The 232,599-nt window shown below is 30.3% G+C and overlaps 19 protein-coding genes, 4 long non-coding RNA genes and 8 other non-coding genes across 42 annotated transcripts; 15 read left to right on the top strand and 16 right to left on the bottom strand.

The window, feature by feature from the left end:
* Window positions 1-10,482: 10,482 nt before the first annotated feature.
* On the top strand, window positions 10,483-10,564 carry Trnas-uga (transfer RNA serine (anticodon UGA)). Its single transcript has one exon. It is a non-coding gene; the product is annotated as a tRNA-Ser (tRNA).
* An 8,361-nt stretch (window positions 10,565-18,925) lies between these two features.
* On the top strand, window positions 18,926-66,474 carry LOC109599923 (uncharacterized). Its single transcript, XM_020015977.2, has 3 exons — window positions 18,926-19,554; window positions 62,118-62,323; window positions 65,371-66,474. Exons 1-3 carry the CDS (start codon window positions 19,422-19,424, stop codon window positions 65,989-65,991), a joined length of 960 nt encoding a protein of 319 aa, XP_019871536.1. The 5' UTR covers window positions 18,926-19,421; the 3' UTR covers window positions 65,992-66,474.
* Window positions 66,475-68,579: 2,105 nt separating this feature from the next.
* On the bottom strand, window positions 68,580-95,699 carry LOC109600486 (NAD kinase-like). Of its 8 annotated transcripts, none has more exons than XM_049970408.1 (7): window positions 95,681-95,699; window positions 80,108-80,191; window positions 72,027-72,156; window positions 70,292-70,589; window positions 69,868-70,232; window positions 69,611-69,693; window positions 68,580-69,178 (listed from the first exon to the last, which is right to left on the bottom strand). In XM_049970408.1, exons 1-7 carry the CDS (start codon window positions 95,686-95,688, stop codon window positions 68,968-68,970), a joined length of 1,179 nt encoding a protein of 392 aa, XP_049826365.1. In that variant the 5' UTR covers window positions 95,689-95,699; the 3' UTR covers window positions 68,580-68,967. The 8 variants fall into 8 exon arrangements, with proteins under 8 accessions (XP_049826365.1, XP_019872207.1, XP_049826360.1 ...); XM_020016648.2 differs by lacking the exon at window positions 95,681-95,699 and adding an exon at window positions 95,019-95,384; XM_049970403.1 differs by lacking the exons at window positions 69,611-69,693; window positions 95,681-95,699 and adding exons at window positions 69,393-69,475; window positions 88,610-89,075.
* On the bottom strand, window positions 86,933-87,639 carry LOC126266443 (uncharacterized). The gene is made up of 2 exons (XR_007548807.1): window positions 87,498-87,639; window positions 86,933-87,436 (listed from the first exon to the last, which is right to left on the bottom strand). It is a non-coding gene; the product is annotated as an uncharacterized LOC126266443 (long non-coding RNA).
* On the bottom strand, window positions 88,328-88,399 carry Trnae-uuc (transfer RNA glutamic acid (anticodon UUC)). The gene has a single exon. It is a non-coding gene; the product is annotated as a tRNA-Glu (tRNA).
* On the bottom strand, window positions 89,296-89,367 carry Trnag-ucc (transfer RNA glycine (anticodon UCC)). Its single transcript has one exon. It is a non-coding gene; the product is annotated as a tRNA-Gly (tRNA).
* Trnae-cuc (transfer RNA glutamic acid (anticodon CUC)) lies at window positions 90,476-90,547 on the top strand. Its single transcript has one exon. It is a non-coding gene; the product is annotated as a tRNA-Glu (tRNA).
* Window positions 90,947-91,017, top strand: Trnag-ccc (transfer RNA glycine (anticodon CCC)). Its single transcript has one exon. It is a non-coding gene; the product is annotated as a tRNA-Gly (tRNA).
* Trnak-uuu (transfer RNA lysine (anticodon UUU)) lies at window positions 94,872-94,944 on the bottom strand. Its single transcript has one exon. It is a non-coding gene; the product is annotated as a tRNA-Lys (tRNA).
* Window positions 95,700-96,603: 904 nt separating the features above from the next.
* LOC109600548 (ralBP1-associated Eps domain-containing protein 1) lies at window positions 96,604-103,590 on the top strand. Of its 2 annotated transcripts, none has more exons than XM_049970401.1 (7): window positions 96,604-96,794; window positions 98,245-98,674; window positions 98,730-99,007; window positions 99,069-99,331; window positions 100,836-101,213; window positions 101,296-101,601; window positions 101,660-103,590. In XM_049970401.1, the coding sequence occupies exons 1-7, from the start codon at window positions 96,645-96,647 to the stop codon at window positions 101,853-101,855; spliced, it is 2,001 nt and encodes a 666-aa protein (XP_049826358.1). In that variant the 5' UTR covers window positions 96,604-96,644; the 3' UTR covers window positions 101,856-103,590. The 2 variants fall into 2 exon arrangements, with proteins under 2 accessions (XP_049826358.1, XP_049826357.1); XM_049970400.1 differs by having other exon boundaries at window positions 101,269-101,601.
* Window positions 103,591-103,765: 175 nt separating this feature from the next.
* LOC109600175 (uncharacterized) lies at window positions 103,766-105,663 on the top strand. Its single transcript, XM_049970409.1, has 2 exons — window positions 103,766-103,937; window positions 104,354-105,663. The coding sequence occupies exon 2, from the start codon at window positions 104,404-104,406 to the stop codon at window positions 105,592-105,594; it is 1,191 nt and encodes a 396-aa protein (XP_049826366.1). The 5' UTR covers window positions 103,766-103,937; window positions 104,354-104,403; the 3' UTR covers window positions 105,595-105,663.
* A 3,224-nt stretch (window positions 105,664-108,887) lies between these two features.
* LOC109600356 (tubulin monoglutamylase TTLL4) lies at window positions 108,888-123,995 on the top strand. Of its 2 annotated transcripts, none has more exons than XM_020016505.2 (14): window positions 108,888-109,045; window positions 109,249-110,398; window positions 116,869-117,011; window positions 119,660-119,863; window positions 119,980-120,148; window positions 120,204-120,312; window positions 120,362-120,569; window positions 120,626-120,752; window positions 120,805-121,021; window positions 121,916-122,136; window positions 122,191-122,402; window positions 122,462-122,535; window positions 123,484-123,626; window positions 123,768-123,995. In XM_020016505.2, exons 2-13 carry the CDS (start codon window positions 109,305-109,307, stop codon window positions 123,610-123,612), a joined length of 2,907 nt encoding a protein of 968 aa, XP_019872064.1. In that variant the 5' UTR covers window positions 108,888-109,045; window positions 109,249-109,304; the 3' UTR covers window positions 123,613-123,626; window positions 123,768-123,995. The 2 variants fall into 2 exon arrangements, with proteins under 2 accessions (XP_019872064.1, XP_049826356.1); XM_049970399.1 differs by having other exon boundaries at window positions 119,660-119,878.
* Window positions 111,329-112,174, top strand: LOC109600383 (uncharacterized). 2 transcript variants are annotated; one of them, XR_002191614.2, is made up of 3 exons: window positions 111,329-111,554; window positions 111,678-111,951; window positions 112,101-112,174. It is a non-coding gene; the product is annotated as an uncharacterized LOC109600383 (long non-coding RNA). The 2 variants fall into 2 exon arrangements; XR_007548808.1 differs by having other exon boundaries at window positions 111,532-111,570.
* A 518-nt stretch (window positions 123,996-124,513) lies between the features above and the next one.
* Window positions 124,514-127,070, bottom strand: LOC109600373 (serine/threonine-protein kinase 11-interacting protein). The gene is made up of 2 exons (XM_020016521.2): window positions 126,222-127,070; window positions 124,514-126,098 (listed from the first exon to the last, which is right to left on the bottom strand). The coding sequence occupies exons 1-2, from the start codon at window positions 126,903-126,905 to the stop codon at window positions 124,899-124,901; spliced, it is 1,884 nt and encodes a 627-aa protein (XP_019872080.1). The 5' UTR covers window positions 126,906-127,070; the 3' UTR covers window positions 124,514-124,898.
* An 86-nt stretch (window positions 127,071-127,156) lies between these two features.
* LOC109599576 (coiled-coil domain-containing protein 32) lies at window positions 127,157-131,044 on the top strand. Its single transcript, XM_020015588.2, has 3 exons — window positions 127,157-127,352; window positions 128,897-129,212; window positions 130,903-131,044. The coding sequence occupies exons 1-2, from the start codon at window positions 127,220-127,222 to the stop codon at window positions 129,199-129,201; spliced, it is 438 nt and encodes a 145-aa protein (XP_019871147.1). The 5' UTR covers window positions 127,157-127,219; the 3' UTR covers window positions 129,202-129,212; window positions 130,903-131,044.
* On the top strand, window positions 129,296-130,540 carry LOC109599947 (sepiapterin reductase). The gene has a single exon (XM_049970410.1). The coding sequence runs from the start codon at window positions 129,296-129,298 to the stop codon at window positions 130,190-130,192; it is 897 nt and encodes a 298-aa protein (XP_049826367.1). The 3' UTR covers window positions 130,193-130,540.
* Window positions 131,045-131,783: 739 nt separating the features above from the next.
* On the top strand, window positions 131,784-133,156 carry LOC109600400 (GTPase Era, mitochondrial). The gene is made up of 6 exons (XM_020016550.2): window positions 131,784-131,997; window positions 132,053-132,177; window positions 132,233-132,407; window positions 132,459-132,621; window positions 132,671-132,874; window positions 132,927-133,156. The coding sequence occupies exons 1-6, from the start codon at window positions 131,806-131,808 to the stop codon at window positions 133,106-133,108; spliced, it is 1,041 nt and encodes a 346-aa protein (XP_019872109.2). The 5' UTR covers window positions 131,784-131,805; the 3' UTR covers window positions 133,109-133,156.
* LOC109600389 (serine/threonine-protein kinase ATR) lies at window positions 133,114-142,028 on the bottom strand. 2 transcript variants are annotated; one of them, XM_020016538.2, is made up of 21 exons: window positions 141,965-142,028; window positions 140,131-141,914; window positions 139,537-140,079; window positions 138,808-139,485; window positions 137,919-138,757; window positions 137,749-137,857; window positions 137,465-137,697; window positions 137,177-137,408; window positions 136,941-137,126; window positions 136,737-136,880; window positions 136,519-136,689; window positions 136,228-136,462; window positions 135,925-136,172; window positions 135,691-135,861; window positions 135,451-135,641; window positions 135,250-135,379; window positions 134,572-135,194; window positions 134,306-134,515; window positions 134,027-134,256; window positions 133,421-133,977; window positions 133,114-133,370 (listed from the first exon to the last, which is right to left on the bottom strand). In XM_020016538.2, exons 2-21 carry the CDS (start codon window positions 141,907-141,909, stop codon window positions 133,197-133,199), a joined length of 7,683 nt encoding a protein of 2,560 aa, XP_019872097.2. In that variant the 5' UTR covers window positions 141,910-141,914; window positions 141,965-142,028; the 3' UTR covers window positions 133,114-133,196. The 2 variants fall into 2 exon arrangements, with proteins under 2 accessions (XP_019872097.2, XP_049825317.1); XM_049969360.1 differs by lacking the exons at window positions 133,114-133,370; window positions 133,421-133,977; window positions 134,027-134,256 and having other exon boundaries at window positions 134,354-134,515; window positions 134,601-135,194.
* A 255-nt stretch (window positions 142,029-142,283) lies between these two features.
* Window positions 142,284-142,877, top strand: LOC109600235 (RNA polymerase II transcriptional coactivator). The gene is made up of 2 exons (XM_020016365.2): window positions 142,284-142,435; window positions 142,497-142,877. Exons 1-2 carry the CDS (start codon window positions 142,379-142,381, stop codon window positions 142,758-142,760), a joined length of 321 nt encoding a protein of 106 aa, XP_019871924.1. The 5' UTR covers window positions 142,284-142,378; the 3' UTR covers window positions 142,761-142,877.
* Window positions 142,878-143,306: 429 nt separating this feature from the next.
* Window positions 143,307-144,238, bottom strand: LOC109599912 (elongation factor 1-beta'). Its single transcript, XM_020015967.2, has 3 exons — window positions 144,078-144,238; window positions 143,613-144,005; window positions 143,307-143,552 (listed from the first exon to the last, which is right to left on the bottom strand). The coding sequence occupies exons 1-3, from the start codon at window positions 144,155-144,157 to the stop codon at window positions 143,363-143,365; spliced, it is 663 nt and encodes a 220-aa protein (XP_019871526.1). The 5' UTR covers window positions 144,158-144,238; the 3' UTR covers window positions 143,307-143,362.
* A 1,649-nt stretch (window positions 144,239-145,887) lies between these two features.
* On the bottom strand, window positions 145,888-150,013 carry LOC109599802 (acetyl-coenzyme A transporter 1). The gene is made up of 6 exons (XM_020015841.2): window positions 149,735-150,013; window positions 149,388-149,625; window positions 148,694-149,335; window positions 148,503-148,644; window positions 147,218-147,384; window positions 145,888-147,161 (listed from the first exon to the last, which is right to left on the bottom strand). Exons 2-6 carry the CDS (start codon window positions 149,601-149,603, stop codon window positions 146,763-146,765), a joined length of 1,566 nt encoding a protein of 521 aa, XP_019871400.1. The 5' UTR covers window positions 149,604-149,625; window positions 149,735-150,013; the 3' UTR covers window positions 145,888-146,762.
* A 586-nt stretch (window positions 150,014-150,599) lies between these two features.
* On the bottom strand, window positions 150,600-154,225 carry LOC109599747 (eukaryotic translation initiation factor 3 subunit B). Its single transcript, XM_020015778.2, has 6 exons — window positions 154,065-154,225; window positions 153,352-153,854; window positions 153,026-153,258; window positions 152,129-152,494; window positions 151,082-151,854; window positions 150,600-151,023 (listed from the first exon to the last, which is right to left on the bottom strand). Exons 1-6 carry the CDS (start codon window positions 154,189-154,191, stop codon window positions 150,929-150,931), a joined length of 2,097 nt encoding a protein of 698 aa, XP_019871337.2. The 5' UTR covers window positions 154,192-154,225; the 3' UTR covers window positions 150,600-150,928.
* A 3,715-nt stretch (window positions 154,226-157,940) lies between these two features.
* LOC109599779 (multiple inositol polyphosphate phosphatase 1) lies at window positions 157,941-173,550 on the top strand. Its single transcript, XM_020015810.2, has 8 exons — window positions 157,941-158,148; window positions 170,344-170,998; window positions 171,446-171,629; window positions 171,682-171,826; window positions 171,884-172,003; window positions 172,061-172,436; window positions 172,489-172,681; window positions 172,749-173,550. Exons 2-8 carry the CDS (start codon window positions 170,350-170,352, stop codon window positions 172,981-172,983), a joined length of 1,902 nt encoding a protein of 633 aa, XP_019871369.1. The 5' UTR covers window positions 157,941-158,148; window positions 170,344-170,349; the 3' UTR covers window positions 172,984-173,550.
* A 129-nt stretch (window positions 173,551-173,679) lies between these two features.
* Window positions 173,680-174,723, bottom strand: LOC126266488 (uncharacterized). Its single transcript, XR_007548834.1, has 2 exons — window positions 174,458-174,723; window positions 173,680-173,816 (listed from the first exon to the last, which is right to left on the bottom strand). It is a non-coding gene; the product is annotated as an uncharacterized LOC126266488 (long non-coding RNA).
* Window positions 174,724-175,493: 770 nt separating this feature from the next.
* On the bottom strand, window positions 175,494-176,416 carry LOC126266487 (uncharacterized). Its single transcript, XR_007548833.1, has 2 exons — window positions 176,170-176,416; window positions 175,494-175,666 (listed from the first exon to the last, which is right to left on the bottom strand). It is a non-coding gene; the product is annotated as an uncharacterized LOC126266487 (long non-coding RNA).
* A 373-nt stretch (window positions 176,417-176,789) lies between these two features.
* LOC109600036 (EF-hand domain-containing family member C2-like) lies at window positions 176,790-179,840 on the top strand. Its single transcript, XM_020016100.2, has 13 exons — window positions 176,790-176,917; window positions 176,967-177,143; window positions 177,198-177,348; window positions 177,404-177,705; window positions 177,757-178,078; window positions 178,132-178,402; window positions 178,457-178,599; window positions 178,652-178,848; window positions 178,899-179,023; window positions 179,077-179,190; window positions 179,242-179,421; window positions 179,469-179,571; window positions 179,627-179,840. The coding sequence occupies exons 1-13, from the start codon at window positions 176,861-176,863 to the stop codon at window positions 179,777-179,779; spliced, it is 2,295 nt and encodes a 764-aa protein (XP_019871659.1). The 5' UTR covers window positions 176,790-176,860; the 3' UTR covers window positions 179,780-179,840.
* A 159-nt stretch (window positions 179,841-179,999) lies between these two features.
* Window positions 180,000-198,349, bottom strand: LOC109599565 (uncharacterized). Its single transcript, XM_049970560.1, has 15 exons — window positions 198,218-198,349; window positions 186,404-186,675; window positions 182,739-182,839; window positions 182,407-182,562; window positions 182,227-182,355; window positions 181,933-182,172; window positions 181,592-181,720; window positions 181,307-181,436; window positions 181,137-181,259; window positions 180,999-181,088; window positions 180,823-180,946; window positions 180,557-180,775; window positions 180,413-180,504; window positions 180,264-180,353; window positions 180,000-180,204 (listed from the first exon to the last, which is right to left on the bottom strand). The coding sequence occupies exons 1-15, from the start codon at window positions 198,243-198,245 to the stop codon at window positions 180,142-180,144; spliced, it is 1,986 nt and encodes a 661-aa protein (XP_049826517.1). The 5' UTR covers window positions 198,246-198,349; the 3' UTR covers window positions 180,000-180,141.
* A 6,193-nt stretch (window positions 198,350-204,542) lies between these two features.
* Window positions 204,543-222,175, bottom strand: LOC109599708 (membrane-bound alkaline phosphatase-like). The gene is made up of 7 exons (XM_020015730.2): window positions 221,706-222,175; window positions 218,194-218,334; window positions 214,014-214,147; window positions 207,140-207,374; window positions 206,019-206,345; window positions 205,518-205,964; window positions 204,543-204,898 (listed from the first exon to the last, which is right to left on the bottom strand). The coding sequence occupies exons 1-7, from the start codon at window positions 221,776-221,778 to the stop codon at window positions 204,696-204,698; spliced, it is 1,560 nt and encodes a 519-aa protein (XP_019871289.1). The 5' UTR covers window positions 221,779-222,175; the 3' UTR covers window positions 204,543-204,695.
* Window positions 210,129-210,200, bottom strand: Trnad-guc (transfer RNA aspartic acid (anticodon GUC)). The gene has a single exon. It is a non-coding gene; the product is annotated as a tRNA-Asp (tRNA).
* On the top strand, window positions 212,133-212,204 carry Trnad-guc (transfer RNA aspartic acid (anticodon GUC)). The gene has a single exon. It is a non-coding gene; the product is annotated as a tRNA-Asp (tRNA).
* Window positions 222,176-227,253: 5,078 nt separating the features above from the next.
* On the bottom strand, window positions 227,254-231,071 carry LOC109599554 (alkaline phosphatase). The gene is made up of 7 exons (XM_020015565.1): window positions 230,996-231,071; window positions 229,325-229,459; window positions 228,886-229,019; window positions 228,485-228,719; window positions 227,790-228,434; window positions 227,601-227,735; window positions 227,254-227,546 (listed from the first exon to the last, which is right to left on the bottom strand). The coding sequence occupies exons 1-7, from the start codon at window positions 231,069-231,071 to the stop codon at window positions 227,344-227,346; spliced, it is 1,563 nt and encodes a 520-aa protein (XP_019871124.1). The 3' UTR covers window positions 227,254-227,343.
* Window positions 231,072-232,599: the final 1,528 nt, after the last annotated feature.

Here is a 232,599-nt window from a genome sequence, read left to right as displayed (position 1 = left end):
AGCGTCATATTAGAGACCGGAAAAGTTATTTAACTTTTTAAAATAATCTAACTTGCTTCAATATAACTTTTATTCAATAAAATGATCGCCATTATAATCAACAATTTTTTTCAACGTTTTCAAAGCAAATTCTGTGTTTTTGGAACTGAAAATAGTTTAAACCCTCTCTTAAGAATTAATTTTATTATATAAAAAATTCAACAACGGCAAAAATAAATAATGGTCATGGATAGAGTAGAAGTTCCCAATAGACATTTTAAAGTTTCCTTTGAGCTTCTAATGTGACATGTGACAATGCTTTGTTATAAAAAAGCAGAACGCATTTTCTATTGACTAAAGTAGTTTTTCATTTGTAAGCAAACCCATTTCATTGATAATGTGGTTTATAGGTAGATGATTAATATGTGGATTCTCCACTCACTATACAGTTCATTATAGAGCCATCAAAATCTTTCTTGGGTTAAGATTTTTTTAAGTACTATGCCAGTTATGGCCAAGCTCTTTGATAGGCCGAACCATTTTTCAAAATTTGAAATGTTCGCGAGCCTCAATTAAATTCGTACTTAAAAAGTATGCAAAAAAAGTACTAAACATTTTTTTTTACAGAAATTGTATTTATTGAAAACATATAAATAAAAGTACAAAATATGTGTATTGAATTTAAATATTAAAAATTAAACAGATTTATTTTACTTCTCTTGATAATTCTTGAATGAAAAGGGAACTCGGGTACATTTATCGAGAGCCACAAATAATCCTTCAAAGAACCGCATGTTGCCCCCCCCCCTGTACTATGCCATCAGATTTACTAGCTTACTAGCTTTGAAGAGAATTATTGTAACCAATCCATTTTTCGTCATATGTATCAATACATGTAAAGTGAGAATTAATAATTGACCACTAATTTTATTATCTTCACTTAATTTATATGGTATCCATTTGTCAGACTTTTTGATGAAATTAATTACATGAATCTTCTTTCCAATGGATTCATCGTAGTTTAGTGACAAGCCTATTTTCAATTGCAAGATGATTTTTTACGAGATATTGCTTAATTCCTTCGTTGGTATATGTTTTAGAACGTTTTTCACGTTGTTCATACACAAAACCAAAATCGTTGTTGATCTCTTTATTCTTTGCAAAACGACTTGATAGTTTTATTGGACAATATGTCTTTAAACATTCGTCAAAACATGTGGTTCACAAATAATGGTGCTCCATCCCATTTTCGTTTAATGTCATTATTTACAATAAATTTAATATTCTCAAATCAGTTGATGGACAGATCTGGTCCAATAACTTGGTCCCTATTTTCCCCGGATTATACCCCATTGTTTTTTTTTGTAAATATCTGGAGAGGGCTGTTTACGATGCAGAACCAGTGCCTTCGGCCGAGGTCCTCAATCAAAGCATCACTGACGTATTTCAAGCGATAAGAAACTATCCAGGAATTTTAGTACGTATCCGACGTTCTGTGCTAAGAAGTATGGAGCGGTGCATCCCTACATTCCTTATGATTTTAATTAATTGTTTTGTTAATTTAAAAATTTGACTTGTTCCACAAGATTGGTTGTAATCAAAAAATTTAAAGTTAAATTTTTTCATAGTCAAATAAAATGTGGAATTACTCTTTTTAAACAAATTGTTTCGGTCAATAAAAGTGCCTCTAACTCCCCTAAGAATAAATTTACATTATTTTTTAAACAAAACATAAATGAAGTATCTAAAAACAGGTTCACCGAAAATTTCTGACATTGGAATCCATAATTATAGCCACAGTTTCAAATAATTCTAGCGCAACTTGGATTAGCTGTATTTGATGATATATATTTAGAAAAATGTTTTATTTTGGCCTAAAGAACGTTTTTAAAATTTCTAATTACTGTGTGTAATAATAAATATTATTTATTGGTATAATTTACATTTTATTTAAATATTAGAAACATATACCTGTAATATTTTAAAACATTTTCATATATATTTTATCAATTTGACGCTTGTAATTCAATATTAATTATTTAACGCTCAATTTTAATGTTTTATTATTATTATTATTAACAATGTATTTACCTGTGTGTTATGCTAATTTCATTTAGAACACCCACATTATTTCCATATTCTATTATTCCAGATTTTGCTTTTTAATATTAATTTTCTATTAACGTTATTATTTAGAATTCGCATAAAAAACAATAACAAAAGCCGTGTGGTGTAATAATTTATTTTGTCCGCTTTACTTTTTTAATAAAAATGATGAATTGTGTTATAAATTTAGTTTATGAGTTAATTGAAAATGTAATTTGAGTATGATATTAAAGTTTAATAATTAAACTATCCGGTTCGTTGAAATAAAATTTAATAGCTGCAACGCTAACGAACCAAACTTGCAGGTTTCACGATTTGATTAAGTCCTATGAAATTTTATCGAATTCCTATAACACTTTACAACGGGTCAGTTGTTGTACGCAATTACATTTTAATTTATTAAAATTCTTTTCAAAAGTCACTCGTTTTTGATAACATAAAAAAGGTTTTTGTTAAAGTTGACCTTCCCAAAAATAGATGACCTTTTCCATCCAATATAAAACGAGTACATCGGCTTCACGAAACGTTTTTTTTTTACCATTTATGATCCAATCGGGCGGAATGAAAAGCCCTTAAATATGATTTAATATAAGGAACGAGCGGTGCGCTCACATCAGATGCGATAAAATCATGTTATATTGAGCAATTTCCCCGATATAAATGACTTTAATCACGGCGGAGTAAAATTTTACGGCCAAGGAAATCAGACTGTAACAACGTTTCATTTGGTCATTTACTCAGGCTGCCAAGCACATATCTAAAGTCACTACTGTAATGGGAAACTTTTACACCGTACAATCATTCGGATTTTCCAATTTGTCAAATGCAGGGACTATATTGTGTGAGGACTCAAGACGATCCTATATTTTATATCGGTTTTCAAATAATTTCAGTTTAAGTGATTGCAATATATCTTCACTTATCTCTCTAAAATGTAAACAAATAAATATTAAAATAAAAATATTATTAGAAAAATTTAATAAAACTTGGTAAATACTCAAAAAGCTTTTTAATGATTCTTACATTAATTAAATTTACTTATTTATTTAAAGTTAATTAATTGCGAGGTGCTTTAATTAACTCAAATCAAAATATAAATAACTCAAGGAGATTAGTGATATAAACATAAACAATAAACACAATCCACAAAAGTCAAGGATTTTATCAAAAGAAGAATAACTACTTTAAACTGATTTTTATGTAGTCTATATTTAATTAAAAGAGAAGACAATTTATGTATATTATCATCCAAAAATTTACTCCATGGCATACAAAATAACAAATTGATTAGTGTACGATTTGAGATAACAGAGAGTAGAAAATGATTAAAAACTCAAAAATATTGAATGGTGGTCAAAAGTAAAGAATAAATTTTATTTTTCATTTCATTCATTTTATATGAGTGCAAAAAATTAATTTTCTATTAAAATACGTATTATATTAACGAAATACATTAATTATTAACTTCTCGACATCACCTATTCATGAAGTCAAGAAGATGGCAACATATGCTGCTCATTCTTCTTGTATAACTTGGCACAAATGATCTTCGTTGATAATGTTTTTTTGTAGGATCTATAATTCCTGATGCTGTCATAAATATTACTGATTAGAATTGAATTTAAGTGACGATTCTGTGAGTACTATGAAAGAACATTCACTATCTGATTCGAAAACCAATTTTTTACATGTCCGAATCCCGTTTTTGGATCGTTATCTTGTTGAAACTTCCAAACTAGACTATTCTGTAAAGTGCAGTGCATATCCATTTTGTCTTTAATTCGTACTACGAGACTAGTACCAGACTCCAAAAAAATTCCAACACTGTTGGTTTTTGGTACTTAAAATCGTGTCCCGTTTCAACTATTCTTCTAACGTAACCTACCATTTAATCAAACAACTTATACTTCGTTTCATCGCCCCGTAGTACTAAATTCCACATGCGTAGGATCCAGTCTATATGATTCCTGGAAAATTCTATTCGGATTTTACGGTTCCGTTTCAATATATAAGGTTTTTTCACAGCTATGTTTCCAAATACTCTGACTAATTCTTTAATTTTTCATCTACAATCTACAAGTCTTCCAATAACTATTTGTTTTTACCCACCTTTATACACTGAATGTTTAAATGTTTAACGAAATAGTATAGTATAAATATGTAGTGTAAACTTAAATATTATTCTATTTTTTCTTTAGCCGACGTTAAAAAGGTAAACACAAATAATATTGAAATATATTACCTGATAAAAAGGTTAAACTAATCTTCAATAAGCCGAGAGTAACAAAAATAATTAAATTATCAAAATTATTCTAGACTTTTGACCACTTCTGTATGTCCTGCACCGATTCAGTCGGTGACAAGTTCGGAGATCTTGCTGGCCATGGCAACATTAGAATGACAGAATCGCTTCAAAGTAAGAGTAGCGATATGAGGTCGGATTTTATCCTGTTGGAAAATTGGATTTTGAAGGGTCCTAAGGCAAGACAGTAAATGGGGTTTCACAATTCCCTGGATGTATAGCAGGGCGGTCAAATTACCTCTAATGGAAATTAAAGGTGACCGACTAACGTACGCAACAGCACTCCAAACCATAACTTCAGCTGTTCGATGTGCAAACCTTTCTACAAAAAATTGTAGATTTTACCTTTCTCTGTAGTGTATTTTGACCTTACTATGATCATACCATAAGCCGCCATTCTCTAGAACATTCTAATCTTCGATGACGATCTTGTAATGTGAGTGGAAGCCCAAACTTGGGACCATAAGAAAAATATACAACAGATTATATTCTTCGGTAAGGTAAGGTATGAGGTCTTCCTTCTTTTGAAATCCAGTTTGCCAATCACTTCTACGAGTCAGAAGGGGATCTCGTAGGTTTAAAGTTAGTGTTCCTTTGTCGTTTGACGACAATGAATCTCCCTAAACCTCTCACATGTCCTTCACGTCCTTCTTTAGACCACGGTTTCCAAGAGTTGCAGACTCTCGATACCGGTGCTACTACCAAACTTCGACAAACAACCTTTAAAATCTAATTTATATTTTGTCTTCATATAAAAAACATATCAAATTTTATATAAGTTCAAATTTATTAAGTCTTCAAAAGCTTCTTTAATATTATTATATTCTCTATATTGTATTGATTTTTTTAATTATATTAGTCTATTTGTCATTTATTTACGGTAATTAACAGCTAAATGCTTTGTACTTTATAATTCTCAATTCAATAATTCAATTATTCTATATTTTCACTAACTCTTTTTTAAAATAAAATTAATGTTTGTTTCTTATCTACACTAAGTAAGTAAAATAATATGAAGTAACCAGAAATTGATGCAAGTTGTTTATAGAAAAATAGAAGATAGAGAGAATGTAAATTCTAATTGCTACATTTTTATATTTAGGTATATTGTGTCCAGGTCAATTATTTTTGGTTTAGTTAATTACAGTCTCAACTTTTATGAAATATTAAATTACGAGAGAGAAAATTAATTAGCGGGAACGGTTAAAACTGTGGGTCGGGACCAGTGCAGAAACCGATAACTTCCCAAGATAATTTACCATAACCTTGGACAAGTTTATAAGTAAAATCGACCGATAAATTACACCTAACTTTTGGACGGTTCCAAAACATAAATTCGGGTTTCGAGTTTCTCCGGTATTAGTATGCTTTATAAGGTTCCCCCCACTCAGAAAATAAACTGACAAGGGGGCGATTTATGGACAGATAATGCTGCCAATTTTCCCTGCGAGATCGAATGATTTCGCTTAACTGGCTCCGTCGTGCATATTCCAAATTTACCGGTGTACATGTAATAAAGTTGTGTAATGCCTTTAATGGAAATGTGCTTCCAGGATGTTGGCTCTAAATTGAGCAATGGATTTTTTTGCAAGAGGAATAGGCTATGAATATGTAACATGTTAATACCCGTTGCAACATGAAACGTACTTAATGGGATGCTGCTAAAAATAGAATTTGCAAAAAACAATGACCTTTTGTGGGAAATTGCTAAAACATCCGGGTGGAAGAGACGACTCGTCACTAATTTAAGAGAAATTAAATCGCTTTGTTCCCATTACAATGGGTACATTGGCTGGGGTTGGAGCTACGACGAATTTGAAAAGGAAATGGAGGCGCGAGAATAAAGGCTGGTCGGAAAACTATGAACAAAACATCTGATGGCGGAATAGCATAAAGGATTTTACTAGGCGATGATGTTGCCGCGACACAGACGTATGTCCTCAATTTTACTAGTTTTTGTCATGTCGTCGTTCGCTCGTCTCTCAAGATTAAATCGACCGAGTTATTCATGTCGTACATTTATTCACGACACTTACAAAAGGTTTTCATTTTTATTTGATTGTTTTACTGCGCGTCCTTATTTGAGAACAACATTATTTCGTTTTAGAACTGATCAATTTATCAATCGGTAAATCTGTCTTGGTAATTATCTTTGAGAAATTGCATTTACAACTCATATTACCATAATGATTGACCACCAGGACAGTCTCTTATATACTGCGTATCGAAATTAACGCATAATTTTATAAATGGACTATCATTATGAAAATAATTTATACTTTATTTTTTCTTGTAAAAACAAATTATTAAACATTTTAAATGAAAATGTTGATTTTATTTAAACAATTTATTCAAAAATCTTTAAAATAATTTAAACCTAAAATAATACAAAATTCTTCCTCCTTCCAGCTTTAATTACATTAATTAATCTCTCATGTTAAAAATCATAAAAAAGTAATTTAAATTGTTTAGAGGGTTTGAAAGTTGTCGATTTTTGGAAGACCAAAACATTGTAGCGATTTCGACCCTTTGAAAGTACTGTTGCCTCACCATGCGGTCTTGCATTACCTTGCATTAACATAAAATTATATCCAACAAATGGTTCAAATAGCAGATAGCCATTCTCTGTCCACATTTACATTTATGCCACCTCAAACCATTAGAGAGTCGCCTTCATAACTCATTGAATCAACAATATTATATTGTGTGTATCTTTCTGCTAGCCTTCAGTATATCCTACTTGGTTTTTTTTTGAGAAAAGGACTTACCCATTCAATCTTCGTTATTCCACGCAATATGTTAGTGTTCAAAATTCTTTGTCTCCGCTGCTTCTTGGTGAACAAGAGACATGTAGCTGCCCTCCTTCTTCTACAAGGCTGCTTTTAATTGTGACTTGATTTATTTTAAAGTTATAGCGCCCCACAAATTCGATTTGCAAAGAAGTATGTACTGGTTTCAAACCTTTCAAAAGTTAAAGCTTTCGTGACCACTGTTTGAATAATTAAAATTAACGTCGACCTACAAACCTGAACAAATATAGATATTCTTGTTGTGTTGTTGTCCACTTCGGTAAACCGTCTCAGAACTCTCAGATTGTTGTTTAGATGAGCCAGCTGAGCTTGAGCGTTGTCTTATTCGTAAAGAGTAATGACTCTTACAAGTCAATATAGTCAGTTTCAAATAAATTACGATCTTGTATTAATTAATTTCATACGAAATACCTGTGACATTGAGAGAACATGAAAACAAATCACACTGAATTAAAATTGAAACAAAACAATTTTTTTTAAGTTTAATTTTTATTTAGTAAAAAAACCACCACGTCAAGGGCATTTCATATATTAATAAATTCTTTCGTGTTATTACTAGTTGACGGCATATCGTAAAAAAAGGATGCAGTCTTAAAAACCTTTCCTCAACTGAATCCATCAGACAGACACACGTTCAAATAGTTAATGAAACTGAAGAATCGGTAATGTTCGGAAACTTTGTTTGTGTCGTTATTTGAAGATATCTGATTGGCTAGAGGCACGCTTCATCACCCCTACAATTGAAATAAAGCACGACTTTAAAGCGCGAATGTTGGAACCAAATAGAAATATTCAAGATTTACTTAAGGTGAAGCACTGCCTCATCTGAGTAGCCGCCACTGCCAAGAATAACAATACATTTATCTGTGACTTTGAAACATTTTCCAAAACATTTTTCCATTTTACTTTTTCAGATGTCAGTTTATGTTTTGTTTTTTTTTCTTTTTTTTTGTTATTAAATGCCAAATCAAAACTATAGAGAACATGTTCTATCGCACCTATATTTATTTATACTAAAAGTCTTTTGTATGAGTTGTGTGAGATCTCGCATTGTACTGATGGACAATCATCCCAATTCGGTACTTGATTTCCTTAATTTTTTTAGAGACCTAGTGCATACAAACGGTTACATATAATTTAAAATGCACCGTCCAACGTTATCCCATTAGAAGATATGGTAGAATTAGCATATGTCCTGTTTTCTTGATACAACACGCAACCATTTACTTTGAAATGTTTCGTGAGTGAACAAGTTTTGTTACATTCGGCTCATCCTGAAAGGGCCACACAGTTCAATGTTGTTTATTTAATGCTTACCATATATGCACTTACTAAGAGTTATGTTTTAAAATAACTCAGTCACTACGAACCTGTTGCTGAGCATTTAACAAATTATGTGTGATACTACGCGAACAAATTTTTTTGTCAGTCTTACAATTTTAGTCCAGATAAAGCTTCAAAGTTCTCAGTAACAAAAACTACCAGGACTACAGTTGAATTCAATTGTAGTTTTTGGTGTTATTATAAATACATTTTTTGGCTAACAATAAGATGAAATTTTAACGTGACTGTCAACAGTACAAATAGATAGTGTGTGAAACATGAACCAAAACAAAATTATAGTTCTTGTGTATATTACGTGTAACTTCAATGTCCAAGTTTACACACATGTGTGCCAGAATTACAATTAAATTACACAGAAACAATGGTCGGTTTGCGTTGGCCAATAAAACCGCTAATGACCATATAATTTGATAAGCATCAAGGTTGGACACACCTAATGTTCCCGAAATAGTGAGTTCGACCTCTCCGTACATTGAGGGGTTTAGTGTGTCGCACGCTACAAAATCGACTCCCGGACCTTTGGTGGCGTCGCGACGGCTAAGTCCATGGCCAATGAACCCACGAATCCATGCAACTCGCTGACTACCTGCAACTTCACAACTCACGTTTCACCACGCTGCGGTTCTTATTGATTATTGGCAACTATTGCTAAGACGGCATTTCAAACGGACTGGATATTACGTCGAATAATCTATGCAGTTTGGGCGCTCCGGCTATATTGCACCTTACTTAGGGCGGCGTTGCGCCCGAAGTGAATTTCAAATTCTTGGCAACTCTACGAATCGCCTCCAAATAACAGAAAAACCAAAATTAGAAAATAATCTTCTAATCAAATAACTGTTATTAAATAGTCGCTCTCCAGTCAGCTATTAATCATCCACGATACAATCGTTCGCCCCTCAAGTCGCACAGTACGAATTAGTATTAGTGGGTCGGTTGTGCAAACCGACTTCTCGACGTTCGATCGATGCTCCCCCAACGACGTCACATAAAGGGGGGCGGTGACGTCACGTCAATGGAGGTGAACGTCACCGCGGCGGGTGGGGTTCAGAATCCGTACTTGGGATATCGCACCGTTCTCCACAGGGATGGAACGATCAAACGGGGGATTATCCGCGCACACCGTTCCAATGGGGCGTTACGGAGGAGTTTTATCACTTTGCGTTGTTAAATAAGTGATTGAAACTTTCAACGGACACCGGCAGATCAATAATTAAATAAAAAATTATCTAAAATTCAGCGGAATAAATTACAATTTCGTTTAATTACTTCAATCTTCGTAAGGGGAAAATTCTTTAGTCAAGAAAATATATTTATTTATTTATTTATTTATACATACAAGTGAATTTCTGCATTATTTAAATGGGTAAACTAGTATCTTATTCTTGTTGATATTAGAAACAAAACTTGAAAATGGCTGGTGAGTACTAAGAAATTAATATTACGGGATAAATATATGTTATATTATTCATGTAAGGTAAATTACAAAAATAATACAAACAAAAAACTTTAAAGTTGTTTAATCAAAAAAGTAATTTATGAATTATATTTTAAATGATAATTAATTATAAAAAAACTTTCATTAAAAACAAACCTCATATTATATATATATTCTCTTTTTTCTGCGTCCTTTCTTTTTAATTTGTTGTTGAAATTAAATATTTATTTTTTTGTAAATAATTATTTATGGTGTCATAGGTAGGCAACAAATTTACTAGGTAATGTGACGTGGGTTGACTACCTAATGCATTGTACTCACAAATTAACAATCATTCATTTTATTTTAAATAAATTATTAAAAAAACTTTTATTAGATGAAACTAAAATGTGGTCTGTTATTTACAGTTACGTATAAAACTGTAGTATTAACGATTGTTAATTTTGAGCAAAATTTTCAAAAGTGAGACTTAGCATGCGTGACACCGACAAGTATTCAACACAGCTGCGGTGTCCGAGTGGTTAAGGAGATGGACTTGAAATCCATTGGGTTCTACCCGCACAGGTTCGAATCCTGTCCGCAGCGAAACTTTTTAAGTTTAATTACAAATTTTTAATAGTTTTTTTACTACTAATTTATTTTTTAGTAAACATGTTTTCCACTTTTTTACTTTATTAGCGAAATATATAAATAACCTTTGAAGACTGCATCCACAGTAAATTTACATATGTAATGCACATATTAACACAACCCCTTTTCAAAAAAAAACTGTATATTAAATAACAATTACTGTTGAATAACCTCAACAGGTTTATTTTGTAAAAATTTTACCACCTTTCCGAATCTAACCAGTACTGGTAATAAATATAATGGTGAACAAAGAAAAACACAGACGACCTACATAAAAATACGATGAGGACTTAATCCCATAATCCCCTTAAAGGTAACGGCCGAGACATTCGATTTCAATGCGTCTGCACTTCCCATGGTATAAATCAAAGAGTTTTTCGTCCGTCTTGAAAACCGATATTGTTGTACTATCCATTTGTGAATCACATTTATTTACATACAGAGGGTGAAACATATGCACCCCTTTATCTCAATTTTCATTTGGATTCCGACACAGATTTTCTATTTTTATCGATGATATTGTTACAAGTATAATGTAGCGGTGGGTAATATGACCTAGCTAAGGGAGATTTTTCAACAAAATTTAAAAATATCCAATTAAACCAATTAGTTTTAATGATAACCAATTATTTAAGCTCAATTATTCTAAAATATGGATGGAAAATGGCTGGTTCTATAATAAATCAATACAAAATTAAACACGTTTGAAAACAACGCCAGTTTTAACATAATCAAATAATAAATTAACAAGTTTTGGGGCTTGAGATCAATAATCATACAAATATAAATAATTAATTTAAAATCGTGAATTTCGTCCTACAACAGCTTCATGACACTCAGAGTCATTAAGACGTTCCTCAGACAAAATGACGCACGTTTCATGATACCATTTACGATTTAATGTCTGTTTTTATTTTTTGAAGTACGTCTGTTATTCATAGAGAAGTACCGACCTCTTTTCCTTGTGGTTAATGTTTTCTTATTATTTTTTTCTTTTCATTACTACTTTTGTAAGATGTCTTGACTGAGTTCCTTTGTATAATTGCGATTCTTCTAATTGTTAATGTTTTTTCTCTGTTGTTTTAACCGAGGACATAAGTTGATGAAATGTATTTATTTTTAGCACAGGGAGGTTGTCTGAACTACAGCCACTATGATAAAAAATATCCAAAAGCCGGTATGAAGTTCCACAGAGTTCCTTAAACTAATGTTAATGTTAATAAACTACAAAACACTATACTATAATCTTTAAGTTGAGAAGTAGATAAGACTTCTTTAATGCACAAATAGGCTACAAATTTAAATAACTACATATACTAATATAAAAAATACTAAAGATTGATTAAAATATATTTTTTTGATTTGTACAACTGAATATCGTCTGATACTACATAAAAAAACTACATTTTCTCCTCTGACATTAATTACAGCTTGACCGAAAAAGGGTGATTTAAATTGTTTACAGGGTTTAGAAGTTATTTCACTCATCTGCCCTTCATATTACACATATGCTCAATGAGATTGAGGTCTAGAGATCAAACCATTGTTGCAATTGCATCACAATAAAATTATTCTTCAACAATGGAGTAACATGATTGACCTAATATCGTCATCTGCAAACCTTAATTGTTACTTGACTTATTTTAAAGTTATAGTGCTCCACAAATTCAATTTGCTATCTGCGTCAATGTTCAGGTACGTAGAAAATCTTGATCATGGTTTATAACCCTTGTTTTACTTTGACCTGGTATTTTTGCATTGTTATCAGTTTCGATAAACTTTGAATCGTTGAGCCAGCTGAGCTTGAGCGTAGCCTTCTTACAGAGATTCTAGTTCATCCAGCTTCAGATAAATTACGATTTTGCATACATAATAAAATGTACATTGTATGGGGAAAACTATGGGAAAACTGTTTAGATAAAATATAAAAGGTATTCATTTAACCTTTTAACACAACGATTTTTAATTTTCGTCCCAATTGTTCCAGTATTAAACAATCCATTGTATTCGGCCTAACTGACCACTACAAATAATTTAATATAAAGCCTTAACAGTACAATTTAATAAATGGACACTGTTTTACAGTTCGTATTACTGTAACCGTCATATGGGCATGGGACTTTATTGTGGCGGAATGACAATAACGAATACATTCATATTCACATAATATGTTATCATTACTTACTTGGATATTACGTCGACATCAATGAATACGAAATAAGGTTGTTCGGCACGTCTAACGGGCTGCGATCGATAAGTTTTCCAACAAATAAAATGAATTTCGTATGGAAATACAAAATCTGGGTTACCACTCCGAATAACTGATCATCTTTCTGTCTATGATATTTCTATCGATGTAACAGTACAGCGTCAATGCAATTCCAGTTAGGCACCAAAATTACAACAAAAGTGAGAAAATGAAACACAAGGTCAAAAATTCGGGTATACAAAATGTTTGTGTGATGAAAACACTACAAAATGTTTTTAAACGAGTTACCATTACTGAACTAAAGGTCCAGTTTTTGTTATACTTCGCATATTTTGTGGATGTAGTCATTTGATATATATTCTGTTGTTTTATAAGAAATTTATTATTGATGTTACTAATAATAAACAAGTGATTTTATTTTGTGAAGTGCAATTTGCAATCGATCAAAACATTAATCAACCAAATTAATCAATAAAAATATCTTTTAAATATGATATAACAAAACATAATTAATAAAGTAAACAAGATAACTTATCAATTAACAAATATTACCGATTCCCGTTATACTTAAAATTATTTAAGTACTACGTAAAATGTTCTTAATAATATAATTATTTTAAACGGTTCAATAATAAATTAAATTTAATTACTTATTCACGTAGACAAGTAAACAGAATTAAACTTTTAATAAGGATATATTAAGTTACGAGGTTTAAAATTATAAAATTGTTTTTGTTAACCTAATTTAACTGATTTAATTTAGTTTTTTGATACAATACAATTAAATTGTGATTTTATTATTTAAAGGCAAAATTTATCTAAAAGTTAAACGATTAATTATTTAAATAAAGGTCCAGTTTTTGTTGTACTTCCAATGTTTTATGGTTGTAGTCATTTAATGTTTTCTGTTGTTTTTGTTATTTATTAATAATAAATAAGCAATTTGCAATTGATCAAACTTTTAATCAAATAGATTAATTGATAAAATTATTATATAACAATACACAATTAATAAAATAAGCAAAATAATGTATCAATTAACAAATGTTACTGATCTCAGTAACATTTAAATATATTTAATTACGTAAAAATGCTATTAATAATATAATCACTTTAAATGATTCAATAATGAATTAGATTTAACTAAAACAGATTTAAACTTTTAATAAAGATATATTTATTATATTAGGAAGTTAAAAACTATAGAATTGTTCCTGTTTAACTCATTTAATTCAATTTTCTGATACGGGATAATTAAAATGTGATTTTAATATTTATACGCAAAATTTATCTAAGGGATAAACAATTATTTAAACAACATTTAATAACCATTTACAAAAGTATTAGAACTAATTATAACTGCAAACATGAAAAAAAAAATAAACAAAATTGTTTTCAAAACTAAACGGGATTTTTAATAGTAGGTAGGTAGTAAAATATTTACGAGTCATAAACTACACACAAAAACAAGGTATTCCTTGTTTTCAAAAGTTTGAATGATATTTTCAGCCTATTTTAACCTCTTTGTCTTATTTATGTTACGTTATATTTTATTTAAATTTATTAATATAAAAATATTATCAGTATTAAGTGCTATATGTTTATTTGTTTTTAGAATACAGTTATTAATAGGTAAATACTTTTTAGGAATACAATATTATCAACCACAATAACATGTATGTAACTGTGTCTAAATTAGAGGTATTCGTTTTAATTATGTCATTCTAAAATGTTAATGAACTTGAACTGCGGCATAATTAACCTCTGGAACACAAATTAGAATAACTTTACATATTATTTTAAAAGAATTCTGAGAACATCTCATTGCTCGAAATGCTATTTTTCATCACGTTCCTCCATCGTCCGTTTCTTCATTTGATGAAGCATTAAAAACAATTTATAAATAGAAAATACCGTTTTATCTGGCCAGCAGAGACACTTGGGCATTTGATAGCAATTTAAGAGTGCATAAGTAATTCCCGACAGGCATAATTGCATAAGAACGTTCAAAGTAATCGTTCAATTAATTTTCTAAATCAGCTGAATCCAATTGTAAATACTGTTCTGCCTGATTAGAAACTATGTCGCTTTAAATTCAACTGGCATTTAATCAAATTTAATAATCTCAGTCAATTACAACAACTGGCAACAAGTGTACATGGATTGTTTGAATAATTCTTTATTACATGAGTGGAAACGATTCGGAGCAGAAAAACTCTAGGAAAATTAATTGTGTGAATGTGAAATCGCAGTATGAAATTAATTTTTAAAAGAAATGTGTACTCATTTCCTGTTTCAAAACATTCGAATGAACATTTACTTGAGTGGAACTGGCAGTTCGATAAAACTATAGAAACGGTGCACTATTTAACAACAAACATGAAATAGATAATCTTTATTTTAGTAAGTGCGTTTCGATAAAAATCATATTCTGTACTTAGGTCTTCACCACAGTCACAACAAAATTTTTGTTGACCAACATCACCGTTGTTTTGATTTGTACCGGGAATTTTCTAGAATTAAAAATTCTAATCAAGTCAATGTTTGAAATGCTTGTAATAATTAATGAAATGATGAAAATTTGTGTGTCACAAAATTGAATAGATAAGATTTGTTAACAATTTGTTCGAATGCTTTCAACCATGAGTGATAACATATTTGATGTTATTGAAATTTATGCTTTTTAAAATAAAACAGATTTCGTTAAACTTCCTTTATTGCACGTATAACTCGATAAAAATCATATGGTTGTATTGTGTAAGCATAATGTTATTTTATTATTTTTTGCAAGTGAAAGATCTTTTTATTTCTTTGTGAATATTTCAAAAATGGCTTTTGTCAATGGAAATATGTATCAGAAATTATATAAAACAAATTTAATTTTAATATATTTTATTATCAACAAATTTACATATAAATATTTGAACGAAATTGTATAATTTTATTAAATTTAATATTAATTGTATTTTCTATCACTAAATACAAAAATAAATAGTAAAATATTAGACACTCTTGATTGTAGTTATTCTGTGAGGATTCCTTTGTTCTTTTAAATATTTTTAGAATGATTAAAGATATTTTTGTACGTTTTAGGAATTATTGTTGCATCCTAACAAATTTAGAAGACTATTTCTTTTTCTCTTTTAGAAACAAGTATGTATGGTAATAAATTTTGAGATATTTTGGTAATTTTATATAATTATAATATTATTTTAACTCTGTGTTAGTCTTGCGAGATAAAACTATATATTTATGGAAATAAAAATGTATAATTTTATTAAGCATTAATTATTTTAATTAGAAATAAGTCATGAAATTCTTATTTCTGACGTTATTTATTTTCCATTAAAGGCTACTAAATTAAATTAGATTTTTATACTGGGCAATCATGACTGTAGATTTTCCGTGACTAATGGAGCTTATTGTTTCTTTTTTTGATAAGTGCCGAAGACATTTTTATCAATAGAGATCTGTACCAAAAATTAGAAAAACTTTGTTTTGGATTGACTTAAAAATGTAAGAAATACTGTTGTACAAAACTTAGAGATCACAAACAATTTTCTTTCCTTTTTTACATATAAATATATGGTTACATTGCAGACATAAACCAGGTAATTTTATATAATTATAATATATAAGTTACATTTCCATTTGTGTCACAATCTTGATATATAAAACTACATATTTATGGGAATGAAAGTATATAATTTTATTAAATTTAAGTGTTTTGGAAAAACGTTATTTAATTAATTACAAATAAGTCAACAAATTCTGGTTGGACAACATTACTATTCTTTAGTTTTTCATTACTTTCTTTGAAATATTTTTAGAATTTTTGAAGACACATTTATCACTAAAGATATGTACCAGTTATTAAAAAAACTTAGTGTTCATGTGAATTAGCTTAAAAGTTTAAGGTGGTACTGTTGCCTTGCAATAAATTTAGAAAATACAAACAATTTCCTTTTCCTTTTTAATTATAAATATATAGTTACATTGTTCTAAAAAATAATAAAGTTTTTGGTAATATGTCTTGATGATTGTGCAATTAAAAAAATTAAAATGTATAATTTAATTAAATTTGAATGTTTTGGCAAAAATAATTAATTAACTTTAATAAGAAATATACTGAAATGTTCTTGTTGAATTACGTGGGCACTTATAAGTTTTCCATTAAAGACTAGAAAAATAAATTAAATTTTTGTATTGGGCAAGTCTGATTGTAATTTTTTTTAATCCAATCTTTTTTCTCTGAAGTATTTTTATAATTGCTGAAAACATTAATTATCAACAGAGATATGTATCAGGTATTAGAAAAACTTAGTTTTCTAATACTTTTCAAGTAGTTCTGCTACCTTGTAATAAATTTATAAAATGCAAACAATTTCCTTTTCTTGTTTAATTATAAATATATAGTTATACTGCTCTAATAAATCAGGATATTTTTTCGTAATTTTGTATAATCACTATACTTTAGTTACACTGAAAATTTGGGTCAGAGACTTAATGGATAAAACTATGTATTTAAAAGAATGAAAATGTATAATTTTATTAAATTTTAATATTTTGGCAAAAATTATTAATGTTTTTTAATAAGAAGTAAGTTGAATAATTCTTGTTGATTAACGTGACTACTTATACGTTTTCCATACAGATTACAAAAATAAATTGGATGTAAACATGATGTGCGTTTTCCTGTGATCAAAATATCCTTTTGTTTCTCTGAAATATTTTTATAATTACTGAAGACATTAATTATAAACAGAAACATGTATCAGGTATTATAAAAACTTTCATGTGGATTAGCTTAAAAGTTTAAAGTAGTACCGCTGCCTTTTAATAAATGTATAAAATGCAAACTTTTTGCTTTTCTTTTTTAATTACAAATATATAGTTATATTGCTCTAATAAATCAGGAGATTTTTTCGTAATTTTGTATAATTACATTATATTAGTTGTATAGAAAATTTGAGTCTTGATGGTTAAAACTTTACATTTAAAATAATGAAAATGCATATTTTAAATAAATTGTAATGTTTTGGCAAAAGGTATTAATTTACTTTAATTAGAAATAATCTGTAATGTGGTTACTTATAAGTTTAGATTGTTATAACGGTGAAGCATGGTAGTTTTTCCGTAACCAAAAGATCATTTTGTTTCTCTGAAATAATTTTATAATTGCTGAAGACATTAATTATCAATAAATACGTGTAGTATTAGGAAAACTCAGTTTTCATGTAGATTAGCTTAAATTTAAAGTAGTACTGCTGCCCTTTAATAAATTTAGAAAATGCAAAGAACTTCTTTTTCTTTTTTTATTATAAATATATATTGGAGTTTTTTTGGTAAATTTGTTTAATTATAATACATCAGTTACATTAAAAACTTGTGTCAGAGTCTTGATGCATAAAACTGTGTTTAAAAGAATGATAAAAGATATTTTTATTAAATTAAAATGTTTTGGTAAAAGCATATTTTAAATAAAAATAAGTTGAAATATGTTTGTTGAACAACGTTGCTACTTACGAGCTTCCATTAGGCTACAAAAATAAATGAAATTTATATAATTTTATACACCATGTTAAAAATCTGTGGTACGTACAACTGTATATTTATAATAATAAAAATTAGCATTAATTTACTCTCATTAGAAGAAAGGCGAAGAATTTTGGTTAAATAAATCTGTTATTTGTTTGCTAACTTTTTTAATGCAGAATGCAAATTAAAATCATCTTTGACATGAATAAAACGAATTAAATTATTTCGTAGAGTTTTTTCTTGTTCCATAATAGGTCTCAGTTTCTGTGTTTCGAATAAAACCAGGTTTCGTATGAACATACTAAAACGCACCCTTAAGAAACTTGTTCGTACTAGTAGAAAAATTAACCCCATTACCACAATGAAATGCAACGCCGGACCGGCCCACATATCGCCGACAATAACAAAAAGAGAGACCCGGGTGCATCAAAATGATCCGGTGTTTACGTGCACAACTATCGGCGATCAGCTGATCGGGGTGCCTTATCTACGGAATTGCCTGGAGGGGACCGGAGTCGGTTGGGCCCCCCGATCTCGGTGTGTGTGTCCCACCCAAAACAGTAGAATCACGGACGTACGCGGAGCAGGGTCTATGCGTCTAGTCCGCCAGCGCTCGCTTTCAAACGCCGCGAAAACGTCTCGTTCGTAGCGACACGCGACCGTGCCGCACATTATTTCTCTTCAATCCTGAAAATTCCGTCGAGATTGGTGAATCACCCACGCAACGATCGATGTCCGCACGTGTCTGTCGTTCGTAGAGTTTTTCAGCTTTTTTCCATTTGGACTTGGATTCGGGCAAAAGTGACGGGAAAAGTGCACACAACTGATTGATTACTTTGTCGCACGTGCTAATCGTGCCTAGCAAACTGAACGTTGGCCAATTGTGTGTTTTACGTGAAAGTACAAAAATAAAAAAGAACTGGAAAAACAAACATGGATAGGTGTAAGAAAACCTAACCATTTTTGGGTGACGAGTGAAATTGTCCGGTGATTAGCACATGTATACGGGAAATATGGCTTTCTCAATTTCTACTAGTTCGATGTGAAGTTATTGCAATCTAAGACATGTTAAATATGATCATCACCACTCCGTACAGGAATTTCGATGTCAGGGACAAGTCACCACCCAGAATTATTTCGGAGATTAGGAAGAGTTACGCCAGCTGTAACTATCCGAACATCAAGACCAAAATCACAGGTAATGTCCATTTAAATCCAATTATGTGCAATTAAATTGTGATTCATAAATTAATTGAGACAATTTGGTAAAATATTGTGAAACGTTTCCTTTTCAGGTGGAAAATATTATTTCTTTTTAATAACCGACTTTGTTTCTATTTAGGTAATATTGTTTGTAGAAGTCATCAACGCGTATATGTCATTTATATTGATTTATTGAGTTTAAATTTCCAGCAATGAAAGTTGAATTAGAACATATTAAATATTTTGTAGAATGAATTGAATGTATTTTTTGTGTATTCTCTTTATTGTTTATTGTGGGTTGTGTATGTATTTTTTTACATTTTAAACAAACTATTTCTAATCTAATATATATATACAGTAGTGATTATTAAAGGAACTTTTTAAATATTTCAACCATAACTGAAAGTTGTTGTTATTTTATTCAGTATTATAAAAACTACTTCTTATTCTATAAAATATAACACATATTTTTCTAAATTGAACTGGACATAAATATAGCAATTTAATTTTGAACGGGATTTTTAATAATTAAATCTGTTATTTAATTTAATATTAAAATCTTGTATAATATCCTTTCTTATTCTGTAAAATGCTACAAATATGTTTCTGAATTAAGCTGAACATAAATATAGCAACATTAATTTTGAACGTGATTTTTAATAATTAAATATGTTATTTCATTTAACATTAATAATTTGTATAATATCCTTTTTGTTTCATAATACAATTCATCTCCGAGGCATAGATTCGACCTCTTTCCGAATATATGACAAGTCTATATTCATTCCTCCTAAATTAATGAGTTCGTTTAAATATGTAAAATTTTTATGTCGAATTTGGTTATAAACGTGATTCCCCATGTTTTCTATAGGGTTGATGTCTGTAGGTTGGAACAAGCACGACAAAACATTGATACCTTTGTCTTTTAAAAAATCCGTCACAATTTAGGATTTGTGTTTAGGGTCGTATTCATGTTGAAATGAAATGGAAGCAAATTCTTATTTAATATATCCCTGCACATAAGTCAGTCTAAAAGATCCTACTGAGGATACAACAAGAATTTTCTGTTAAATTTAGACTCTTCAGTTAAAACTGGTCCCCACTGTGGTACAGTGATTGTGATTCTAAACAAGTCAAAATTGGACTTTCACATTTCTAGAAAAAACCAGGGTCTTGGGTCGAAGAAACCCCCATCCACTAATCATCTTCTCACAGTCCTTGAAGTAATTTCACCAAGTCCCATTTCCTCCACGTTGATTTTTATTTCAGTTGTATTTTTAATAACTAATCTAAGTAAATTTCATATTTATTATTTTTATTGATTTATTTAGTTGAAGTGTCCAATAACTAAAGTTAAATTAAATTATATTAAATTAAAATTAAATAATATGGATTAAATGCATTTTTTTATATTCTCCTTCTTGTTTGTTGTGTGTTGTGTATGTTTTTTTAAACAAACTAATCTTAATTTAATTTAGAATAGTAAAGAAGTGGTCGTAATTATACCAACTTTTAAAATAATATTAAATTACTATTAATGATTTATACAGTATTGAACTGGAACTTTGAATTTTGAATTGGACTATTAATAATTAAGTCTGTGTTATTTCATTTAATATTAACATTTTGTATAATATCTTAAAACTCGTTGTCACTGTTCTGTGGTCCAATGAATGTGATCCTAAATAAGTAAACATTTTCATTTTAGAAGAAACCAGAGTTTTTCTTGTGTTAATATATTTTGTTGCTATAATTATGACCTTGTGTATACAGATACAATGAGTTTAAATCTTTCATTTGTTAAACAAATAGAACAGGATTTTAAATTATTTTATTAAGTTATTAAGTTTATAATAATTTGAGACTAAATATTTTGAGTTGTCTAACAATTGTAGTCTCTTTACTCATGGACGAAATTATAAATGTTTCTGTTTATGTATACTATAATTATGTAAACAAGCTAAAAAACAATATAAATAAGCATGTTTTTAAAAATACACTGTAATTTTACATTTGCAATTGAAAGGATGTTGTACTCACGAATCACGTTTTCACAATTAATAAAAATTAGAAGTTCATTTAAGTTATCTTAAATATTTGCAAAACACTATAAATTATCGTCCATAAATAGAACTGTAAATTATTTTTGTATTTTGTTTGCTTTTATTGACTGTTTTGTAATATTAATACTTGAAGTTAGTACAAAACATCATTAGTTGAAATGAAAAACAATTTTTGACACGCCGGTTTAATTTCAGTTCAGTATATTCGATTACACTGCCAGTTTTTTGTCAACCACTTCCTCACTACTGCATAAAATATACAGACTGTCACCTAATTACTGTGTCATAATTAAATACCATATTCATGATTCAAAAATGTTTCGTCTTATTTAAACCTGCCTTAGTCAGAAGTTAATTAAGAATTACCCAAATACGTGTACGGTAAAATTTAAAATTTATTTACTTATGAAAAAATCTTAATTTCCCACAATTTTTTGAAATTAAAATAAGAAATTTTATTTACGGGTCGAAGTTGTTTTAAAATAAAGAAGTTATACTCTTTTTTTAACTTTTTTTCTGCAGTTTTAGCGACGATTGCCAAAACAAGAGCCATAAAACAATTACACAAATATCGCCAAGAACAATGGCTTTTTAGGTTTCTGAATTAAAATTAAAGCAACAGAAGTACCCACCCAGATACCCACATTAAATTCATTTAAAAAATTTACATATATTACAATGGGTTGCACATAAATCACAATTGATATTCTGCCGTTTTTTATAACATGGGAATTTAAGAAATCTAAATAATATAATTTGTGTTTGTTCCTCGTGAGGGAAATTCGTTGGAAATCTTGAATAATATATAAATGTCAAGAGAAAGATCAATATGGGATAAAAATCAATTGCACGGACGATAATGGCAGATTTTGTTGACGCTACCAGATGATTAAAACACAATTTAAGCCGACACGATAGAAAACAACGGCTTGAGTAATGTATTCATAGAATTTAAACCGGCATGAATGTTATTAACACCATTTAACTTATATCAACCATAAAACGCTGAATAAACAAACATCGAAATCGTGAAGTAATAATTCCGATTCCATATCCTGTCGAATTAGAACGGGCGTCGTGTGGTACTGACATCCAAATGAAATCGCTCTTTATTATCAAGAAAGCCGTTTAATTATAGAAACAAACAATTGCCACGACAAAAGGTCGACGAACTTGTGCAATAATTACGACAAATTAAAAAGCTGGCAGCGTCCTCGAAATCATTATTAATTATCGATCGATTATATAATTTTTAACAACAATTGCCCATAAACACTGTGAATTTATTAACCACACAGTTTTTATATGGCACGCAGTGTCAAGATTTATAGAAGTAATTAATTTTGTTACCAATGGAGTCCGTTACCAGCATCCAATTACCAAATAAATTTACATGAGGAAGCCTCCTCGGTCCGAAGACCGAAGACAGTTTCAAAATCGAATAAACGTTATGAATAAAATTCTATTAAATTAAAGTTTTAAGACGCACCTACAACAGGATAAACCGATTATCAGATCCAATTGTGTTTCGCAGATGTTGAAAAATTAAGAAGCGCAGAGAGAAACTTGATCTCTGGCCTGGACAATTGTATATAAAACAGAAAGTGCAATAAAATCCGCTAATAGTGGGAAAGGCTGGTCGATAATTCATTTTAGAAAATTGCCACAGATCTTAGTGATGATCAACTCGGCAACGGAACAACATCGATTGTGTTTTCGGTGGCGAGATCCTTTCCACAAACGACCGCAACCAGTCACCTTAGTCGAACCAAATAAACAACAAAACAATAGTTCGACTTATGCCTCATCTGAAATTGATTTACATTAGTGGTTCAGTTCCCGCAACCAAATTAGGAAATCCGCGACAGGACAATTTTCTAAGGAGGCGTACCACACGGCCAGAACATTTACAAAAAAAAAAAAAAAAAATGTGGTTTATGTAATAAAGCTATGTCCGATTTGAACTAATAACAGCTCAGGGACTCTCGAACCAGTTTGCTGTTAATGTGGCACTTAAACGCTCTGCTAGCCGGGAAAATTAATTTGCGAGGCGTAATTCAATCAGCGACGTATTATTTTAGCGTATCTGTTATTCAAATTAGACGTATTGCAAACGACCAAGATTCGATTAATATACGTGCAACGCAAATTGTCGTTTTACGCACGATCTAGACTTTCTCAGATATGATCTAATATGTCAGGCACTGTTCGAAGTAGATCAAGTCCACCTTTGTACGTTTTTGTTTGAATATTGATAGGGTGATTAGAGAATCTGTGGGAAAAGTTGTTTGGTTGGAATTGTTGTGTTTGTGGACCATCTGATAGATGTAACAAGTCTGGATATTTCAAAATTTAATTCATTGGGTTCTTTCGAAAATCATGTGTTCAGTTATGTGTTATAATGTTGATGAGTTAATTGAAAGTAATTATTATACTTAATTACCAACTAAAAGGGCAACAAGAATAAAATTGGCTAAAATATAAGTTGCCACGTTGTCTGCTCTTGTTTCTCTTCCATCATCAATATGTAGAACTTTGTTTACAAAAACTGTTCTTGGACATAACCGTTCAAACCTACAAATTGATTTAAAGTGGTGAGCTACTAGAGAGGCGACATCTTCTAGCAGGCAAATTCTTAAGAATTCATGAAAATCTTATGTTTACCCTAGTATTTATCAGATTTAAAAGTTACCAGGTGCTTTAAAAAATCTTTTGTTTTTGTTTCTCTTCAATTAACAATGTATATATGTAGAACATTGGTTAAAAATGTGTAGTCTTAGATACAACATTTAAATCTGTAAATTGGTTTAAAGTGGTGAGCTACTGAGAAATCGACATCTTCTGGCAAGCTAGTTTTCATGATTTTATTAATATTATACTGTTAATTATAAGATTTAAAAGTTATAAGTTAATTTATAAAGTCTTCTGTTTGTGTTTATCTTCCAACATCAATATTTGGAACCTTGACTATAAAAGATGTTCTAGCACACAAACTGTATTTGTAAATTAGTCTAGTGGTGAGCTACTAACATGTTGACATCTTCTAGCAAGCCAATTTTTAAGAATTTAAGAAAATCTAATGTTTATTCATATTATCCTAATAACTGTAACATTTTAAAGTTACCAACTGTTTTGTTTCTCTTTCAACATCAGTATTTAGAATTTTGTTTATAAAATGTGTTCTTAGACAATGTTTAAAAGACTAAATTACTTTAGAGTGGTGAGCTACTAATAAGTTGACATTTTCTAGCAAGCAAATTTTCCAGAATTTAAGACTATCTATTGTTTATTCATCTTACTCATCCAATTAATTATAAGATAAGTAGCAAACTTATAATTCTTTAAAGTATAAGTTAACATATGCATTTGTTCCTCTTCTAACATTAATTAATGGTTCTTGACACTACCATTTAAATACGCACATCAGTTTGAAAGGGCAAGTTAATAAAAGATTATGAAGTTAAAATCTTTTAGAATGAAAGCTTTCAAAAATTTTACAGAATCTTGTGTTTACTTTACAAGTATGATTTAAAACTTAGAGATGTAAATCTCTTCGTTGTCAACCTGTTTTATCCATTAAAACCCAAAAAGTTATTATACAAAAAATTTATGATCCGCCGTATAATAACAATTTGATGAAAACTTGAATGATGGAAACTATGAATGGTAGTAACATTTAAAAAATGATTCAAAGATTTGGCTGCAACGTTTTACATAGATTATTTATAGTAGTATCTGTCATAAGTTCTCCCTTTAATCCTCAATGAAATTACGGTTCCATTTGTGTGTGTTGGAATTTTTAAGCGGGGCGAGACCAAGACGGTACCGGTCGGGTGCTGATGGATTTGAGAAATGTACCCCGGGTGTCGCATGACAATGCCACCACCTTTGTGTGCCGCTCGGCGAGTGGCTTTTTTGTCAAGATTAGGACAAAGACTTATAAATCTTATCGATACCCACATTCACCGATGACGGGTAGCCAGATGAGGCTCGCATCTCTTTAATGTTTAGTAATTTCACGATTTACAAATTCAGTGAGTCATTCGAGTGCAATCCGGAACCGTTCAATGCTATCGATTTCCACAACGCCGATAAATATCTAATAATCAATACGGACGATTTTTCCGCTCGTTCATTGTTCGGACATGGATAATCGTGAGCGGTGAAAGTTTCGCAACCTATTAATAAGCGTGTGTAACCAGTTATCGGAACGCTTAATCAAGACAATTTGCAAATTGTCTTAAGTCACAATTGCCGATCCGTTCGGTCCGTGGCGACTCGACCTTTCCCACGTGGGGCACGAGCTAGCCGAGAACGGTGTCCTTTTCATCGCATCGAAGACGTTGCGTCAACACAAAGACAAATACGATCACACGATCCGATAAAGGGAACGGTCCGTGTCAAGGATGTCATCCGATTTTGTTTCAAATTTTCCATCGGCTATGTAAAACGTTTTACAAGCGTTATTTGTTATTGTTATGACGGAAGGCTGATTTTACTGCCGGATGTTGCCGTTTTCTCACCTCGTCTATTAAAATCAATTAGCATTTCTTTGCCACCGGCATTGTAGTGCGTCTGGATTGTGGCCCCATTGTACCGGTACCTCTGCACACACAAAAACCTTCACGCACAATTACACATTAGGCCGTTTGCTTACTGCCCTCCAAAGGGCTCGACCAGCAACATCATAGGGCCACTTATACCTATTCCTACCGCGTTGCCAAGTCAATGTAATTCCTAGTGGTAATAGTAATGAACAAAAAATGGAAAATTCCTAAATTTCTTTTCAAGGTTTTATAATTGAAGGAGCATAAACAAGAAAACCCAATTGGCACTTTTGAAATCTTTTATTATTTCAGCTATAAATGTCAAATAATAAAAGAAACAAAAGGATTTAATTGATTGGAATATTATTTGTAGTATTTCCTTTTTAATTACAAGTATATATATATATATATATATATATATATATATATATATACAGTAAAATATACCAACATCAATACTAGCAGGAATAAAATCATCCAGCTATTATAATTAAAATTTATCAGCAAACTATGATCACAGTAAAATGAAAAATTAGTAATAAAATAAAAATTTATATCTTTATCATGTCACCGAAAATCGAAGGAGTATGTATCATCATTATATTAGTGAGCAAGGCAGAATGGTCAAAAACCTAGAATCTTATTTAGAAGTGAGAAGAGTAAGAAAGAAAAGAACTTGAGATCTAATTAGTTGTAGTAGAACAAAAAAATTGTTTTTTAATGATATTATCTTAAAGTATCTTTAAAAGTGACAAAATTTTAGAAAATCATTAAACAATATCACTCAGCCTTTTGCCAAATATTATCAAGAAATAAAATAAGAAATAATAAAATAAAAATGAATATGATCGAATCAGGGAAAAGGTATATAAATCGAAAATCTAGAGCCTTATTTATAAGTTGGAATCAAAGAGCAAAAAATAATCCAATCGTATATAACTAAATTATTAATTTTTGACATACTCAACAAAGGTTACACATCAAGAAGATTAGAACAGAAATAACGTCAATGTTAGCAGTTAAAAAGTAAAATAAAAAACGTCTTATAATGATACTTACTACCTTAGAATATCTCTAAAAGGGAGTAGGGAGAAAATCTAAACTCACAATTGAATAGTAAGAAAGAAAAGAATTTAGAAAATCGTTAAACCGTATCACTCAGCCATTTATTCACAAAATATCATCAAGTAGTAAAATAAAAAGTTAGTATATAATGAATATCACCAACACAGTAAAAAAAAACAGATAAAATTGAAAATAGAGAATCTTATTTATAAGTTAACGGTAACAAAAGAGTCTAGTTGTATATTTTTCATTTTTTATCAATTATATTTAATTAAGAGCACACATCAACAAAATTAATTGTATTGGTTGCATGTTGATAGTGAAAAAATAAAATAAAATATGTTTTTGTAACGATATATTTATTACCTTTAAAAGGAAGCAAAGTGAAAATCTAGACTCTCATTTATTAGTCAGAATTGAATGGTATGAAGCAAAAGAGTTTAAGTGATTAGAATATTAATTTTAGCCATTTATCTTCCTATTTCTTCAATTCTGAGTACTATAGCTATAATACAAGCTATAAGAACAAACTTAACGTCAACGTTAGCAGTGAAAAAGTAAAATAAAACCATGTTTACTATCTGAAAGTAACCTTGAAAGAGATAAGGTTTAAGAAAATCATTAAAAAAATATCATCGAGCCATTATAACTAAAATTGACCAGCGATTTAAGAAATTAGGTGCGATAGCAATAAAGGTAAAATTATCACTACCAGGAAACACAATGTGCCTCTGACAGCCAAACAATAACAACAGATAACAAAAACTGTCTCGAAGACGCGCCTAATGAATATTGAAATTGGACACGCATCCAATCTACCGGAGAAAAACCGGGTTACGTAGTCCGACATCTAGACGAGCTCCAGACACTGTTATTATTACGGTCGTCCAAAAATTTCAATTAACATATTCATAAAAAGCGCGCACACAATGGTCATAATTGTCGGGGGTTAGTTATACCGTAATCATCGTCGGGAACAACCAAACGACTCGCATAGTTTAGTAGGACCATTTGAGTTTTGGGGTGGTCTTTTGCCGGAACGAAATTTACGTTGATCGTTAATGAGAATGAATATTGTCAAGTCGGAATATAATTTATTCAGCATGTTGGTACAATAAAACATGTGAATGATCGCTGTTGTGTTATCGCAATTGTTTGTTTGCAAATGACACATATGCCCGAGCGTATCATTAACTCGGTCTTTATTTACGAGACTACCAATTAAGCCATCAAGAAAAATTCAGCAGACTAATAACGATTATGGGCCATTGAGATTTTTTATTCGGACGACACAACTGGTCTTTTGTGATCTGTATCTGAGGACAAAAAAAATTGTATAAAACACGAAAACAGATTACGAACGATTACTATTAATTAAGGACAAAGCAATTACCACACCAATTTCTGACTCCGGTTAAAAATATGTAATTACACGTCCGACAAAATGCGGCCGATTATAAAGTTAGCATTATTATATGCAGATATACCGAAGTAAAACTACTTTTAGTTTCACTTTGACGTTTCACAATTACCACATTACGCTGGAATAATAAGATTTTATTAGATAATGGGTGTTTGTCTTTAACAATTACCGCAATCGAATGCTTCTGCAGATTTATTTTGAAATTCGATTAAATTTCAACCTTTCAAAACTTGCAAAACCATGAGAATGATTTCCACCGGAACAAATAGCCACCATGTGATAAATCAAATAGGTTCTAGGGAGAACATATCTGACTTAGTAACAAATCCTAATATTGACCCTCTATTGACTGTGCCCCGATAGTAGACAACAGAGTTGTCCATTTGTCAAAGCCAGTAAATGTCTTTTTAAGTGCCTTTGTGCCAAATAGACGGTTAATTTTCCCGCGTAACTCGTCATGCAACCCCCCTAAGGGTCTAATCATCCCGGGTGCTGTGAGCCTTAAAAAATTTGCAAGACCCTAATTACAAATGATTTTTTTATATCTTAGTATGATGAAAAAACATTTTAGCAAGGGTTTCAATTGAATTTTTCAATGTTTTCCTATAAAGATTTATTTGAATAATTGTTGAATGATTTATCCAAGTACAAATGTGTTCAAAAATCAGCTTAAAGCAACAAAAGCGACACGTCGCGTTTAGAGCACGTCTGAAGAAGATGCTGTAAGTAATGAAGGTGCATGATTTTGGTTACGTTGGTTTAAAATTGGCAATGATTACATTGAAGATGAACATCAAGACCATGCCAAACTGTGTACCAACGAAAAAATATGCAATATCACGGGCAAAATCCTCGTGGAGCATGTTTAAAAATTGGCCAGTCTTTAAATTGGGTTGAATCAACTGTTATGAAGAGACTTTATAGCCTAATATTGAAGAACACAAATGGATTCCTCATAAACTAAGTAGAGATAACAAAATTAGTTGATTGACAATTGCCAATTGCTCTCCCTTTACGAAACACATATGAGTCCTTCCACCGGTCTGGAAAATGGATTGAAGATGGAACAAAAAGTCTCAACTCAAGAAAGATTTTGATGATCACATGCTGGAATTTTAAATATTGACTTCTAAGAAGCCAAATAATGTTTACAATTGTCTACTGTTGGCAAATTGAAAAACTTAAAGACGAACAATAGAAAAGACGTTCAATTTCTTCATGACAACACAAGACTACATATTATTTTAAAGTCTCAAAGGAAAACTTTGAAATGTTCAATGGAAAAATGTACTTCATGGTTCAAATATTTGTCATGAAAGTTAATGAAAAATGTACTCAAAGACTCTTTAGTCAATAGAAGAGACGTTCTTATTCTTCATGAGTCATAGTTCAGATATTCATCCATGTAAATATTATTTATTTTTGTCATTGTCCAATTTTTTACTGAATTCTGAAAAAAAAAACGTTAAAACTGAGATTTATTCTTCTTTAGTTCAAGAACCAAACACTTACTTTTAGTGAGATGACTTTGTAGAACGTTAGCAAACAATTGTTGATTAATTATAATCACCATTTGGTGATTATTTTGTTGAATAAAAGTTAACAATATAAATTATTAATACAACTTTTTTCTAAACCTAACATTTAGAACACAATGGATGTGCAAATTTATTGTAACGATTCAAAGTTGTACCAATTAATTTGTCCAAAAACAATTTACTTTACTGCAACATTTTTATTAATGTCTGGGCAGTAAAAATTCAACGTACAAACAAGAATATGAAGTTCAACTGTAAAAAGTTGACATGATTGGGATAAAACCAGATAAAACAGTAACAGTAAATTAAAAAAGGTTACAGGAACCTTAACTGTCTTTTAAAATTGAACATTAAGGATAAAGAATAGAGCCCATTATGTATGAATGCAATTTTTTCAATGTTTTATGTAAAATTAGTGTATAATATATGCGACTATTTACTTATTTTTATCATACATTAAATATTAATTTTGACTAAATTTGTGTTTAATTGTTTCAGGTTAGTAATCGTTGATTCAACAACAAAGGTAACCCAAAAATGTGACTGCAATTTGCAATAATGGAATTGTTATGCAACTGTCGTTCTTGAATTATGTTTATTTATTGTATATTATTTATAAACTCCATTCATAAAGTACGTAATCTTAATAAATTCGACCTTTATGTCAGTAATTTGTGTTAAAAATTGCCGTACTTTTTGCACATCCTTGACCAGTTTCGTCTCGCCCAAAAGATATCCCGTTGATTTTTTATCATATCTTCCAATGATAATTGTGTATGCTTATTATTATCACTAACCCAAATAAATATTTGTGGGCGAATTGGATGATAACGAGATAATTAAGAGCTAAAGTCTTGAATCAGCATTATTTGTTTAGAGATGATTTATAGAAAATTAAACACATTCTATTTTATCATTGTAGTCAATATTTCAAAAATTCGTAATTTAATAAGTTATTTAAAATCGTATTTTCTCCGTTTTATATGTAAACCAATTAAATGCAATTGATATTATATTTTATAATAATTAAATAGCTTTCTAGTACAATAAAATGGTCTGACATTGGAAACAGTATGGCAGCTAACACTTATCAAATTTGATCCGCTCTGTTTAGGATTTTTTAAAGCTCAATTAACTCGTAATTTATTTGTTGCTTAGCGTAATCACTAATTTAATTAAGCATTTATATTCGCCTTATTACCTCTAATAATTCTCTCGTTTGGTGTTGGTTTATATCAGTTTTACAAAAAATCGATATGTGACAAATGACCAGTGAAGTGTAATGTTAGAAATCAAGGACTGGACGATTACTGAGAAAAAGTAAAGGAGCCATTGTTGTTGTGCACGTCGGTGGGAAATAAATATGCGAGGTTATTAGGCAAATGTTAGAAAAACGGATAATCATAAATAAGTACTGCTTTGCAAGATTTTTCTGTAATTTTGTGTAATTCCCTCTCGCACCTACATGCAATTGCGCATTAATATTATTTCAAGGAACCTCATAAAAACCATTTAGCACTGACGACGGTAAATATTACTATGAATGTTAAAATTGTAGTACCACCATTCTGAATTTTATATATAGTAAGATTATTTACATCTCAAATCATTCGCGAAGTGACCTCCAAGCAAAGTATATTTAGACAGTAACCGACATGGGAGACATGTGGTGAATAATAGATCTGACTGGACCGGTGATATGTAAATTGCTCTTTTTTTATGTTGGCTGGTCGAATCCTTTCGTACGGTCTTCAAAACCACTTTCGCTAGAAGTCACCTAGACTTTGTGCCAATAACACACATTCAAGTTTTTCGCCGGTCATAAAAAACGATGATGAAAGTGATCACACCAGTCCAAAATGAAAAATGCATCTAAAAGGAACGTAATTAAAACTTCCTACACAACGTTTTACTAATGGCAAGGTTAGCGCTCTCTTAAAAACACCATTGTTTGTTGAATATCGAAGAAAAAATGGTGGAGCGTTGTTCTAAACTTATTAGATAGATTCGTTCCGTTGATGGCAATCTCAAAAAACATGAAAGGAATCAGGAACTAATTTGCCGTGTGTAACTACTTTCAATTATATCCCATGGCTTATTAATTACCCCTCTTCGTTCGTTAATCACAATTAACTATTAGGTGGAATACACAAGGCAACGTGAAATGATACTTTAATTATTACTCTTTGTAAAGAAACACCAAACTTTTCTGTGTTTTCAGCCCATTCATCTGGCCTTGCACAAGTCTAACTGATAATGCACCACCTTGAACACGTCTCAATTCAATTTATCTGAATCCAGGCTCTCATCGTGCAATTAAAATCGCTCCATCGACACAGACGTGTGTTGTTATGAAGCGAAAAAAAAGCGTTAAACAATATATTCATTGATTCTCATAAGGCCACCGTTTCATTTTTGCATCTCGCATCTGCTGCCCGTGTTTGCGCCATCGGTCTTTCTTATCGGACAGGCCATCGCGGCATTTCGCTTTTGTTTATCGGAAATATACGGCATGGGAACGGACGTAAAATGGCGATTTTGCAACTCGTGCATTTCCATCTTAACATTTAGCACATCTGCCTCGACACCGGCGATTCATTAGCCGACGCGGCAATTTGTCCATCGTTTATCGAACGCAACATTGTAGCAGCGCTTCGCCTTGATGTTGCTGAATGCGGTCGAAATCAATCGAACCTGGATGCCGTCTAATCGATTTCGAATTGAACGTTGACGTTATGAAAGAGCAGAGACGCGAGTGGCAAGCACGTAATTTAGTGCAAATGCTATCACGTTATGAATTTTTCCAGCTTCTGTTCATCACTGCCGTGTCTTCCTTTTGCCTTTTAAATGAGGAGGAAGGATACGTGTTAGATTAGAATTGAGATGTAGTCTTCCTTTTGATCACTCTCCGACTCGTTTACTGTATATTTTGTGGAAGTTTTTTCCAATGGCACAGTGACTCGGGAGTAACAGTTGATAATCGCTTTTAGTTCAAACACACCTATTTTATGACTTTATTGTTTGAAAAACTACAACCATTGTCATTTTGAAAGGTAAATCTCTTGTTTCTGTCCACCAGTGTAAATAACACGTTGATCATGACTTTTTGGATCACCTAAGGATTGAAAAAATTGGTTATGTGTTTATTCTATTGTAATTTGTTATGGTTTACGAAGTACCAAAACCAACATTAATTTAATAATCGAATATAATCGATTACAAAAACCATATAATACAAAGAAGGTAACCTTGATTTCTTGTAATATTATGTTTTGCATATCAACCTATCCCATTCAGCAATCACTCAACAGAAACAATAGTTGAACTTGTCCACAATACACATTATTTACAATTCACAAACAAATTATATGTCATTGAATTTAATAATTTGTGTGGTTCAACATTATAGTTCCTCCATTATATTGTGTCAGTAGCCTCTTGAAAAATCCGAGATGCTACATGAAAACGACTCGTGAGAAATGTTCATTAAGAGCAAAATCCTTGCCGCAGTTCTAACCTGACCTTTCGACTAATGTGCATGTGTATCTTCAAAGAAGATCATAACCGTTGTAATGGCACAATACTGCATAACGTCAAACAATGTGTGATCAAAGCTGATTTGATTGCTGCCGCAATTAACCGCGATCATTTAGAGAGCACAACAAGTACATGACCCACTGAAGAGTTTACCACCAATATCTGGTACTCTCGTCGACCCGCAACAGCGTAACTAACTTCCGTTGAACAACTTCCCATTGAGCAGTTCCGACACGGATAATTTATTGTCGCGATTTTGCGACACCGATTTCCACCAGGCACGTTTCCTTCTCGAAATGGTAAGAATGGCCGGGATGCACCAGTTCAGGTTCCTTTTGTTCACGTCTGAATTATGGTTAGCAGAACAGTGAAAGTTACACGGTTACTAATTGCATAATGGACGCGTACATTACGCTTTGTAAACATCAGAACTGGCGGTCGTTAGCTCCGTGGGTCGCTGCTGAAAATATATAGAAGTACAATAACGTTGTTGTTCACTCCGTCAATGACGGCGAAGTTGACGGATTAATGGAAGGAACAAATGCTATTTTTACCATCGAACCGCTTTTATGACTGCCACGTTTGCCGCACAATTACAATTATCTTAATTAAATGCCACCACATCCTTTCCAAGAATGTTATGAGGTGACTTCTGTTTTTAAACGATAAAAACGTTTGGAGGATTTCCCATTCCAAATGCAGATGCGTCCGATTCGATTAAATTCTTGTTGAATTTCGCAGGATGCGATGAGAAATCCGTCCGTAACTTGCACCTTTTAAAACTGTGACTATAGCTGAATAAATGACTTTGGAAAGCAAAAAAAAAAAAAAATAATGCACTTCCTGCATTATACGAAGATTATTAGGAAACTGAATGGAATAAGAAACGTTTGTTCGAAACTTGTTTATGAAACTCCGGTAAGTGTATTTGCACATTGCCATTATTTTAACAAAGCACCATGAAGAAAGTAAATGTGTTTGAAAACAATGCACCAATTTATGTTTATTAACAGTGGCGTAGATCCAGACGTCCTTTATTTGTATTATTATTGAGTTTTCTACGATTTTCTATATTGTATTATTATTATTCAGTGTGCATTGCCAGCGTATTCCGGTTTAATTGTAACTCATTATTCACAATGACAACTCATTAAAATGGGAGAAAATTGAAAGTTTTAAATGATTACATATTCGATATCTATATTATAATTAAGATAATTGACCGTGTAATTCTTGCAAGGTTTTTGCCAAGCGCGGCTCAGCATGAAAGCGACATTTTGCCTCACGAAAGAGGAAATTCAACTATGTAGATGAGGAAACTATGAATAGGCAATTGTCCAGATGAAAAACGGAATTTGTTCGGAATGTAAGGAAATCAAAAGAGAATAGGAAATAATTTCTCCTCGATTTCGATGTTTTATAAAAAAAAAAAGATAAACAACGCATTGTTCCTTGCGCACATAATTGAGTATTTCATTGTGGTATCCAACATTTGCTCATTCTTATCCAAATTGGTAAAGTGTCTGATTAGTTTCTAGGTATAGTTACACAAGTACCACCATTATCAATAGGCCAGAGTCAACAGGGAATGTCTTATCGGTTTCGAACAATGCACCGTTTTACATTTCCAATTCGTCCTGCATCAATTCCTTCCGTTCGCTCCGATATTGTGACCCGACACGTTGACACATTGCTCGTAAAGCCTTACCTGGCGCAAATTGAAGTCAATTGTCCGCCTCCGACTAACGATTAATTAACCGAGCAAGTGGATTAAGTGATTTATGGATGGGTGTTTATTAAAGGGCCGAGTGATACACTTAAGCATGACACTGTTTTTCGGTCCCGCACGTGAAAATATCTCATGTCTAATCGCTTCTAATGAAGTTGTCTGGTATGTTTAGGTCAATACACTTGTCCAATCAAACGTTTTACGTATTTAACAGTAAAACACCGATTGATCACGTAGTCCTTTGGAAATGTCGAGACGATAAAAGTAATGCACGTAATGCCGAAATTGAGTCATACGTTTTCGAAGTACCGAGCCGTTTTTTCAAAACCGTGAATGGCTAATTTGCGACGTGGGAATTACACGGCCGGAAAACTAGTTTTGGTCAAAGTGATAACAGCATAATTGGATGGAGTGCCTTTATTATTATTTTTTATTACTTTCAGTTTCACATGATCCGTTTAATGTAAACGGCTCGTTACCTTGGTACTAAAACCATGGGACTTGGAATTGTTTTGCGGCACAGAAAACGAATGGAAAAACTGTTGCGTATAATTTACATGCGGTGTGAAATATTTTACACGCATTCGTTCCGTTGCCTAATTTGGCACATGAAATGGATAATGAACCGTAAAACGGATCGACTAAATCACCTTGTTATTCACACTTATTCAATAATTCACGCAACTGTGATTTTCAAATGGTGCACCTTTTGAAGAAGGTATATTTTATCAAAACTTTACACCTTGTTGTCATTCAGTTCAATATTTGAATTGAGTTTTTTAATTTCACAATTGAAGCCTAAGTTGTTGTTTACAACCTTGTGACGTCACAACAGAAGAGTTTATGGAAATTGTTGTGTTTTTGATGGATTAGGCACCTCGTAAATCAAATTTCATGTAGACAATTAACGTTATTATGAAATAACTGATAATGTGTCAAATTGTTCATAATTTAATAGTTTATTACAAGAGGAACATAAAATGTTTGAACATGAAATGTAATGGCTAAATTAAGTTCTATCGTTGCATGAAAATAGATTTTGTACATATTTAGACATGTTAAAGTTGACCAAAAATTCCTTTTACGCACACTCAACACAATCATGATTCTTCTTTTTTTAATAAAAACAATTATGAATATTATGAAAAGCTTGGAACTTTTTAAAATTCTTAATTACTTTCGCCAAATCTGTTGGTACTGCTGGTAGCTCATAATTGTAAAATATTGTTTTATGACAATCATAAAATTCTAAATTGACTAGACTGCTGACAATCATATTATTGTGATAATTAGTTGTTTCTATTTTATTAATAATTGTGCCACATTTATTAATTGTGAAGATGAAAATTTTGAAATAAAAAATAGAAGAATATAAAATGCATAAATAGTTATCAAAGAAAGAATAATAAGAGTAATTGTTAGTCAGGTAAACCTATAAAATGTAGTTATAAAATTATGAAGTTTACTATAGAAGGAAAACGTGGATAAAAGATCAATAGTATTTTAGGTGAATACTACATAAAAAAGAGACTTAATAAATGGTACTCAATTAAAAATAAGAATATTTATTATCAAAATCATATAATTATCACCAATTTTAACTAATAAAATTGTATGGTTGTCAAAAACAATATCTTAAAGCTAAGAGTTATCAGTGGTACTAAACGCTTCGAGCAAATTAATGAATAACATCAAAAAAAGGTATAAGTTTTTAGAATATTGCAAATTATATTGAATTAGTGGGTGCAAACGAGGTAAAAAATTCATTCAACATTCAGCAACGAATCTTAATTTTGCCATTAAACTTTATGTATAAACTTTTTATGGAGCTTTTACAATAAACCAAACACATTTTCTGTGTTCCAGTTGATATGAAATTTAATATAACTGGTATATAAAACATCAAAAACACAACAAATCACTTTCAGGAAACTTCATTCTTATGTGCTCAATAACAAGATATATTAAAGTGGTCCTTTTATAGCATACACCTTGTATGTTGTTGTTTACACATTTGTGACGTCATAACAAAAAAGTTTGATGCTACATGTTCATAAAAGGACAACATTAACAAATAACATTAAATACAAATAAAAAATAAAATTAAAAAAATATATTTTTTTCTACATAATATAATGTTATTTTAATATTTGAATAAAGTTACGATAAATACGATATAGTAGTATTTGTGGTTTACACTTCTGCGACGTCATAAAAAAATAAATTATAAATAAGAATCTAAATTAAACTTAAAATACATGTCTTTGATGTAAAGTTTAAGGGCACGTATAATTGGACCCTCTTGAGGAAAGCACTCAAAAGCTCCGGAGAGTCATAGTGAAAGTTTATTGCCTCATAAAACCAGGAAAGATTTTACGACGAAATTAATCGGCTTCACGAAAAGACGAAAATATTTACTCAATAATAATAAAGTGAAATTTAAGTACTATATGGTCGAATAAGTGGTTTCGGGTTATATAATAGAATCTTTTGTGTGTGTTTATGATGCTTTTAATAAGAAAGAAATCAACTATTTATACTTTTTGCTATATTTAGAAATAACTATAATTTATAATTAGATTTAGTTGCCTACATAATCAGATGTTTAATGTCGTTAGTCCAACAAGAGGTAATGATCACTTCCTTAATATGGATAAGAAATTATATTGGGGTTGGATTATGCCCATAAATATTACTGTAAATTTTTGTAATGCTCCCACAAAGTCACGTCGTCCACATTAATCAAAGGATGTGAAAAATACTTTTAATCTTATCTCATAAGCATACATGATTTACAAATACTTAGCTGCTACCTTGAAAATTACCAGATATTTTCATGTAGGTGTCCCGAACTAATCAGATTTAAAAACCACACAAAATAGAACTATTTAATTTTTCGCCAAAAGCATAGATTCGTTATGGACAATTTTTTAAACAATGGTCTTAGTTAAATGATTGTTGATCAGCGTCTGGCTTCATCAACATATAATAGGGATAGTTAATATGCACAAATTATCTGTTACATTGGCTGGAAATATTACTATAATTGTCCTTTGTCTTTTTCCGTTGAGTCCGACGCAAGAAGAAGCGATACGTCTGGGTGCGGCTAATGTTTTTTAATGGCATTGAACAAGCTAATGACACGAACAAGAGTTCGCATAAATTATTTATGGTTTAATATCGATAATGGTTATGTGGTATTCTTTCTGATTTTTAATTGAACTTCCCTTTAACAACTAAACTACATCCATTATTTGATTCAATCACAGTTTATCGGGGGATTCGCCGAATTCATCTCTTAAGAACCTTTGTACAGTTACACAAATATTAATATCATTCCACAAATATCATTTAAACCAAGTAATCACTAGGTTTCCCTTTCAGCAACCTATAATTATCCGATTTGCGCCCGTGAAATTAGGAATTTACAATTGATGACGTTCCAAACATATGAATAAAAATGTTTTTCAATTCAATTCCGGTTAAAAAGCTGAATGAAAACCTTCACTTCTACTAGCTAATTAAATTGCAGTTTTAGAAATTAAACACGTTCGTGTCATAAAGAAATAAAATAAACGAACATGTAACTACTTATGCTAAGTCTACGTAACACATTGTTATGTGTGATTAAAAAGCGTCCGATTTTATTGAATAATAAACAATCCGTAACAATGTTTAAAATTCAACAATCAAGAAAAGAATCTTTGTAGGTTGCGCTTTCAGTATTGACAGTCGGCAATGCGATTGCTGTTATTATATCAGCTTCCTCTTTTCCATGTTTTAATTCGCTAATCACACGTTTTCGCGGTCTAGTTTATAAAACACGAATGTAGAAAGTTTTGTTTGAATTACGTTTATTATCACCGTTATGCAAGACGCCACCAGAGTTATATTCACTAAATTTAATGAATTGCAATCAAAGGTGTGAATTTGCGGTGCTTTCGCAATTCGATTTCCTCGTTTCGATAATGATGAGCGACAATTCTCTCACATCTTCGAAACCGCAGATGAATTGACTTGTCACAAAAACCATTAACACCCCAAAAAAAGAATATTTACGGTATCTGATAATATCGAAAACTGTCTAATAAATCATAATGAAAGCGACGTGTTCGCCTATTAAAAACGAGCATAAAGCATTGTTTAACATCCATAAACGTCCGTCGGTTCTGTCTAATGACGCTAATAAATTCAGTCAACTGGCTGTGACCGAATCAACAAATCAACGCATGTCGATAATAAATTTTTGATAACGGTTGTGGTTTCAACACCGATCATCATCTCCCTACGGTGTTCTATTCGCTCGAAAAATTTGCATTGTTATAATTTGTTAATATCAGAAGTGTTTGAACAAGCGCTAATTTAATTTAACCTTACTCGATTTTAGTTATCGTGGGTTGTTAATTTGTTTGCCAGCTAAATAGGTTAAACGTTCATTAAGTAATCTGTTGTTTATCGAGATAACAGAAGACTTATTGCGAAATTATTTTAAACAATGGACACTGATAGGTTCAAGTAGGAAGTATCCATTAAGTATTACTTACTCAACAAAGGGAAGACAAAGAATGACACAATTTTATTAAATAGACAACTACTAATCTCTACAACTGGTTGAAATTGTTTCACAATTTGTAAAAATCTTAAACACTTCAGTAATAAATCCATGCCTACAATGTATTATTAATATGATTTCCATATAGTTTGTGGGGCACATTTAGCTCGTTTAAACGACCGTTTTCATTCAGCATCTGTTCACTCGGGGCGTTTATGTGTAATTCATTGTATTTTAATTGCGCTTAAGTGAAGATTTACTCGTTTAAAAACAATAAACATCCACATTCCGATGACGTAAAAAATCGTACGAACATACTGGTTTTATAATTATTGACGGACACGCACTAAATTGCGTATTACTATTTTTAAAACAGATCACTCTTCTTTTCTCTTCTCTTCTCTTTTCTTCTCTTTTCTTTTTCCTTCTCTTCTCTTCTCTTCTCTTCTCTTCTCTTCTCTTCTCTTCTCTTCTCTTCTCTTCTATTCTCTTCTCTTCTCTTCTCTTCTCTTCTCTTCTCTTCTCTTCTCTTCTCTTCTCTTCTCTTCTCTTCTCTTCTCTTCTCTTCTCTTCTCTTCTCTTCTCTTCTCTTCTCTTCTCTTCTCTTCTCTTCTCTTCTTTTCTCTTCTCTTCTCTTCTCTTCTCTTCTCTTCTCTTCTCTTCTCTTCTCTTCTCTTCTCTTCTCTTCTATTCTCTTCTCTTCTTTTCTCTTCTCTTCTATTTTCTTCTCTTTTCTCTTTTTTGTTCTCTTTTCTTCTCTTCTCTCCTCTTCGCTTCTTTTCTCTTCCTTTCTCTACTCTTCTCATCACGACTCGCTTTTCTTTCCTTTCTCTCGTCTTCTCTTCTGTCCTCTGCTCTCCTTTTCTCTTCTTGTCTCTTATTTTCTCTTCCGCATCTCCTTCGGGCCTTTATTCCTGCCCTTTCTTCTCTCCTCAAATCTCATATTGTCTCTTCTCTTCACATCTCTCTCCACTTGCTTCTTTTCAGTTCTATATTATTTGCTTCTCTTTCAATTTATTTTAAATTGTCATGGATCCTTTAACGATAAATTTATTTTCTTTGCTTTTCCTCTTTACTGTCGTCTCACTCGACAATTGTGAAATAACCGTTTTTTCTAAAATTCCCATGAACCTTTCAACGAATCAACCATTGCATTTTCCATTTTATTGTGATCACAGTATAATCGCGTTGCGGATTAGTGCCGCCCGTTTTCCCACAAATCTCATTCCCGCTACAATCGATTTTTTCCACACTTTACGCCAGTGAAAGTTAGTAACAAAATATCGCCGGCAGTCTTTTTATTCGGAAAATCACGCGTTAAGTGATCAATTCAAAACGTAAATTAAACAAGTTTCACTTTTTGAACATTTTGTAATGTAAATACGGTTACAACTGTGATGTTTAATGACGACTTTAATCAACTGAGCAAATATTTATACAAATCACCGTAAAATTGAGTTTCCATCCTTTACGTAATTCTAAATTAAATAACCGATTTGGTTTCCTTTTTTTCAGGTATGTCCTCTTGTAAATTGCACTTCTATGGTAAGCGATATGGAAACGGTCTCTTAAGACAAACAAACAATGATGAGTGCAACTCGATCCAAACACAAATAGCTGTATGAGCACATGAGCCGAAGATGTGGGCGGTCTAATTGAGTGCATCCCCGTAACAAAGCCCATCTAAAAATAAATTCGTAACGTTTCCGTTTGTCCTCCAGATTCGCCTTTTATTACTTGGCTTGCTTTGGTCTGTTGTTTATTATTGGCCGGTGACTGATGACATTCTTGTGGATTCTGTCGCGACTGCAATTTGCCGAGGCGCCTAAAATGGTTCTTGTTTATGATCGCATTATCGGTTCGCCACCGGAATACTTGACGGCCTAGTCAGTAAGTGTATTTCCGAGGAAGATTAACCCAAATGTATTATTACCTAGTTTTTTTTTTGCATTTTCGACCACAATAGATGGATTATGTTACAAAGCAGCGGTTGATTTTTTCATTTTTTTATCTGATCACTCGATTCCATATAAAAGGACGTGGATCAGGAATCGTGAAACTTTGATGTCATTGAGATAAACTAAAGCAAGTTCTTGTTGTTTTGCATCTGACTACGATGATTACCATAATTGTCTAAATTTACGTAATGACCGTTGATTAAAAATTAAATAATAAATTCTAATCTTGTTGATCAACGTTACAACGTCAGTATTTGTTAAAAGTAACCTATGGAAGGTCAATTTCGTGTATAAATAAGTAATCGAATGCGTCAATAGATCAAATCGATGAAAAATATTCAGGCGGCGCCAAATTTAGTAAATATGCCAGTACAAGTAATGCAAGGTGCAGAAACTGTAAATAAATACCATAAAGATAAATGTGTGATGTCTGGAAATTGATTTATTCTATCGGCTTGGATGGTTCGCGAAAATAAACAGTTCCTGTCTGGGGCCTTAGCGCCACTCTTATCATAAAATGTTAAGTATTGAATAACAAATACTGTGATTATCAGTTCTTCTGAAATGCATGCGAATATTTGAAATATGTTGTTTATTGTTTTATAAATAAATAAATTATAATTGTTATCGGAATGGATGAATAAAATACACTTTAAACTGCAGTGTTTACTATGAAATTATGTGAAATACGCAATTGTGTGGTTAAATTTTATAAAAATCTTATTATTAATACATAAATTCATTTTAATGTCGTTAACCGGATGGTGATAATTAAAATTATGTATCTGGGACAATTCAGTAACAATGTATTAAAAATAACCATGAATTCTAGTTAATATATATATACATTCATTCATCAAACAAATTTAATAGTAGTCTTTCAATTTTTGTTTATTAAATTTAAATTGTCTCTTCCTAAATAACCAAGTATTACAATTATAATAATTATTTATACTATGTACTTTTATTTACATTACTGATTTATTTTAATTTTCAAAATACTACTTTCATTATCTTTATATTGGTTTATTAATTTTATATGTTAATTTATAATTTTATCTGTTTATTTTGTGTTGTTTTGTAAAAAGTAAGTAATGCAACCGAAAGTAAATGAAATACTAAAACTGTCTTCTGTTGACTAAATCTTTAGTTTTTAGTAACAAACAATTAACATTTTTATTGAACTAACTCATTATGATTCGCTCATAATTCTGTGACTACTCACCGAATTTTAGCCTGTAAAATAGTATTGAATGGAGAATAAAAATACTTTTCAAATGAGGTATCACATAAAATCACTCTTTCCTTTAAAAAGGTACTTGACTATTTGGCAGATCAACTTCAAAGAAAAATTTAATTTTATTGACTACATTTTACAAGATTTTTATTCAAGATTGATATCCTGTTCCATTAAATGTTACCAGGGAGAATTAACGACCTCAAACTATTCGTTTGTAAAAGAAATTTAAACTATTTATTATATAGATTTATAATATTTTTTTATTGTTTTATTTTACCAATAACATCTTTTAAAATTCTTTAAATATCGATACATAATTAATTTAATTTTCATTTTTCATTTCTTATATACTTTTTTACAGTTTATGTGGATTGATTTTATTTTTAATTGCTATTAAAAATTAATATTTATTTATTAACACACTATAAGCGGGTCGGGTAAAAATACCCGTCTCGAGAACTGTTGATTATTAGCTGGCCGGATAATTTTTACCTTTTTGAATGTACTTACTTTAAAAGCGGGGTGAGATAATTTTACTCTATTGGTTTACATACGGAACTGAAAGAATTATCTCTTAATTTTTGTTATAATTCAACAACTTAGTTTGGACTATTTTGCTGCCCGCCTATAGTGTGTTAATATTTATATCTTGTTAGATTCAAAAGTTATCAGAGAGAACTTTTTAGGACCTAATTGTATTTGTAAGTAAATTTTCTAAATATCAATACATAATTAAATAAAGAATTCTATTTGTTTTAATTTATATTTTTCATTAATAGGTTGCAAGTAAAGTTAAAGTTATTTATTTACTCGATTTTTAATTGCAATTAATATCAATATTTTATTCCATTCAAAAATTATTATAGGTGTATATTTATAATAATTTTCGATTGTTTTATTTTAGCAATGGAAATTTTTCAAAATGTAATTTATGACTCTGAAGTTTTTAAATAACAATTTTGATTAATTATATTATTAGTTTTTCATTTTTGTAATTTTATTAAATTTTTTAAAATTAAAATAAACAAATAATTTTATTTCCTATATTTTATTTAATTTCCATTTTTTATTTCATTCTTATATATTTCAAATTATTAACGCACCCATATGTGTCTCTCTCATTATTCAGATGGATCAAACACTTAATTTGGAAGTTTCCTTTCCTAAACAACAGCTCGATTATTTTTATTAGTTTTTTTATATTTTTCATTTTAATAAATGTTATAAAATTCTTTAAATATCGATAAATTATTAAATAAATAATTTTATTGCCTATACTTTAATTAATTTCCATTTATCAATTTTTATATTTTGTATACATTTTATGTAGCTTGAAAGTTTATTTTATTTTTTATTGCAGTTAATAATTAATTTAATTAATCAATTTTTTAAAAATCTTTTAAATTTCTTTGAATATCGATAAATAATTTTATTTGCTATATTTTATTTTATTTTTGATTTGCATAGTTCTCTTATTTATTTAATTTTTATGAATATAGTAATAATAATGAAATATATATTTTTATGTATTTTTTTTTAAGTAAAGTTTATATTTGTAAAACCAATTGATATTATAAGTGACACGTTTAATTCGAACATTTTCACAGAAATGCCTTTATCACTGTCATACTCTTTCAACATAATTACATGTATTATTCCATTATTATTACCATATCTGGAAAATTTCTTACGAAAAAAAATAACATAAACGATAAACCCATCACACTCCTATCCCATTGTTATAGTGGGAGTGTCGGCGAGGTCCAGGTGCTCGACGGATTACGTAAATGAGGAAGATTCTGCCTCGGTGCACCGCTCGTTAACACGACCTCCGTGAGTAAACACTTTCGCGTCCTTGGAACATCCAACATGAATAATTTATGGCCCACGGCCAAACGAACAACCGCATCTTCTTCGCGGCGTCTCCCTCGACGCAATATTTCCATCGATCCGTTGTGCTTGCTCAGAGTGGAGCTACTCCTTCTGTCAATTTGTCAATTTCAATTCGACTTTTCGCTGAACACCTCCTGAAGGTTGAAGATACTTAATGAACGTCCATCATGGCGATCGCGTCGTGGACGCGCATAAAACAGATTTACCATGAAAACAATTTCGCGGCCGTCCGTACCAATTTCGATGCTGGCTATTTTTTCCTTGTGCCCGCCTTAATTGCCCGGTAATGAGAGTGTCGGTCGCGTTATTAATTGTCTCGGTATTTACATATTATAATGACCGCGTTGATTTATCGGTTGTTTTCACAGTCCGATGCCGATTAACATTGATTCCTCCATTCGGGGGCAATGACATCATTTTTTCTAATCGACGACGTTGTTTTGGTTTCCTCGCTGGCAGACGGCTTGGGTCTTGGATGACACCATTTAGGTTACAAGTGGGACGATTCCGTTCGGACTGAAGATGAGCCAGACAAGAGGAAACCTAAACGGAAAAATTTCCCATCGACATCCCATTATTATTATTAATGAAGGGGTGACGTGGTGCAAGTTAAATTACTTGATTGACAGAACGTTTCCGAGGAGAAAGGATCTGAGACAAAATATTCCACGACATAACTATTATTTTAGAAATCAAAATTTCACCAAATTAGCGAAGTGATCGCTTTTATGTAACACCCAAAATGCATAAAAAAGTCATTTCTATATTTAACTCGATGCATAAAAGATGAACTGCAACTTTCCTTTGCTTCCTTCCGATCTTTCTCTGACAATAAAAATTGTTTATATTATCAAAATTTATATAATTTTATGTTCGACAGTTAGACGGAAGGATTTGAAGGTGTAATCTTGGTCTTTTCCAATCGGCACACCTTCACAATTAGAGAACGTGCAAAAATCACTTTCTTTTCCATCTAATGGATTTATTAATCATTTCGCGCCATTCAAATCGACTTGAATCTCTCGCGAAGATCTGTTTATAACATATCGCCATGTGTTGTTGAACCCGGTCTATTTTTAAAACCGCAACTTTAACGAACTTTTTTCAACGGACTTTATTCCGACAGTCTAATCGATTTTTATGTAATACGTTTGTTACGTTTTATTGCTATTAATCGATTTGTTTGTATGGCGGAATGTGAACGAGAGAGAAAGGTAAATGAGTTGTAGGTTAAATGATTGTTTTATATCCCATAAACATTAAACTAAGTACAAAATGTTTAGATATCTGCACACCACTTTGGAGGGACGATCCTGTTGCAAAGTAAAAATAAAAGTGTTAATAAAAACTATTGCTTAAATAGAAGAATGTCTAGAAAAAATCGTTGACCAATAGGAATACATCTTTGGACAGTAATAAATGCCCAATGATAAAGCTAACTAAATGTACAACTGTCAAACTACTCGTCATCATTGAGTGTTAATTCATTTTGAGGTCACTTCGTCAGTGCAAAGTTCCAGTTGTACATTCACCACAAATATTTCATATTTAAAAACACTTAAAAGTCTTCTTTACCTTTGGCCACTGGACATTGTCCAAAGGCTCATCCCCATTGGTCTACGCTATTGAAGATACAATTTTTCTTATTAACACCTTTATATTTTTGCAGGTAATTGTTTAGAATGGCGCCTCCATCTATTTTTGGCTATAGAAAATCAAAAAAACATTTTCTCACATATTTTTTTCAAAAATATTCAACGCATTAAAGAATATATTTTAATTGAGTAAAAAAATTAAGAGTTCTTTAAATTTGCAAACATTTTTTCGGTTTTTGTTTGAAATTTTTATGAAAAATATTTTTATACTATATGCCTATTTTTTTACAAAAAGTATATTTTCAAAAATAAAAACTTTACTTTCCAAAAAATATATACAATATCAATTAATTAACAGTTATTATTTTTAATAACAAAACTTAAATAATAAATTGTATTTTTTTAATAAAACCACAATTTAATAAAAAATTGAAAAATACTCCAAGTTTTTTTTTTTGAAAATGCGAATAAATATTCGCATTTTCAAAAATATATGAAAAAAATGTTTTTTCGATTTATGGTTGAAAATAGGTAGAGCCGTGATTCTACACAATTATCCTTTTGCACGTCCCTTTAAGTTGGTGAACACCAAGTGTGTTGACGTTAACGTGGTAATTAATGGATTGTTTTCCAGTTTGTGTCACTAGAAACGTATCAATTAACGGATTAAATGTTGTATAGACAAAATTACATTTTCTAAGAAATTAATAAATAAGTCATATTAAATGACGTATTTATCGTATTTCATATAGGACTTAATTTAGGGTGTGTCAAAACTGTCCCATAAATCACAGCAGACTAAAAAGTATCAAGTGACTTTATTTTTCTTGTCCTTAAATTGTATGAGATTATATTAAAATTTACAACAACTCAAAAATCCATTTTTAGTACACCTAATATAAATGTTTATCTTAAGTGACATGCACCATTTAACACCTCACATGTGTCAGTCAACATTCTTCTTGAAACCTTTTTTTTGTTTGATAGGTTTTTAAGCGATAATTTAATCAAACTTTCCACAATCAACAAGTACAATATGAATATAAATTACCCGTGTTCAAGTAGAACACACTTAAATTAATTAATTTGAATTTAATAACTACCAGGCCAGGCCAATTTTCCATCGTTTGCATAAAATTTTTGTGACTGCTTACCTCATTTACAAATGGCACGAAACACAAATGTTAATTTTAAAAAGGTATACGCCAGCTAGATGAAAGTGTAGAATTTAATCGCGGCATCAGAATTTTTTATTAAAATGATTATTGCACACAATAATTTCAGCTTCCTGATTTGGCAACAGGAATAGGAAGCGCCGTTCACTGAAAGATTCGTGCGTTTTCTACCGACAGCCTTCGCCGTTCTGCAATCATAATTCTTTAAATAATACACATAAATAAATTAATTCAGCGGATATTAAGAAAATGACAAACGAACTGGTGGCAATTAAAATGTTGTGCAAATCGCGTTTCTATTTCTGAAGGATAATTTTTAAAATAATGACGATCGTAGTACATTAATCACGGGTACATTCATTTGGTTCGTCAAAATTCACGTGATTCAGTTTCCGTTATCTGTGACATTCGTCGTATCTGGGGACCGCAAAAACGATTCCAATTCGTTAGTGTTGCTTTACAGACATGTGGCCGTAAATGGCCACAAGTGGCTTTTATTTTTTTATAGTTTTTTCATTAAGGAGTTAATTGAACTGTTATGATTAATCAGATGTGGTTAAAAGGGACTGTTAATTTTACTACAAGCGTTTGAGCCAATTTACTTTGAAGAAAGACACAGCGTTCTATTTTTAACATCAACCTCTGAATTATGTTTATTATTTATATAGATTTTTATATATTTTTTATTTTTGTTAACAGTAAATGTTTCCTATCTTTTTTAACATATAATTTTATTATTATAAATTAACCAACAAATAAATATTGTGAATAAGTAATAAATAATATTTATAAACTATATTTTTTAAAACTGTTGATTGATATACGAAAAATAATTATTTAAATACAATTTTCTTTATTAGAAACATTTTATTTTGTTCAATAAGTTGTTATAATTTGCTATCTAATCCTTAATGGTATCATACTAGATGTGTAATTTCAGAAAAATGTTTGAACATATACATTATTTTGGACTATTATATACAGTAAGGATGTAAAAAGTCCTCCCCTCTGATAACTATTAGTTAAACCAACAGTTCAGAAGTAAATGTGACACTAAATTTGTCTTCCATTGTGTAATTAATACTTATTTTATTTTTTTAAAGTTTATTTAATACATTAAATAAATAAATAAAACTGTAACCACTAATTTCATTTTAACCATTTCACTGTATATAGAATCAGCACTATGCCCAAAAAATGGATAAATACTGGACATTAACAGTAAGAATGTAGAAAATGATTCAGTTTCATTTTTTCTCATTCTCAGGAATAGTAAAAAATGCTAAAACATATTTTCCAAAATGTTTATTGTCATTAAATTATCCTGTAGTAATTTGTTTTCCATACTATTTATAGACGTTACCTTCAATTACACGAGCGGGGTTAAAATTTGGACACGCTCTTTTTTTTAATGTGTTTGTCCCAACACAATTAGTAAACATAAAAGCCATTTAATCGAATATTGGTAAACATCCCCATTTTCCACGGACAGCCCATAAACATGGCGAAATATCGAATTACGCCAGCCAGGAAAAAGCAATGACCATCAATTGTTTGCCTTTCTACCTAAAGCCATCTATTTTAATCTTATTTGTCTGGCGCTAAAAATAACTGATTCCATCGCAACTGACTCTTAGGAAAATTGTACCCGTTAGTTTTTGTGTGGCCGATGAATAATTACAGAAAATAGAGACACATGGCCCGGAAAGCTGCAGATTTTTACAGAATGCACAGATGTGCCACTATCACAATGGACGTCCGAATTGTGACGTTCGTTGTCCCAGTTGTGCACATTTGGTCGACAATTAAGACGATATGTTGACAAAAACTATAAAAAGCCACATTGTTTATCGACATGCGGTTTTAAATTGTATCGCAAGTCAATATGCAACTGTTGGATAACAAGGAAATTAATAATGATTGTAACTGTATAATTGTGAATGTGCTCAAGAGACGATTTTTAATGAGACGTGCAATAAAATAATGGTATTAGAAAGGTAAATTGGACTTTTGTGTTTGAAATCATTAATTCATGATTATATTTTATATTTCAAACGTACAAAAATACTTTATTATAAAACCATACAATTTTTAAGTACAATAAACAAATACAAATACAAAATAAATTGTTTTACTATTATTTTTAAATTACTTAAATAATAATTTAATTCAGAATTCAATAAGTTTGTCTCTTTCGAGATGAGTTTTAATGAGACTTACAATAAAACAATAATGTTAGAAAAGTATTTATAGTATTAGTAATGAGAAGAAAGTATAAGTATGAATTCGTTTATACAGAATCTGTAAAAAATAAAAATTGTATCTAACATAAAAGCAAATAAAATTTCTAAATACAACAATTAAAAAAAATTATTTTAATTATTTCTAAACTTCCAACTCTAAATTCAATAGCTTCTCTCACACGAGAAAATTTTTAATTAAACTTACAATAATATAAAAATGTTAGAAAAGTGAATTAAACTTTTGCATTTGAATTTATTTATTCATAATTTTATTTTGAGAGATCTGCAAAGTAAAAAATATACTTCATTATAATGAATAAAAAACAATTTATTTTACTTCTATTTTTAAACTACTTAAATAATAGATTAATTAAAAATTCAATATGATTTTTAATAGTAAAATAATTATATTAATTAATCGAACTTTAAACACAAATTTGAATTCATTTAATCAGAATTTTATTTTTGAAACTCTGCGATACAAAAAAAGTACTTCATTACAGTAAGCATAAAATTTCTAAATACAATAAACAAATACAAATAAAAAATAAATTCTTTTTCTACAATTAATTTATTCATAATTTTATTTTGTAAAGTTTGCCGAGTAAAAAAATATACTTCATTAGAGTAACCATAAAATTTCTAAATATAATAAATTATTGAATTAAACTACTTAAATAATAGTTTAATTCAAAATTCAATATGTGAGGTTTATCTCTCAAGACATGAATTTAAATGTGTTAAATGTGAATAAAATAATATTGAAAAAGTAAATTGGACTTTTGTATTTAAATTTTATTTTATTTAAAAATATACTTCATTACAATAACCATAAAATTTTTAATTATTATACAATAAACAACTATTATTTAAACATATTAAATAATAATTTAATTCAAAATTCAATATGGGAAGTTTCTCTCTCAAGTGATGATTTTTAATGAGACAATAAAATATTAATGATATAAAAGTGAATTGGACTTTTATGTTTGTAATAATTAATTCAGGATATTATTCTAGAAGCTTTGGAAAGTAAAACTTACACTTTATTACTGTAACTAAAAATTTTCACGTAATAAATAAATACAAACAAAAATAAGTTGTTATACTATTATTATTAAACTACTTATTTAAAAATTAAAATGGAAAATTTCTCTCACAGGAGACGACTTTTAATGAGACTTACAATAAACTAATAACGCCAGAAAGCTGAATTGGATTTTTCAGTTGAAAATCATTAATTCAGAATCTTATTTTAGAAATTTTGGAAAGTAATACAATTATAAAATTTTCTTGTACTATGTACATTAATATGTATAGAAAATAATTAATTTTTTTATTAATATTAATTATGTTTTATTAGTTTTCGTAAAATAGTTAAATTAACATCTAAATAATTCAAATTTCCTGTTTTGTTTTGTTGATAATCGAAAGAAATTGAAACATTTTACCATTGCTCATAAATCTTGGACTTTTTACATGACTTTTGTCGACTAACTTGACACACTGATCCAATGCGGCAATGTAGGTAACTTAACCGATCCGAAATAACTGTTAAACGCACAATACAATAATGTTATTCACGATCATTGCGTTGCAATAAATAAGAAAATAATTAACTGTCTGCAGTTTTTGTACAAATAAAACACAATAGAATTTATAAATTACAATCGAACCGATATTCAAGGCTGTAGGCCTATTTACGAGTGGCGTTTGCATGTGTGTGCCTCACGACAGAATCGAACACCTTCAATTACATTGCTTTTACTTTGTAAACTGCTGTTGGGACACAATAACTTAAATATTATACCCGTTTTGTTTGTATAGACTTTTTTAATTTTTGTTATCGGAAAAAATCACAACAGGTCGTTTTTTCTTTAAAAATGATTATGCCTAATGATGGAGATTAAAAAGCTGATACGAAACAAATTATACCTGTTTCGTTAAGCCTCGATTAGTTCTTCAGCCCCCATTTCGAAAACAGACCTCCTTTGAGTCGAATTCTTCGCAGAATTCGTCCCTTTGTTTTGAAATCCGATACGGTTCATTTTATACATGTGTTTTTTTTCCTCAATCTTGTATCGGTCCAGTTTTGGAGGGTTGCGAAACAAATTTCGTGTTAAGTGACAAATTAGTACAAATGATATAAGGAACAAGTGTGTTTGGGTTGGGTGTTCCAAATTGACCACTGTGTTATACAACACCGAAACGAGATCGGTTCGTACGCAACGATTTTTATTAATGAGTGTAAGTTTTGATTTACAAATTCTTAGAAATTTATAACATTCGAAAGTGATTAACATAATATGTGAAAAAACCTTAGCTATAACAATTTTAAAACGTGTTTGGTACGACCGCGATATTTGCTTCCATTAACCGTCTATAACAATTCTTGTTTACTATCGCTTATCTCTGGTTTCCGTTATGAGACCGATTACACTTCAAACCCTATAACTCGTATCTCAACCGTTCAGAAATATGTATATACAGACAATTATATTAATCATAACGCTAGTTTACAGCAGAATTCGAAAATGTTAATAGTTTTTTAAAGTAACTTTCCGTTTTTTAAATATTTGCAAATAATATTTTTTAATTGTAGATGAAATATAGGTAAATAGTTTTAACCATCTCATAACTATGAAATATTGAACGTAATGATACATTTATGTTTTAATCCTTTCTCCTATATTTTCTGTATGTTTTCAGTATTAAAAATCACTGAAAACGGTCAAAAAAAATCTTCAATATCTTATGGTATAGAGGTATTATATAGTAATATGACATTCTATAAATACGTTTCATTTAACCGAAAAATGTATTATACTAGTTATTGTAGCTTTTGTGCTATAATGAAATAAAACACTTTCTCCTTCTTTTTTACATTTAGCGGTCTGTATTCCCAATTTAAAATATACAAAGTACAAAATAATGTCAGTCAAATGTTTTTTGTACGTTTTATAATGAGTTTCATGCAGCATGCCCTCTATTTGAAATAATAATTTGAAAGAAAATATGAAAAAGAAGGCGAAAAAAATACAGTCTTCTCATAGTCGATTACTCATAATTACTAACCTACCATAATTATGTGGTCATGCAGTAATTAAAATGTACGTCTATCTTTTCCCTACAATTTAAATTTTGACTGAGTAAAATACATAAAAAGATATATGATAATAACATATGTTAAAAATGTTAAAAATACAGTCTCCAAGTACTTAAATTTTCAGACATTTTTTGATATATTTCAAAAACAGAGATTAACTTAAAAATCCCCATTAACATTTACTATAGAAAAGTACACTTTCATGTGATGCCTTTTTTTTCGTGTAAACTAATGTAATTATTATTTTGGTTGCATTTTTGGAATTTCCAATTGAACGCAACGTTTAATAATCTAGTTTAAAGTACAAATAAATTCATTTGCGATTATAACAATTAAGCCATGTGTGCCAGAACGATTTGAATAAATTTGAATATTTGTAACAGCCGATTCCACAACACGCCAGCCTGAGGATGATTCATTTGAATATTTGCATTATTTATGAATAATAATTATTATTTTTAATTACCGCGTTTATTCAAACATGTTTTGCAATGCACTTTTTCCACAACCATTTATTCCATTCAATGTGTTTACATTCCTATTTTCGAACAAGCGCACAATTCTATTGCATAAGGTGATTAATTGTAGAAAAAAAACATTACCTTTTATGAAGAAGAATTTTAACACTATAAATGCTTTTACTTTTGCAAATTTTTACGATAAAGTTGAAAGTTTTAATTTTGATTATTTTTCGAAATTTTGAATTGTATGGTTATTAAGATTAAAATAATTTGATAATCTTTAATCTTTTTAATAAGTGACAATGTTACCTTAACTAAAAATTAAAAAATATTCCTCTTTATTATGAAATAAAGATTCATAGTATTTTTATTGTAATGAATATTCTGAAAAAATCTGCTAAATTAATTTAATTAAAACCTAAAAATCTATTAAATTTATTCAATTAGAAAAAAGTTGTATAAAAATACAAATATTAAGTTTTAATTTATTACTATTTTTACTACAATTTCTAAACTACTTAAATATTAGTTTAAATTAGTTTAATTCAAAATTTAATATGAGAAATTTCCCTCTTTCAATATTGTTATAAATATTATTAAAAAATAAGTTCATTAAAATATCTATTATCTATTATATAACAATTAATGAATCTCAATTTTTCAATTGTCTTAAAACTATGTGTTTCAATATTATTGTTTATATTATTAAAACATTTTCAAATGTGACTTGAAAATGATATTAAACAAAAGAATATTCAATAAAAATATTCCTACCTGTAACAGGAAAGGTGATCATTTGCTTTGACTTTGAAGGTGGAGAAACATTTTTTCTCTTATATTATCCACCCACATAAAATGTTAATATTCAGAAATAAAACTGCAAATCCACTAACTACCTATAAAAATATATTATCCAGTATTTAGAATTTATTGTTGTTTATTATCTACTGAATACATAACTGAAGGTAAAGAAATCTAATAGATTAATTGATTTTGATAAAAAAACTGCTTTGAGATTTAAGGAAGTAAAATTGATGTCCATTTATAGATTTAATCTATAATCTATCTCTATTCATGCAGGTATTTATCCTTTGTTATTTCTAATTATCTTTCAATAACCACAAATCATACAATAAAGGTACATGTCATATGTAATTATCGCCTGTATTATGTTTTAAGAAGTTTTTACACAAACAAAGAATCAATTTCCTAGTTGATTAGTATCAAATAAATTGATAGATTTCATAATTTGTTGATTTGTCTTAAGATACTGTTAAAATTGCCTACGATAGTTTTGCGGCACCGCCTTGTCATTAAAATTAAGAAAGAAATATCCAAGAGCTTTTGATGTTACGTAATTGGAAACCGCAGTTCTGACCTTCGTTCTTTATGATTGGCAACACAGGTGTTTAGTAATTAAATACGAATCAAGTAAAATATTTATTTACAAACTAGATCTGTTCGATATTCGATAAATCGAGCGGTGATGACATACTGTTACAATTTTTATTGAGAAATATTACCATAATTGGGTTATAATTATTTCCTTATCGGGCACCAATCTAAAGATGTTTTGTATGTGTTATTATGCTTTTTATAACAGCAAAGAAATTTAAAAAAGAAGTGTCAGTCCTTATACGTTACATGGTACATACCCATAAAATTTGAACACCTAGAAAAAAACGTTTAATAATGAAATTTGGTACTCTTCCATATATCTTAATTAATGAATAATCCTTTTGACTGTATAGAACCATCTAAAATAGCAATATTAAATCAATTATTTTTTGGTGTTTCGGTTTTATTGATAGATAGAATATTTTTGTGATGCGTCTATGGTATATTTATTGAGATTGTTGATATGTTAACTCAATGTTCGTTCCTTCTGAGTTATCCTCAGTCCTTGATAATTCGACTCAATTTCAGCTACCGTGAGTTTACTTTTTTATTTATTTCTTTTAGCTAGGAAATTAACATTTTATAGGTTGACTGAAAGTAACTATTTCTTGATATAACCTAAAATCATATTTATATTCAGTGGTTTGAGTCTGATGAAGAACATTATATACAAAACAAGAAAAACAATATTTTATTTTTATTTACGAAAAATTAGCAGTTCGAATGATCAGTACTTTCGCGATCTTGGTCCCCAATATTTTTCAAATCACAAAAACCGTTTTTATACCATGTATCTTTACTATCCTTTGAAAATAATAGACATGGCCAGCAAAATAATTTATTCATTACTGTACTTCCAATCGAATTTATCGTACCTCAATATAATAAAAGTGCGGTTTTTTGTCCGGTATTAAGGTATTCAAATTAGGAATTGGACTGTTTAATAATTAATTAATAAACATTTTGTCGTAGTAATTTAAACTGAAAATACATATTTATTTAATAAAAAATCTCCACGTCAACGATATTTCTTATGTTAACCACCATTAAAGAAATAATCCGACCTTAAAGCACATGCGCGAATATTGGAATCAAATAGAAATATTCAAGATTACTTATGAAATGAATTAGCGCGAAGAGACACATTTGAAAGTGTCTCTGGCACAAAATTTTCATTGAAATGTAATATAAAACTGTTGTTGCTTGTTTAATTGTCGATATTACAACATATTACCATTCTAAATTTGTTTAATTAATAAATTATTCCATTTTAAAGAATAAAAACATAAAAAATGATTTTAATTAATATGTCAATAAAATGATTTTTATACGTGAGGGAGGCACTGCCTCACTTACCCCATCTGAGTAGTCGCCACTGTTTTCATTTCAATCATTTTTATTACATACCTTTAAATATGTTTCTAGAATTAATTTTATACTAGTATCAATACTGTTCCAAATATCTATTCGACTCAAAATTAATATCAAATGATTAACGAACTATTCAAACTGGTCCATCAACCTAATTAACGAGCTTTGACAAATATCTGAGTTGGACCATCACTAATCGATGATAATTAACGATGATTACATAAAAACTTAATTCTAGCTCTCACCAATTAATCCAATAATCCTATGTCATCGAAAAAACCCTCCGGAATGAATCCAAACAGGTTCCGCAGTCTCGAAAGGGAGAGCGTTCGACCCAGTGCTCCTGTTCGTGCGTTCCGCGCTCTGAGCAATCGGAAAAGTAAAAGTGCTCAAGACAACAAACAACCACCGATTAATATTCAAATCGTGTGTTCGATCCGTGGCCGGATCGTGGAAATTAAATTAGATCGTTACCATTCGAACCTGGACGTCGTCCTTGGCATTGGAATTTCGCGAATTTTTCTCCATCCCGTCGCCGTTACGACCGTTTGACCGTTTCTTTTTTACGACGATTTATTTTTGTTATTTTTCAAGACGCGTCCTCGCGACAGGATCGCCCGGTAAATAAATAAGGTTTAGCGGCCGCGACCGCTCGGATGATTTGCATCGGAATCGCGTAATTTTCTGCGTGTTTCGATTCCTCAATTACGTTTCGTCCTGATCCGTTTTTCCAGCGATTGAGCCGCCAATTTATGGAACGAGTCGTAGGACAACTAAAAATAGGGTGTCCAATGGGTTTGTGATGCGGTGCCGGTAGAAAAGACATCGTTAGCGACTGGCAAATTGGTTTGTTTACGGATTCGACGTGGAACGCGTGGTTTTATTTTCGAAACGAGAAAATTACTGTTTACGTTCATTAATTTAATTTGCCGCCGATTCACTTGGAACGACAGCAAAAACTGACTCGATCACACGAAAAAAATGAAATATTATTCGCCTGTCAATCAGCGCTAACCAATCATTCATAATTGAACGGCTCGAAACCACATTGTTCCAAGAAATTAACGCACCACACCAATAATAATTGATTATTGTTAATATTTTTACTAAATGGGAAAAATAAACGTATACACCCTTTGTATATATATATTTAAAAATAGGTTTTTATTTATAATTGTTACAGAAAATCTTAAAGAATATTGCTTTTCTAAAAAATTAAAAATTAATAAAATTTAATGATTACAAAAAATAAATATTTTAAATCTTGTCCAAGTAGTTGTCGAATTGTTTCCCTACTTATTCGAACCCCTACGTTTTGTAACTGACATTGTAAACTTCTTGTAGTCACACACAAACCCTTGTCTCAATGTTAAAAGTCTCGAAAATGATCTTGAGCAGGAGTTATAGCACGATTTCTACTTTGACTTGATCTTCTAGTATAATCACCAGTCTCCATGTACCATTGCAACATACAGGAAATGGATGTACACCAAACAAACAATGTACTATTTATTTAAATAGAAAAATTTATTTATAAATTTATAGGTGGTGTGTTAAATTCTTGGAAGAATTCTATTAAAAAGGAGTAACGTTTTAGTGCGTGCCGGACAACAGTTACTAGTTCCGACATGAAGAAAAGACGGTGGTTGCTTCACGCGACATAAACAAAGTCTTGCGGCGTTTGCCCCAATTACTACGATATTTTTAATCGACGCAAAGTTGTAAATGGGACTGAAAAATGGCAATTTTCCATCTGCAATCGGTTTAATTGACGCGATCGTCGGAATCGATCTCGGAGAAAGTGCGCATCAGTCCCATTAACCCACTTTGCGGGATCCTGGCAGAAAAAATTCGCGTCTCGTGTGCAATGATCGGACATTAACACAATGATAAGAGTGTTTATTTATTAATTAATTAATACATCGATAATTACGGTTTCTACGAGGATGTATTCGAGTGGGTTGACACTTTGCATTGAGTAACCGAATGTTACAAAACTTAATCAAACATTTTTGTACTCTTACACGGGTAATTTTTCAATAGGCATTGTCTCGATCTTTACACAAGTCACACCTGATTGTTAACACGGTTCACGCATTTTGTTATCAAGTACACCTTAAACTTAAAGATTAAAAAATGGTTAACAAACTGAAACAAGTGCAAATACAAGTATGACCTGATTGCGATCGAATGCGCAGCTATTTGAAACGATTTTGTATGGCAGTTGTTACATTGTGCGATGTTAATTAATGGAAAAAATAAAAACAAGTAATTGGTATGGAATTATCTTTTTGTTCCCATGAAGAAGGAAATGCGGAGAGGAAAAACAACGTGTTTCTTCTGAAAGTGAGCACTTTCACCCAATACGAATGGTAAGTAGAGTGAACCTAATGCCGGACTGAAGAACAAGAAAATTACACCTCTTCCCCGTTAGTTGCAACGTAATTACGTGTGGCACAACGATTTAATTAAAATATCGCGAAACAGATCATTTCGAATGGACACTGTCACTTTTTGCGACAGACAATTAGATTGCGTTTTAATTGTAATTACTTATTTATTGCCGTGATGGTTTCGGACGAAGTAACAAGCTTTAAAACAAAATTTTTATGCTTTTCCTATTAACAGTGTAATAATTTTAATGATCAACTTATTCGAATAAATTTGTGACTAATTTCTTCCACGAAACATAGTTGTACGTACGTGTGTAATTCAGACGCCAGATAAAATTGATTAGTTCTGGTTAAGAATATACTAAAAGGTGATAAATTAAACAAACAACAAGGAGGGAATTAAGGTATATCAAACGTATGTCATTACAATCAATATTGTAAAAACTTCTTTACACCATCACCTTCGTTAAGTTAATAGATTTCAAATGATCGCAATAAGAAGGATTTTTTATGTAAAATAAAATATGCTATTCTCAAGTACTAAACATCTTTATGCACTAATTTTCTACTATTATTATTGAATTAGTGCGACAAGATGATTATTATTACTTTATTTGCTACCATGAGTACAACAAAGTATTAATTCAAAAGAAGTTCTAAGTAAGAGTATACTAAAAGTGATTAATTGAACAAAAACACAGAGAAAATTAAAGGTGTACAAAACGGTAAATTTGTAATTACAATCAGTTTTGTGACAGACTTCCTTAAAACCATTTCGCTTTCGTTAAGTTAATAGTTTTTGGTTCTAGCGTTCTTAAATAGTCGTAATAAAAAGGAACTCTTATTTCATTGAAATTATTTTAGATCATTCAAAAATTCCTTATTTTAACGTACCATATTTAAAAGTCTATATTAAGTTCATATTCTCAGAAATAACCGACTTATTTATGCGAATTAATGCATAAAAAATATAGTCCTCTATTTAAAAATAAGAATATAAAAACTATTTTGTACTATATTAAAATATTATTCTAAGCACCAAACACGTTTATGCACTTGTTTTGTAATACTTTTTACTAAATTGGTGTATCATGATGTTTACCTAATGCTGATCATTTAATTACTACGAATTTTGTGACAAATTTCATTAGAACCATTTCACCTTCGTTAGGTTAATAGTCATTCAAATGATTTGCAATGACCGTAATAAAAAGGAAGAGTTTTGTGTTTTGTTGAAAATTGGCTTGTTTCCATGTTTCGTATTTAAAAGTTTATGTTAAATTTATCTCAAAGATAAACGGCTTTTTTATGTAAATTAAAATATAAAATATACTCTTCTAAACTACCCAACATCTTCCCAATATTATTATTATTATTATTATTATTATTAAACTAGTATATTAAGATGATTATTTAGTGCCTATTATAATAATAATAGCACCAGTGTGTGTTTCCTGATCGAGTTAAATATCAAACTTTATTTTCAACAACGTATTGATTTAAAATGAGTTCTGAGTAAGAATATACTAAAATTAATTAATTGAACAAAAAACACGGAGGAAATTAAAGTAATTTGTAATTACAATCAGTTTTGTGAAAAACTTCCTTAAGACCACGTTGCGTTCGTTAAGTTAATAGTTTTTAGTTCTAACGTCCCTAAAAAGACGTAATAACAAGGTACGTTTGTATAATTTCATTAAAATTAAAGTTTGTGTAACTTTTTTTATATAAATTAATGCATAAAAATTATAGTTCTCTATTTAAAATTAAGATTATATAAACTCTTATACTATAAAAATACTGTTCTATGTACTAAAGACGTTTATGCACTAGTTTTGTAATATTATTATTACACTAGTGTATCACGATGTTTACTGATCATTTAACTGCAACGGAATTTGTAGTAAACTTCCTTAAAACCATTTCACCTTCGTTAAGTTAATAGTTTTCGCTCCAAACGTTCTGAAATAAAAATGGTAAAAAGGAAATTTTGTGATATTTTGCAACGGTTTTAAATCATTCAAAGTTGCATTGATTTAATGTTTCATATTTAAAAGTTTATCTTATCTGAGATACAGCTTTTTTATGTAAACTAATTAAAGTTAAATACTATAGTTTAATTACAACTATTCGTTTATGACAAAATAAGAATTTACCTGAATTTGTTGTGCAACATTTGAAGTGTCCAATGTTTGAATGTATATAGTATTCTGTCCGCCATCTCTGTGACATACTGTTATACAGACATTAAAGCAGGTTTCTACATCAGTTTACTAATAATTTGCCAATTTATTTTAAAAACTCAATACTAATAATAACTAATCTATACTAATAAAATACATTAAGTAATGTTGTGCATCGATTGAGTCATAAGCCTCATTATACAATTTATAAAAGTTCTAATCCAACACTATTTTAACTACAATACGTATTTTTATAAGATGCTTTAATTACCTATATAATAACATAGAAGGCAATTATATAATTAGAGATATAAAATCGAAATACCTATAAAATTTTGTTCAGCAACAAGTTTTTCAAGTTATTATAGGAGATTTTAAATAAACCAGTTGAAGTCTTACTCTTCACAATATTACAAACTGTCGCAACACATCGTAAACCACAAAATGTACACCTCTCAATTATAATGGCACGGATGCGACGATCATCAGCATCTGTTACAGTTATTTGATGCTCGTCACATTAATTGCATTTAATAACATTTTGATAATGAACCGAACAAACAAACGTAACGGCGCCCGAAAATGGGTCGCAGACTAACCAAAAATTGAACGATTTGTATTCATGTAAATATGCATTGTTTTCGACCTAACTGCTCTCCATATTTTTTTACCATTGTATTTTAATGAAGTAAATTATTTACGACAATAGATATTGAATTAGAAAATTAAAGTCTGAGGTCAGTTTGTTGGGTAAATTCGAAATGTTGAAAGAAATATCATTAACACACGTTTAATTAATGAAATTACAAAATTGTTACAGTTAGTTAGGTTCAATGGCTAAAATATTCAAATCAATAGTCGAACTATCGACCAATTATTTTCTTATATATTTAAAATTTTTGTGAGTCATTTATTTATTACAATCTAGCCACCAACAGCCAAATAGCCAAAACACGGTAATATATGGTATTACTAAATACTTTTTTAAATAACCTGATAATAAAAAATAATTGAATTGACTTAACATATTTTAAACATAATTATGTGAATATTTAATTTAATAGTTTTAAATAATTGTTGTTTTCCAGCTGACGTACTGATGAAATGTGGCGGCGACGGTAGCTGGTGGCCACGCAGAATTCACATCAGAGGTGGACAGTTGCACGTGTCGGGAGCACAAGACGGCGGTCCAACGGCCCTCAGGATACCCCTGCGTCACCTCAGCCTGCAAACGGGACCGATCGGCAGGAGTCTTTCCCTTTGCAGGGGCGACAACGTTATTCTCACTCTCCAGGTAAATATGACATTGATACAAAGTTGAATACGAATCTGAACAGTGTGTCACTAGTACAATTTTATTGTTAATATTCAGCAAAGGTTTCAATGCAAATTTAACATTTTACGATTATCTAAAATCATGACACATGCCGTTATTATTCCTTTAGTCATGGATTTCCGGGACATTAAATGGTATTTAATATTTGCTAATCTAAGCCCAAAATGATAAGAAAAACATATAGAAAAATTCTTGGTTCAATAGAGAAACCAACGCAATGGAAGTCAAGGAAAGTGTAGGTGGCGGAAAAAATGATTACAATGGAATGGCAATTTATTACGGAGTAATTATTGAGGAATTCGATGCGCTGCACGTCAGAGGAATCGGCCGTTTTGGTGGTAAATAATCGTGTTCGGTGGGCGCGGATTGCACAATCGCGATTTGTACATTATCATTAGCGAGGCGAATTAAAAATCATAACGGGGAACATGTAGGTTTCGTCGGATTTGTGCCACGTACGAAAATGGGAAGCTTCTGTTTGTGTGGCGATAATATAACAAAATATTGCACAGTTTTTATTGAGGTCAAAGTGGGATTAATGAGTATTATTTAAAATGTAGAAGAAAGATTAATTATTTTTATGTCTCTAAAATATTTTCTTTTATTATAATATATATATAATATATTTATGTAAATATTAAATAATGTATGTAAATTCTAGTGTAAGTGTCTAAATTTATTGATTTCTCAAAATTTTTGAGTACTTTATTTAAATCTTAAACATGTTTAACATTTTAATTAGAAATTTAAATACAGAACATCATAATTTAGTGGGATTAATGAGTTCTATTAAAATTTAAAAGGAAGATTAATCATTTAAGTATATTTTGTCCAATTTTAGTAATTTTTAAAAAATTTTGGCTACTCCATGTAAATATCTTAAAATATTTTAATTTGAAGTTTAGAGTTAGAACATTAGAATTTAATTGAGATTAATGAGTGGTATGTAAAAATTAGATTAAATATTATTTATTTCATAATGTTTCAATTTCAAATTTAAGTATATTTTGTCCAATTTTAGTAATTTTTAAAAAACTTTGGCTACTCTGTAAATATTTTAAACATTTTAATTAAAAGTTTAAAATCAGAACATTAACATTTAATGGGATTAATGAGTTGTATTAAAATTTAGAAGAAAAATTAATTATTTAATAATGTTCTAAAATTTAATAAGTACATTTATTTTATCTAATTTTAGTCATTTTTCAAAATCTTTAGCTACTCCATGTAAACATCTTTAAAACATTAAATAATTTTCTAAATCTTAAATTTCGATGTTCAAAATTAAAATTAAATTAAAATTTAATGGGAATAATGAGTGATATTTAACATTTAGAAAATTATTTAATAATGTTTTAAAATTTAAGTATATTTTGTCCAATATTAGTTATTAGTTATTTTTTAAAAAACTCTTCTCTATGTAAATACTTTCAACATTTTAAACATAAATAAATATAAGTTTAAAGTTAGAATTTAATGGGGTTAATGAGTGACTTTTGCAAATTAGATTAAAGATTAATTATTTATTAATGTTTTAAAATTTAAATCTGTTTTTGTCAAATTTTGATCATTTGGCTACTTTATATAAATATTTTTATTTAGAAGTTTTAAATTAAGACATTAGAACTTTGTGGAATTAATGAGTGGTATTTAAAATATGGAAAAAAGATTAATTATTTTATTGTCTCTTAATTAACAATATCTTTTCCTTCCCTGGAATAATGATATAATTCGTTTATGTAATTATAAAATAATCTTTTAAAATGTATGAATATTTTGTTCAATTTTAGTCATATACTTAAAATTTTTAATATTGCCTTAAAGGTAATATCAAGTAGGTATTATTAACTTGTCTTTTTCGTTGTTCATTTACAGAAAATGAACTCGTCCAAATAGCTATCTAATAATTTTTTTATGTATATCAAAGTATTACAGTATATTATACATTTAACAGTACATAAACAATAAACGTTATTATAAGATCCTTATAAGTAATAATTCCACTCCTCTATTGTTGTGCAATGTCCAATTTTCTGTAATTGAATGACGCATTCACAGATTAATTACAAGACGAATTCAAGCGATTACTGTTTATGGAAAACCAGCAGAAATCCAAGTTTGTTGGCAAATCGGTTATTGTAGAATAAAACTTGATAACTATTGTGAAATGAACAGTTCAAATCAACACATTCGTTAACAGAAATGTATTAGCAAATGATTGACACCTTATTAACTGTTGGGCATTGTTATCATCGCGATGGCACAAATTTGTTTGCTGACCTTGTTTTCCAAATATAAAATCATAAACCTTCAACAAACAAGTAATTAATAATAATAAAAGTTGATGCAAGAGGCTTATTTTAATGAGATGTCAAGTGTACCCTTTTATATCATTTTATTTTTCATTAGATTTCACCCTTTCATTTTCTCACGTAGCACTGAACTATGATACCGTTCTGGCTATCTTGTTACCCGTTAATTTGCGCTTTCTATGTTTGCTCACACACATCTGATAGCACGTTGAAATTCTAACGTCATTTCGGTAGATTTAAACTTAACGAACGTACATGAACAACTGATAAGAATTGGAATTCAGGTTGTCGCTAAATGCTGGAAAAGCGCTATCATAATAGAAAATCTTAATTAGACGAGGTCAAAGGTTATTATGAAGAAAACGATTCTGAAATTGCCCGGCGACGAATAAAGCGAAACCACGCTTTAATATAGAATGAACATTTCTGTTTAAAGCATTTGGATGAGACTTAAAATTTACAGATTACACAACTTCATAAAAGCCATAAGTTTTTAATGCTGAATTATTATAACCCATGACTGAAAAATATCCAGCACACTAATCCATTGTTGGTCGAAATCCACACCTGTTCGAAATAGCTTTGAGCACTATATTTATTATAGGCGACCAAAAAAGGATTAGTAGAATTTGACCCATAAAGAATCATTTTTATAATAAGATTTAAACTAATAAAACAATTTATTGATTCCAGGCTCGAAGCGAGAAGGAGTTTGACCAATGCGTAAAAACCATCGCCATAGAACTGATCCGACAAACGCCGTTGGACGCGGTGAAATACTTGGACATCCTCACCATCGCCGACTGTTGGAAGCGACAGGCGCAGAATTGCGAAAAAGACTGGAATTACAATTACCTGAAGGACGCGAACGAATGTGCGGACAACGACGAAGTGGACGCGGTGCAGAACACCTCTTCCCACAGTGAACCGATCCCTGTGAAGGATCCCGACGTACCCGTTGTCGAGGAGAAGGCCGTCGAGGATCTGTTGAAGAAATGCCAAAACGTAGAAAACTACGTACCAGTAAAGGATAAGTTGTTCTTGTTCGAGTCTTTGTGCAAACTGGGCAGGAAGGTTAGAAGTACCGAGGACGTTTCTAATCGAGTGGTGCCCGAATGTTGCGCCAAGAGAGCACGATCGATGCACGACTTGTCCAATTTGAACACACACATCGCGGTGCGAGAGATTTGTAAATATTTTGAAAACAAATCGGAATATGAGGAGACCAAAAAAGTGGAGACCATGAGAACCAGACGAAGGTTCCTAAATCCATCCGATAATGTATATACCTTCAGAAAAGTAATGACGACTTAATGTTGCCTGTCTTATGTACTATTTTTTGTTAGTGAGAATTAATGTTAAGTGTGAGGCTTTTGTCGTAATGGTAAATACTTTTAAATTTTGGGTTTATTACCGAATTAAATTTCCTGAAGACACTTAAAAGTAACTGTGATAATACATTTAATTGAATTGGCATTAGTTGAAATTCTCGAAACTTACTTTGCTTGATCATCCCTAATTGCTAATAGTGTTCAGTTGAATATTTTTATTGTATTCATTAATTTTTTTTACAAACCCATTTTTAATTTGGTGTGATGTGTTGTACAATATGTAGAAATTGTAAAATTGTTATCATTTAAGTTTTTAAAGACTTGAAATATGTTTAATAATCAAAAATTATTATAACTTTATTCGTTCTGCATTTAAATAATTGTTTGTCTTATTTATTGCTGTATATATGAATTTATAATAAATGTTATATTTTAATTTCAATAAAAATTGTAACTTTATTTTAAATTAGCGTTTTATTTCAATTCCATAAAAGTCGTAAAAATGTTACATAAACAATATTTTTATAGTGACCTATAAATAAACATTTATAATTAAACAAAAATTGCTCAATAAATTTCTTAGAACTGTTCCCTTTAATATATCCTTCCATTAATTGTTGAAAAAGAAAGAATGTTAGTTCAACAATGCTTTTATGTGCATTATAAATAAAGATGTTGGATAATTTTATTTATAAAAATGTTGTATCTGTAATTAAACACGAATTGATCAATAAATTTCTTGGATATCATAGAACTTCAATAGGTCAATTAATAACGTATTTTTTACTGCTGTTCTGGATTTAATTCGTTAATGTATAAATAAATAATAAAAATTGCAATATAAGATGCGATCATTATATAATATTAATATTTTATTAAAAATTGCAGAATATATTCACAAACTATACAAAATGAATTTGAAGACGTCATTAATTTTTCAATCAATAACGTACCAGAATTTTATATATAATTTCTTGAAATCTGATCAACCACTCTCACTTTCAATGGAAGTAATGTGTGTTGCCTGTTAAATTTAGTTTTTTTAGATCAGACTACTAAATCAAAAAGAATTGAAATAGGTTCAATAAATTATTTACGCAAAATGGAGAAAATCTTACATAAAAGATAATAAAATTTATAACTGTGTTTAAACAGTAACAAATTTGTATCTGATGTGAAAGAACAATTTTGGAGTAATTCATATACATTGTGACCCATTTGAAAACGGGACATTCCTATAAAATTTGTATTTTTTGTCGGATTTTAACAAACTATTGTCAACTGTGAAAGATGAAAATATGTACTTTTATATAAATTGTTATGTTTTTTGGCTCAAAATTAAAACCTACAGGGTAATTTTTAGGTATATATCAAACTTTTTATAGAAAATCTAATTACACACCCTGAAATGGGTACATACCAAATTCCGTAAAAGAATTATGCATATCCGTAATTTCCGGGAAAAATTGTAAATCATATTTTTTTAAGAATTTATTTTTAAACGATTACATTTACTATACTGTTAAAAATAGCACAAATTATCTTATTTTTCAAGAAAATTAGAATATTATACTAATAATAATATCCTTATATTATTAATATTGGTAATAACCAAATTTTATTTACTTCTACCAATTTACCGTCCAATTTTATTATTATTACCTTTTTCGTAAGTTCATGATTATCTTTCTCAGTTCTTCTGGGGTAATTTCCGTACATGATTCATTAATTCTACCACGAACTAATGAAAATTTAGTTTTAAGGGTATTAGTTTAGTATAAATAGTATAGAATTATTTATAGACAACATTCTAAGAATATGATTTTTATTTTTTCAACAAAATTATGCACATTTGATGTACAACTATATCAGGGGATGCTTAATCCAGTTGTGTAGACTGACTATATAAAAATTTGTTAGTATGTCAGTCAATTTTTATGACTAAAAATTAACTGTAGGTTTTGGTTTTGAGCAAAGAAACGTGACGTGTAGCATTTTCACGCTTTACAATTGAAAAAAAATATATATTAAAATCGAACAAAAAATACAAATTTTACGAGAGTGTACCGATTTCAAATGGGCCACATTGTAAATGAGAACTTTTATTAACAATATACTAACAAAATCTATTAAATAAATAAACTATTGATTATTTTGAATGACTATTGACACATTGTCTAAAGTGAAAGAAAGAAATTACTCGGAATCAACTTTTATAAAAATTATGATAAAATTTTGGGAGTTTGGGAGTGCTTTGTGTAATTTACTTGATGAAGGTTTGTTTTAAAATTTCAAAACTAATAAACAAATAAAAACAATTTTTGGAGTAAATAAGTCTTGTAAATAATATACTGCCAAATCCTATTGAAAATTAAATTAAATTATTGATTAATTTATTTGTAATCTGCAGATTTATTGTCTAAAGAGAAAGAAATTACTTGAAATCATAAAACTGTGATAAAAGTTTAGTGTATAAGAAATATAGATATGAATTTTTTGATAGTAATTTTAAAATGTACTTACAATAAAGTAAATAGTATTTATAACATAGAAATAAAAGACGTTTGTATATGGTAATTCTTTATACCAAAAATATAAGGTGAATACAAATAGTTTTAAGATTGGCACATGGCTGGTCCAATTACAACAATTTATGTGCAAAATATATAAAATTACAGCAGCTATAAAAACTTATTCTACCCTAACCTGAGTGTACAAAAATATAAACAGTTTTATCACTTTATTTACATAGCTAATAAATAATTTTATTCGTTTCATAAAAATCTATAATAAAAACTTCATTTCATAAATAAAAACAGATTTACCACTTTATAAAATTTTTACAGCTATTCTGGTAACAACGTGAAATTTTCAACAATTAACTTGTAAACAGTTTCAACAACGAACTTCTGTTTATTGCCGGGCAAATATTGCACAAAACGCATTATTGAAACCATCCTCAATTCTCTGTTACAATTGGCTCCGTCTGGTCAAGCGAATCCAGAGTGTCATTTGAGCTTGAGTGTGTGAGATCAGTGAGCTCGTCTAGATGTTTCTGGCGCTTCCTCACGTTCCAGTGAAGACATTCGGCCAGAGAATCGAACCAATCCGAGATCTGGTCTTGAGAACATATACTGGGAACCGGATAAATTGAGGTAGTTACCCTTAAACTAAACAAAACAAATTATATAATCACATTTTGTGAGTAAAGTTGAATCATTGGGAATACCAATCACCATCACCATAAAGGGCACGTTAATGTTTTTCAAATACCATCGCCTAAGCTTAATTTACAGCCAAAATTACTTGATTGAAAACAGCTGATTGAAAATAAACGAAGCTTTATTTAAACCACAACCACGTGATGGTAGAATTGAGACCAACCTGTCGCCAGGTTTCAACTCCTGGTAGTGTCTACCATCAAAGCAAACATAAGCCGAACAACGTGCCTCGGCGTTCGGCGCTATCTGAAATAGAAGAAAACGATTTACTATCAGCTGAAGATTAGAATGAAAGAAACCCTTTGCGATATTAACATTCCATTTGCGTTCGTTATGGTGGGTGGTTGGTAAACTCTCTAGGGGACGGGGCCGGAAACGTACCTGTCTCCGTGCACCAACTCTTGACGGTTCCTGCCGTCGAACGAGACCCACGACGTGTTCCTACTATCGGGAGACACTGATATCTAGAATGTCATTAAAACTGGTCAATTTAAAGCAAAATCTTATTTGTAGTTGTATTAAACATTGCACAAGGTAATGGTTCAGGAATTTCATCAGCAATGTGCTTTCACATAAAATAAGTTAAATTTAAAATGAAATTCAGTTCAATCTTTACTGAAGATTTTTTTGAAACAAACCTTCAATTCGACGCCGGCAGGAACGACGATGGGTCTGAAGCTCAGCGAGTGAGGACAGATGGGGGTGACCATGATCGCAGGCACGCTGGGATGGATCATGGACGCGCCGGCCGCCACCGCGTAAGCCGTACTGCCGGTAGGGGTGCTCACAATCAGGCCGTCGCCTTGGACGGACGTGATGTGTTTGCCGTCCAGAAACAGATCGATGTTGGAGAGATAAGGTGACGGACCACGATCGACGACCACCTCATTGAGCACGAGCAGATTGGTCGGTACCTTGACCTTCTTATCGTCACCCTGCGTCTTCTCAGTTTTCTTCATCACGATACAGCGCAGCCTGCTGCGCAACGTCAGCGCCGCGTGACCTAACAAAAACAAAATCAAATTTCCGTTACTGCTACTTGAACAGTGTGAAAACAGTTACCTTCCAAGACGTTATTGACTTGCTCCTGGAAATTGTCGAAGCGAAAGGGAGTGAGGAAGCCGAGACTACCCAGATGGAAGGCCATGACCGGCGGCACCGACTGCTGGAACAACTGACTGGCGTAGAGGAGGGTGCCGTCGCCGCCTAGGCATATGATGAAGTCGATTTTGTCGGTCAGGTCGTCTTTGCCGTCTTTGAACGTCATCAGCTTGTCCTTGACGGTCGCGAACGATTTGTACTGGTCCAGGTGGTTGTCCTCCATCACGGCCGCCTCGACGAATACCACCATCCGTTTTACCTGAAAACAATCATTAATTCATTTAATTTTTCGACTTTTTTTACATTCCACAAGTAATTATGTAGTGAGTGAATAATGAAAGAAAAACTTTTGACCAACGATAATGTATAATAAAATAATAAACAATATTTTACAATATGACTGCTAAAAATTAAAGAGGTTTTCATTATAAAATTAATATTTTCAATTTATATAATATATCTTTTTGTAACATAAATTATAATTTCTAATAGAATTTAAAATTTAATTTACTGCTTGAGTTGGCAATATATTTTCTTATTGCAAAATGTATAATCACACTTTCATTTATAAAATTCCATTTTCAATATCATTAATATGAAATTCAGAAAATAGCATTTATTATAACTAAGTACTTCTAACCATGAATTTCAATGTTTAAAAATAATGTCACATATTAATCCTAGAAATTAAACGAGGATAATTTACTTCATTTAGACTTTTACACGTGTCTTATCATTTCCACAAGTCGTACTTGACATTTTGCCATACCGTTTACCCTAAATACCAACTTCATGTTCGGTTTACCGGAACTGGTTTTAAAAACCAACAAATTTACATATAGAGTCAAGGATATTTTGAAAAACACTTTCGGTTTACCGACCTACAATGACGTAATAACATGTTTATAAACAAATTATATTAAATTTTTGCATGATAATATAATAATAATTCAATAATTTTAAATTTGATAAATTATTACAGATAAAGAGTATTTAAAATTTAGGTCGAATTAGTCAAAAGTTAAATTACTGAAGGTTCACATTTTTTTAAAACCAACGATATACAACACAAGACTTGGAAGCTGCATTTCAACTAAATTTTACTATTGCGTTAGAAAGTGTTGTTTGTATATCAATAAAATTAAGTAGTTACATGAAAAAATCAACAATATAACAATAAATACACAATGGACGACATAACAATTTATTAACTATAAAGTTTTTCATACGATAACCAATTGTTTTCTCAAATGGTAAGAACAATACTAATTATAAATTTGTGTGTACGCAACGTAACAATTTTCCTTTGAACAGGAAAACAAACACCATTATACAGCTATACAATTATATCACTCAACAGCTAACAACAAATATTTAACTGCTATTCTAAAAAAACGTATAAATCAAATATTGTTAAGGATGTAATCATTTTTTTAATATTCAAACAAATATTACGTGCAGAATCCCACTGAGATCACGTATAATAAATCGCATGGTCACGATAACATTATTATTATTGTGTATGTTATTATTTACGTATCAAGAAAATACACGCCGACCTTAGATGAATTATTTATCGGATGTAAGCGTTTTGCTGGTGTGGAGATGAACACGTGATGAGTATGTGTCAGTTCTGTACAATATTAATACGTATTGCTTTTTTTTATGATGATGATCAGGGAAAATTTAAACGTACTTGTATGAGCCACTGTACGAGCTGAACGAACGGTGACAGAACGGAGGCGTCTCTAACTTTCTTTATCACTAAAACTGTCAGGGGCGGTTTGTACCATGTCAGTCTTTGGCTGGCGGGGTCCTGAATGGTCCTGCAACAGTAAATCACATTTAATTTTTTACATATCACAAACGAACTGGAATTTTGCAATATTTTATATTGGTTTCGAAAGTTCTTATCGGAAAATAATATGGGTACATTGTAAAATGAGACAAAAAGGGTTTTTTCCAATTCATAAAAAAACAATAGCCTATTGTACGTTCAAATCGAATTCCATTTGAATTCCATTCAACGAACCAGATATTTTAGCGTCACCTTAAAAAAGATGTTTGACGCTTTTCAATCGTCCCGATTGTATGTTAATAACAATGACGCGCGATGAATTTGTGAACAATGCGTTAATCTGATTAATAAACGTCTTCAACTGTTTTTTATGGAGCCATCATTTAGCTTCACGAGTTAGTTAACGACTCCGCTTCCTTATCAATATTTTTTTGACAGGAATAATGATTGAATAATGGCAAAGTTGCCCAAACAAAAGTCAATTAACGATGGTCATAAAGTTACTGTAAATGTTATTGGGCGTTTTATGAGGATTATCATTCTGAGTTAAATTTTTTTGTTTTCATTCACAACTCGGCTTTGTATACAAACACAACAGAATCGATGAATTTGTATGACGGTCCTTGAGTTTCCCTTCCGACTTTTGTGTTTATTGTATCTTTTGGAAATGGGTCAACAGAAGCATGATGCACCCAATTTGATATATCCAATAATTAAAAATAGTAATATTGTTAATGTAAGGTAAAATAAGGCATTTTTAAAATTGGCACGTACCGATTACGAAATATGTCAATGACAAGTACTTGAAGGAATTAGAATTGCTCGCGGTATTTTTATTGTTTTACATACATTTCATGATTAAAAAAGCCAATTAAATAACGTTATTATACGCTGGAATGCCGATTGAGCAACTTCGAAATGTGTATGCTATTCGAATTTAAAAATTTCGTTCCGGAAAACTGAAAATTACAAAGCTTACGTTGAAACTTATTTCGATATTTCTAATCGTATAATACAATATGTATATTAAAAGCATAATAGACCCGATATGTGTCACACTATCTACACACATTATTAAAAATAAAAAGAAAAAATGGTCAAATCACGAATAAAATGACTCGTTGTTAACATATTTATTTTAATTTATATTTCACAATGCTTTGGAAATTTTCCAGGCAAACGCTAAAAGAACAATAACAAATATAATAAACAAATTTTGCAAGAATATCATTTAAAAAACTGGCCATAATTAACAACGGTTTGATTATTTTGCAACGGTGGACAACGTAATAAATAGGTTTTTTTAATAACCTCGTTTACACTTATACTTATAAATGAAATGATTCGAGTTTTATAAATACATTTGTATTTCAGTTATCGTTAAGAAAAATATAAAATAAATATCTATTATTCTACACTTTTAAAATGTCAAATGTTGTTTGAATTATTTTAAAATTCAACCTCTTTTAATTATTTTGTGACACATTATCAGACAATATTTGTTTTATTAGATAATAAATAAACATCAAGTTCATAAATTTTAATGAAACTGAATTTTGTAATTTAAACTTTTTAATATTTTTAAAAATGTGAATAAAATAAAATGTTACAAAATTTACAATTATTTTAAAACGTGTAAATTTTTCCTATGATAAATATTTTTATTTACCTAATTTTAATTTAAGTACCAATTAGTATAGATTTTATTAAATTACTCAAATTGTTATTATAGATATCCATAAACATTATATTTGAATTTAGAATTTTATGAAAATAATATATGTACATTAAATTTTAATAAAATTTTATTTTCTACCAAAATCATAACTTAAAGTATTTTATAAGGTTTTCACACATAAAATAATTAATAAAAGATTATAATATAAGAAAAAATTATATTTAATAAATATCAATACTATATTTTAAAAATAAAAATATAAGTCATTTTTTTCAGTATTAAATAAAAAAATTGAAGTTAACAAATTCTTAAGACTTATTTCATGTTTCAAGTTAAAAATTACAAACAAAATGTTATAATCTAATATATTCAACACAAAAAATAAAATTTTAATAGAAATATTAAGAAATTAAACAAACAATTTAAAAAATTAAAATTATTTATATCATATTATATAAATAATAATAAAAATAAATAAAAACTCATTTCTGCATTTTTTAAATCAACGACACTTCAATTTTTTCTTTTCACTTAATCTCATTTTTAACTTAAATTTTGAACTTATTCTTAAAAGTTTATTAATTTATTCATAACATTATTTAAATAGAAATTTTACAAAAATGTACAAATAAAATATTACATTTTTATTTGACGAAAAATTGATTTTTTATTTTTAACTTACAACATTTATTTTCATATTTTCATTTCAACTTACAATCAGAAAATATTTTTAAAAACTTAATTTTCTTTTAATAATTTTAAATAAAAATGTCAAAAACTAATAGAAAATTTGTTAAACAAATAAAAAGAACTTTTTGTTTTTTTTTTTTTAATCCTATTATATTTTTTATTTTCACTGGAACTCATTTTTAACTTAAAATTTGCTCCTACACTTTAAATAAAAATGTCAAAAACTTAAATTTATTAAAAAAAAATATTTTTTTTTTTAAATAAATAAAATTTTAGAATTATCATATTTTCTAAAGTACTATTATTTATGGAGTGGCTATTCTTTTAATTATTTTGGAACACAATTTTACACAGATCTAGCTTTCCAATAAATGAAAATAAAAAATTGTGGGTTCAATAAATTGAATAAAATTATATGACGAGAAGTGGAAAATTTTCATCACTAACATAATTTGTACTTCTGATAAAAAATTTCTTTTTATAATTAATTTACACTTTATACAGTTTAATTATCAATTAATTAACTCATTTAATATATAGCATCGTAAATATCAAAAATTATTATAATTTATTTAATTATAACACTTAAAAATTATTTTGTGATATAATAACAGATTTTTTTAACAATTTGTATCTACGCAGTTGACTAACTAATAAAAACACATTTAATTAATATTTTCATTAGTCACAACAAAAAATTAACCGTATCATTGTGGTATCACAGTGATAAAATAAAATGTCTAATAATTTATCGAGAGAGTACTTGTCGGCTACATGTTGGTAGACAACAAATGAAAATTAAATAAACAGAAACGGACCTGTACTCATACTTGGACGCCGCGACGACTTTCGTCGAAGCCGAAACGGCATTGTTGTTTATCTCCCTGCAATCCTTGCAGCCCTCTTCCGCGTCCTCGTCCTGGAACCCGCACTCGTTCGGAAAACAGACCATGTCGCCGTTCGCAACCATTTCTACAATCTCAAACGGCAAAACTATCACAGAAACCACCGTACAACCGAATACGAATACGTATATATATATATATCACAGATTAATAAGAACAAATACTAGAATGGTGCGCGGGCCATCCGCAGGGTCCACCCGGTACCGCGAGGAACCACGACGAGAGCGAGACGGACGGGACGATCGTAACGTAAGCCGACGCACATGCAGAATGCGCGCCGCGAAAACATTTTCGTGTGACCTCTCGGCGGGCTGATAAAAAATCCGTCGTGGCGTTCAGGGTCGCCCCGAACACGAAACGGGGCGGACCACACGACGAGGCGGTCGGCGCGGGTTCCTCGAATCTCCGGGGGTCAGACTTCGCCGTCGGCCCGTGTCGGATTTTCGGGCGGCAACGAGAATCCGCTCGGTGAATGTGTAACAGGACGAGGCGGCGGCGACGCGTGTTTTCGCGATGACAGCTACGTAACGACTTCGACGGAGGATGCCGGGTCTTTGTGTTAAAATGATTTTGACTTAACCTTCGGCGATGACGACGATGACGACGACGACGAATTCGGCAATGGACAATTGGATGTTGAAACTGCACTACTTCAAAAATTTTACATTGTTTATTTAAGTAATTCAATAAGGTTTTAATTTTTAAATAGTTTTGTTGTTCTTTTATATTTCATAAATACAGGCTAACTGCGATGGCTCTAATGAAAAAATAACACCATAAAATTGAAATATAAAAAATAGATGAGAAAATCTTTTTTTTAATACTAAATTTATTAACTTCTGTTCAGTCAAATTGTCAAAGAGTTTTATCATTTTCAGTGTTTAACGTGTCACCGCCACTTTAATTTAAGAGATACGTCAAGAAAAATATGATAAGAAATATGATAAGTATTGATAAGTCAAATTTTTTATGGCAAATTGAAATTATAGAATTTCAATGTCTAAGGTATTGCCACCATTTTACATATTTTAGCAGAATATAAAACAAATTTTTTAAAGATCTATTATCAAATGTCTTAAAAGCGTCTTGAATTGATAAATTAAAAAAATTGATTTTTCTAGTCAATAATGTTAACCTCCTAAAGATTTTGGAAACTTAAAATTATGTTCCATGTTTCTTTTGCGGATTGCGTTCATTTAATGAGATTTTTTCTATATTTCTTCGATTAGTAGTTTCTGCAATATCCTACCCCTCTTCGAAAAAAACTAACCTAATTTTGTGACAATCGTCACCAGATATAATTGCGTGCATGAAACTATTGATAAATTTATGGACAAGAATAAATAAAAGGCATTACTGACCCGGAATAATTAATATTTTAACTTTAAAAATTCACCTACATATGTAGTTTAGTTTGATTAACTTTCAATTGAAAACACAGCTGATTATAAAATGTGGAAATACCACCGTAATTTTTTTTATTAATCAATATAAATGAATAATAGTAATTCAAGAAATAGATGAGAAAGAACTCTAATTGTCTGACATAAATATTTTTTATATTTTACTAAAAGTTCATCATTGAATTTAACATATTTCAAAATAGGTACATATCAGATTTCATAAAAGAATATTATTACATGTGAGAAAATTAAAAATTCAATTTTTAACATGATAATTTAATAAAAAACTAAATAATGAATTGAAATTTGAAAAATACCTATGCACTGATCTTGACATTCAGTTCAGTCCTTTTTAAAATACTTTGAAAAGTATATAACTGAGTTGTTAATTAGTTGTTAAGTCACTACCTAATATTCTAAGACATTTTAATCAATGGGAGTTGAGAGGAAATAAATACCACAGAGTTGTTCATTTATTTTTGGTATACTTTCGTTTAAAAGTGCGAAATTCAATGACGTACTGATTGTGCACATAAAAATGCCATTATCTAATTTTCTATTTATTGGACTATAAAATTTTATGAATCTTAAAAGGCGATATTGAAATTTATATATTTAACATTTTTGTATATTTGAGAGCTTTATGTTCCACGTACATCTTCATCAAAATTAATTTTAATTTTACAAAATCTTTGATTCTTTTATTTTAACCAAATAATCGTGTCCAGAAGAATAACATTTTTATGTAATTGCAACCAAAATCAGAATTCGAAGTACCAAATTCTATTTTGTAATTAATTTTTCAATTTTATATTATTTAATTAACTAAATATTTTCAAATTATTTTATTGATAATTAATAAAAAATTACAAAAATTTTACAAATCTAAAATAAATGTATTAAAATCATGAAGCTTATAATTATAAAAATAATAAATTAAATGCCTTTTTTAAATTTACAAATCTACAACATTCTAATTTATTTTTTTAATATATTTGTACTAAATTTGTTTTCATTTCCAAAGAATCTAAATAAATTTTTTAAGTTATCAATTTTCAATTTTAATTTATATTTTTATATGTAAATGATTCGATTTTCTTTTAAAATTTCAATTTATACTAGGTTTAATAAACTTAATTAATAAATAAAAATTATAAATTAAATATGTTTTTTTACAAATTTACGATTCTACGATTTTCTATTTTTTTTAATATAATTGTTAATAATATAATAAAAATTATTCTAAAACTATAAAAATAATAAATTTATACTATATATACTTATATAACTATAAAAATAATAAATTTATATAAATTTATTTGTGAACTTTAAATTAAAGTATGTCTCTTTTAATTAATTCAGTATTTGGCAAATTTGTTTTCTTTTCAAATTAGTTTGTTAATAATTAATAAAAAATTCTATATATTTTAGTATTTTAAAATAATTTTATTAAAATTTATATTAAATTCGTTAAAATTATAATTTATAAATAAAAAATATTGTAAAATTATAAATTAAATTAATGTTTTTTACTCTTGAAATATGCAATACTACGACATTCTTATTTCCTTTTTTAATATAATTATAATATATAATTGTAAAATTATAAAATACATAATTTTGTTAGAATTATAAAGAGCACTCTTATTCCATATTTATTTGTTATTTAAAAATTTTAAATTATAGTATTTTTTTACTTTTCATCTTGTCCTAATATAAAAATATCACGTCCAACGACAATATTAAATTTTCTATCGACAAATACATGAAAATAAGCTTGAAAATTTGATTTTAATAAATATAGATGTTTCTGGAAAAATATCAGCAAGAAGTTCAAGCAACATAAAGAATTTGTTTACATTAATGTGTAATCAATAATTATCTAAAAGTCATTTATTACACACTACTCCATATTTTCCATTGATCCATAACTTTATTTTATTTATTACTAGAGCACTAGATTCACTAAATAAGAGTATTTTATTGTTGTAATCAATATCTGTTTTTCCTCGTAAACTAACAGGACGTATGGTTTGTACATATATTTTGCCAGGAAATGGTTATCGACTTGTCAACGTTTACAACAATACAAACAAAAATATGCATATTAAATAAACACAGATATATCATACAATATTATGACAAAAACTAGAGTTAAATATTATGTGTGCAATATTTTGATTGCTGTAATTGAAAATTAAACACTATAGATTAATTTTAATGTCTTATCTCAAACAAGTTGAAATCCAATGACGATTATGTTAAACTTTACATGAAACACGACTAGAACAAATGATAGATAAAAGGTTTTTATTATAAAACCTTGTGAAAAAAATTACAGTCCGCGATTGTTTCCAACTTTTGAACACAATAAACGCATGTCATCGTACAAATGGAGTCGTATACAGAACACGTTTTGTTAAAATTAGAGGTTGCGTTCGTATGCAATCAATTATATTAATTAGCGTCCACTGTAATGACAATGTTTGTATAGTGGACGTGAACCGTAAACCTTGACCTCAGCTAAATGTGAGAGAAGCAGCAACAGGTATTATGAACGAACGGAATTTATTAAGTATACAATTTTTACCATTCTAGAAAAATGTGGGAATTTTCAATGACGCGCCAATAGGAGAAAAACTGTCGTTTGTAAACCGCAAATATGGACACGAAACATGAAGACGCAAAGATTCCGATTTTATCGCATGTAACAAAAGCAAAATTTGACAAACTGTTTATTTAAGTGAAATTGAAATTACGCAATGATTTACGTTCTAGAAAAATATGGGGCAATAATACTAGTTTACTAAAAAATATTTCACATTACGGTAATTTGAAAATGTGAATAGTTTTTTAAGTTTGTCCCAGTTTTTTGAAATATTATAAAATTTAATACACTTAAATTAACATTTGGCTTATAACACTTATAAAAATGTTTATTTTCAAACGCGATTATCAATTATTTATATAGCCGTTCCAATTATAGCCAATACTGGAGGTGTAAATATATACTTAAAAATACGTTTTTTGCACACCATCTAGATTACATTCCCTTTAATTTAGAAGGGAAAAATGATTAGGATTATTATAAAAAGGATACTAGATAATTAGGAAAAGTTAGACGAGAAACAGACGGTAAAAAGTATAAAAAAGAAACCAAATTTATTTGACTTCATTCCAATGAACCCGTCAATGTTTACGAATTTAGTTTCTTTCACGCATTATTTCCTGGAGGCTATGTACTTTTCTTTAGAACTCATAAACTGTTAAATTGCGCAATAGTTAAACAAAAGATATACTTACATGACCATGGCGGAATTTTTCATAATCCTCCCACATGGTCCGAACTGCTGGACCGGTGACGGAGCGTTCAGTGATCGCGTTCGCCTGAAACAAATACCAAATGAGTAAAATGTGAAGGAGAAAACAAACTTTCATCAATCAAAAATCAATTTTAATTGCAAGCCGATTGTATTATGCAACGTAATTGTAGAATATTATGTCTCTCGAGATATGACAGAGGAAACACGATATTGTAAATAAATTAATTGTTGTAGTGCAATTACCAATGATTTCTGTTGACATATCATGTCGTTCGAGTTTTAATCGACTCTTTTGGTCGATTATTTTTATTATTTATCATTTTCAATACAGTTTTTTTTATTCAAATTTTGACCAACTTAATAACCAATGTTTTGAATTGTATTGTACTGGTCCGGATTTTGAATTTAAATTCCCGCTACCTGTGATGCCGTCATATTCTTTCAATTCGACCAATAGTCGATAATTACACAAATTTGGTACGTGAATCCGCAAAATATCAAGATGACCAACGGAGACATTCAAATAAGTATTGTATTAAAAAACTGTGAATATTGTTATTATATATATGTGATTGTTTTTTCTTGTATATTGTTTAGGTATTCGAGTTAATTAATGTAATATTACTCTTATTTGTTGTGATTGTTTCGCTCTTTTGTTCAAGTTGGTAATAGAAAGGGGTAGTACGACCACTGACTAGTGCTATTCGATCTCTTTGGTTTGAACTGTTGAACTGTTAAGACGTCAAGAAGAGTAATAAAATCTGAGTATGAAAATTTATATTTATTATGTTGTTTAAATGTTTTCTCTTAAATTTTGAATCTTTCACTTCTTTGTTAATATAATATGACAAATTTGCACGTGTTCGCGTGTCTTTGTTAAATTTGTCCACCATGTTGAATTTCCATCATATGATAATCTTTTCAATCATTTTATTATTATTCTTGTTTATTTAGAAACAATATGATCTCGTAAAACAGTTTTTCTCGAGTACAGATTTCTGGAGACCTAGGTGAGAGCGTTGATCACGTGGCCATTTCTTTGTTACATTTGATACCTCAAATTGTTAAAAAAAATGCGATGTTTAATAGTATAATAATTATTAATTAATAATAATTTCTATTTTGGGTGGGGGTGGGCATAAATACACTTTTTTAAGTGAGCGAAGTTGAGCTAACTGCAGCAAAAACAATTTAGTAAAAATTTTCAGGAGCCCTGATTGGGGCGAGTACAATTCCTTTGCCTAATGCTAATACACTCTAAAAAAGAAAAGAAAAGTAAGTTTGTAATAAGACTTTTCAAATTGTGATAATAATTTTCGTTAGATAGGCATTATTTTCAGGTAACGTTATCTTAATGAGTGGTTACATACACTTTTCCATTTATTTTTTACGTCAATGATCAATTAACATCACTTTTGTACATTTGGAGCATATTTTAATATTATATTATTCGCAATAAATTGTTCAACACTAAGCAATATTTAAAATTTTAATAATTAGAAATTATTTATTATTGATTTATTTTTTATATTTTAACATTTTCACATATTAAGCTCACACATTTTTCTTTTTAATTTTTAGTCAATCAGGAGATTTCATTTGTAAACATTTACTCTTAAATTAATTTTGACAGATACTTTTGAAAATATATACTTTTTGATACATTATTAAAATTATTAATAAATGTTTTTTAACATTTTGAATACATCTATTTATTTATAGTTCTACTAAATTTACATTATGGTAATTGATTTCATTGATTTCATTAATTATTAAAATGATATATTTAGTTGGGTGGTTACGTGACAATTAAGGTACTTTTGGTGATAATCTGAATTAAGGTTGAAGAAAGATTTTTCCTTATAATTAAATTAAATATTGTACATATATTAAATAAAATTTATATTTGTGTATATATTAAAAATGCCTGTAAATTTAATTTAATAACGTTGAACATTTTATTGATCAAAATTTATTCAATAAAATTTTACTTTCAATATTATTTAGGCTAGAATTATTATTAATTAAAAAAATCAGACAATAATTTCGATCCTCTATTGAGATAAATATTAGTTTTACTGACAAAATATAATAGATGAGGTACTGTGCTTGTTTACTTTTTAAAAATGTAAATAAAAGTCTTAAGATCTGTCTGAGCCTCAGTGCTTAGTTTAGTGATAATTCAACTAATATCTTTTAAGTGCGTTTAGAATAAAATACACACTGTAAAAACTAAAACACTGTTTATATACATACATATATAAAATTATATATTACTTTATATTGTACATATTATATTGTATAGACACTTTTTAATATTTACTTATTTTTATTTAATATAAGTTATTTATTTTTAACATCTTTGATTTTGTTTGGCATATTGTATAGCTTTTAATCACTTTTAAATATTTAAATCCAAAATTATCTTTATTATTAATGGCATTGTAAAGTAATGTTTTCGTTAATTAAAATTTTAATTAAAAATTTATTTTTTAAAATATTTTTCATAGTGTTCAAAATTTTTAAATTTAACAAGTCTCTTGACACAAATAATCAACCTTAATCAATCATTAGCAATTTTTGTATTATTATATTTAGTTATGTAAATCTAGAATTAATTAATAGACACTTTTGTGATTTATAGGTTTATTTACTGATTTACTTCTCAAGTTAAAATTTTTAAAACAATAGAAAAAAACATTAACAATTAGAAGAAGAATTACAGAGGAACTTTAATTGGGATTATCTATTTGATAAAAATATATATATGAAAACAGCAACGAGAAGCAAAGGATTGGGTCCACTTCAACAAATAGTAGTGACCCAACAAAAAAACGTTAACTGCGATAAATGCTATCAGAAAGCGTTAATTCATGTTTTATTTAAAAAGTGGAAGATAATTTTATAAATTTGTATGATTCTTAATCTCAAATACAGAATACTTATGGTTTGATTATTTAAATATGTTAAAACAATAAGCCTTATTGCCCAACTATAATATAATAAGGCCTACTGACAAAGTATTAAAATACTTAATTTTGTTTTTGATTATGGTAGAACCTGCCATGTTACTATCATATTTTAAAACACTTGATCTTTGAGATTGATTACCATTATAAGTAAGAATTTATTGGAAAACATATAAAAAAATAATTGCATATTGTTATTCTTATCTAAACTAAACTGATTTTTTATCATACATTTTGAGACCAAGTGTAAGAGTTTGGTTAAGAAAATGAAATACGTTTATTGTTCGTTTAAAAAAATGTTAATTAGCAAAGAAGTAAAAAATATACTTTTGATATATTTTTTAGAAAAATAAATATGTATTTAAAAAACAAGATATAAATGTTTTATTACCGAGTATAATGATTATTTAACGTAAAATTCTATGAAAATTTCTGTTTCAATTGATTTATTAACAGTCTCAATTCTATTAAAATAGAAATCACATAAATAGTTTAACATTGTTTTCGTTCACAGAAAACTGTGGTCTGTGGTTTCAGTTAATAATAATAATAAAAAAACACAAAAATGTTTAGTTTTCAAAATATTTTACTTATGACAAAAATAATACTGAATTTGAGAATTTATGCTGTTCACCACAACTGCAAATTTGTTGTTACACTTGTATATTATCGTTATATCGCACTCTCTTACGTACGAAACCACTGAAGAGTAAATAAGAAACTGGACCGTAGCATGATAATGCCATTCTGAAACCGACAGTACCTTAAAGTAGTTATATTAGTATATTACTGTTTATATTAAATTTGATTTAATTTTTTTTATTACTAATTTCTCCCTTTTATGTTTAATAATGTTATAATTGCAAACTTAAAATTAAATTTTTTATCATTTATTATTTTTAATAATTTTCCTCATAAAAATAAACTTCTAAATCCCGTGGAATTAAGATTTTATACGCAAATTTTCTTTATCACATTTCTCTAAACACAAACACACCTTGAAAACAACCAATCACGTTACTTGAACGTTAAACTAAAACAAATACCTGTGGATAATATCTGTTTCGTCAGATAAGCTGTAACATCTGCCAAATCCGTTACTCCTCATCTCGAAAACTTGTACGAAACACTCACACACACATGCAAAAAAACAACAACATTTACGGACAAGGTGAAATTAAAAACGGCATATCGTCGTGATAAGGTCTTAATTAATTCAACATTTAGATAACCATTGAGCAGTTACAAGGTGCGATCGTTAAGTCCGATGTATTGGCGTGTACACGCACACATTTCATTAAACAATGAAAATGCGACTATGCAATTAGCGGTTACAGTTGAAAAAATCAATGGTCCTTTTCGAGTTTTCAATACATGTCACTTGAATTTACCTCTTTCGCAGCTCGTCCTCGTCGATCAGACTGAAACACCTGCCAAAACCGTTCGTACCCATCGAGATTGAACCGTTCCGTCGCACTCATATACAGATAATGGTCACAAATCGGGTCCTTAATGATGCCCGCGTTGGCTTGCAAAGGTAAGCAAATGCGTTTGACCGTAATCGGAACCCGTTGTACGCGGCGCCGTCTGCAATTCGCCCGACCGTTTCGCAGACGTAGCGTCGTTACGTCCGAGGGTGATTCGAAGGAAGAATAGGTCGTTTACTAAATTATGTTTGTATAATATTATATTGGTTAAAATAAGACACAACTAAGGGGGTCAGGGTCAAGAACATATTATCGGATAATGCATTGACATTTACTTTAATTATGTTGTATCGTATTGGTTGATAATTAAGATTTATGGGGACAATTTCCGGCTTCTGTTTAAAAGTTACAATTAGATAGGTAACATTGGATAAATGTTAGGACTACTGGTTTGCAAACTATTGCATATTCATTATCAATGATAATGAATGTGAAATTCGTAGACCTTGAAAATTGCACAATGGTATAAATAAAATGTTATTTATTATATATTAAATAATATGCACATATTTTAAAAAAATTCTTAAAAGTAGATTTATGACAACTATCACAAATATTACGGTATCAACAATTGAATTCGTATATTAGATTTGTAACTGTTACTTGCCTAAAATAGTTTATACAAATGAATTTTAGGCATTTAAAGATGTTTACCCATTTTTCTAATTTATTCAGATTTTTTATGAATTTTTTACATGGTATCCATTCTAGCTTCTGAACAATTCAAAAGTGAAAGCGGGCTTACAACCAATTTTTAAAAAATAATATCACTTTTGCTAATTTTGACAGTTTATTCCGTAGACTAGTTGTTAAAGAAATAAATTTATAAAAAGAGTGAGTTTTTAAATTTTTCCTTTCTTTTTTAAATATTTGTTTATTTACAATTTGTCAACAAACAAAACTTTGACATTTTTTATACTGATTATAGATATTTTTTGGAAATTTTAATTTATGTTACTTTTTTGTTGTATGTATAACCTTTACGTTTAATAATCAAAATTAATTATTTAATATTTTATTTTTAGATTAAAACTAAAATATTAAATAATATTTCGTTTCTAAATTTTCACGAGATCATCACAAATATTACTCAATATTCACACCAAGGATATTTTGTTTAACATATGTATTATTATTAGTGAAAAACTTTTATCGTAATTCTTAAACATTTTAATTTTTAAATTAATATATTATTATAATATTATTATTATCACATCTTTTCCTTTAAGTACACAATTAATGTAAAAGTAATTAAGAGATATTTCAAATTTGTCTAGTAATTACTTAATCGTTTTCCAAGAAACTTTCTGATTGAAGCTTGTTAAAATTATTAAATAGTTAAAATTTATCTCAAATGTATTATCTGATCTTAATATAAATATTTGTAAAATTCAGTTACATAAATACGAAATTTTTACAATTCTTATGATTACGATAAGTCAAATACTTTATCATTTATTTAAATTTATTTGCAATAAAACATATCTCCGTGAAAAGGAAAACTTAGCAACCGATTTGGTATGAATTTACACAAAAAACAGGCCGTTTAGTAACGGGAGGAATAAGTTTTAAGGGCAAGTCTTTAATACTATATGTTCTTTTTCCAGTAAAAGCCTGGGTTTTGTGTGATAATTGTCTAAAGCATATTAACTATCGTTTTGCTGAGGAAAAACCTAACATAATTTACTGAATGAATAAATGATATTTTTACCAAGGTTATTACTTAAGTACTTACCATATTTTTATATTTAATTTTGGTTAATAAACTTTGGCAAAACCTAGCAAATAGTTTTAGTGCTAGTATTAGGTAAACAAAAAATTGAACCAAAAAAAGAAGTTAGTTTTTCCCTCAAGAATATCGGGCTACTAGGTTTTTCTAACAAAACCTAATAAAACTTGCAATTTTCTAGGATTTTGCGTCTCTAATAAAACCAACAAATTTGTCTTTAAATAGTGCAACAAAAATAGCGGTCGAAAGAGGACGTCAACCTCTTTCACATAATCGATGCTAAGCAAAAACATAGTAAAGTTCAGTCGGCTTCAGAATGGCACTGTAAGGTCGAGTTCCCCTTGCCATCTGATATGAGTAGCCCAATAATTTGTGAAACACTAATATTTCTAAATTGGTATTTATATTTTGTTTTCAAAAATATATACATATTTATATTATTTTACATTTTAGCTCACCAAATCTTTATGAAACTAAAAGAGAGAGTGACTATTATTCTTATTTTATTTATTTCATATCATGTTTTTTATATTTTATTGATTTTACCTCTATTTGAAAATTAACAAAATTAATATTATGTTATAAATGTTAAAGAGGTGTATAAATTATTGAGTTAAAATAAATCCAATTTTTTTATTATTAGTTAGTGAGCTACACCGCAATGATATTTTTCTAAACTTGAAATAAATAAAATTTTAATTAATAAATACATATTTTTATAGCAACAAAACAAAATATCTCAATCTTATATACTGGATCTGAAGATCTGGGTGGCCAAGGCAGTAAATTCACATGGGGGGCTTCTAGGAAGTTTAATGTACTCCTGGCAATATGTGGACGTGGACAAAATCAATCTGAGATATCTTCTTATGTAGGGAAGAAAATAAGACTCCAAAACGTAATCCACATATCGCTGGAACGTCCAGCTACCATAAGCATTAGAACCCCATACCATTAAACCCATAGTGTTGTGAACATGACTCTCCACAGCAAAACGAGGATCACGTCTTTCTCCACGTAGCCATCGTGCACGTCCAAACAAAAGTGATTCATCACAAAACACAATGTGATTCCATTCCTCATCCCACTGTTGACGTTCCATACACCAGTCACTACGTTGGCGCCTATGGTTTGCTGGTAGAAGTAGTCACTCCATGACTGCCAAAATCACATCACAATACTCACATTTCTGTTCAAACGCCACGCTATTTCTCGAAACGAAATTCCTGCTTCATACAGGCCCACTATTTTAACTATATATTGGCTAAAATTCTTCAATCAATTTCTTCATACTCTAGGCATGTTAAACGTTTACTATAAATAACTGAATAAAACAAATTGTGACAAAAACTAAGTATACACTTGTTTACCAAAATAACCAAAAACCGACAATACATTTTCCGATTGACTTCAAATTTTAATAATCATCATTTCAATAGGTACCCACTAGTATATTATTCTATATAATATTGGTTCCCAGTTATTATTATAATCTTTAAATTCTAGAAAAAATTTAGATTCCTGTATCAATATTGCTATATTTTATATATCTACTCTATAAGATTTAATTGGAATATTTAAGGTTAAATTGATTCATTAGCAAAATACCAAAAATGTAAAGTACTGCAAAATTTTCATTAATTTCGTTTAATTATAGTTATTAACAATAACGATTACTAACTAATATTAATAGTAGTAAATATTTTATACGACAAATCTTATTTTAAACATATTTATCCAAATTTGGATGACACCCTGATTTATATTTTTACGACTTACCATAATTACCTATACCTGTCTGTTGTGTACCTTTTTTGGTGTACTGTGTGAAGCATAGGATTTTGTTTCCAAAAGAGTAATGCCATTTTGATGATGACAATTCTTAAACTGTTAAAAGTTTTTCCTTTTCACGGTGATATGCTTTTATAATTCTACTGTATTGAAGTGACAATCCGAACCACAATGATAAAAATTGATAATAAAAGAGTAAAGGATAAAGAGAAAGAAAAAAGTTTTTCCGATACCGGGAATCGAACCCGAGCCTCCTGGGTGAAAGCCAGGTATCCTAGCCACTAGACCATATCGGATATAGAAAATACAATTTCAATTTGTAAACATACCAGTTCATTTTATCAAGCTCCATGAATTTCATTTTCTTAGGAGTAATATCTTGCACATCCCCTTCGATGTCCGAATCCATTTCTACCGACTACACAAGGATATTCAGTGCGAACCAGCCATCGCACGACCACAATAATTTGAAATGTCAAAAATAGAAAGTGTGACAGAAAACTTACGGCCAAGTTCCGGATCGTCTCCGTCGTCTGAAATGGTCATCACACTCTTCAAATGAGTCCCTGTCGGTAAGTTCGTTCAATTTCCCGTTCGAATTGCAGCTGTCCGACGTTCTGTTTTGATGCAAACAGGCCAATCGAAATTCCAATCTTTCGGCCATCCTGCACTGGTGCAGTATCGACAGATCGACGTCCGAACCAGCCCACAACGAAGCCATTATAAAACTTTATTTTATCCGCTCGCCACAATTAAAAACACAATCACAACAATCGCTCCGTGAGAATGAGGTTAGGACATAAAACACGTAACTGACATTTTGTACGGTCGATCGCGAAACATGAAACTGTGCGTACCCATTTTCTGATTCCAGCAGTGTCGTACCAATTAGTATAGGATTTGTGTACACCGGAAACCCAGATGGATCTTAATCCAAAATATGTTTGTGTACAAAATTCACTTGACGTAATCTTCGGGGATTACGTAGGACGGATTTTTATGCGTTGAGGTCAATTTACTTAATCTTTGGTCTTTGATACATAAAACAAATATTTTATGAATACGAGAAAATTTTAATTAAAAATGGCACTATAACTCTTTAAATATGTTATATCAAAAATATTATTGTGTGTATACACATGAATGAGGCATTAAAATTAAATATAATTAACAAAAAATAGATAAAACTTTATGCGATGGCCGGGAATCGAACCCGGATCAACTGCTTGGAAGGCAACTATGCTGACCATTACACCACCATCGCACGTGTTAAATTTGTTAAGATCCAAGCTTTTGTATCAAATATATATATTACAGATACAGTACGAAAAGCGTTTGATCCGTATGAATTTCGGAAGTGACATTATGCACGACAGAGACAGTAAAGGTCCTCAGTTTCTAAGGTAGAGAGAGACTTTTCTGTTTCTGTCGTGTATGATGTCCCTCTCAAAAACTTGACGGATCAAACGCTTTTCGTACTGTATACATACAGTGGTGGCCAGAGAAATAGCATAAAAATTTGATAATAGAATTTAATTTAAAATTTACTCAGTAAATATATAAAATATGTTTTGCACACATATCAGTCTGATTTAGTTGGCCAAATATTTTCAAATAACATAACATATTCAGTGGTGGCCAGAGGAATAGAACACATTACTATCCTAACGTTAATTAGGTTAGGTGAATTCTTTTTGTACAGTCGACTGCAGAATGATATTACCACCCTAAGGTCGAGTTTCGTTTGTGACTTGAACATGCAGCCTCGCATAAATTATCTCCAAATTTAAATTTTTTGAATAATATCAGTATTACTGTTCTATATATGACTACCCGTTAGATAATTATCCAAAATACTTAGTCATATAACAAATGTAGTTATTTCCAGTAATACTTCCTAAACCTACCAGGTATAGCACCTATATACCTGGTATTTTAGATTACCTGTTATATACCAGGACAATACGAGATACTATATTTAGCAGTCTCCTACCTCTTATATACCAGGTAAGTATATAACTATACAGAATATCTGTTATATATAGGAAGATTATAGTTACTTGCAGTAACACTATGATATACATGTACATGCCTAGTAGATAACCATCCAGAATATCAGGAAATTGTATCCACGGTTCTTTATTTTATCATGCTGTTAGCCATGTTAGGTATGCAGCTCCTACTACACTTAAGAAAAATTGTAAATTCCTGTTTAACTTGTTTAAGAAATTCAAATTCCAAAATAACAAACTATATTGTTCATTTGTGCAAAAATATTAAACGTCTATTTTAAAGTTTCTGTTATTATGAACATTGTACAAGGTAGAAACAATTACGAATTTCAAGACAATAATTTCTTTTATAAGAACATATCCGGTATGGTCTAGTGGCTAGGATACCTGGCTCTCACCCAGGAGGCTCGGGTTCGATTCCCGGTACCGGAATTACTTTTTATTCTTTCTTTTTGACTTTATAATTTAAATTATGTTTTTAGCACAAATTTATATAAATAAATTATTCATTCAGTTTTTCTTAATTCCTGAACTTTATTTTATTTCTTATTAATTATGTCGTAATTAATTACAAAACCATTTAAATTCTTGAATAATTTTATAAATAGTTCAAGGATAGAAAATATCATCTATCTTATTCGTTAACAGAACATCCGCCATTGTAAGCAACAAAAATCAATACTCAATGAATATGGAAATTGACGATGATGAAATTTATTGTAAGAAACAAAGATTTTTAAATTTAATAGTCGTTACTTGACAAAACATGAATTTATCAGTAGACCCCGTTGTGTGGTATATGTATGCTAGTTTTATCCCTTACAAGGGCAGGCACTGCTGGTGTAGTGGTATCATGCAAGATTCCCATTCTTGCGACCCGGGTTCGATTCCCGGGCAGTGCAACTATTTTTAATTTATTTTTTTGTAAAATTTCAAACATAAACATTATAATTTAAACCTTACAACGTATAAAGCACCCTCCACTCCAAAGTAGACACTATACCTAGTCACATAAAGAATATATTACCATCAGCGCAAATCGAAGAACCAAAATCCGACTTATACACGACACAACCAGAATATCAGACATACAGGATTATATCATCCAAGAGGCTAATAAATTCTACGAAAAACGAATACACCATTCGATACTCAGAAAACATATAACTGATGTCAGAGACCACAACATTGACCCTATCACAAACACAAACTTCTCTACTATAAACTACCAATTTTCCATAAACTGCCACCATAATCTCTGCCACACACTCAAAACCTTTTACTTAAAACATAAAAACACTCACTAAATCACGCAACAACTCGAAATCTCTCTCAAAAATACTTCAACGGGTTTTTTGCTTAAGTTTTTACCGAACATATTACTACATTACAGAACGGACCTTTCAACAACAGATTCTGCAAACACAGATTCCAAACTCCATTATCTAATCCATATTGGAAACAAAATGCCCTTATGCTACTTTCAAAATTGTTGTTGCCGCTCAGAGATGCCACTACACCGGCAAGTGGTCAAACCACTCTTCTAGATGGTGGACAACCCCGCATTTCATTCGGTAATCCACCTCCCCAACAACGGAGCTTATGATACAAAGAGTCCGCAGGAGACTCAAGTTCGACGAAGCAATGATATGTATTTTATCTAAAAACAAACAGACAAGACTATTTTAGTTTAGTTTAGTTTTAGAAAATGTATCAAACTAGCCGACGGAACCGTAATCACATGTACATCCAATAATTTTTCTACACCACAAATAGACCAACTCTGCAAAAAACACAATAAATCCATAATCTTAGGAGACCTTAACTCTCGCTACACAGCCTGGAACTGTCATAGAAACAATTCCAACGAAGCCACCCTGTACAACTACATACTCAACTCTGACGTTGACCTCCTTTTCCCCCCCAATAACGGTGGCACTTCAACAACAATAGATCTAGTCCCATGTAATAGAGTACCCAGGGTGACCGAACCAACTGTATTTCATAAACTAGACTCCCATGTCCCAGTGCAATATCCAGCAAAAAAGAACAAATGAATTCTCACAAACCAAATTCTGCTTCCGGGAAACGAACTGGAACATGTATAGAAACGAGTTAAACACTTTTACGGTCCTAAGGAATCACATCACCGATATGGAATGAATAAAAAGAGAAGTGAACTCATTTACATTAAACCTAAAGCTACCTAGGAACAAAACCACCAAAACTACATTGAAACCAAATACTGCCACAAAAAACGTTGGTACAAATATTGGCTAGATAACGACAACCAAATTATGAACAGGCTCAAAAACGAAATATGGATATTTGTAAAGAAGCTAAAAGGGGAACATCCTGTATACCCGACCATGCTTTACAACAACATTGAGCACATGTCTAACAAATTCAAAGCAACAGTCATCTCCATATATTTCGAAAAAATACACGACACAGACACAACAACTTTTACATCAGTGCAAAACAGCATACAACAAATGGCTCAGAACATCCATGATTCTTAGCTTCAGAGTCTGAACTTGCTACAAGGCCAAGTGAAGTGCGCCAAATTTTGCGAAAACCGCCAAAAGCAAAGCATCTGGACCAGATGGCATCTGGAATATATTCTCTTAAAGAACATACCAAGGAAGACACTGATCCAACTAACTTATATTATCAACGCTATCCTTAGGTTGCAATACTTCCCAGGCCAATGGAAGCACGCTGTGGTTATCCCTGTAATTAAACCCTGTAAACCGCCACATAACCCCAACTCATACAGGCCAATATCACTTCTAAGCTTTATTTCTAAGGTGGACGAAAGAGTCATCCTGCGGCGCCAGGAAATAGCTGACACCCAACTACATTTAACATTATCCGATCAGTATGGATTCCGACCCAAACATGGCTCAGTCCTGAGGTGGCGCCAATTGCTGAATACATTAAGAAGCACTGGAACTACGGGAAAAACACAGTTGCATTCTTCCTGGATATGTAGAAGCCATTCGATACTGTATGGTTAGATGTACTAGTATCAGCTAAAACTGCCAAAAAGTTTGATCAAACTAACTGACTCATACCTACGAGGAAGAACTTTTCAGGTGAGAATTAGAGGGAAATTATCTGAAACATAAAACATTTCGGCAGGAGTCCCACAGAGAACGGTACTAAACTATACAACTTTTATACCTACTACATCCCTAACACCAATTTGGCACTATACACGGACGACACTGCTATCTACAGCTCGTCCTTCAGCTCTCAGGTCCCTACCCAACATATTAAAATCCACCTGAGCATGCTCACTCCGTTCTTTGAGATATGGAAAATCAAAATAAACCCTGGAAAGACAGACAACCTTTCCAAAAAATACACCAACACAAAAATAGTCTCTCCGCTTACTATAGACGAAAAAAATGTAAAAAAGTGGTGAATTACCTAGATACCTATCTTGATATTCGACTGACCTTCAGACTCAACATCGATAAAATCAGACCAAAGTTATTTGGTGCAACCAAGCCACTTTACCCTCTTATCTCCGCAAACGGCCCCATGAGTAGAGACAACAAAATTAACATGTATACCACAGTGTTTCGACCCATCATGACATATGCATGTCCCATCTGGAGTGGAGCCTCAATAATTGCCATAAGCACATTACATCGATTACAAAACAAAATGCTGAGAATGGTGATCAGTGCAAACCGAGGGACCAGAATCCGACACATACACGACACAACCAGAATACCATACATACAAGATTATATCATCCAAGAGGCTAATAAATTTTACGATAAACCAATACACCATTCGATACTCACAAAACATATAACTGACGTCAGAAACCACAACAATGACCCTAATCAAACACACAAACACAAACCTCTCTACTACAAACTACCACCATAATCTTTGCCACACACTCAAAACCTCCTACAATCAATTATAAAGTCACACACTACATTATGGAATGAATCATCGGACAACAGTTTTTATAAACACATATTCCAAACTCCATTGCCTCAGCCATATTGAAAACAAAATGCCGCCATAAATGCTTCGCTCCTGTAAGGAGGGCCTGGGACTCAAGTTATTTTCTAAATCACTACTGTCACTCAGAGATGCCACAACTCGGGCAAGTGGCCAAACCACTCTCCCAGATGATGTACAACCACCTCCCCAACAACGGAGCCTAAGATGCCACAAGAGACTCGAGATGGCAATGATATGTATTTTGCTTAAAGACCAATAAAGTTTATTTTAGTTAGGAAAGGAATAACCTCGACGAGTCGTGCCAAATATTTAGTTCGAGATATCAAAATATTCGAATAACCGATGTTCGAGTTATCAAGTAAAATTATCTATCATTTTCACCCTCGATGCCATTATCAACAAATTTGCTTTGAGTTATTATTTTATTATTAATTTAATACATATTCAATGTTATTCAAAACCAACTATAAAATAATTTGTAAATGTGGTGTCCTTAAATATATTCTTTGTGATTTATTATTAAATAGATTTACTTCAACCACGAAACTTAAAATTACTTCAGAATAATTAATAAATATTTTTTTCATATAAGGTTGTTTCCAAGGCTTACTCTATTATTTAAAAATATTGGGAATTCTAAAATTATTCCTTTAGTTGTTATAACAATCATACATAAATTTTTAATATTATCACGATTAATTAATTAAAAACTAAACTAAAATTTCAGTTTAGTTTAATTAATTAATTGAATTTCAACAAAAAACTCCGCCCGAGCAGGGACTTGAACCCTGGACCCTTGGATTAAAAGTCCAATGCTCTACCGACTGAGCTACCCGGGCTCTTATTTAAAATCGCCCGTTATATTTAGATCATAGGACAAATTGGATTAAAAACCACAACATTATTTTCATACCTGAACTTTTTTTTCTCCATAACTCTGGACACCACAGTTTTCTTCGGCGTTCCGGAATCGGAATCAGTGTGATCGTATCTCTCGTTAGCCACCATCGCCAACGCCAATTGAATATCACTCTCGTTCATCTCTTTAGACGCACTGACCGACCAAAATAATAAAAAAAACTAAACGGGGATATAAAACGTAAACACCACAAAAACCGCGAACCGCACAGTATCTAACACCGATACATTCAGGTGGAATGTTCACCAACTAAAAGGAGCGCTCTCCGAGATTTCTTTTAAGATCAAGGCGACTAAAAAACAATAATTGCGAGCCCTGACCTAAAAAGTGAAGAAAAATGGATTATTCTTTTTAATAAATGCAGGGTCAAGTTGACTCTGACTTTCTTCCTTCTCGCACACGGTTTCAACAAAAGAAATGTAGATTTGTTTGTCGTTTTTATACTAAAAATAAATTATACATTCAAAATAACTGGTTTCTTGGTGGTGATGTATGTAATAACAAGACCTTTATCGATACATATGGTTCTATTTATGATTGTATTGTCTCAACTGATTTGTTATAAATCATTTTTGACGGCAACAATCGAAGGATATAATAATGGTATTAGTCCGTGGACTTTCTAATGTTATTTTAAAATAAACATAATTACTTACCTTCTCATAATTCTTCTGGTAAACAAAATAAATTAAATGTTGATAATTACTACAGCGAATTACGTTCAAATGAACCAGCCCTCCAACACAAACATAAAAATTGGAAAACAAGTTCGTTATTAGGAACTATAAAACAAGTTTTTTATATCTTTTATCTTAAAATACTATTATAAGATTTTAGTACCTTAAACAATTATCAGAAAATATATGAATGCATTGTTTGAAAAAATATTGATTCAACATAATCATGATGTTTACACTTACATAATTTATTGACGCTTGAGGCACTTTTACAATATTTTAAAATTATGTATTCACAGTTTTAATGACTGCTATTAGATTAGGATTAGCTATCAAGGTTTCATTAAACATATAAACTTATAGGATTCATAAAAGTTATTTAAAGTGATCGAATATTTTTTTATTTACTTAATTAATGAAACTCTCCCATAAAAGGAGATTCAAATTAATAATAATAATATCTATACATTATGTGTTATTATTGTTAATTAAATTTGTTTTTCATCTTAGATAAACAGGTGAATAAATATTTCTATTAGAATGAAATAAATCTATTAAATCTTTTATTTACCCCAAAATGTTAGTTTTTTATATAGAATATATAGATCTGTAATCATTTAATTAAACTCAACGAAATTAATTGGCAATAAATACATATATTGATTGAAAGTTACATTTAAATAAACACGCTGGTCGTATTTTACTGGGACCTAAATGGAACGGACACTTGCTCGAAGCAAGGTAACCCAAGAGTTACGATGAAAACTTAATATTCAAACAATAAAAACGAATCAGTCCTCTCTCGAATTCGAATAATATCTATGTAACGTAGGTTGCCTGTATTTCGGCGCAGTACAATTCCGACCTCTCTTAACAAACATCCCAAGTTGCGGGTCGGGTTTTTTTTATCGTCGGAGCTAATGCCAAATGTCAAACGTAAAAAATGGACGAGTTACACTTGTCGGACACATTCCAAAGGTATTTTTCGGATGTGTTTTGTGTGTGCGACGAGGATTTTTCCGGAAAGGCTTCCCAACACAAAACGATCGAACTGATCAAGTCCGGTAACGTGCCCGACGAAATAATCGCACAGGTAATTTGATTTTTCCGTTAGCCGTCCAGCCGGAATGCAATGTTTTTGTCAACGTTTTTTCTTCATTCATTTCGAAAATATTCACGGTATCTACTCGCTGCATTTAGGTTTTATTTGATGCTGAAATTGTGGTTTAATCTACATAGAAGGTTGCAAGATATTTCCGTTATAGTTGCCTGTGAACAGTTGGAAGATGATTAGCTTTTGTAGTTACTCATTATGTTTAACCATAGATAAATTTAATTGTTGGTTCTCTTCATAGGAAATAGACCAGACTAAAACAAAGATATATAATGTTTTATTTATTATAAATATTATTTGTGTGGTACGATCATAAACTGCTGATCATGTATCTCAACAGAATTTGTTTTTTAATATTTTTATTATTAAAATATATGTTGAAAATATTAACAGATTTAGCTACATGTTGTTTACATCAACATGCATATAGATACAAGGTACAGTTTTAAACATAAAATTACATATTGTTAGATAATGTTTATTATAGCATGCAAATATTATGTTTTAAAATTAGTTGTGCAAAGAAAAGGTTATAAATAAATATACAATAATTTTAAGTAATAATTTAAACGTTAAATGAGAGGACATTTCCAAATAAAAAATTATTTAATAAACCATAGGATTTTCAATATTTTAATCTTCTATTTTAACTACATGTTTTGATCATTTTATATGATAAAATAATAAAAATATAATTTAAGCATTTTATTGTGCTATATAAATTATTATACAATTTCACAAAATAAGTAATTAATAAATAATTAGAGAATAAGTGTAAATTCAGGGATTTTATAATTGGAAATAACATTTTAAAATACAGAAATACTGAGTATTTTTTATCATATGCAAATATTTTGACACATGTTTAAAAATATATTATTTTGTAAGTGACATACATATTATCATAAAATAACAAGAATACAAAATGTATTTTAAATATTTAAATAGTGTTTTTTCATTATTTTATCCTTTTAATAAAAAATTTTTTGAACATTTGAGCATTTTATTGTGCCAAGCCAATTATAATACTATCAAATTAATTAAAATAATAAGTATTACATTATGTGATTTTATAATGAAAAACGAAAATATCAGAATATATTTTTACCTTACACCAATTTAATATTTATAGAGGAAACCTTCAAGTAATTAAATAATTTATAGTGTAGCGTCACTTAATTTTATTTTTAAAATAACATCAAAATAAAATACTTGCATTTAATCGTTTTGCCAAATAAATTATCATACAATACCACAAAGCAATTAAAAATAATTAAAGAATTATTTTTAATTAAGATATGAATTGTGGGAATTTATAGGGGAAATTAAGATAACAGTGTTGTATTTCAGGCGAATGTACTTATAAGTTAAATTTAAATATTGTGGATGAAATATGTTAAATTAACAATTAATTTTTTGAAATTTTAAGATTTCGGAAATATGCTGGAACGGCTCCACCAACAATTACTTAACAAGAAAACAGTTCTTCTCCGCCCTGAAATTGGTGGCGGCCTATCAGGCGAACATGTCCCTAAAAACGGATCTGGTCACCCAAAAATTGGATTTGCCGTTGCCGCGCTTCACATGGAATAACTTGGAGACCGAGAACGCCGTCCATGATCTGATCGAGTTGCGACAGGACGAGGCGTTGAACAGCAGCTACAGTGAACACGTAGACGCAACCAGCACCGACTCGGAGGCCGACAGTGACACCCTGAGTGTAGTGAGGACTGATTCGCCTGAGGCAAGCAGTGCCGCCTCGGACAGCCCCACGCCCACCAACAGCGTCCAGGACAGAAGCTGGGCAGTGACCGGAGCTTGGCACGGACTCGTGTCGGAAGAACAGAGACAGTTGCTAGGTGAGACAGATTCTGTTGTTTGCACAGGATAAGATGTAATATTGTACGTCTACAGGTACGGAGGAGGAATCGTCAGATCGTCACAGCAGTGATGACGACACCGAGGTTACTAGTGAGGTGTTCGTGATTACTCCCGAGCAACGGGACTACTACACGAAACAGTTCCGATCACTGCAGCCTGATACTAACGCTCTGTTGGCGGGACCGGTGGCCAGGACGTTCTTCGAGAAGTCGCGTCTCCCTGTTCACGAACTGAGAAAGATTTGGCAGCTGGCGGACGTCACAAAAGATGGGGCGCTTAGCCTGCAAGAATTCAACACAGCCATGCATCTGGTATACATTTTGGAACAGTTCAATAGATGGTCATTGTTATATGTGTCGATTTTTTGTTTAGGTGGTGTTGAGGAGGAATTTTATAGAACTGCCGGACACGTTACCGGCTGCTCTGATGCCCGGCAACGAAACCCCATTATCAGTTAGTCCGGAAACTGAACCGATACTGTCGCCACAGACCAAAGACACGGCCAAGGAGTGGACCAAGTTCGTCGACAGTCCGACCAGTTCGGTCTCGTCTCCCGGTCCCAAACCAGTCAATTTCGACTTCCAAAAGGTCACGTTAGATAAGGACCCCAAGCTAGTTCATCCAAAACCCTTAAGGTACACCATTATACACTTTTACTTATATTACACTAATTTATAGTGAAAATATAGTGACTGGTCTCAGTAGGACATACTGTTATTTCTGAACGATGATTTAACTTTAGTTAGATTGACGACATTTACATGGTTTTTATACAAGGTTCCATTCTAAAGTAATAAGAGGGACTTTTACGACCTCACTGTATATTATACTGTACGAAAAGAGTTTGACCCACCTGAATCCAAAAAGAGACATCATGTACAATAGAGACAGTAAGTCTCCCACTATGAGGCAGACTTCTACTGTCTCTGTAATGCATGATGTCTCTTTCTAAATTCAGACGGGTCAAACGCTTTTCCTACTGTATAAGTACCTGAAGAAATAATTTTTGGTTAACTTTAAAATGAAAATGTTCTTCAAGCAAATTCATGCCACGAAAGAAAAACTCTGGATTCTTAGAACTGAATGACAAGAATAAATAATAGACATGAAAAAATATCTGATAGATGACGTAGAACATTGAAACATTGAAACTTTTCAATATTTTGTGTGACATATGGTCTTACATTGTCATGAGAAGGCAGAACTCCGTTTCTATTATTTAATGAAGGTTATAGTTGAAGTTAATATGTAAAATTCCACCGCAATCCATCGCACAGTCATCAACGCTAAGACTTTCTTTAAGTACTTTAAATTTACCAGCTCCAACTTATTGTGTAGACCAATGAGAATTGTCGTAATATATCCGGTTATCTTTACATAATTTATGTAGAATCCGTTTGTTCAACATTTTGAGTTTATTCCATAAAGCCTTTCAGCAGATCTATCGCATGACTGACCTATTTCCCAATGTTTTGCACGAGGATTTTGGGAGAGATGTTTAATTTTTTCGTTGGTACAGGTTTCGGCACAACTTTCACGTTGTTCCTCTTTATTTATTGCTATTTATAAACCAACGAAACAGGTCTTCGTCACTTACAACATATTTTCTAAATGAATTGTGAACTCAACATGCAACTTGTGTTGTTGTTGTAAAAATACACTATTATAACCCAAAAAATATTAAAATGTCACGAACCAAAAATGTAAGTTATTATACTTTTTTCGATATCTAATATTTACCTTGGGTAACCAAAATATTTAGGAAAAACATTCTATTCTTTAATATTTAAAAAAGTCAAATTAAAGTTTGTTATCATTATCAATAATCATTAAAAATTGTTTTAAAATCACAAACGTCTAGAAGATTAATGAGTCTTTCCAAACATGTTACACGAGAGTACTTAATTTCTTGCATCTTCAATACACCATTTTAACACAAGAAAAACGATTTAAATACAATGTAGGAAAAAAATAAATAGCACAACTAGAAAGAGCATAAAAACGTTTTCAAATAATATAATACTTGTTTGTTAGAGTAATTATACCTTTCATTACTAGGTTACAATAAAAACGATTTTAAATACTAAGATTAGTCTTAGTGGAAAGTAAAAACGAATTTTAAAAACTTGCCGTCACTAGGTTAACACCCGAAACGGCACCAATCCAAACAGAGGACCAAACCGACGGCGGTACCATTGACATGCATAGTCCCAAGAAATTCATCGACTCCACCATTTTGTCGACTGTGTCGCACGGCGTCGCCAACATCAACTTAGGAGCATCCGGCAGTTCGTCGGCCGGCGGCCAAAACAGCGCTATCCAGCGGCCGCAGCCGAAGAAGATCAACTTGCCCGGACCCGGGGCGATTCCGCCGCCACCAACGAGCGCCTGCGCCCCGGAGGAGGGCGGTCCGTTCAGTCTTCCCGCGTTTCCGCCGCCCAAGAAGGAGAAACCACCCCCTCCACCGCCACGGCCCTTCAAAACGCACGGCCGCAGCTCCTCGCTCGATCTGAACAGGTATTAGTTGATTAATTTTGTGTACGAATCGACTGCATCACTAACTCATTCCCAGACACGTTCATATTTCGTTCAATCACAGACTGAGCAAGTTGGGCGCGCCCCCGACAGTGCCGCCTCGCATCAGTCCGAACATACAGGCGTCGTCGTCCAGGAAACTGATCAATCAACGGTCCGAGGGTGATACGGCGCAGGTCGAGCTCGATCCGGACGGGGCGGGCGCCTTCGCCAACTTTGACCAGTTCGAGAAGTACGAGAACGTGCCGGAGGGCATCTTTCCCGGCGAGCTGTACGAGGCCGAGAGAAAGAAGCTGTTCGCACAGTTCACGAGTGGCGCAGAGGCGGCCGACGACGCACCTCGCAAGCACGGCGCCTTCGAAATTTACAGGTAACTTAGCCTACTCAGTTGCTATGCGTTCAGTTGGAACTAACGTATTAAATTACAGACCGACCGCGAAGAGTAAAGAGAGTCAAACAGTAACGGCGGAGGATAAGGCCAAATGGGACCTGTTCATGCAGTTGCAGGAAGAGAACACCGTCTTGTTGCGTATGTGCCAGGAACTCAGCCAGGAATTGGCGGATATAAAGGAGGAGAAGCTGACACTGAAAGTTAGACTTGAGAAGCAACTGAACGGCGGATAGTGTGTGAGTGAGATGCCTAGCCTACGTACCCTTATTAACGTGACCTAATCCTCGATGCGTGCACCTGTTTGTTTGTTTTACAGTGTCGCACCTGTTGAAGCGTTCATCGCGTTTTACGAATAGGGAATTTCGCTGTGATCCTTAATGTTAAGTTGAATACGTCCAAAGTTGCCGTAGTATAACACTCATTTTTTGTTTATTTAATGATCTGTACAGATTGTAGATCTGATGTTTTGTTGAAACAAAGACAAAAGATAATTTAATCAAGGTGGTTTCATATTGATATCATTTCAAATTACACTTGTGTAAATTTTTTTAATGCTCATTTATTTTATATTTTTTATAGTTTTAAAATGACAGAAAATTAAAATATTTAATTTATTAAATTTTATATCTGTTTAGAGAAATTTTCAGGTGTATCAGAATTTAAACAATAATTTATAAAATATGAAACAATATTTACATCTTAATTAAGTTATCTTTTCCATTAATAATTTAAAACTTCCAAGATATGTGTAAGTATTTACGAGAAATTATTTTTGTAATAGAATTTTCAAAAAATCGAATATATTGTTATTGTTATATCGGAATTCAAAATTGTTATCGTTTGAAAAACGAAATTAGTGTAATATTTAAAAACGCTGAAACAAACAAACAGGTGCAACAAATGCTATATCATATTGACACGTGTATAAATCAGTGATTTTGATTTTAATAAATTGCTTAGTTGTATTATTGCACAAATAAAACCATAGCAGTCATTCACAATTAATTTAGTCATAATTTATATAATATTTTATTACTCAATTACTCTACTCTGTAATATATGTCTATGCCTCTATTTTTTTATTGACTGATATTTAAACTGTGACAAATATGCTTTACCATGGAATTGTTTTTACAAAATTAAACCCCATATGTATATCTCAAATTATTTGATTGTCTAATTTGTAATATCAGCACAACCTCAAATGCTAAGACTGCAAACAAATCTTTTAACAATCTTTAATAGTTTACTAGATAGCCGGAATCAAAAAATGTGAGATATCCTGCTTATGAAAATTCAAAATTATGATCTGAAATTACCCTTGACTAAATTTTTCATAACATTCCAGACTTCCTGATAATTTCATGGTAATCTTAATTCACTTGTGACATATTATAGTATTTTAAAATATTCAAGTCCCTCCTTAAATGTATCATAACTACACAGTGCCCTCTTAATATTTTTTATATCAATTTTCCAAAATATAAAATGGCGAGGAACCAGTATTATGGGCATTAAATAATGCTAATGTTTCGAATGTCTTATGTGATTTTATGAAATTGTTCCTTAACGGCAGTATAGTGTTTTTATTTAAGAGTTTTTGGAAAATTGTTTTTAAGCCCTTTTGTTAAGAAATCACGAAATTATGCTAAGGCTAATATTATACTAGACGCTTTTTAAATTTATCAAGGGCTAAGTGCCATAAACTGCCTGAAAACAAGAAAACTAATTTATAACTACCTGTTCTATTATTGTAAAGTCAATCAACAATTACACTTGTATATACAAATATTTAACAAAGTGATATATATTGATCAAAAATATTAATAAATCTGAATATATGAATTCGGTTTTTGATATTTGGTTGTTAAATTTTATCATATCTTCTATATTAGCAAGATCTTATATTTTTTGTGTAGCTATAGGAAGACTGTATTTTAAAATGAAATAAACAATAAAGAATGTTAATTTTGCTTTTTATTGAATTTTAAATTCAGTATTTATGGTAAGTATGTTTCCTTTCTTCATAATTGTTTGGATAAAGTTGAACACAGTTATCACCAATGTAATGCATTATTACTATTTCTGACGTACTAAGTAAGTTTTGACATATATCCTAATTAGTTTGTTTTCAATAGAAGGAAATTTTTTTTATAGAAATGGCTGCAGCTGCTGACACCAGGCAATAATAAATGTAATCGTTCTGATGGTCTCCAGTTTTATTTGAATATTTACCTCACTCCGTACTGTGTAAGATCTAATTTGGATGTCACAGCCTTGGCCTTATTCCTCAGTTCATTTGAATTTTTGTACAGGTAAATACTAAGATATTTAATAGCTATTGGTAAGTGTTCCTTATTAATTTACACTTTTTTGATACATGACATTTGATTATACCTATTTTCAAAAAACAATTTTTTTTAAATGCCCTAGTACAGGGATGGCGAACCTTTTTTGTTGTTCGTGCCACAATGTCATAAAAATATTTTTTAAATAGGTAACGTGCCACAATAAAATTTCATTCGAAATGTTACCGCTGCCCTAGTACATATTTTTTTATTTTTATCTGTTTATCATTAAGATTGTATTACAAATAGAAATGTTACGAGAGTGTTTTTTTTCTTAAATAGACAACACCCTGTAACTAATGTTAATATTAATATCGGATTAGTTTTGACGTATTATTTGTCAAATTCAAAATTTTGCTTCAAGTCAATTCTTTACATTTTAGGATTCTCGCTCAAAATTATAAATTGTACTTAGAAACAACACATCGCCACAATGAGTGATACGTTTAATAAAGTATTCGACGTCGTCAAAAAGTACTTGCGTGAGAATAAAGATAAGAATAGATTGAAAAAAGAAATATCTCTGGAAAGATGGCTGAAAGTGTTGATAAGCATCCAACCGAACATTAATAAAGACCTGGAAACTTATTTGTGCGACATAGTTGCTGATTCGAGTAGTTGGAACGGCGTAAACTTCGTACCAAAAATTGTCGGTGAAAAATTAACAGAAGATGGGAATCCTTTCGGTATGTCAACTAGATATTCACTTGCTTGCCGATACTGTTTGGTGGCTAAAATTCCAAAACTATTCCAAGAACTGCTCACCAATTACAATCCTGACATTATTAAACACATGGTTTTTCCGCCGCATTTAAAAAAGGAACTGCTTCTCTTAGAACTTGATGACAATTCGCCGATTGATAGTTACTGGTCACTTTTAATCGACAAAAATATGAAAAAAATCAAAAAACAAAACCCAGAAGATGGATTTTATACGGCCGTTCAATACTTTTGGTATGAAGGTATCGTGCATTTCTATAATCAATGCGATTATTTCTTAAAGTCTGATTTACTGAGTAAATGTTTGGTCGCACTGGTGAATACTTCGAAACCTGTTTTGGAAGAAGGCAACATTTTAGATTTTTGTATGGAGCGAATTGATAAAGAAGATTTTAGTTGTATATTCGAACTTGATCGTAAACGAACACATTGTCTATTGATATTAATAATCAGGAACGGTCGGCTGGATTTGTTTGAAAAAACGTTTAAATCGTATCGAATGAAATCTGCAACGTATGATGAGTATTTGGAGTATTTATATCTGTTGGCTGAAAATTTTAAGAAGAACATTGAGTTAGAAGAGAACTGGAACACTTTCATGTTTCTGTGGGAACTCGATTATTATGAAGATTATCGCTTAGAAATGTTTAAAGAACATAAAATGCGTAAGGTATTCATAGATTTGTTATTTTATTACTTAGAAAGTGAATACAACATGAATAAAATAGTGGAATTAAAGAATGTCATACGGTATTCGTCGAATAATATGAATGAGTTGAAACATTTGTTTATTGAAAGAATAGCCGAAACTAGAGGATTCACAAGGGAACGCTTCATAAAGTACATCTACGTCTTTGAAAAATTTATGAAATACAACCAACAAAGAAAAATTGGTTTTATTTAAAAGTTTTGTAATGTGTAATGTAATTTTTGAGATATTGTAACTTGTTTTAATAAAGCTTTTAAAGAACAACTTGTGAAAATTATATTTCAAATCAACAGAACTAAAAAATTGAACATAATCCTTCTATTTATAAGAAGATTTATGTGAATTAACAAATATTAAACAATTTTAAACGAATTTTTGATTAACAAGGTACTTAAGATAGGGTAATGTGATCTGTTTCTCATATACAAGTGGACAGTGGTTATTAGTTTGTAGTATGAGCATCAACATTAGCTAAAAAAATTATGCAACCATCGGGCTTCTGGATTTTTTTCAAAAAGGAAAAATAAAATATTGACCACACATAAAACTGATCAGGTCAAACAGTGCTATATTTCATAGCGTGCGTCGTTTTATCAGGGAAAGATATTGAATTGAATTGAATTGAATATTAAAATTGTTTATTTCAAATCTTCCTTGGTTGGTTGATTCCATAAACGTAATAAATGTAATTAAAAACAGAACTATTATTAAAATATTTAATGTTTGGTTTAATTAAACTATCGTTCAAAATGTCTATAAAGCAACTCTTCAATATGTCTCTTAGGACTAACCATTTGGAAATATTAGATTTATGAGAAACAGGACATTCCCATTTGCAAAATAATTGATACACCTCTGAGACTATGATCACATCCAGAGAAGAAGCACACATTACTATCCTTAAATTATTAGGAAATTCACACCTCTAATTAAATGAAATCAAAATGTTATATATTTTATTTAAAACAACTACACTGTATTCTTTCTTCCATTATTCTTTTTGTACTTAAATTAAATCTTAAACTAAATAAATGGGGAATGTGGCTGATCACAGAAATAGCAGACTTTTGAAAAATATACAGGGTGTTTCATAACTAATCCGAAATGTTTTAACCAGATATGCACTTCTAAGTAATAAATCGATTTCTTAAAAAAATCTAATAAGAGTCCAACAGAAAACGAGATAAAAAATGTTTTTGAACTTTTTATTTGTGTGTTTACTTCTTAATATTTTCAATTATTATAACCCAAATAAATTTATTTTTATAATGTTTTTTTGTTGTTTTAACTGTACGGAAGTACAAAACATCGGTGAATTGCGTGAACGAATCACAACGGCTGCCTATAATCTGCTCTCCGGGAACAGCAGCAAGGAGGAACGTTTAAACTAGTGCGGCGAAATTGGATAAGACGGGCCCAAGTTTGCTTGCAGGTCAATACAGAAAACTGAACTGTTTTTCTAGAGTAAGGTTTCTTACAAACATTTTTTATCTCGTTTTCTGTTGTACTTTTATTAGAATTTTTTTTAAGAAATTGTTATTTTGTTGGGTACCCTTTGTTCGTTATAACCACTTGTAAACGGTGAGGCAAAGATTCAATGAAATATCGGGAATGGTCGTTTGAAATTAAATTTCACGACTCTTCAATTAATAACCACAATTCATTTAAATTTTATGCTTTTTGATGTATTAATTGTCTTCCCACAAGTTTTCAACTGTATTTAGATCCGGATCTTACGCTGACCAACCAAGAATCTTGATCTTTTAATCAACTTTAAATAACTTAAGATGCATGAGGATATCAATATCTTGCATAAAAATAATAATAAAATAATTTGTAAATTATTGTTGGCAAATAGCACTTTACTAATAATTTCTTGTAATGGTCCTATATCACACCAAGAACAGTTTTTGTAGTGTATCTGGTAAGTTCTGTTTGGAGAACGATAAATGTGTTTTTTATCATCTGATGGTGTTCTATTGAACACTCCAAAGTGCACTTCGCCAAAACTCAGGATAATTAACAAATTTTTGTGCAAAATTATAATCTTGTCCGAATATTCTTTTTTGATGCCAATGGTTTCTTTACTGAAATATATACTTGCAAATTTTGTTCATTCAGTCGACGTCTGATTGTTCTACTAGACACACTGATATACATCTGTCAATAAAAAGATATGTTTTTTGTTGGGACATTTTCTTATTATATTTTCAATTGAGTATATTGCTTTATATAAGATTTTAGCGAAATCAATATTTAAACCTTGATGTTTCATGTACTTCTTCTCTGGAGAACAATGTTCTTTCTTCTCACTAAAAGTGACTTTATTTAATAAAATAATACAAAACTTACTAAAAGTAAGTTATATATATAGACAAATTATCCAAATAAAAAAACTCTTCCTTAATCGTAAACTAAACATTTAGGCAACCCAGATTAATTGGATTAAAATTTTAACACACCATTTTTATCTATTTATCATCTAGTCTGAATATACATCTTATAGAGGTACATAAATTTTATACATTTTTCCATTTTTTACAGCTTCATTCAAGATTAATACCATTTTGTGGAAGGATACTTTAAAAGTTACTGAAGGATCAATATTATTCATTTTTAATGTAAGGTTTTAGTGGTGCAAAAATGAAACGAAACGCACTATATTCAGAATGAAGAATTAATATTTACGCATGCATGTGGAAGATTGATATTCTGATATGTATATCAGTATATCATATGTGTTTACTTTGTAGTTTTTCGTGTTTAATAAATAATAAAGTAAATCTAAAATCCTGTGCATAGAAAATTATGTCCTTAAAAAAAGTTTTGTTATAAACTTAGTGTTTTTTACAAAATATTTTATTTTTCTGATATTTTAAGACATCCATAATTTCGTAATGATGTCATTAATGACAAAATAAATAGAGGCTGCCCTTTGCAAAATAAATCTCTCATTAGCTATTTGGGAAATTTTTTCTACCCGGCAGTTTTTTTTTTGTAATTTAATAAAAAATTAACATTACCCGTCCGTCCAAAGAATTTCGTAGGCTTTTAAAAGAACTATGTTCTAACAACACATAACTTTTTGTATTATTACAAATTGATGTAAACTCAGAAGTTAAGATAAATAATAGCTATTGGTTACCGATTAGGGAACGCTATTAGATAATCTTTATTATAGTTTAAACGACGCAGATTTAAAGTGCGTAGCTGCATATCAAAATATGCGGCACATTTAAACCAGTCGACTTATATCAAATCGCGACATAAAAATGTAAAATTTTAACGTCCCCCGACATAAAAAAAATTCCTCTTTCACTCAACATAATTATTTCAGTACGAAACACGCATAAAACGAATTCCGATAATATTTATTATGAAATTTAACGCGGGAAAGTGATCATTTCGGATTTCAACTCCTCCATTTTTTAGTTCGGTGACGTGTCGACAATCGTAGGACGGTTCTCTCGCTCTCCGGCCGTGTATTGGTGTGAGACGGAAGTGTTATCGAGCGTCGTTGATTGACGGCGTAATTTCTTTCTTTACACGCGGGTAAGATGGTTCGGTATGTCGATCACCAAGATTGATTAAACACGAAATTATAGGAAATGTGATAGGATTTCGGTTAACTAGTATCGGTTGGAAAGTGAGTTTTGGTTTTACTGTTTTTAATTTATCGTCATTTGTTGTGGTGAACTATTGTTTTTGTAGAATCTATTGTGTATTTCGTTTATTGTTCTATAGATTACACACCATTTTGAAATTTAAAGCTAATTTTTACTTCCACGTTTATATTACATGTGTTTAAGTGATAAACGTGTTGGAATAAACGTGTTTATTTATTTTTAGGTTATGTAGGAGAATTTGTTGTGTTTAGTGAGTTGTACTGAAATACTAAACAGAAAATGGGTGATTGCAATTTAACTTTAACGTACAGTTGTCCGAAAACTTGCAAATATTCCTATTCATCCTGGTGCCCTACCTGCGAGATACATTCACCCAGAAGGAGGTCTAGAAGTGAAACCAATGAACCTAGGATAGAGTGCCGAAAAAAATGTAAGGATATGAAAACCTTTACGCCAAGAAAATATCACAGAAGCAGAGAGTATGAAAATATGGAGTTGGAATATGATGTGAAAGATGGATGGAGTCAAACAAAAGATAACTGGTGTGAGAGCAAAGATAATAGAGTGGAATGCTGTAGGATAAGATCAAACTTGTGTGAACTGCCTACATCTTATATATCTAACAATTGCCAAAGTATGACAACAAAACTGTCTAGTGACACAAGTGACTATGTTGTCAAGTCCAAGCCATTATTTAATGATATAAATCAATTAAGCAGTGTTCAAAAGGAATATAAACCTATTGTGATGGATAACAAGCTCAGTCCTAATAAAATTGACGTTTTAAGGCCTCATTACAGACTGGATCAGAGATTAAGCTCGCCAAGGCATTCGGCGTTACCTAAAACTAGGACTTCCCCCTTCCACATTAAAAATGAACTGTTTAGGGACAATCAAAATTGTGATGATTATAAGAATTGTAGGGAATATTGTACATTAGTAGATTTGAAACACCACAACATACAAGATCGAAGTATGTGTTATGATACCTCAACATATTTTAATACGGGAGAACTAGACTCTTTCAATTTACATGACAAGTATAACACTGAAATGAACCGCCTGAAGGAAAATCTAGTAACGTTAAAAAATTCTTCTCCCAGTATAGAAAAATCTCCCAGTGATTGTAATAGATTTATTCAACAGATGCTTGAAAAGTACAGCGACATTCCCGAGCCACTGGTCGCAAAACCATATGAACTAAAAGTGAAAAAACCTAAGGAAAAGCAAATGCTTTCACCCACTGCCAAACAACGTTCCCGGATCTCATTGAAAACCAGACCTGCAGGTGCCAAATTCAGCAATGTCAAGTTGAGAAGGAACAGGCCCAAAGTATCTTCCACACCGTGCCTCACACAAGCCAACACTGAAAGGTAAATTTTTAATTTCATTCATTATACCACTTATTTAACATTGAGAAAAATAATATAAATATTATATTGTCATTTTATCAATATATCTATAAAAATATTGAAATATGAAAAAATTGTTTAAAATATGTTGTCTAATCATTCAGTTTATGTTTGTTAGGTTAAGACAGTAACTCAACTTAAATGATCAAACAATCTTCAATGCAATTTTTAATATTAATTTACAATTTTTTATTAATTAATAGTCACATCATTAATCATTTATTTTATATTATTTTCTGTAAGGTAATTTTTAGAATTATATCTAATATTTCATAGAAAGAAAAATGCGTTAAAACTTGAGAGAATTTTTGAATTAATTTATTACACATAGAAAAAACTTTTATGATAAAAATATTTTTTAAAACTCTTAAAATATTATTTAAACATTTTATTATCCAATAATTATTTGATCTGTTTTGGTAATTCTGGTAATCTAATTAGGTAATTTTTTTTATTCAAAATTCTTTGCTGTGACGTATTTTTTTGAATAACCCCTAAAAATATTTCATGAAAAAGAATATTAAAAGATGGGAAAATTAAACGATATTTACGAGCAATTCATCATCATTACAAAAGGAAAGCTTATATTATTGTCATATGTTCGACGAATATATAAAAAAATTAACTAGATTATTATACAAATATAATTTTAAATATTTCACAAATTGATTTTATTGTTAAATTAAGTAAATTAACTTTTATTGTGAAATAGGATATTTTTTGAAATTTTTTTTATATAATGCAAAGTTTATAAATGCATTATACTATATTGTGTAATATACTTTATTTTATTTTTGTGGCATAAATATATTATCTAACAGTTTTCCCGTTTAAAAATTCGTTGCTGTGGCAATCTTTACTTTATACTCGATTATTCTAGAGTATCCCCAAAAAAATATCAAAGATGCGAAAATTTGAGTGACGAAGAGAATTTACAAGTAATTCGTGATATATTGCACAGAACGTTAGCCCCAAAACCCCAGTCGATTGTCCAGCGCCCCGTTCCCTTTAGGAAAATAGGCAAACTCGATTTTACCACACCGAATTTGGAGAGGAAAGTAGAACCGACAAAACTTAAGCTTACAGATAAGATTGTCAAGACCGCAAGAGACCTTAAGTAAGAGTGCTGTTTTGTAAGTTAATGGCAAATAATTACCTTTTACTCAAAGACTATTGAATGGCACCGTTTTTATCGTTTAAACGGGTTTGTCCAAATACTCTAGTGATAATTTTTTCGTAGAGGTCCGAAAAAACCATCACAAGAAACCAAAGATCAAGAACAGTCGTTGGGCAGGAGCTTGTCGAAAATCCTGAACGATTCCACAAACGCTACCCAAACGAAATCCGGCGCCCTTATTAAATTGAAAAAGTGCATTCAAGATGAAACCACAACTTGTACAAGGCTCAAAGAATTATTAGGGGAAACACTGTTGAAAATCGACGAAAAATCTAGACTGTTGTTTGAAAAGAACGAACAATTTTTGAAAACGCCCGCAAGCTGTTGTAACACCAAGGTACATGTGTAAATTTTCCCCCAAAAGGATCACATGCTACGTAATATCATTGCATATTATAAAACGCAGCATTTAATCTTTGTGCGTTTTATAACTTTGTTGAAATTGATTAAAGACAACCTAATTTATTAATCAGACAACATTAACAGGGTAAGACGTGTACCCATTTAAGAGAAGTGCTCAATGAATATTTGTTTCAACGTAACATAGTCGTGGAAAACAAAATAGAAGATGACCCGCAGACTCAGAAAGATTTGGTGAAAAGAAAAATATTGAACGAACCCAACCACGACGTTAAGTAAGCATTTCCCCTCATATTTTTTAATTATTATTAACGATCGATCGAAGCGAGAAACGTTTTGGCAACGATCTGAACGAATTACACGCGCAATTAACACGAGAATCGTATAGATTCAGTTGAATTTATCGCCACTCATCGGTTTGGCATTCATCATCCGGTTATAACTATAAATAGTGCTTGTGTACTATTTTTAAACGCATTAATGAAACGAAAACGGAAATATCGATGTGGCTTCGAAACTGTTTTCAATTCTGTTCTCGGATAATCAATGAACGTATGTTATTAAATGGACGTCTTATCATAAGTTATTATCTAGTTTCAATTATTTTTTATTATACAGTTGAAAACTGAATTCTTATTTAGGAAAGAGGTCACATCAATACATGTATTGTTATATAAATTGGCATAGAGTTTGGCTATTAAATAAATATGGAGCAGTTTATTTTCCAATAATAAACTGAATCGTTTATTTTCTAGTAATAAACTGAATCGTTTATTAACTAAAAGAGATATATGCCCGAAATTTTGCAGCTGTAACGTGAAGTTATATATTACTCAAAAATATATTTAATGCACTGATGAGAAGCATGGAATTGGTTATTGACATTGGAGCTATTCAAGAAAGTTTCATTCCTGGAGTAAAAAACCTGTTAGATACTTGATACAAAACATACTTTTTTGAAGATATAAAAAATAAAGTCGTGAGCAAAATCATAAAAAAAAATAAAAAGGTAACACCAAGAAGTCTGAAATACTAGAAGATGGTGGAGATTGCATTTTGTACCACCTACGACATCTGAATTCTCACTGAATAATTTTAAAGAAATTTCAGGGATTGATCCACATTGATCAGGGAAATATCCACTGCGTACCATTTCCTCTCTAAACAGTTTTTGTCTAGTCCAGCAACTAATGTTAATTTAAAAAGACTTTATTAAAAAAAGTTGTGACTAATAACAGTTTAGTTCAAGTATTAATATTAATGTAAATGGGAAAAATATTTTAATTTATTAATTTTAATTAATATTTTGGAATATTATTAATGGGTTCTGATATAATATACTTTTCAACATTACATTAGTAATACAGACATTTTAGTTAGTTATTATGTTGGGACATTTTTAAAAGTTTACGTAGAATTCAAAAATAGAATTAATCTTACAGAATTCTTTTTGAGAATGAAAATTAATGTCACTTTCGATAGAAGCAGAAGTGACAGCCTTGAAAATATTAAAAAAAATCTGATTGATATGTCTTTTAGTTCTCTGTAAACTTCTAATAAATCAGTTAATTCAGTAACTTATTAATCTTCAGTTGTATGTTACTATGTATTCTAAACAGTTAAATGGTTTAATTTTAATACTTTAATTAGTCTTTATTTATTACTATAAAATTATTGGAGGTAATTAAAAATATAAATACTCTTAAATTTAAGTAATTATGAGTCACTAAAAGGGTCAATAAACAAACAAAAAAAATAGAATAATATGTAGAAAAAAAGTAAAGACCCTGTTTGGATATTACTGATATTTTGGAATTTTGTTAGTGACTTTTGTTAACGTATCTATCAAGAATATACTTTTCAGCATTACAATTGTTGGTAGTACAGTCACTTTAGTTTGTCATTCCATGTGAGAAACCTTTTGATTCGAGATGGGATAGGTCCAGAAGTCTAGATTTTAAAAATACCACAAAATTTATAGAAAACCATTTGAAAAAGAATTAAAAATATTAAATAAAGATAATTTCATTTTGTTGGTCTGTTTTAGTTTTCTATAAACTTCTAGTGAATTAGTTGATGCATATTAACTGACTAATTTTGAGTAGTGTAATACTGTAAAAAGTATACTAAATAGTTAGAAAGGTTTAATTTTAATTAAAGAGTTTAGTTTTAGAAGATAAAGTCTTAAATAATTGTATTCAGTCATCAATTAAAGACAACATTTAATTTTAATATATTTTAACAATTTTCTCATATTTTTTTACTATAGTGTTACTGCCCAAATTTAAAAATATAAATAAAAGGGCAAATAAACGAAATAATTTTGATTCATTCTATTTGTAAATATTCCAAAGACTAAATATGTACGTAAAATTTATAGAATATTATATATATTGTGTGTTGTTTTTTAATTATTTTCTCTATTAATAATTATTTATTAACAATATCTGCAGTAAAATAATATTCTTAAATTAATTAGTTATTAATTTGTAAATTATAATGATTAGGACACAAATTTATTCATAATGTTCCCCATCCATTCCAACAAACTGTCTTCAGTTGACAATATAATTAATTTGAAACCAAAATACACAAACACCGTTTAATACTTTGTATTTTTCTTTTGTAAAGTCGTGGCTCACGTGTCCATAAAACGTATCTAATTTCAAGGGGGGTAGTCATACTTTATTTTCAGTCCCGAAAATTACGGTACGAAACCAATTTTACCTCCGAAAATAGAAACGGGTGATATCCAATAACGAGCCCTAATAAAACGTCTGGCACGGCAAATCCCCGATTTCGAAATGCTGATTACCGACTTACATTATTATTTATTAGTCCAGGTTTCGAATTGCTGATTACCGACTTATTTTATTTAAACGAACAAAGAGCGCGAGCGTTTCTCGTGTCCATTCAGAATTTACGATTTTCAGTTTTCGAAACGGTTTTTATCGCCAGGTAGGATTTTTGGCAAAGTCACCACGAATTAGTCGACATATAATTTATTTTTAAGATTGTTTGCCGCCCAATTTCGTGGCGAGATCAAATGAATCGTCCCAATTGAACCCGAATGCTCCCATCGGAGGATCCACAAATGGAATAATAACAAACAGTAGAGCCGTGGTACGGGCTAAAATTAACCAGTTTTTCCACCGACAGCCGAAAACCTCGACGCCGTATCGGTTTCAAGTCGTTAGGAAATTTCGTTTGTTGTTTCGAACAACGCGAGGAAAACATGTCTTGGGCAACGCGACCCAAGCAGTCGCGTGTTGATCGCCGGCAGCACCACGTGGACTTACCTCTCTCCACTCTCCACGAAAATCCCGGATCGAAATTTATAATCGCGACTATTTTTATTTTGCGGGAAATCTCGCCTTTACTCAGTGCGCAACTATTCGGGAAGGTAACACATTTTTTGTGCGTGCGTCTTCGGTGCCATGTGCTTTGGTTCTCCCTATAAGTGCTCGAATTTTGGCAAAAATGAAACTGGATATCATACCAAGGTTATTTTATTATTTTAAATTACAAATTTATAAAATATTTTTAAATAAAATGTATAAAATTTTAATTGTAAAAATACAGGATGGTCTAATTAAGATGGAAACATCTCCGCAACTCTTCTATTTATAACTCGATTTTAATGAATGGTAACTGAAAATATAGACAATAAAAAACAATGTCTTTCAAAATAGGTAGAAATCAAATTTCTTAAAATATTATTGCATATTAAATTTAAGTCGATGAGAAAATTAAATTCGAATGAAAAAGTCTTATTAAGTAAATTAATAAATTTATAAAATAAGTTAAATTATAAATTAAATAAAAAGAAAAATAATAAATATAATAAGAAAAATGAAAATAAAGGAGTCTGGCTTAACGCATTAGTTTCAGAATCTATCAGTAGGAGGTGTCATGAACATAGTGTAACAGATAAAGTTGAATGTGTAGCTTGTTGGCACTAAAAACTAAAGTGTTTATGAAAACCAATGCGTCAATTATCTTGAGATATATTTGACATGGTTTATTTGATCAGAAGAAAAAGATTCATTAGAAAAATATATTTAAATCTTGTTAAAAACTTAAAATCCTATTTTTTTTTTTTTTTTGGAAATTTAGTATATATCCTTTTTGAAGGATGTTAAATTCAATTATTTTTTTAATAAACATTAGTTTTTTTTAATTTCAATTTAAATGTAATAATTATTTTTGATTTATTTACTCTAGAAAATGTTATGGTTGACCTTATTTAGATGGACAGACGATTTTTATGACATACATAGAGTTTTTTATTGTCTCTATTTTGAAATATTAGTCATTAAGATCTAGTTATAAATAAAAGAGTTACAAAGATGTTTCTATCTTTAATCAATTAATTATAAATAGTGTGAAGTGAAATATGGTAATCAGTTCATACATATTATTTCATCACATTTTTTTGATGATAGATTATTTTGAAACTGTACAATACTCACATATTATAAAGTGTATTTAAAAAATTGGATTAAAAATATAAATAATCGCCTTCAAGTGCACTTTTTTAAATAAATAGTATTAAGTGCAGAAAGTCGAATCCAAAGGATATACTTGGAGGTAAAATACAGAATTTCTGTATAACTCAGACTTAAATAAAAATAAGTTTATGCTGCAAAAATTTAGCCATAACACTGCAGAAACATGGTAAATATGTACCCATAATAGACCCACATAATGTAGCTTACAATTACTGCAGCGGCTTTAAAAAACTTTTTAAACTTGAAACAATCATTTTTGAACACGAGATTCGTGCACGTCAATTTGCCACTTCAACTTGTCCTCACACTCCGTTCAATTGCAGTCATAATTCTTCGACCTGTTCCCGTTTCAATTAGTAATCAATTATCGACTTATTTTACAGCGAGGGCTACCGTTCAGAGGACGACAATGAACCGGAGGCGGACCTGGACGAAGCGGACGGCGGCAGCGAAGTTTCCAACGCCGAAAGTGTCGAAGACAAAAAGGACGAATCGGAGGAGACCGAAATCAGTCTGAACGAGACCGGTGAGTATACACACAAGCTGAATCACTTGATATTGAAACCGGACAGTTTTTTGTTAACACACTGGCCTGGTTTAAAATAAAATATAATTAGAATTTTTGTTTTTGAATAGCCGCGTGCCAAATTTAATTACTTGGTAAATATTTTTGCTGCGGCGACAGGCAACGGCACATTTTTATTTCAGCAAGAGATTCACGCACAAGTTTTATTGTGATTAAAATAGCTGAATTCGCGTTTTGAACATTTACTAGGCGAGGAATAAAAAAAAACAACCGACTTTGATGTCGTGCGGCCGTTATTAATGTGCGGGTGTAATGAGCCCTACTCGTCACCTGTCTCGTACGATTTTCCATAGTTTTTTTCTCAACCACTTTTTCCACAGCCCGAAACGGGCTTTGAACCCGCGCCTTCCGCAACATTCTATAAATTCCACACTCTTGACCCAATTTTAAAATTTTCTCGCTCACGTCAACCGTTTCCCAATCGGTCCGCGACACGGACGATTGTCAACCGATTTTCTCCACGTTCGATTTTGACATGTTTGTCACCGTTCCGCGGCGCATTTTTTTTAACTCACTCTCGACTGAAATAAATTCTCGCCGGGCATGTTGAAACTGCTCGGCGAATTTTTGATTTGTTTCTGTAACATTTTACGTGGAGCCTTCAAAGGTGAGGATGTCGCTTTTTGATTCTAACGCTTGCCGTCGTAACTCTTTTTTGCCGATGTTTTAGACTTGATTACATACGAAACAGAAAATTGCTGTGATGAATGTCGTGCAAGCCGCGAATCCAGTCTGTACTGGATACTGAGGCGCATATTGCAGCCAGGTTTTTCGACTCTTTCACGCTGCTTGGTACCGAGCTTCAGTTGCACGACACCATGTAACTATTGAAAATTTTATTGGCGAGAGCGGATTTAAGAAGGCGGTTTGAATATTTCATTTGTTGTGTATTATATACAAATATTATATATGTTTTATACTTCTGGATTTGAAGTAACTCGTTATTTTGTCGGAGTATTTTTAAAAATGTATTAAGTTTGTTTAACCTTTATTTGAAATACACGTGTTTATAACACGTGGACCACTTAAGACAGAAACACACCCGTCACTTTTTTATTTATTAATCAATTTCAACGAATAATTAACAGCTGCAAAAGATATACAAGAGGTAGCACTGTACACGCCAAAACAACTATCCGAATCATCCTGTTGAAATCTACTGTAAAATTTTTAAAAACAAAGATTAAGAAAAAATGGATAAATTAAATTTAAAATTCTTCAAAATACATAACAAATTTCATAAATATTGAATATTTATAAGTCTGCGGTAAAATTCTTCTTGTGATCAACTAAATCAAGAAATTACGTTGTTAAAAATATCTAAGAATATCAAATGGTGACAACATATTAGTTCCCACAATCAGATTAAATAACTTGCGGTCTTGTTCACACAAAACTAAACTAAATTAATTGAATTAAACTGTTTGTTTATCATGCTTTTCATTAACCAAAAGATCCGCCGCAGATTTATTTCTTCTTCAAATTATGAAATTAAGTATTAAATATATCTAAGAATATCAAATAGTGACTTCACATATTAGTTCCCACAATCAGATTAATTATTTTGTGTTTTTGTTGAAACTACGAATTTAAGCTGTTAGTAGAATGATTATTTCATATTCTCAAATAATTTAACAATTTATATTATGGCCTTCATTAATCTGAATATCATGAAAATATGTTATTATTTAATTCTGTCACAGACTTGTATATTTTTATGTACTTCTTGAAGGATGCTGCAATGAAGAACTTATTTTTTTAAGAAAATACCTATTTTTTCAATATTGACTATAAAAATGTCATGATAGATCTCTGTTGGATGATACAGATAACAATTTTTAAAGGATGTATAAAGCGAGTTATACATAAAAAAGTTTCAAGGGTGTTTCCATCTTAAATGGACCACACTGTGTCTAAAACACAAAATTACATTTACTCTAATTTAAAACCGATTATTAGTTTAGTGGTCTTAATTGATTTTAATTAAATCTTCTAATTATAGACGAAGGTAAACATATGAAACACTCGAATACATCAAATTGTTTATGGCTTTTCAAGTAGAAATCGTCCAAACGATATAATTTTAGTTTTTGCTTTCAGTCCACTCTCCACAATTTCAATAAACGTTTCCAGAAAGAATTTATCGTGTAAACAATTTTTACACATTCTAATTCTTTTGCCGAGCGTATTAATCATTAGGTTTATTTTAAAGCGGCCAAAATTGAACTCCGCTGTTACATTTAAAAACATTCTCAGTGAATTGTTCAAATCAAAATGCAAATCATTCCAAGTTATTCTTAGTGTACTTGTTTTCTTTCCCACGATAAGCAATTAAAAGTTTTATCACTGTGCAAGAGCCAAGGCGTGGGTCAAACGTTATAAATTAGAATTATAAATTTAATTTAAATGATCGTGCACGCCTGTTCATCCGGCAACTATGAATCAATTATTTTAAGATAATTGTTTACGATTTCAGAAATTCATGCAAAAGTAACAACTATGTAAGTTATAATAATTAATACCTCATCAATGTGGTTCAGTGTGAAATGTTTTGCATTCGTAAAGCTTGTTTCTTTCTTCTTTTGCAGGTTCCGGCGACGCGTGCCGCGAGTGGCCAGTAAGACAGAGCCTGTTCCCGTACATTCCGCCTTACATTAGTTTTTCCGCACACAGTGCCGAACATCCGACCAAATTTCCATTGGGCGGTCGCTTTTTCAAATGGAAGCTCACTACAATCACGCCCATATTAGTTAGGCAAACGTTAACCAATTCGGGTTTTGCTTTGGTCAAAAGTGAGTTCAGTCGAGGTGTGTCCCCCTACCTTAACTCCTATTCTTCCTACCGTTCTATCCGTTTTTAGTTGTTACACCCTGTGTGTTATGTGGTGATGATTTGATTGTTTTTTTAGAGTCGAATCAATGGCTCGGCACGTGGGGCAAACACATGAAATCTCCGATGTTCAGAACCCTGAAAGAAACCCAGAAAATCAACCACTTCCCGGGTACCTTCCAGTTAGGTAGAAAAGATAGGTTGTGGCGTAACTTTCAAAGACTGATCAACAAGTTTGGACATAAAGAGTAAGAAAAACGCCACCGAATTTTGTACGAATTTATACTAATCATCCGTTCGCAGATTCGGATTTATTCCACACACATACGTTCTACCTCAAGAGTTGCAACTACTCAAACAAAATTGGGAGTACAAAAATGGAAGCGGCGGTGAAATGTGGATTATTAAACCGGTAAGTTTAATTTATGTCTGATTTGCAAGGTTTCATTGATTTTTTACAGCCCGCTTCGGCACGCGGTGTCGGCATAAAAGTGATCAACAAATGGTCGCAATTACCAAAGAAAACGTCGCTGGTAGTCCAAAAGTATATCGCTAAACCATACCTTATAAACGGGAGCAAATTCGACCTAAGATTATACGTTCTGGTCACCAGTTTCCATCCACTAAGAATATATTTATATCCTGACGGTTTAGCCCGGTTCGCAAGTGGTCAGTTTATTTCTAGTATGTTCCAAGCCATGAAACTAAAATTAAATGATTTTCAGCCAAATACAGCGAAGAGTCGAAAGATTTGAAAGATCGCTACAGGCATTTAACAAATTATAGTATAAACAAATTGTCCGATCAGTATACTGCTAACGAAGACGCTAACTCATGTCAAGGCCATAAATGGTGAGCTATTAAAAATCCGAAGCTGGACGAATAAACCGGTTGTACATTACAGGACCATCTCCAAACTGATGGAATACCTACAGGAACGAGGTGTAAACAGCAGCCTCCTGTGGAAGAATCTACAACAGTTGGTGATAAAAACGATGATCTCCGCTGAAGCACCGATCACACAGCTCTGCGAGGAGCACATGAACAGCTTGTATAACTGTTACGAATTGTTCGGGGTCGACGTTTTGTTGGATGAGGATTTGAAGCCTTGGTTGCTAGAGGTATTTATTTAATTGCTAACGTGGGACGACATTTTATATTAGTTTGAATACAAGGAGATTTAATGACAGATTCAAGTTATGACATTAAACTATTAATTTGCTGATTTACAACGGCGTGAACGTCTGGCACAATAAAAGATAAAGTGGATGTGTTGTGGATCTGTGCCAAACTTGTAACTAGTATACCTAGGTAATTATTTATTCAAGTCAAAATGTAAAAATGTTACATGTGATTTCGAATTTATCCAAATTCGGTGGTATGGTCGTGTGGGGACGTAGAGTTTTGAATTGCTTTCAGATGTAATGGCTACGGAATGTAATTTTAATTACTAAATAGATTTTCCAACAGTACCTACTAAAACGTTGTAGTTTTGTAAACTATAAAAATTAAAAATACGCTCTAAATCCCTCGATGAAAATTTCGGTGAAATCTCTACAAGAGGTTTGGTGAAGTATAATGTCCTTATAATGAAACACTAATCTAAAACATTATACATAGCCTAAAAAACTTTCTTGCATTACTTGACTTTTTCTTTCAACATTATTTAATATAAACATATATGCAATATAACAAAATTCGATAGAAATAATAGTCTTATATTTTCCAAATTAAACATTAAAAGCTAAAATGATACTATTTATAATATTCAACAATTATTCATAATTGTAGATTCATTTGTCTCATTTTGAGGCAAGCTGTGTGATTTTACAGAAGATGTTTGTTGATGTTATGCACAAATTAGTATATAAAAAAATATCTATTATCCTAAACAAAGAATCCCAAACAATAAATGTTTATTAACAATATATATACATCCTTTAATATTAAAAAAAAAAACATTGAACCCTTATATCCATACGTTCAATTTTAACTGAAATTTTGCTGTGACATAGGTAAACATCTCTCCGAGTCTGCACAGTGCCTCACCGTTAGACGCACATGTAAAGGGACCACTTGTGCAAACATTGTTTGACATGGCTCAATTTCATCTACCTAGTAGAATCACAAAGGAAAGTCAGGAAACGCCGGGTGGTTTTGTTGGTAAAATTTACACGACTGGTCTAATGAAGACCGAGCGTCTGAAGCACATAGAATATGAACAGTATGAATCTAGGTAAATTGTTTTCATTACCAAAAAATATTCTATGTTAATAATTATAATTGGTAGATCGGATTATCTAGAGGACATATTGACGAAGCTGACGGGCGACGATGTGAGACAGTTAACGAGGGCCGAGGACGAGTTCGTCGCCAAAGGAAATTTCGAAAGAATATTTCCCACTGAGAACACACACAAGTATTTACAGTTCATGGAACCGCGATACTACAACAGACTATTCGATGCCTGGGAAACGAAATACAGCGCCAACCGAAAAGAAGGTTAGTGTACAATCGTTTAAACTGTTGAACACTCGAAAACGGAACATTTTCTTTTTAAGGCATCAAACTATTGAAGAGCTTGTGCGAGAAAAAGGTCCATCTGAAAGCGGCGCCGTCATCGCGCTTAAAAAAGGTAAGCGACCGCAACGATTTCGTTGCGTTTTTCTGTTTCTCATTTGGAACTGCATTCATTGGTATATTAACATTTTTCACCCCGACCTCTCACACAACGCAAAAGGCGAGAAATTTCGTGCTGGCTACACTGCAATCGGTGTGCTCGCAATGTCGCAGTAAGTGCGTAACTATGCAACCTATAAGTGTGTCGGCCTCGATTGTTTTACTGTCTGTGTGCAACCGCTGCTGAATACTATAATTAAAACATACCTACTTTGATCGATGGTGTTTAAGTATTAGAACGATGACATTGGAGATTTAGACCCGAACTTCTTGAGTAACATAGGCTTAGACGGTTTTAGAGGTGACGTAGACTGCTTAGATGGAGCCAGACGATGGATTTTTAGCTGGTTTTTCCAATGGTTTTTAACGCAACAATTTGAGCGACAATATTACATGATTTTAGACGGAGAATGGTACTGGTAGCATCATGTAATATCACGTGTTTCACTCTTAGATTAGTCTAGACTTTTATTATTGATGACTTGTAGGTAGATATTTAGATTTCTTAGATTTTCAATAGTTTTAGTATTTCGTTTCAAGGGTCAGCAAGTATTTTTGTCTTTTATTCATACAACATAAACATAGTAAACTTTAAGTTAAAACTCTGAAATATGAATAGAATCAAAAACATGTGTTTGCCGACTCTAGGATATCACTTAGGATAGAATATTACAAGAGACCAGAATTAAGTTAAAATACAACATTTTGTTTAGTTACCCAGTTTATATTGTGTTGGTATATGGTTGTTAAGTTTCACGATTTTTTTAAACTACAAAATATGTTATGTTTTACTTTAAAATATGTCAATTATCACCGTGAAATATTGCTTATTTAACGATAAACAGGAGGGGACATTTTGTAAATAGTATAAATTGTAAATTTACGAATTCTTTTATGTCTGCAGAACTTGCCGAGTACGATCCCTGGCGATGTGAAGGTTCAGCAGTCCAAGGAGGTACAGAATCGTCCTCTGGAGGAGATACTGAGGACAGCCTCAATAACAAATGACGTTACAATTGTGTGTGCCAACTGATGTTGCGTTAATAAGTAAGGTTTTTCTCCTCAAAAATTATTTTATTATGTTTTAGATAATAAGAATACTTTACAAATATTTTACAAATTGTATGTTCAACTTTATGAATAAACAACCAAATTACATTAGCTAATGCGATTTTTCCTTTTTTCCAGGGTGGAATTAACACAAACATGTCTGAAAGAACACCAGCATTTCTAAACTGCCATCAGTAATTCATTTAATTTTTTTAAAATTTATGTTCAAACAATAGTGTATCATGAAATTGTATTATACTAGGTATATTTTTAAATTAATGTGTAGAGTCCCTTCATTTCTATTTATGATATACTTTGTTATTTATTAATATTCTCATTGAATAAAATCATAATTTAAATTATAAATATTGAATATATTATTTCATATCACATCAACAAGAAAATATACAAATTAACTAATATAAAATTAATGTTTATTTACATGTATCACAATACATTATATAAATAAATTTATATAATACAAAATTTTCTCATTTGTACTTGCATAAACTTTAAGATTTGAATGATAAAATTGTGTTTAAGATCAGTGGAAATTTTTTTCTTAACAAAATTTATTTTATTATATATATATATATATATATATATATATGTATATTATTATATATATATATATATATATGTATATTATATATATATATATATATATATATATATATATATAAATTGTTAATACCAATATTTATTTTGTTTTAAAGAATTTCAACATTCCTAAAATTCATCAGTAATCATATAAATTAAAAACAATTCTTATCAGGAAATTATACAATTAATGAATCAGTTATTAATATTTTCATTGAATAAAGTTATAGTTGAAATTTTAAAGATGGAATTTTATATTACTTCAACAAAAATTAAGCAAATAGTATAAAATAAATATTTATTAATATATATCATAGTACATTGTATAAATAAATTTACATAATATAAAACTATTTCATTTGTGCTTACAGAACATAAAGTTTAAACAATAAAACTGGGTTTAAGACATAAATATCTATGTGTTTCAGTCTTATTTTACACACATTCTAAAATTGTTACTTTTAGTACTAGTTTTAAAATATGATACAAAATCTGAACACATACAACATATTAAAAAAATCTATTGATACACGATAAAATAATCTAAATAGACGACGAAGCGTATGTAAAGCAAGCTGCATTTATAACATAATATTTGAACATGCGTAACAAAATATTTCAGTCACGACATTCACAGCCCTTTGCATTTATTTTGTTAAGACAGAAATTTTATTCTACAGTAATAACCATATTACTATCGCATTTAACACAATTAACAGCAGGTTGTTCGACTAACGTTTCAATTTTATTTTTACTAAATGTTTCCGAGCATTTCATACATTTATAATTAATTAGTTTAATTTCTGGAGGTTCTTGACTCGCGATTTTATCTTTAATCGAATTAACAAGATTTCTAGCTTCATCTTCTTCCAATTCGTACAATCTCTGCTTTCTGTCCCGCCTTATCGTATTAAAAGTCACTTTAACTATTGTCTTAGATTCCTCAAAATATTCACAAGTTAAAACCGTGTTTACGTGCCACCTCGCCCGTTCCTTGCTTGTCGTGCAGTCCCTTTCCGATATGTGACTCTGAGTAACGACCACAAGCACCTCATCCCCATCGATTATTTTCGCCAAATAAATGCTCTCTTCTCCGCCCAGGTAAACATCCTCACCATCAGACACGTCAGAATCGGCAGGCTCTGACGCTGGTGGTGGTGCTACTTCGGCGTTTTCCAACGATTGGTCGTTGGCCGTCTCAAAAACCAGGTTGTCCGATTTAATTTCGGATATATCATCACGAACGTCTAAATGATCGATGGCAGACTCGTAGGGGGTGGATGAATAAGGCACCTGTTTTTTTTCCAAACCCAAGACGTCCTGTACCATTAAACCGGACTCCCTGTGCAACCAAGATTCGCCGTATTCGCCTCTCAGTTGTTCCACGTGCTTCTTTATTGTCAGATGCTGAAACGAATTCGTGCTGGGACTTACAGCAACTGGTACTTCTTCCTTGATGAACGAATCGTCTTCGATGGTGACGTTTCTAACTCTGCGACTTCTTTCCGATATCGAATTTAGATTACCTTCCTCCGAGGAGTTGTGAGAGGAAGACATGGATTTTTGTTTTATCGGATAAAGCGTACCCACCAAAGACTTTTCTGAATTTGAAAGGGCGACGCCGTCCAATGAGAAACGTGTAGTTGCCGTATTTTTATTCAGGTAATTACAAGCAATATTCCTATGATGGGGGTGGTAACTCAATGGGTTGCCCTGTAGATTCAGCATTTGTAGAGAGACTAAATGAGAGACAGCCAGCAGAGATTTATGATCCAAAACGCAGTTTTGGCTTAAATCCACCTGTACAATATTAATCACATGTGACAAAGCACCAATGTCCTCAATAAAATTATGTTTCAGAATCAGACTCTGAAATTAAATGAAAACTTTAGTATTTTCATACACATTCACAACCAAAATTAAATTTTAAATGAATAAAGATAAAAGCACAGCATGCACAGCATATTATGAGATAAAAAATTTAAAACATACCTGCAATCTTGTGCAAATCAGGCCTCTGAACAATGGCACACTTTCCAGTTTGTTGTATGACAAATTCAAATGTTTCAAGTTAGGTAGACAACTCAATAAAGAAACATCTGTTAGTTCATTGTGACTTAAATCCAGAGTATGTAACCATGGGGTACATTCAAAACTATCATCAATTTCCACTAATTTATTTTGTGTAAAACTGGCTTGTTTCAATTCACTCCATGTGAAACGGTTAGTGTTGTCAGCAGCACATTTATCCAGAATTTCTGCAATGCTGTTCACTGAACGGGTGAAAGTAATCCTTTTTAACTGACATCTCAACTTCTGAATTCCTAACAGTGTCTTAGTATTTAATTTTTGTACTTCTAAATTCCTCAAATTCTTGAATTTACTTATATCAATATTACATTCATTGTTCACTATATCTGGCACTATTTTCAAACTGGCCGTCCTCTGAAGTAATTCTTCTAGAAACTGCACATCTCTTTGATTAACTGTATTATTTGTGGATTGCAGAGTATGAAATGAAGAGCTCATATCCCCATTCAAGGCTATTTCGTCCAATAGGGTGTTAAGTTTATTCAAGTAGTTAATCGACAGACATAGTTTACCCTTGCCACAAAAGACTTCTTTACTTGCTGGCCTTAACAGATTAGCCAATTGTGATATGTCTGTTATTTCCATGATGATATTGTTGTTTATAAAATGGGATTTATCTCGCAAATAAACCACCTACTGTTTACATTTATTGCATATTTTTGACATTTCAATGACAAGTTTATGGTGACTGACTAAAGTAATAAAATTTCACTAGCAATTTGCGCTTTTATAAATACTATTGTTGTATGTTTTCATTTTATTATTTATTTATTATGTGACGTGTTTTATTTATTTAAAATAGTAAATATTTATGAAAAGTCGATAATTTATCCCTTAGTAGGTCAAATGTACACAAACCAGTTTTCAGTCGTTTGTCAGCTGCATAAAAAAACACCAATATGGATCCGTGGGCGAATTGTCAGACAGATGTCATAATTTCGGAAACTCCAGTAACTCTAAATTTCGAGGATAATTTCTCACCGTGTCAAGACGACAGACTACCCGATTCCGAAGAATACTTGGCTGTTCTTGGTAAGAAGCAATATTCTTAAACAAACATTATTTGTTTATCCAGTTGGATATGTAGTAAATATTTTACATTGTTCCGGTTCAGTTCATTTAATATTTATACGTATTACCTTTTGTTCTCTGATTGTAACAAATTCGGTAATTATTAGTTATCATTTAACTGTGATTTAAATGTGCATATCAAAAGTATTGCCTATATTAGTTTTACAAAAGCATTGCTTTGAAATTGAAAACGATAAACTGGTTGAAGGTTTCAACTCGAAAATGTTGCTTATTTTATGAATTATTATTATTGTTATTAATATTCATACGTATTTAAGTTTTTTTTTTAAAAAAAAAACGATTATATTTGTTTTGAATTTATACAAGCTCTAGATTTTTGAACAATAATCAAAGAGGTGGATTTTGTTTTGATTTGAAGGTTAAATTTACATTAATTAAACAATATAAATTTTAATTTCAATAATTAATTTCAAACAATATAATTGTTTTCATGTACACCTTCTAAATCTAAATAATAATTTCAGCTTTAATTTACAAAATAAGTAAAATTAAAGATAATTTTTTATTTTTTTATGAAATGTTTTCATAAATTGTAAAAATTTAATTAATTAAATTTAGATATATAGTAAAATATAATTATTAAACAAATGTAATAATGAAAAAATTTTCGTATCTCAAAATTATTCAAAATATTTTTTATTTTTTATAAAATAAAATTTTAATAAATTATAGAACATTAGTGATAAAAACTATAAATTAGAAATGGATAATATTCTCCATACACAAATTTTTTTGAAATATAATTGAAAGCAATATTGTTTTTGTAATTACAAGAAATATAATTATATAAAATTAGAAAATTATAAAAAATAAAAATACAACACATGTTTTATGTTTCTATAATATTTTATTAATATTCATAAAAAATTAACAATAACTCAAATATTTTAATATTTTTTGGTGTAACGTTTGACTTCTATCATTGTTTGGCATCTTTTAGGCATATAATCCAGCAATCTCTGCAATGTCTCAGCAGGAATTTGTTGCCACTGCTCATGAAACCATTCTTTAATAATTTTAAACGAGCGATTGGGATCGTTGTCCTGCTGAAATGTCTATTGAAGAGGCATCTCTTTCTTGGCAAATGGAAACATGATGTTTTCCAGTATGTCCCTGTAAAGAAAACTATCCATTTTACCCTCTACTTGAATCAAGGGTCCAAATTTGGATCGAAGAAAGTATCCCCAAAATAGCATTGTTACTACACTAGCCGTCTCACAAAGCTTGTTCCATCCGAACTAAACAAATTAAGTATACTTTCGTCACTCCAAAGGACAGCTGAAATATTCCATTGTTTTTGCCACCACTGTTAGACATATAAATATATTATTTTTTGTAAGAAATATAAATTTGAAATAGACAAGCATGAAAGTATAACGCTTTTCATCATAAATTTCTTCAAAATATATCTAAAGATAAAATATGATACCAGATTCATCTACGTCATCTACAATTTTAAAAATTGATTTATTATTGTGTTCCAGAGGAGAAATTGCGCAAGATCCGTTCGGATCCGGACGTCCTGAAGCAGTTGGCCGCCAAGAGGGAAGCTTGTATGCAACAACTGCTACTCGCTGACGCTCACTACGATAGCGAAGAAACCCTCGAACTCGACGCGCCGGTCACTACTTCGCACATTGTCCGCGCCCTATATCCCGAACGACAGGCCATCAGCCAAGGCGAGGTGGTCGAACTGGTGAAGTACGATCAACTGACTAACGACGACGATGATTCGGAAAATGATGGTAGCGTAAGCGTTGCTGAGGCAGAGGACAATCGCTCGCCCTAGACCCCAACAACGTACGTAATCGGGTCACATCTGAATATTATTTATCTCTAGTTTCCTATTACTGTTAGTCTTTCAATTAAAATACGTACACGTTATGGAGTACGAAAAAAAGTATGACGATTTCACGTTGGATTGGTCTAAGCCGATCCTGGTTTGTATAACGGGTGCGTCGCGTGGCATTGGTCGACAAATCGCCGTTGATTTTGCGTCGCGGTGCAATCCTGCCTCGAAATTTATCCTGCTGGCTCGGGACGTAAAAGCCTTGGAGGAAACAAAAAGTCTTTTAGTCCAGGCCAATTCGTCACTTCCGTCCTCCAACGTCACCGTCATAAACAACGATCTGGCTAACCCCGGTATAACTCCCTTCAACGACACATTAGATCACGTTTTGTCCGATATAAATATGGACGAATTCAACAGTGCTTACCTCGTTCATAACGCAGGGACGGTGGGTAATTTGAAAGAGGCCGTGTCTTTGGACGATCCGCAAGAGTGGCGCAAACACTTTGACATCAATTTCGTCTCCGCCACCCTCCTGACCTCCGCCTTTGTTACCAAGTTGCGTCGTCGCATCAAACGCCTTGTGTTGGTTAACATCACATCGCTGTGCGGCCGGTTACCGTTCAAAGACATGGCAATGTATGGTACAATGAAGGCGGCCCGCGATCAGTACTTTAGGGTCGTGGCCCTGGAAAATCCAACACCGATCGTTACCGTATTGAATTACTCCCCCGGGCCGGTCGACACCGACATGTACAACTCTGTGGCCGAGAATGCCTCCAATGCAGAAGTTAGGAAGATGTTCACGGATGGGAAGGCCAATATTTTGACGACCAAACAAACCGTCTCCAAGTTTATCGAGATTTTGCTGAAGGACGATTACGAATCCGGCACTACGATTGATTATTTCGATGCCGAGTGGGAGTTGAGAAAGACCTGTCTGGAGACGGTCAAGAATGTTCCTCCTTTCTCCCAACAGATAAAAGAATAAAATTTATATCAAAATTTAATTATTGGTATTTGGTTCCATATTATATCAAAACTATTATAAATGTAATTTTAATTAATTGTATATTTGGGGTTGGTAGTTTAAAAACACCTGTTATAATTTTACATTTATATTATTGGTAATATTAACTTTGCATGTTGGTATAGATTATTTTTATATGGAAATAATGTTCCAAAAAAGTTATATATTTATTAAAAAAGTAAAATGTTATATATAATAAATAATCATTAACTTTTTTGGCAACATTATGGACCAAATTTTATACTCTAATTTTCTATTTTTGTAAAGTTTGTTTAAAATGTTTGACACTATAGTATGTCTCTATTATTATTAATACATATATTACTGAGCATTTAAAAATTTGACTTTATTTTACATCCTTTTCCTTCATTTAAGTTACACCATATACATTCATTTACAGTTTTGTATATATACTATTAACTATTTAATATTGATAATTCTACATAAAATATTTATGTATATATATATATATATATATATATATATATATATATAATATAATATAATATAATATAATATAATATATATATATATATATATATATATATATATATATATATATATATATATATTGTAGTCGTTCAAATATATGTACCTTATAATGAAATTTCACGCATATATCACATTATAATTTCTTTAAAATATGAAATCAACAAAAACATTTGTTGTAGGTCTGACTATCAGCAGTTGAACCATGAAGCCCTTGATGTTCCTGCTGAATTTGGCGTGGGCGAGTCGATTTCGGTTGCCGTTGCTCATCACGGTCGGTTTCATGGTTTTAGATATCCGCATGACATTGGACATGACGGTGGAGACTCGCGTCATCCGACACGTGCCAAACGAGTCGTCGGGGGACGAGGATGCCACCGCGGCCGACAATTCTGACGGTAATAGGGCGCGTCAAGCGTTAAACACCGTTCTGATTGTAGACGTGCATTTCGGTAGTCTCTTTAATTAGTAATTAGGTATAACTGTTTTTTTTGGGTCACTTTTAATTGTATAACTGCGGCTAGATGAGAAAAATAATGTAGTAAACAATTTTTTCAGAAGATTGATTGTTTTCAAAGTATTCTCATCTGGTTTGCATTTGACTAATTGTTAATATTGGTAAATAATTTAATTACATGTTATACTATACTATTATAAATTTCTGAATTTGTTGCATTTATTGGTTTTATTCTTGCTGTTCCAGATTCTTCATATACTTTGGGTGATGATGATTAATAACTTGGATGAATCTAAAGCTAATGAGGCTGGTCTGATGTGTGATATGTATCTTAGGTCTTTATTTATATCTATGTATTTTTAATTATTTTGCCTAATATACATCCAATAAAGCTTATATTGTAATGGAGTTTTTGTATTTTAGTACAACCTTTTACATTATTATTATAAAATTTATTAAAATCGTTTTATAAAAGTAGTTAATCTCAAATTGTGAATATTTATTAAAAAATATTTATTGAAAATTCATAAAAAGTAAGACGCAACCCAATTTACATGTACACAGAATTGTATGTCTAAATTATGTTAGTTAGGTTATGTTATATAACCTTAAATTTCAACATTGCAAAATGTTTTTTAAAATATTAACGCAACATAATATTCAGATATTACAATTAACACAAAAACGATTATGTACTACAGAAGTTCAACAATTAGTGAATTCAACAATTGTCAATCCTGAGAGATTATTAAAAGTTGCAATAATTGGAAAGCCGAATGCAGGGAAAAGCACTTTTATTAACCATTTAATGGACCGAAAGGTAGAAATATGGAGGAAAACATTATTTAAAGTATGATCATATCAATATATTTAAGGTTTGCCCTACATCAAGAAGGGTTCACACTACTAGACATAAGTCATCGGCAATATTCACTAGTGATGATGCACAGATTGTCTTTTTGGACACACCTGGATTAGTTAATGATAGGGAACTAAAAAAGTATAACACAACGTGTCAATAAACTTATCAATTGATAAATATTTCACTATTACAGATTTAATTTAGAGAAATCATTTACTAAAGATTGCAAATCAAGTCTACAAGAAGCTGACATAATTGGAGTTATTCATGATGCTTCTGATGCTTACACAAGAGAAGTCTTGGATATTAAAGTTATCAAATCATTAGAATCACATAAAAATACACCCAGTTTTTTGGTATTAAATAAGGTATAACTAAAATAGATTAATTTATTTACTTAATAAATACATATTTCATAGGTTGACCTACTAAAGTCAAAAAGAAAACTTTTAGATTTAACTAGACTGCTAACTGAAAATTGTTTAGACGGAAAACCAAATAGTAAAATGTCCACAAAAATTAAAACTGATAAAAGAGGCTGGCCATACTTCAAAGACATATTTATGGTTTCATCATTGATGGGTATGTTATTAATTACATATTTTGTATTTTTGTATAAGATAAATTTTAGGAAATGGAATAAGAGAAGTTAAAAATTATTTAATAAATCAGGCAAAACCAAACAAATGGTTGTTTCCACCTGAAATGTGGACTAATGAGGCACCTGAATCATTAATAATTAAAGCTGTTCAAGCACAGCTTCTCAATTTTCTACCACAAGAAATTCCATATATTTTAAAACCCACACTTGAATTTTATGAAGTTAATGAAACTGGTAATGTTAAGTTATATAAGTTAAAAACATAAATACATTTATTTTCTTTTAGGTAAAATTTCTTGTGTTGTTTTGGTAAAAGCTCCATCAGAGAGGGTATCAAAATTAGTGGCGGGGGCAGGTGACGGCAGACTGAGACAAATTACAGAAATTGTGCAGAATGATTTACAATTGGCCTTTAAAAATTATGTAAGGATTCAAATTGTGATGGATTATCCCAACAAAGAAGATTAAGATGATAAGTGTAAATATTTATTTTAAAAAATACAAAAATATAAGCAATATTTGATTACTTTAACAAACAACATAATAATCTTAATTTTTACATATATGGTCCCCATCCAATATACATCTGGCATAAATTATCCACACTCATGGCTTCATTTATCAAATTATTTGTTTGACCGTCTACAGAAAGTGGAATTGAAAACGATCTATTTTTAGTCTTTATAACTCCTTGAAGACGTAATTCAATATTTTTAACATGTTCAACAGCCTAAAAAAATATGTTTACAAATATTACAATTAACTTAGGAAATCATTAACCTGTTCGTTCGTTCTCTCCGCGGTTGCGTTGGCATTAACCCCAGCATTCCGGGGCCAAGATACCAATGGATCATAAACGAAAGGTGTAACAATGGACATCAACGTATGGGAGTTATTTCTCAACACTCTTAGGGTGCAAGCACATGATTTTCTGAAAACACCCTCAACTCCTAATGGACCCATTGCTGATACCATATTCTGAGTCAATCTAAATGGCACCCTTTCCGGCCATTCGAAACTTTCACCTTTATTGAACAAGCAGTTAAAATCTACATGCACCACATCCCCACATGTTGAATCCAACAGTATATTTTCACCATGTCTATCACCCAATCCTAAAATATAGCCGGCAATCGACATCACGGCTGTAGTTCTAATATAGGCAGTCCTGGCAGTGAACCAGTTATGCGCATCTGGAAAAGTTTTCCTGAACCACTCGCCCAAAACCGGTGGATGTTTAGGTAACAAGACGTTTAAAAATACATCCCGTTTCTTTTGTAACGAATCCTTAAGATTACATTTGAGGTCGTTTAGTTCCTTATTTCTTACTAGCTTTCCTGGAAAATTTCTCTATTTAGAATAAATAAAACAATTTTAATAAATCACCTTTTTGTTTATATAAATTTATCAAAATGGGTCTCAAACCAACCAAATTATTGACCCATTCAATAAGTCCGCACTCCTCATTTAAGGGTGCAACTGAGTAAAGCCTAATGTTTAACCTTCTTTGCCTCGACTCCGGATCCCGTGATAAAAGCTGATTGACTATATCGTTAAATTCCATCAGTCTAAAGTCTTTACGTAAATCGTCCTTCGGTTTCAACATATAAATATACCTATGAATTCGAATTTAAATAATATAATGAACACCAATTAAATGTTTACCCTCTTCCATCTGAGCCACGGAAAGTTATTCTTCTAGGTCGTTGCAAGCTAGGCATGATTTGCACCTCGTCTTCGATTCCCGCAATGTGAACGTAAATATTCGGGAATGGGTTGTGTTGACTACTTTTAAAATCGGGATTTGGCAATACCAGCTTGCGAAACTTTTGTGTGGGAATCATAATTTCACTGAAGTCGCCTTTTGTCAACATTCTGTAAACGATTAATTTAGTTAGTTAAAAATGTAAAATTTGATTTAGTAGTGATACCTGGGTAAAGCACGCAGTAACTGACTTACAGTAGTCGAATGAACGTCAGGAGCAATTTCTTTGTTGCACAACTCAATGAGTTTCTCAGCTAAACTGGTGAAGTCTTTGACTAGTTTGGACATCGTGTTGGTTCTCAAACCAGGGTCGCTCAGAATCTCCATGCACCGTTTCGATCTCATTGAATAACTCGATTTTACCACGGAAATAATCATCCATAAACACTGCTGTGGATATTGTTGAAGTAGTTTTATAATAATCGCCTTCAATTCTTGATGAACCTCCTTTTGAGGATGACAAATCCTAGACGTTATCTGTGAAAAGGCGGTCAAAAATATAAACGCAGGGAGTTTCTTCAACGCATCATCTATCAGCTTCGTCATCTTAAATAGCATATTCTTGCGCTCCTCCCTTACATTGGCCGACGTTACGTCCAAAAGTCGCGTACCAAAGTCGAACCAAATCGACAAGATCCTCGGCATCGATTGGTAAATGTATTCGGTACCGTATTGCAACGATTTCAAGAAATAATTAATCATATGGAGTTGTATTGTGGCGCATTTAGTGTCTCGCTCCTCGTCCGAATGGGATTGAAATATTCGATCGTAATATTGCGCCAAACATACCTAAGAAAAATGAATATTGCATATGAGGGTAGTTTACAATTTTTGCTTGAATTACCAAATTTTTTTCCCATTCTTTATAAGCGTCGTAAGATTGTCTGTAATATTGTACGTTGATCTCGGTGTCCACGTTAGATATTGAATCATTGTAGGTAGCTTGTAGTAACATAGCTTTGGCGTATATTTTCCTTTAAATTACACACATTAATTCAACAATTTAATAATTTTTAATAGTTTTATATTTTTTAAATAAAATTACCTTTGTTCAACAGATAAATTTGACTGTGTAATACTCCCTTCAGGTGTCAAAAGTTCCAAACCTCTTTTTAATGTAGTGAGAGCATCTTCATGTTCTTCTCTTAACCAGTGCAATTTTGCTTTTTCCAAGAAAAGTCTGGGAGGAGCGTATTCTTCCGCTTTTAATGTATATGTGTAAGCTTGCTGATGAACCTGGAAATTTCTATTAATGTTGTTAATGAACTAAATTTACAAAACTTACTCCTGCGGATCTCGCAATTTTGGCACTTAGCAGCCAAGTTTCTCCTAATAAAGCGTTGAAAAATGGAACGGCTACATGTGCTTGTTCTTCTACAAGACTCTTACCTATATTAAGAGCCACTCTTCTCAAGCACAATAATGGTTCAATGATTCTAATGGATTCTTGAACAACCTAAAGAGAATTATGTGAATAAATTTCACTAATTTAATGTTCACATTACAATTTTTAAGTTACCTTAATTCTTAATTCCCATTCCATGGACAACTTCTTTACTACCGACTCCGCAAAATGCCTATCATTTGGTTTGATCATCAATTCATTAACGCACTTTTCTATTTGTTCAAGTTCAGCAATGGCATGCAATTTGGAAATGTAACTGTACCCTCTCTGATATAAACCAAGTTCATTTCCCGTTGCTCCCAACGATTCCACTTGTTGAAGTTTGATTTCGTCCAAAACCTTCTTGAAATCATCACGAGATTCTACAATTTTCCACGATTATTTTTACGAGTTAGCGTTAAAGTAAAGCTAATTAACCATTCTTGAGGTGCAGCAGTGCTTTTCCCACTTTCACACCCCAACTATTGTTGGCCAGTAGGTCTGGTTTCTTCAGAAAGTTTTCGAGTTCATCGTAACGACCCAGACGCCACATAGGCTCAGCTTGCATTTCCAAAAGCATGTTGCCAAATTCGGGCTGCAAATCAATAGCACCCTGGGCGAAATTTAAGGCCGTATTCACGTTGTCCAGATCCAAATAGCATTGTATCAAACCCTGAAACAATTAGATTTAATTTTGCAATTATTTAAATTATCATTTCACATGGGTACTTGTAGGTGATGCAGTTTTAGTGGGGGTGTCATTCTTTCGTAACAAGCTGCGACGTCAGCCAATTTTCCAGAAACTTCCAATGCTAAAATTCGCTCTTCCACTGATGGTTCTTTTTGTCTTAACGCTGTCACACCAGCGACTCCATCCGGCTCGTCTAGTTGAGCGTAAATCTAAAAAAAACTATTTGTTTAGACGTCAAGGAAAGTTAAATATTTACCTCGGCTAGAAAAGATAGATGATTGTCCTTTTGTTCTGGATTCGTTGTTATATAATCTTCCAGATACATTAACGCCCTCGGATATTCTCCGCTATGATAATTGCATCTTGCCAAATGCAACTTGCAAAACTTCTTTTGGAAGTTCTGAAACAAACATTAGAAACATTATATCGCTTGTTTAAGAATGAAAATTTGGAATAATACTTTTAGACATAGATAGCTCTTGTCGTTACTACCGGACTGTCCTTTTAACCAATCCCATTCTCGAAGCCAACGATCTATAAAATCTAATAGCAAGAACACCACTTTTGTGGCTTGTTGTTGTTTAACTTCTTCTGGAGTTATGACTTGATGCACCACTTCTGCTCCCGGCAAAGGAAGAGTTCTCCGCTAAAATCGTATGTTTTTAAATATATTAACTATAGTTGGATTATGCTTACATTTAAAATATTTTCGTTCAATTTTTGGACGTTTTTAAATGCATTTGTCACTGCTTGAACTTCAACGATACAATTTTCGGTAAATCTAACAGTTCCTTCCAGCAAAGCGTGAAGCAGAATGTGCGGTAGAAAGTGAATCAATATACGATGATCTTGTTTCATGCTCGGCATACACGCCAGTAAAAGATTTTTTTTCTCATCCGTGAGATTTAATATCATACTGTACGTCCAACTACAAAGAAATGTTAAGGCTTATAAAGATTCTCGGTCGTTTATTTTTATACTAACTTGTGTAGCCACGATTCGAAAGACATTCCAACGTGTGAACCGTAGATGGGGTAATTATAATCCCGATTTTCGATTTGAGCCATCATATAACGCGACGAAAGTAAAGGCAACATTAATTCCTGTTGAGATTCCGAAAACTGTTTCCACACATGATTTCTTGAACTGTTAACATCCGGTGACACTTCAAAAACTTTCAATATTTCCTGAATTGCCAACGCGAACCTATCCATACTCTAAAAACAATTGGATTTATATGAGTTGTGTACATAAGTTTTGTTGCCTACATGAGTATTCTTCTCCGTCTGTAAAGCTTTAATGAGCTCATTCAATGTGTTTCTAATGAAGCTGTCTTCATGTAAGAAGAAATTGAAAGATTTACTGTCACGAGCATATCTAAAACCAAAATTCTTGTTTATTAAAAGTTTTAAAGCAGCTATAACAGATGCAGAAGCACCTTCTCGGAAGATGAGTGGGTTCAACTGCTCCAAGTTCCGCAATAACATTTCCACATGCCAACTTCAAGGCCACGTCTTTCTCTCGGCAAGCCAACGTAAGTAGATCAATTAAATCAACCATTACTTGGTCAATTCCATTATAGCCTAAAATCATTTGATCCAACTCCTCCCTGTTCTGCTCCATAAACACCTTCAAGTGTTCCATGGCACGGATTCGCACTTCATTCGTCTCGTGCTTAAGATACTTGAGAAACAGTTTAATTTTTTCCTTTAAACTCAACTCATCTAATGACTTTAAGTGGCTTTTTATTTTCTTAAGCACATTCTTATCAACATTGTGATTGTTGACAAAAAACAAATCGGGTATGAACTCGTTGGTGTGCCTTTCATTTTCGACGACCAAATATCTAAAAATATTATTGACACTCTCACTACAGGAATCGAGGTAGGGCAAGATGGAAACGAAAATGGTGGCGAGCTGAGGTGCGAGCGACTCCACGTCGCAACTGTGGATGAACGCCGACCAAACTTCGCAATTCAGTTTGGGCGAGCTGCCGTATTTACCGCTTTGCAGCATCGCAATGATCTTGAACTTTAACGGCGTTATGTGTTTCGGGCCCATGAATTTGAACAATTCAGCCAGACTGAGCAGCACAGTATCCTTTTTCGACAGCAGTTTCACATCGAAATACTGGAGGACGCCGAGAAACAACGATTGCAAATAGTCAGGTATGTCGTTGCCGGTTCTTTCAGTATCTTCCATGGATAGGAGCCGCAGGGCGAGCAGGACTCTTTCGCGTTTTTCATAGAAATTCAGTAGAAGCTCGTTTAATATCACCTGTAAATATTATTTGTAATAATTTTTGTGGAACATACTAAATGGCTTACTCTGAAGTTTCGTTTTCTAAGACTAGGACCTGTGAGGCCAGTCGTGCGTTCCAAGTAATTCGAAATCTCGTCGAAATTGTCTTTATCGTGCAAGAATACGTGCAAGAATATGTTACCGTATTTACTTGCCAACAGTTCGGCTGTTTCTATATCTATTAATCGAGAGAATTCTTCTATCAGTTTTGTGACTTTGGGCATGGTGACGACTTTGGCGACGAGAAACGGCAACAAATGGCTCGAACATTGCGAGACAAAATCTTTTGGCCCGCAGAATCCAAACAACACTGATACTTTGCCCAATGACGTGGACAAATTGTAGTTAACAAGTCCCTGATTGATACAGCACAAATGTGCAATAATGTCGCATAGTTCTCTTTTGTATTTCACAAACATATCCTTAGTCGTCTCGTTGTGGTACTTCGCCAGTTGAAAACATTTGTTCATGGCAATCAACGACATTTTAGATGTTGGGACTATGATAAAGTACATGAGTACTTTGAGACAATTTTGCTGCACAAACTCAGTTTTCACTCTTGCAATTTCGCCTATTGTCTCCAAAAGCGTGTCTTGGTAATCCAAATCGGAGAATTGCAGTGATTTTTTCGTAAATCTGAGAACAGCCGCAAACAGCGTTTCAAAATTTTCCTTTTTAATGTCTTCGGACAAGGTACGAAGATCCTGCAAATAAAATGCAATTAACTTAAATACATTGAAACATAAAAAAATTACTTGAGCGCATTTGAGCGTTTTGAAAACAATATTGGTAAACTTCTTCCTGACCTCCCGGTTTGTATCGCCGCATGTTTCCGTCCAAAATTTGGCCGAACTCGAGGTGTGAAACATTATCACATGCTGACATAGTTGCGGAAGAGTATCCAAAGATGCGATTTTCAATTCGGCAGGTCCAGTTGAAATATGTCGCAGGATGTGTTTAAACACGGTAGGAATATTGGAGTTAAAATCTAAGCGACTTCTCGTAAAATTTACGGCCTCCACGATACCTTGATAATGTTCTTCAAGAAAGTCTTGGATATTTCTGTCACCAATGTGGCATGTTCTGCAGTGGAAGCGTATGACGAGCCGATCCTCGGGCGCGTTCCAGTGTAATACTTTTATATAGTCGGACAATGACTGACAAATTATACCTGGTAAAGTTTTAATGGCGCTTTCTTTAACCACCTTTTCGGAATGTTCAAGTAATGGTAAAACGGATGAAAATACTTGATCAACGTTTGGAAACCACGACAGTATGATCGGCAATTGTTCCAACGCCTAAAAGAATCATAAAGATAAATCTATAATTCAATTAGACAGCATACATACCAAAGGCACAAGCTGTGGATTTTTTTGCACCAAATAATTTAATATGTTTAGGTAAATCCGTTGAATATCAACAACCTGAGATTCATTTAAATTCGACACCAAACCGCTGGACAAAATTACCAAAAACTGGTTTAAAAACTCCAAGGCAACCGACTTATCTAAGTCTTCTTTATTTAGCATCGCGTACAACATTTTAATGCACTTTTTGTGTTCATTAATATCGGCAACCCCAATAAAATTTTCTGGGAACTGATTATCATTATGGAAAGTGGCAAGTTTCAAATGAGGATACAAGATTATGGCAACAATGATATCCAAATTTACAGAGCTTGTGACAAAACTAAAATTCACAAGAGTTCTCAAGTATAATTTTTGATCGAGTTTGTCACTGCAATTCTTAAAGTGTTGGATAATCATATTAATTAAAGGGAGAAACAGGCGTTTTTCGTCAAAAAACATTAATGCACAACGATTAACCTTCTTCAAACACAGCAATTTTACCTCCAATAAAGTATTAGTTACATGGATAAAAAATTTAAAAAATTTCTCTATTTGACATGAATTACTTCTACAAGTTACAAACACAATTTTCCGTAGTAATAGTTCTTGGAGATTACTGATAAAAGGGCACTCTTCATACAAATTTAAGAAACTTGGATTGCGTTTTTTCGTTAAAATTTCCAACAAGTTTTTTGCTATTAAATTTTTAAACAAGGAAAATGCATTAAAATTGAGCTGCTCTACAATTAATTTAACAATTTCTTTGACCTTTTCCAAATTGCTGGTATCAAATGGTGGTGTTTTCATTGCTAGAACACAAGACTTTACAACCTCAGGTGGTACAGATCTAAAATCATTCAGACTTTTCATATAAATATAACTGCATAATCTTGACTTATTAGAAATGAGGACACTGTTGCAAGAAGAGCAAAGTTGAAAGTATGTAATAAGTATATGTTCAAAATTGCTTATTTGTTCGACGTTTTGATTATTAAATATTTCATAGACTGTTTGTTCAAAATATGAAGAAAATATATTAATCTTGTTCAATATAGTATAGTTGTGGTCATCATGATATGACCGACTCTTTTCCAATATATCAATATACAACTGGAATATTTTAACTCTTATGTCTGAACTATCTTCAGACAATAAATAGGCTAGATTATCCAAGTTTCTGTATGTTGAAGAATCAAAACTAAAAAATTCAAAATTTTGTTTTAGAATATATGCAAAAACTTTAAACAATTTTTCAATTATATTTAAAGCCATCGTTTTATTATCAATTTTGATCAATTTTGGACTTAAATTTAACTTAGTACTTAACTCCCCTGGTACTAAAGGAATAAAAATCTCCAAATCTCGTCCTTCTTCACTCCTGTAAGTCTGCACCAGTAAATCTAAAGTTTTGCTATACTCATCAGCTAATTCATTATAAACATGTAAGTGAGTCTTGGATAAATTATCCAAAATTGTCAACTGTGTATCCACTATCAATTCATGTATTCTGGACACTTTATCACAACTGATCATATAAACCAATTGCCCTAAAAGCCATGTTGTAAATGATTTGTATTTCGTAATGATGTCTTCATAAGAATCATAAGATAAAGTCGGATCTCTTTCGTAAATAAATACGTTAGAATATTTCTTAGATTGTATAATGTTCGCCAGGCGTTTTAGGCCGATTTCACTGCAGTCCTTGAGTAAATCTGGCACTGTTTCGTTTATCATTTTCCATGTTGAGAATGCAGGAATTGCCACTTCAATTGGTTGCATGTTAACTATAATGACAATTTGTTATGATTGCAAATATAATTATATTATATATTACCAATTTTAATAATGCTTGTAGTGTTTTTTGCAACTGTCAGTTATTTAAACGAAAACATTTGGCGGTATATTTTAAGGTTAGGCTAAGTTAGAACTACTTTTGTTAAGGGGCGTTTTTACGACTATTCAAATTTGATGACTTTTTTTGTATGTTTTTATTATTTTATTAACAAGTAAGCATACCGTTTGATTACTCAAAAATCTGTAAAATATATCTCACTCGAAAACGGTATTTGTGTAACAAAATAAAGGTAAAATTAAATATTGTAAAATAGTGTAAATATAACTTAACGTAATTTATATTTGGCGCCCTGCAGTTTGCACGCATGTTCCAACATCATTTGTTTTCCGAAACTCATAGATAACGCATATATTTTTTCGCCGGTCGAAGATATACTGAAAACAAATTGCAATCATGCCAAAGAAAAACAAGAAGGAAGAATCCTCAGACTCCGATTCTGGTCCAGAGGATGTAAGTATCGGTTTTAATTGTTATGTACTCGTTACCGTTAAATTTTTTTCTCAATATATAGAGAGGACCGGCGCCTAAAAAACCGAAACCTTCTTCAACATCGAATAAATCCGGCGAAGATGAAAATAGCTGGGACCTGGGCAAGAATAGATTCGTAAAATTATCCGAATTTAAAGGAAAATGGTATGTCAACATCAGAGAATTTTATGATGCTGGTGGTGAACTTAAACCAGGCAAGAAAGGTATCATGTTGACCATGGAACAATGGCAAAAATTCAAAGGATACATGGGTGAAATTGAAGATGCCATTAAAAGGAATGTCTAATTTGTTCCATTTTGTTTGTGGTTAAAATAATAATTTAAATTGACTGTTCTGTTTGTAAAGCTCTCAAGTATGTCTTATAGATTACAGGTGTGAGTGTAAATAAAAATTTCTAATTTCTATCTTTAGATTTATTTATTATTATGATCCTGTAATATTTCTCTTAAGTTTTTGAAATCAAAAAATTAAGAATAAAATTAATACTAAAGAATGTACTAATTAATTAATGAAAATAAAAAAAAGTTGTACAATTGCATTAGTTACATATGTATATGTATTTTTTTAATGATTACAATATTTAGGAACAAAGTATGTTTATTATTATATATCAATATATCACTTTTAACTTCCTGAAAAACATATTTGATAAATATAAATATGTATTATCCTTATATATATATATATATATATATATATTGAAAAAGATTAAGCATTTCAATATCAAAAATAAGTTTTTGTCAAGTTTTTTTGTTTTTTCTAATTAAAAATGTGAAAATTGCCATTTGAAGAAATTAGAGAAAAATTAAAATTATTAATAAAACACAGTAATAAAATATGTAAAACATATAATTAGATATATAATTCATTGCAATATTACAATAAAATTAAATCTTGTTAAAAGCAGCAATATCAACAGATTGTACAAAATCTTCAAACTCTTGGATCTTTTCAACTAATTCATCAACAGACACCTTAGCATCTTCAATGACACACATGATTTGCAATTTGTTGATACCATAACCAACTGGCACAAGTTTTGAGGCACCCCAGATAAGGCCATCCATCTCAACAGATCTGAAAATTAAAAACCACACATTGATAATCTCATTTGGTAGTATTCATAGAAAAAATCACCTGGTGGCTTTTTCAAGTTCTTTCATATCAGTTTCATCATCCCAAGGTTTGACATCCAAAAGAATGCTGGATTTGGCAATAAGTTCTGGTTTCTTGGACTTCTTCTCATTGTAAGCTTTGAGCCTTTCCTCGCGCAGTTTTGCTGCTTCTGCACTTTCTTCTTCGTCGTCTGAGCCAAACAGATCTACATCGTCGTCGTCATCGTCTTTAGCTGGGGCGGTGGTGGTGCCTCCCGCTTTCAATGGACAAGCTGGGGCAGCACCAAATTGTTTAAGTTCTTCAGCAGAAAAAGATTTAATGTGGTTGTACCAACGCAAAGCGTGAGCGTTTTGCGCGGATGGTGCCTTAGCGAGCTTGTTCAATGTATCAATATCGGCCTGGCTGGGAGCGTATCTGCATAAAAAAAGTTTAATCAGTCCAGATGTTCTGCAAGTTAAGAATAATGATTAGGTAATAATAGCTTACCCAGAGATGTAGCTTTTGTCTTCAAGGAAGCTGTTGAGTTCTTGGACTCCTTTCTCAGTTTTCAAATCTCCGAAAGCCATTTTATGCGGGTTTTGCAGCTAAAAGTCGACTGACAATCTGATCGGTGTGGCGATTAGACAGGAAAGGGGTTTTTAGGTTAGGTATTAAATGTCAGTTTGGCAATGTCACACAACTACGTAGTTTCCTGTTTTTTCTGTAGGGTTTTGTTTATTTAATTTAATTCATATTGCAGATATTAAAAATATATTAATTAATGTTACAATTTGGTGGGTATAAGAATCTTCGTCATCATGTCCTAAAATTCATGTTTGCTGATTTTCATATATAAAAACAACGTTGTCACTTTTACATAATTTTACATATTACAATTATTCATAGTTTAGATTAGACTATATAATAGAAAATAGACTAAATCGTTAGCCAATCAAATATATCGTATCAAGATTTAGTAAATCCCGCGTTCTTTTGTCCCATGTTCAAATTAGGAATGGTATGGTTTAAACAAACACTCCACCACGTCAATGACCTTTCTTGTGTTAACAAATTCTTTCGTGTTATTACCGATTGACGCCATATCGTAATAAAAAAGAGATGCACTATTAAAAACCTTTCCACGACTGAATCGACCAAGAACACACGACCAAGGAGACTGAAAAATCGTCAATATTCGGGAACTTCATTTGTGTCGATATTAAGAGTTATCTAATTGGCTAGAGGCACGCCTCAGCTCTCCTACCACCGAAACAATTGTCTGACCTTAAAGCGCATGCGCGAAAGTTGTAACCAAATAGAAATTCAAGATTTACTTGAATTAAACAAATTGGCGCGAAGAAGCATATTTAAAAATAAAAATTATTCATTAAAATTTAATATAAATCTATTATTGCTTGTTTAATCGTCGATTTTACAAGATATTACCCTTCTTTGTTTAAATATTGAGTATATTCTATTTTAAAGAATAAAAACATAAAAAAATGTATTTTTTAATATTAAAGTTATCTCGATAAAATCATTTTGAGCTCGTTTTATTGATTATTGATTGATTAAATTACTTAAAATATAGTAAATAAATCATACATTTGTGGGAACTATACAACATAAATAGAATAGGAATATATATATATATATATATATATATATATATATATAAATATTAGGTAACAAGGCGTCAGTAATAACAGGTTAAAGATTTATGTCCTCTTAAACTGCGATATTACCGATTTCATTCATATTTTTCAAAATTCTCAGATGAAGAGAATTCAAAAATTAAAATAAATAACATAAAATAGAACTCAAAATATTTCATTAAATATTTTACTTTTAATAACCATTTACTTGGACAGAGATGTACAATGCCTTGAATAGTCTAATTAATTTAATATTTAAATATTTGAATATATAAAAATTGAGCAAACATTTAATTTAATTCGATGTTAATGATTTTCAATTTTTACAAAAAATAAATGTAATTATATATTTATATAAAATAAAGTTATTTGTATTTGTATAGTATATAATTATACTTTAATGGTTTTATAACATATACTAATAACAAATAAAAATTTCCAGTAGTAAATTGAAATTTTTAATGTTAAATTTATTTATCAAAATTAAATCAATCTTTAGCTGAATATTTTTATTTGAAATTATTCAAAGTTTAATTACATATTTCAAATTCACTTCTAAATAATGAATTCTTTTTTAATTTTAATTCATTATTTAACTACATTAACTTAATATAGATTATTGAATCGTTTTATTTAAAGTCTATATAAAGAATAATACAAGGTTCAAAATAAAAATCACTTTATTAATGTCTCACATTATTTAAAAATTGCTAAAAAATTCACAACACGACAATTCATAAATTTACTATAATTGGTAGAGCACTGTTAACTCGATATAATACTGTACATCTTCTGCGTTTAAGTTAGCCAAACAATGAAATATAGCATGTTTATTTATTGTTAACATAGCGCAACGTGCTGCACAACGACAAAACTTTTTTGCTAATCAAATGGCGCTTTCTTAACTTTAAACTTTCAATTCAATATTGGCAAATCACAAATTCACATAAAAATTTTCAATATTATCTTAACAGTGTCTCTTCAACTTCTCTATATCGAGTTCTATATAAAAATTATACTTGTCATGTACAGTCAAATAATTCATACCACATAATAAAGTTATAATAAAGTGTTTCTAAATCAACTATCTATATCACAGTAAATTGTTTAGAAACAAAAAAGTTCAACTTTACGTATCATGACTATTATTGTGCTTTAAACTCCTATTATCGCTATAGAAATTAATAAATATGTACAAATTTATTTAGTACTTTTGTAATAAATATAATTTAATATAAAACTATTGATCAACATTACAGTTCTAATGAAACATTATTAGTTTTTAATGTTTTCGGAAGTTCGAACACAGTAATGTAAATCAACTAAAAATACTGCAGCACCCAAAACCAACAACAATAAACTATTTACATATATTTAACAAATAATTTTAAACCATAAACAAAATCGATTGACAAATATGTTAAGTGCAAATCACATGGTCCCATTACTTCAGCTTCAGTCAGATTTAAATTCCCGTTCCTGCACTCAACTACATTGGAATTCATTTGGTGACTATTTCGACTATTTCGATACAACACTATCTTTTCCTCTTGTTCAGTTTCCACGCGGCTTCGTTCAGCGACTGAATGTGCTGAATTTTCTTCTTACCCCACAGATACAACCATGCGAACCCAACAACGGCAGAGATCACCGTCTCTATGTAGAATCCATCCAGAATTGTTTCGCACTTGCCGCCCTTGGCTGTACACAGTTCCTTTTCTAATGGATTCCTGCAGGCGTTGTCAAGACTTTCCGTGCCCCCAACACACTGCTTGCTCGTGAGCGGATCGACAAAGTACAGGGCGAGGATGGTGGGCCAATTGCCGCCCAAATTCGTCACGGTATTCAACAACGTCATGTACGTACCGCCCACCGAGGAGTCGCTGATTTTTGCAAAGAAGGCCATAATGGCAACAAACATGCAATATACGCAAATCTGATAATAAAAGAACAATTAGCATTCGTATCTCGATTCAATACGGTCACAATTACCTGATGTAGGGCGTAGCAGGAAATTAAGAAAACTACATAAGAAATTGGCAGTCCTTGGGAAGCATCAGGTACTAGTGTAGGTGTAATCCACACCATAAATGCGGCAACGAATCCAAATGCCAATCTATACGGTATCGCCTTGACGAAAATGTTCAATGGTTTTGGTCCTAGAAAATTTCACGGTATAAGTCAAATCAACACTAAATTTGTTTTTTGTTTAAACCGAAATATAATGGTATAGGTATCTCTAAATGAAAATCCGGGTTTGCCTAAGCAAAATTTGCGTTTTCGTCAGCGGTTCAGGGATTTTTATTAAACGGTGTTTTATTAGACATTTTCCGTATTGAAATGTCACGGAAATATCAAATGTTAAAAATGTCTCATGACAGCGTGCCCGATTTATTGGAAACAGATCATGAACTATTTCAAGGAGCTGAAAATTTCTACGACGTGCCTCTACCGACGCCGGAAGCAAATGATTTGTTCAACGAGGGATACTCTTTGATAAAGAAAATTGCGGATATTTGCAACACCCATCTTGGTGTGCAACCAAAAAGATACGAACGGGAAACTGCCGCTAAATCAATACAAAAATGGTACCGGAATATGAAGAACAAAATGGCATTTGAACATCAAAAGGCTCGTTTGGATAAACTGCGACAAACCGATCCAATTAAAGTGTTACAGATGGCGAAAGATGGGTTTAGTAAAATGTTTGATAGGAGATTTTTTAAAATAATCTTTCGATTTGATGGTAAGGTATTTCCCCCATTGATTGTTTATAAGGTTATAAGCAAACCCACACATTTCGAAACGGGAATTGTTGACAAAAGTTTGGTGGATAACTGGCCTGATTCGCGCTGGCTTCCGTTCAGAAATTATAAGTGCGAGGTGTGCAAAATCAATGTTGCGTACAGATTATCGGCAAAGAAAAGGAAGAAGTCTGATGTCAGGAATTCTTCTAACTGGTTGAGAGAAATTACTCGTTAGTTGAATTTAATTGAACAGTTCATTATTTTATACATATACTTTTATGCGCAATTCTGTTCGCATTTTAAAACACAATAAATTTTCTTTGATGTCAATTTGTCTTATTGAAATAATAAGTATTTTACCAATTTCTACAAATTGTAAAGATATTGTTATTTCTTTGTCATTTTTATAACTGGTATAAAAATGTAAAAAGTATTAAGAAAATTTTGTTTAAATTGAGATAACACTAATTAAAAGTCGATCTATATAATATTTAATAGAAGGTCATTTCTAAACGTATATTTAAATTTACCTGTAGTATATTTTGCTATTACCAAGGGCAACGCTAATTGGACTGGAATTAAAGGAATGGCCATCAAACCAAGCCTTTCCTTAGGTATACCCGCTTCGACCAGCTTTAAGGCCATCACACTGTCAGTGGACGCAAATCCGATCTGAAAATATGATTTGTAATTGTGTTTTATTGCATCAGCATTGGAATACCTTGCATGTCAACAGCACAAGAACTAAACCTTGTACAGATCTCAGTTTCAAAATGTCCCTCAGAGATTTGTAGGCCGTTTTTATGTCTTTTTCAGGCGCAGTTTCGTGCTCGGAGTCGACGTGCTGCAATTCCTTTTTAATCATCGCCACTAGAGTTGTTGTGATCAAAAATACCCAACCCCAGAAATTTAAAAAACCCGCAAGGGTCACTATTCCTTTGTCTGACGGTTCATGACGTAAATACATGTTACAAAAACTGGCTGATTCAAGAGCCATGAACAGTATGTTGCCTAAAAAGAAGCCAGCAGTTTGACCCACACTGTTACATGTAGATGCATGGCCCACATTTCTCTTGTTCAGCATTGTTAAAGCCCATCCATCAACTGCTATATCTTGTGTAGCAGCTAGGAAATTAAGTGAGAAGAACAGTAAGGTTAAAATTTCAATGTTCGGTTGACTGCCATTGTCACCCAGCCATTGGTCCACATGGCTGCTGAGAATTATCATAAAGAACCCTATGAGGTATTGTGTTGGAATTAGCCAGGTCTTCCTTCTGCCAATTCTATTTGAGTAAATTGCATCCACTAATGGAGCCCATAATAGTTTCAAACTGAAGGGCCACGTTACAAAACTGAACTCAGCCTAAAATTAAATCAAATTAACATTAAAAAATGAAAGACAGTACAGTACTCACTTGTTGTTTATAACTGACGCCTCTGTTCTGAAGTATCATAGGAATTGCGGCACTTAAACCGAGTGGTATGCCTTGAAGAGTATACAAAAATAATAATAAGGCAATATTCCATCGATCCCCTTTGATATTGCTTTGTATTAATGGCACTTCACCGTTTTCCATTTCGGATGCTATTTGATCCTTCCTTTTCTGTTTCTTTCTTTCGATAATATTCATTCTGGTTTTAACTACTTGTAAACTGAAATATTGTGGATATAGGTTATGTTAAAGCCACGTCACTTTATAATTCATGTATTAAGATTTAATATTACTGTTTGAGGCAATCAAAACAAAAATTAAACACTTGCCTTTGTTTTATTCATAAAAATGTTCACAGTTGAATGTCACTTGTTTAGAAGTCCCAACAATATTTTGAACGGACCGCTATGTTTACGTACACGTAATTTTTGACATTAACCTAACCTATTGCCAGGTTGTAAATTTGTTTTTAATGTTATTAAGAGAAACGTGTGATAAACGGTTAAATTCAAGAAACCATTTCTGTTTTAGCTAATTACAAATGCATGTTATGTTGACGAGAAAATTAAAATAACTTAATCTTCTTTGCCTGTGTTCGAAAATAAAATTTTGGATATATATTAAACGCAAAGATTAAGTACATGTTTGTTCAACACTTACTTTTTAGATAAACTAAACCAACATTCTTAACACACTATAGGCGGGTAGCAAAATAGTCCAAACTAAGTTGTTGAATGATAACAAAAAATAAGAGATAATTCTTTCAGTTCCGTATGTAAACCAATAGAGTAAAGTTATCTCACCCCGCTTTTAAAGTAATTTCATTAAAAAAAGTAAAAATTACCCGACCCGCTAACAATCAACATTCTCGAAACGGGTATTTTTACCCGACCCGCTTATAGTGTGTTAATATATTTTTGGCCACTATTAATATAATTTGAGTAATTTTAAACGTGAGTGTATTTTTTTTAAATGACAGGTGTTATTTTAATTTGTTTAGCAGCACTTATTTAATAATTAAGTAAAAAAGTTATATTAATTATTAAATTATTTTAAATTAAATAACGTTAACAAATATTCTAACCAACATTATATAATTGAATTTATTTGTTTTCGTCGATTTTAAGTTTATTAAGCAACATTATTTTTGTATGAACTCCGGAAAAAGATAAATCAGGTCAATGAAAGTAAACCTTTGTCCTAGGAAAATTTATTTTATTATTTCGGTTTGAACACAGTTTAGTAAAAGACCAAAATGCACTGATGAAAATATAAAAATTTTAATGACAATGTAATAAATTAACCCAATTATTAATACAAACCTGTAAAAATTTAAACGATTTAATTCTATGACTTATATTAATAATACAGTTAACTCTTAAATTCTTAATATGGTGGGCTATTTGAATTATATAAAAAATAACAGTATTTATAAGGCGTGCTCGCTGACAAATCCGTTTAAAAACCCTGCAGAAGTCGAAAAGACTCACGCAGGGCAATAAAAGTCGAAAAATCTTTGTAGATTACTCGATTATTGTTATTTCCTCTTTAATAAAGAATTCTACTACTTCTTCTTCTACATTCTTAGTATCCGCGTCAAGTTCGTCAGTATCGACATCTGAAAAAATAAGAATAATTAGAACCAAGTATGCAGTGAAATAATAACTGAAACTTACTGTTTCTGAGCGCCAAACGTCTCGCCTTATTCTCATTATATTTTTTGATCCTACGCTGCCTGTGCTCGTTGAACTTCTCCATAAGCGCCGCCCGCTTTTTAATCAATTCAGTGGACGCCTTCGTCTGTCGCATGCGATCCTTGCTCTCAAATTGCGCGTAATACTTTTTCAAGTTCTTCTTGATCTCGCGCTGTTTGTCTTCGGTGAGTAAAGTGGGCGGTCGCGGCCGCCACAACAACTGCGCAAACTTATCCAAGTTGATTCGCTTGAGGATCTTGCCTTGGAACGACCAGATCCAATAACCAGTGTCCACTTTCGTTTTCCAAAACGAAACGCCGGTGACGACGTACCGTCCGGTTGGATCCCATTCCACGTCGCTCATCTGATAGTGGTCGGTCGTGTTCATCACGAGAAACTCGTGTGTATCCACGAACTCGAGGGAACCGCCACCGTTGGCGCCTATCCCGGCCAGAACAATGAATTGACCGCTAGGCGACCAATGCAGTCGGTTGCAAGCCCTCTTTTCGAACTTCTTGAGCAGGATTGGTGCCTGGCCGACACGCACCTCGTAAAAACTGACGCTTATGCTGGGCGACTCGCCGTGGATTATGGCAAACTTCGAACCCACCGGTTCCCACGCGAAACACTGGATTGGATCTTTGCTTTCGACGCTGTCCACCGGAATTTGTTTCTCGCGCATGTGGAATATTTCAAAATTGCAGTACATACCGCTATACTTCATTTCGTTCTTTTCTTTTCTTGCCTTTGAATACCTGAAATATGGACACATGTAATGAATTCTTATGTTTCCATTTGTTTTCTAAGAAGACACTCCATTTTGAATCAAACAATCAAGTATCTGACTCAAGATAATATGTTGTTGCTACTTGTTGTACTGCAAGCAACCACTACTTGGTCACCAACAAAAGATTCAAATAGCAAAATTATGTGCCCTGAGCGTATAACTATATTGAATATTGAATATTCAAACAGCAAAAAATCAGGGACATGAACACATTTCAAACTTGCAATGAATAAAATAGTTACCTGTCTACTTTGACGCATAAATAGTCCCCAGACTTTTGCCAGTGGATCTTGCAATCCGCAACGTTAAACAGATTCTTTTTCCTAATCTCATTTCTGTTGGGAATTTCAAGCAACGTCACGCTGGCCGGTACGTCTTTGTCTTCGGCAACCCAGTAGGCGACTACGTTGTCTGTCGGAGACCAGTTGAAGTCTCTGATGCCGTTGATCTTGATAGATTTTTTGTCCAAAAGTCCGAACGATGGTGTTTCATAGATCGAGAGGACGTCGTTTCCGATACGGGCAAAGTATTTGTCGTCGTGCGACCACCTGAAAATCGGCCATGCGGAGGGTCCTTCGGGGTTGAACGAACGTTTTTCCGTTCCGGTTCTGTAATAATTTAATTTAATGTAATTTAGATAATCATTGTACTTTTATTAATTCTTAATTTATTTCTATTTATATTATAAAAAACAAGTAATTATCTGGTAATTTAGAAATGAAAACATATTATTTGAATTTAATTTTATTGTTGCCATCTATTTTGTTGTTATCAATAATTTCACAAGTTCACATTCTAATGCAATAATTATTTTCCCTATAGTTTAAATTACATTACATTTGACTATCATAGAGAAATCAGGGATGCAATAATGTAAAATAATATGTTGTTATAGTTTTAAAAAAGTACAAGTACAAGTTAAGATATACAAATATTTTGTACTGATTTAAATATTTTAATCAGTAATTTGTTCAAAATTTTTAAATATGTTGTATTATAAATTTGTGGCTCAAGTAATTTTATCACAAAGTAAGCATAATAGTAAATCATTGTTAAATATCTAAATTATTTAATCACAAATGTTTGAATATGAAAACTTGTCTATACTTTAATAAAAAAACAATTGTAAGAACACTTACCTAATATCCCAAATTATAATTCTCTTCTGGTCAGGAAAATGTGGATCTCCTTGTGGTGAATATGTGACAAGGTATTTTTCACATGGTGAGAAATCAATAAACTGTACAGAGGCATGTGCGAATTTTTTGTGTTGCGCAAAATTGGGACCAGCCCACAGTGCAATACCCAACTTATGGAAGGTGGCAAAAAATGTTCCCAATGGTGACCATTTCACATACGTTTGTGTCCATGCCTGAAAATTAATAGAATCATGCAGTCAAGATTAAAAATTTAATGATTATGTAACAACATATTTGATGAATGCTGAGCTAAATTTGTTACTTACACTTCTTTCTTCCACTAGAGTAGGATCAGGAAGTGTGTTCTGCCAGATCTGCACAAATTGTGCCTGAACGGTGACAACAGCAAACTGATCATATGCGTCAGGTTCCAAAAGGTAATAGTGTAAGTCCCCTTGTCCCTGATAAGGAGCTGCCTCTGGCGGCTGCCATTGATCAGGAATATGTTCATATTTTGAGAAATCAGTAAACAAATTCACTTGAAACGTGTGCTGTTTGTCCAGCTTGAAATTGTTGGAGAGTTTCACTGCTTCAGCCGCGTGAACCGGCGTCGAGTACTCGATGAAAATGTAGCCTTTGGTACTACCTTCTTCATCTACTGGATAAAATTCATTCACTATGTTTCCAAACTTGGCAAAGATCTTGTTTATAACCGATTTCAGCTTTTCAATACGTTTCGGTTCGACTATAGGGACGCCGTCTACTACAATCACACTTTCCACCCCGTCAGTTTCTTTGGGTTTTGTTTTAATAATGTCCCCCAGCAATTCTAAAACAAAAATGTTAACCTCAAAATTATATTTGACATATGTTGCTTCAAAAGACATATATACATGACATTTTACATACTAAATAAGCCTATGTTCTACGGTTTAAAGGATGTTCACAAATAATTGCAATTTGTTTGCGAATTTCCCATGGAAATCTGGAGAAAAGCATGCTCAAATGTCAAATAACGAAGGGATTTTACGGCTATTACCTTCTTCTGAGATATCATCAACGTATCCTTCTGGGTCACTGAAGTTTGGATCTTCATCATTTGATGAAGAATCACCTTCATTTTTCGTATTTTCATTGTTTTTATCGTCAGATTTCTTTTTCGCCATTTTGACACGCGGGACGGCAAGTGTAGAAGAGGGCGTTATTCTCGCTTCCGAGCCCAAGTTATCGCAAATATTACCAACAAATCTGTTTCCCAAGTAAGCTAGTACAAGATTAAAGTCCCTAACATACGCGCTGTATTTAAATACAAATCTACGCATTTGTATTTACCTGTAATATGTATTCTACATCAAAAGCGAAATTATTAATATACTAATAATGGATAAAGATTAACGACAAAAGTCGATATGAATTTCTTGGAAAATTTATATGTTCTCGTGTAACTATTGTGAAAAATGGGAAAATCATTAATGATTACGTAACCAAAACGAAGGTCTACGCTGATTTATGAATTAGGGAAGAAATTGAAAATCGATGTTTTTAAGATTCAAGATCAAATATGTTGGGTATAATTTTAAAGCTATGCTGAATAAAATTTTATAGAATAATTACAATGTTACGTTATTATTTTTTATTGTAATACATAGGAATAAATATATTTGTGAATACAATTCACAATATATGTACACAAATATAAAATTAAAAATAAGACTTGCTATAGTTTTATCATTTATTTTAACATAATAACTTATTATATTACATATTTTAATTTTAACTAATTTATTTAATTAATAAGAAAACATTAGAGAAGTATTAATTATTGTTAAAGTCACTAGCTACTTTTATATATAAATATGTATTTAATTTATTTAATAGAATACTTTGGTTTCCTATATTTGTATTAAAATATAATTTTAAAAAGAGTAATATATGAATGATGTGCATATTTTTATGTCTTGTATCTTTGTTCTTTCTCCCCTTATATTATAATATTGTTTTACCGACCATGGGTGCAGTTCATTGATATTACCATTTTGTCGCTCTAGGTTGAGGACATTTACCCATCATTACGTGCTCAATTAAACACAAGAATATGGTTACGTGAACTTTTTTGTTCTATAAAACATAAATGACAAAGCATTTTAATGCTCATAAGCTCATGTCCAAAAAGCCAAGGATTTTGTAAGACTTGTACTTTTTTGATTTTACGAATTGGTAATAGGAAGAGTAATTCAAATTTTCACTATTAGTCAGTTAAAAATCTTAATTCATACACGCTTAGAATGGAAAAATTATAAATTAATGAAAATAATGTTTTCTGTGGAATAGAATCTAACAATGTTCGTGATTTGTATGTTTTTTCGAAATTGTGGGCACCTTTTTTCATGCCACACAAATAGTAGGTAACTTTATACCTAGAATGAAAACAATGGTTGAATATTACTCATACATGTACGTGTTTGTAATTTTAATTAAACAAAGAATGTATCAATGAATAAACATCGTTTGTAGATGTTGTTCACTACAATGGTCATTTTTTCGAAATTTGGCAGGTGAAAACAACATAAATTAACAATACAAAATGTATTTTAGTAAAAAAATTGCTAGTATTTTATCATAATAATCACAATTTAATATTTAAATTTCAATAAAAAAATCTTACTTACAACTTTGTATGTAAATAAATATTGCGTAAATTAGGGATAAATTAGAATATACAGGGTCACCGAAAAATCTGTACAAAATTCTTGGAGGTGTTAATAAATTAATTTGCTTATCTTACCTTAATATAAAAGTTGATAATCATTGAAGGCACGGAAGTTAATAATTTATTTTTAATTTTCTTCATTATTTATTGATAGAAACGTATCTATGTGACATTCAGGATTTTTAGGGTGAATATGTTAATTTGACGTATGGTATAGAGGGCACCACAGAGAGGTTTTGCAAATCTTCATACCTTTTTTGACACTCACTGTACATGATTCTAGGATATTTCTAGGTATACTTTGTTAATGTCGCTAGGAGCAACCGTTTGACATAAAATGGACGTGAAAACTGAAACAAATGTGATTACTATTAATTTAATAAATGTTCAGAGTAACCACCTTTTTCATGTATACGAAAATTAGTACAACGAAGAAAATTAAAGTGTACTATTTTCTTATTATTTTCACAACTTGCTTTAAATGTTAACTGAATTTTGAACATTGTCCATAATATCTCTTCAGAATTATGGATCTAGATTAAACGATTGATTTTAAAACATCTCTGATATCGAAACTATTTTTACAGGATACATATCAAAAAGCGTTTGAGCTATCTGAATATTGAGGGAGACATCATGTACGGAGTCGGAGCAAACTGGAGGTTTTTGCTGTCTCTGTCATGTATGATGTCTCTCTCGATATTCATACGTGTCAAATGCTTTTCTATATATATATATATATATATATATATACATAGCGATAATAAGTTAATTCAACATTTTTACTGTGTGTTCACTAGTTTTAAGGGGCACACATTATTTTACTTAAACTTTAAATAAAATGACGAGATAATAATATGTGTGTTAATACAGGGTGGCCCATTTGAAAGTGGAACACGTCCATAAAATTTGTGTTGTTTGTTATATTTTAACTTTTTTTCAATTGTATAACATGAAAATATGCATTTATATATAAAATGTCATTTTTGTGGTCTAAAACCAGAACCTACATGGTAATTTTATGAAAATTGAAGAAATAATACTAGCAATTTTTTTGTAGCAAATTTATGGTAACTACATCACTGGATTAAACACACCCTGAAGTGGAGACAAATTTTATAAAAAAATTACGCATATTCATAACTTTGTGGAAAAATTAAAGATCATATTCCTTTCATGAAGTTATTTTTTTATTCAAATATAATAATCTGTCAAAAACAGCATAAATTTTTCAACATTATTGAAATATTAGGCTAATAATATCACAACAATTCGACTATAGTTATACTATTACTATTAAAGCACATAGTTTTGTAAGTTCGCGGTATAATTAATGAATCATGTTAGGAAATTACTCCAGAATAATTGAAATAGATACAGTGAAATTTGAGTACCACAGTCCCACACTGTATATAGTACCTAGTCTTTATTTTATAGCGTTTGTTTTCAATTCAATATTCATTTATTTAATGAAAAAGTAGGTACTACATACGCAGTTTATATGGTAATATTGTTTTCTACTATAAATGATAAAAAAGTAATTTAATAATTTTATGTGATTTTTAATAATATTGCCATGATAATGTATTAAAAATTTTGTAGGACAAAATGAGCTTATAAAACAAAAAGGAAACACATTTTTTTAAATTAAAATTTATTAAAACTTAAAATTTATTAAATTAATATTTTATATTTCACGTGACAATTGCTGGATATTAAATTTGGTGAGAGATTAATTTTAAAAAAATGTCCTTTTTATGGTTGTAAAAGTTTTTTTGGCATGAATATAATTTTTATTGTCTATCTTTGAGCCATTATTTATTTAAATGGTTTGGACAAATACAAAAATTGTTAATAAGCTCTTCATAAACTTAGTAACTGTTTGTTTTTATTAAAAGAGTATTTGCCTACAAAATTGAAAATGAAGGAAGGCCGCAAGGAATAAAATGATCATGGTAATCACTAAAAAAACTAACAGAGGTACCATTTGGAGACTAACGACAACGAGAAGAACTCCATAAATCATTTCCAATGGTGAAACCCATTCGAAACACACAGTTACGGAGTATTTATTGGAGGATCTGCGGTATCAATATCGAGGACCAACGCCTTCCTTGAACGACTGTCAGGCCTTCGGATCACTGTTAACATAACGCTGTTTAATACCCAGAATGGGAATGATGTGTGTGAAAAAACCGCGGTATAGCGGCAGAACCGCGTCCGCTCTCTTGGCGTCCGTTCAGTCGACGGTGGATACGGACGCGTTCGAAACCTGGTTTCTCACTGTCCGGCCAGCTCGCGGCGTTCGACCGTTGAAATTTTAAAATTCCATCGACAGGTACGGCCCTTTCCAACTGGAATAATTCACGTGCTGTGTTTTGAGTGAAGTGGCACCGTTTTTTCGGTCGAAGAGGTGAGTGCGTCTTTTTTTTCCCTTTTGAAAATTGGTTAGCTGAAAATATCCGATGGGATGGGCCCGGAGTGTTTGATTAATATCATGTGGGTGGTTTATAAAGTGCATATTATTATTTAATACTTCAAACGTGTTTTGGACAGTTCAGATTAGTCTAAAACATGTTTAATTTGGATGCGCTGTTTTAATTACAACCTGATTTGGTATATTAAATTCGAGTTGTTACGGTTAAAGTATATGAGAAACATGAGAAAATAAATATTAAAGTATGGAATTACGAATTATCTTCTGGAATTTGCTATACGTAATCTTGTTTATTCACCAAATACATATGCAAACATAATATCAAATCAAATAGTATCCCAAAATGCAAATATTTTTTTTTATAATTTGTACGTTTGTTTGTAATGATTATCAAACATTGAATTTAATACTACCGTAAAAACTGAAGAAGTTGGCCGCAGCTTTTATTAAATATCTTCTGCTTATTAAAATCGGTATAGGGAAATGAATCATCAATATGCAGAAATATAAAAATAACAGTAACAGGTTTTTGTTTTTGCCTTGAATATTTAAACTTTAAAAACCTGTATTTAACTAACCTCTTAACTGATAATATAACTTTTAGAATATGTATTTGGAAAATTATTTATTAATTAATTGATTATCAGGTTATTATGTATTAATATTAATTGAAAATGCTTTTATTATATTTTTAATTGAAGTTTTATTGCAAACAATATATTAGACATTGAAATTTCTATGTTATCAAAATTATTGCTTCCATAAAATAAAATGTCCGAAGCGGAATATTATAATTTGGAAAATAGTTTAACGCCTTCGTTATCGACTTTATGTAACATTGAAATAGTGAATTATTAATTTTCAACGATAAGCAAATATTTTCTTTCAATACGCAGGAAACAAAATGGTTCAACACTAAATATTTAAGGTTGGCAATCTTTTATTTTTAATTAATTTATTCAAAATTTATAATTTAATATTCAATTTAAATATATACTTTTTATACTTATTTTAGTATAAAAATAGTTTTAATTCTACTTCATCCGACTTCAACGAGTATTAGTGTTTATAAAAAAATATTTTAACAATTTATTTATTGACCCATAGCTTGTATATTTTTAGATGGCGCAAAAATATTACTTGGAAACTTTTAAAGAATATTTTGAATGGGTTTTAATGATTCATACATAAAGTTTATTATAAAAAATATTTATTTGTTTAAATGCATTGTTTTTGTGATGTAATTGATCAAAACTCTTAATAAAAGAATTAAAACATGGTAACATAATATAGCCCAACCTAACTCCGTGTAACCTAACATATCGAAACCTAATCCCCCTCATTTTTTGCATTATTTCATGTTATTGTTAAAATTGTTTTTATTCAATTGGCTTTTAGTTAATTTCAAGGCTAAAGTTATGTACAAAACCACAAAAATAAAGTATTTTAAATTTACCAGATGTGGTAAAATTACTAATATGTGTAAGTCATACTTGTACATCATTATTAAAATATGCTGCAAATATATCGCACTGAACTTGTTTACATCCGTTTCCTCTTATCCTTGTACAGTTAGAGTAATATTAAAAATTTATCTTTGTTGTGTATATACCATAAATAGCACAAACTTAATCCGTGTATTTGCTGAAAATGCAAGGATGAAACGTAGTAAAGATTAAAAATTATGAGAATCGAAAGGAAATGGCTGTAACGAAGTTGATTCAGTAACAAAATAAAATATCCGGAGGAATCCAATAAGGCAAATGACTTATAATTATCCGCATTAATATAATGTTTCCTTTGTGAAAAATGTACATTTGCATGCAATAATGTTTAACTATAATTATTTCTGTAACATGTAATCCATTGTTGTTGGGTTGTAACATTTTTCTCTTTATTATGAACCCAACCAGTTTATCGTTTATCTTTGAAATTAATTAAATATTTTTAAAATAAACCACGTACTTGTTCCATTTCTGTGGGGTCATATTCATTATCGCCTTGTTAGTTGTCTAAGTATTCAGGAACTTTAATTAGAACCTTCAACTTTCTACTTTTACATGCAGCAAAACACGAAACTTCTCAATCCCAGTCAAATTTTACTTGTTCCAATTGTTACATTTTTGTAAATGTGAGCGTAAAGGTTACAGGAATGTCAAATTTCCAATCGATGAGCAACAATAAATCCTAATTTCAGTGTAATTATGGATGCGGTTTAGAAAAATATTCGTTAGTTTAACATCAGTATATCTGATTTGCATTCTAGACAAATTTGGAACTGACCATAACAGACTTCCCACAGTCGAATGTTTATAAACAGTGTTGAGGGAGTCTAAACAAATTTGATATGAGAATATACCAACAAATCATAATTCGAAATGTGTGTGGTTTTGGTTTAACATCAGTATATCTGTCTGGAAAACTTTATGGTTGATAACGTACTTTTAGTTAGTTTTTATGGAGTATAAATTTGGTCTTAATGACCATATGCTATTTTGATTTGCCTGTAACCCAAACAAATGAAAAATTTTATATTTAATTTTTTTAATTGTCAAATTTATCAGTTTAGATTTTATGAGGTAACGTGATTGTCTTTCTACCATGACAATGGTCTGCTGCAAAACAGAAATTCGTCTCGGAACAAATCAACTTACTCAAATTACCAGTAACGGCTCGAAAGGTTTGAGTCTGACGAGGCACAAAAAAACAAAAACAATATTGATGATCAGTGCTTTCGTCAAAAAATCTCTTTTATACCAAATATCTTTTCACTACACTTTGAAAATAAAAAACATGACCTGCAAAATAATTTATTTATTACTGTATTTCACGTTAATCAATAAAATTTATCGTCCCAACATATAGTTAATCCACGATTTTTGTCCCGTATATGCTAAAGTATTCAAATTAGGAATTGGAAAGTTTAATTATTTAACAACAAACATTTTGTCATAGTATTTTAAACTGAAATACACAATTATTTAATACAAAATCCACCACATCAGTGACATTTCTTATGTTAATAAATTCTATCGAGTTATTACTGTTTGACGCTATATTGTAATAAAAAGGAGATGCAGTGTTTGAGTCATTGGCTAGAGGCACGCCTCAGCTTCTTTACCATTGAAACAATAGCCTGACCTTAAAACGCATGCGCGAATGTTGGAATTAAATAGAAATAAGATTTACGTAACGAATTGATACAAAGAGGCACATTTAAAAGTGCTTCTGGAGACTTGACGCATAAAATATTCATTGCAATTTAATATAAATAGTTACTTGTTTAATTGTCGGTTTTACAACATTTTACCTTCCTACATTTGTTTAAATGTTAAGTTATATTCTATTTTACAGAGTGAAAACATAAAAAAAATATTTTTAATATTAACGTTATGTCAATAAAAGTCTCTTTCACGCAGAAAAAAACAGAAAGAATTTTCGAAAAATCCTAAACCATTGTTCCAACGAAGCGAGTTTGCTCCTCCTGTTACATACCTATTACCTTTCGTTCTCGATCATTTACGTTAGCTATTAAAAGAACATATACAGATGTGATGTAATACCTTGTACGCCAATTTTATAAGCAACCTGTCTCCAAGGTCAGTTGCTGAGCCGTTGAATTATGCATCTTGATGTGGCCAAGATGAAAATAGATTGAGAGGACTTTACGACATGCTGGACAATTACTGGATCGTTCTAATTAATAACCTTTCGTTGAACGCCAAACACGGCCACAAAGCGGACGAAACTTTTCACGAAAGAAAGCAAGATTATTTGTTCAATCATTTTAAATGTCTTGTTAATTGAACAATGACTGAATCCCACAAACGCGTCGAAACAAGGCCACTAGTTGACCCTTCCCCGGTTGAATGACCCTTTTAAGGTATGGCAATCATCGGGCTTAGCCTGCGGCCGGTTCTTCACGCATACGCTTATGCCAGTTTTCACTATTATATAACGACACACACCTGAGATACGACCAGTACAAAATGGAATACGAATAACGGGAAACTTGGTGTAAAAACGATTTAAAACCCGAATGGTTCAAACATGGAAAGTTTTTGGACGTTTTCTTTCCGGTGGTTCTTCCTACTTCTACAAGATGCTTTTATTATGTAGATTTGTTAAAAATGTTTTAAAATCACGTCTTTCTTATATTTAAAAAATTATAAGTCTAAAACATATGTACATATATTCACTGTATAGAATTTATGTTTTTTTTACACTTCAACTACAGTCAAACCATGATTTATCATGAAAAATTCATCCTATCGAGACTTCAAGGTTTATTAAATATATTATAAGTAAGGATGAATGTATGAGTGGCCAAATAGTAGAGGTAGAGTCGATCATATTTCAAAAATTACTAATCAAATAGGTGTCAGAATAATTCCTTGAAAAATTCGACTTATCGAATTTATGGCAAAATAACAATACTATTTAATTATCATTCGTGTTATTAAAATTCGAGATATCAAGTAAAAATTAAACGTAATTCTCACTCCTGACGCTATTGCTATCCAATTTCATTGAGTATCAAATTTTCTACTTAAGTTAAGTTCTACTGTATATTAATTTCTTTTCTTTGTATTTTAAAAAGATAATATTTATTTTCTATTTATAAGAATATCTTAAATACTCCTAAACTATTTTTGGATGGGAGTAATTAAATCTAAATTAAATTGGTTGGAACTTCACCATTTTTAAAAATGTTGCTGAACCTTAAAAAAAGCTTTTGATAATTTATTACAATAATTATAAGATATTTTATGGAAATTACTTTGGTTCATCAAAATCGAAATAAGTGATTTGTTACGTATTTTTTATATATTTCTACTATGGAGAAAGTATTTGATATAAACTTAAATTATTTTAATTTCGTCTGTAGTATCGTTATACAAGATGTTTTAAAATTAAAAGTACGATTCCTAAACTGTTTTTGGCCTGGATTAACATAGTATAAAATTAAATATAAATTTGGTATTTGTGATATATTTTCTTCACTTTGTATTTTAAAACTTCTATGATATTATTTTTATTGTATATTTATAAGAATATTTTAAAGTAATCGTAAACTGTTTTTGGATGGAAATAATTATTATTATATTAAAGTCACGTAACTTTGAAGTTGGCGCTTCACCATTTTTAAAAATGGGAATAAATCTTAAAAAAGCTTTAGATAATTTATTAAAATTACTATAACATATTTTAATGAAATTACTTTGTTTTAACAAAATCGTCATGTTTAATATTTAAAAAAATGATAAATATTATTTTGTTGTGTATTTAACCAAAAGTTTTTACTATACAATATATGTTCATTATAAACTTAAATTATTTTAATTTCGTCTGTTTGTATCGTTATATAATATGTTTTTACCATACATTGTAGATTTATAAATATTTAAAATAATTTAAAATTGAAGGTACGATTCGTAAATTGTTTTTGGCGTGCATTTATTAATTTTAAAATTAAAATCATATAAATTTGGAGTTTGTGATATATTTTCTTACCTTTTTATCTTAAAACTTCTACAAGATGGTATTATATTTATTTTACATTTATAAGAATATTTTAAGGCACTCGTAAACTATTTTTGGATGGGAACAATTGATGTTATATTAAAATCACGTAACTTTGAGGTTGGTACTTCTTAAAAAAGGTTTTGATAATTTATTATAGTTACTGTAACATATTTTAATAAATGTTGAATATATTTGTTATAAACTTCAATTATTTTAATTTTGTGTGGTTATATAAGATATACAAGATGTTTATACTATATATTGTAGATTTATAAATTTATTTTAAAATTAAATGTACGATTCATAAACTACTTTCTTAATTTTAAAAATAAATCATCAAATCAATTTTTTTTAATGGTGAAAAAAGTTTAAAAGAGAGTAAGTAATATGATTTTGATTTCTTAAAATTATTATAGAATATTTGAAAGAATTTACATAGTTTCAACACTGTTAATATGTTTTACGATAAAATAATTGTGGAAATTCTAAAAGAAGGGTTTTACATGTTTGACCACAAATTATTTATATAATTTTACCACATAAAATTTGTATTTTGTTTAAACTTTGGATTTCGACTACTTCTATTTTAAAACTACAAGTTACTTTGATAAAGTATTGTAGATTTTTTTAAAATATTCTATATTTGGATTGAATTAAAATATCGTAACTTTGATATGGATGTTGTGGTAAAATTAGCGATAACTCTCTAAATGTAAATAAAAAATTGATATAAAAATTTCGTGGTTTCTAAACCTATTTGGTAGAAATAATCTACAGTCTTGGGTTTTTCATTTAATCACAGTTTGTGGTTTTACGACAATATTTTTTTAATTCATTTAAATCATTCACAATTTTGCAACTACACATTTATATGTTACAATTATAGAGAGCAATTAACGGAAGTAAACACGTGTTTTACACAATAGAATAAATATATTATTTCCAGAAAAATAAATACTAATGTTGATAAAATTTTATATACACTTATGTGAGTTCAAATAGTTACTTAATAATCCTGGTATGTAACTAAACACGTTCATTAATGATTTAGAGAAAACATTATTAGGAACAACTTTGGTGTGTACCTATTTCGAAACATACCGGTTCTTGTAAAAATTACAACAAGTATTGGTAACGTGTGTGTACGACAATATGTGTATACGTGTTTTATAAAATAAAGCGCAAATATTATTTCTAAGTAATCGACTAAAATATCACAAGATAATTAACGTGCCATTTAAAATGTTCTTTTATTTAAATTTTGCATCACTATTAGTCATCAATTTCGCTTTTAATTATCCAGTACAAAGTTTTAATCTGACTGTTACACGATTAATATCCACAATTTTTCATTTACCTACCTACCTACCATTAAAACGTGCCAATGAAGTGTTTGAGTAATCTTTCTTTGAAAACGGTGTTAAATTCTGGTTAAGATACAATGACTCAATGAGCAACTGTAATTTATAATGATTAAGACGTGGAAACCTTGAAATAGTACTTGTTGGAGCCATAATGAATCATGTTGCCTGTAACAAATTACAAGGTGCACACATTATGTTGCTTTTTATTAAGAGAAAATATGCAATTCCTTAACACATTAAGGTTGTTGGTACGGCACCAAAGTTTTTATTTGTAGAAAGGTTTCAAGTAGCGATGTTGTGTGAACAAACTTTATTAAGATGTTAAGACAGTGAAACAGCATTTTATTTATCTATGTAAATTGTGACAAAAAAAAATAAATTAATGCACACTCTCATTTCAAGAAGTTTATTTGCATAAGTTATAAAAAGTTATTTACATTATATAATGGACCCAAATTACAAGTACATATTAATATTTAATTAATGAACACAATTTTTATTGTTAGTTAAATGACTTTAACAATTTTGCATCTAATTAATTATTTATCGTCATTAGTTTTAGAATGATTTTTAATAAATAGTCAGATCATATTCTAAACACTAACAACGTTCAGCAGTCTTATTAACCTAAAGGTTCTCCAGCCATCATTTTACTAGCACAGTAGTGAGGAATCTGTATCCCTTTCAGTAGAAGGTCGGCGAAATCCTAAAAATTAAACGTCTATATTCCTGTTGACATTGTTTCGTGAACTTACTTTTAATCCCGGTATGCATACACTAAGTGGATGTACCAAGATGTAGAATCCTGCACAGAACATGGCCACCCAAAACGAGACGAAAATCAAAATCAGCAACCAAACGATACTCCAAACAACGTTTGCCATCTGTAATTAATTAAAAATAAATAATGTTGAAAATTAATAAATGTAAATAAGAACCTTGATCGAGTTAATGTTACTCTCTCAAAGTGAATGATCTTTGCAAGTGTATTAAATAAAAATGACGAGCCGTTGTTGTCTCAAGATAATATATTATCTTATTTTATCTATATTCTGGACATATAATACCTAGAACAATTATTAATGGTATTGTATGTGGTGTTTGAATCATATCCTTCATTTTTGTGGTTTTCCTTGCAAACGATAAGGGATTCGATAAAAAATCATATTTATTTTAAAAGTTCAAAGAAATCGTCAAAGTGCAGATATTAAGTATCAAGTGTCATAATCACTTCAAACAGATAAAACTTAAGTGGCAACCAAACGTTAAAAATAATTTTAGATATATATCTTCCCATCTACAATAATTATATAAAAATATTAGGATAATATTATAAAATTGCCCTGATTCGTAAATATTTCAAATTCCAAGGTGTTCTCACTTATGTATAGCGTACCTTAAACATTATTTAAATCGTTTAATTAAAGTTATCGCATTGCGGTTTTGGTTGTCACGGAACTATACCAATAAATAATGTACACTATGATAAGACTGCCGTATGTAAATATTTTTCTATTTAAAATTCCCAGTACATTTTTAATTTCAGTTAGTTGATCTAAAACGCGTTAAATAGTTTAAATTATTTCTAACGGTTTCGTTAAGGATATGTTTTATGAACAGTTAAACTTAATCGTAACTATTTTGAAATTTTTGTCGGTGAAATTTTATTTTTAATTATAAGTTTATCTGGTGAGATTTCACTTATTATTTACACGTTAGTGCAAAGATAAAAGTTGTTTATTCGTATACGAACTAATGTTTGCAAAAAAACGTAGTTTGCGGTTTACAGTATTGAATTTATTAATGATCTTACCTAAGTAATTCAGATCAAATATTTCCATCGTAAAATACCGCGACAAGCAATTAAAAAAAATACTAGTTCGGTACCAAGATGTGTTTAAAGTGACCGGTTAACCTTTTTAATTACGTTTCATTTCACCACCGCTCGGCTAATCCATCAAATATTCCCACCAGTTTTGAAATTACACAATCGCTAATAAAAAAAACAAATATACGACACAAACACACACGTATCGAATCAAAACATTTGAGATCATAGAAAGAAAATAGATTGTCACCAAACAAAAACTACTACATAACCCACTTACCTTTCAGCGCTAATTAAAGGCTAACCGAATTTAAAACCACTGTTTTTGTTTACACTTGGTACCACGTGACCGTCAAAGGTACGACTATCGTACTGAACCAACTTTGACTCGTAACTGGGCGTAACTGAGACCGTGGAAAACTCGATGTTACGTGGGTATCGTCGAGGAATACCGTAAGCATAGTTAGGTAATTCTATTTTTAAGTTACAGTGCGTAGTCGCGTTTATCTCGCTCTGTATCGTCGGAAATGGATCCGAGAGGTGGATGATTAAAGAAGGACTTAATCTTATTAAGATGCCGTTTCTGTGTGTTTCTATTAATATACAGATGGTTTAAAAATAATGCAAAACATTCATGGTGTAAAAATAAACGTGTGATAGGAAGAAACGCATTTTTATTTGTATCTGCTGCACTCTTATTTTTATTGATCACCTATATGATATAGTTTTATGTAATAAAATCCTCGTAGCGTATTTGAAACATTATATTTTCACATATAATGTTATTCTAAGAATAGTATGTGTATAGATATTTACATGTTAATAATATTATTGTTTGTAATGTGCTTTTTGTGATCATATTCAGTTTATTTTTTACTTATTTATATTTATTTATAATCTTTAATTTCCATCTTATAATCATTAAATGTGTGAAGAATATATTTTAAAAAATGGGGATATGTGTGCTGGGCAGTAATATCACAACATGAACATTTTTAAGGAAAACGAAAAAATTTGTTCAGCTTTTTTATCTATAGTTGAGTTGACTTGATGTATAACAGGAAAAATAAGTTAAACAACACAAGAATACTGCAATACTGTAATTAAAAGGAGGACGTCCCCTTTTTAGGAGGATCATTTTGTTTCTAAAAAAGGTCGTTACCTGGAAAATTTGTCAATTTGCCTGGTTTGAGACTGGTCTCTTTTGTAGCTGAGTAGATGTAATATACAAATAAAAAAAAATACACAACTCAGGAATAAGGCAATTAACTTAAAAGGATTTACTTTTTTTGTATTTACCATATTTTTATCCTCTTTTAAGGACGATTATTTTTTTAAAAAAAGGATTACACTTAGTTTGAGTTTGGTCACTTTTTTGTCAATAGTTGATTAGATGTAATATACAATAGAAAAAAATAAATTAAATAAAACAGGAATAAGGCAATTAAATTAAAAGAATTAACTTTTTTATGTCTACTATATCTTTATTGATTGCTGATTTGAATTAATTTAATTTTATTAAAAAAAGAGTCGTTATATGGAAAATTTAACAATTTGATCTTCTTTGAATGATTTATTTGTCAGTTGTTGTGTAAATCTAGATACAATTGAAAAAAAAAAAATAAACAACATAGAAATAAGGCGTTTAAATTAAAAGAATTATTAGAGTTAATTTAGGGTGACCAAACGTTCATTAAAAAATTGATAATTTAACATTTTTACTTATTATGAGGGTGGTTACCTTACTTTATTATGGAGTATGATATAATTAACTCCTCGTTACAATTCTCTTAATGGACTTGTAACATTATATTCATACATATAAAATTTCACATTAAAAGCAAAATCTTTTATATATAATGTGCTTTATATATTATATTCCATAATATTTACTGTATCATAATATATTTAGTTTTAATTAAAGTTCAGGAGGGTAATAAGATCTAGTTAAAAGAGATTCGAAATGAAATCTCCTATTTATTAATTAGCCTAATGTTCAATTAATTTAAAATGTGAACGAAAAATGGCAGGTTCTGTCATAAATAAAAAAATTTAAACGTTTATAAAGACGCAGTCAGTAAGCTTTATTATACTGTGGTACAATCTAAGACTAAAGTTTTAATATAATTAAATAATTAAACAAAAGGTTTAATTTGTTACTTGAGGACAAATTGTCGTCTAATAACCATTAGGGTTTTCCTGTAATAAAATGATGCTCTTTGTGATATCATTAAAATCTTTTTTTTGAAAACTATCATCGATACAAATATTTCATGACTTGACTTCATCTGTGGTTAATTGTATTTCTTGTAATTTATTGATGTTCTTTCTGTTTTAATTAAAGAAATGTAACTCTTTTTAATTACAATGAGTGACTATACGATTATGTAAAAATTTCCGTAAGCCCCAGTTGGGGTGTGTACAATCTTTTAACCAATACTGGTGGTAATATGAATCAAACAAACTTTTGTTAAAGTTAAAAAGTAGGCGAGTAATAAGAATTATAGTTAATATTGGTAGACCTTAATAACCGACGTCAACTTGTATAAGAAAAACATAAAAATATAAATATTTGGAAAACGATATGTTTTTCAAATATTGTAGATCATAATAGAGTTAGTTAATAGACAAATAAACTGCAGATTTACATAACTAAGTATAATAATAAAAAACAGATTGACGATGGATCGTTAATCGGTTTTTATTATTTTGTACCAAGCCAATGAATATCACAAAGTTTGATATGATATTCGTAGCAGAGTAGAATAGTGTACGGGTAAAATGTTTGTGTTTTAGGCGTTTGTGAGTGTGATTTTGAACTAGTATTTCCATTTTATGTATAATTTTCGTTAATTAGGTTTCATTGTCCGACCAATCTGATTCCATACAAAGGAATGTGTAAATAAGATATTTTAAAAATTAAAAACATTGATACAAAAAGGGTATAAGTAAGATTTTTTTTACATTTCTATCAATAGCTATGTAGACATCATACATAATAAAAAAGGATCTTAATATTAAATAACTTAGAAAAAAAATTTAAAACGATATAAAATGTTTAATAAATTTTATATATTAATCAAGTATTAATTCATTCGTTATCTGCAAGGCAACCAGGTTGGTACAAGAACGGGAGAAGCCCTTCTCTATTTATCCTCTTCCTGCATCAAACACGAGTTATGGGTTAAGTTAAAAGTGGTTTCAACCGCCTTATTAATCGCTTGACTTGCCCTATTCTTATATCAAACCTATATAATTAATATTATATTCAATATTGAAAGTAATTTTAATGGTTAATTATTTAAATTTTCTAAATAGGCAATTATAAAATTCAACGTTGATTTAAAATTATTATAAAATGCGTTCATTGTATTTTAACATGAATGGAAACTAATTATTTATATTTATGGCAATATTTAAATATTAATTTTTTAAAATTTATTATTTGTTTAGTTCAAAATGAGAGTCGTGGGAGTCCTGATACTCGTCGTGGTCATGGTGTGCGGACAACAATACGGCGACCCACCCTACGACAATAACAACAACAATCAGCAGTTCGGCAACAATCCCCAGTACGGAAATGATCGTCAATACGACCGGAATCGTCCGTATGACGGTGACCGTCGTTATGACAGCGACCGTCGGAATGACGGCGGACGACCATACGATCCCAGTAGGCCGTACGACGGCAACAGGCAGTATGATTCGAACAACAACTCGCAATACGGCAACAATAGGCAATACGATAACAATAACCCACAGTATGGCTCTAACCGACAGTATGACAACAACAGTCAATACGGCGGAAACAATCAAAATTACGGCACCAACAGACAGTACGACAACAATCAGCAATACAACGGCCAGAACAATAATCAGCAGTTCAGTGACAACAACAGACAATTCGGAAACAATCCGCAATTTGGAAACGGCGGACAGTATGGCAACACTCAGTATGACACGCAGCAGTATGGCAGCAGCAACAGCCAGGATGGTTGTTGCGATGAATACTGTTACACCGCCGATCCAGATCCGTACATTCAGTTCGCGTCTAAAACTGCTTATGACACCTTGGACAAAAGGAACGGTCTCCAGCACAATGTTCCAGGTAAGTAAAACTTAAATTTTATATTTTATCGATTTTTTAAAGTAATGTTTCCATGTAAGAATGTAATTTCACATTTGCTTAAAATAAAACATTGCGTGTTGCACTGAGTCGCCCTTATTGAACTTTTTTTTTTAATTAATACTGATTTATGTTCAAGTCGAAAGCGAATTTTGACTGGCACGACATCGTAGTTCACGGTCCCATCAACCTTTTCAAACTCTGATTCATTCTAAATGTTTAATGCTATTATTTTTATCACTCCGATAGTTCAGATATTCGTAATGGTTCAATGATTCATAAGGGGCATTGTTCGGGTTAAATTTAACGAATGTACTTAAATATCTTCAGTAATTTGTACGTGACTAATTGATGACCAAAGCTCAGGCCTATGAGTCTTTTCGGTCCATTAATTTTAGTTGAAATTGATATTTTTATGGTTTTCCATAGATTGCACCCCAATTCAGTTTTGGTCGCTGAATAGACATGGAACCAGACTTCCTGGAAGAAGACGCATCGACAGTTTGCGTAACTTGTTGAGAATTCGTGATGAAATAATTAAGAATCATGAACAGCGACGATCTTACCCAGACAAAGGTCGTTTGTGCCCTAGAGATTATGATTTGATAAAGAGGTAAAGACCGTTTTTGTATTATTATAACAAGTTTAATGTAAATTATTATCAGATGGCAATGGAATGATACAGTTAATGACGCAAAAGCGAATAGTCTCACAAGTGAGGGTATTAACGAATTGAAGCTCTTAGCTGCGAGATGGAAGGCTAAATATCCACAGATCCTCAATGAACCGTACTCTGAAAGAGCTTACTATGTATGTTTACAACGTAAAATCATTATTACAAACTTTACTTAAAATATTTGGTTTTAGTTCCAATATACTGATACAGACAGGACCCATGACAGTTATCAGGCATTCATTGAAGGATTATTTGGAAGTGATGCTTACAGGGTTCATGCAAACACATTTTTAGACGATAGACTTATAAAGGTAATAAAATTAAGAAACAATTTTAAGATTTTATACAAATATACCATATAATTACAGACTTACAAAAACTGCAACGCATGGGAGAACCAAGTGGACAACAATCCAATGACATATTCCGAACACAAAGCATTCACTCAAAGACGGGAGTATACAGAAATGGTACACAATATTTTCAGAAGATTAGGTTTTAGATATACCTTGAACGCTAGCATTATCGACGACATGTACGACATGTGCCGGTATGAGAAAGCGTGGAATGTACAACGATCATCCCCTTGGTGTGTCGCCTTCAACAAGGAACAGCTCAAAATGCTCGAATACGGCGAAGATCTCATGAGTTTCTATAAAGAAGGTTATGGCAACGAGTTGAACAGGAAAGTTGGATGCCCACCGCTGAAGGACTGGTATGAACGTTTTCAGAAAACTGTAAACGGTAAGTGCCAATATTTTTTCTTCACGGATTTTTGTCAAAATCCCTTTCGCAGGTGAATCTGATGGAAACAAGGCTACTTTCCTCTTCACACACTCTCAAACTATCGCCTCAACTTTGACAGCAATGGGAATAGCCAGGGATAATCTACCTCTAAAAGCCGACAATTATTACCAACAATCCAGAAGACACTGGAGGGAATCGCAAATAACTCCATTCGCCGCTAATCTCGTTGCAGTACTTTATCAGTACGTGCCCATTCAATTACGAAATTTGAAAAAAAAAAAAAATAAAAAATAAATTTATAATTTACAGATGCAGATCCAGCGAACGATACAAGGTGATGTTCTTCTTGAACGAACAGCCCGTTGAATTCCCGGAGTGTCAAGTTGGTCTCTGCAGTTGGGATACGATTGTACAAAAGTACAGAGACACCGTCGATAGGTGCAATGTGAACTTCTGCGACGGAAACTCCGCCACCAAAATATACAGTTCGTATATGTCGTATGTGGCTTTAGCTATTGGATACATGCTTTTTGCCAGGCTGTAGATTTGTGCCAGTGACTGTATTATCGAGTGAATCGTGCTTATTTAATACATCTATTTAATAAACTTATGGATTTAAAGATAGAAATATGCACCAATGTATCATAAGTGGGATCAAATGGACACCAACAAGTAAAGTTTTCATTATCAATATCATCTTTTTGGTAACCAATATTTGATCCTAACAAATCTGTACAAATAGATTTCATTTATTATAGTTGTCATAAGTTGATTATCATAACAAGTGTTCTACATTAAGTAAATTATAGTTAATAGAAAATGTAATGCTAACACAATAAGTAAAAATTAAATTAAAACCAGTTGTTTTCAGTTTTATATTAATTTATAATGAAATTATTTTATTTTGTATACTTTTTTATATATTGTAATAACGTGTGTCTCATAGCATAGCATATTGTAGAATTAATCTTTTAGATTTTTAGATATTTTCCGTCCATATTTTAGTTTATGTTTGACTTGTTGTTAATTTATATGGATTTTTTATTAAATGTGAAGAATTTAAGATGTGTGACTTATGTTACCTTTTTTAATAAAATCAATGTTATTTTAAGTTTATTTTTTTTTAACATTGACCCTTGCAACGATTCTCAACTTTTTATATTATTTTAAGATCGAGGCAAAATTTTACAACTTTATATAAAATACAAATAATATTTGTTTATTAAAGCATTTGTATAAAAGTAGATGATATATAATAATAATGTATAAAGATGGCTCTCATTCCGGTCTGAAAAATGGTGGATTACCCTTGCCTATCATCCTGACCACACAGTTACGGGGAAACCTTATGCCGCAATAGAATACCTCGCATACGTCCTGCAAAAAAAGTTAATTAGTATTAATAATAACGTCCAAAAATCTTATTCTTAATATAACGCCTGTTCAAACTCTTCGAACAGGATTATTATTACATATTCTTCGAAACACAAATTTCTTGGAAAAAAAATTTTCGTATAATTCGTAAATGTTAATGATTTTTTAAATTTATGTAAAAAAGTAATATTTATATAAATTGCAATATATGAATAATTACCCTGCAAACGCGGTATGCTTTATGGAATTTTGTCTATTATAGAGGAAATATAGACATGAAAATTTAATTCATTGCAATTAAAAGTCGTCTTTTTTCTTTCTGCATCAGTTTATGGATTTGAGGGTCTATTTGATTACACAAAATTATCGAATTACCAAGTTATGAGAGGCATATATTGATTAAAAATTATAAAAACTACTATTTTTACAAATCAATATATGTCATCATGTACTCAAATTTTGTATATGACTTTTTGGTGATATTTACATAATTTAAAGAAATATTCAAATTACAATCTACAAAAAATGTTACATTAGAAAAGTTTATTTTCATGTGAAGTGTGTTTTCGTGCAAAATCTTAAACTTTTAAAACAACTAAGTGTATTTTGTTACATTATCTAATAAGGGATGGGATTATATTTACCTCACATCCTTCGCAGCATGGTTCAAATAGTGAAAAAAGTATATAAAAGCCGTAACATATGGCTGATATATGGAAACTAAAAAATAATAGTACTATAAACCACAGTATACATCTACAACAGGCAGACATCTAAAAATGTTAACAAATTATTAACAGCTCTGCAAATATATAAATCGATGTGCAATATTAGGCTTGTAAAATTTTAGAGCAAAATTTATATGACGTTTTATATGATATTTGATATTTAATGGGATGTCAAGCGAGTAGACTTGTGTTTCCTTAGTAACCCCGTAGAACTAATTTTATTATCTTTTTTTTTTAATAAATAAAATATGCGAGTATATAAATATTATATTATTTCTAGTTCAATAATGAATAGTTGAATATTTATTCAAATTAGAAAAATGATGGATTTCCCTTGTCACAATTACGGAGGAAACTTATTCCGTTGAAAAATATCTTCGATATTTCCTAAAAAATATGTAAAGTGATTATTAAATCTTAAAAGTGAATATCAAAATATGTTTTATTCTTTATAAGGAGCTTTAAAGTGAAAATAATATTTTTTGAGTGAATTACGATTTTCAGTTCAGTTCTGATTTATTAACAACCTAATTTTTCTAACATAAATTAACTCAACCTAAAATAATTAATTACCTAATATTACTATTCTACACTAGACATCCAGATCCTGTCCGGATTTAGCATCAATCCAAAGTCTAACGGTGAAAAAATTGTTTGGTCTGAATAATATTTTTGCAGCTGGGCAAAACTAAATTCAACCTGGATCCCCAATTTGTTCATCTTGGCCCAGGAATAAGAGCTTCGAAAAAAAAAGTTCAACCTAATATGTTAAGTCCCATGACAGACAAATATCCTTCCCTTTACCCCAGGGGAGAAGTTCTGAAGTTACTTTTTTTAATAAAATCAATGTTAGTTTAAATTTATTTTTTTAACATTGTCCTTTGCAAGGATTCTCAATTTTTTATATTATTTTTAGATCGAAACAAAATTTTACAACTTTATATAAAATACAAATAATTGTTTATTAAAGCATTTGTATAAGAGTAGTAGTAGTAGATGATATATAATAATGTATAAAGATGGCTCTCATTCCGGTCTGAAAAATGGTGGATTACCCTTGCCTATCATCCTGACCACACAGTTACGGGGAAATCTTATGCCGCAATAGAATACCTCGCATACGTCCTGCAAAAAAATTAATTAGTATTAATAATAACGTCCAAAAATCTTATACTTAATATAACGCCGCCTAATATTACCCTGCAAAAATGTTATACTAATACTAATGTACGAGATATGAAAATTATAGATGTATCGTAGATATGAAAATTTAAATTTAAATTATTGTATGTCTTCGTAGTTGGGGACTATGAGAAATTAATTAAATTTAAAAATAAAAGTCATCTTTTTTCTTTCTGCATCAGTTTATGGATTTGAGGGTCTTTAAAAATATATTTGATTACACAAAATTATAGTTATGGAGGCATATAGTGATTAAAAATGTCTTCCTTTTATGTATAATTAAAAAAAAATGAAACCAAAATATGAATATAATATGACTATATGGTAATATTTACGTAACTTAAAGAAATATTCAAATTATCTAAGTTTACAGAAAATGTTACATTGGAAAAGTTTATTTTCAGGTGAAATGTTTTTTATCTAATAAGGGATGGAATTATACTTACCTCACATCCTTCACAGCATGGTTCAAATAGTGAAAAAAGTATATAAAAGCCGTAACATATGGCTGATATATGGAAACTGAAAAATAGTAGTACTATAAACCACAGTATACATCTACAACAGGCAGACATCTAAAAATGTTAACAAATTATTAACAGCACTGCAATTATATATAAATCGATGTGGAATATTAGGCTTGTAAAATTTTAGAGCAAAATTAATATGACGTTTTATATATTATATTTGATATTTAATAGGATGTCAAGCAAGTAGACTTGTGTTTCCTTAGCAACCATCGTAGAATTAAATTTATTCTCTTTTTTAATAAATAAAATATGCAAGTATATAAATATGTTATTATATTATATATATTTCAGTTTAATAATGAATAGTTGAATTTTTATTCAAATTAGAAAAATGACTTAAACCCAACCTAAAATAATTAATTACTTAATATTATTCATCTAATACAAGCACTAACTTTTCTGTAATAAAGTGAGAGATATAAAAATATTATGGTAGGTATAATCTATAAATCTGTAGTGTCTAGAAAAATTGAATATCGTACACTTACTTGTACGCGCTTAGCAACCACCGCTATAATAAATCTATCGACAAAACTGACATTTTACATTTCTCGTTTTGTTCCGTATTATCTTTTAACATTGAGACAGTTATAATTTATTAACGAATATGTGTCAAAGACATCCAGATCTACCTTTTCTGCCCGGATTTACCATCAATCCAAATGTAAGTCTAACGGTGAAAAAATTGTTTGGTCTGAATAATATTTTTGCAGCTGGGCAAAACTAAATTCAACCTGGATCCCCAATTTGTTCACCTTGGCCCAGGAATAAGAGCGCTGAAAGAAAAAGTTAAACCTAATATGTTAAGTCCCATGTCAGACAAATATCCTTCTCTTTATCCCAGGGGAGAAGTTCTGGAGTTACCTGCCTGGATTTGTTTTGATAAACAAGTAAGATTCGTGTAAATATGCTTAAGTGCCTGTTTTATTTATACAATTTTTTAGATACTTCAATTCGATGCGTTCTTCCAAGAAACACTGCAAGAAGTACGATGCACGCCTTACATAGTTCGAAAAGTAAAGATATACTTCTTTCTTGAAGATGGCACCATTCAAGTTATAGAGCCGAAAGTCAAAAATAGTGGTATCTCACAAGGTTAACAAAAACGATGACTAACTTAAAAATATAAATCAATAAGAAAACATTTTAGGTACATTGATTGCTCGGACCAGAATTCGTTTCCCCGAACCGATGTCTGAGAATTTTTACGACATATTGGACTTTAACATTGGACGTGAGGTGGAATTTTTCGGCAGAGTCTTCAAAATCACAAACTGCGATCAATTTACACGGCAATTTTTGAACAGATGTGGCATAGCCGTACCAGATCCAATAACTTCGCCCAGCGATCCCTACGATGTCATGCGTTCCAAGGAGCAGGACTGTTTCTTCCCCAAGAAGCCCAATCGATTTGTCGATTCTAGGGGGAAGTTTTTAGAAAATGATCGAAAGGTAAACACCATATATATTAGTTTATTTTGAAACAACACTGTAAGGATATAGGTTTTAAGATTCAAGGCTTATTGGGATGATCGCAAAACGGAATTTGGATATATTCACAATTTGGAAGTGTTGTTTTATTTGGCTGATGATACGATAGAGATAAATGAGAAGAACGAACCCAAAAGTGGACTGAGAAATTTTTGTTTCTTGTCCAGGACTAAATTACCGAAGGATTACAAAGGTTTACCGGTGCCAGGAGAGGATGCACCGAATACAATTTTGAATGTTTTGGGTTCAACTTTAAATAGAAGATTCACTGTAGATCCGTTAGATTGTGGGAAGAAAGTCAGTGACTTTTATACCGAAAAAGATTTCAGCATCGGTAAGCTTGTTTGCTCATGATATTTTTCATTATATAAGAGAATTAAATTTAAGGTGGAACTTTAAATTGTTACGGCAGAAATATTGTTCTAATAGACTGTGACAATTTTACAAAGGACTATTTCTCCAAAAATTACGGATTGGAAGAGTTGATTCCAATCGATGCTCCTAATAACAAAAAGGAAAAAGACGATCATAAAATTCAAGTTAAACAATTACCGCCTTGGAATGGATTCGGTGGTTATGAAGATTCAGCTCAAAATTGTATCAATGTCGCTCCCAAACCGCCGCATCGAGATTTCAAAAAGTTTTTAGCATATGACAGGTGAATTTAAAATTAATTTTCTAAAACCATAATGTTATTTATTGATTTTTATAGAATCGGTATGGACAGTCACATACTAAGATTCGAAGCTAGATTGGTCTCAAAGATTCCAGAATATTGTTCAAGAATTTTCATCGTGAGTTACTTTCTATCCGATGATACAATCAAAGTAAGTGAAATTGCCAGAGCAAATTCAGGTATAAAAAACATTGATTTTTTGAACATTTTATTGTCTAAATTTCGTCTCAGGCTTCAAAACTTCGTGCTTTTTCTCCAGAAGGCCGGTCAAATTGCCAGGTCAAAGAGTATACACAAGCGAACCGCCTTTGAAGTATACTCCCCAACATATGTTTGTGGGAGCTACTTTAATTATAAATGGCTTTCAGTTTGTCTTGATCAATGCAGATGAATATTCTTTCAGATTTATGGAACTCAATCCTCAAAAAGTAAACAATTTGTTTCTTTAATAAATATAAATTAAATTGTTGTGTTATAGTATCCTAAAGCAAATATTAAATTGATCATGGAGAATGTGAGAGAAAGATTAAGACCTATATATAGAGATTTCATAGCTGAGAATATTCCAACAGAAACTCCCACAATTCCATACACTAAACTAAGGTAAGTTTGTGAATAACTTGCAAATTGCTTATAGTATTTCAATTGAATTTCAGAGCCCAACTTTGTAAAATAATGGGTGAAGAATTTACCGAACACGAGATGATAACAATTGCGAGAGCATTTACTGCAGTCTGCACAGAACCAAGATATAATAGAGAAAAAATAAGGTATTTGGCACGCTAAAGTCAAAAACGATATTCCTAACTTATTGATTTTAGAGCTTTAGCTTTGACTGAATTAAAACGTTTCCTCTGGGACGATTGGGTGCGGCTAAGAGAATATATGCTTAAACGTGATCCGACCAAAACTGGAGTTTTGTCACGAAAAGATGTGTGCACGGTTCTTAAAGCTTGCAGAATCCCATTTGATCCTATTTTAATTGACAAAATATTGGATGTGTAAGTTTTGTATAAATTTAAAAATTTATCTTAGGTGTTTATTTTAGTTGCAAGACTGATGAAAATTGTAATATATATTACATGGATTGTTTGAACTTTTTGGATAGAAGAATTGATCCTCCATCAGATGTAGAACCTGTGAATGTTAAGGTACGAGTGCTTCAATGCACTTTTATTAATGGTCTTTAAATTGTTTGTATTTTAGAGTGAACTTTGGTGGGGATTGGATAGAGATGCAGATCCAACTCTTCTTATTGACTGGTGTGAGTTTAACAAGTATCTGGATTTGGAAGACACTTTCAAACAACCTATTACTGATCAAGAAATTAAAAATTTGGAGGAAAAGAATCTGATTTAAAAAAACTTTATACAAATTTTTATACATTTACAAAATGAATATACCGATTTATTATTTAGAAGTGTTTTTCTAAAAGTTTTGTTCCTTATAGATGGTAATATATTAATTAATTTGGTTAACTAAAATAACATTTTGTACAAAAACAGTTTATTTTCCATACATATACATAGACTTAAAATATACCTCTTATTAAATATTTGCGTTTTCATATAAAAGTAATACAAAATAAATACATCGAGATCAGGGATAACTTATTTGACTAATAAAATCTAATGCATCTAAACGCACACTTGTCAAAGGAGTGCCCCATCAGTTTGTAACAACAACTAACACTTACATTAGTTTAATTTTATACCAATATTTTAATAATAATACGTATCACTTCTGAGTCTTTTTATGAACATTGGCTCGTTATCTTCATCCTCCTGAAAAATAGTTGGAACAAATTAAAGTAGTTCGTTAATTAATTTGTAGTTTACAATACCTGGAAATATGTGGGTGTTTCCATGCCTACAGTTCGATTAACACTACCTTCTTTGCATGTTAACCAATATGTGTCCATTAGCCCTTTTCCCTAAAAATTTCAATTAAGGGATTAGTTAAAATAATTATTTTAGTAATACAGTTAATCACCTTAACATCCACCAAACCCCTGTGCTCTATTCGATAACCCCCTATGTGATCCAAAGCTTTTTTCATTTCCAAACTGATGTGAATTTTGGATGCTAAAGTATTTTTGTTTTAATGTTTATTTATTACATTTTTTAGATAAATTACCTTCTCCGGTAGACTCCATTCTGGATGCGGTGTTGACGGTGTCTCCAAATAAACAATACCTTGGCATTTTTGAGCCGACAATTCCCGCAACTACTGGCCCAGTATGAGCTCCAGATCTAATTTGCAACCTTTCAGATTTCCTGTGGGGGATTTTAAATTGCGTCGAGCCAGCCAACAAATCCAAAGCCATACTTGCAATTTCCGATACATGTTTATTACCTTAAATTATACGTGTAGGTAGAGAAAAAATGATTGTGTCAGATTACCGTTCTTTACTGGCAATCCAGAAGCTACCATGTATGAGTCTCCAATTGTTTCAACTTTGTAAACATCATAACATTCTATTCTTGCGTCGAATAGTTTATAGATTTTATTCAAAAACGTTACAACCTGCATAGTTAAAACTGTTAAAAAACATGGATAATTTGTTAAATAATTTTACCTCCAGTGGTGTGCTGACAGCTGCTATTTCAGTAAATCCTACAATGTCGCTAAAATAGATGGTGACTGAAGCGTAGTATTCGGCTGGAACCTTTAAAAAAACTTTTAAATAATTTTAGACAACGATATATAATTTTACCTGTCGAGTTTGTTTTAATTGAGTCGCCACGCTTGGTGGCAACATTTGGAAGAGTAGTAAATCACTCTTCTTTTTCTCCCTCTTTAATTCCTTGGCTTTCTTTGCCAAATTTGCAGCGTATAACTAAGAAGGGGGTTAAAGGGGATAAGTAGACTTTGACAGATATTCACCTGAATGGTTGCGACGGCATTTCTAACAAGCCAAATAATTACTGGAGACACAGCCAGGACCACTACGAGAATAGCTATTCCTACAGCTTCACTGTTGGCTGCATCGTGAAGATTGTCATCCACATAATCTCTACAATTAATTATATTTTTCATTACTTTCTAATTTATCATCTGTAAGTAACAGTTTTTGGTGATCGTTGTAGATAAATTTTAATAGATATGAACAAGTGACAAAGGTATAAAAAGCATTTAATTTTTCTAACTGAAATCTGTATGGAATTTTACCTAATTGTCATTCTTAAAGAACGTTGTAATTTCCTTAGTTCATCCGTATACATTGCTATCGCTTCGAAATAGTCCAGTGCTTCGCTATAATTGGGAGCCCTTTTTTGGTTTTTTATTATTATGTCACTCCTAAAACATTAAACGTTATTTATAGAACAGTGTTTGGAATCTTCCATTCGGAATTTTATCACAAATGGATTTAAGGATATAAAATATTATTCTATAGTTTGCAAGTTTGCCAATTCTAAATTGTTGGATGTTTGACCTACATTTTATGGTGTTTACAATGTCAAGACTATAAATTATTTCCTGTAAACAAAGTTTCTTTTAAAATTCCTTACTTGTGTTTTATATCACCATAATTGACCATGGTCAGCGCTAAGGATGTATATTCTTTTCTCATCTTTGGTACATAATTTAGCGAAGTGTTTAACAGGTCCTTCGCTATTGCATCATGTCTTATATAATTTTCATAACTTTCGGACCATAAAAACCCTTTTCCAAAGTAGTTGACGCCATAAACACTGGATATCCCTATGTTCTCAATACTTTTGAGTAAATTTTTAAACGACAACAAGTATCTAAAATTGTAATAAAAATTTTAAAACCAATTCCATAAAACTGCAAAAACTTACCTCCACACACCGCTACTGTCAGTTTCTTTGATCTCATTAGTTAAATGTTCCAACATGGCAGCGTTGACTGCTGTGTACCAGTTCAAAACGTCGGCCATTTTACTTTCGTTGGTTGTTGTAAGATTTTGTCTGCAAAGCGTCAACTAAAAATTGTTGTTGTTAATTTGGGCAGATACGTACCTGAAATAACCCAAGTTTTCCTGAAAAGTGGTTTTGTTGAGGTGCACTTTTTTCCCATCCTGTGGCAAAGAAACAGGAGGCCACGTGGCCATGTTCTCAATCGCCTCGTCAGTCAGTTCGTACCTCTTGGTCAAATTTGTTCTGAGAACACGTTGACTAAAGAAGGTTATATAAATTTACTTCAAAATTATTGATTTAAAATTTGACTACAAACACTACGATCTACAATAACGTATAAAAAATGAAATGATTGTCGATACTACTGACTGCGCCGTTTTCACTTCTCATCGTAAAAAAAATATGCATGCCGAAATAAAAGCTAGTTTTGTTACCTTTCGTGATGACCACCCGATGTGTATACGTAAAATGCCACTTCCGATCGCTCCATTTGCATTCTAGTCACCACTTTTCCCAGCTCCTCCGCTTTCGTCACCTATAAAAACAATATGTTTTATTTGCCTTTACTCTTTGCCCTTCCTTCTTCGACATTTTATTGCATATAAGTGTTATATTGCTAATTTTATAGTAAAAAAATTAAGATTAATTAATTTATCATATATATTATTTATTTTAATTCCAAATTATTAATAAATTTTGTAGATTAAAGAATCGACTAATAGTAATTTGATCACTGTCTCCCCTATGTTTGACCATCTTTTGCATTTTGAAACTTTATATTCTACGAGAGATCTAAAACAAATTTCAGAGTGTCCAGTGTCAAAAACTGACTTCATGAGTTGATGTATGAAGTTCGCTTTCATTTATATTATTTGTCGGTGCTTTTTGCGACTTGTTTGTTCTGTCACTCAATAAAAAGGGGACCCTACCCTTTTCAAACATTTGCAAATATACTGTTTGCAAACTGTACCGGTATTTCTCGATGCAAGTAAATTGACGTAGATGGAAATTGTTGTCTGTAAAATCAAAGAAGATTGTCTGCAAGACAATATATGAGAGAATTTTTGAAACGTTTTTGCGGGGAACATCAAGGAAATTGCTCCGTCAACCACTAGACCGCATCCTATTTTATAAGAAAATAGTACAATAAATTTAAAACGATTATAAAACACAAAAGACATTCTTTACAAAAGATGGAGGATCATCTCGTGGGAACTTAGGTCCTTGAATTTATCTGAAAATCAGAAAATATTCCACAATGGTCAGAAAGGGGGTCGTTTGTTTGTAAATCTGAATTTTATTCTTCACTTCCACTGGTAAATATTTTTTAGTCCTGTCTCTAAATGTGGATTTATTCAGAATGTTACAATCGTCTTGGTTTCACACAGCATTTTTAACCTAGATACAAAGATACTGTTTTTAAGAATCAATATTCTTCTATTTGTATGTGAGGACACGTTTCGTATCACATATTTTTAGTTAGACATAATGTCTAATGCCCCGTGTTGAATGTAAATGGTTGGCATGCAAAAATTAGTTCATAAAGTCTAAAGTAACTACTACAGCACATTTTACGATGACACTTAAAACTAATGAACCCTGCCGCTTTTAGATTACTTCATCGAACAATGTGTTTCTACCTCATTTCATATTCCTGCAATGCTGCTTATTGTGAGTGCAGTGTGGAGCCATAGAAGATTTTATGATCATTTTATTTATTATGACGATGAATAAAAATTAGAGTAAATTAAAAAATTCAAATTTGATTACTCATAATGAAATTAAATCGATATTCTGGATTTCGAGTACACGAACTATGTATGATACTTAAAATTCCGAAAACAATTGACTAATTTGTTCGACTGATTCAGCTTTACATGTCTGACTGTAAATCTTTGCAAGTTTATTAACGACTTAATTCCATGCACCATTCCAACTCGTATGGTTTATTGAGTCTATTAATTGATTTCGATCGAATTAGTGTGCGGTTCATTTATCAGAGTTCAAGGTTACATTACACTTAAGAAGCACAATAAAAAAACGTCCATTTTTAATCTAAAAAATCATTATTTTTTGACATTTATTAACATCTTATGTAAAAATGTCGTCAAACTTTAAACGAGATAATAAGAATGATTAGATGAAACAAAAAATTTTAACGCTCGTCTAATTTCCCGTAATTTTCTGTGAGAGCATAATGGAAATTCAATACTTCCCACTAATTTGTCGGGACAATAAATTGATTAACGAGAAACAACCTCATGCTCCAATAAAACGCTGAGGCCAATATATTGCGCCTTCTGTTTCCTCCTGTTGCTCCGATGGTGATAAAAGGAATTCGTCGCTTTTCAAGTGACATTGAAACGGGAAATTATGATTTATCTGAACAGGTCAATAGAACTGAACTGAAAGGCCCTTTCAAAATTGCCACTGCACCTCGTAGGCGTCCAATAAAAGCTTGGCAGGAAAATGGATTATTCAAAATTAGCTTATCGATTTTATTAGGTCTGTGAGTTATAAATAAAAATATTAAATACCATTAGTAAATTAAAAAGAAAAATAATAAATTAAGTAATTATAAACTTGTTTCGCTTCTCAGGTCGAATGTAATTCTCCTAAGTCGGTCGCTATACTATAACATCTGGTCAGTTGAATAATAACTTGATAAGGGTTGAAATGTAATTAAGACAACGTTTATGGTTATACATGTCGAAGTCATGGGCGAGGTTGTAAATTTAATTACAATAATAAATTAACTGTTAAAGAATTAAATGGCAGGGGAAAAGTTGAAGGGGAAAAGACGCTGACCCAACCCAATGTCAATATGTGCTCAGACATCATTTACATACACATTTTGATAGAATTTATGAGGTTTTTGAATGAGGTGAAGTCATTTTTGATCATAAAACTTTTATCTTCACCTTTTAATATAAATTAGTTAAGATTACATTAATCAAGAGTAGCTGTAATCATAATTATGATATTTTATGACAAAATATTAGTTTTAAATTTAGTTAGCTTACATTATGATGAAACTACGGTATAAATTAGTACACATAAAACTTTCAAGTAGTTTATACATCATATTTATAATTTTAAACTAGAGAATTTTATGAGTCATCTCAGGTTTTATTACTATAATATTTCTGCTTCATATAAAAATATCTTAAATTTTCTGTGGAAACACGTTAAAATTGTTACAGGGATACAGTTACCATTTGATGGAGAAATCCCACATAATGTAGATTCTGTCTCATTAAATATTGAAACAAGGGTCCAGAAATGTTTTTTGCATGTTCTGGTTTCATTACTGTTTGTTTAATATTAATACTAAGTAATATTAATTAATAGTATTAACATATAGTATGTTTGATTCACATCAAATAGATGCTATTTATTAATTTCTACAAGAGACTAAAGTTGCGAAAATTAGTATAATCCTTATTCGGAAATAGGAATTAATTTGTTACTACATTTCATAATTTTATATATTTTACAGTATTAAATTTAATTCTAAATTCTAAAATAATTAGTCTAATCCTTCCATTTTCAGCAACAAAAATATAAATTTCAAAGAAGCAAACACGTTCTTTTAACGAATAAAGTAAGCTGTAATAAAGTTAAACGTTTTGCCTCATTAAATACTCAAGTAAGAAATTCAGAGTTTAGTACTTTGCTTTAGTGTATTTGCGTTTAATTAGTTATTCATATATTAATTATAATTAATTATTAATGTTTTTATGTTTATTGTGTCTACTTTTTAAATTTTAATTTTGATTTCACATATGGCTAAAATATTTTTTGGAAATTATATTACACTATCTATGGTTATCTCCAAAATAAAAAAATGAGAAAATTACTTGAAAATTTTAGGGCAGATTAAAAATAATAAAAAAGTTAAAAACGAGACCAGTAAGCAGTAATGTAGCCCAGTATAATAACATATTAAAATCAAAATTAAGTTGAAGAACAATAATTTGGAGAATAGATTATACTAATAATAATAATGAAGGAAAATTTAAAAAAATATATTGGAATTAGACAATGTGACAATTAAATTCAAAAATCGTTGGACAAATTTCGAAGTAATTCCACTTACTTGACTCTCTATGTCCATGACTTCGTGTCTGGACACCATGATATTATTAAGTATGACCGACGTCTGCACGATTAGGGCCATAATCGGTATAAAGGGCAGCACCAACATCTGAAGCAGATGAAGCTTCCTTCCTCTGCCGTCTGCGGGGTTGATGGATTTGGCACAGCAGTAGCCGCGAGGCGCCTGCGACACGTCCTCAGAACTGAGGGACCTTAGTGAGGAATCATCCCCTTCTGGCACGTTGTTCGCAGTTGATTTTGAGTTATGCATTTCTGGAAACATATTTGTTTTATAAATTTGAGAGTTTTATCATCCACATTTATCTTTTTACTTTAGTAAAAAACAAATAAATTTTTGTTTTTTATTTGTCGTTTTCATATTTTTAGATATATATTTAAGTGTGTTCATGTTATCCTCGCATTGTGTGTTTACTGATGTATTTGTTTGCTTGAAAATGTTCTGATTACATTCAATTATCCAGACCATTCTTTATGGATACATATTTGTTCACTTGAATAATTCTGTACGCAATAAAAGTATAATTTTGTGAACAAGTAATGCGTATTTATTCAAGTGTAATAGAATTATAGTTTGTAATCACTTTAGAATACTTTTTTACTCTTTAGTTGATCAATCATATTAATACATGCATATTTATACATTCTTTTTCTAGTAAAAGTAAGTATATATTGAATCCGAAATCAATATCAACGCAATTAGTTTTATCAAGAAACTGTTACAGTAATTACTAGAGTAAAAGGTTAGGTTCCTAAGCTTAACTGGACCAGCTTCAAAGTCGCTCAGATTAAATGTCAACAACAATAAATTAAAGTTCAGGAATAAAGGAAAGATTTACTTCTTATTTGATTAATTTACTCGTTTTCTTCTTAAACAGAATCCATCATTTTACAACAAAGGTTAAATAAGTAAAGTGAAATTTGTAAACTTATAAACAAATATTAAAATTTCATGAAATATTTTTTTTACAAATCTATATTGAACAACTCAGTAATTCAGCATATATATCCGATAATTACAAGATGTAAAGGGGACTGAAACGAAAATTTTGTTTGATTAAATCTTTGGGAGTTAAAATTTATCACCTGGCACAAACCCTTCTCCACATACGAATTAAGTCTGGACCGCAGAGTGTAATAGAAATTGGAAAGGACACTTTCCCATTTCAAGACCAGTTTTTTTGCCATCGAAATGGCGATGGTCATTCAACTGGCTATGATTGATTTTCCAGGAGCTTCCCTTAGGACAAGGCAAACATCATTAGACAACAATAAAAAAATAGTGACAGTGGTGAAAAAAAAACTCGACAAACACACATTGTACACATATGGATTCGTTTTATCAATTAGTTAATTAGAGTCGAGTGTCGTGACAGATGTTTATTGATTTCGGATGATTAATGAATTGGAGTTGTGTGGTTTTATTGTACTACACACATCCCAACTCCGCTATTGAAAACTTTAACCTAAAGTTTCCAATAATAAGTTGAGTTAATTACGTTTTCCCTTCAATAGAGATGAACAAAAAAAACGATAAATAAAGCAAATACAATCAGGGTTGATTCTTTGATGTCATCCGACACCGTTAAATGAAAATACGGTGAGGATGATGATATAACGAATCCCCATAAACTTAATTAGTTATTAAGGTTGTCGACCCCGTAAATTATTTCATAAAATGACAAAACCGTTTTGTACAGCCCGTGATCGTCCAAATGGATTAAGTTTCAAATTTTGCACAAGTGCCGTGATTAATTTTGGTCCATGATTAAATTGTGTATGTACCGACAATATTTTCCGTTTAATTTGAAATTTCGCTTTCGATTAATTGGAAATAGGAATCCAATTAAAAATTGTGTATTCTTATTGACACATGATGGATCGGACGAATGAAATTTTTGCTCATTTCGGGTGACACACCATAAAAACCTACATGCAGAACACAATTAAGGATCTAGATCACAAACTCATTAATCTTAGTCAATGACAGAACAAAGTTTCTTGTCGCTAATTACTAATTAGCGAAAGATAAAAGTGGGCGGCGAAGATGAACTATTAAAACGATTATGATCCATCGATACAATTTTGTTTCGCACTTATTTAATCACAAAATCAATATAATTGGCACAATTTATTTCAAGGACAGTAGCTGGTCCTTGATTCCAGATGATTCATTACGGTTTATTCGTCCGGTCTTTCCGGAAACTTGTGACGACATTAATTTTATTAATGTGAAACTAAAAAATTACATTTATGCACTTCTCTTCATATTTTGTTGTTAATCAATAGAAATGGAACTTTTGTGAAGAAAAAATAAAATTTATTGTATTATAACATGTATTAGGTTAAATAATAAAAAATAGTAATCGTTACACCCATTTTTGACTATTTATGTTATTTAAATTTCGTCGCATTTATTTAATTAACAAATTATGTTTTACATACAGTGTGTTCCATTTGAAGGCGGGACATGCAATTTGTATTTTTTGTTAATCTTTTTAACTGTAAAGCATGAAAATATGTACTTCTAGTAACAATGTCACGTTTGGCTCAAAACCAGAAGCTACAGGGTAATGTTTTAGATATGAGAATTGAAGAAATCATACTAGCAATTTTTTATAGTAAAATTTTTATAAAAAATCTAACTGTATCACTGGATTAGGCTTAATCTTAAATGGGTATATATTAAATTTCATAAAAAAATTTGTATATTCATAATTATATGAAAAAATTAAAAATCATATTTTTTATGAATTTATTTATAATATACTATTATAATACTATATAATAATTATATAATAATAATAAGTATAGTGTTAATTCTATAATATTCCAATATTCTTGAAAAATTAGAAAGTTTATTCTATTTTTGACAGTTTAGTCATCAGAATACTTGATTAAATAATAAATTAATAAAAAGAATAAATATTATTTTTTATTTTTTCCACAGAATACCCTATACATTTAATGTATAGGTATACATTTTAATGCTTTATAAATGAAAAAGTTTGTTAAAATCAGATAAAAAATTCAAATTTTATGGGGGTGTCCCGCTTTCACTGTATATTTTCATTTTAGGATAGTTAACATATTTTAAATTTAAACATGCCGTTTCTCTGGTACATTAAAACTGAATTTTTGTAGTCGTAAAGCAAACAAAAAAAAATATTCATTCAATTTCAGTTAAAATTGTTTAAATTTATATTATTTATACGGAGTGACATTCCATATAATATTATCTTTCCGTAGATTTTATTTAAAAGCACCTTTTTACCAAAAAATTACTATATCCTTCAGTATTTGCAGAAACTAAATTAAATAGATTCTGGAAGTGGTTTAGTGAGATTAATTATTAAATGCAAGGGACTTCACCCCCAAGCTTTCAGATTAATTTAATTTACCTCTTTACGTTGTGCGTGAGAAAGTTTTAAAATTGATTTAACCGAAATAAATCAATATGTGTTGTTCATTAGCTACTTACGAATTTAATTAAAAAAAATAAAAAAAACGTGAAACAATAAAAGATAATTTTAATGAAAACAAATTCTGGTCGAAATTTCATCATCCTATTCAAATTATAAAGTTGAAGAAGTACTTCCACTGCCCCATTTTCAGAAATTAATTTTTAAAAGTGCTTCTACATAATTAAACAACAAAACTTTTTAACTAATTAAATATTCTTTAAGTGAAGAGGAAGTAAGAGAATTCGAACGGGCGACTTGTCAACGATTTATTCGGCCGGTCAACATGACCTGATTGTACAACAGAGAGTCCCAGAATCAATTGTTGATTGATGAGTCCCCAGACTCATTACGCTTATGTATTAGGAAAAGCAGAAATAACAAGCTATCCCCCGACAATTCTAATAACAATTCTTCCTTCGTTTGTGGTGGATTACTGTCCTGTCATTCGTTGTATTACCGGATGTTTTATATTTGCCTCTCGCGCGCCTCAAATTTAGGTCATGACGGCAACAAGATCAACGTTATGCGGTTATGACATTCAACGTTTTGCCCGTCTTTATCTGGTTTTTCGATGTCCCTCTGGTGTTATTTATGTTTAAATATGTTGACAGCCACGTAGATGTGGATGCTTTACAACGGTCAATGTATATGTTTTTTTTTGAGAATGTACTGGTGAAATAAAAGGATGTTTTAAGATTGACGCCAATGTTTTATAATAAAAATATTCTGTCCAACAACTTTTAACAGTAATGAAATTTGAAATGGAAATTGTAGACGTTTTGTTTTTAACGCATCATAAAATTTATATTTTTTTATGAAAGCCATTGAATATAGAAAGAAAATTTCCCCTTCGATTATGGAACATAATTCAGGCATCCTTCATGATTTAATGTTTTAGGAACTAGGAAAAGATTTATTCTCCAAAATCTAAATAAATTACTGAAATGAGAATAAATCAGACATTCAGTCTTTGAAAGATACAACTAGCAATACACAAACAATAATAATATACAGAGTGGTTAACTTTATTTATACATTAGAGGTTTTTAAGGATATTAATTTGAAATTTCAGATATAGCTGCAACGTGATGTTATTTATCACTTGTATTCTTTCCTATCTTTAATTGCTTTTCAGAAATTTAATTTTTTCAAAAAAATTTCATACATGAAATGACAAAAAATGAATTGTAATGTTGAAGAGATCCTTTTTCGTACACACATTAATATCCTTTGAGAAACCTTTATTATATCAAAATATTATTGTTATTTTCATTCACTTTTATTCTACTTTAAATGCGAATAACTTTCAAATTGAACTACTATTCTACGCTGTATTTTATTCCTTACCGATACTTTATAGCATATCCTATAGCCAGTATGAATATTTATACTACTTTAAATGCCAATAATTTTTTTATATCACGTTATTGTTTTACAAATAATAAATATGTATAAATTGTGCTTTGTGAATATTTTTTTACATAATATTATGTATATTTATATCACAAAAATTAACAATAAGAAGTAAAGGAAATATACTTAAATTAAATTTAAAACCATCTAGTGAAATAACAAAGTATTTAAATTGAAAATAGGAAAAAAATAAATAAATGAAAATACCAGGCACCAATTTATTATTTATTAATAACTCTTGTTGAGAGACTATTTTGTTAACGGATATAAAGAATGTACTACGTGTGAAATTTTTTGCAAAAAAAATTATTTTCTAAAAGAAAATGAGGATATAAAAATTATTCAAAATATTTATGGAAATTCATTTGAAAGACAAAGTTAATGACTAAGAGCGCAGAAAAATATTAAAAAAAAGTAGATAGTATCAGGATATAGTTGTAATCAATATTTTATTTTGATATATGTCTTTTAACGTTAATCATAATATTATATTAAGTATTATATATTCAATTTAATTTAATATCATTTTTTATCTCCTTTTAAATTTTATTTTGTATTTGAATACTCTTATTATTATTATTATTATTATCTTACCATTATACAATTTAATTTAATATCATTTTTTATCTCATTTTAAATTTTATTCATTATTTAATCACTCTTAAAATATTGGACATAAAGAGTTATAAAAGTCAGAAAAAAACCATTAGACATACCAAAAATTTCTGATATCACCTCACAACAATATGATATAGCTTGGTACATTATAAACTCCCTCTGAATGTAAATAAGCGGTGTTAACCGTGTTTCCGCTCAATTTGAATTCAATCGACTTAAAACCGTGGCAAATTTTCCTATTTGCGATATTAAAATTCTACTAAGGCTTACGAAACATTTTACGTCTTTTAACCGCTCTAATGTTCAATAATACTCTCATTAGAATATCAATTTTGCGGGGTCTAAATAATATTTTTTTAACCTCTAACCTGTAACTTCTTGATGTTTGTTGTAGTATATTACAAAGACGCAAAATAAACTTAAAACATAATTTTATAATTGTTTACTAAATGAACATTTAATGTTCTGAATTGAGGTTTATTATCAGACATTTCTAACATTGTGGATAACATGAAATTCAGCACTAATGAACAATATTTTTATATATTATGTTCAATAAATACAAATATACTTAAAAAACATTTTTTAATTAAATGATGAATAAATATTTAATGGGCTTGAGTTTAATTTTCCATCAAACATTTGTAACAAAACTATTGCTTTTTTCTGTGAATATTACTATGTTCACATTATTTATGATACCTGTTGAGGTGAAGCTTCAGGTCTCTATTGCTGAATAATGTTTGTATTTTTTAGGACGGCTCAAGAAAATAGTTTTTAAAGCATTCATTAATCGACAAGGCAATTGTTTTTTGTCATAGATAACATAACACATTTAAGAGATGTTAATGTTTGAGGATTAATTTTAAAATGAAATGGATACCTTGGAAATGATTACTTTTCTTTCATATTATTTGTGAAACATGTTGGGTTAGCTTCGAGGACTATTTTTTTTAGGAATTAATTAATAACACTGAGATTAAATTGCACGTGTTTAATAAATGAAATTGTTTTTTAATTAAATATTACGTAAACATTTAATAATCTTAATTGAGGTGTAATTTTCATTAAGCTTTTCTTATAAGACAAAGGAAGAGCTTTTTCAGGAAATTATTATCTTTATTTACATTTTTTATAAAACCGGTTAAGGTGAACTGGAAAATATTTTTAAATAATCCAATTATATATGTTTATTAAATAAAATTACGGTATAAAGAAACATTATATAAGAAACATTCGTAACGAAGCATCGCTTTTCTTTGCTATGAATAACTTGGAAATTGTTATCTCCACGGGATTAATTAGTACCATACTAATTTATTGTTTATAAATGAAATTGTAGACGATAACACATTTTTTTAAATTAGTTGTTGTGCACACTTCAATAATCTCGATAAAGAATTAATTTTCATATAACTGTGCTGTGAATATTGGAATATCACACTATTTGTGAAACCTGTTAGACTGAACTTTTAGGACTGCACTTCTCTTAATGGTACAAAAGAAGCCAATTTTGTGGAGGTTAATACAATTTTTCTTTTTAAACAATTAATTAATGCACTGAGATCCAATTGTGTATGATTAATAAAGAAAAATTTAGTCAAAATAAACATTAATTTAATTAAATATTAAATAAACATTTAGTAAGCACAATATATATTTATACTCTATCAAACATTTGTAACCAAGTAATCGTTATTTTTTTGCTTTGGATAACTTGGTGATTGTTAGCTTTAAAGTATTTATTTACTTTATTAAAAGAAGTTACGGTTTGAGTATTAATTTTAAATTGGAATGGATGGATACCTTGGAAATTATTATCTTCACATTATTTGTGAAACTTGTTAGGATGAACTTCAAGGAGTAATTCTAATTATCCTCCTGCATAATATTGTGTAGTCTATTTTATTGAGTATTAGAAGTATTTTTTATGAATTAATTTGTACCTGAGATTCATTTATATACATACATAATTAATAAATATAAAACAGTAGACGAAATTTTTTTAATTAAATATTGTATAAACATTCAATAATCTTAATTGCGGTTTAATTTTCATCAAACGTTTGTTACAGGACAAAGAGCTTTTTGATGTGGATACCTTGGAAATTATTATCTTCACGTTATTTAAGAAACCTGTTAGGAAACTTTGAGGACTCCATTGCTTAATAATACCTGCATCCTTGAGGAAGCCAATTTTATGTACATGAAAGAAAAAAATTAAAAGAATTAATTAATCCACTGAGATGCAATAATATATGTTGTATTAACAAATAAAATTGTAAGCATTTATAACCAGACAATTGTTTTTTTTGTTATTAACATGGAAATTATTATATTCATAATTAACAGATATTAGTCAGTGTGTATCATGCAATTTTTTTTGGAGGCAAGATTTTTACGAAGAAAAATTTCCATTAAATATTGTGGAAACATTTAATAATTTTAATATGTTCATGTACCATCAAACTTTTGTAACAAGTCAATTGCTTTCTGCCGGGAATACCTTGAAAGTTGTTATCTTCAGATCATTTATTAAGCTTGTTAGGGTAAACTTCGAGGACTAATTTTAATTGCCCTATTGCTTAATAAAGCGTGCATCCCTTAGGAAATCAATTTTGTGGAGGGTTTGAAAAAAATTTTCTTAGGAATTAATTTGTACCATCGTGATTCAATTAGACATGTTTAATAAATAAAATTATAGACGAGAAAAAAACCATTTTTTTAATTAAACATGGAGTAAACATTTTGATAGGGTTAATTGAAATATATTTTCCATCAAATATTTGTAACAAGACAATTGTTTTTTTGCTGCGGATGACTAGGAAATTGTTATCTTCGTATTATTTATTAAACCTGTTAGGGTGAACTGTGGAGATTAATTTAGCTCCTCTGTCAAATGTGTATAATTTATAGCCTTGTCCTAAATATCTCCAATCTGGACCTATAAATTAAAACCCTTTATGTGACAAAAATGTGTCTACAAAACGTTTATTTGCATAATTACGTATATATATGTAGATAAATATATTAAAGTAATATGAACAAAATGAAGTGTGTTATGTCAAATATTGTTTTCAATTAAACTTAAATGTTAGAGAAAATTGAAAAGGAAAAAAATGAATGAAAAATTATTTTTCATATTGTCACATTTTATTGTTGTTCCTTTTAGACCAAGAGACGCTCACGCTCAGAATAAATTCTACTTGAACTCTGGGTTGTCGGAACTTTCTGATTACTTTAAGCAGTGCATCTAACTTTAATTAACTTTTCTAAATTTGCACAAACATCAAAGACAATTTGACGGATTTTTAGCATTTATATGAAAGCAACACTCAATGCATCTTCCAAACGGCGAGGACACAAAAATTAGCAACAACGCAGTTAAAACGGCGCAAATTATTTCTACGTCAACAATATCATTTTCATTTTGTGTGTATGTGCAATAACATGTGTCAAGTTATCGTGAACGTTAAAAGCGATTTACATATAAAGCGGTGCATAATCGAACCATTACTTGGGAGTCATCCAATTATACACCGTTTTAAATTCCAATTAATAACGGCCTTTTCTGGTTCCGATCAAAATTGAATAAACAAACACCAAAGCACGGACGTTATGCCATTGGAAAAAGATTAAAGGGCATTTCCCGTGTCTCTAATCAAAATTTCATTAGGCAGCACATTCAGCCGGCTGTTTTCAACCTCTAATTCATTTACACTGGAATTTATTCCTCCTATTTGGACGCGGGTGATTAATATTCAGGGGCTCTATTTGCTCGGATAAATGAGCCATTTGCAAGCCGCACCCCTAACATTGTCGAAAGAATAATGAAAACATCACCAAGAGCGAAAATGTTTATATGATTTATAACCGGCCACAGTTGTTCCAGACTGCCAATTCGCCCGGCGAATTTCTAATGTCGTAAACATCTTGGCTCTTCGCACTGGCTTCTTTCAGTCCAACTTTTATGTTACGGACGTCATTTTCGAAAAATTCTTGTAGCCGCACAATTTAAACGGATCCATCCTTTAAAATACTCGACCTTTCGTTGTATGCAAGGAGCATTTGATGAAAGTCTTTTATCCATTCAACTGGGTCACACAAAACTGTCTTAACGTCGTGGAAGTACGGGTTTCAACAATAAGTGGAATTGGAAGTTGCCCCGGAGTTTTCGGTGTAAGATGTTTTACTTGAGCAAACACGTGAAATTAATTATAGATATGATTTACCGAAACTAAATGTAATTAATGTTCGGATGAAGGTAAATCAGAATAATAAATTACATAAAACGAGGGAAGGGTTGTGTATGTTGGTGGGTTAATTTTGGAACTAGTGTGACAAATAATTAATATTAGACGTTACCTCACACATGTATGCTCTCTTTGAACTGAATTTCAATCCCGTTATTGAATTATTATTAAACATTAAAGTTACACAATATGTTGTTTCTCATCTTAATTATTTAAATTGTAGAATAATCTAATATAAAAAGTGCAATTACAGATCTTCAATAAGTTTTGATAATTCTAATCGAATTGCAGGCAATGTCGTCAAGATTGGGAATTACGTGTAATTTTTACTTGATAACTTGGTTAGTCGAATTTTTGCAGGGAATCCCTAATTTCCTTCGTTGGATTTTGATGGCTCTTCGTGTTCGATAACTCCATTTAAATGATAATTTACATTAACTAAAATTCTTTTGAAAAAGTCATTGAAAAAACTCTCTAACATCTGATAGAAATAGAGAAAACTCTTCTTATTAATGCTAAATTTACTTACTTATGTTCAGATAAATTAAACTTACAGAGTTTTACCTTTCTCCATATTTTACGTGTCACCACCACTTTAAGATAGACATCGAGAAGAATATGATAAAAATATAAGAATAAGTTCATAGCCCAAGATAAATAATTAAATGCCTCAAATACACCTTTAATTGGTAAATTAGGAAGAAAAATTGATCTTTCTGACAGGTCAGTGGTGTTAAATCCCCTGGAGTAACTTTCACGTTTTTTCAGGACTAATATTAATAAAATTTTTTACAGCTCTATTCGATTAAAAGTGTATGAGTTATGATACTATTTGGCCACTATTTATACCAATTTTGTAGATTATTCGTCATAATACAAGTTATAGTAGCTTGATTGCATTAGCTCAACAATATTCGGTTGTGTAGCTAAATTCGCTGCGAAACAGTCAAATGACAACTCAAGTTTATAGTGAAATACATCGTTTCCTAACAACTATAGTATAATTCAAACGTCGATTTCAATTACACGATTCATTTCCTCTCGTAAAACTTGCTATAAAACTAATTTGTTTCATCGTAATATGTAGATATTAAGTGCAAAAACACATTAAGTTTTATGGACGTTCACCTCAAAAACAAGTCATAAAATTGGGCGGATTTCCAGTCTGTATCAAACCAACTGAAAGTTTTACGGTCCCAAAAACAGGATCTACTCGTAATCCGGTATGAGCCTTGACGAAACGGACACTGGGACATTTTAAACTGAATATTTTCGAAACGTTGTAGAAAACAAATAAACAGGATTAGGCATGATTTATTTTATTTTGTGTTACGGCCTCGTAAAAACCGACCTTTTTCTATAAACCTGTTTTGGCACTTTTTTTTTACAGATGTAACATATGTTAGCATTCAACATATTTATGTTATGAACTACGAAAAACAAGTGCGTAAATTTCAGATTCATGTTAATTATGATGTATATGTAAACGTAAATTGTATCGTCTAATTTAATGGAGAACATTAATTTAAAATTGAGAGCTTTATTACATACATAATTTTGATTTATGTTTTGAAATTATTTTACTAAATGATATAATGTATATTTTTTATTTATATACATATATACATATATATATATATATATATATATATATATATATATATATATATATATATATATAACCAAACATTTTTCCAACATAAATTTATTACTTTCAATAAAAATGTTTTAAATAAACCCACGCATTATTAAACTATATTGCCACATAAATTAATTTAAAAATATTTATTTTTTAAAAGAATTCAATACAAATAATGTATAAATATAATTTATTGCAATAAGTGATTAAATTAGTGATTTTTATTTGGTCGTCACATAAGAATTGATACGTATTGAGAAAAGTGGTTTATATAAACAATTAATTATAATTAAAATTATTATTATTATAATTAATTATAATAAAAATTATTAAATTGGCGCAGTTTGTTTCAGCACTTTATAAAAAAATAATTTATAAAAAAAAAAATGACATTAGCAATTACAACTTACCAATAGAATTTTTGAATATGGAAACCATGAAAGAGCGCCTAAAACATCCCCCGGTTGACGATCGGGCGACGGTACGTGGAACGGGAGAACGGGACGCGTGCTGTGGCGTTTCAGGGTGCGAACATCGGGAGATTTCAGGATCAACTGGAACGGTGCGTGTGTGGCGGCGTATTTCAGCGGAGTCGGGCGCAATTTTTACAGGACACCGATCGTCACGACGGACACAAGTTTCGGGCGAATTTTCGATGCGACGCGTCTACTCGAATAAAGTTATATTAAATAATTGTTTGATTAAATTTAACGTCTATGTGATATATGGACGCTTGAATATTAATTTATTAACACAATCAATATTTTCAAACACAACAGGTTTTTTTATGTTTTATATTAAAGTAAAAAATAAACATAAAAAGAAATCTAGTGTTTTAGATTGAGCAAATAATGGAAATAATATTTTTCTTACTTCGAAAGGAAGTATTAGGAGGATTTATTCTGCCTCAATCTTTGTTTTTACGGAATGTCTAAACATTCCAATATTATTGAGTAATATTTACAAAGAACACACATGTTTATATTTCAATGTCAATTAAAATAATCTAGTTGGACTTTTAATAATATTGATTGACTGCTTGTCAAGTTTACTTGTGTACTTAATTGGGAATATTTTTAAATTACAATGGATTTTTATCGCTTAGGGTAAACGAAGATTTATACTGTAATAAATGGTTATTTAGGATGTAGAATACAGGACGTTAAAATACGTTTATATTGAAAAAATTGAGAGAATTAATTTACTTTACTATAAATTGCTAAATTAATGGATACAAATATTGTCTCAATTTTTTCAATATTCACGTCTTATCGTAATTGTATATATAACACTTATAGATTGGAAAAATAAATTAAATAATTTTTTCGAAAAGAATTTCATTTGACTCTTTGATTTAATGGATTATCTTAATTTTATAATCTTAGTAATTAACCTTTAACTCACTTATTATGTCAATTAAAATAATTAGACTTTTAATAATACTGCTTTCATGGTTACTTATGCACTTAAATATAAATATTCTAAAATTAATAAATATTTTTACAATAATTCACTACAGAACATTTAATTAATAAAAAGATAATTTACATCAAATGTTTACTTACTTCATATTTTAACTGTATTTTTTCAATCAATTTTAAATGTCTTCATTCATTTCAATTTTGAAATTGAAATGAAACACTTACATTAAAATAATATTAAAACAGTTATTTTTACACGTTTAGATGAACAAATAGACAAATTTTACTTCGATCTCCTGATATCATTATCAGACTTTAATTATTACATTATTCACTTTACATCTTAATTGTATTATTCTCATTTATTTTGATATTTTTGTGTGCACACTACAAAAAATATTTTTTTGGAAAGAATTGATTTTATTTTTTCTATTTAATGGAATAACTTAATCGTATAATATTAGTAACTAATATCTACGAATTTTGACATATCAATGTTAATTAAAATAAGGATGTTGTATTTTTAATAATATTGGTCAACCGCGTATAAAGCTTATTTGTATACATATTAGGACACCTTATTCACTTACGATAAAGTACTAAATTAAAGGGAAGATAAATTAAGTGTTTGCACCTTAATTGTATTATCCTCATTAATTGTGATATTTTTGAATGTATTTTATTACTTTTACAATAAAATTTTTGTTAAAATTAATAAATTGTAACTCGAACACAAAAATTTATTTGTTTCATTTAGTTCAATCTCTGTTTTACTGAAATAACATATCATAATAATCTAATATTAGTAATTAATACTGAACTTGTACTTTTAATAATTTTGGTTATTTGTATACTTAGAAACAGATATTTCCTTAAATTTTTTGCTTACTATAAAAGTAGATGTATATTGCAACAAATGGATATTTGTTTAGATGAAAGATACAACAATTTAAAACACGTTTACGTAAAAATTAAGAGAATTAATTTTTTTAAATATTAAATTAGTGAGAAGATTATGAAGCGAAAAACCGAATTTATTTCATTTCAATCTTTATTTTAATAAATATTTTAATATTCTAATATTAATTAATAACACTTATGAAGAAATCACTTGTTGATATTTCTGTATCTGTTAAAATAATGAAATTGAAATTCTAATATAATTGGTTAACTGTTTGTAAAGCTTATTTGTATACTTAAATAGGGATATTTTAAAATTACTTAATTTTATTGCTTACTGTAAAAGAAGATTTATATTGTAACAAATGGATATTTGTTTGGATGGAAGATACAACAATTTAAAACACGTTTTCAAAAAAATAAAAAGAATTAATTTATTTACTAGAGAATATTAAATTAGTGAGAAGGTAAACTACAGCAAAAGTTTCAGTATCCACTTTACTTCTTAATTCATTTTCATTTTTTTAAATGAATTAATTTTATTTTTGTTAAGTTTAATAAATGTTTTTCAGGAAAGAATTTATGTATATTACTTTAAATTTCGTTTAAATGAAATATTTTAATTTTCTAAAATTAGTAACTAGCACTTACGAAGAAATCAGATGTTGATATTTCAGTTAGAAAGATGAAGTTATGACGCTTAATAACATTAATTGGCAGCTTCTTAGGGTTATTTATATACTAATAAAGATATTTTAAAATTACTTAATTTTATTGCTTAATATAAAACTAGATTTAATAAGAAAAGTAAAATACTTTTTGGTAAAAATTGAGAGACATAATTTACTTATTACAGAATAGTAATGGCAAGATAAATAACACCAAAAAGTTTCAATATTCACATTAATATCTTAATCGTATTATATTTATTTTTAGATTTTTGTATACTTATATAAAATTGTTTTATTTAGTTTATAGGAAATATTTATTTTGGGTAAGAACTAAATTAATTTTACTTTATTTCCTGTTTTTATAGAAAATTTAAAATTTATTAATATTATTGATCTATACGTCAAATAATATCAAATTTGGACCTTTAATAATATTGATTGAGAATTTTTCAAGTTTACTTAAATGGGGATATTTTTAAATTACCATGGTATTTATATTCTTTGGGATAAACGAAGATTTATACTGTAATAAATGGGTATTTAGGGTGGAGGATACAAGAATTTAAAATACGTTTATTGTGTAACCATTGAGAGAATTAATTCACTTTACTAAAGAATATTAAATTAATGGGAACATAAATTTCATCAAATTTTTCAGTATTCACATTATATTAGCTACCGGAAAAAGTAATTTATGTTTTTGGTTCATGATTTATTTGAATAAATATAAATTATATTTAATAATAATATAAATATTATTAAAAAGCTTTATTATGCTTTTTCCAATTATGCTATTTTCATCATGTTGTCATTTTTTGTTAAAAATGGTGCATTGAGGTGCTATAATTTGTAAAAATTTGAAATATGTAAAAGCGAAGAAATTAAGCAATATTTCGCGTATAAACCTCAAAAAAGCTTCATGTAATGAATTTCATCAAGATATTGGATTAACTTAAGTGAAGTTAGCAAACTTAGGTTTTGACAATTGTCAAATTCCTTCTTGCACTCAACACAAATGATTGTTGCCAAATGCGACACAAAAGACGGTAAAGTAACAGTACTTCAACAAAATAACCCAAGAGAGAATTTGATGGCTGACTGTATGGTAGACTGAGCGTGGAATTTTACATAGACTATCTAATAAGAGGCCAATCGATCAATGCAACTGTCTACTGCTCGTGAATTGACCTATTTCAGGAAAAACTTACCCAAAGCTCGTGCTTCTTTAGTCAATAGAGAAAGCGTTCTACTTCTTCTTGACATCAAGAGACCATGTCGCATTACACATTCGAAACAAGCTTCAAAATGTTAAATGGGAAGGTCTATGTTACCTACCACATATTTATCCATATACCTATTTTTTTTAAATACGTAATAAATGACTTATGTCCCTAAAGGAGGTTAAAACTTGATTTTTTCTTCATTTCCAAGAACAAAGAATATTTTTTCTCATTTGAATTTACTTCAAAAAATCAAAACATTAATTAATGATAATAAAAGTAAGGCAATGTGAAGTGCACTTAATGATATAATTCATGAATGTAAAAGTGTAGACATATATACCAGGTTATAAGAAGCAAGCAGCACAGGATTTTAGCTCATATTTTTTAAATTGTGTCAAAGAACTCACATCCTGAAGGAATAAGGGTCCTTACCAATGAAATATACCGCAAAATGCAAGTGAAATTGATTTGTATGAAATAGCTATAAATAAAATTATGGAAATTATTAGAGAATTGAAAAACAAGACCAGTAGCAGATATAATAACATTCCTTGTACTCTAATAAAAATGGACGCAATCGAGGTGGTGCCTATTGTCACGTATATAATTAATAATTCTTTTAGATATGGAATATTTCTGAATAAATTAAAAATAGCATTAGTAAAATAATTATTTTCGAGGACAGACTTTTTAATAAATATAATACTTTTGTCAGTAATCATGGGTACATGAGGAGAAGATCCATAAATAGGTTTCGTTTACTATTGTTTAAACGGTCATAAAAAAATAATATCATATAAAAAAATAATAAAAAGTGAAAATTGTAAAAGAGGTATGTGGAGGCGTTTCCCACTAAAATAGAATATTAATAGTTTTCAGTATACAGTGGTTGAAAAAAGTATGGAATATTATTTACTTATTATAAATGTTACTTAATGTTTTCCTTAATCAGTTGCAAATCTAAACAAATCTAATTTACTAAGAAAAACTATTAATCATAATGGTCATTGTATCCATAGGTTTTTACTTTTTAAAATAAAAAAAATCAATTGGTCTAGAAAAAAATTTATCACTTTGGATCGAGAAAAACATCCCCAAACTATAATGCTTCCGTCACCATGTTGAAACGTAGGAATTTGGTATATAAAATGGTATCATTGCCTCACCGACGTTCCAATCATCGACCCATAAAATTAAATTTTCTTTGATCACTCCAAACAGTGTTCTATTTTTACTGATAACAGCGTTTTTTTAACTGCAACTCGGACATGTAGCTCTGCATCAATAAGGGGATTTATTACAGTTCCTCTACTGACATCTAGATTAAATTGTGTCGTAATTTCCTCCGTGATTAGTCTTGATGTTTTGCTAGGATCTTAAGGATAGAGCCTTTTTATAATTTTGTATATCTTGAGAGTGGTTTTCGAGGACGTCCTAGCTTGCCTGGAGTGCGGAATTTACATCAAATCTTCGAAAAACCACTTTAATGTTTTCGCCACGTCACATTGCGTTCGGCCACTTTCACAAAGTTCAACTCCTTATTTCCTAAAGTGTAAGTAATGCCTTGAACTGACTGCAAATAAAATAATATTCCATACTTTTATCCAGGTCAAAAAACCTATCCGACAAAAATGCCTAAACAAAAAACGATGAGCTCCAATACTAGTATACCAGACGGTAAATACAAACTATCGAATTTGTTTAACATTACAACTTTTTTCTACCACTGCATATATTTGAGTGTTCTCTGTGTATTAGGTTATACAGTAAGAGGTTTATCAAAAAAACTAAAAATTTTTTAATAAATTTAAAACCAATGCAATGATTACTTGCATTGTTTCATTTTTTGTTTTTGTAAAAACACTATGGAATAAGGGAAATAAATAAAGATTTGTTCAATATTTAGTTAAATAAAATTTTAGTTGAAATAAATAAATTCTAAATTTTATATAATTTATTTTGTTTATTTTAAAAGAATAAATTTAACTGCGAATTTTTAGTTTTATGTTAACCTTAAAATATGTTGATTTTATCTAAAAAACAATTTAATTATTAACACGTTTATAAAAATATTCATATTTCAATAAATTTGGAATTTAGCACATTTGAAGTATCAATTGAAATTTGTTTCCCGAAGTTTCTTTCACCGCATCATTGTTATTTTTAGCATGCAACCCATACAAACAATAGAAAACAAATTAGATTTCCGAGTGATTTATTTCAATCAATCCCGTACGTTTTGGCGACACGTTTTTTACACCGTACAGGACGGATGTCTGCTGCAGGAGGGATGTGTCCCATCTTCTGAATTCATAAATAAATAAACACATAACAATTCATAGAGGAATCGATAACTGATGCCTCGCAAAACACTTATCGAACATTAGCTTTGTGTTTACGTCTAGTTTTGCACCCTTTGTTTTTTTATCGAAACATTGTAAACATTCGTTTTGAATTCGATAGTTTTGGGATATATTGAGGTATCTGGTTCAAAGGACAACGTGCATAAATAAATCCAAATCGAAACTGCACAATTTTTTTTATTAAAATCACAGATTTTCTCGACAGTTAGGAACAATGGCTTACACTATTTACATGACATAATTTTAAAAATAAATAATTAATATTTAATTGTTTTTATACATTATATATTATACGACACCGGGATAAACATTAAGATTCTTTGAGGAAGTCACAAACGGTGATGCCGTCACTGACACAAGAGGCATAGGCCATAAGATGGGGTATGACGTTTTGTTCCATGACGCCGGTGAACAAATGCGACCATGGTCCTCTGGCGAAAATGCCTACGTCGTCTCCTCCATGAGTCTCCGACTCCATTGGAAACACTCCAGGATACCTATAGTTTATGTCACCTAGAAAATATCATGGTTTTAGAAACTGCACAATTACAAACTGAAACTTTAATTGCATTCTAATTTAAAAAGCAAAAAATCTCTATATAAGCCTATGATTTAACCATATAATAACTGCAAACTCCAATTTATTTTTTGCCCACAACGTAAATTGAGGACATCTTAGAAAGAAACCACATTAACTTCCAACCTTTAATTCCATTCCATTTATTCCTTTAACAGTCTCCTTTAAATTAACTTTCACGAAAAGATAAAAATCCTTTTAAAGGTCCCATGATCCCCGATACACTGCAATAAATTGAGATATATTCGTCTGCGGTTTTAACATTGTTAGGAGTTTTTGGGAGAGTTTCCAATCTATTTAAATGACGATCATCGAACTTTACTGCCACTAAGTCGAACTTATTACAGGTATTATACGGTCGATCCGCGAACCCGAATTTATGCGGCAAATGTGAAACGTCTAACAAAGAAAAACAGTGTGTAATTTGAAAAGTTCAGTTTTGTTTACATTTATATTCAGACTCAAACATACCTGAGTTTTATTCCCTGTTTTACTGTTGATCAAACATTCAATATTTGCAGTAGTATTTATGAATGCAAGAGTAGTTGTACTTACTAAAATCATCTTTGGAATAATCATGTCTGCTTCCATCAGCGTCAAGAGTTCGATACCCCATGCCGTTAGCATAGTTGATGGTGGTGTAAAAGAATCCATCCATATCCTTCCCACCCAACCCCAAAATATCGTTTCCCCTCTCTGGATAACCGCTGATGCTCATGGTGTGTGCATGATCTGACGTTACAACTATTAAAGTGTCTTCTTCGTTCGTAATATCAACAGCTTTCTGTACTGCTTTGGAGAACTCAGAGGTTTCCTCAAAAGCCTTCCTGGCTTGGGCTTCATGGTGAGCCATGTCTATTCTTGCCCCTTCTACGAAGAGAAAGTAACCTTGTGGACTTTTCTCCAGCATTTTGATCGCCGCTTCCGTCATCTCTTCCAAGGATGGTACCACTGACGAGTTTCGTTCGAGGTTATACGGAATGTGACTGGCATCAAACAAACCTAACACAAATCCATCAATTAATTCATTTATATTGTATTAAAATTAGTAATTACCGAGCAGATAATCAGTACTATCATCAATATTCAAAAGCTGATCTCTATTCCAAACGTACTCAGCCTGTCCTTGATCTGATTTGTTCTCGAGCCATTCGTCTATGAGGTTGATCCCATCAGATCTGTTGCCACGATTGCCTTGTTCGTCGACGGTATTGTTTGGAAGAAACTCACCTCGACCACCACCAAGAATAACGTTCAAATTATTGCCGGTGTCCCAGTTCACCAGTTGATAAGCAATATCTTTACAAATTTGTGGATCCTGATTATCACTGATTATGTTACTGTCCGCTTCCCAGTTCCTTTGAGCTGTGTGTGCGTAAATACCTAAAAATCAATTGACTTTAAAATTAATTTAAAATAATATATTTCAGAAGTTATCAGAAAATTTGATGCTCGAATAAAAGCATTCAAATTAATTTAGTAAGGGCGAGTCGCAGACCTATTTTATTTAAAGAGATAAAATAAATGTGGAGGGATAATGAATTTCAAATTTGCTGCTAACGTCCATAAATTTTACTTAACCTTGGTTATCTAAATAGCTATTTCAATTGAGATTTAAACGGCACCTCCTGAGTTATGTCCCGCACTTAAAGTTTTATTAGAATTGGGAGAATAGATGTAAGTTCATTAAGTGGCAAAAGGTCGTTTATGTATACTCTTCAATCCTGAGAAAGGACATATAGTCTATTCAGTATGATTGAAGGATACCAACGTATTGCGAATTTAAATGAAAGAGAAAGTATCTCATCATTTCTTTTATCCTTGTTAAATGTAAGTCTCTTATCGTCACTTTCTTTTTGAAGTTGTAAGTTAAACAGTCCCTCAATTACATTTTACTCATGCCCTGTTGATAAAATTTCAGACTTGAAACAAAAAAGTGGCATTATGCGTCCTTAAAAATAAATGTCGACCTTTTCATTGTCTGGTCGGCTTTTTTGTCTGAGTTTACAACTTCATGCGGAAACTTTATCTCCGTCGGACCAACGAGAAACCGAGTGTCTAGTTACGCTAACGCGTGAAGTCCGCCAAGTGTTTCGACTGGAGATTATTCGAATATAAAAAGGGATTTGATCTGCCATCGCGAAGTACCACTAAACATCTAGGTATATTTGAATTACCAGCTGGAGATGCATGTGTGACTCGGGCGGTGGTCACGAGTCCTGTTCGTTTGCCCTTAGTTTGCGACCATCGGGCTATGGAATCGACGTAATTGCTGGTGTTGGTCATGGCATCGCAGTCGTTTAGCTCCACGGCTGCTGTAACCCCAATGGTGCCTAAATTGCCTTTTACCCCGCCAAGGTAAGCCGTTGCGGTGCAAGCCGAATCGGGCACCTGTTTATCCACACAATAAGTCTGAAAACGTTACATAAAACATATTTTAAAATGTGTCGTTTCAAGTTAATTTAACACGAAGAAGGTTTTTTATTTAAAACTTTTAATACATACATATATTATTAATAATTAATATTAACTGTAAAATAATAACCCGTTTTCCACGAAAAAACGAATCATGTGGAAATAAATTGTTATATAAAAATATATTATATAAAATTTTATGTATAATTTCAAAGTGTAAATGTTTTTTGAAATGTCGCTAGGCACATATTAGACTGTGAAAACGGTATTTTCTTTGATATTTTAGTTATATATAAAAAGTAATTTTAATTATTTTCCATATTTTTTAAATGAGAATCCTAGATGGTAGATTAAATCCAATATTTTTATTTTTTGTGGTCATGTATTTGTCGGAAAAATGATAGTTGATAATGATGTAAAAATTGTTAAAAAGTTACTGCATTTAAAACAACTATGCTATAGAAGTCCATAATTAGGGATTTAGAAGCAGAAAATAATGAACAAAATGGATATTTCATCAAAATTTAATTATTATGGAAATAGGATATCAGGATTATTTTTGTATAGTTATATGAGAAACTGATTATAAGAAGTACAAAAAATATTCAGCACACCCACGTTTCTTAGTTCAAACAATGAACATAAATTACTTTATTTTGTACTATAATATTTTTCATTAAATTATACTTTTCAATAAATTAACTGTTAAAAAACATTATTGTTTTATCCGACTTAATTTCAGTTTATTATTTATCTACAAAAATCAATACAGTTCAATACGGTATTTGATGTATTTGTTTTGTTATTTTTTCTGTGATTTTTTATGTTTGAAAGAAAATATAGAAACGAAAAAGAAACAAAACTTGATAGGAAAAAGGGTCATAATTATCGAACTGGTGGTTTAAAAACTATGTCCTCTTTTTTACTCATAATTAAAATAAAAATAATATCCAAATACATTAAAAATATTATTTTTACAGATTAGAATATTTCACTACGTATTTTTTAAAAAACAATATTTGTGTTTCTATGAATGCATACAGTTTAATAAGTTAATAAGTTGTATGGTATTTAACTTGAAAACAATAAATGTTTACATTTCAACATATATATTTTTTATATTAATTTATTAAACAAAAATTATTGTTTTTATTAACTATTTTCTATAAAAATAATAAAATTATTTAATTTTTCTAAAATTAGTAAAAAAAAATAATAATAAATAGATATTATTAAACAGATTTTCTAAAAAAATTTTGGCTTAACAGAACACAAAAATATGAGAATTTTAAAAATTATTAAGCAATAAAGCAATAAGCTATAAACAAGGGTTAGTCAGTTATTCTATGGGCTAACCTAACCCAATTTATTTTGTGAATAAATTTATATATATTTTTATTATTTAATATTTATAAATTTGCAGAATGAAATTGCAAAAATTTTTTTCCGCTCATCACGATTAGTGGGTAAAGAGAGATCGTCACAAGAATATTTCCTGATAGACGTAACTACTACTCACATATTTATATATCTAATTATGTTACATAAATATATTAATTTTAAACATTGAAAATCAATTTATCGAATTGCTGTGGTATGTATAAACAAAATTATCGTTTATTATTAAACCGTAAATTCAGACTGAATTACAATTCGTTACGTAACTTATTTTTTGAATTTGAATTTTTTACTGTTAAAAATGAGAGAATTTATGGAAAAAATAAAGACACCATTGAATTGCATCCAAAATTGGGGTATAATAAATTTTATAAATCAATACTAAATTAGTAAGTCTGTGACAGAGTTGACATTTTTCTAATAAATTTATTTATTCTGATCCAATAAATTGTGAGATAAAAAAATTCAAAAATATTTCTGAATAGCAAATTTTTCAACGTATTAATGTTCAAAATGAAACTAGTAGTAAATAACTACAGTCATACTTGTTAGTTAGAATGAGCATGAGAATGTTCCCTTTCAGTAGAATTTTTGAGAGTTATTTTTTCTAAATATAACAATATTGTAACAAAATGTGGAAATTTTAAATTGTTTTATATAAAAAGAATCAATTTTTAAAGTTTATTAATTATTTGACATCAGAATCTTTACTATATATACAGGATGTTTCACAACTTACCAGATTAGCTTTAACATATGTACTGTTACATAACTAGTTGATTTTTGAAAATACAAAATGAGATAATAAATAACAAATTTTATAACAAACTATTTACTTCGTTCTATAGCAGTTGGTCAAAATTGTTTCCATTAACTTGAACGCATGCTTGGGCTCGTCGAATCCAATTTTGGCGTACTAGTTCAAATGTTCCTCTTTCCTGAAGATCTCTGGTTTGAAACTCTAAATATAAAACTTTATTATTTTTTATCTCGTTTCTTGTTACACTTTTATTTTATTTTTTTGATAAATTGACTCCTTATGTAAAAGTAACTATGTGAATAAAATTTGTTGGAGAAGTTGCGCAACATCCTGTATAATAAAACCAAAATTTAAGGATAACTTTGGTTTTTATTTATTTTATTTTTTAATAAATTGACTCATTTAAAAGTAACTATGTGACTAAAATTTGTTGGATAAGTTGAGAAACACCCTGTATAATAAAATCAAAATCATAGTTAATAGTACTTCTTCGCCAAAATAAGAACTCCTGTAGTTTGTAAAGGAAACGAAACTAGTTTTTAGTTAATTTGTAATTCTTAAACATAACTTTGAAAAAAATTAAAAAGTTTTTCCTCCCCGGCGGGGAATCGAACCCCGGTCTCCCGCGTGACAGGCGGGGATACTGACCACTATACTACCGAGGACTTGTATTAAAGTATAATTTTAAGTGTTTAGTTATCGCGGAATTTTCTATTTTTACACTTTTGTAGGTTAAACATTAGCTTATCGCGCGACAAATTAATGTTACATACACGAACTAAAATAACATTTTATTGCTTCATCCATAAACGTATTAAAAAAAAAGTTATATATATACCATTTAAAAGTTTATGTAGATTTAAGTTTTAGTTTATCGGTACCCGAAGAACGAACAAAAAATCGATCGCTTTAACTACCTATTATCATTCATAAGTTTATATTTCTATATTTTTTTAACGTTCCTAATAAATAAATTGCTCTAAATGTCTATATTGTCATAGTATATTGTTATTCTGTTAATTTAAAGGTCTAACAAATTGTAGTTAAGTTAGATATTTTAAAAATAAATTGTGTTTAAATAAAATTATAAACAAACATTAAAATAATGAATAATTGTCAAAAATACACTTCATTAAAAATATAAAAATTTTCCAACAAATTAAAACATTAAAGCACTAAATGTATAATATAATAATAATCAAATCGTTAAAATAATTGAATGAATAGTTTCAAGCAAGGATAGAGTTATTCAGATTTAGAATCATGTTCAACTTGCCAGTGTAAATGATTGAATACCTGAATAACATGTCCGTCGCTGCCACATTATTTTCAGTTTTCACCTTCGTTATTTATACTAAAGGAAAAAGTGTTGTGTGTGTCATCTTCATGAGGTTTTGATTGATGTACCAAATAATCTTTCTGGAATAATCTCTGTGGACCAAACTGTATCAGTTAAAACTCTCATGACTTCAGGTTGTATCACCAAGAAGCTGAAGATCTAGAGTGAATTCCACCCCAAATGTAGCATTTAGTTATTGTGTTTGCTTACTAAATCAGCCATCACATTTTCCAGACAATCAATTTTCATATCTGCTTTAGATAGTTGTACAATATTTCTCAAGAGATAACATACCCTACACAATGTCAGTGTATGCCAGGTAAATATCCAAATTTCTTTATAACATCTCTTGGGGGTATTACTGTCAATCACTGCACGGAGATAAAGTCATAAAAGCATATGTGTGTGTGATAAAAAAATAAGTAAATTACATGTTTAAGTTTAAGTAAGTAATCATTTAAAAGTATAAATTTAAGCTTCCACTCATCGCTGGAATCGCTATTTTTACACTCAATATAGGTTCTATGCATCAAATATTAGGGAAATGTACAATATGATTCAAGGGGGAATACATTTGAAGGACTTACTAACTTCCTGCAGACATTAAAAAAAAACCTTCAATTCATTTTAATTATATTGTTTCTCTAAAAAAAATAAAGTAATTTAATTAATTTATTTTTGTTTAAATCGTCAAGGAATATTAATTCGATAAGAATCGTACGTGTTATTTCGAATCTCATACGTAGTTAATGTGCGGCCTCCTTAAGGCGAGTTAAATTAATTAAAACCGATATCTACTTATAAGTTATATTATAATATATTATATATAATAATTTAATACTAATAGTAGAAACAAAATTAAAGACTATTTTTTATAATTCTTAAACGAAATTGTTATTTAACAGACAATAAGTGGATTTTCTAAACATACTCTAAAAATAATGATCCATTCGATAATTAAATCGTCAGTAGAACAGAGAAATCTAGTTTTATTTGTTTTGGGATTTGCGATATGTGGAAATTTAAAATTGCAAAAAATCCAACATCATCTGACAACTTCTAAATGATACATGTAACTTTTTTATTTTTAATATGTTTATGGATGAAACAATACATACATAATACATTTTTAGTTGATAATTTTAACATCATCATTTGTCAAGAGATGAGGTAATGTTTGACTCACAAAACTTACATAAGATGTAAAAATAGCAATTACGGTGCTATCTGAACACTTAAAACTATACTTTAAAACAAGTCCTCGGTAGTATAGTGGTCAGTATCCCCGCCTGTCACGCGGGAGACCGGGGTTCGATTCCCCGCCGGGGAGGAATTACTTTTTAATTTTTTACAAAAGTATGGTCAAAAACTATAAAAGTTTTTATTTTGAACAAGTGTGTAGATTTTTTAGGTGAAGAAGTGCAATTAACCATGAGTTTGATTGATATATACAGTAAAGATGCTTGTATCAAGTAAATAGTAAATTTTAAAAAATAATATTTTTATATAAAATAATTAAGGAACTATAAAATTTTGTTAATAATATTGTGAAATTTAGAAAAAACTTAACTTACTCTCGAAGCAAAGTTTGTATTTTATATAAACAAAATTGTTCTTTAGAAGACAATAAAAGATTTGCACTTTAGGAATAATTGGATAATTATATATATATATATATATATATATATATATATATATATATATGTATGTATATATATATATTAAAATTTAGTATTCGGTAGTATAGAGCAATTAATTTTTATTTACTACGTGAGTCGCATTATTTGGAAACTTAAAACTATAAAAACTTTTAAGTAACCTATAAAACTTTTTTATTTTTGATATGTTTATGAATGTACTAACAAAACATAATTTTAGTTCATGTATGTAACAATTTGAAGTGTATTAAGATAAATGTTTCACTCCTAAATAGTTTTAAGTATATAAGTAGCAGTATCTGTGCAAACGGAAAACTTTTACTTTTGAGTCCTCGATAGTATATCTCTTTATATTTGTTTATACATATTTTTGGTTAATTACATTGTTGTACGTCTATTAATTAACATATTTGATTAGACCACTAATTGTATTGAAGTACACGTAAGCATAAACATTTCACATCGCAAGCCAGAATAATATTTTTACTTATTAATACCACGCGTTATCACAGGTCCTCAGTGTCAGTCTACAGTATCTGCGACTTAGAAATGGACATAGAGTATAAGCCCTTGCTGATAAGATTTTTAATTTCGCTCGTTGACAGCTAAAGAAACTCTTAAACCTTCTGTGCTCCTCTGATTCAAGAATTTCTCGAACAAGTATATTGAAAAAAGAAATCTTAAAAACTGCAGGAATTATAAATAATTATTAAACATCAAAAAATAATATTTTCTTTAATTATTTTGCGATTAGTTACTTCAGTGTTGCACAATTGTATATTCAATCACTATTTTTCAGATATTTTCGGTATTTTTCCCACTATTTATTTGATGAAAATAAATTTGTCATTAAAAGAATATGAACCCCTATTTATGACATTTGGTATACCCCCGTTTTAGATACCAATTTTTATTCTTTCTCATTTTTTAATAGTAAAAAATATTATAGTAAGCCGGCGTCGGATGATACTAAGAAATTTTTATGACAAGCAAAAAAATAATAGTTTGAAAAAAAATAGTCCAGTTTATTAAAATTCAATCATCAAAAATTAATATTTTTCAAAATTGGAGTACATGATGGAACATATTGATCTGCAAAAATAATATTTTTAGAGTATTTTGGTATTATGATTTCATTCTGCATATATTATGTTAAATAATAAAAATATGTATAAAGCGGCATCCTAAGAATAGTATTTAATTAAATTGATTCATAAAAATTAATTAATACTAGGTCAGATTACTTCAGAGAATACATAGATTACCCAATTGTAATAACTTTTCTTAAAATCATTTTACAAAACTCATGTACAATGTGTAATATTACTTATTTCTTTTCTGTTTATAGAAATAAAATACAATTGTGAATCATTTATTTCCCTAAATATTAAAATATATTTAAAACTTAGTAATGTTCCATTGTTAACTGATTATTTTTATTTATTTATTTTTATTGAAAATATATTTAATTAATAACTCACCATAGATAATCCAGTGTACGGGAATTCATCAAATGACAATTTGTGATTTTCACTTCCCAAATACATTCTGGCTGCTGCTAAAGTTGGAATGGACATACCATCGCCCAAAAACATTATCACATTTTTGGCAACGTCTGAAATATAATAATAATAAAAATATAATGTGACTATAAATTGTCACACATATTCTTTTTTATATTTAGTGCTTTCATATTTATTGTAGCATTTTATGTTATTGAAAAAGTAGCAAATCAAAACACGTTTAAATTTGACAATAAATTATCTAAATTAACAATACGGAAATCATAAACTATAAACTTTTTGTATACAGTATATTTATTTTTTGTTTTAATCTTTTTAATGATTATCGAATTATAATTTAATGGAAATATTTGGAATATTTAACTATTTATATTATATCACAGATTTTAAAATAATTTGTGTAGGTAAATAATAAGTGGGTATTGTATAATTATCATACATAGTAATTAACGCATATTGGTTGTATTTTAAGTAGGTGCAAAATGTTTTCAATATACACACAACCGCAATGTTTAAGGATAATTTAATTTTTGGTTTAAAAATTTAGAAAATATTATCAAGAATCAATTATTTCCTATGTATATAATAATACAACCGAGTATAAATTTTATTTTATGTTTATTTCTAGTAAATTGAAATCAAACATTCTTTCGTTGATAATTTAATTAATTTTCTCTACAAAAGGCCATTGTTTTCCTTTAATTTTATTCGAGCAAGTAAGTATAGTGCTAATTAACTATGAAGCGAACATATTTAACTAGAGAAGAAATGATAAGGGCAATGGGTCTTTTGAGGGGAGGCATGAATCAAACTCAGGTTGCGGTGGAAATGGGCACTACTCAAAGCGTGATTTCACCACTCTATGCATATAGAGAATAGGGTGACGTGAGTCAAAGGCACCAGGGTCACGTTCATTTTACAACACCTGTGCACGACCGTTTTCTGCAACTTAATGCACAAAGACACCTACTATGACGACATTAGAACTGCAAATCATGCTCTAGCAAGTTTATAATGTTGCTGTTTCGTCTGAAACTGTGTGTCGCCACTTGTATGAAAACAATCTACATAGTTGTCAACCTTTGAGTGTTCCACCGCTCTCATGGGAAAATCGAGTTATTTGTTTTTTTATGGGTCCGGTTTGGAATTTATCTTGATTTTAGAAGAGTGCGTGTGTGGAGATGCCCAAATAATACAAACCGTCTTCACAATGTACAGAAAGAGAATTATTTTTGTTATGATCTGGAGTCGAATCAGTATTAGAGGAAGAACCGACCTCATTTTGCTGGACAACTTTTTGACGTGTAGATCATACGGGGATCAGATACTGGCATCAATTGTCGTTCTATATGCAGCAGTGATTAGGCCCAATTTTGTTTACATGCATGATATTGTCAGATCACACACTTCCAGTATTGCAATGGAATTTTGGAAAATAACAATATTGATGTGTTACCATAGCCAGCACAATCCCTAGACCAGAACCATATTGATCAGTTATGAGACAGGCTTCAAAGAAAGGTTCTTCGTATGGAAAGGCTAAGAGGCAACAAAAGAACTCTTTTTTAGCGCTTCACGATGCTTGGAATGAGATTTCTCAACAGGACAACGAAGTTATCACGAATCGAGGAGGTCAAACAAATTACTAAACCATAGTTCTGTTACGTTTTACAATATAGAAGTGGTTTTCAGTTTTTATACATTTTCGCACATTTTTATAATATTCATTTTAATTTTAATAAACTTTTTTAGCAGCTTTTTCATTTGTTTCAATAATCTACTAGTCAATTTTGTGTATCCACATTCAAATTAAATTAAAACCGAAGTTTATAATAAAATTACTATAAATTTAAATTATCCCTAGACATTGCGGTGGTATGTACTACGAGAAACAGTGTTTTATTCGAAAAAAAAGTATTTTTAAAATAAAAAACTGTTTATTTAAAACAAATTTTATATAGAGAAATGTGAATTTCTAAGAAATTTCTAAAAAATAAAAGGTTTTTAATACTCTAATAGCATCCTAGCAGCAATGCAAGCACGAATTCGACGTGGCCTGTTTTCTATTAAATTATTAATCTCTTTTTGGGGAACATTTCCCCATTCAACATTATCCCATAAGTGTTCAATGTGTTTAAGATACAGAGGACAAGAAGGCAACTCGAATTCGGTCACAGCTTCCATTTTCAAACAAATTTTAGCAACTCTGTTGGTATGTGGAGGGCTGTATCCTGCATAAATAGGAAAGAATCCTCGAAAGCACCTCTCCAGATCCGTTAGAGATGGTATAATAAAAATCAAAGCAGTCAAGGATCCGCCGATCGTCTATTTGTAGGAGAATTCTGGTTTCATCCAAAATAGCACATTTCGCCAATCTTCAATTGCATGATATTGTCAGATCACACACTTCCAGTATTGCAATGGAATTTTGGAAAATAACAATATTGATGTGTTACCATAGCCAGCACAATCCCTAGACCAGAACCATATTGATCAGTTATGAGACAGGCTTCAAAGAAAGGTTCTTCGTATGGAACACTTTCGACCGAAACAATAACACCTGCAGCTTACACAAGTTACCTTTTAAGCTTAGGATGGGATGTTGTGAGATTTGTTTTTTCTATTTGAGCTAAAATATTATTCAGGGTTTCCAACACGAGAAACCTTGAATAGGTTTTCGAAACTACACCTTGTGTAACCCGTACTGTTTGTGCAAATGTTTCCCCTCTGGACTTCTGATAATCCCATATAAGGTATTTTATATAAAATTAGTGAAAATAATTAAGTTCACTTGACTACTACTACACATGTATATGGGGACACTGTAGGAACAAATCTTACAACACATTTACATTTTGTTATCAAAAAAACATTAGCTTTTTATTCACGACTAATTTTATTTCATGAAAACATTTCTTTCTTGTGAATACTAGGCGATTCCATATAAGTTTTGTTGTGTGTAGTGTCACATCCTCATAAATTTGTATTTCGTCTCAAAGTTTAACAAAATTTTCATGAAAACGTATATTTATAGACAAAAATGTCCCGTTTTTGGCTAAAACCATAATTTATTGAGTTATTTTTAGGCATGAAGAAATCATATTAGCAATTTTTTATAGCAAATCTAACTACATGACTGGACGAAGCAGCACCCCCTGAAACGTGTATATTCCAAATTTCATTTAAAAAATATGCATATCCTTAATTTTGTAGGAAAATCAAAAATGAATTTATTTTTTAAAATAGCACAAACTTTATTATTTTTCAACAATATTGAAATTTAATACTTATAACATAATAATACACTTCTAACATTATATTTATACTAATACATGTAATATTCAAATTTTATTTGTTTCCATCAATCCACCGTTCAATTCAATGCAATTATTATATTATTTTCTTAAGTTTACAGTAGAAGTTATGAATCATGTGAGTAAATATTTCCCAGGACATTTGAGAAAGGTTACCACGAACTTACAACGAACGGGAGATTGGTCAATCCACCGATCAATTCAATGCAATTTTCGGAAGTTCATAATAGAATTAATGAATCATGTGAGCAAATTACTCCAGAACAACTGAGAAAGGTAACCACGAACTTACTACGAACGGCAGATTTGTGGAAGCAAATAAAATTTGAATAATACGAATATTAATATAATTATAGTGTTATTAGAATAATATTCCAATATTGTTGAAAAATAAGGTAATTTGTGCTACTTTTGACAGTTTATTCCATAAACTACTTGATTTAAAAAATGAATTCATAAGAATAATATGATTTTTTAATTTTTCCACAGAATTATGAATATGCATATTTTTTATGAAATTTGGTATATACCCACTTCAGGGGAATCTATTATTGAAGTTAGAGTTGCTATAAAAAATTTGTCAATATAATTTCTACAATTTTCAAGCCTAAAAAATTACCCAATGGTTTTTGATTTTGGGCCAAAAAATGTGATATTTTATATTTTCATGCTTTACAATTTATCAAAATCGTACTAAAAATAAAAATTTTATGGGGGTAAGCGCTTTCAAATAGGCTACACTGTGTATCAGTTAAACATAATACATGACTACGTTTTGGGCTAGGCTAAGTTAGGTTACCTCACAGAATACATAGGTTACCTACTTGTATTAACTTTCCTTGAAATTCTCTCGTTTACAGCAAACTGAGCGTTCTTCATCCAATATTGTGCGTTAGTTTCTTCAACATTCAGCTTTGCCGCACGTTTCCTCAGGTGATGATGAATCATGTGCATAAGACTTTCATCTAAATAAAAACAAAAAACACTTATTTAACGATTGTTCTTTATAGTTTTTGAATTAATTATAAGAAAATAATTAGGTTCAATGAAGTAAAAAAGACAAAGGTCGCAAACCTTGCGCGGGATGCATTAAAATTGTTTCACTTGACCCAGAAACGCAACATTGACTTAAGATATTTTCGCCACCGATTCAGTTATATTGTGGTTTATACAACAAAGGGATTTTCATTTTCATTTTTTTTTCTTTTGAAAAATGTCAACAATATTATAATAAATCATTTTGCAAAGTGTGACAATGACGAACACTGTTCAAAAACGGCGGTAATACAGACTAACCTCGTTTTATCAAGGAAATTTATGGTTTATGAGCAATAATTATTTGTTTTATAACAATCGCAGCAAACATTTAATTAACCTTAGGGTTTATTTTAAAAAATGGAAACCTCGGATAATAAAAGTAACTGCTGCGTAAATTGCTCAATTACGTAAATCGGTCTTAAGCTGTCAAGTTTTATAATATATACTAAAGAAACGATATTTTATTAAATGAATACATAATTTACTTTCTATAAAGCATTTCGAAATTCTTTTTAAAAGAAATTTTTAAAATTATAAAATAGTAAATTAGTCTTATTTATGACAAATTGTAATATCTCATATCAATTTTTTAAAACTAATTTCTAGTAAATATTTCATGAACTTATAATATAAATTTTGTCATTTAATCTTCAGTCATATTTTGAATTAGTATTTTCTAATATTTACTTAATATATTTTTATAATCAGTATTCAGTTAGTATCATTTTAAAGTCTGTGTGTTAATTATACAAACAACAGAAATTGTGAGCAATTTAAATTACTGATTGCAGTTAATCAAACTTGTGGACGGACAAATTGCATTAATTTCTGACAAATTAAACGAGAAACTTACATAAAATATCTATTGTTAGAAAAAATCATTGTACTTTGATAACATAAAATGTAATTCACATGAAACAATTATTTAACAATAACTTAAAGGTTGTTAATTAGTAAATATTGATTTTTATGTCAGACTACTTATAACAATACACCTTCATAATTTGTTGTGAAATGGTAAATATATTATTTACGTTGTGAAATAAATTATTTTGAAATACGTAAGATTTTCTGAATTAAAAAAAAAATGGTTGTTTAATAATTTAATTCGACCAATTACAAATAAGTCAAAAACATTATTAGCTTATTGTAATATTTTCTGTGTAATTTAAGTCGTATTTTTTATTATATAATAATATTATTTTATTTGTTGTCCACTTAATATAATTGAATAATTACGAAGTAAACCGAATATTTCGTGATTTAAAATAAAAATGCGTTACGCAATAAAACTAAAATATTTAGTTGAACAATTTATTACACACTGATAATATTAAATTTGGCGGAAAATCCGATACATACTTATAATTATCACGTACTTTCGTCGAACAATTGTATCGAATACTTCCTGTTGGTAAAGGTTAAAAAATCGTAATCTCATAATCTAAAGGACTAATTTATCAAAGTTGACGCAACGTGAATTATTAATTACAATTACTAAACAAATTAGTTTATCCACTTTGGAAACGGGCGATTATTGACAATAAACATAATTTATTGCTAACACGAGGAATCTATCTGTGGTGAATGTGTGGACAATCACCGACATATTTTAATTTTATTTTTAATATTTACATATATTTTTATGATATTACTTCTGGACATTTCCATATTTATTACATTTAAATATTTATAGTATATAAAACATTAGTTTTAATTTAAAAATAAAATAATTTTGGTGGCAATTCAAAAATTAATAAATAGTGGAATAAATAATGGAATACAATTTTTTAATAAATTGTACTATCACTATGAAAAGATTCATTGTTACTTGATAAATGGAGATTATCAAAGAAAAAGTTAAATAATACACCTTAAATTCAATTTTAAACTGTATTTTTATAGAAATGAATAACAAATATATCATTATTAATATTTAAAGAATTTTCATAACGTCAAAGAATAAAGTGTCAATTTTTTTAAATTCAATTACAATTAATATTTACAAAATATTTTTATTATCTATTTATTTAAATTTATTTAAAAATTACGGATTTGATATTAGTTTAATATGTAATATGGAAATCAGAATAATTACCTGAAACTTATTATTATTATATATTTATAATTACATATGTTATTTTGTACGAGAGATTTTGAGATTTAATAAAATAAAAGTTGTTTACAACTATAAATTTTATTTGTTTATACTTAATAATTTTTAAATTAGAATAAATTCTATCATAAAATCTGATATTAAATTAAAGTTAATACCTTATGGTGGTTGTTAATATTATTTTATTTTTAATAAAAATTGGATAATCATCAAAAATTGATTAAATTAATGATAAAATACAAAAGTTTTTAGCGAATCTTGATAAAAATATGAACACATCATGTTAATTATCAGCCAATCCTGATTTATGGTAAATTAAATAATAAAATATTATTAGTTAGTTAATATTTAAATAGATTTAGTAGAAATAATAAAAATATTCATTAAATTTTTATAAATAATTTGATATAATACAATTAATATTTACAAAATATTATTTTTATTTTTATTTGTTTATATAATACTTTATATATTTCATTTTAGTATAAATTCATTTATGTTCATTGAAATCATTTTAACTGATTGATGGTTAATGGTGAAATATAAACCTGTTAACAAATCTTAGAAGAATGTTCATATTCATATTAATTTATTTATTAGAATTAATAAATATACTTATTTACAAATTATTACTTTTATTATTTATTCGTTTATACTTTTTAGAATAAGTTCTAATCATTTGATCAAAAGAATTCATGAAACTTAACTTTATAATTATATATAACATATAAAGTATTACTATTTTATTATTATATTGTACTATATTATTTATTATAATATTGAAAACTGAAAGAAATGTTTTTCTTATTTTACTTAATTAACACTGTTATGAATTTTTTGAAAAATTCACTTCGCATATAAATAAGCTTAGGTGCTTTTATGAAGCCAGCTAAGTTCCTCCAAAATTTAATTAATTTCAACTCACATGAGTTATAAGGCGTGCCCCATTTAGTGTAACTTTAAACTTAAGAACTTTCAATAATCTGCAAAGTTTAAATTGAACTTGAAAATTAATAACTGCTTATTATGATTATAGTTATAAATAAGAAAATTATATAATTATCATGTAATTGGCTGTTGATGTCACAACTTAAATGTGTTTCGTTTCAATCTCTTCAATTCATAATTAACCAAAATTAGGTAAATTTTTTTCGTCGTTGAAATCAATCAGTCTTTCCTTACCTTTTTCGATTTCCGTTTGAGGTCTTCCAAGTGACTGACAAAATAATACCACAATAATCACAGGCACTAACATTGCACTTGTTGACAATTAACGATTTAATAATGTCAATGGGTACTCCAATATACTATATATATGTACGTAGAGATTTTGTGGTGCCCTCCCACTATCACTTTGTTTCACAACCGAGAATAATACATATTGTATTGTTTAACTCTCCCCCGTTGTTATTTTTATAGTCCCAAATGATACTTTATCTGATACCAGCGTAAGTCGTCGTTCGCCTAATAACAATTCCCACAAAGCTGTATCAGAAATGAATAGTTTAAACCGATATTAACATTCATCCAAAAAAGATATCAGGACTATTTAGTTAAAAAATGCGCGCGACATTGAACGCAATCTAAAAATGCGAATACCGCGAAACGATTTTCCGACCGAGTTTGCGACGCTATCGCAATAAATTTACACCGTAAACGCACGGACGCGTATAAAAATGCGGCACGGATCCACGTGTTGTGGTCCTTACTGGCAATAATCAGAAAGGTTGTATAACGGGCCATTATTTCAATTGTTCGAATTAATAAAGTGTAGTAGCTACGACAAAACTATCAACAGCCACCTTTTATTTTGTTGTTGTTTACTGTCGTCTCGACATTTTAAATTAAGACCAATTTTTGACTAATGCTTTTATAGGAAATCAATGGTAAAGAGTATTTCTGAATTCCCCTAAAATTAAAGACCAATTTTACAATATATAAAAATTTAGAAAAAAGATTAGTTACCTAAAGTTACTTAAGGACAGTTAGGTTTAGTTAATTTTTTAGACTCTTTCCTGCAGTTTTGACTTTTGTACAAAAATGAATTATAAAATAGACAAAATTTTCTAAATAACATAATTGTTTAATTTATTATAGTTGTAAAAAGTCTTTAAAGTTTAACATACACATTTTCACTCGATAAATTAAAATAACAAAAATAACATTAGGGTAGGCCAAAAAAATCAACTATTTTTTTAACTTCCGACACTGCAAAATTGGTTCCTAAGCACCTTTAAAAAATGCTCTCCAAAGATGATCTCTTAATTTTAATAGGTCCTCCTCATCTCAGTACCATATGGCAAAATCCATATCTCGCCATTACATTAATACTTATAAAATTTAGAAATAAAAAAGAAAAACTTTAACATCCGATATTTTCTAAACAGTAAGAGTTATGAAAAATACCTTTTTCGTAGAGCATTCAGTTTCCTACATAAAATGTAAATATACATTTTCTATACGATCAAAGAGAAGGACCTTCCTATTAAAGTTAAGAGATCATGTTTGGAGAGAATTTTTTTAAGTTGGAATTTTTCAATGTCGGAAGTTTTTGACCCACCCTTATATACATATTTAATTAAAACATAATTAAAAAATTATAAATATTATTAACTTTAACGAAACTGAGCTAAATAAATTTTAATTTAATTTAATATAATTTTATTTTATTTATTTGTTTAGTATTTGCAAATTATATAATGTAATATGCAGGGTGAAGGCTTCACCTGAAATAAATTCACTATCGGAGAACTGAACAATTTTTCGAAAAATTCCCGGGGCACATCAACATTTAAATGTTTTACCCATCATTCTCAAGCAGTCTACGAAAACCATCCTCAAATTTTATTTACTTTGCCCTTCATTCGAAAGGTGGCAAAAATACAAATCTCATCACATTTAATATTTTTCAAATCATTCATGTTTAAACTTAAATATTTAAACAGATTTAGTAGAATTTATCAATACATTTAATACATTTTTATTATTAATTTAATTCCAATTAACATTTTCAAATTATTGTTATTAATTTTTATTTATTTATACTTTATAAATTTCAATTTAGAATAATTTCTTTTTCCAAACTTACATATTTTTATTGTCTCTGTCGTTCATGATGTCTCTCTCAAGAATTAGACACAGCAAACGGTTTTCGATATTATATTGTATTATTATTATATTATTCTATATTTTTGATAAATATTGGATAATTATCAAAAAATTGATTGAACAAATAAAATTTTTAATGAATCTTAATAGAATGTTCATTTTTCTATTATCAATTTATTAGTTTGTTAATTATTAGCAAATCCTGATTTATAATAAGTAAAATAATCCAGGGTACTAGTCATTGATTTAATATTTTTCAAAAGGTTGATGTTACATAACATTCAGACATAATTGTCAAATTTGTCTCTTATTCTTTCCTTCAGGTTATCATTGTTGTCTGATTTTTGAAAATCTTACTCTTTGGAGGTCTCCACGAAGAGAATTCTCTGGAAATTTTTTACTACAACTGACTGATTCTTTTTGCTACCTCGTTACACACTAGAAATACACCATGATTTACCATCAATAAATCAAAGTACCAATGCTGAAATAGAGATAAGATATTGTTAATGATGATATGAAGTTAAATTTGTTACTTGCTATGTTTTAAAATATTTAAACAAGAGAAAAATATTCATATAAAATGCAAACTGTACTTGAGTTACTACAAAACCAATTCTATGTGTTGAAATTTGCCATTTACTGATGAACAATCATGTCCATCAAAATCATTTATGTTTAGAGTTAATTCTTTTCTAGGACGATACTACTTTTACGTTAAATGGGAAAGTAAATCATCAAGATTGAGCTGAAGAGAGCTCCTATTGAATGAATCAATAATAATTTCAAATATTCTCAAATCCCATAATTTGACGGATTTGAGGCTACTGTTTCAAAATCATACGACATCGGCACACTACCAAGTTTCCCGTTTGGTGGATAAATCCACGAGGTACCATCAAGTAGCCCAAGGGGACATCTCAAAACCAAGATTTACACTCAAAGATGAGCTAAAAGAAAGAATAAAAGTTGAAATCGGGGCAATTATACCGGAATTGTAATATAAGGGACAAAGTCTATCATAGATTAGGACGTTGCCAACCACAGGTGGATTCAGGGGGTGGTCAATTAGCTCACGACCCCTTCATGAACGGGGTTTAGATCGACTGCCAAACACTTAGGCGAATGATAAGATCGCATTTTGAGGAGGTAAAAAAGTAGCTAAACAACTAGATCAAGAAATTAAATGGTCCAGATTCCAAAAGTCAATTACGCTTATACTAATGAAGATTGAGAAGATAACATTGAAACTATTAATTAACAAACGACTATCAACTACTAATAGACAACATCCAGTTTCAGTAATTATAAACCAATATCGGCTGTGGGAGATAAAATGGCATCGAAATCAAAATATTCTGCAATCGATTTCTTATCTTATAGAAAATTATGATGGTGACATGCTTTTCAATGTTCAATGAATATTTTTATGTAATCTTGCCACACTACCAATTAGTGCAACAAGGGAAGAAAGGACCCTCTCTTAAGAGATACAAAACATGGCTAGAACTTCAATGGAAGAAGGACGCCTAACTCAACAAACATTTCTCCACGTTCACAAATGTATATCCATTCAAATGGAGAAAGTCATAATTTGTTTCGCGAAAAGACAAAAGAGAAAAATTGAAGTTTTATTTGATTAAAATTATATTGTGAATCAATAAAATTCTATGTCTTTGTATTATTAGATTTACTGGTGTGATCAAATTGGAGCTTGTCCTCTTCTGTATGTCCCCCCAACTTGTAAGCTGGATCCGCTCTTGTTGCCAACATGTAAATAATGTACATTTTGGGCAATTGTTACATTAAAAAGTAATTAACCTTAATAATTACGTTTTAATAATATACAATAATACCTCAACCTTTTGAAAAAATATCAAATGTGATCAGTATGTTGGACCCACCTTTCCAATTACATTGTTGCATTTGAAAAAAAAAGAAAGTGATTTTCGCCATCTTTGAAGGTCCATATTTATTACATTGCTTTAAAAAGTTGGGTGAACACATTCAAACATTAACGTGTCTCGGAATTCTTTTGAAAAATTATTCATCTCACGATATTCTTTATTCCAGTGAAAGTCCACCCTGTAAAAAAGTGTAATTTAATATAAATATATAAATATGTATACTGAATGTTGAAAATATAATATACAGGTGTTTTTGATAACTCGAAGCAAATTGGTTGGTAATATCGTCCTGGGTAAAAATTATGTGTAACTTTTACTTGACAACTCAAACTTAATATTTGGCACAACCTTCGATAAGTCGAATTTCTCCTCGAGGTTTTTCCTTTCCGATGATACCTGTCTTATGCCCAAACGGCATTTCCTGTAGGGTTTTTCCCCATAATGGTAAGGCTTATATTTCGCTACTAGGCTTCGTGTGAGAAAAAATATGCATGAAAGTGTCGATAATGTTATTCTGGAATGGTGTAATAGTGGCTTTTTTGAAAATGAAAATAAAAATTCTTTCGTCGAAAACAAATAACTGAAATGAAAACTTTAGAAGGATTTCTTGTAAAATCTAGCTTAAATCATACTTATATGGTAAATACACAAAAAAATAAGATTTTGAGATTTGTTTGCCGAAGAGTTTTTGTATTACACCTTTTTTTCTATGTGGTAAATTCGATACACAGTATTCATTTTACGTTTGTTGTGGTTAAATGGTTCTTTCCCGTAAACACAAGGTGTGGAAATTTTAGTCATCTAAGGGAATTTGAAGGATGGCGAATTATCGGCTTAACAGAGACGGGACTTTCCTTTGTGGCAATTGTGTGAATTGGAGTCGAAGCACTGCCTGGAATTGTTGGAGAGTTTGGTCTAAAGAAGGTCAGAAATGATGTCCAAAATGTTCTGAAAGACGTTGAGCGATAAACAAACGTCAAGAGTGTCGTCTTAAAAATGTTGCTATACAATATCACTTTACGACCCTTCGTGCCAACCAGCGGTGTACAAAAGAAGGAAAACAATAATTTGAAATTTTTCTTACTGAAACAAATTTGTGCTACCTTTCATGTTGCAACATCAACGTCAAAGATTTAAGTGGTAAAGAGAATGACAGTTTTGAGATACAGATTGGAATGAGGTCGTCTTGTGGATTTTCATTTATTAGTTTACCATAGGCTTTCAAAATAGTCCGATCTCTTATTGCAAAGGTTACTTTGTTAAAATATGGTAGAATTGATGATTATAAGATGTGTTTATCAAACAATTAAAAAAAGATAGATTTACAGATACAACATAATTTGATTTTATCTAATCTCTTTTATATAAGAAAATTATGATGATACATCATTAATAAATTATAATTTAATATTGCACTATTTTTTACATATATTAACAGAATCATTTCATCATTTTGTTTATTGTGCATATAAAAACAGCGAAAACAAAATTCTTCCCGTTACTCATATTATTGGTTTGGTGCCTTATCATTTAATTATTTATTTATTTATTTATTTTTACTGATATTTACATATTTGCATATTTATTAGTTTAGGCTTTTGAAAACAAATATAGGTAAATCAGAATATATTTTAATATAATCCATAGTCATTCTTATAAAGTATTTACATTTTTATTAAATAAAATTATAATAATAGGAAAGAAATAAAACAACATTTTTGTACTGGTGAAATTTGTGATTGGTGTTTTAATTTAAAAATAGTAATTAACTAACTAATCATTGCATTTGATAAAACATTGTACTTTTAAGCTAATTTGTTGATTTCATCACAGTTTATATCATTGCTAACGCAAGAAGCAACAGCCATTATATGCGGTATAACATTCTCTTCCATAACTCCTCTGTATAAATGAGCCATGGGACCTCTAGCATAAATTGGAACATCATCAGCACCGTGAGTTTCAAATAAAAGGGGTGCATTGGAAGGCATTCGGAAATCTGAGTGTCCTATAACATTCAAAAAGTTACCATCATATTCAATATTGTTTTTTAAAAACATACTCATTTCATCTATTGAAGGAACATATCTTTTCCCATCTTTGTTCAAGGGTTTATAACCTGGTCCGTTAGCATAGTTTAATATTGGATATGGAATGTCATCGGAACCAACACCTGCATAACCAAAGATGTCACTCCCTAAAACAATACCATTTAAATACTATTAACAATGTTTCAATTATCTTAATTCACCTCTTTCTCCATGTCCGCTGACACTCATAGTGTGAGCATGATCAGCAGTTACAACGATTAAAGTGTCACGATCATTGGTCATTTCAATTGCTTTCTCTATAGCTTTAGAAAATTCAAGGGTTTCGTCCAGAGCTTTTCGTGCAAATGATTCATGGTGGGCCAGATCGATGTGTCCTCCTTCCACGAAAAGGAAAAATCCTTCGTTTCCTTTCTGCAAGACATTAATAGCGGCTTCGGTCATCTCTGCCAATGACGGTTGCTTTTCTTCGTCTCTGTCTAGGTTGTATGGCATATGACTCGATGCGAACAAACCTAACAAATAATCGGTCTCATTTTTGACGTTATAAAGCAAGTCGGTTCTGTTCCAGATGTACTGATAAGCTTGTTTCCTTTCAGTCTTCATTTTTTTCCACTCTTCTATCAAACTGATATGATCAGATCTGTGACCTGGTTCACCTTCTTCATCGACGATTTCCTTAGGTAAAAACATTTGTCTTCCACCACCCAAAACGACGTTCAAATTTTGGCCAGTATCCCCATAAACGAGCTGATATGCTATGTCCCTGCAAACACTTGGGTCTTCGTCATACTCCAAAATTTTGCTGTCACTTTCCCATTGCCTGGTGGAAGTATGCGCGTACACACCTAATCAAACATATTAGTAACTTTATAACCTTCATATATACCGGTCTCACCTGCTGGAGAAGCATGTGTAACTCTTGTGGTAGTAACTAAACCAGACTTTTTGCCTTTGAGTTGGAAAAGTCTCGCAATCGAGTCTACGTGATTATCGATGTTGGTCATTAAGGTGCAGTTTTGTTTAGGGACGGCGGGACCAACACCAACTGTTCCTAGATTCCCCTTAACTCCGCACAAATAGGCTGTGGCCGAGCATGCCGAATCTGGAACCTGATGATCGACGCAATATGTCTAAAAGAAAAAATGATTTTATTAAAGGTAGGAGCTTGTAACTTAGAAAACTTGATCATTTATCTATGCCTAAGAACAATGTTTAATTAATGCACAAGTTGGTAACATTATTCTTAGGTAAATATTAGACAATAAATAAAAAATGTTAATTATCTAATACGCTCACCTTGGATAAAGCTGTGTATGGAAATTTATCGAAAGCCAGTTGCTTTTCTTCTCCACCAAGATACACTCTTGCCGCAGCGATCGTAGGAATCGACATTCCGTCACCCAAAAACAGAATCACATTTTTGGCCGTATCTAAAATTAATCAAAATTAATTCAACATGATTATTAAAAAATCAGGTGTTTGATTGTGAAACATACAACCTAAATACCTTTATTAATGAATTGAAAAATATAAATAATTACACCTATTTAACATTCTACACTTATTAACCATTAAATGAAGTTAATAAGCAAACAGTCATTAATTTAAATATATTCAATCAATCAAATTTGCATATTCCATAATAAATTATTGGTTGTTGATTATGCGTGATGTTTGCGTCATCGTCATAACGTCTTAAGAAGAGGTCAGAAATTCTAATAAAATCCAAACATACTTGTGTTGACTTTAACGGATAATCTGTCATTCACCACGTTGATGGCAGTCTTCCTCCAATACTCGATCTCTTGTTCTTCCTTAATTTCATCTATGGGCCGATTGGATGCCTTCTTGTTTGGGTATGGGTCGAAATCTGTAAACATTTTAATAGTATTTAATTAACTTTATTAACACGTGCATCAGGAAGAATTAATTAATTTCTAATAATGTTGTGTTTTTGTATAAAATAGTGTTTGGGAAGTATACAATTTTATTTGTTGTTAGAAAAATTTGCAAGGTTAAACATAAAATTTTTTCTTAATTAACGCATTTAGTTCAGCCATTTTTTATTAAAAAACCATAGCTTAACTTATTTACATATAAACATACGTTTTAAATAGAATTAAATAATTAAAATTGAATTTGTTATTTTCCAAGGACATTAAAAAAGTAAACCTATAATTTACGCTAATTGTGAAAAATATGTATACCACAAGATTTGACCATTTACAAAACAGTAGCACCGGATCTGTTCACAAATTTCTAGCTAGCGGAACCAAAATTTTTGGAAACATAAACAAACAATAATTTTAATCCTGAATTATCGCATGATTGTGCAATTTATCATCATTTTTTCTAAATTTTTTAAATGCGTAAAAAACAAATGTTTTGGTATTGCCCAAATAGAAATCAAAATAATACAGAGATAAATTAAAAATAAATAGTATAATATTATATCAAAATATCAATTTTAATGTCTACTAATTTTAGAATAGTTTATATTCAAATAAAAAAAACTAGAAATTCCTGTATACTACCAAAATTTCTATGAAATTAAAAGTTTTATTTTTACTATGAATATTGTATTAAACCAATATATTTTTCGAATATGTTTAGTAGGGACAACTTTAATTTGAAATATAATTGAATAAATATTAAAATAAATTAAAGTTAGAAGATGATTAGATTAATAAAATTTAAAGATGTTTCTGAGTTAAATAATATATAGTTGTTTAATAAATACGATTACAATTTTTTTTTGTAAAAAAAACTTCCAATTTAGTTAATCATTGGAATTTTATACTTTTTCATGGTGTTCTAAACGACCATGTCTCAGTGAAATTGAGCCAACCATTCAAAACATGCGATTGTTCGACTATCTACATGTTATTAGTGAATTTTAATAAACATTTTCACAGGTATCACAAAAAAAAACTCCGATCACATTCCGCAAGAACCATTCAAAAGTTGCGTGTTTGTCTCTAAGAAAATGAACAATTTTACTCCAGATGTTTACCAAACAATATTTGACACTATGTCGAAACGTATCGAGGCGGTAATAAGTCGAAAAGGCGATGTAACGCAGTGGTAATTTTTAATTTAATTTTCATTCTCTTTGTTACTTAAAAATATAATTTAATAGGCCAAAAACAAATAAACGTTTCCAATCTAATCGAAAACTGTATTGATTTTAATAAAACTTAACATTCTATATAAAAAAACTCTTTTTGTTAGTTGAGCCAACTTCACTGAGACAGGCCTTGTATTTAATTCATCAGTTATCCTAGTCCTTTAGTATAATTTAAATTTCAAATAAAAAATAATTAAAATTAATTTTTGTGAGTTTGACATTGATGAAATTAACAATTCATTAAATTTCCAAAAATTACAATAAAAGATCAGGTCCTACCGTCTGTTTCCCGGGCGCATAATCCTGTCCTGAGTGTAACGCACAATAGTACCACCAAAACAGAATATACCCACATCGTGAAATACTAGACAGGTACCATAGATTAGAATTATATATTTGTAGTGTTAACTATTTCTCCCACTATGATCCGCTTAAGGTCATTAGGCCGGTCAGGATTTTTAGAGATTTTTTTCAGTAACGATTATTTTTCGCGTCAATTTTGTTGATGCGAGCCAGTTCTGCGACTTTTTAGAATCGTTGTGGCGAAATTTCACAGAACAAAGAAATGTGCACTGTGATTGGTTGGGTAATCGATAATTTATTAAGTTTGAATGCATTTGGGTCAACACTAAAAATGAACACAATTGATTTTCAGTACATTAAATGTTTCGAAAGATTACAGGCAGTGAAACACGCCTTGTTAAAGTTAAATTTCCAGAAATCCGATTTGCATTATCGTATATGTTAATTAACATCTCTTATCATTTATGTAAAATAATATTCTATAGGAAACTTTCTCATAGGACATTTCAGTCACGTGCGGATACTACTCTTGACATGTCACATAAACTTGAATTAAATTGGCCTGAGGCGATATGTTCTGTAAAAAATTATTGCTAACTGCATAAAATAAATTTAATTGCATAAGAAAAGCGAATTAAACCTGTTATATCTGGAGATGTTTAGATTCTAACAGGTGATTGAATTGATCGTATATTGATTTTTTTAGTAGAATGTTTTTAATTTCTAGGATGAATGAAGAACAAATTAGATTTTAGTACTGAAATAATCCTTAGAATTGTATTTTATTCCTGAAGGAATGACATATTTTAAAAAAATATCTTACATATTTATTTTTTTATATTACATATTGCCTAGAGGGATATAAATTAAATAAACAAAATAACTATAAAAATCTATTATTTGTTTGTCTAAAGTTTATAAACTTAAGAATCTAATTAGATATATCAGGTATATTTCCAAAGATGACCAAATATCAATAAATAATATTGGTTTCTGAAGAAGTTATTGGTTTTACCTAGTCAAAGTCCATCCAAGTTCATTGGCATAAATTAGCATAGTAATTTATTTAACAAAAACTTCCAAGAATATAACACTGACAAATATTAATTGTAATTCACTAATTTCGTTTAAAATTAATGTTAGTAAATAAATATGTACACATATGAAATATTATTATTTATTGTTAGCTACATCTAAAACATGTCAAAGTAAATTTCTGTTTATTAATAAAACGTTCCACAATTAAATTATTTTGTATAATACAAATTTGTTAGCAGTTTGCCATAGAAATTTATTTTACATCTAAAAAACTAAAATTGACCGAACACCTGATATTCATTGCGTCAATATATAAATGTTGCTTGTTTTAAACTTTAATAACTATAACAACTGTTTCGTGTTAAATTTTAGGTACCCTCAGGAATTTAGATAATTATAATCAGAACAAATTACTAGCAACATGCTACGATGTAAAAAATACATATTATACTGATTCCTATTATTGTAAATTAAAGTGACATTATTTTTGTTGTAATTGTATTTAATTTTGTTTTGTTCCAAGGTGAATCATACAATTTAAT

The sequence above is a fragment of the Aethina tumida genome, chromosome 1 (genome assembly GCF_024364675.1).
Source record: "Aethina tumida isolate Nest 87 chromosome 1, icAetTumi1.1, whole genome shotgun sequence".
NCBI lineage: Eukaryota > Metazoa > Arthropoda > Insecta > Coleoptera > Nitidulidae > Aethina > Aethina tumida.
The sequence above is the reverse complement of the archived record's forward strand: the minus strand, read 5'-3'. Positions and strand labels throughout refer to the sequence as shown.

What these genes read in the sequence shown, in the direction of transcription:
- LOC109600486 (XM_049970403.1), bottom strand. Translation starts at nt 88,824, where the DNA reads ATGGCTTCGTTGTGGGCTGGTTCGGACGTCGATCTGTCGATACTGCAC. An exon ending in AGACGATCCGGAACTTGGCC is followed by an intron (nt 80,192 to 88,609) that starts GTAAGTTTTCTG and finishes TATTTGTTTCAG; the next exon opens with GCGAACGCGATCACTGAACG. An exon ending in AAAAATTCCGCCATGGTCAT is followed by an intron (nt 72,157 to 80,107) that starts GTAAGTATATCT and finishes TTACTGTTGCAG; the next exon opens with GACCATTCAGGACCCCGCCA.
- LOC109600235 (XM_020016365.2), top strand. Translation starts at nt 142,379, where the DNA reads ATGCCAAAGAAAAACAAGAAGGAAGAATCCTCAGACTCCGATTCTGGT. An exon ending in CCGATTCTGGTCCAGAGGAT is followed by an intron (nt 142,436 to 142,496) that starts GTAAGTATCGGT and finishes CTCAATATATAG; the next exon opens with AGAGGACCGGCGCCTAAAAA.
- LOC109599554 (XM_020015565.1), bottom strand. Translation starts at nt 231,071, where the DNA reads ATGTGGGTATATTCTGTTTTGGTGGTACTATTGTGCGTTACACTCAGG. An exon ending in TACACATGCTTCTCCAGCAG is followed by an intron (nt 228,435 to 228,484) that starts GTGAGACCGGTA and finishes ATGTTTGATTAG; the next exon opens with GTGTGTACGCGCATACTTCC. An exon ending in TCCTTCAATAGATGAAATGA is followed by an intron (nt 227,547 to 227,600) that starts GTATGTTTTTAA and finishes TGAATGTTATAG; the next exon opens with GACACTCAGATTTCCGAATG.
- LOC109599802 (XM_020015841.2), bottom strand. Translation starts at nt 149,603, where the DNA reads ATGAATATTATCGAAAGAAAGAAACAGAAAAGGAAGGATCAAATAGCA. An exon ending in GCGTCAGTTATAAACAACAA is followed by an intron (nt 149,336 to 149,387) that starts GTGAGTACTGTA and finishes ATTTAATTTTAG; the next exon opens with GCTGAGTTCAGTTTTGTAAC. An exon ending in CCTGCTACGCCCTACATCAG is followed by an intron (nt 147,162 to 147,217) that starts GTAATTGTGACC and finishes TTTTATTATCAG; the next exon opens with ATTTGCGTATATTGCATGTT.
- LOC109599947 (XM_049970410.1), top strand. Translation starts at nt 129,296, where the DNA reads ATGGAGTACGAAAAAAAGTATGACGATTTCACGTTGGATTGGTCTAAG.
- LOC109599565 (XM_049970560.1), bottom strand. Translation starts at nt 198,245, where the DNA reads ATGGTTTCCATATTCAAAAATTCTATTG. An exon ending in ATGCCGTCGCAACCATTCAG is followed by an intron (nt 181,260 to 181,306) that starts GTGAATATCTGT and finishes CCCCCTTCTTAG; the next exon opens with TTATACGCTGCAAATTTGGC. An exon ending in AATGGAGTCTACCGGAGAAG is followed by an intron (nt 180,505 to 180,556) that starts GTAATTTATCTA and finishes AAAATACTTTAG; the next exon opens with CATCCAAAATTCACATCAGT.
- LOC109599708 (XM_020015730.2), bottom strand. Translation starts at nt 221,778, where the DNA reads ATGTTAGTGCCTGTGATTATTGTGGTATTATTTTGTCAGTCACTTGGA. An exon ending in TTCAAGGAAAGTTAATACAA is followed by an intron (nt 214,148 to 218,193) that starts GTAGGTAACCTA and finishes ATTATATTTCAG; the next exon opens with ACGTTGCCAAAAATGTGATA. An exon ending in TAGTACTGATTATCTGCTCG is followed by an intron (nt 205,965 to 206,018) that starts GTAATTACTAAT and finishes GATTTGTGTTAG; the next exon opens with GTTTGTTTGATGCCAGTCAC.
- LOC109599912 (XM_020015967.2), bottom strand. Translation starts at nt 144,157, where the DNA reads ATGGCTTTCGGAGATTTGAAAACTGAGAAAGGAGTCCAAGAACTCAAC. An exon ending in GACAAAAGCTACATCTCTGG is followed by an intron (nt 144,006 to 144,077) that starts GTAAGCTATTAT and finishes TTTTTTATGCAG; the next exon opens with ATACGCTCCCAGCCAGGCCG. An exon ending in GAACTTGAAAAAGCCACCAG is followed by an intron (nt 143,553 to 143,612) that starts GTGATTTTTTCT and finishes TTTAATTTTCAG; the next exon opens with ATCTGTTGAGATGGATGGCC.
- LOC109599923 (XM_020015977.2), top strand. Translation starts at nt 19,422, where the DNA reads ATGTTAAATATGATCATCACCACTCCGTACAGGAATTTCGATGTCAGG. An exon ending in CATCAAGACCAAAATCACAG is followed by an intron (nt 19,555 to 62,117) that starts GTAATGTCCATT and finishes GTTGTTTTCCAG; the next exon opens with CTGACGTACTGATGAAATGT. An exon ending in ACGTTATTCTCACTCTCCAG is followed by an intron (nt 62,324 to 65,370) that starts GTAAATATGACA and finishes TATTGATTCCAG; the next exon opens with GCTCGAAGCGAGAAGGAGTT.
- LOC109600036 (XM_020016100.2), top strand. Translation starts at nt 176,861, where the DNA reads ATGTGTCAAAGACATCCAGATCTACCTTTTCTGCCCGGATTTACCATC. An exon ending in TTTTAGAAAATGATCGAAAG is followed by an intron (nt 177,706 to 177,756) that starts GTAAACACCATA and finishes GTAAGGATATAG; the next exon opens with GTTTTAAGATTCAAGGCTTA. An exon ending in AAGTTTTTAGCATATGACAG is followed by an intron (nt 178,403 to 178,456) that starts GTGAATTTAAAA and finishes TGATTTTTATAG; the next exon opens with AATCGGTATGGACAGTCACA.
- LOC109600356 (XM_049970399.1), top strand. Translation starts at nt 109,305, where the DNA reads ATGGGTGATTGCAATTTAACTTTAACGTACAGTTGTCCGAAAACTTGC. An exon ending in TTTAGCCCGGTTCGCAAGTG is followed by an intron (nt 120,570 to 120,625) that starts GTCAGTTTATTT and finishes AATGATTTTCAG; the next exon opens with CCAAATACAGCGAAGAGTCG. An exon ending in TATGAACAGTATGAATCTAG is followed by an intron (nt 122,137 to 122,190) that starts GTAAATTGTTTT and finishes TATAATTGGTAG; the next exon opens with ATCGGATTATCTAGAGGACA.
- LOC109600389 (XM_020016538.2), bottom strand. Translation starts at nt 141,909, where the DNA reads ATGCAACCAATTGAAGTGGCAATTCCTGCATTCTCAACATGGAAAATG. An exon ending in AGAGCTATCTATGTCTAAAA is followed by an intron (nt 136,881 to 136,940) that starts GTATTATTCCAA and finishes TGTTTGTTTCAG; the next exon opens with AACTTCCAAAAGAAGTTTTG. An exon ending in CGTGGCTCAGATGGAAGAGG is followed by an intron (nt 134,257 to 134,305) that starts GTAAACATTTAA and finishes TCGAATTCATAG; the next exon opens with GTATATTTATATGTTGAAAC.
- LOC109599779 (XM_020015810.2), top strand. Translation starts at nt 170,350, where the DNA reads ATGAGAGTCGTGGGAGTCCTGATACTCGTCGTGGTCATGGTGTGCGGA. An exon ending in TCTCCAGCACAATGTTCCAG is followed by an intron (nt 170,999 to 171,445) that starts GTAAGTAAAACT and finishes GGTTTTCCATAG; the next exon opens with ATTGCACCCCAATTCAGTTT. An exon ending in GATTATGATTTGATAAAGAG is followed by an intron (nt 171,630 to 171,681) that starts GTAAAGACCGTT and finishes AATTATTATCAG; the next exon opens with ATGGCAATGGAATGATACAG.
- LOC109599576 (XM_020015588.2), top strand. Translation starts at nt 127,220, where the DNA reads ATGGATCCGTGGGCGAATTGTCAGACAGATGTCATAATTTCGGAAACT. An exon ending in AGAATACTTGGCTGTTCTTG is followed by an intron (nt 127,353 to 128,896) that starts GTAAGAAGCAAT and finishes ATTGTGTTCCAG; the next exon opens with AGGAGAAATTGCGCAAGATC.
- LOC109600175 (XM_049970409.1), top strand. Translation starts at nt 104,404, where the DNA reads ATGAGTGATACGTTTAATAAAGTATTCGACGTCGTCAAAAAGTACTTG.
- LOC109600373 (XM_020016521.2), bottom strand. Translation starts at nt 126,905, where the DNA reads ATGGAAATAACAGACATATCACAATTGGCTAATCTGTTAAGGCCAGCA. An exon ending in TGATTTGCACAAGATTGCAG is followed by an intron (nt 126,099 to 126,221) that starts GTATGTTTTAAA and finishes ATTTAATTTCAG; the next exon opens with AGTCTGATTCTGAAACATAA.
- LOC109599747 (XM_020015778.2), bottom strand. Translation starts at nt 154,191, where the DNA reads ATGGCGAAAAAGAAATCTGACGATAAAAACAATGAAAATACGAAAAAT. An exon ending in CTCTAGTGGAAGAAAGAAGT is followed by an intron (nt 153,259 to 153,351) that starts GTAAGTAACAAA and finishes ATTAATTTTCAG; the next exon opens with GCATGGACACAAACGTATGT. An exon ending in ACGTTTGGCGCTCAGAAACA is followed by an intron (nt 151,024 to 151,081) that starts GTAAGTTTCAGT and finishes TTATTTTTTCAG; the next exon opens with ATGTCGATACTGACGAACTT.
- LOC109600548 (XM_049970400.1), top strand. Translation starts at nt 96,645, where the DNA reads ATGGACGAGTTACACTTGTCGGACACATTCCAAAGGTATTTTTCGGAT. An exon ending in TCAACACAGCCATGCATCTG is followed by an intron (nt 99,008 to 99,068) that starts GTATACATTTTG and finishes TTTTTTGTTTAG; the next exon opens with GTGGTGTTGAGGAGGAATTT. An exon ending in GGCGCCTTCGAAATTTACAG is followed by an intron (nt 101,602 to 101,659) that starts GTAACTTAGCCT and finishes ATTAAATTACAG; the next exon opens with ACCGACCGCGAAGAGTAAAG.
- LOC109600400 (XM_020016550.2), top strand. Translation starts at nt 131,806, where the DNA reads ATGTTTTTTAAAATATTAACGCAACATAATATTCAGATATTACAATTA. An exon ending in ACCATTTAATGGACCGAAAG is followed by an intron (nt 131,998 to 132,052) that starts GTAGAAATATGG and finishes AATATATTTAAG; the next exon opens with GTTTGCCCTACATCAAGAAG. An exon ending in AATGATAGGGAACTAAAAAA is followed by an intron (nt 132,178 to 132,232) that starts GTATAACACAAC and finishes TCACTATTACAG; the next exon opens with ATTTAATTTAGAGAAATCAT.